At 41.1% G+C, this 246466-nt stretch overlaps 2 protein-coding genes, 1 long non-coding RNA gene, 1 other non-coding gene and 1 pseudogene across 7 annotated transcripts; 3 read left to right on the top strand and 2 right to left on the bottom strand.

Annotated features, from left to right (window-relative positions):
- Window positions 1-7429: 7429 nt before the first annotated feature.
- LOC144582900 (uncharacterized) lies at window positions 7430-35469 on the bottom strand. The gene is made up of 3 exons (XR_013536452.1): window positions 35195-35469; window positions 13858-13980; window positions 7430-9128 (listed from the first exon to the last, which is right to left on the bottom strand). It is a non-coding gene; the product is annotated as an uncharacterized LOC144582900 (long non-coding RNA).
- Window positions 35470-35504: 35 nt separating this feature from the next.
- On the top strand, window positions 35505-138952 carry EPSTI1 (epithelial stromal interaction 1). 4 transcript variants are annotated; one of them, XM_008998199.6, is made up of 11 exons: window positions 35505-35789; window positions 57830-57888; window positions 59479-59562; window positions 61878-61951; window positions 62687-62770; window positions 75377-75450; window positions 99852-99945; window positions 107569-107652; window positions 125123-125196; window positions 131440-131539; window positions 138432-138952. In XM_008998199.6, the coding sequence occupies exons 1-11, from the start codon at window positions 35584-35586 to the stop codon at window positions 138438-138440; spliced, it is 942 nt and encodes a 313-aa protein (XP_008996447.4). In that variant the 5' UTR covers window positions 35505-35583; the 3' UTR covers window positions 138441-138952. The 4 variants fall into 4 exon arrangements, 3 of the variants coding, with proteins under 3 accessions (XP_008996447.4, XP_017828561.4, XP_035158451.3); XR_013536451.1 differs by lacking the exons at window positions 131440-131539; window positions 138432-138952 and adding an exon at window positions 123723-123862; XM_017973072.5 differs by lacking the exons at window positions 131440-131539; window positions 138432-138952 and having other exon boundaries at window positions 125107-125182.
- Window positions 48217-48357, top strand: LOC118154166 (U4 spliceosomal RNA). The gene has a single exon (XR_004744062.3). It is a non-coding gene; the product is annotated as a U4 spliceosomal RNA (small nuclear RNA).
- On the top strand, window positions 61186-61297 carry LOC118154112 (U2 spliceosomal RNA; annotated as a pseudogene).
- A 98076-nt stretch (window positions 138953-237028) lies between the features above and the next one.
- On the bottom strand, window positions 237029-241473 carry FAM216B (family with sequence similarity 216 member B). Its single transcript, XM_002749006.6, has 3 exons — window positions 241375-241473; window positions 239044-239164; window positions 237029-237339 (listed from the first exon to the last, which is right to left on the bottom strand). The coding sequence occupies exons 1-3, from the start codon at window positions 241471-241473 to the stop codon at window positions 237140-237142; spliced, it is 420 nt and encodes a 139-aa protein (XP_002749052.1). The 3' UTR covers window positions 237029-237139.
- Between the last annotated feature and the right edge of the window lie 4993 nt (window positions 241474-246466).

Genomic DNA, 246466 nt, shown 5'->3' with positions numbered 1-246466 from the left:
TTCGGCCCGGCGCGGTGACTCAGGCCTGTAATCTCAGCCCTTTGGGAGGCCGAGGCCGGTGGATCAGCTGAGGTTGGGAGTTCGAGACCAGCCTGACCAACATGGAGAAACCCTGTCTCTACTAAAAATACAAAATTAGCCGTGTGGGGTGGCATATGTGTGTCATCCCAGCTACTAGGGAGGCTGAAGCAAGAGAATCGCTTGAACCCGAGAGGCGAGGTTGCAGTGAGCCAAGATCAGGCCACTGCACTCCAGTCTGGGCGACAAGAATGAAACTCTATCTCAAAATAAAACAAACAAAAAGAAAGAATGGGTACGTTGTTTTTTGTTTTGTGTGTGTGTGTGTTTTTTTTTTTTTTTTTTTTGACGGAAGAGAGGAAATGCCATAAATTTCAACTGGAAACAAATGCAAGGAGATGAAAGAAGGTGATTCATAGGAATGGGTAAAAAATACTCCAGGAATCTTCAGCGAAATAATCACATTACAGGAATTAATTTTTGTTAAACGGATCCACAACTATGAGGGACACTAGTAAATTAGGCAAATAAATTGGATCAGGGCTTACAGGTCATTCTTCCACTCATTTATTTACTCAATAAATATTTATTGAGTATCTGTTAGGTATAAGGAACGATGCTAGGCCTTGGACCTATAGAGTCAAACATACAAATAAGGTCTCTGGGTCCTTGGAGTTTGGCATACCCTAGCAGCTGGGCCCTAGCAGTAGCAGGCTGCTGGCCTGGAACAAATGAACAATTGGAGCAAGACCCAGGTTAGCTTCAGCTCCTGTTGGGACAGCTGCTGCCCCTGATCAGGAACTGGAGAGAAGCTTTCAGAGCAGAAGCCAAGAAAAGGGGGAAGAGAAGAAGCGGGAAGGGGAGAATATAGCAGGGTGGAGGTGAGATGGACTTAGCAGGGTTGCATCTCAGCTCAGACCCCAAACTTTTGAGAGCAGGTGGCTGGCTGCTTGTGGACTTGACTGCCCTCCTTCCACTGCTGCCTCAGGCGTCCACTCCTACAGATGTAGCCAATTTTAAAGAAAAATCTCATCCACAAAGATTACTCAGTTCCCAGCCTTTGGTTCTGTGGTAAATTCATCCTCCTCACAAAGAAAGGATGGAAAAAAGGGCAATGAAGTCCTTTCTTCTCCCCCACACAGATCTCTTCCTGATTTAGCAAAACTCATTTTCCTGGCTTCTACAGAACAAAGAAAAATACTTTTTGTGAAACCCAAAAGGGAGGCCACATTAAATTTTCATTGGCCTACTTTTATTAGTTATGCCACTTCAAAGACAGATTGCATTATGTTCAATAGACTTTGTAAAAGAAAGGCAGATTGCATTGGTAATATGTCTTGGAAACACCTCAGTAGAAAATGTGTTAAAAATTTATTGGTTGAAAGGACTTTTGACAAAGACAATTGACCTCTCCGTGCCTCAGTTCCATCATTAGTAAAGTAGGTGATAATAATGGCACCTCTCCTGTGAGGATTAAATGAGTTCACTTTTGCAAAGCTCTCAGAACTGTGCTTGATACCGAGTAACTTTTACGAAATTGTCAGTTACTGTTTTCTTTACGGTTTATTTCCTTGAGTATTTTCTCACTAGCTCTGCCTCCTTCCCCCAACAGTTGTGTTGATCCCCAACCAATTGTCTTGTCTTCAAAATTACAAAATCTGATTAACATTGCATAGTGATAAAGTGTAATTGTGGGAGAAGAAATAGTTGTTTTTATGAAAATGAAATGAAATGCCTTGGAAATATTTGATAAAACCAAGTTATTAATAATAAAAAAAAAAGCGGCCGGGCGTGGTGGCTCACGCCTGTAATCCCAGCACTTTGGGAGGCCGAGGTGGGTGGATCATGAGGTCAAGAGATCGAGACCATCCTGGTCAACATGGTGAAACCCCGTCTCTACTAAAAATACAAAAAATTAGCTGGGCATGGTGGTGCGTGCCTGTAATCCCAGCTACTCAGGAGGCTGAGGCAGGAGAATTGCCTGAACCCAGGAGGCAGAGGTTGCGGTGAGCCGAGATCGCGCCATTGCACTCCAGCCTGGGTAACAAGAGCGAAACTCTGTCTCAAAAAAAGAGAAAAAGCTGTTGAATGGTGAATATCAGAAGAGAATCACAAACACTATGATTCTGTACGTTTTTTAAAAAATATCTTGCTCCACCTTCATTTTAAACAAACTCAAATTAGGAATCATAGAGAATAGGTTATCAGTGGGGAAGAAATCCAAGGCAGAACTGAACCAGAGGAACCGCATCCAAATAAAAGGCCTTGGCCCTGTAGCCCTGCATATACACATAGAGTATGTGAATAGATATCCAGTGTGTCTGTGTGACACTAAAGTTTCATGTGGGTATAGGGAGTATTATTAGGGAAAAAGTCCAAAAAAGCTTTTGGCTGGAGATAACTTAAAAAAAAAGATTGAGAAACAGTGATGTAAAAAAATGGTTAAAGTGACATATATATCATATATATGATGTAAAAAAAAAAAGGAAATAAAAAAGAAAAACAAAAAACATAAAATGGTTGAAGTGAGCCGGGCACAGTGATTGACACCTGTAATCTCAGCACTTTGGGAGGCCAAGGTGGGCAGATCACTTGAGGTCAGGAGTTCGAGACCAGCCTGGCCAACATGATAAAACCCTGTCTCTACTAAAAATGTAAAAATTAGCCAGGTGTGGTAGCCGGTGCCTGTAATCCCAGCATCTCCGGAGGCTGAGAAAGGAGAATCGCTTGAACTCCGAAGGCGGAGGTTGCAGGGAGCCAAGATTGCAACATTACACTCCAGCCTGGGTGGCAAGAGTGAAACTCCATCTCAAAAAAAAAAAAAAAAAAAAAAGTTTAAAATATGTATATTGTTATGATCTCAGATTTTAATCGGTTTTTCAATTAATCCACCAACCATTATCCTGGTCTGATAATGTCATGCTTTACTGATAATGACAAAGTGCACTGCGCACCAAAAACGGGCCTGAAATGTTCAAAGGAGTCAGAGAAGCCAGCATCGAGATAACAACGGGAGGATGAAACCAGATTTGCTGAACTGGTCAGAATGAGGCAGGCTTGCGGAAACAAGGTGTGCCACAGCCTTCTGTGTAAACAATACTACAAGTCATTCTGTTTTGCTAAAGCTTAAAGTATAGAGAAGAGACTGAAGATGGATGAGGGTGGACAGATAGCCAGACAAAGGCCAAGTATTGAACAGCTTAATGTAATAAGCAAAGGCATTTAGACTTATCTGATAGGTGAAAGCAGGACATCAAAAAATGTCGAATCTGGCAGTGACATGATCAGATCTACGTACTAAGGAGATCACTGTGGTGGCCAAGGCAGAAGCGGGGAGATCAGCTAAGAAGTTTTTGCGATAGTCTAAGAGATGCTGAGCCCTAAACTAGGGCAGTGGCAGAACATATGGCAAGGAGGCGTCTAGTGATTTTAACTGGATTCTTCCTCACGTTTAATCCCTCTTGGCTCCACCAACCAAGAACCCATCCATTGACTTTGTCCCCTGTTCTCAGGGTGGTGATTGACCTAAGCCAACCAATGCATCCCATCACTCTAGCCATGATGTCTGCTTCATGAATGCACACTTTGCCCTTCTGGGACATTGGGATTATAAGAAAGGTTTGTTGGTTATTTTGGGGACAGCAGCTTCTCTCTTTAGCTGAACATGAACAGAGAAGCATGAAGCCCTAATTGGGGTTGGCAGTCTTTTGACAACCATAAACTAGGGTGACCATTTAATTTATCATCCAAAACAAGGTCACATTTGAGAGAAAGATAGTGCTATAAATAATTATGTTATGACAATAGATGTAACTGAGACTGTCTAGTAAACCGGAATAGATGGTCCCTGCACCGTGAGAAGAGATGGCCTCAGGATGACGCAAACACCATTAAAAGCCAAGGGGAAATTAAAAAGAAACTGGATCCTTGATGATATTGACTATATGAAGCTTCATTTGATATCTACCCCATTTCTAAACTTTTTAGTTATGAGAGTAAAAATTTCCTTTATTATGTTTTTTTTAATTTGGTATTTAAAATTGCCAGCATTGAAGAAGTAGAAAGAATAGTATAATGAACACCCCCATCTCCCCAAACCAGATTCAACAATTGTCAAGATGCTGCCACCATTCTTCATTTATTTTCCTTTTTCTGATTAAGTATTTAAAATATATCAAGAAATTTCACTCTGGACATTTGAGTATGCATTCCTGCCAAATGTAGACAATCTCTGACATACCTGGACCGTGTGACATCTAACAAAAATTACTGATAACGTTTTGTGTCACCTGATATCCAAATTTTATTACAGAAAACGTTTAAATAGCTGGTTTGCTCATATCAGATCCAAACAAAGTCCACACATAGCAGTAGATGATTGCTGTCATTTGAATGTTCCCTCCAGAACTCATGTTGAAACTTAACACTGAATGCAACAGTGTTGGGAATTGAGGCTTAATAGGAGGTGTGCAGGTAATGAGGGCTCCTTCCTCATAAAGGAAGTAATGCTATTATCATGGGACTGGGTTAGTTGTTGGGTGAGTTGTTACAAAGCAAGCTCAGCCCCTCCTGCTTTTATCTTTTGCATGTACTCACTTGCCCTTCCACATTTCCACAATGGGATGATGCAGCCCAAGGGCCCTCACCGGACACCAGCACCATGCCCTTCAACTCTCCAACTTCTAGAACTGTAAGAAATAAAGTTCTTTTTTTTTTTTTTAGTAGAGACAGGGTTTCACCATGTTGGTCAGGCTTGTCTTGAACTCTTGACCTCAGGTGATCCACCCACTTCGGCCACCCAAAGTGCTGGGATTTATTACCGCACCCGGCAATAAAGTTCTTTTCTTTACAAATTACCCAGTCCATAGTGTTCTTTTATGGCAACAAAATCTAGATGAAGATAATCATTATGTCATATTAGTCCTATTTTATTTTTAAAAATCCCTTTCTCCACCTTTTTAAATATATTAACTTGTAGAGAAAACTATCACCTTATTTTTAAGACAAGTTTTAGCTGGGTTTTCTGTATTTGCCACCCCGTCATTCTAACTGATCCAAGGAGTCCACATTTGTTGACATCCTGCTTTCATCTATAAGATGGTAAAGGGAGAGCATCAAGATGATTTGGGGTTGAACAAACAGGAGAGATCATGAAAAGGGAAGATCTAAGGTGATTCTTCCATTGGATCCGAGGGAAGATCCAAGATTTCTTCCGTTGGCAATTACAGAGCTAGGAAAAGTATACAGAGTAAGAAAAGAAAGTGAAGATTATGCTCTAAGGACGCTAAGACTCAAAGAATGGACAGTCGGAGGAGCGGGGAGGAGGTGGCAGAAACTACAAATAAAAAGCCAAAAAGATAGAATAAGCGAGAAGAAAGCGGGGTAGTGGAAACCAAGTAAGTTTTCAAAAAAAATGAAATAGTGAGAAATGCCAGGTGCTCACAGATAAGTAAGGATACGATAAGTAAGGATAAGATAGGAAAGGATATGATAAGTAAGGATAAGATAAGTAAGGATAAGATAAGTAAGGATAAGATAAGTAAGGATAAGATAAGTAAGGATATGATAAGTAAGGATTAGATAAGTAAGCATATGATAAGTAAGGATAAGATGAGTAAGGATATGATAAGTAAGGATAAGATAAGTAAGGATTAGATAAGTAAGGATTAGATAAGTAAGGATAAGATAAGTAAGGATATGATAAGTAAGGATATGATAAGTAAGGATTAGATAAGTAAGGATTAGATAAGTAAGGATAAGATAAGTAAGGATTAGATAAGTAAGGATAAGATAAGTAAGGATAAGATAAGTAAGGATAAGATAAGTAAGGATATGATAAGTAAGGATAAGATAAGTAAGGATTAGATAAGTAAGGATTAGATAAGTAAGGATATGATAAGTAAGGATATGATAAGTAAGGATAAGATAAGTAAGGATAAGATAAGTAAGGATAAGATAAGTAAGGATATGATAAGTAAGGATATGATAAGTAAGGATTAGATAAGTAAGGATTAGATAAGTAAGGATAAGATAAGTAAGGATATGATAAGTAAGGATATGATAAGTAAGGATTAGATAAGGATTAGATAAGTAAGGATAAGATAAGTAAGGATTAGATAAGTAAGGATAACATAAGTAAGTATATGATAAGTAAGGATAAGATAAGTAAGGATAAGATAAGTAAGGATTAGATAAGGATTAGATAAGTAAGGATTAGATAAGTAAGGATAAGATAAGTAAGGATAAGATAAGTAAGGATAAGATAAGTAAGGATTAGATAAGTAAGGATTAGATAAGTAAGGATTAGATAAGTAAGGATTAGATAAGTAAGGATTAGATAAGTAAGGATAAGATAAGTAAGGATTAGATAAGTAAGGATAAGATAAGTAAGGATATGATAAGTAAGGATTAGATAAGTAAGGATAAGATAAGTAAGGATAAGATAAGTAAGGATATGATAAGTAAGGATAAGATAAGTAAGGATATGATAAGTAAGCATAAGATAAGTAAGGATTTGATAAGTAAGGATTAGATAAGTAAGGATATGATAAGTAAGGATTAGATAAGTAAGGATAAGATAAGTAAGGATTAGATAAGTAAGGATAAGATAAGTAAGGATATGATAAGTAAGGATATGATAAGTAAGGATTAGATAAGTAAGGATATGATAAGTAAGGATAAGATAAGTAAGGATAAGATAAGTAAGGATATGATAAGTAAGGATATGATAAGATAAGGATAAGATAAGTAAGGATATGATAAGGATAAGAGAAGTAAGGATATGATAAGTAAGGATTAGATAAGTAAGGATATGATAAGTAAGGATATGATAAGTAAGGATAAGATAAGTAAGGATATGATAAGTAAGGATATGATAAGATAAGGATAAGATAAGTAAGGATATGATAAGTAAGGATAAGAGAAGTAAGGATATGATAAGTAAGGATTAGATAAGTAAGGATATGATAAGTAAGGATTAGATAAGTAAGGATAAGATAAGTAAGGATATGATAAGTAAGGATAAGATAAGTAAGGATAAGATAAGTAAGGATATGATAGGTAAGGATTAGATAAGTAAGGATATGATAAGTAAGGGTATGATAAGTAAGGGTAAGATAAGTAAGGGTAAGATAAGTAAGGATAAGATAAGTAAGGATTAGATAAGTAAGGATATGATAAGTAAGGATTAGATAAGTAAGGATATGATAAGTAAGGATTAGATAAGTAAGGATAAGATAAGTAAGGATAAGATAAGGATAAGATAAGTAAGGATATGATAAGTAAGGATAAGATAAGTAAGGATAAGATAAGTAAGTATATGATAAGTAAGGATTAGATAAGTAAGGATAAGATAAGTAAGGATAAGATAAGTAAGGATTAGATAAATAAGGATAAGATAAGTAAGGATAAGATAAGTAAGGATAAGATATGTAAGGAGTAGATAAGTAAGGATTAGATAAGTAAGGATAAAATGCCTCCATGTGATTTGCAATTAGGTGATCACTGGCGACCTAAGCAAGAAGAGTTTCATTTACAGCAGACAGACAGTGATCGCCACTCATCCCACATTCTAGAATATTCTAGAAAGTATTCTTTTAAGCCAGGTGTGGTGGCTCACGCCTGTAATCCAAGCAGTTTGGAGGCCAAGGCAGGCGGATCACCTGAGGTCGGGAATTCAAGACCAGCCTGACCAACATGGTGAAACCCCATCTTTATCTTAAAAAAAAGTATTCTTTTAAAAAAAAGTATAAATAGAACAGCATATAATGCTATTTCTCTGTGTTGTAATGTCAAATAGTTTATACAGCAAAAAGAGAAGAGAAAACCAACTCGTGGAGCTTATCATCAGTCAGATGATCAGGTCTTTGAAATGACTGTTTCTCACACTGTGATTGCTTGGATATTTGCTAAAATATTTATCCCTTGAAACACTAAGAAACCACCTTAAGGTAGGAAGACAGTGAAATGCTCTGCCTTCTTTTTAATAATATTTCACTGAACTGCCTACAACAAGGAAATAGAGCTGAGGAGTGGTTTGGGGGCTTTATCTCTAGAGAGAGAGAGAGAGAGAGAGAGTGTGTGTGTGTGTGTGTCTGTCTGTGTGTCTGTGTGTGTGTGTTTGAGACAGAGGCTCACTCTCTCTCCCAGGCTGGAGTGTAGTGGTGCCCAGGCAGTGGCATGATCTTGGCTCACTACAACCTCTGGCCTCCCAGGTTCAAGCGGTTCTGGTGCCTCAGCCTCTGAGTAGCTGGGATTACAGATATGCACCATGACACCCTCTACTTTTTGTATATTTAGTAGAGACGTGGTTTCACCATGTTGGCCAGGCTCGTTTCAAACTTCCAACTTAAGGTGATTCTCTCGCCTCTGCCTCCCAAAGTACTGGGATTCCAGGCATGAGCCACCGTGCCCAGCCTTTATTTCTAATCTTACAAGCAATTAAAAATCAAGAAATGAACTTGAAGCCACAAGGGGATATGCTAAACAAAAATATGGGTTTTTTTTAACCTTAACATGTATTTTCAGTTGACTGACAGCCAATAGTTGGCAAGCTAGTTTTGGCCTATGTCAAAGCAGTAAAATAAGTACCCTTCATGATGGTGTCCACTGTCTAATCGAGGAAAACGGGTATCTACATCATGTAGATTTGTCTAATGGTCACCCAGAGCAGCCTTGGCTGCTCAGGTGCCAGCTAGAGATAATCCCATGAAAGAAAAGCTGGCACCAGTACACATATGTTGCTTTCTGGAGCCAATTTACATTTTGTGCTTTTGTCTAGCTGAGCCAAAACAGCATAAACAATGCCAAACTCAGTTTTCTGATTATTTTCAGGCTGATTGAATCTGGCACATGACATGGTTTTATCTAATTAACCCACATGTGGTACAAAACAAAACAAATTTGAAATGGAAAGCTCTTTCTGCCTTTATTGAAAGATGGAGGTGAATATGTAATTATTTTGTCCTTGTCTCTCAGCCAAATTTATAGTTGAGAGAGGAGGGCTTTTTCTCCTAGATAGCAAAACAAGTTCTGTGTATTACCTATTATAATTAAAATTGATTATGTTTTACATTTTTTCAAATTCAGCTCTTCTCTCTTCTCTCTCTGCCCTAAAAAGAGAAGAAATGGGTAGAAGGTATGTTCCTAATAAACATGTGGGCTGTAAAAGGAAAACCTGTTTTTGGCGACCCACACGACACTTTTTATACCAAATGTGTGGGTTTTTTCCTCATACCAATCAATTCTCCACCCTTCTGGAAACCAAGTGTGTGTCCTACAATTCAGTTCTGACACTAACTACCCTGTAATTACTGCAGACCCCACAGGTTACAGGCTTAGGTCCTGTAACACTGCCCCCACTTCAGATGCCAATTGCAAGTCCCAGGTTAGCACCTGTACTTCTGACTGACTGGCTATTAACCAGAGGTTCCCGTGACCCCCTTCTCAGGTATAAGAATTTTCTGTAACGGCTCACAGAACTCAGTGAAACGTTTTATTGATTACTACTAGTTTATTATAAAGGACACAACTATTATAAACAGCCACATAGGAGAGATGCACAAGACAAGGTATTGGCGGTGGGATGCACGGAGCTTCTGTGCCCTCTCTGGACACCCATCCTCTCATCATCTCAACAGGTTCATCAGCCCAGAAGCTTTTCAAATCCTATTGTTAATTGTTTATATTTTAATAAACTTAAGGGGTTTTTTAATTACAAAAAAGTAATAGGAAGTTCTATTACATATGCACGCTCGATTAAAACATTAGACATTGGTGATTGAACTCAACTTCCAGCCCTTCTCCCCTCCCTGAAGGTCAGGGGATGGGGCTAAAAATACAACTCCCTAATCACATGGTTGGCTTCCCTGACAATTAGCTCCCGTTATCTAAGAGTCACCTTGTTATCATAAACTCAGTATATTTATGATATAGTTTATGTTATTTGTTTGATATGGTTTATGTTATGTGTTTGATACGGTTTATGTTATATGTTTGATATGGTTTATGTTATGTGTTTGATATGGTTTATGTTATGTGTTTGATATGGTTTATGTTATGTGTTTGATACGGTTTATGTTATATGTTTGATATGGTTTATGTTATGTGTTTGATATGGTTTATGTTATGTGTTTGATATGGTTTATGTTATGTGTTTGATACGGTTTATGTTATATGTTTGATATGGTTTATGTTATGTGTTTGATATGGTTTATGTTATGTGTTTGATACGGTTTATGTTATATGTTTGATACGGTTTATGTTATTTGTTTGATATGGTTTATGTTATATGTTTGATATGCTTTATGTTATGTCTGTGATGCGGCATGGTTGAAAGGAGCTTCTTACGAGTACCAAAAGATGCTCCTGTCACTCCTCACTCAGGAATTCTAAGGATATTAGGAGCTCTGTGCCAGGAACTATGGATGAAGACTGATGTGATTTAAATGTCCCCTCCAAAACTCATGTTGATATTTAATTGTCAATGTAATGGTATTGGGAAGTGATGCTTTTAAGGGATGATTATTTTATGACAGGATTAAAGCCATTTTCACGGGAGTGGGCTCCTGACAGGTACACTTAGCCCCCGTTCTTTCTCTTGTGTGCTTCCTTCCTCACCATGTTACATCTTTCACCACGCTGCGAAGCAAGAAGATCTTCATCAGGTATCAACATCATGCATAGTCTCGGACTTCCCAACCTCCAGAATAATGAGCCAAATAGACTACTTTCCCTCGTAAATTAGCTACTTTGTGGCATTGTGTTACAGCAGGAGAAAATGGACTAAGGTGAAGACTAAATATATGTTTCTTATATCACAGTATGTTTGCTTAAAAAACAATCTCAAAATGACATAAGAGATCTTTTTTTTTTTTTTTTGAGACAGAGTCTGGCTCTGTTGCCAGGCTGAAGTGCAGTGGCAGTATCTCAGCTCACTACAACCTCCGCCTCCTGGGTTCAAGTGCTTCTCCTGCCTCAGCCTCCCTAGTAGCTGCGATTACAGGCATGTGCCACCATGCTCAGCTAATTCTTGTATTTTTTAGTAGAGATGGGGTTTCACCATGTTGGTGAGGCCGGTCTCAAACTCCTGACCTCATGATCCACCCACCTCAGCCTCCAAAAGTGCTGGGATTACAGGCATGAGCCACTGCACCTGGCCCATAAGAGATCATTGAATGATGTTAAAAGTTAAAAAAAAAAAGCAAAAAACCAGAAAACAAACAAAAAAAAAAAACCAGATGAGACTGTCTATTAGATTTTGAAGAAGAAATGTGTCAGGCAAAGTACAAGTTCAGCTATCCATTCAGGGTTGTAATTCTTCTATACTTAATCATATTTAAAAATGATGGCCTCTCTGGGCATGGTGCCTCTCATCTGTAATCCCAGCACTTTGGGAGGACTGCTTGATTCCAGGAGTTTGAGACCAGCCACCTGTAAAAAAAGTTAACAACAACAACAAAAAGCTGGGCATGGTGGCATTCACCTGTGGTCCTAGCTACTCAAGTGGCTGAGTTGGGAGGATCACTTGAGCCTAGGGGGTTGAGGCTACAGTAAGCTGTGATCCTGCCACTGCACTCCAGCCTGCGCAACAAAATGAGACCCACTCTCAAAAAAAAAAAATGTGGTCTGACAGTGGTCATCATACTGCTCATCTAGAATTGCCTCAGAATATCTATCCAAGGCCAGGAGCGGTGGCTCAAGCCTGTAATCCCAGCACTTTGGGAGGCCAAGGCGGGTGGATCACGAGGTCAAGAGATCGAGACCATCCTGGTCAACAAGGTGAAACCCCATCTCTACTAAAAATACAAAAAATTAGCCGGGCATGGTGGCGGTGCCTGTAATCCCAGCTACTCAGGAGGCTGAGGCAGGAGAATTGCCTGAACCCAGGTGGAGGTTGTGGTGAGCCAAGATTGCGCCATTGCACTCCAGCCTGGGTAACAAGAGCGAAACTCTGTCTCAAAAAAAAAAAAGAATATCTATCCAATACTTTTTGTTTTGAGGTGGACTATTGCTCTTTCACCCTGGCTGACGTAAAGTGGCGAGATCTCAGTTCACTGCAACCTCTGCCTCCCCAGGTTCAAGTGATCCTCCTGCCCCAGCCTCCCCAAGTAGCTGGGATTAAAGGTACCCATCACCATGCCTGGTTAATTTTTTATATTTTTAGTAGAGACAGGGTTTTGCCATATTGGCCAGGCTGGTCTGGTGATTCACCCGCCTTGGCCGCCCAAAGCGCTACCCAGCCTATCCAATACAATTCCGACAACAATGGGACTTAGCAAAATGCTGTTGTCCATGTTATTGGAAGTGATAATGTTGTTGGAGTAGAAAGAGGTACCTACCTACCATTTATCTCTCAATTTGTTTCTGAAATGATGCTAAATAAAGTAAAATGTACCTAAATATAAATCATCCATGGGTCCCCAGGCCACAGGCAACTCTACTGGCATAGGCCCTGTGAGGGATGAGGTCTGGTTGGCAGCCATCTCAAATAGTAAGATTTACTACATGCGATAGGATCGGGATTGAGGGGCACTTAACCAGAGCAACCACTGTGTGCCATGGGGCCAAGGCCACGGAGATGATCCACGTGGTGAAGAAGTTGGTTCCAAATGAGGGGATGGAGCAAATAAGTAAATATCTTGAGGATAATGGGAATTGGGTTATTAATTTTTGGAGGTACAGGTATGAAAAAGGGAAAACTAGAACACCTCAGTGGCATTGGATTAGAATTGGTGTAAACTCCGCTTCATATTTATATCAATATCTATCTACATTAGTTTAGATATTAGTATAGATATATTTATATCAATATCTATGTATATTAGTTTAGATATTAGTATAGATATATTTATATCAATATCTATGTATATTAGTTTAGATAGTATAGATATATTTATATCAATATCTATCTACATTAGTTTAGATATTAGTATAGATATCTTTATATCAATATCTATCTATATTAGTTTAGATATTAGTATAGATATATTTATATCAATATCTATCTACATTAGTTTAGATATTAGTATAGATATATTTATATCAGTATCTATCTACATTAGTTTAGATATTAGTGTAGATATATTTATATCAATATCTATCTATATTAGTTTTCTGTTGCTGATATAACAAATTATCACAGACTTGGTGGCTTAAAACAACACACATTTATTAGCTCACATTTCCATAGGTCAGAAGTCCAAGAGGGCTCAGCTGGGTTCTAGGCATAGTGCATTATAAGGCCGAAATCAAGTTATCTGTCAGGCTGGGCCTTTATCTGGGGGCTCTGGGAAATAATCTGCTTCCAGAATCATTCAGGTTGTTGGTGGAATTTAGTTCCTTGCATTTGTAGGATTGAGGTTTCTGTTTTCTTTTTGTCTTCAGCTCTGAGACCACCTGTATTCCACATTATATTGCTCTAATCCCATCATCTAGCCAGCAACAGCACATCAAACCTTCTTATGCTGCAAATCTATCTGACTTCCCTTCTGCTCCCAGCTGGCGGAAACTGTGCTTTTAAATGATTCACCTGAACTGACCAAGGTTACCTGAATGATCTTAAGGTCAAATGATTTAGTGCTATAATCACACCTGCAAAAATCCCTTCACTACAGTACCTACTTTAATGTTCAATTGAATAACCAGGAGACAAGAATCTCAGGAAAGCCACTTTTAGAATCAGTCTAGCCGGGCACAGTGGCTCACGCCTATAATCCCGGCACTTTGGGAGGCTGACACGGGTGGATCACGAGGTCAAGAGATCGAGACCATCCTGGTCAACAAGATGAAACCCTGTCTCTACTAAAAACACAAAAATTAGCTGGGCATGGTGGTGCGTACCTGTAGTCCCAGCTACTCGGGAGGCTGAGGCAGGAGAATTGCTTGAACCCAGGAGGCAGAGGTTGCGGTGAGCCGAGATCATGCCATTACACTCCAGTCTGGGTAACAACAGCGAAACTCCGTCTCCAAATATAAATAAATAAATAAATAAAAATTTAAAAATAGAATTCTGTCTACTATATTATCTATACTTCGTCAGTGGGTCAGTAGATATCTACATGGATTGATACAGAAATAGAGACATGTTTCATATATATGTCTTCTAAAAGGGCCTAGAAGCTATGACACCCCAGTAAAAAGGAGTACACTTTACACCCAAATCTTTGTTTCTAAATACCACTCCCCACTAAAAGGAAACATGGTTCCTGGTTGAAATGCATATTTTCATGGCTGAGGCAGGAAAAGTACAAGAGAAATCTGGAACATCTTATACCAGAAAGCAAAGAAGCACTCGAAGAATGATAAGGACATCTCAAAAGGATACAGGGGGCTGGGCACAGTGGCTCACGCCTGTAATCTCAGCACTTTCGGAGACTGAGGTGGGAAGATTTGTCTGAGCCCAGGAGTTTGACACCAGTGTGGGCAACATGGTGCCCCCATCTCCATATTTAAAAATCAAAAAAAAAAAAAAAAAGGATACAGCAGTCTTCATGAAGCAGCTTTCACTGTTCAAATGTGCCAATCAAAGTAATGATAGTACTGAATGATAACCTGTTGAATAAATATCCACGGGTGCTTATTTGTAAACATGAATACGAAAGGGAAAAGGGAAAGCTCTTCCTTACAGCTGAATTCTAGCTAATAAGTACAGAAGGAACGATGGAGTTAGAAATTCCTATTTCACAATCATAAATGATTCAGGCAGAAAACATCAATGGATGCAAAAACCCGAGGGTAAATGTTTGATGAGGAGCAGGATATTTGCATAGCCTCAAAGTAGCTCCCTGAAAATTGCATATTGGCTGCCTATTAATTATTCAATAACCACACTGTAGAGAAACCCAGCATGTTCCATCATAACCGAGTGATAATAGTCAGCGCTACCAATACTGGGACAAACTAGAATATTATGTTTCCCAACATAATGGACTGAGAAAAACACAGCATCTTTTCTGTGGTAGTCCTGTCAAAATACAGAGCCTTATTTGAATTTTGAGGAAACATCAGACAAACCCATATTAAAAAACACTGCAAAGTTATGGGCCGGTACTCTTCAAGAAATGTCAAAACCATTAAAGACAAGGAAAAACTTGGGAATGGTTCCAGCTTGAAAGAGAAGAGACAAGACAACTAAATGGTCCTAGATCATGAAGAAAGGGGCAAAATGGAAGAAATTTGCTTTCAGTTTGTTTTGTTATGAAGAATTTACTGGAACATTTGGCAAAATTTGAATGGAATCTGTGTATTTGATGGTAATAAGCATTGATGTTAATTTCTTTATTCTTATGGGTATACTGTGGTTATGTAGGAGAGTGTTCTGATTTTTAGAAAATACACACTGAAGTAGGCCAGGTATGATGGTTCATGCATGTAATCCCAGCATTTTGGGTGGCTGAGGCAGGTGGATCCCTTGATTCCAGGAGCTCGGGACAAGCCTGGGCAACGTAGCAAGATTCCTTTTGTATTTTCTCTACTAAAAATAAAAAAATTAGCTGAGCAGGAGGCTGAGGCACAAGAATTGTTTGAGTCCCTGGGGTGGGGGTTGCAATGAGCCAAGATCATGCCACTGCATTCCAGCCTGGACAACACAGTGAAACGCTGTCTCAAAAAACAAAACAAACAAAAAACAAAGAAAAAACACTAAACACACTGAAGTATTTAGGAATCTGAGTGTAATGGCAATATGATTTCAACTTACACTCAAATGTGTCAGCAAAAAAAGCTTTAAAAATAGTCTGTGTGTTGACCTGTGCCTCCCCAAAAGAAATGTTGAAAACCTGTGAAAACCTACCCCTTGTAACTGTGAATGTGATGTCGTTTGGACATGGGGCCTGTGCAGATGTAATCCAGTTAAGATGAGGTCATACTGTCATACTGGATTAGGGTGAACCTATGTTCTTAAAAGGAGAGGCTGAGGAGGGCGGATCAAGAGATCAGGAGTTCGAGACCAGTCTAATCAACATGGTGAAACCCTGTTTCTTTTTTTTTTTTTTTTTTTTTGATAGGGAGTTTTGCTCTTGTTACCCAGGCTGGAGTGCAATGGCGCGATCTCGGCTCACCGCAACCTCCGCCTCCTGGGCTCAGGCAATTCTCCTGCCTCAGCCTCCTGAGTAGCTGGGATTACAGGCACGCGCCACCATGCCCAGCTAATTTTTGTATTTTTAGTAGGACGGGGTTTCACCATGTTGACCAGGATGGTCTCGATCTCTTGACCTTGTGATCCACCCGCATCAGCCTCCCAAAGTGCTGGAATTATAGGCGTGAGCCACTGCGCCCAGCCATACCCTGTTTCTACTAAAAATACAAAAATTAGCTGGGCATGGTGGTACGCGCCTATGATCCCAACTACTCAGGAAGCTGAGGCAGGAGAATCGCTTGAACCTGGAGGGCGGAGGTTGCAGTGAGCCGAGATCGCACCACTGCACTCCAGCCTGGGTGACAGAGTGAGACTCCGTCTCAAAAAATAAATAAATAAATAAATAAATAAATAAATAAAATTTTTTTTAAAAAAGGAGAGGAAGATTTGGAGACACACAGACACATGGGGAATAAGGCCACATGTGGCAGAGGCAGAGATGGCAGTGAGGCAGCTGCAAGCCAAGGAATGCCAAAAGATTTCCAACAAACATCAGCAGCTGGAAGTCGAGCATGGAACAGAGTCTCCTTCAGATCCCCCTGGGAGGAAGGAACCAACGCTGCCAACACCTTGATTTTGACCTTTTAGCCTCCAGAACTGTGAGAAAATACATTTCTGTTGTTCTAAGCTACCCAGTTTGCAGTACTTGCTCTGACAGCCCTGAGAAACTAATCCTATAACTAAGTACCCTGCTTTTAAGGGTTTTCTTCCACTTTTTCTTCTGCAGCCCTTTATATTAACTTCTTAGTAATAAAATAACCTTTACTCCCTTCTTTCCACCATAAGCTTGCATTGCTGGCTTATCTATTTAAGTTTGCTTAGAAGTTCCAGAGAGAGTCTTGAGACAATTCAGGAGTGTATGGAATTCTCCCCCCACCAGGAGATTACCTCAAGGCTGCAGCTAACTGACAACACAGACAAGCCTGACATGGTGACAGCCCATTCACCAGTTGGGGCAATAACACAAGTCATTGGAACAAGTCACGAGACTTGCAGTGCCTCACCGCCTCCCCACTTCTTAAACCCCAGCGTTTTGCCTGAGAATTTTACAGCGCTTTTCTTAAGGCCGGAGCCTGAACCCCTTCCCCACTGCTAGCTCCAAAAAACAAAGTCACCTTCTTTGTCCTGCACTTTGTTGGATTTTGCAAACAGCCAGTGGCCGAACCTGCATTTCATCACAATATTAATCCTTTGTTTGCATTAACATCAGCTTCTTAGGTATATAATCTTCTGAACTTGAAAATTCTAAAAAGTCAACTGAAAGAGATTTATAACAATGTATTCCTGTCATAGGGAAACTTCTTTGTCCTCTAAAGGTTGACTCAAAAATCAACTCACAGGGGGAACATTCCAAGATGGCCGATCAATAACAGCTCGGGATTGCAGCTCTCAGTCAAAGCGCAGAGAACTATAGGACGCCACACTTTCAGACAAATTCTGGTCACTCATGGAGCAGAAGATCCCCAGTGGAGGAATCACATGGGTCACCAGCGCGACTCTTGTGGCTGGCGCAGCAGTTTCGCCAGCACCTCAGCGTGGCAGCTCTCGAAGCAGAGTAAACAGGGCCGGCTCCCCTTCTGACCGAGGCTTGGAGGACCCACATGGGTCCCCAGCACAACTCCTGAGGCCAGTGCAGTGGCTGTGACGGCACCTCAGGGCGGCAGCTCTCCGCGCAGAGTAAACGAGACTGGTTCCCCTTCTGACCGAGGTTTGGAGCCCCGGGAAGGCAGAGTCACCCATTACAGACACAAAAAGGAAGCCAGACAGGAGAATCCTGGGCAGAAAAGCACCATCAGTCTTAATGCCACTGTTCTGGCCCTGGGAACTAACAACCTGGACGTCCACTCAAGAGACCTAATCTGAAAGTTGGTAATTTCAAAGACGACAGGAGGATAAATTTACAATGATGGGAAGAAACCAGCATAAAAAGGCTGAGAATACTCAAAATCAGAACACCTCTCCCTCTAAAGATGATCACAGTTCCACATCAACAATGGAACAAGGCTTGACGGAGAACGAGCGCATCCCAATAACAGAATCACTCTTCAAGGAATGGATAATAAGAAACTTTGGTGAGTTAAAAGACCATGTTGTAGCCCAACGTAAAAAAACTAGGAACTTTGAAAAAAGGTTTGACGAAATCCTATTGAGAATAGACAACTTAGAGAGGAATATAAGTGAATTAATGGAACTGAAGAATACAATACAGGAACTCCGAGAAGTATGCACAGGTTTAAACACTCGAATTATTCAAGCAGAAGAAGGGATATCAGAGGACAAAGTCCAACTTAATGAAAGAAAACAAGAAGACAAGATTAGAGATAAAAGGATAAAAAAGAATGAGCAAAGTCTCCAAGAAATGTGGGACTATGTGAAAAGACCAAATTTACGTTTGATAGGTGTACCTGAATGCGACAGAGACAATGAATCCAAGCTGGAAAATACCCTTCAGGATATTATTCAGGAAAACTTTCCTGAACTAGCAAAGCAGGTCAATATTCAACCCCAGGTAATACAGAGAACACCACAAAGATATTCCTCAAGAAGAGCAACCCCAAGGCACATAATTGTTAGATTCACCAGGGTTGAAACGAAGGAGAAAATACTAAAGGCAGCCAGAGAGAAAGGTCAGGTTACCCATAAAGGGAAGCCTATCAGACTTACAGCAGATCTCTCGGCAGAAACTCTACAAGCCAGAAGAGAGTGGGGGCCAATATTCAACATCCTCAAAGAACAGAACCTTCAGTCCAGAATTTCATATCCAGCCAAACTAAGCTTCACAACTGAAGGAAAAATAAAATATTTTATGAACAAGCAAGTACTCAGAGATTTTATTACCACCAGGCCTGCTTTACAAGAGCTTCTGAAAGAGGCATTACACACAGAAAGAAACAACCAGTATTAGCCTTTCTAAAAATATACCAAAAAGTAAAGAGCACCAACATAAAGAAGAATTTTCATCAACAAATGGATCAAACAGCCAGTTAACATCAAATGGCAGTAACCCTAAATTTAAATCGACTAAATCCCCCAATCAAAAGACACAGCCAAAACCCAATGGCATGTTACATCCAGACCTGTTTCACATGCAAGGATACACAAAGACTCAAAACAAAGGAATGGAGAAAGATTTACCAACCAAATGGAGAGCAAAAATAAATAAATAAATAAATAAAAAGCAGGAGTTGCAATTCTCGTAACAGATAAAATAGATTTTAAAGCAACAAAGATACAGTGGTAAAAGGATCAATGCAACAACAAGAGCTAATGATCCTAACACCCAGATACATAGAGACTTAGATTCAATGAGACAGAAAATTAATAAGGATATCAAGGACTCGAACTCAGATCCGGAAGAAGTAAACTTAATAAATATTTATAGAGTTCTCCACTTCAAATACACAAAATATACATTCTTGTCAATACCACATCACACCTACTCATAGGTTTAAATGAAACATTGATTGGCCATTATTAATACCCATTTTTTTTCCAGAATAAAGCAATATTTTCATTCACCCTCCCTCTCTCTCTTCCTCTTTCTTTCTCTCCTTTACTCGTTTTTTTTCTTTCCTTCTCTCAAAAAAAGAAATCAACTTGTAAACCTCTAGATCCAAATTGGCAATGTCTCTCTCATTGCTTGAATTCCTTCCTTCCCTTCCTTCCCTTCCTTCCCTTCCTCCCTCCCTTCCTCCCTCCCTCCCCGCTTCCTCCCTTCCTTCCTTCCTTCATCCCTTCCTTCCTCCCTCCCTTCCTCCTTCCCTCCCTTCCTGCCTTCCTCCCTTCCTCCTTCCCTCCCAAAAAAAATTAAAATTGAAATTAAAAAAAAAAATCGACTCACAAAAGACAGAGAAATTCAAGAAAAGGCATAGGAATTTTATTAAGCTATCCACAGGGAGAACCACAAAGTGACTATGAAGCCCCCAGCAGGGGTTCAGAAGCTCATACACCGTCCTGGCAAAACAGGCTGTGGGAGGGGGAAGAAGAGGAATTCTGTTGCGGGAATTCCCAGGGAGAAGGAATGAATCGGGGAACAGATACTACCTTATTTTGTGAAAGGACTTGTTCAGGTGTGGTTATATCCTGGTCTTACAGGAAGAGGAAGCAAAAAAAAAAAAATATGTTCTTTTTGGTGGGTCTGGATCTTAGGCAGAAAAAGGAACTTCAGCTTCATTCTGTGCTTTGGGAGAGACAGAATGGTGTAGTGGGGAAGGTCAGAGAGACCTGGAGGCTTCTTCAGTTCCGCTGGGAGCCTCAGCACTACGTATGTGTAAAGGATATTTTGTCATTTTTTTCTGCATGTACCTTTCATTTGTACATCGACTAAATCCCCCAATCCCCCTATGGGGGCCTTGTGTATGATGTAACCATATATTTTAATTCTCAATTTTTTGCTGAGTAGAGTCTCCTTTAAAGCTCCCGATATGATAAAATAGAGAGTTAGCTAGTAAGGAGGTCATTAGGGAGTTTAACGAGTTAGATTTGAAGCCTGCTTTTGGAACTAACATAATATAGGGGAAATTCTTAACGATGGCTTACATGTAGCCCAACAAATATGTACATAAATATGCGTGTATATGAATTATTGCACAGTAATTCTAAGCTGCTTGTATCATCTTTAAAAACAGAAAAACTAACATTCTTCACAGGTTATATCAGGATAAATAATGTGGTAATAAATGTAAAATTTCTTTTTGATCTTTAAACTCTCTTGTTCGGAATATACACATTATCTCTAAAAATGTTATCATCTCCAGCCTGGGTAACAAGAGCGAAACTCCATCTCAAAAGAAAAAAAAAAGTTACCATCTCACTAATGCATGCTACAACACCATCTGCAAGCACAGATAGTCCAGTATGCCATTGTTAACTTGTTAAATACTAACTATAAAAAGCACTTTATAATTTTTCATGTGGAATAATCACATTCGTCCCTGAGATCATGTAAAAGCAAATAGGAGAGGCTTTACAGAAAAGGAAAGTGAATTTCAGAACAGTTGCGTAATTTGCTGAAGGTCATGTGGCTTAAGAAGAAAAGACAATATGGGAAAGTTCTTGTTTAACATTCCTAAAATACCAGTGTCAGTCCTCTCTTTAGAACACAGTTTAGGATTCCAGCCAGAACTAAACATCTGGTTTGAAGCACAGATTGTTAGTACCCAAGAGCTAATCCACCCATTACTCTTTGTAACAGGACACATTTGATTGCTATATTTATTTTCCCAGTGAGTTTAAAACTCAACCTTAGCATTCTATAACCCAGCAGTACATTTTTCTTGGATTATATACACCCTAAAAAGGAACAACAGCTTGGTGATCCAAGTCCTTTGCCTCAGAAAAAGCACTGCTAACAAACAGCTGGAAAGAGAAAACATCGTGTTTTCATCTGGGTCTCAGCTTGGTTTTTGTGGTCAGATTCTACGTGAATACATGAGTTTTTGGGACAAACTCTGCTGGATTGTCGTAACCTAAATTAAATACCAAATCTAATGCTGACATAGTACAAACTATTCACTTTTCTAGCATTTTACTTGTTCTCTCTACATTGAGTCATGTTAAGTGATTGAAACAAAAGAAACTTAGGGTGATACAGGTTTGCTTTTCAAAATGCTTTTATCTTTCACAATTCTGTACCATGATGTGGCTCATCAATGTGATGTCCCTGTACTGTAGCCACAAGAACAGCATGACCTTTTCAAGGTCAACTGAGTGGGGGTCAGATGGAGCTATACTCTGGCAAACAAACATATCAGAAATATGTTTGAAGAAATTCTGAAAACACTATTCAAACCATTAAAAATGTCTTATATCAATAAACAATTTGTGACCACATGAGGTGGCTCACACCTGTAATCCCAGCACTTTGGGAGGCCGAGGCAGGTGGATCAACTGAGGTCAGGAGTTCAAGACCAGCCTGGCCAATATGGTGAAATCCTGTCTCTACTAAAAATACAGAAATTAGCTGGGTGTGGTGGTGGGTGCCTGTAATCCCAGCCACCTGGGTGGCTAAGGCAGGAGAATCACTTGAACCCGGGAGGCAGATGTTGCAGTGAGCTGAGATCACACCATTGCACTGCACCCTGGGCAACAAGAGTGAAACTGTCTCAAAAGATAAAACAATAGAGCCAGCACTTTGGGAGGCCGAGGCGGGTGGATCATGAGGTCAAGAGATCGAGACATCCTGGCCAACATGATGAAACCCTATCTCTACTAAAATACAAAAATTAGCTGGGCATGGTGGCGCACACCTGTACTCGGGAAGGGTGAGGCAGGAGAACTGCTTGAACCCGGGAGGCAGGGGTTGCAGTGAGCCAAGATTGTGCCACTGCACTCCAGCCTGGTGACAGAGCAAGACTCTGTCTCAAAAAAAAAAAAAAAAAAGATAAAAAAATGAACAATTTGTGTATGCTTACCTATTCTACATTCTTCTGAAAAGTGTTCAATTCACCCGCATTGCCTATGTTTGAATATACTCTGTGTCCATGCTTCCCTCACAAACCCGCCGATGATTCTTCTGCTGTACTGCACACCACCTTCTCTGGCACAAACCACAGAAAAGTCCCACATTGTTATTCTGTTTGCACACATCCCTGTGGTTTTAGCCTAATGTTCTGAGAAATAACCTACTTAAAAACAATTTAAAATATATGTTTAATGCTTCTCCCTATAATTTGTCTATTTTGTAGCCTCCTGAGCTGTCATTCTGTCACAGTTTAGTCACTTCTCTCTAACATCTTTCTGAACAAAAAGCAAGCTAAGAGCTGCTTGTAAAGGTGTTGATAATGACGACTACAGCATTCTCCAGTTACTGTGGTGGTTTTCAACCTTGGCTGTACCTCGGAATCCCTGGGAACATTTTAAATTCCCAGAGGCTAGGCTACACTCCAGGCCAATTAAATCAGAATCTTGGGGTGGGAACCAAACCTCAGTGATGCTAAGGCCCCCAGTGATTCCAAAGTGTGGCCAACATTGAGAACCACTGATCTGGAAAACAAAGACCTGGTTTTCCAGCTGCGAGTCAACAGCATTTCCCCCTTGTCCATGACAATAGTCTTGATTGGACTTCAGATTTAGAGGTTCAGATATGTCTGTTTGTTCTTACACTCTTCGCGTTGACCCTACACCTCTGGAACATTGGCCCAGCTCACTCATGTCCCTCCCTGGAAACCACACACTCTTACTAACCTCCTGAAACGGGAGTGAGCAGGGAGAGAATCCCAGTTCCCCTCTGATACTGTTAAAGTTGCTCCTACGATTCACAGCTGTGGACAAGGCCACCCGAGCTCTTTCTGATCTAAACTCATTACTGTGGAGTCTCATTTAATCACTTGGCTTTGAATACACGCTATGTGACAATGAGTTTCAAACTGGGGTCTTCAATCTGGGTATTTTCCCTGAATTCCATATTTGTACTACAATAACTTACTCCACTTGGATATTTAGCAGGCTTTGAAAACTTCACCAAATCCAAACATGAGCTCATGACAATGCTCGCTTACCACCACTGCCAGAAATGCCTCTCACAGCCTTCCCCAATTTAGCTGATGAAAACTCCATCCTGCCAGCGACTGAAATTCAAAACCTTGATATTATCCTTGACTCTTTCTCTACAACTGACGTTCAGTCTGTTCTTGTTCATCTTACGGTTTTAAATCTTGTTCATTCTACTTTACAAATATATCCAGAATCTCTCTACTTCTCAGCCCCTCTGCTGCACCACGCTGGCCCAAGCCACCATCATTTTTCATCTGAATTATTGCAACAGCCTCCCTGCTTCCACTCTTGCCTTTTGTCTTAGTCAACTTGGGCTGACCTAACAAAACACTATAGATTGAGTGGCTTGAACAACTAAAAATTATTTTCTGACACATCTAGAGTCTTGAAGTCCAACGTCAAGGTGCTAGCAGGGTCGATGTCTGGTGAGGACTCTCTCCTTGGGTTGCAGAAGGCTTCCTTCTCATTATCCTCATACAGCCTTTCCTCTGTGGTCACATGGAAAGAGAGCAATCTTGGGCCGGGCGCAGTGGCTCACGTCTATAATCCCAGCACTTTGGGAGGCTGAGGCGGGTGGATCACGAGGTCAAGAGATCGAGACCATCCTGGTCAACATGGTGAAACCCGGTCTCTACTAAAAATACAAAAAATTAGCTGGGCATGGTGGCGCGAGCCTGTAATCCCAGCTACTCAGGAGGCTGAGGCAGGAGAATTGCCTGAACCCAGGAGGCGGAGGTTGTGGTGAGCCAAGATCGTGCCATTGCATCCAGTCTGGGTAACAACAGCAAAACTCCATCTCAAAAAAAAAGAGAAAGCAATCTCTCTCTCTCTTCCTCTTCTTTTAAGACTACTCATCTCACCATGAGGGCCCCACCCTGATGACCTCACCTAAACCTAATTACTTCACAAAGGCCCCACCTCTATGTACCATTGCACTGGGGGTTAGGGTTCAACACATGCATTTAGGGAGGACACAGACATTCAACCTATAACATTTTGCTTCAGTCTGTTTTCACTATACCAGCCAGTGATCATGTTAAAACATGTAACACCATGTTGCTCCTTTTCACAAAATCTTTCAAACATTTCCCATTTCGTGCAGAAGAAATGCCAAAGGCTTTACTATGACTTAAGTGACACTATACTGTCTGGCCTGTATGTTAGGTTACATTTCTGTCCTCATGTCCTCCTGCTGTCACCCTCTGCTCACGTTAGTCTTTTTGTGGTCTATCAAACACAGGCGCTCTCCCACCTCAGGGTCTCTGACTCCTTTTCCCTCTGCTTACGGTGGATATGCAGCTGGGGTTCCACATGAGATCTTGGTGAATGTTTATGACCTGGGCACCTATTCTGGTTTGTCAGTGCCTGTGGCATACTGCTTGATAAACACTGTGACTATAAACATGATTTTACCCAAAATACTCTTTCCGTACTCACACGTCCTTAAGGTATTTCCCTACTCAGAGGCCACATTAATATTTCCCCTGGCCACTCTATGTAAAATTTCATAGACCATGTCTCATTCTCTTTTCTCCTTTTCTTTTTGAGATGGGGTCTTGCTCTACAACCCAGGCTGGAGTGCAGTGCCATGATCTTGGCTCATTGAAGCCTCGATCTCCTGAGCTCAAGCAATCTTCTTGCCTCAGCCTCCCATGTCCCAAGCTGAGACCACGGGCACATGCCACCACACCTGGCTAACTTTGGTATTTTTTGTAGGGAAGCAAGTCTCATCATGTTGTCCAAGCTGATCTCCAACTCCTGGCCTCAAGTGATCCACCCACCTTGGTCTCCCAAAGTGCTGGGATTACATGTGTGAGCCACCACACCTACCCCCATTCTCTTTTTACTTTAGTTTCTTCTCAATTCTTGTCTTAGTTATCTACTGCTGTATAACAAATTATTCTGACATACGGTGGCTTAAAACAACATCGAGTAGTTATTTTTTCAAATAATTTCCAAGAGTCAGAAATTCAGGAGCAGCTTAGCTGCATGTTTCCTCCTCAGGTTGCAGTCAAGATGTCAACTAGAATTGTAATCAGCTTGATAGAGTCTGAAGGTTACACCAGATAGTCCCGTTCAACTTTGGAGGAAACAAACAGCATAGGGCTAGAAACGCCTGAAGGCAAGACTCACTGGAGGCCACTTTGGAGGCTCTCTACTGCAGCACGCCTGCATCTCATTAAGACGACATTTCTTGGTTTCTTTTGTGACTGGGTTTGGCCATGTGAATTTTGGCCAGCGAAAAGTAAGTAAAAGCATTGTGTGCAATCTTTAGGTTGTACCCATAAAGGAAACATGAACTTGCCCTCCAGTCTCCTTTTCCCCCTTCTCACTGGCTACGTTGTGTATGCGTTGGATGCAAATAAGAGCAACACTGTAGAGAAGGCAGAGCAAAGCAAATGGAGAAACCTAGACCCTTGACTCCGTTAAGTCCTCATCCCAGCCTCTGGCTTGCATGTGCCCAGACTGGTATCTAAGAGCAAACTTCCAAGGGTTGAAACTACAGTTATTTTAATTCTCTACAACTGCAGCTGAGCCTAAAGTTTAACCATTAAAAGTGATATCAGTGAGATGAGTTAGACAGTAGTCCAACGACAACTAGGGATGGCCCGGGGAAGTAAGATAATGGCCACTAGCACTTACAGAATGACAAATACAGCTCTTGTTCACACACAGTATGACATTGCAGGAATATACTGCAATTTATACCTTTGTGGTTGATAGGCATTGGAGTAGTTTCTAGTTTTACACTCCAATTAGTAATGCTGATATGAACGTTTTCATATGTGACCTTTGGGGAATACGTGTACAAAGTTATGTTGGACATCTAGCCATGGAATTGCTGGATATAAAAATATTCAGCCGTAGATGATTCTGCTAAACTGTTTTCCAAAAAGCCTGTATTGATTTACAGTTCCACTCGCAGAGCACAGGAACTCTGCTTGTTTCACATCCTTGCCCAAAACAGACTTTTGCTTTCATTTTAACCATTTTGTCGAGCATACAGAGATACCGCAGTATGACTGTAATTTGCATTTCCTCTGTGACAAATGAAGTTCCTTTTTATATATTTGTTAGCCATTTGGACTTGTGTGTGCGTGTGTCAAGTGCTTGTTCAAGTATGTCTCCCTGCTCACTTTGTTTTTTCAGAGATTAAATAATAATGATCACTACATTTATTGAATATACTACGTTGGATACATGATACAAAGCATTTTGTACCTACCTAATGTATACAACAACACTATTCACTAGGTCATGTACATATGATTCCTATTTCACAGGAGAAGAAACTGAGACCCTGAGATGTCCAGTAATTTGCCCGAAGTCACTCAATTGTATATAGTAGAGCCGAAACCTAAACACAGGACTATTTGACAAAACCAGAAGCTTGAACAGCAAGCTCTTTGTTGTGAAGCAGGCTCACTGATTACCAGTCCTGAGTGAGAACCTCCACTGCATAGAGAATAGCAAAGATCATTATGTCAACCATCAGCAACAGGAGTCCATACATTTATGCCCGCTACATCCTGAGATACTATTTAGGTCCACCATATACTGGTTATCTACTTGTCTGAGTTTAATGAGACAGAACTCGCTCACACACAAGTTACATGAAACTGGCATACCATTTACCGAGAGTAAGGAACAGAAGATGTCTCAGATCCAGTGTGAGCAGGTCCCCCAAGAAAGCTCCCAGGGATGATGAGGTCTTGACTGTGTATGTCCGACTTGCACCACAGCTGAGGGACCCCGAAAGGCAGCCTGCCCTGGGTTATGCACTTCAGAGGCCATGTGATTCACTGGGCAAAGCTTTGAAGGACATCCTGCTTCTAGGGGAGAGAGGAACAAAGCCTGGGCTGTCTCAGGCATTCCATCCCTAACTCAAGATGTTGTATTCCTCAGGAGGGACAGAAACAAGGCCTGGGCTATTTCAGGCAGTTTCTTTCTATCTCAGGATACAACACTTGCAGCGCATTCTATAGTTTTCTTGAGAACTATGTGCAAGAAATGGGGGAGAACTGGATTGGTCCATGGCCACCTGGAGAACTGTCCTGCACTGATGGATAACAAGGACCACTGAGTTTCTCAGACTGCCTGTAACCTCATTACCTTAACCATGCTCATCACTTTCTCTTGGTCAAGGATTGTCTTACTGGTAATTCAAGGAGAGGAGCCACATATTTAGGCAAAAGTAAATGTGAGTTTTGTCATTATTTTTAATATTAAAAACTGCAATTATTTTTGCACCAACCTAACAGTTGGTGGGTCCTGTGGACCACTGGGAAAAGTCTTGAACTCTAAGCCATGTGATGTGCCTTTGGTAAATCCCAACCCTGTATCGCAGTCCTGGAAACATGAAAGGTCATAAACGTTCCTAATATGATTGCTTCACTAAGTCAACTCAAACAGGAGAACCCACGGCCCTATCCACAGAAAGGAAACTCTCCTTAGCTACCCGAAGATATCAGGGTAGGACATCGTCACAAAATGTCTATGGAATGTCCGCAGCTTCCTACTTATGACGACAGAATTCCAGCTTCACCGGAAACTGTATTCTGTGCCAGGTATTTCTATATTTGTAAGTAAAACTATAAACCCACTTGATTTCTATTCTGAAAGGGATTTTTTTTTTTTTTAAAGACGGGGTTTCACCATATTGGTCAGGCTGGTCTTGAACTCCTAACCTCAGGTGATCCGCCCACCTCAGCCTCCCAAAGTGCTGGGATTACAGGCGTGAGCCACTGCACCCAGCTTCTGAAAGGGATTTCAAAGCTCTGTAATGCTTTAGCAATTGAAAACCAAAAGCCACTGAAACTGAAGTTAAGAATTCTTTGAGGGCAAATTTAAGTATTATTAGAAAAAATACGTCAAGCTCTTACACTGGCAGCTCAAAAATTATAACATCAATTTATACTGCATCAAGGTGCCGTTTATGGCCCTCGCAAGCTTCTATAAAGGTAGATAGGACAGGTGGGGTTATTATGACTCATATTTCCATTTTACAAATAAAGCAACCAAAGTTCAGCGTTTCAATGGTTTCATGGGGTTTCGTGACCTTTAAATGGCGTTGCCAGTTCTCAAGTTCCGGTCTTCTACCTTTGTGGCCGTTACTCTTTCCCCTGTGCCACATGTTCTCTTACGTGGTGATATCTGCCATGAAGCTCACGAAAGTGTTGGCTTGAAGTGAAAACATCAGAACCATTAGGCGTTCCCTAAGAAGGGGCATCTTTGGAAAAGGAATAGATGTTGGGTCAAAATAAATGGTACTTGAAGGCTGGGCGTGGTGGCTCACACCTGTAATGCTGGCACTTTGGGAAGCCGAGGCAGGTGGATCACTTGAGGTCAGGAGTTTCAGACCAGCCTGACTGAGCAACATGGTGAAACCCTGTCTCTACTAAAAATATAAAAATTAGCTGGCCGTGGTGGCATATGCCTGTAATCCCAGCTACTGGGGAGGTTGAGGCTGGAGAATCACTTAAACCTGGGAGGCAGAGGTGGCAGTGAGTTGAGATCATGCCAGTGCACTTCAGCCTGGGTGATAGAGCTAGACTTCATCTGAAGAAAGAAAGAAGTACAAAAGAAAAAAATGAATAGTAGTTTAGAGAGTTTCTGTTTGATTCATTTATCACACCTAAAGAAACCCTTCGGTGGAATCTCCCTGCCGACAGCACTGACAGAGTCTACAGAAGTTTCCCTAAAGTTAAGGGAAATCCCTTCCATTCCTGTAGCCAATAGAGATGTTGTGGCAGCTACTACACAACCTACTCCTCAGATTTGAATTTATGAACAAGGAAATTCGGCCACCTACCTGAGGGTAGGAAATATCAATTAAAGCACATTTCTACAGTCCTCATTTCCCCAAGTGACAATATACATTGTCATCTGAAAAACACAACAAATGTATATATTTTCTTTTCCTTTTCTTTTTCTTTTTTTTTTGAGGCAGAGTCCTGCTCTGTAGCCAGGCACCAGGCTGGAGTGCAGTGGCATGATCTCAGCTCACTGCAACCTCTACCTCCCAGGTTCAAGCAATTCTCCTACCTCAGCCTCCCTAGTAGCTGGGACTACAGGTGCGCGCCACCATGCCCAGCTAATTTCTGCATTTTTTAGTAGAGACGGAGTTTCACCATGTTGGCCAGGATGGTCTCGATTTCTTCACCTTGTGATCCACCCGCCTCAGCCTCCCAAATAGCTGGGATTACAGGTGTGAGCTGCTGCGCCCAGCATCTTTCCATTCTTATGTAGAATTCTTTGCACTACACTCAAAGGCTCATTATTTTAACACTGTTAAAGACATTTTAGCCCAAATACAGCATGTTTGCAGTTCACGAAATTTTGACAAGTTGTATAAAGCACTATCACGTGGAGATCACTTGATCATGTAATTACAGGGTAAATATTGGAGTGTTAAGGTTTTCATTAATGTTGATTCTGATAGGTTCAGAAACTTTGATATAATCATGTTGATTTTAGAAAGTAATACGCAGCTGCTTACTGGGAAAATTATAAGTGAAATACATTCAACATTCCGAACTTTGTCAAAAGAGACATTTTGTCACAATCATCTTCCAAAAAACGAAAAGCTGATGGATCTGATGCAAAGAATGACATATGCTTATCATTCAAAAAGTATTTCTTGTATGAATTTATGGTGACTAACAGTTGTACCATTCCACAGTTCTATGGTAGCATTTAAAGAATTTCACATGAAATTGTCACGATACAAATATGTTCAAACACAAACATACACACACACACTAAAAGAGGAGATACCAAGTATTCAGCGAGTTTTACATAACTCCTTTGTTAGGAGAGAAAAAAGCACCTTTAGATAACTGCTGTCCTAAATCTCTCAGATTAATCTGACTTTCCACTGATGAATCAAATTTAAGAAAATGTAACTTTTTAGAATTTTCAAAAACTAAGATTTTTTTCATTGACATTTTCTGACAAGTCTTAGAGTTTATGTATCTCTGCATTTATACATATTAATACAGGAGTAATCTAAGGCAATTAATTTGAAAGTCAGATATATATTTCCATTTATTTTCTTGAAAGATAAAGACATAGTTAAACATGTTTGCAGTAAAATAAATTGGTAAAATTTCTTTTTGATTTAATCTTCCCTTTTTTTTTTTGAGACAGAGTTTTGCTCTTGCATTCCCAGGCTGGAGTGCAATGGCGTGATCTTGGCTCACTGCAACCACCGCCTTCTGGGTTCAAGCGATTCTCCTGCCTCATCCTCTCAAGTATCTGGAATTACAGGCATGTGCCACCACGCTTGGCTAATTTTGTATTTTTAGTAGAGACGGGGGTTTTCCCACATTGGTCAGGCTGGTCTTGAACTCCCAACATCAGGTGATCGGCCTGCCTTGGCCCCCCAAAGTGCTGGGATTACAGGTGTGAGCCACCATGCCAGGCCTAATCTTTTCTCATAAAGGTCATACAGCTGGCTAAAATTGCTGATTGCATTCCTGAATTTCTGTTTTCCCACAATGTCTCGTTTTACATTTTTCTTTACACAACTTTTGGAATCCTTTTACTTTTCACTCAGCTCTCCTCTTCCCCAACCAAAATGTCTTCTGCTCAGATTAAATTCACTTACCAAAGGAAGAAATACATGATTATTTTCCAGAGGTAGTTTCATTTGAAAAGAAAACTGTTTTCTAAATAAATCTCTAATTGGCCAAATTTCAGACAATCTAACAGTCTCACTAGATTTCAGGTCTTTTCCATGCCTCTTAAAACATATTCCTAGGTAATTGTCTAGTGCAGTGACTTTTCAAACTTTTAAAAGCCATTGAATTCTTTCTTCAAACAAACTTAGGCAGCAGCTCAGTGAGCAAAAGAGCTAAGAGGCTAAAGTACTCGGCTCAACGGGGATGGGGGCCCAGGACCCTCCCCACTCACCTCTGCTTCTCTCCACCAGCCTCTGCTGCAGAAGAACACACCCCAGAACAACCCCAGCAAAAGGCCAGCCCACATTTTCACCCAAATGCACACACATAAGGTGAAAGAATAGATGATTCATAAGTAGAGAGCCCATTCTCGGGCATCCAAAAGGAGCCTGTAGACGTCTGTTGCCATAATAAATCACATTCACATATTTAAAAACATTTTGAGAATGTGCCAAAACAAAAGTGAATGGAGTGAAACATCTCAGGTTTGAAGCTTTCGTGTGTGATGTGGTTGTGTTGTGAAACCAACATGGGCAACTGTGTTCTTGAGCCAACATCCCTATTACTAGTGCCTTTAGAAGTGGTTTTCCCCTTAGTTGGGTTTTCCCTTATTCCAACTTTAAATTTCATCCAACCTCAAAATAATTTTCTTGTCTGAAACAAGAGTTCCAGGGGTATTTTCCTAGCGAAAAACAATGTGGAAGATGGCCTCCAGAAAGGCCATGCTCTTCCACTGACTGCTGGTCTCCAGGTCTGCCTTTCCCATCCCACAGGCACCTCACACCCAGCAGCACCTAAATAGACACTTAGAACTTCCTTCAAAGCTTGTGCCTCCTCGGGAGGCTGGGGTGGGAAAAAAAAAAATTAAAAAATAAAATTAAAAAAGAAGCTTGTCCCTCCTCTTAGTTAATGGTTCTTACTGCCTATCCGGTCACGAAGCTAAAAGTCACCCTAAAGACAGCAGCCATTAAATAACTGGGGCTCAGCCGGGCACGGTGGCTCATGCCTGTAATCCCAGCACTTTGGGAGGCCGAGGCGGGTGGATCATGAGATCAAGAGATCAAGACCATCCTGGTCAACATGGTGAAACCCTGTCTCTACTAAAACACAAAAATTAGCGGGGCACGGTGGCGCGTGCCTGTAATCCCAGCTACTTGGGAAGCTGAGGCAGGAGAATTGCCTGAACCCAGGAGGCGGAGGTTGCGGTGAGCCGAGATCGCGCCATTGCACTCCAGCCTGGGTAACAAGAGCGAAACTCCGTCTCAAAATAATAATAATAATAATAAATTACTGGGGCTCTAAGGTAGGCATATCATGTAGATGAGGATTTTTCGACTTCGATGTTATTGACACTCGGGGCAGGACGTCTCTGTCATGTGGGCCTATTCCGTGCATTGCAAGATGTTCAGCAGCCTCCCAGGCCTTTATACACTAGATGTTAGTAGCACCTACCCTCTGTGAGGCTTCACAATCATTGTGAAGCCTCCAGACATTGCCAGATGTCTGCTAGAGGAAAAATCAACTCCATTTGAGAACCACTGATGTGGGCGATCTCGATTCCTCATAATACCCACATGAAGCAGAGGAGGACACTGGGCCTCTGGAGGAATTAAGAGACTTGGACTTGGTTGTGTGACCAGTATGCGGCAGAGCTGGTTTCAAAGTACTGCAAAAGCCATCTCCCCTTCTCCTGCCGCCTTCCAGTACTTAATTCTCCCTTTCATCTAGTTTTTATCTATGCTAATCTCTCATGTGAAATGTCTTTTATGTTTTATTTATTTGTTTTGTAGAGATGAGGTCTTACCATGTTGCCCAGGCTGGCCTTAAATTCCTGGCCTCAGGTGATCCTCCTGCCTCAGCCTCCAAAAGTGCTGGGATTATAGGGGTGAGCAACTGAGCCTGGCCTATGTGAAATGTCTTAATTTTGCTTCCTGCTTTCTGGATTGCCTTAGCTCAGATCTGTAGTTCTTTCCTAGACATAATTAGGCTCTGAATTTATCTTCTCGATTTCAATCTCTGCCTCTCACTGTTAGTAGCTAACGTTGTCAAACATATTATTGCATGACTGCCCTATTGAGAAACTCCTGTGCCTTCCCCATTGCCTACAACCGTGGTTCCCAAAGGGTGATCTTGAGACTGGCATCAATGGTATCAACTGGAAATTTCTTAGAAATGCAAATCCTTGGGCCCCATTGCAGACCTGAATCAGAAACTTTTTTTTTTGGAGAGTCTCTCTCTGTCACCCAGGCTGGAGTGCATGCAGTGGCATGATCTCAGCTCACTGCAACCTCTGCCTCTTGGGTTCAAGCGATTCTCATGTCTCAGCCCCCATGGTAGCTGGGATTACAGGCACCCACCACTATGCCTGGCTAAGGTTTAGTAGAGGCAGGGTTTGGCCATGTTGGCCAGGCTGGTCTTGAACTCCTGACCTCAGGTGATCCTCCTGCCCTGGCCTCCCAAAGTGCTGGGATTACAGGTGTGAGCCACCGTGCCTGTCCATAAATCAGTTTTAAAACACCCTTCACCGAGTGGTTTAGATGCTTACTGAAATTTGTGAAACTCTGGCCTACTCTACAAAACTCTAATGCCTTAGGATGGCTTAGAAACCCTGACTGCCTTTCCTACCGTTGATCCTTGTCATTATTTTCTACTCTCCTGTCCCACCCTTGCCCACCCTTCAATTTCATTCTTTTGCTAGCTATCAAACCTGCATTTGTCTTTCTGTTCTAAGCACCAATATTATAAGGAAGACAGTCCAGCTCCTAAGTGCCTTGCTGACCTAAGGCTGTGGTGCTCCAGCCACATGACAAACCCTGGAATTAGGTACACACCATGTCACTTTGAGTGACAAGCGTCTGCCATAGCATCTCCTTCTTCCTGGTGAATTCCTATGTCTTTGGTGGCTCATTCTCAAATGTCCCTTTTCCTGATTTACTCAGAAGGCTAATCCCTAGCTTCCCTGTGCCTCCACAGCTGTCATTTCATTTATCCCAGAGTGGCATTCCCATTTGTTTACCTGTCTCCTAGAATACTCCCAGAATGCAGGTAATGTGAGGGAAGAGCCTTCACTCATCTTTGTGTAGGACAGCATTGTGACACTGGCGAGAATACTGGCACACCTCAGAATCATCTCAGAGCTCTTCAAAAATATGAATGCCATAGTTCACCCACGGACCTACAGAAACTGAGTCTTGCAAGTCCATATATATATATAAATATATATGTATTTTTAGATGGAGATTCGCTCTTGTTGCCCAGGCTGGAGTGCAGTGGCGCAATCTCAGCTCACCACATCCTCCGCTTCCTGGATTCAAGGGATTCTCCTGCTTCAGCCTCCCAAGTAGCTGGGATTACAGGCCTGCGTCACCATGCCTGGCTAACTTTGTATTTTCAGTAGAGACGAGGTTTCTTCATGTTAGTCAGGCTGGTCTCAAACTCCCGACCTCAGGTGATCCACCTCTTTTGGCCTAGGAAAGTGCTGGGATTACCGGCGTGAGCCACCGTGCCTGGCCACAAATCCATATTTTTAAACAGCCCCACATCACCATCGCACACTGCTCTGCACAGAGCAGGTATTTAATAGCTCTCCAATGTCTAGTGAATTACTTAGCAAGGCTGCCTGGAGAATCATGTCTACCTTACTTCATCTTCGCCGGTTTTTGGTTTTTGTTTTCTTTTGATTTCAGTTTCCATTTCCTGTAACTTGAAAGTATCTGCGTTGGTAACAGCCACACAGCAGTCATTCCTGATAAGAGGCAACATTTTGTTGAGATGATTTTAGCTACTAACCTAATCTCTGGTCTTTTAAGGTTACTATTTTTTTTATAGCCTCAAATATCCAGCGGTAACCTTAAATTAGAGTTACCTGTTAACAGTTTCTCAATTATGTTTCAGGATTGCAGTCACTTTACGGGCCAGTCGCTCAACAGGTGTCCGTGGCTGGTCACAGTTATTCTGATTAACCTCTAAGGTGGACTGTGAGACTTTAAACGGTCTCACCTGTAGCGACCCAAGCCGGCTCCAGTCAACATCCCCCCGCCGTTAACTGGGGATGAGGCCGGAGGGCGCCTCCGTGGAGAAAGGATGGGGAAGTTCTCTGGGGCGGCGCAGTCTGCAGCTGACACCGGGAAACCGAAACTCAGCCGTTAAAAGCGCTGCCCTTGCACTTTGGAATCGCATCTCGAGACTCGCGGGGCGCCCCAGCCGCTCCCCTCCAGCAGCGGCCGGCGGCGCGGGACCCGCGGGCTGTGAGCCATGTACACCCGCAGCCGAGTGGCGAGCTCCGGGCTCGGCGCCTCCCCTGCCTCCCGCCCGGCCCGGGACCCCCGGGACCCCCGGGACCCCCAGGACCCTTATGGGCGGCACGGGGAGCTGGGCCCGCTGCAAGACCAGAGACACGGTTTGGAGGCCGCCCCCGAGAGCCCTTCGCGGGAGAGCATCGTGCAAGCGGCTCGGAGGCAGTAAGTGTTTTAACAACCTGTTTTGGGGGCGGGAGCCCGGGCCCCAAACGTACTCACAAGCACCTTCATGGTCCTTGGAGTTTGAAACCACAGGGATTTTGACTGAATGAAAAACTCATTTGCTTTAATGAAAGCACTCATGCCTTTCCTTATAAACTGAGTCGGCTAGTTTGCAGCCCTTCGGTAAATACTCAGGCGGGTTCCTTCCAGGAACATCACTCTCCTGACTTTGGTGACTGACGACAGAGTTGAAAGACGCGGTGTTTAGAAACCCCCTAGGCATCCAGTACGATGTCATTTTCCAGGTATCTCCAGAACTCATACTCCAACCAGTATGGAAATGGGTTTTCCCTTACTGTTTTTAAAAACGTGATGCCTGGTAGGGCGCGTTGGCTCAAGCCTGTAATCCCAGCACCTTGGGAGGTCAGGGCCGGCGGATCACCTAAGGTCAGGAGTTCGAAACCAGCCTGGCCAATATAGTGAAACCCCGTCTTTACTAAAAATAAAAAATGAGCTGCATGTGGTAGCACGCACCTGTGGTCCCAGCTACCTCGGAGGCTAAGGTAGGAGAATAGTTTGAACCTAGGAGGCGGAGGTTGCAGTGAGCCGAGATCACACCATTGCACTCCAGCTTGGGCAACAGAGTGAGACTCTGTCTCAAAACAAAACAAAATAACAAAATTTGGTGCCCTAATTGGAATTACTATATCAGACACCAGCAGGTAAGGGTCAACAGGAAACGTGACATGGTGTAGAAAATTCAGATTCTGCCTCTAGCTCGGAGCAAGCCTGAATCCCAGCAAGACTCCCAGATAAACTAGCCTCTTAGAACCAGAGGAGTGGAGCTGAGACAGTGAGGAGGTGAGTGACGGTAGTATCTCTTGTCCCTTTGATGTGTGCTCCATGCAGGAACTCATAGGTAGCATTTATTCCTGGCTTTTGCTTCAGCGACTGCAGTGAATATCCAGGAAACATTTATTAAGCAAGTGTCACGGGCCTCTCTTTCCCCCCAATGGAATGAACTTCTTTAAGTCAACAGTATGGCTTATCACAACGTCACTGCCTTTAAAGTGCTGCCTCTGTGAACTGGAACTGTCCAAATGGTTTTATTTTCAGTGTCTCCTTTTCCATCGACTTCTAATCGTATGAAAGCCAAGCCCTGGTTGCTAAGGAACCGTATGTATCCTTATGACTGATGAACAGCAGATTTTCTTTCATTCCTTTTGGAAGCACCAGGCCTTTAATATTATTATTCAGCTTAGGTTCACCCTTACATGGGGCAGAGAAGCTGGAAATCAATTAGAGATGGTCGCATTTCTCTCCTTCTCAGAGTAATTGGTGTCTCACCACAAGAGAAGCAGGCCTTTACTTTGAAATATACAAGCTATAGTACTTAACAGTAACAAAGGTCATAGACATGTGGTCTCATCTCCATGAGTAGTTAATGACGAATACCATTTGCATGACTTTTTAAAAAGCATTTGTTTAGGTCTTTTTTTTTTTTGAGACGGAGTTTCGCTCTTGTTACCCAGGCTGGAGTGCAATGGCACGATCTCGGCTCACCGCAACCTCTGCCTCCTGGGTTCAGGCAATTCTCCTGCCTCAGCCTCCTGAGTAGCTGGGACTACAGGCATGTGCCACATGTCCAGCTAATTTTTTGTATCTTTAGTAGAGACGGGGTTTCCCCGTGTTGACCAGGATGGTCTTGATCCCTTGACCTCGTGATCCACCCGCCTTGGCCTCCCAAAGTGCTGGGATTACAGGCGTGAGCCACCACGCCCGGCCAGCATTTGTTTAGATCTAACCATTTATTTGGAAGCTCGTATCATCACATAAGCATTAACAGTTGCATCTATCTGTTTTCTTATGTGGTCGTAATTACCCTGGAATCTTACTAGACCAAATTGGTCAGAAAGAGAGTTTTCTGATTGGTTACCCAGGTCTTAAAACCCTGCAATTCCTAAAAAGATTTTCAAATAACCCATTAAAAAATACCAGGAAGAGTTTAGTTCTCTCTCACAGAGTCCCCCTTTTTGTGTGTGTGAAGCGGTTGCAGTCAGTACAGAATTATATATCCCCTTTCAGGGCTTTGATGTCTGAGATCCTGTTTGATGATCTCCTTTAGTTACTTAGATTCACTTTCTCATTTGTTTCCTTTAATGGAGTTGAAAAACCGAGGAAAGGCCGGGCGCGGTGGCTCACGCCTGTAATCCCAGCACTTTGGGAGGCCGAGGCGGGTGGATCACGAGGTCAAAAGATCGAGACCATCCTGGTCAACATGGTGAAACCCCATCTGTACTAAAAAAAGAAATACAAAAAATTAGCTGGGCATGGTGGCGCGTGCCTGTAATCCCAGCTACTCTGGAGGCTGAGGCAGGAGAATTGGCTGAACCCAGGAGGCGGAGGTTGCGGTGAGCCGAGATCGCGCCATTGCACTCCAGCCTGGGTAACAAGAGCGAAACTCCATCTCAAAACAAACAAACAAACAAAAAAACCCTAGTAAAATAAGTGGCAAATAATATCTCAGTAGAATTACCTTCCTGCCCCCTGCCTCAAAATTACCTGCCTGCCCCCTGCCTCAAAATAAAGAAGACTTTATTTTTGGGTACAAATTAGAAGCACTTTCTGATTTAAAAAAAATTAAGAAAAAAAGAGGATAGAATTAATGCTTTAATAGTAGAGCTTCATTTGTTCGCTCATAATGTGAACTTATTTCTACGGTAAAGGATTTGTCTGGGTTTGTGTGCATCCTTCCATTAATTTCCTCATGCAGCCCCCACGTGGGGATTGGGAACATGGGCTCTGATGCCATGTTCAAGTTCTGATTACGCCATCATTTGCTTTTTGAACAAGACCCTTAGCTAGTTTACGCCTCAGTTTTCTCATTACTGAATATGAGACAATACCAAGTTCATAGAGTTTTAATGTTTCCAGGTGTGTTTGCATAAAACATAACTTTGTGCCTGGTAAAGTACTATGCTGTTACCCTTAAGTCGAGTGTTTGTGCCTTGTTCACACACACACACACACACACCACGCAGCTTTAAAACTCCTACTTGTATGGTCAGGGATAGGGGCTCACGCCTGTAACCTCAGCACTTTGTTAAGCCAATGTGGGAAGATTGCTTGGGTCGAGGAGTAACATAGGGAGACCCTTGTCTCTACAAACAAAAAAATGAGCCGTGCGTGCTGGCTCACCCCTGTAATCCTATCACTTTGGGAGGCCGAGGTGGGTGGATCACCTGAGGTCAGGAGTTCAAGACCCGCCTGGCCATCATGGGGAAACTCCATCTTTAAAAAATATAAATAAATAATTAAAATTAAAAAAAAAGAAAAAGAACTTTAAATTAGCTGAGCATGATGGCACATACCTGTAGTCCCAGCTACTTAAGAGGCTGAGGCAGGAGGATAGCTAGAGCTCAAGACTACAGTGAGCTGTGATTGCACCACCATACTCCAGCCTGCAGTGAGACCCTGCCTCAGATCAATCAGTCGATCAATCAATCACCTACTTGCATAGAAACAAAATATACTATTAAAAGTCTATGGCTATCTCTTAATATATTTAAATGATCCTGAGTACCTCTGATAGTCTCTCAGACAAGATTGAGTTCTTCATGGAATTTGAATTTACAGTTATTGCAAGTATTTACCAGTTCATACTGGCTTTTCCAAATATTTTTATTTGGTGATTTTTATCTTGTCCTTAAATATCATAAGCTATCTACACAACAGAGAAGCTTACACAAACTTCTAATCCAAAGCAAACCTTTATTATTTAATATTCTGCTTCTTTGTAAATAGTTTACATTTCTATCACATCTAGATAAACATAAGACAAAGACTTGCATTTACCTAGTTTTATCCAATTCTGGGAAATGGGGGCACCCGTGCTAGTAATAGAGGGTTTAGTTCACATTCATGTACTTGCCTATAGCCTTACCTGGTCCTCGAGCTTGATGCTGTTTGAAGAAAATACAAAGAGATTTTGAAAATGAACCTATAATGTGGAATTTTGTTTTACAGTTAACTTGAGCTGAATTTGTATGTACATTATGTTAATCTTAACATATTTGTGGCCTACTTCATACTTAGTATTGTAGAGACTTAAATATGAGCAATAATAAATTAGTACTTATGGCCAGGTGTGGTGGGTAACACCTATAATCTTTGCACTTTGGGAGGCCATGGAGGAGGGATCACCTGAGGTCAGGAGATCGAGACCAGCCTGATCAACGTGGAGAAACCCCATCTCTAATAAAAATAAAAAGAATTTTAAAAAATGAGCACTTATAGGGTACCTAGTATGTAAAAGCACACTATGCATATTAACTTTTTCAGTCCTCATAACCACCATGGAATAAGAGGATCTCTAGCTTAAAAGAACAAATTAAAAACTAGGAACAAATAACTATTCAACAAAAACATAAGCCCTTATGAAGCTTACTGTCTAATTGATGGGACAGGCGTTTGTTAATCATTGTGTGAATAAATATGTACACTGTAAGGCAGGGGTATCCAATCTTTTAGCTTCCTGGGGCCACATTGGAAGAAGAATCATCTCAGGGTCCACGTAAAATACAAGCAGTAATGATAGCGGATGAGCTAAAAAAAAAAAAATCACACACAAAAATTCTCATGATGTTTTAGGAAAGTTTATGAATTGTGTTGGGCCACATTCAAAGCTGTCCTGAGCCACCTGGGCTACATGCACCTGTGGGCCCTGGGCTCGACAAGCATCCAAGGAAAGCCAGGGTCTGAGCTGGTTTTGGGAGCAGGAAAATCTTTCCTCAGATGTGACGTTTGATCTTTGGTCTACAGGATAATTAGGAGTTGCGTAGTTTTTTTTCCTGACCCCAAATATGTCATTCTAACACCAACTAACTCTGACCCCAGTAGGTATCACATTCTAACACTACTCACAGTTAGTGCGGACCCCACCAATTAAGGGCTCAGTCTCACAAGACTGCCCCCCGCTTCAGACTTCGGACACTGGCTGCAAATTGAGTCTCCAGGCTACCTGTACTGCTCAGCAGTCTACAAATCTGGGGGTTCCCATGCATCTCTCCTTCCCAAGTTCTGATCGTTCACTGGAGTGACTCACAAAACTCACAGAAATCACTATATTTTTGATGACAGGCTTATCATAAAGGATACGACTCAGTCAAGCGGAAGAGATGTGTAAGGCACCTCTTGCGGAATGAAGGGATATGTGGTGGGGTGTGAAGAGTTTCTATACTCTAGGCAGGTACCTTGATGTGTTCACCAACCTGGAAGACCACCAAACCTTATGGTTTGAAAACTTTTATTGAGGCTGTTTTACCTAGGCATAATTGATTAAATCAGTGGCTATTGGTGATTAGATCTGCAGCCCCTTCTTCTCCCCAGAAACTGAGATGGGGCTGAAAGTTTTAACTCTCCAATCCCATAGTTGATTTTTCTAGATACCAGTCTGGGTTCTTAAGCACCAACAGTCATTAGCGTACAAAAGACACGTAGCACTCTGGGAAATCCCAGGGTTTTGGGAGCTCTGAGGAACCAGGAACCAGGGTCCATGACCAAATATTTATTTTTTATTATAGCACAGGAGTTTAAGTGGCCTCTGGACAGCCAGAGAAACTTGTTAATCAGATTGTCTTCAGAAGAACTTACAATGGGGAGCACAGTCAGCTGACAGCCCCAGCTGCCACTCATTTGGACCCATTACACCTTGCCTATGCGTGCTGGCTTGTGCAGCACCCGTGCCAGCCAACGGCTGGGCATTCCAGGGTGCCACTGCTGTTGCAGGACTGCCAGGCTCATTCATCTGCTGTGCGGCAACAGACCCAGACACTGACAATGGCACTTGCAGCAGAGAAAGGGTTTGATCATCACGATGTTCTCAGTGAGGAAACAGGAGGAATTCTCAAGGCTCAAATTTATTTTTTCCAGGGGTCCTGGGCAAAGGTTTTTGAGGGGATTCATGGAGGGTGAGGGGGCTAGAAAATTTGGGGTTGCCCATTGGGCAGTTCAAAGCTGGGCTAGCGAGCAACAACCAGCGACAGGGAAGTGGACCAAGGGGCGAGCCGGCTTAACGATGGCTGCCGCAAGCCTGGTTGGATTTTATTTTATTTTTCTCTCGATCAATTTTATGCCATTTTCTTGGGATGCTTTCAGTGCTCGCCCATTCCTGGCCCATGTGGGACTCTTCTATTAGGCAACATTTGCTGGGAGACTCCCCATATTCCTGTCCAACATTTTCTCAGAAACGTGTAACAGTCTGAGGATCTTGCCACTCAATCCTCCTCCCTTTTGTCATTTCATAGAATAAAAGTTGTCAGAATCAAAATGAGGTCACTTGTGTCAAACACGGGGAGCTGGGGCCCACGCACCTATGCCCGATAACAAGAACTCTCACAGAAGGCTCTGTAAAAACTACAACTTTGCATAACAGCTACAACCTTACACAAAAACCACCTCTACAAGGGTATCTGCCTAGCAATGGCCTGTCCGACCTTGGGCTGATGCTGCCCTTGCTGAGCCTCGGAGCCAAGGATATTTGTCTCAAACAACTTGCAGCACCTCCTCACTTTTCCTTTAAAAACCCTGGTCTTCCTTTACCTTCTTGAGTAAACCCACTGTGTTCCCACTGCAGTGCTCAGTCCAGAATAAATCTAATTTTTTTTTTTTTTTTTTTTTGAGACGGAGTTTCGCTCTCGTTACCCAGGCTGGAGTGCAATGGCGTGATCTCGGCTCACTGCAACCTCCACCTCCTGGGTTCAGGCAATTCTCCTGCCTCAGCCTCCTGAGTAGCTGGGATTACAGGCACGCGCCACCGTGCCCAGCTAATTTTTTGTATTTTTAGTAGAGATGGGGTTTCACCATGTTGACCAGGATGGTCTCGATCTCTTGACCTGGTGATCCACCCGCTTCAGCCTCCCAAAGTGCTGGGATTACAGGCGTGAGCCACCGCGCCCGGCCTTCTAACTTTCTTTTGGAGAGCCTCTCTCGCTGTCTTTTATTTATGTTTTGGCAGTGGGAATCAGACCTGGTCTTGTTCTCAAGGCTTTCCTTACCTACTCCTGTTCCCCCTTTCATCTCTTGCATGTCTATCCTTGTCTTGGTGTCAGCTTCTGAAGGACCCGGACTAACACAGTCTCTAAAAAACACCCTACTGCAACCACAACAGCTTCCACACCTTATTCGTGTCTCCTGTTGCCATGTTATCCATGCAGACTGGGAAACCCATTCTTCTTCTCATTTCCTCTTTTAGGGCCCAGGGAATGTTTCCTAATTTCCTTAATCCAACCTCAATGTGTCCCAGCAGTTTGTTATGCTTGAGGGAAGAAAATAATCTTTGTAATCCTTCCCTTCACCCCCAAACTCTCAAGGTAGATACAAGGAGAATAAATGATGGTTTGTTAAGAGCACTTCATCGTGGCCAATCCTGATTTTTCTCTCTTTTCTCCTTAAAAAGCATTGTTAAATTTTGTAAAGTATTTTGTAACTATAAAATGGAATACAACGTGGGATATTCACAATAAAATCACTAAGTTATAGGGCTAAATTCTTATTTAACACTAACGTCACTATTTAATGTCTATTTTCTAAAATTCTGAAGTTTGCTTTCTTATGTGTAAGACAGAACTTAAGCCATTTTGACTCATATTATTTGCATCTGAATCAGCTACATAAAATATTCTGAAATTAAGCACAAGTTTTTACAAACTTATTAGAGCATATTAGAACTGCTTTCACTATTTCTTCCTCACTGCAATGTCCACATTTCAATTTCTGTTTCTACATGATTATGAGAAAATAAAATTCTGCCTACAGATGCTAAGGGGCCTGCATGTGTCAGTTACTGCGCATCCCTGGAGAGGGATAATTGAATCATGCCGGAGTTCCCTTAATGTTATGAAATAATAGTGCATCGGAAGAGAGTATCTGTGGTTGATTGTAATGAGTAACCTTCTCAATGGCTCAGTATAGATGGTTGTTCATTAGGGGATTATTTAAGTCAATCCCTAGTGTGCAGAAAGTTTATACAGCAACAGATAGTATTTAACTCTTACTAATGACATGTCTCAATGAGATGGGTAGATGTCTCAATTATTACCAGATACTAATACTATTTGACTTATTTTTGAAATGAGAAATACAATGAAGCATTACAATCTTGTAGCATAAAGTAAATCAGTTATGACCTGGGATAATTAAACTGGGTTCCCCTGAGAGACTAAAACCAAATAACAGCTCATGTGTTTTCAATGATTAACCATGTGCTAGATCTTGTGGTAAATATGTCAGGTACATTATGGAATATTCTCTTCATGATACGTCATTTGCTATGTTAAAGATGAGGAAACTGTGTCTTGAAAATTTAAATGATTTTCCAAGATCTCGTGGCTTTTTGAGTGACAAAACCAGTATTCAAGCCTGTGTCTGTCTACCAAATTCTGGATCTTGAATATGATGCCTAGATGGAGGATAGATAGGAGGAGTGACAGTGCAGCTAGCGAAGGTCCTGTCATTGTTTTATAACAACACTAAGGAAAGAGGAATTCTGTAGGCTAAAGAGAGTGGTAACAGAGAGGCAGTAATGTGACATTTACAGCTGCAGAGAGCGCGGAGGTTTCTTTCCTTACCTATCCCTAGGTTCACGGCTGATATCCCTATAACAAAAGATAGATTAACAAGAAAAAAGCAAACCCATTCATTTAACGTAAGTTTTATAGGATTAAGGAGTGCTCAAAAATGAACACCCAAAGAACCAGGGGAAAATGTCTTTATGCTTAAGTTTGATGAGGAGTGGATAGTTGCAGAGAAATGAGATTGATTAAAAAGGAGCATGGTCTAAAGATGATGAACTAGGGAAGCTTAGCAAGGCCTGTTTTTGCAAATTCTTTGCATCTCTCTGTCTCTCTTCCTTTCCTCTGGGTAGAGGGAGGAGCGAGGATTCCTCTGATGAGTCTTATGACCTGTCTTAGAGGAAGGTCAGAGAAATTTTTATGGCTTGCTTCAGGGGAGGAAGGCAGGAAAAGGTCAGAGAGGACTTCCTGCTTCTGCTGTTTTCTCAAATGCCAAGGTGCATATTTTGGGATAACATGTGCGGAACCCCATCATAGCTTTAAAATGATTTCAACAGAGAAGTGGTTTGCAGGAGCAAATTTTCTGTGTGGGTTCCCTTTGTTTTGCTGCTTTTCACAAATGATGGTGAGCTTGGTATCCTTATGTTAGTGTTATCAGCAAGCGGCCCTGGTCTAGACCCCAAGAGAAGGTTCTTGGATGTCACACAAGAAAGAATTCAAGGCAAGTCTATAAAGTGAAAGCAAGTTTATTAATAAAGTAAAGGAATAGAGAATGGCTACTCCATAGACAGAGCAGCCCCGAGGCCTGCTGGTTGCTCATTTTTATGGTTCTTTAAATTTTCTGCTAAACAAGAGGTGGATTATTCATGCTTCCCCTCTTTAGATCATATAGGGTAACTTTCTGATGTTGCTATGGCATGTGTAAACTGTCATGGTGCTGTTGAGAGTGTAGCAGTGAGGATCACCAGAGGTCACTCTCGTGGCCATCTTGGTTTTGGTGGATTTTAGCCACCTTCTTTACTGAAACCTGTTTAATCAGCAAGGTCTTTATGACCTGTACCTTGTGCTGACCTCCTATCTCATCCTGTGACTTAGAATGCCTTAACCATCTGGGAATGCAGCCCAGTAGGTCTCAGTCTGATTTTACCCAGCCCATATTCAAGATGGAGTCACTCTGATTCAAATGCCTCTGACATTAGAGCAGTTATCGCACCGTCACTGTGCAACCTCAGCAGCATAGTAAGTTCTGGGGATTTTTTTCAGACTTCTGATCATAGCCGACAGCGAGCGATTCATTTGACTTCATGACCTAGTACATGTCTGAGTATACATTAGGGTATATATAACTGAAAAAATTTCACAAAACAATTTCCACTTGATTATATGTGCATTATATAATATTATATATATTTCTATTCTTCTGCATTAAAAATAAATCCATTGAATTGATTTTATAACCCATTAGAGGGTTGCCTCCTACAGCTGGAAAAGCACGGTTCTATGCATGGCAGAAGAGATTGTTAGAGTAGATGAAAAGAAAAAGCATTTTGGTTGATTAGATCAAATGTACCTTCCTGTTTGTGCAGGAGGGCAGAAATTATGGTCCTGCTTAGAAGGAGTTTCCAACTTTTCTGCACCGGATTCCATTCCCCAGTATGGTATACGTTTGTGGTCTGCCAAGTCTTGGGGAGCAATCGTTTTTGTTCAAATACAATATCATCAAAAATGGGTGGGAATTGCTCAAAGAGTCTGACAGCTGTAACAGTGAAACAATAAATCAACAGGATGATGAAAGCTTGAAAACACATAATCCCCATAATAATCAGTAGAACCACAGCAGAAATGAGAAAAAAAGAAACTTAGTCAATTACACAGTAAGGTGACTTACTTCAAAGTCAGTAGAGTGCTGTAAGGTTATACATATGAAGGTTAATTGCATCTATTCAGAATGTATTTGAATCTGAAACAAAAGCTTTAGAGGAACGGAAATAATCAAAGGGAGAAGACTGCGTTTGAAGGGTCTGTCCTATATCAGAGAATCGGCTGATGATGGTTTCTCTGTTCTGTAATATCTGTAATTCCTTGTCCCCCACCCCCTGCAAATATGAAGACTTAAAAGGCGATCCATTAAAGTTCTGTAGAAAAACTGAAGATATTAACCGTCATTAAAACTCAAGGGCTTGCATTGCCCAGTGTTTTACTATGTACTAGTGAGGGCAGAAACCTATGCTATTTCATCTTGTAAGAAAAGCTGAGACCCTGGCTGGGGGTGGTGGCTCACGCCTGTAAGGCAAGCACTTTGGAGGCCAAGGCGGGTGGATCACTTGAGGTCAGGAGTTCAAGATCAGCCTGACCAACATGGTGAAACCCCGTCTTTAAAAAAAAAAAAAGAAGAAGAAAGAAAAGAAAAGCTGAGACCCTGCTTTAAGAAATCTTTATATTAAATATTTCTCTATTAAAAGTATTTGGAATATGTTTCTCTGATTATAAAAGTCAAGTCATATCTGCTTGTTATAAAAACTGAAACATTACAAAAATAATACAGAATGTGAAAATCCCCTGCAATTCTGACCCTTAGAAATAAACACTGCAAAGAATTTAGTGTAAAAGAAACCTTTAAAGTATAGGTTGCACTTTTTGACTCTTGATGCCAAGTGGAAAACCCTAGGGCCATGATGCCTGATATGGTTTGGCTGTGTTCCCACCTGAGTCTCATCTTGAATTGTAGCTCCCATAATCTCCACGTATGGTAGGAGGGACCCATGGGAGGTTATTGAATTGCAGGGATGGTGTTTTCCTGTGCTGTTCTCATGACAGTGAATAAGTTCCAAGAGACCTGATGGTTTATAAAGGGCAGGTCCTGTGCACATGCTCTCTTGCCTGCTGCCATATAAGACGTCGCGCTTTTTCTCCTCCTTCACCTTCTGAATGATTATGAGACCTCCCAGCCATATGGAACTGTGAGTCCACTAAACCTCGTTTTCTTTATAAATCACCGAGTCTCGGGTATGTCTTTATCAGCAGCATGAGAATGGACTAGTACAATGCCCTTTGATTTCTATTGCCAACCTAAGGTGACAGACACTCTTTTTCTAATCTTTGTTTTATACTGTGATGGCACTCCATCATACAGACAACATTTTTCACATTGGCTTATTTAGTTGTACAAGAAAACAACCCTTGTTCTCACAGTGGCATGTTGGATGACCTCTCCTACGTAGTACTCTTTCTAAAAATGTTTAGCCTAGTCTAACTGTGAGGAAATCATCATTTCCTTATATCCAGATTCTATAAGAAAAGCTACCTCAACTCTTCAAATATGTCAACCATGAAAGAAAGAAAAAGTCAAGGAAATTGTCTGAGGTTATAGCCTACAGCCACATGTCAAATGACAGAAATGTGTAATCCATGATTGGATCTAGGATGAGGTAAAGGCAGGGAAGAATAGTAAATGGAAACAATTTGGAGATTTGAATATAGACTTTAGGCAATATTAATGTTAAATTTATTGGCTGTGATACTGTTATTATGTGTAAGTATGAGACTTTTTTTTAGGAGATACATGCTAAAATATTTAGGGATGATGTGTTATGACCCTGCAGCTTAATTTCATATAGTTAAAAAAGAGAAAAAGCAAATGTGGGAAAACATTAATAACTGGTAAATATAAATAAATAGTATATATGTATTTATTTTACTAATATTTAACTTTGCTTGTTAGGCTTAAAATTTCTTAAAACATTGGGGGAAATGTAATTTTAGATGATATTATAAAACTCATTGTGCCTCTTCTTATTTTTTTCCTTTTCTCTTTGGGGACCTGAAGTAAAATAACTTTTGTTATGAAGCTGTATACCAGCTTTGCGCAGTGGCACGATCGTGGCCAATGAGGTTTGTTCGAGGCATGATCATTGCTCATTGAAAACATTTCCCAGTGCTCTGCTGTGGCGACTGGCAATATAGTTGGCACTGGCAGCTTTTGACAGTCTCTACGCAGACTGAATAAAAATAAGAAAAGAAATAAGCTGTAGGCTTAAAATTTGTGTTGTTTTCTGTAGGTACATTATACTTTAATAAATAATTTAATTAAAAAAGCCTGGGCTCAGAATCATACTACCATTTACAGGGGAAAAATATGTACCAATCTTTAAGATATATTATTTATAAATACTACTTTGTTTCATGCAGTGGTCCTTATTATTCAAAGGAAAGAATCAGGAACCAGGATATAGATGTTAAAAGAAAGAGTCAGAAACAGGGATATAAAGAAATAATTAGAAAAAACTTGATGTATATTTATGAAAGAAGCAGCAGCAAAGGGAATCAGTCACAGAATGAATAAAGGAGGTGTACTAGTGATTCAGGTTCTATTACACATAAAATAGATGTCATATATATTATATATAGTTATTATAATTACATACAATAAAATAGATGTCCCCCTAGGTATCTTTTTTTTTTTTTTTTTTTTTTGAGATGGAATTTCGCTCTTGTTACCCAGGCTGGAGTGCAATGGCACGATCTCGGCTTACCGCAACCTCCGCCTCCTGGGTTCAGGCAATTCTCCTGCCTCAGCCTCCTGAGTAGCTGGGATTACAGGCACGCGCCACCATGCCCAGCTAATTTTTGTATTTTTAGTAGAGACGGGGTTTCACCATGTTGACCAGGATGGTCTCGATCTCTTGACCTCGTGATCCACCCACCTCGGCCTCCCAAAGTACTGGGATTACAGGCTTGAGCCACCGCGCCCGGCCCCGCTAGGTATCTTAAGCAAGTATCTATGACTGTTTATTTCACTCCCATAAAATAAGTCTGAAGGTAGGTAGTCTAGGGCTGATCTAGTACAAATAATGGGAAACTATAATGGAACATTTTCTGGCATTGTTCTAAGCACTGAGAAATGAAAAAGAAATCTTGGGGTCTCCACATCACTAAGCTGAAGGGAAAGGTCAAGCTGGGAACTGCTGGGGGCAAACTTGCCTTCCATTCTGTTCAAAGTCACGCCTCTGCTCGCTGAGATAAATGTACGTCTGGGTGCCTCCTTTGGAGAGGCTAATCAGAAACTCAAGGAACACAACCATTTATCTCTTACCTATCTATGACCTGAAAGCCACCTCCTGGCTTCCAGTTGTCTCACCTTTGCTTCCAGTTGTCCCACCTTTCTGGACCAAACCAATGCTCATCTTACGTATGTTGTTTGATGTCTCATGTCTCCCTACCATGCATAAAACCAAACTGTACTCTGACCACCTTGGGCACACGTTATCAGGACCTCCTGAAGCTGTGTCATTGGCGCATCCTCAACCTTGGCCAAATAAACTTTCTAAATTAACTGAGACCTGTTTCAGCTCTTCGGGGTTCACAGCACTTTATATTCCATGAAGTGGATAGTTATCCCTATTTTACAGGTGGAAAAATGAAAAAAACTAAATAATTGGCTCAAAGTTGTACGGTTAGGAAATAACAGAATTGGGGTTTGAAGTCGGGCAGCACAGCGATAGATTATCACCAATGTGGTTTCACGGTCACAGAGCACCGGACTGCTTCTGTCTTTCTGCTCTGCTGTTCCTGATCATGGCTTCCATATTCAGGGTGCCTCACTGATTAAGATGGCTGCCTGAGGACCAGCTACCATTTCAACCTTCCAGGAAGAAGGAAAATAACAAAAGAGCTTTTTCTATTTGTCTATCACCATTTAAAGGAGACTTCTAGAAATCCCTCTCAATGACTTCCACTGATATCTCAATTTCTCAAACTTAATCACATAATTATACCTACCTATACAGAGGGTTGGTGGCTCTAGTCTTTGCACTGAGCACTTTGTCTATCTGAATGATATAGAAGTGCTATCAGTAAGGCAGAAGTGAGAGAAGGTAGTAGGTAGGACCTACTACATCGCTTCTAGCTTAAGAATAAAGGGAGTCGGCCGGGCGCGGTGGCTCACACCTGTAACCCCAGCACTTTGGGAGGCCGAGGTGGGTGGATCACGAGGTCAGGAGTTCGAGACCAGCCTAGCCAAGGTGGTGAAACCCCATCTCTACTAAAAGAGTACAAAAATTAGCCAGGCGCAGTGGTGTGCACCTGTAATCCCAGCTACTCAGGCAGCTGAGGCAGGATAATTGCTTGAACCTGGGAGGCGGAGGATGCAGTGAGCTGAGGTTGCGCCATTGCACTCTAGCCTGGCGACTGAGTGAGACTCCATCTCAAAAAAAAAAAATTAATTAATTAATTAAAACAATAGGGAGTCAAGCATAAGAGTGGAAATTAATCACATGATTATGTTCTCTCTGAGATTTTTGAAATGTAAGTAGGCTATCTAAGGAAGAAAAATTTAAATGTAGCCCACATTCCTGTTCAGAGTACTGATTTCAGAGGACTGTTCGCGTTTTCTTCCGGATAACGTTCTGTTGAAAGCGGTATGCTTTGTACATCCGGCAGGATTGTTTATAATAGTGAATAATTAAAACAGCTGAGTGGTTGTATGATGCACCAATGTCATGAAATACTATGCAGCCATTGAGCATCAAGCATGTTACATATATAGTCAAATTAGGAAACCACTTGTAAATGAAAGCAGAATATACAATTGTACTTAAAATATGATTGCAACTGTGTAGTATGTATAGAACATAGATGAAAAGTATGGGTTTGTTCTCCCCAGGGCAAAGACTGGTCTCACTAAGTATCTGCTGTAAAAATGGTGCATTCCCCAAGCATTTTCTCAGTATCCAAATAAAATTGTAATTGTGATCTTTGAGGGGCAGGATTATGTGTGACTTTTACGTGTTTTAAAAATAGTTTTCTGAATTTTCTTTTACAAGTGTGTTTCTTTCAAAATCAGAAAGAAACAATAAATTTCATTTCTAAATGTTCCATGCACAGATTTTGGAGTACATCATTATGTCTTGCATTGCCGGTTTTTCTCTTTAAGTTGTAGATAATCTTGAGGAGTAATGCTTGAGACATGGACATAATCAGCTCTAAGCCTACTACTAATAATAATATGAAGAGAAAATATATAGCACATTTCATAAGGAGGTGGTTTTATGCAAATACCAATTTCTTTATTAAGTCATTCTTAATAGGAATGTTAATACTAAATATTCTCTTGCTGGAAAAGAGAGTGTCTCCCTAGGGCCTCTGGTACTCATGTTTTGTTGGATGTGCCAAGACTACTCTTTAATCTATTTCTTAGAGTTGTTTATTTAGCTGGGAACCTTGAGAGATGAGGTTTGTTCTCCCCAGGGCAAAGACTGGTCTCACTAAGTATCTGCTGTAAAAATGGTGCATTCCCCAAGCATTTTCTCAGCTGCAGTGCAGACACACCATGTGTGTAGCATCTATCCTGTTGCCCCCATAAGACTTGAGGCCAGAGAGAATAGATGTAAATAAACTGATGCTCATGCTGCCTACGGTGCCATGAGTCATCAAGTCCTTTGTCTCTGATCCAGGAATTTCATGTCTTCTTCCAGTGTCCATGAAACAGTGACAGGCTAACTTATTAGCTCCTGAGTGGAATCCAATCAAATCCCAGACCTGACATCTCTATGTTCTGAAAATATGCATTTCTTCTAGTTACGTTTACTGAGGAAGTAGTTACAAGACATTTTGTAAGTATACCTACCAGCTGATCTCCATTTCCGTGATGGTCCCATCATTGCTTTTTGAACTCTTAAAGATGCTGAATCTCTAGAGTATTGTACTTCATATACATTCTTTGTATTGTTAGTGTGACTCCTCGTTGCTAACTTTTTTGTGTGGTTTTTGTTAATGTGTATGTGTTTAAGTGAAGAAATACATCATCTCAGGTCCATTCTATATGGCTGTGCAGATTGGTGACTACACATACTTGCCCAGCTAAGGTGTCATCTGCGGCTGAGATACATACCAAACCATGTGTCTTAGTGTGGGATTACCGCCACCTGAAAGAAGCAGCCCTTTTTTTCTAATTTGCATGAATTTACAATGTCTCACTAAGCCATGGGGATCCTGGGTGTGTATGTGTAACTTTAGTTTCCATAAAGGCGTCCTATAAACGAAGGCATGATGATTTCCTGCTTATTTATCTGTCTTTACCCGGTGTGTGTTTATTCAGCCCTCTAACAGAAGCCGTGAGTTATGTTGATAAAAGAAGTGATCAAATACACATCAGCTTCTTGGATGTGCAGATATAGTGTCTTAAGCTTTGTAGTTTCTGAGGCCCAGATAATTCATAAACATTTCCATACTGGAGATGCGGAACACTTGATCAGGGTGCTATGATATAGGCTTAAGGGTCAAGGGCAATTCACTCAGCCTGATCTTGTCATTTTTATTTTTTCTTGGGAATTTGATCTATTTATGAAAAAACTTTTGGAAACTTAAATGCCTCAGAAGATCTGACTCAGTGTTGACCGAAAACAGTAAGTTTCAGATTCCTACATTGAAGGTCGTGTAACAAAAAACAATATGGAATGTCGTATCTAGAAAAATAAGTATCCAGCTGGGTGCGGTGGCTCACGCCTGTAATCCCAGCACTTTGGGTGGATCACGAGGTCAAGAGATCGAGACCATCCTGGTCAACATGGTGAAACCCCGTCTCTACTAAAAATACAAAAAATTAGCTGGGCATGGTGGCGCGTGCCTGTAATCCCAGCTACTCAGGAGGCTGAGGCGGGAGAATTGCCTGAACCCAGGAGGCGGAGGTTGCGGTGAGCCGAGATCGCGCCATTGCACTCCAGCCTGGGTAACAAGAGCGAAACTCCGTCTCAAAAAATAAAAATAATAATAATAGTAATAATAAGTACCAGATGCCTTTGCATATCCCCAAATCTTTTTCAATTTCTGTCTACCCAAGAATAAGATTTACCTGAACTATGAAAACTTCAAACCAGGTTTTTGCAGGACTGTAGACTTTACGTGTCTACTATTCTGTTTGAAATGATGTTTTTCACTTAATCTTCTCTTTCTGAATTTTTGCTCTTGACTACATTTCTTTTTCAGTCAAACTAGTGTTGTTTCTAATTAGAAATTTAAATTACATCTGGTGCAGTTTGTACACACCAGGGGATATATTTATGTAATCCTTTAGCCAGCCAAGATATTTTTGATAACTTCAACATAACATTTTTTCAGAGTGCTTATTGAGAAAAAGTTATACAAATTGTGCAAGAATATACACACAAGATGCAGTGGTGTAACTCAAGAGACCTCACAAGGAAAACATTTTATTTTATTTTATTTTTGAGATGGAGTTTTGCTCTTACTGGCTAGGCTGAAGTGCAGTGGTACGATCTTGGCTCACTGCAACCTCTGCCTCCTGGGTTTAAGCAGTTCTCCTACTTCAGCCTCCCAAGAACCTGGGATTACAGGTGTGCACCATCACACCCGGCTAATTTTTGTATTTTTAGTAAAGACAGGGTTTCACCATGTTGGCCATGCTGGTCTTGAACTCCTGACCTCAAGTGATCCACCTGCCTTGGCCTCCCAAAGTGCTGAGATGACAGGTGTGAGCCACCGTGCCCAGCCAAACATTTCTTGAATATCTTTTTATTTTACGTTTCTTATGGTGCAGAAAAACATTTTGTCTAATCTATTCTTTCATATATTCTCCCTTAGTATATCTCATGGATGTGTGCTGTTGAGAAAGTGAAAACAATCTTACAAATTGAGATATTTCATTAAATTTCAATGAGGTCATTAAGGACACTCATTTTCAAATATATACATTTATTTCAGTGGCTTGAATGTTGCTTAATCAGGAAATGACAAGAATACCAAATGCTGGTGTTGGGTTTGTCTAGATCAGCAGCTTTGAGAGTCAGACTGTTGAAAGGGATGGCACATAGGTTAAAATAGCAAAGCCTTTGCTGTGGGTGGAAACTAATTGGCTGAAAACATTAATAAATTATACTTGCTATTCATGTCAGGAGAAAGAAGGGATGAACATTTGTATCTACTAAGGCATTACACTCTGACACATGATATTAAAAAAGAAAAGGCATATCCTTTGACTTAGGCTCTTCTTCCTATAGTAATAGAAACAGAAGCTAAGTTACTTGCCATTTACTTGGCAATGCTTTCTTGTGACTAATACAACATGTTTTAGATTTGGCATTTTCAGCCAATAAAATATTGCTAAGAAGGTTGCCAAGGAATTCACTTACATAAAATGTTTATTCCTGGGACCACTGCCTGGATTTATGCTAAAATGCCTTCAGTAAAAACCTCTAACTTCAGAGCTAATTCTTTCTCTTTATTTTACGTTTCTTTATTAGGTACCTGTAGGCTACACACATTGGCCGTAGATTGACTGAAATCCTATTCCTAAGACGGAAGATTCTAGTATGATGTCAGAATTAAAAACTTACCAGATTAGATCTGTAGAATACAATCTTTTACAGATTGATTTTACTTTCCAAACCTTTTGCAAAATCTCTGTAAGAGACAGTCACGGACTTGGAAAATTGTCTGTGAAGCTGCTTTTGGCAAAATCCTGGCAAAGAAGCACTTCTGCGATTTCAGACCCTATTCTTTAAGCTTCGACTTGCTATTCTTATTTCATGCTATTCAGTTTTCCACTCCTCTGAGGTCTCTCTGAATCTCCACTGTTTTGGATCCGCACAAGTCTTAGAGTGGGATGTGAGTACCTCGTCCCACTTTAAGACTTGTGCGGATATTCTTTTTTCTTGTTTCTCCCCCCAACCAGAACTCATGTTGAGTAGTCGGATATTCTTGTGGGATGCTTTGGTGCTTTCTCGACTTGTTCCTAACTCAAGTGTAAGTTCTGTTAAAGTGATTAGCGTCCACCTTCCGGACTCTCCCACTGCCTGTAAGCCCCTGATAGAAGAAGTCCATTGTAAGTGTTCAGTCAGGTAGCTTGCATTGTTTGGAAGTCTGTTGGGGGCAGAAGTAAAGGATGGTCATGTTTTGTGCTCTGCACGTTGAGTTGAAAGGTTAGCTGCAGACAGATAACTGACCTACGTCAGAAGTCCTAGATGGGAGTCTCCTCACTATTGCTCAATTGACCTGGTGATCTTTGGCCTGAGATTCAACCTCTGTGTCTTTACCGATGGTTTAGGAATCCCTACGTTTCCTTTTAGCCCAAATGTTCTAAGATAGCTTGATTGTTCTATAGCCGTGGTTTTCCAAGTGTGATGCCTAGATCAAGAACATCAGGATCATCTGGAAACTTGTTAAAAATTTAAGTTATGCCGGGAGCAGTGGATCACGCCTGTAATCCCAGCACTTTGGGAGGCCGAGGCGGGTGGATCACGAGGTCAAAGAGATTGAGACCATCCTGGTCAACATGGGGAAACCCCATCTCTACTAAAAATACAAAAAATTAGCTGGGCATGGTGGTGCGTGCCTGTAATCCCAACTACTCAGGAGGCTGAGGCAGGAGAATTGCCTGAACCCAGGAGGTGGAGGTTGCGGTGAGCCGAGATCGCGCCATTGCACTCCAGCCTGGGCAACAAGAGTGAAACTCCGTCTCAAAAAAAAAAAAAAAAAAAAAAGAAAAAGTAAGTTATTGGATCCCATCACAGAGCTACAGAATTAGAAACTCTGCTTTTTAACAAGCTGGTGGACAAGCCCTCTGGGGATTATGATGCTGAGAACGACTGATCTCTGAAGTACAGTCAAGTTTGTGGTGTAGAGAGAAGCTCTATACCACAATGCTAGCAGACATTGAAGATTGCCTAGCAATTCCATGATTGTCATTTAAATCTGTATCTCATGTTTCAGCTTTCAGTCTCTGTAGAATCGTTCACCGTTGCATTATATTCAAGTTTCCAGGGACTACTCATGGGATTGCAGCTTCCAAGCTCCTATAAAGTACTGGCAATGCAGGAGTGAACATTTTTTCTTAGGGTGAACAAAGAGCATGCAATGGACAAGGGATAATTTCCAGTGGCAGCCTCCTAATTTTGTATTCATAGCGTTGTATGCATGCTAGGCTACACATGCAATGTCTGCTGATATACATTAGGTAATTGGGCATCCAGCAGCCCCATTTGCATGCAAAGGCTGTTGCGTGCCTCACATTTCCAAGTCTAAAATTAAAGCCCAGTTTGAAGCTGGCTGAAGGCTAGCTGCTAGAAAAATAATGCGATAAGGAAGGAAATGCCTTCTGTTAAGCAGTGCTTTTGGCCTCTACTGTTCAATCTTTGCTAATCTGCCCTTTGAAATTGTACATTCAGGTAAAAGAGAAAGACTTCGAAGAGTATCTGGGTGGTTATTTCCCCCCTCTTAAATCCTACAGGTATAAGTTGGTTGTGTTTATCCACAGCATTTCTCTTAAAACTGTACCTGCATGTACGCTGCAGTCTGTTGCTGGGTTCTGTTTTTGCTTAACGGAGTCTTCATGCTCTTGTGGGATTACACGCCTCGTCTCAAACATGAGCCCTCCCAACACACACTCACAGACTGGGTCTGCAGCATCGTTTTCCTTAATGCAGCCCACATTTATCAAGCAGCCAGTGTCTTTGTGCCAGACATGTGCCAGGGATTCGGAATATACATCATCAAGCACACACTCTGCCCTCAAAAGCTCACAATATTTTAACAGCTTCCTAGTGTCACAGAGTTGAATATTTTTGTTTAAATAAAGTCTTCCCTGATCCCCCTGTTTGAAATGACGGCTTGCTTCTCCGAGCCCCTGATTATGCTCAACCTGTGTCCCTAGGAGAATAAGAGACCCAGTGGAGCTGGGCACAGTGGCTCAAGCCTGTAATCCCAGCACTTTGGGAGGCCGAGGCAGGTGGATCACGAGGTCAAGAGATCGAGCCCATCCCGGTCAACATGGTGAAACCCTGTCTGTACTAAAAATACAAAAAATTAGCTGGGCACGGTGGTGCACGCCTGTAATCCCAGCTACTCAGGAGGCTGAGGCAGGAGAATTGCCTGAACCCAGGAGGCAGAGGTTGCGGTGAGCCGAGATCGCACCATTGCACTCCAGCCTGGGTAACAAGAATGAAACTCCGTTTCAAAAAAAAAGAGAGACCCAGTGGACAGAGGCCTAGAAAGGCCAAAGCCTAAAAGCCATTTGGCTACTCAGATCATCAAGAGGAGGTGGCTGCATTGCACATGGCCTTGAGGCTCAGTCTATGGGAACAAAAATGCACTCATGTTTCCTGTACCCCAGTGTGGTTACATGGAAGAGAACGCCAATGCAAACCAATGTTAAAGGGATTTACTCAGAAGCATCATGTAGAGGAACAGTGGGCCCTGCGAGGACAGTGTACCAGCTAGTCACTTGTCGCTCTTCATCCATTGCTTTATATTTCCCTATTTGCCCATGTCCCTTGTTTGCTTTCACATCAAGATTGTGAGGTCGCAGAGGACAGGTCAGGGTCTTCCAATTATCTTTCATAGTGCGAACGTGACGGTGATTATCACGAATACAGTATCATAGGAGGAAAATGATTTGGCGGCTTATATACATTGGTAGTTTCTCACGGTGATGAGCAACTGTTTTTCTCTTCCTTTTAGAACGAGTGCATATACCTTGATAGCACCAAATGTAAACCGAAGAAATCAGATACAAAGAAGTACGTATGTCATTCATTTAACATTCGGAATTCTTCTCTTGCTCTCTTTTTTTCTTTCTTTTTTCTTCTTCTTCTTTTTTTTTTTTTAAAGAGACAGGGTTTCACTATGTTGGTCAGGCTAGTCTTGAACTCCTGACCTCAGGTGATAACCCACCTTGGCCTCCCAAAGCGCTGGGATTGCAGACATGAGCCACAATGCCCAGCCCTCTCTCTCTCTCTTTACAATTGGTTTGTTTTGGTGTGAAGTATTTTCTGATTTATATACACTCACCAAATCTCATCAGGGGTTTTTTATTGTTGTTAAACATCAGCAGTTTTGATTATACCTTAAAAATACTCTATTAACACTGCTAAGATTGTTTCTCTACATTAGTAACAGAACTCACGACATGATGGTAGCTCGTGGACTTCTGCTGGCTTGAACAACTTTACACTTATTGCCAAGAACCTCCCTGAGGGCCGGGATCACATCTTATTCGTTTTTGTGCTCTCTGTATGTTTAATGTTTAATCAATGTACAGCAAATATAAATGCTGCCATTTAAAGTTATAGCATTATCCTTTAGAGGTGGAAGAAGATAACTAAAGTTCATCTAGTTCACGAAGAAACTGCAGGCTTGATGCTGAACTTCGATGGTCTCCTTTATTAGATGATTGGTAGGAAATTTAACTTTATGACTAATGATGGACAGAAAGGCACAAAAGCTCTCTAAAGAGTCCCCACCAGACATGAAGCCCCGGGAGGTATAGTGGGTCAGGGCAGAAGATGACAATCACCGCCATGCAGGGACTGTGGGAACTGCCAGCCGTTCTGGTATCTTACAAGCTTTTTATTTAAATACTTAATAGGAGCTTAAGTCTCAGTGTGGTGTGGATTCTGAAATGTTTCAGAATTTGTTTTTCTAATGCACATTTGAAACAGAATCTCACGGGGAGGTAAGGGGAGGCAGTGGATTGACTAAACTGTTTTCTCTCTGGCGCCCCCTGCTGTCGTGCAGAGTGAACATTTAGGAAATGAGCCCGGCACCCCAGGAAGCCCACTCTGCACACTTGGTCTGGAGTGCCGGAAACCAGAGCGAGGGTCCCCACAGGTGGCACCGAGCCCTCACTCCCTAGAGTGGCAGTAAGCCTGGGGAGCATTGAACATAAAGCGAGTATGGGTATCAGAATTCTCTGGAATATGTTTACCTGTGTGCGGAAAATTCTTAACATGAAAATATTCTAGTTGTGCACACGTTGTCTATAGGAAACTTTAAAAATTAACTTGATACAGAGTTTTAAGAATGCCAGAGTGGTAGGAAAATCTATACTTTGTTTTAATAGGAGCCCAGGTGGTTTTTCAAAATTTGAACCCTCTGTGCTGACTCTTGGTGAGAATGTGCCACAGGCCCAGGGTGACCCATAGGCATCAGGGCCGAATATTGTGTTCCTGTCCTGGAAGCCTTGTTCAGTCTTGCGCCCATGTTGTGAACATGGATTGCCTTCTAATTGTTGTTTAATTGCCTTCTAATTGTTGTTTCTTATGCTTCGAGGGACTGTTTTTCTTTCAGAAGTCTAGTAATTGATGATTTGATATTTCCCACCTGCTTAGTTGCGGACCAGGAGCTGGCCGACCTAGAGAAATGGAAGGAGCAGAACAGAGCTAAAGCAGTTCACCTGGCGCCCAGGCGGCTAGGTAAGCAAGCGCGCTGCCCGAATGCGGGAGGGCGGGGCCGCTATGGTGATCCTCTTAACAGCTTGCATATGTCTGTCCGTGAGTGTCCATTGCAGATTGTTGGGTCATTGTGCTGCTTGGGTGGAATGCATTTAATGAAGATATATATATTTCTGATTTTCTGTAAGTAGCAAACCTGTAATGCCACCGTTCTATGGGAACAAAGTGACGGCTTAATTGCCAAATAATTTAGAGGCTCTTAGATGACTGACTCTGAAGAAAGCTCACCTGGGGCGCTGCGTATGCCCCTGGCATAGCACTGGTCAGGATGGGAGTCAATGCTAGCACAAGCATATTAATCACGGCACTTAAATGCTAATGTGAAGAAAAGGAGTGGAGAGTCAGTTCCAAGAGCAAGATGAGAGTGAGCTGGAGACCCGGCGGTGGGTATGAGAGAAACATCACCTGTGTTTTTATTCTACAGATAGAGACCTCTGGGCCTCTGGAGCAGGTGCTGCCAGTGTGATGAATTGTCTGGGCTGCCTTTGCTGGTGTTTGAATCATTCAGAGGGGATGCCACCTAATGGGAATCATTCACATCTTTTCTTTGCCTTTTTTCTTCTAGCAGCAGCCGAGAATTTAAAGGGTTGGACACACAGTGTCCACAGATTCAGTTAATAGAAGCATGTCTTGTGTCAGGGGCCACTTACTGTTGTGATTGTTTTAGAGTTACTCCCCAGCCCCAAGAACATAGGTAAAAATAATCTAATTTGGAAATTACTTAAAGAGAGGAAGTAATAGTGATATGGTCATCATCCCACTGTATTTCATTAACAGGGTTTATCTCAAGTGTTTTCTGGTGCAAATGAGCCAGACTTGAAGGGTACAATCAGAAAACAGCTTGAGTCTCTTCTAACCTGGTCCTGAGACTGGCTATGTGAGACCAGTATTTCCCAGGCTTTTTGGATGATGTAAAACATTAAAGCTTTTGGTTTTTCTCCAACAGTAGAAGTGACCAGAATTCTTATTTCAGCTTCCTGTTACATGCGCTATCTAGGGATAGTAAGGTGTGTGGGGGGGAGGGGCTTGGGGGTAGAAAAGAAAATTCTAAATTGTATTAAACTTTGAGATGAGTTTTGAACAAAACTTGTAAATGTTTAGGCATCTGGCTCTCTACATTTCTTCTAATTTTCAACTCCTCTGTTTCTCAACCCCTTAAATATTGGACTTGTTGCAGGAGATGCTAAAAGTTGCTATAACATTATGAAAAGCGTCAACATTCCCCACTGTTTTGAAAGAAACATTCCCCACCCCCCACAATAGCAATCGAAGGGCCCACATCAAACAGCCCTTATATATCTTTTGAATCTCAGAAAAAAAGTCCCTATGGTATCTTTCTCGGTTCAATTATAAGATCTATAGTGAACACAAATTGTTTTAATGCATCTTCTGTGAGAGGGAATCTTTCAGAAAGCTGACACTTTTAGTGACCAAAGCACCAGAGAATTATTTCAAAGGAACCTTTCTAATATGCACACCAAGCTTGCAGAAACACTGAGAATTCCCTAAAGGGCAATTCTTAGATGATCGTCAAGCTGCCAGGATTTCTGGCCCCAAATCCTTTTAGGTATAAGAGAGAGCAATATTGCTTCTCGGCCTTTTGGCTAAGCTCTAGTATCTGTTCTTATCAGTTTACTATCTGATTTTAAAAATATGTATATATAAAAGAGAGCAAGTAAATAATTTAACATCCATATTTTTAGTTTGACTATATAAAGAACAATAAACAGCATGGTTGATGATCAGTTACTACCTAGACTGTTCCCAGTGTATTTTTAGAACCTGAGTTATAAAGACCAAACACTTGTCTAGTGGCAAGACCCCCGAGAGCTTCCTGAGCCTTGATGCTAGAACGCAAGGCAATAGAGTTAGAAGACGAAAAGCAATAGAAGCACCTTTGGTCACCATCGTTATTAGGCTCAGTCATGGTCATAATCAAGAGGGAGGGATATTCTACCGTTTCCTAGACATGCACTGTTTCTTCTGTTCAGTGCAGACCTTTAGGTGTGATTTCAATCCAAGTGAAAAGTTGAATACCTACATGATTGAAAAACCTTAGGGGTGTTCTTTTGTTTTAAAAATATGGCCTCCTCTTTCCATCCAGCTCTCTCTTCTAAGTATTCCCCTTATTTAAGGTCTTATTAGCAAAACGGTTATGATCATGAGAATATTAACAAAACTCAGGTTATAAATTGATCGTGTATTAATCAGTCCTTGATGGCCGGTATTTCAGCTTAATATTTATGTTTCACCTATGTGAACTTTTGTTTCCTAAGGTGGAAGCCGGTCAGAAACTGAAGTCAGACAGAAACAACAACTCCAGCTGATGCAATCTAAGTACCAGCAAAAGGTCAGAATTCATCTCTTTTGGTTTAATTTTGGTAAGGAATATGAGTACCAGCTCTTTCAAGTAACGGTGAAATAGCACAGTAACTTTACCAAAAGCATGAAACCTTCCAACCAATTGCAAAAGGCAGCTTTCAAAATTAAAGATATCAGGAAGTAAGAAGTTAAGAGATGGATACCTTCAATTCTTATCTAAGCCCTTTCTCACTCGGCATGACCCTCAATTAAGTGACTTCTTTTTCTAGTTTAAGTTAACTATATTTTAACTATAGTTGAAAGTCTATTATGTCTGGAATATTTTGGTTCTAAGAATGTGGATTTATTTACCACAGGCCAGTCATGGAAGCAGTACAATTTTGGATGATGTAAAAGATTTAAAATACTCGGTGATTTTTACAATGAACACTGAGTTTTGTAATCAGGAAAAATCATTTTCCCTTTTCCCTCCCCAATACACACACACACACACACACACACACACACACACACACACAGATAGAGACATAAACATTGAGAAAGAGACAGACCAAGGAAGAAACACAAAGACAGAAATTTCACAGGCAGAAGACGTAGCCTGGCCAGTCTCTGTGGTCTAAGTAGCTTGAAGTAACAACCTGTAATCATGGTGAGTACAGCACAAACAATACTGCAATTTGCCTTTCATCGTAATTTTGTGTTCCAGAGTTCAGACTGAAAAATGGTAACGGTTTTTGTTCTCTGTAATTTCAATATAATGTAGCTAAAAAGAGAAGAATCTGTAAGAATCAAGAAGGAAGCGGAAGAAGCTGAACTCCAAAAAATGAAGGCAATTCAGAGAGAGAAGGTAAGGAGGAGGAGCATTAGCTCACATTTGCTGAGGGCTCACATTTGTTGGGGATCCTCAACCAGTGTATCAGTCTGTTCTCACACTGCTAATAAAGACTGGTTAATTTATGAAAGAAAGAGGCTTAGCTGACTCAGAGTTCCACACGGCTGGTGAGTCCTCACAGTCATGGCTAAAGGTGAAGGAGGAGCAAAGTCATGTCTTACATGGCAGCCGACAAGAGAGCAAGAGAGCTTGGGCAGGGGAAATCCCCTTTATAAAACTATCAGACCTTGTGAGACTTATTCACTACCACAATAACATTATGAGGGAAACCACCCCATGCTTCACTTATCTCCACCTGGCCCCACCCTCGACACGTGGGGATTATTACAATTCCAGGTGAGATTTGGGTGGGGACACAGTCAAACTATATCAACCAGTAAGAAGAACTAAGATTCACATCCAGGCAGACTGGCCTCAGAGCTGTGCATCTTTGTCATTGTCACCACACTGTGTCATTCCTTAGGGGAGTGATGAAAGTCGTAACCATATATTTATCCAGAAGGCAAAGCAGCTTGTAATGATGGTGGTCAGTGGTATATGCTGCTGCACTTACATCCAAACACTGAATTTTCCAGATTGGGTGTGATGTAGTTAAGCATGCCTCTCTTATTGATAAAAGAAAAAGCCTATATTTGCATTTCCTTACTAGTGACATGATCTATTCTAAACCTCAAAGTGATGTGTTAGTTTTGATACTTTTTCTGGGGCTTAGGGTGAAAAAAGTCTCTTAAAAGTGTTTTCTGCTAGAGAAAAAAGTCTCTTAAAAATGTTTTCTGCTAGAGAAAAAGAAAAAAAAAGGTAGTGGTGTTCTGTCCACACACCTACTTCCTTCTTCCGACTACTCTCATTTTCCACAAATTCCTAAGCTGTAATAGATTTATATCTTGGAGGTTTGGGGCCAAGGCTGGCTCATGAAACTGACCACCACGCATGACACTTGCTGCAGCCTTAAGTCAAGGAAACGCATCCTGGCTGGGAGCAGACTAATCCATCTTGAAAGGTGTCTGTTGTGCAGTGTGACCTTGGGTAGGCCCCCAACTTTTTCTGAAGCACTAACCCTCCTTCTCCCAAGTTCAAGGGCACCCTGTTGCTGTAGAGATGTGGGCTTTGTGGATGGAGATAAGACTGGATTTGCAAACGAGGAACTGAAATAAAATGCTAGAAGTATAAAAAGAGCATAGGAACTTTATAAAGTTTGACTCGGCAATCCATTTCTGACTGGTCAACGATTATGGTTTCATTGTAGAAAATTCTTATTACAGCAACTTTAAAAATTTACCTGTATTTCTCTCTCTCTCTCTGTTTCTATTCCCCACTCTTCTTTTCTTCATCCAGTGTTTTTTCTTCCATTTTTCCTTCAAAGGAAGATTCATGCTTAGGTCTTGCAGTTTTAGAGGAGGCACTCCCTTTACAGTGCATAGTCTGTATTTCAGGTAGAACAAAGAAAATCATTAAGTCATCACCAGGAACGAGTTAAGAGGCTTGCAGACCTTTAACCATTATTGTATTGCAGCCTCTTGTCCTAATGGTCATTTATTGTCATTTAAGACCCATGATTGGCTGGCTTGTGGGTCATTTATAGCTAATTTCTTCATGGATCAATCATGTATACTATTCATAAATATTTGTGGTTGAAACTCTTTTCTTTCCTTCCTTTTTTTTGAGACTGGGTCTCACTCTGTTGCCCAGGCTGGAGTGCAGTGGTGTGGTTACAGCAGCCTCAATTTTCTGGGTTCAGGTAATCCTCCCGCCTCAGCCTCCTGAGTAGCTGGGACTATAGGTGAACACCACCATAGCTTTTTAAATTTTTTTATTTTTTGTAGAGATGGGGTTTCACCATGTTGCCCAGGTTGGTCTCAAATTCCTGGGCTCAAGGGATCCACCTGCCTCGGCCTCCCAAAGTGTGGGGATTACAGGAACGAGTCACCGCGCCTGGCCGAAACTGTTTTAGCATTGTCTAACAGTAGTGTTTTTCTCTTTCCTAATACGATAACTAATAATTCTCTTGCCATAAATTTGCCAGAAAGTGAGAGTTGGGGAGAGAGAGATGATCTGTAGACCCTTCCCACTGAAAATATAGCCCTTGAACAAGCAACGTTGGTATCATCTGGAAGTTTGTTTAAAGAGCAGAATCTCGAGCTCCACCTCAGACCTACTGAATCAGAATCTGCATTTTAACAAGCTCCCCAGGTAATTCCTGTTCACATAAAAGCTTGAGGAGCATAAATTTAAACGACCTTGCAAAAGAAGGAGTGACCCATACATGTCCTTCCACAGACGTGATTTCTCTGGCTGCCACCATGATCCTAGCATTTCCCATTGTGGATAAATCTGTAGCTTTTCATGTTAAATGTGCGCCTAGTTAGTAGCTTGTGTCAGATAAGAAAAATGAACATTAGCCATCTAGAAATGACATATTTCACACTGCCAGTGTGGAAATGGCCAAGGGAAGTGATAATGGCTGTGCTTATGGAGCACTTAATTTTTAAAATGCACAGCAAACACACACATGGATATCAGCCTGCAAACACACTGCCCTCCTCCCTAGGCAAATGGCCGCTGCCCAGAAACTCTGAGTCAAGTAGAATCCAAGCAGCCTATTGCTGCCCAAGACTGGCCAGTGCTCGCCTGGACTGGCCACTGCTCCCCTTCTGCCCTTCCTTTTCTCCTTTCCCAGAAGAAGTCACCAGGGGACATTGGGTCTCATTCTGATTGTTCATCATCTCTGTGTGGAGCACGTAGTGAGAGAAGAGTAGACTGGATTCCTTGCCAGCATTTGTGGATATTTTTTGATCCTTAATAGACAGAAAGATGTGAAAATCAACCAGCTCTTTAGTATCTGGTCATGTCGATGGGGTCCAGGAAGAGTTAATCCTACAGGTGAAAGGGGAAATTTGGAGAGAGAATTTGGTATACTTCAATTGTCTTCAGTTCAGGAATGGAACTTGCATGCCCTAGGCGGTAGTCTGTCATGGTGTATATACGTCTAGTGCTGTGCTGTAGCTTCCTTGTACTGGCTTATACTGTGAGAATAGATTGTCAAATTTTCAGTAAATTTTTTTAAGCTACTTGACTTCATGTTGGCAGCTTGAAACTGACCGTGGTGGAAAATATTTACACTGTGGAAATCAGTAAATGCTACAGATCAATTTTCCATCCTCCTCTTCCTCCCTTCTTTTTTTATTTTTTTAAATTATTTTATTTTATTTATTTATTTATTTTGAGACGGAGTTTCGCTCTTGTTACCCAGGCTGGAGTGCAATGGTGCGATCTCAGCTCACTGCAACCTCCGCCTCCTGGGTTCAGGCAATTCTCCTGCCTCAGCCTCCTGAGTAGCTGGGATTACAGGCACGCACCACCACGCCCAGCTAATTTTTTGTATTTTTAGTAGAGACGGGGTTTCACCATGTTGACCAGGATGGTCTCGATCTCTTGACCTCATGATCCACCCGCCTCGGCCTCCCAAAGTGCTGGGATTACAGGCGTGAGCCACCGTGCCCGGCCCTCTTCCTCCCTTCTAGATCTGATTGTTAAATGTTGACCAGCACACCACCACTTAGCACTACATGAAAAAGATATTTTTCTTACCACCCGCCCCCTCCACGTTCCAAAGCCAAGCCACAAAGGGCTGGGGAGGGCAAAGATTTGGGAAAATAGCTGGCCTATTGCGTGTTTGATATTCATTGATTTAAAAATAGGTTATAGTTCATGTGGTGGGCAGAAAAACGCTCCACCTCAAGATGTCCATGTTTTATCCTTGGAACCTAGGAACTTGTTTCCTCACATGGGTAAGGGGATTAAGGTCACAGGTGGTATTAGGGTTGCTAATCAACTGACCTTAAAATAGAAAGCGTTTCCTGCAATATCATCACAGGGGCCCTTAAAATTGGAAGAGGGAGATAGAGAAAGAAGAGATGGCAACAGGAAAAAGATTCAGCCCACCACTGCTGGCTTTGAAGATGCAGAAAGGGGCCATTAGCTCAGGGATGTGGGCGGCCTTTAGAAGCTGGAAAAGACCAGGAAACTAATTATTTTCCTTCCAGCCTACAGAAGGAACACAGTCTTGCTTCCACCTTGATTTTACCCCATTGAGACCCATTTTGTACTTCTGACCTCCAGAGCTGTAAGATAATAAATTTGTACTGTTTTAAGCTGTTAACTTTGTGGTAATTAATTACAGCAGCAATAGGAAACTAATACTACTGGTGGTTTTGCAATGATGTCTTAATTTCTTTTCCAAGAAATCTATAAAGTAGAGACAATGTCTCTAAGACATTAGAACATTAGAGTACAGGAAACTTGCTTAAAGTAAAAAGCAGTCTACCAGATGCAAGTGTTTTGCCACTGGTTCGTTCAGCATAAATAGGTTTTCCTAACTCCCCATGGCAAGTATTTCACCCAAATTTAGTGCTGTGGGATAAATCACATTTTTCCCTCATAATCACATTGATAAATAATAATCTGATTTTCTCATACTTTCATAATACAAACCTACAATATGAAAATCTTCTAACTCCATTTTAAAGCCTCTCTCTGCTCCCTAGGTTCATCTTATTCTGCCTTTGATGTACACATGTTTGAGATAATATACAGTATTATATAGTTTTCAAATACAGCCATCCTTTGTGCAGTAGTATTTGCAAAAGGCTATGTACATCCTCCTGATGCTTTAAGTCATCTCTAGGTTATTTATAATACCTAATATGATGCAAATGCTGTGTAAACAGTTGTTAAACTGTATTGTTTAGGGAATAATGACAAGAAAATAGTCTTACATATTCAGTATAGATTCAATCATCGATTCCTCATCCCCTGAATATTTTCTATCTGAAGTTGGTTGAGTCAGCAGATACAGAACTCACCGATAAGGAGGACCAACTATACTTCATTTGATTCCCCAACCTTTTGGTATTGTAACCTCAGAGAGCTCAGGAAACCAGCTAATGATCTGAGTGGCTTCCAACACCTTTCCTTGCTCTTTCCAGTAAGCTATGGCTGCTAACGTCATTTGAAACACTGGGAGTCACCGTGTTTTATGCAGTCATGAGAAGCATAGTTTTAATGCTATACAGTGAAGTAGAAAATAACTGGTAGAAAATAAGTTATGCATATTAGATGCAGAGATGCATACATGTACATGTTAAGGAATCATACTTGTTTCTTTCTTTTCTTATTTTTTTGAGATGGAGTTTCGCTCCTGTTACCCAGGCTGGAGTGCAATGGCGCGATCTCGGCTCACCGCAACCTCCGCCTCCTGGGTTCAGGCAGTTCTCCTGCCTCAGCCTCCTGAGTAGCTGGGATTACAGGCACGTGCCACCGTGCCCAGCTAATTTTTTGTATTTTTAGTAGAGACGAGGTTTCACCATGTTGACCAGGATGGTCTCGATCTCTTGACCTCGTGATCCACCCACCTCGGCCTCCCAAAGGGCTGGGATTACAGGCGTGAGCCACCGCGCCAGGCCTCTATACTCTTGTTTCGTTTGTAGCACATGACCTTGTCTCTTACTTCATAGGAAATAAAGGTCACCAGCCTTAAGTGTCTTCATTTTTCTCTTACTCTCCCTTTGCTGCACCTACCCCCATTGTATCTCAGGAGGAAGCAGAAGCCCCCTTTCCTCACTGCTAACATGGATTCTTCCACCTGTGTTTACCATCTTATCTGCCCTCCCGTCTCCCCAGGGACCTTACTTCTCCATCAGTTAAGTTCCCTTTCTCCTCTCACTTTCTTGTTTTGTTTTATTTTTGATTTTTTTCTAGGGATTTCATGGTACTCAAATGTCTCATCTTAAAAACTAACTTTCCGTTTGGTGGCCTGCTTTCAACTCCTCTATCCCTAGCATCATGGTTCAAACTTCTTGAAAGACTCCTCTACCACATGTGGTTCTCAAACGTCAGTCCACAGGCTGACTCTCTAACAATCCCCAGAAGGAAAGAATCTCTGTATTTTAACATGTTCCCCAGGGGATGCACAGCTCACCTAGCTTAAGAACTTACCTTCTCTGATTCCTTATTTGTTGATGGACTAAGTTTGGCTTTTCTTTCTAATACTTCCCTGGTTCTAATCTACCTAAGATCATCAATGGTGTTTTTTTTTTTTTTTTTTTTTTTACTGAGATGGAGTTTCGCTCTTGTTGCCCAGGCTGGAGTGCAATGTCATGATCTCGGCTCACTGCAATCTCCTTCTCCTGGGTTCAAGAGATTCTCCTGCCTCAACCTCCCGAGTCACTGGGATTACAGGCGCCTGCCACCACACCCAGCTAATTTTTGTTATTTTTAGTAGAGACAGGGTTTTGCCATGTTGGTCAGGCTGGTCTTGAACTCCTGACCTCAAGTGATCCACTCACCTCAGCCTCCCAAAGTGCTGGGATTACAGGCATCAGCCACCTCACCTGGCCTACCAATGGTGTTCTTAATGGAAACTGGGCAGAGTGGTTCATGCCTGTAATCCTAGGACATTGGGAGGCCAAGAAGGAAGGATTGCTTGAGCCCAGGACTTTGAGACCAGCTTGGGTAACATGGTGAGACCCCATGTCTTAAAAAGAAAGACAATAATCTGGTAAAGGTTCTTAATTTCCTCACTTATTTTGCTCTGTGTAAAATTAAATATTAAGGTTGGGTGCAGTAGCTCATGCCTATAATCTCAGCACTTTGGGAGGCCAAGGTGGGTCAACTGCTTGAGCCTAGGAGTTCAAGGCCAGCCCAAGAAACACGGCGAGCCCATCTCTGCAAAAACACAAATATTAGCCAGGTGTGGTGGTGAGCACCTGTAATTCCAGCTACTCAGGAGGCTGAGGCACGAGAATCCTTGAACCTGGGAGGTGGAGGTTGCAGTGAGCCGAGATGGCACCACTGCACTGCACAGAGCAAGATTCTATATCAAATATATATATAAATAAAACTAAAATTTAAAATTAACCGTTATGTCCTCTGTCCTTCAGAGTCTGCCCTTCTGAACTTCCCTGGTGTCCTTGTCTTGGACTCGCTTTTCCGCTGTCGATGCTCACCCGATCCCATCCCTTGGTCTCCTCTAACACTTCTGGGCCGAGGCCCCTCTTCTTAGGTGAAAACATGTGCATTTAAGGATCTGGTTATTGTCTGTGCTGATTTCTGCAGTCTGTATCTTTAGGCCAGACTGTATTGTAAATTCCAGGACCATATCTTTTACTGCACGCTTGATATTTCTCCCTAAATATTCTACAAGTTTACCTCAAATCCAGTAAATTCAAAATTGAACTCATATTCATTCTAATGCTCTTGAGTGATAGTAATCTTAGACTCTTCCTCCCTTTCCACTCGTCCCATATCTGTGTCGTCACACTCTCTATTATTTCTGTGCCTTAAGTTTTTCTCAAGACTGTCCTTTCTTTTCTCTCCCCTATACCTGCTGACTTAATTTAGGACTCATAATTTATGGCCTAGATTACTATGATTACTGTGAGATTACTAGATTACTGTGGTCACTGAGATTACTCGATTACTGTGGTCACTGAGATTACTAGATTACTGTGATCACTGTGAGATTACTAGATTACTGCGGTCGATGTGAGATTACTAGATTACTATGGTCACTGTGAGATTACTAGATTACTGTGATCACTGTGAGATTACTAGATTACTGTGATCACTGTGAGATTACTAGATTACTGTGGTCGATGTGAGATTACTAGATTACTGTGGTCACTGTGAGATTACTAGATTACTGTGGTCGATATGAGATTACTAGATTACTGTGGTCGATGTGAGATTACTAGATTACTGTGAGAATCACCCCCAGGGTTCTCTTGTATTTGTGGCCCTTGCTGCAGTTTAACCTCCATGTTGCTATAAGAGTGAGCCGCTTCCTTTCTTGCTAAAACTAATGGCTTACCACTGGGTGTCATGGGGTCCAAACTCCTTTACTTGGCACACACATTCCTATATAATTATCCCTCCTTTCTTCTCAACCTTGTCTTCTACTCCTCTCTCTACAAACACTATTCAATTTGTCCATGAGCTTCTTTGGTTGCCCTGAACTGACATATTCTCTTGTGCCTTTGTACATTAAAAATGTCGTAGGCCAGGCGCAGTGTCTCACGCCTGTAATCCCAGAACTTTGAGGTGATCAGCTGAGGTGGGCGGATCACCTGGGGTCAGGAGTTTGAGACCAGCCTACCAACATGGAGAAACCCCATCTCTACTAAAAATACAAAATTAGCCGGGCGTGGTGGCGCATGCCTGTAATCCCAGCTACTCGGGAGGCTGAGGCAGGAGAATCGCTTGAACCTGGGAGGCAGAGGTTGCAGTGAGCCAAGATGGCACCAGTGCAGTCTAGCCTGGGCAACAAGAGCAAAACTCTATCTAAAAAAAAAAAAGTTGTAAGTTCTAGGAACGCCCCTTTCCTGTCCAGGGTTACTCCAGCCCATGGTTGCCTTTGTGCAAATTAGAGACCAATTCCTCATCCAGGCAGTCAAATCTATGGGTGCTCAGATTGGTGATAGGTAGCGCCTTTCTGAGACGCAGAAAAAGATACTTCCTTTGTGCTAAAGCAGCCACATGCTGCAGTACAAGTCTTGGTGAGCCGAACACCGGCTCTGATTCTGTTTTCTGGTCCCCTTTGACCTGCTGGGACCCCACTGGGCTGAACAACCCAAATAATGGAGTGTTGTGCTCCTACCTTCTCCTTCTCCCGAAACACTCTCACTTAAGGTTTAGATAGAGAATTTCTGTCTCTGATTAGGTCCATGGTATTTATCCTCTTATTTGGTCATCAGCCCTTTGGGAAATATGAAGAAAGCTGTGGGTCCACTCTCCATGGAAAGAAGCACTCTAGCATCCTTGTAACATGTAGCCTACCCGAAGTTAGAGACCACATTCCCAGCATTATTCAACTTCTTGGCTCTCGTGCCCAGGGTAGAGTCTAACACTTAGTAGGCACTGAGTGGCTGGGGAACTTTTGAGAGCATTTTCTGACAATCCATGTAAGTGCTTTCTCTGTATTCTTACTCTGTTATTTGCAAACGGCTGCCCTCTCCTAACGTATTTAGCATTCTGCCGTCATGGCTTTCTCCTCCGTGTTCCTAACTAGGCTCTGAAATTTTCTAGAATGGGCACTGCTGTCTTCATAGCTGTATTCCCAGCATCTAACACAGTACCAAGCATGTAACAGGCATTTGACATGAATAGGGATTGAATACAATTTTTCAACTACTCTAGAAATACCACTACTACTACTACTACTTTCTACTATTACTACTACTTCTACCACCACTACTACTACTACTTCTACTACTACTTCTACTACCACTACTACTACTTCTACTACTACTACCACTACTACTACTACTTCTACTACTACTACTACCACTACTACTACTACTACTTCTACTACTACTACTACTACCACTTCTACTACTACTACCACTACTTCTTCTACTACTTTCTACTACTACTTCTAATTTCTACTACTACTACTACCACCACTACTACTACTTCATCTACTACTTTCTACTACTACTTCTACTACTACTACTTCTACTCCTCCTCCTCCTCCTACTACTTCTACTACTACTACTACTACCACTACTACTACTACTACTACCACTACTACTACTACTTCTACTACTACTACTACCACTACTACTACTTCTACTACTTTCTACTACTACTTCTACTTTCTACTACTACTACTTCTACTACTACTACCACCACTACTACTACTACTTCATCTACTTTCTACTACTACTACTACTTCTACTACTTCTACTACTCCTAATACTCCTCTTCCTTCTACTACTACTACTTCTACTCCTCCTCCTCCTACTACTACTTCTACTACTACTACTTCATCTACTACTTTATACTACTACTTCTACTACTACTACTACTTCTACTACTACCACTAGCACCACTACTACTACTTCATCTACTACTTTCTACTACTACTTCTACTACTCCTACTACTCCTCTTCCTTCTACTACTACTACTTCTACTCCTCCTCCTCCTCCTACTCCTACTACTACTACTAGCACTGCTACTACTATACTTCTACTACTACTACTTCTACTGCTACTACTACTACTACTTTCTACTACTACCACTACTACTTCTACTTTCTACTACTACCACTACTACTACTACTACTTCTACTACTTACTACTACTACTTTCTACTACTACTACTTCTACTACCACTACTACTTCTACTACCACTACTACTTCTACTACTTTCTACTACTACTAATACTACTACTTCTACCACTACTGCTATTACTTCTACTACTTTCTACTACTACTACTACTTGTACTACTACCACCACTACTACTACTTCATCTACTACTTTCTACTACTACTGCTACTACCACTACTACTACTACTACTTCTACTACTTTCTACTACTACTACTTCTACTACCACCACTACTACTACTACTTCTACTACTTCTATTACTACTACTACTACTACTACCACTACTACTACTACTTCTACTCCTCCTCCTACTACTACTACTACTTCTACTACTACTTTCTAGTCCTCCTCCTACTACTACTACTTCTACTCCTACTCCTACTCCTACTCCTCCTACTACTACTACTTCTACTACTACTGTCTACTCCTCCTCCTCCTACTACTACTTCTACTCCTCCTCCTCCTCCTCCTACTACTTCTACTTTCTACTACTACTACTACTTCTACTACTACCACCACTACTACTACTTCATCTACTACTTTCTACTACTACTGCTACTACCACTACTACTACTACTACTACCACTTTTCCCCCAAAATACTTCTTTGTAAATTATCAACTTCTGCTGAGGCATAAACAGACTTTTTTTTTAAGATGAAGTTTTGTTCTTGTTGCCCAGGCTGGAAGTGCAATGCCACAATCTTGGCTCACTGTAACCTCTGCTTCCTGGGTTCAAATGATTCTGTTGCCTCAACTCCCTAGTAGCTGGGATTACAGGTGCCAGCCAGCATGCTCAGCTAATTTTTGTATTTTTAGTAGAGACAAGGTTTCACCATATTGACCAGGCTGGTCTTGAACGCCTGACCTCAGGTGATCCACCCGCCTTGGCCTCCCAAAGTGCTCGTATAACAGGTGTGAGTTACTGCACCCGGCCATAAACAGACTTTTGCTGGATAGAATTTAGCTACTGTGTGACTGTTTGTGAGTTGGAATCTATTAGTGAAAAGGTTAAAAGCAATGGTCTCAATTTCTGACCTCGCTAAGGGAAGCCAGCCCTTTGTCTCTAGCTGTTTTTGTGGCGTTCTCACTGTTCTCTGAGTAGCGTTCTGAATACTGCTTGCTTGCTGTCTTTTACCCTTTGAGATCCACCACTACCCCCCTCCCAGTCCCTACCCTGGAAGGCAGGGAACTCTTAACAATGGAATGCTTTTGCACTCTTGAGTCAGGATTTTTTCCTAGACGAGAAGTATGTTTATTTGGTTTTACAATTTTCCATTAGTTTGCCTCCTAGAATTCTGTTTCATTAATAATCCAGTTGCTTGCCTTATAATTGATTCTCTTTGTAGGACATTTCCTTTAGTTTTTTCTGAAACCGAAATCATCATTCATTTTGCCTTTCAAAATGGGACTAGTAATTAGCTGCAAGTGAATGAAGACTTTCGTGGAAATGAAGAATACAAGCACTGTTTTCCTTTGTTTGAAAGATAGAACCAGACTTATACTTGGGCTTGAAAGTGATGATTTCCATTATTCCCCTTTCACAGGTCCTCTTCTGGGCAAATTCATTTTTTATTAAAGCAAACCCAGCTGCTTACTGTCTCTCTTGGATTCACTTAAAGCTTCATGATCCTCCTGGGTTGTAGAACGTGTTTCAACTCCCCATCAAATTTTGTTGTCTAGGAATTTTACTTGTTTTTCATAGGTCATAGCAAGTTAAAAAATGACAGTGTGTCATGGTGAGCAAAAAGCAAATGTTCCTGGGTTATTTAAATTGGATTAAAATATGCCAGTGCCATGGTGACAGTAATATCAAATACGAAGCCCTTTATCTCTAGGCTCTCCACACAGCTAATTAAAAAAAAGAACTACTTTCTATTCAAGTGGATGGGTTTTTTTAAACGACATGTGCTGTTCAGTCCCTCAACGGCTTTAAGTATCTGATTCTAAGTCAGAAGGGAGTTGGGTTGTCTTATTGAAAATCTCTTCCCGAATACTTTAGTAGAATTTGGGTGTATATATAAATTTTGCATGAGCTATTTAACCATTTATTATCATTTTAATTTAACATGCTTGGTATGGAAATTTCATGTTTTCATGAAAACATTTTGAAAGCACTGCTTAAAAAGTAGATGTTGCTATTGTTGGAACTAAAGAATAAAAGTGGGAAATACTGGCTTTGTGATTATACCTGTCAAGTTGGGAGAGGGGAGCTATGGAAAGGACTTGGAGCTCCTGGCTGAGGGCGCAGTACCCGTGGGTCTGACCAGGAGTACCATTTGGAGCCTCTAGCAGGATACTGTATGAGACTATCAAAGCCACTCGAACCTTGGGAGTTGGGCCTTGGGTAATTTTAAAGCATCTTTAATAAGTTTTGTTTTGATATTTGCTATTTCAGAGCAATAGACTGGAGGAGAAAAGAAGGCTTGAAGAGAACCGTAGAAGAGAAGCATTTAGAGAACATAAGCAATAGTAAGTTGATGTTTTCAGAACTTTGTACCTTTATAGGCAGATTGTTCATACAGGTTTTAAATTCAGGTGGTGGTAACTTGTAAAAACATCTGGTACTGGATCATTGGCTGTTATATTAATTATGGAATAGAACTCTTGTCACCATGTAAGTGAGAATCTAAGGTGGGCGACATGTCTACTCGCAACATTTGAGAAATAACACTACATTTGAGAAATTCCCCGTTATAAATAACTTGGAAGACTCGATCCTTTGGCGATCCAAGGTACTTCTGCTTATGTTGACTTCCAAGATAACAATACAAGGATTGGGGTATATGCACTGAAGTGCCTGAGCAGAATCTAAACTGACCAGGGGTTTATCTAATGGACTGAGGACTACTACCTACTTGTATTTTTTTCTAGACAAGAACTAAGAAATCATTTAGTAGTTATTGGCAAAACTCTCAACTGATGGTCATACATCAAGGTAATTTGCAGTATGATTTGTGAACAACAGCAGCCAGTAGATGTAGGGCACCTGTTACATGCTTTATAATGCATCCACTTTGTTATGTAGGCTTTAAGGGTAAGTTCATGTCCTAACTCCTGGTGGCCCAGTTACCTGCACACTGATTAAAAAACAAAACCAAAGAATTTTCTTTCTGGTTCTACAGTAATTCTAAATGTGGTAGAAATAGAACCAAGCAGATCTGGGTTCAAAGTCTTAGCTCCCACTAAAACTCTTTGAATGTCAGTGGTTTTTTTCTTAAATAGAGATAATATCTTTCTCATATGCCATTTGCAAGAATTAAATAAAATATGTAAATGACACAAAAGTGCCTATTATAGGCACTTGAAATGATCCTTCTTACAGAGGCCCTTATTGAATGGGATCATACAACTTTTATTTTATGGAGGCTGAACACGGATTTCTGGTCCCACCAGAACCGGTAATGGGCCCTCCACTTTCATATGAAATGTTCACTCACTGCCTTGTTTTCTCTTGCTTCACTCTTGTCCCTTGTTTGCAGAATTTAAGATCATTCAGATACTGGGGCGAGCATATTTGTGACACCCTCCAACATATTCCTCCTCTAAGCACAATGTTCTCTGATTTCTCATGCCATTAGAATGATCTTGCCTCTATCATAAACAGCTTAGCTCCTTCTTGCCTTAAGATTCAGAGGCAGGAATGGAAGAGAAGTTTCTCAACCCTCTGCTTTGTTCCTTAGCAAGTTAGGTGCTATGCCTCTGCTACCCAGGCCAGAAAATAGATGGGAGATGGGATGGGGTGGGATGGAAGTGTTGATAAGTGATGTCATCCTCCTTAGCTGAAAGGAGCATCACTCTCATTTCCATCGCAGAATCTGGAGCCTGTCTCTCCCCACTCTTCTTCTCAGGCAGGCATGGGAATGAGGATCTGGTAGGAAGCTATGGAGCAAAGCACCAGCAGAAACTGTCTGTCTTGCAGAGAAATATGGTGGGAGGGAGGCACTAGATGAAGGATGTGAATGTATCATTGTCTCCCCTTTCATGGGTAGAGAATGAATGAGAATTTATTTTTAGGCTCAGCCTGAAGAATTGAGAGCGATTAGGGGCTGGGCTGGGGGCTTTAGTAGCCTAGAGTCAAAGGAGAACAAATGTCATTGTCCTGTGAGACTAGTATGTCCTATGGCATACTCGTTTTACATCGGAAGACGGAAGTCCTACTTAGCAGTGAGGGGCCTGGGGTACAGAACTGGATAGTTGAATGGGTTCCTTCTCTGGAGAGCTCTAAATATGGCAAAGTGAAGGGTAAGAGACTCTTGAAGTTTTAATAGATATTGGAAGTTGTGCACCCAACCTCCTTTCTTTTATAGTTCCAGCTTCTTGAGTTTGTGTTTTACTAAATACAGAAGATCAGTCACCCTTTTTTTGTAAAGAAAAAAAGTTTGCCCTCAGCCACCCGGCCTACTATCAGTGGAGCTGAATTCAATTACACGCACATTTCATTCTTGCTCTTTCTTCTGCTTATTGTAAAAGTCCCAGTTAACCAGGAAAAAGGGAGCTTGGCTAAAAATGAGAAGTATCTCAAATTGATTTTTAAAGCCTATTGAGAAACACGAGAAGAGGTATATGTGTGAGGTTCTTTTTTGAAAGAGTATTATGTTTTGAATTACTTTTGAAATTAAAAGACCAATAGCTCATGAAATGAGCAGGCATTATTTAGTTAGAAATATAAAAGAGATTTAGAAAAGATGGATCCTGTATATGACAAGTCTTTTTTTTTTGTCTTTTTTTTTTTTTTTAAGATGGGGTTTCACCATGTTGGTCAGGCTGGACTTGAACTCCCGACCTCAGGTGATCCGCCCGCCTTGGCCTCCAAAGTGCTTGGATTACAGGCGTGAGCCACCACGCCTGGCTGTGACAAGTCTTTATCATACCTTCTTATAATCAGTTTATGGTGGGAAAAATGTCTAGGAAAGCTCTTTGGATTTTTTTTTTTTTTTTTTTTGAGATTGAGTCTCAGTCTGTTGCCTAGGCTGGAGTGCAAAGGCACGATCTTGGCTCACAGCAACCTCTGCCTCCTGGGTTCGAGTGATTCTTCTGCCTCAGCTTCCTGAGTAGCTGGGATTACAGGTGCCTGCCACCACACACGGCTAATTTTTGTATTTTTAGTGGAGGTGGGGTTTCACCACATTGGCGTGGTCTCAAACTCCTGAAGTCTCGAACTCCTGACGTCAGATGATCCACCTGCCTCGGCCTCCCAAAGTCCTGGGATTACAGGCGTGAGCCACCGCGCCCAGCCAGCCCTCTGGATTTTTAACAGCACAGAGGTTTTGCCAGACCAACCAGACTGCCTACCCCCACCTCCCAAATTAGATTCTCCTGAAACTGTCAATGAAGGAATACAAAATAGAAACATACATAAGAAATTCGTTCAAGCCAGTCAATACTTGGCTAGGTTCACTGTGCTGCAATGTCTGATACTCATAGCAGACCAGGAATGATATTATTATTATTATTATTTTTATTTTTTTTTTTTTTTGAGACGGAGTTTCGCTCTTGTTACCCAGGCTGGAGTGCAATGGCGCAATCTCGACTCACTGCAACCTCCGCCTCCTGGGTTCAGGCAATTCTCCTGCCTCAGCCTCCTGAGTAGCTGGGATTACAGGCGCGCACCACCATGCCCAGCTAAGTTTTTGTATTTTTAGTAGAGACGGGGTTTCACCATGTTGACCAGGATGGTCTCGATCTCTTGACTCGTGATCCACCCGCCTCGGCCTCCCAAAGTGCTGGGATTACAGGTGTGAGCCACCGCGCCCGGCCTATTTTCATTATTATTATTATTTTTTTTTTTTTTGGTAGAGAAGGGCAACCATGGACTTGAGCAGACTGTAAATCCAAGTTGCTGGAGAAAAAGCTCATGATAGCAACCTGGGGCACCACCATGAGAATCTTAATGTGCTCTTTCTTAACACCCTGTCCTGACTTCATTCATTTGCTTCTGATTATTTTTAGTGTTGTCAATTATTTAGCTAACAGGCAGAAAACTAGGCTTTTATTGACATCCAAAGGGACTCTCCTGAGTGTAATAATGAAGGCAGTTTATCGAATGCCTGTGAGGTTGCTTTCTAATTGTACGCATTAATCTGCCCGTGCAAGCTGGCTGGAAATACACAAGCAGATTGCACATGCAGATGGAGCACACAGGATGGTTTTTATGGAAAGACCTCTGGATTGTACTTTTGCAGTACTGTCTTTTCCTTAAAAATCGAATGACTGTGACTGTTTCAATGAGCAGCTGAGAGGAGAACAGATTAATGGTACATTAAGTCTGCTACTCTGGCTGGGGACAGACTCCAATTTTACAATTTGGAATTAGTTCTAGGATTCTCGAGCCTGAAAACAGAGGGTAGGAATCAGCAGTTAGCCTTGGTCTAAGTTTTGAGGTTCTTTTTAGTCTCCATAAGAATTTATTACTTATAACAATTCATTTATGATACCTTTGGGTGGCCTTTTCAATTAAATGGAACATGTGAAAAAACAGTTGATAAACCATTTTTTAAAAACCATTATAGGATGAATTTGTTCAAACGTCTCTAAGCATGATACATGTCTATACTTAACAACTGCATTGAAGGCAGAAGGAAGGAAGGAAGGAGGGAATGGTTCAAGGTCATATTTAGAATCCACCTGAGATTCTAATCAATGTCACGTGTGTGCGATTTTATTCAACAGTGCTGTGTGCATATTGGATAGTTCTTATACGAAATATCTACTCTTTCTGTATACTTAGAAGTGCTTGGTATATTTAAAAGTGGAACTAATAGAATAATACTTTTTGTAAATAGCTTTTAAAAATGAATGGGAAATAACTATCTTTGGAAGTGGAATCATTAAACCACCTCTGTGAACAAACTCTCTACTTGTTTGTCGGGTTGAGGGAGGTGGGAGGGAAGAAGTTGCAAAAGGTGTTTTGCTTTGCTAGTACATACTAGGAAATGTCAGCTTATCCATTGCCCTGCATGACATGTACATGGCATTTAACTTCACTGTACTTTATGTATTGTGTACGTACTGCACAAATGGGTTCTTATTTTATATCTGGTCTCTACAGATACAAAATCTGTATTATTTTTTATTTTATTTATTTATTTCTTTTTTGAGACAGAGTTTCGCTCTTGTTACCCAGGCTGGAGTGCAATGGCGCGATCTCAACTCACCGCAACCTCCGCCTCCTGGGTTCAGGCAATTCTCCTGCCTCAGCCTCCTGAGTAGCTGGGATTACAGGCACGCGCCACCATGCCCAGCTAATTTTTTGTATTTTTAGTAGAGACAGGGTTTCACCATGTTGACCGGGATGGTCTCGATCTCTTGACCTCGTGATCCACCCACTTCGGCCTCCCAAAGTGCTGGGATTACAGGCGTGAGCCACCGCGCCCGGCCCCGAAAAACTGAAACAGCTGGTCCTTTGAGATGTTTAAAAATACACAACGTGTTAAAAGTAGAAGACTAAAGTAACAACCATTAGGTACTTTTTTTGTTATTTCACAGGAGTGGTTGCATTGGGAATAGAGTCATTGAGCTTGGTGTTTTGGAGAGTATGCTGACTGTTCATTGGATAGTGGCAGGTTGGCGGGAGGAGCAAGTATGCAGAGACAGGTTGTGACTTAGATTAGTTCAGATTGTCTAATCATTGTTCTATATGTGAATTTTAGTTAATATTTCTGTCTGTTAAAGGATAAACAAGTCCTAATGCTAAAAGGTTGTTAAAAGTAGAGGTGGTTAAATAATCCCTTTTCAAGTGTCCTTCTGTTGGTTTTTAGGAAGTCCTGTCTTCTGGGAGTGACCTTTGTTAATCTGCCTTTTGGAGTTGGATGTCATTCGGTTCTTAGTCATTAGAATGGTGGAAGAGGGTGACGGGAAGGGCTTTTGTTAGTATCTCCATATGTAGAAGACTGCCTTGGATTTTAACCTTAAAAGTCTACATATGCATTTTCAGTAAATGCCTGGATATGACGTGGATCAAGTTAATTATTTTGCAATATTTAAGCTTTATAGATGAACATTTTTTTGGTTATAATTGATAAAAAAGATGCATGTTGGACATGGAATTGTTAAACCACCTCTGAGCAGTGTAGGTCAGGACTTGTTCATTAGGTTGGCAGCAGAGGGGCAGAGGAAGTGAAAAGGGAGAGATGTGCACAGATGTATTCATATTTACATTTTGATGCTAGCCATTGAGGTGGGTGCATCTCTTGGTTGTATTACAGGAATATCTTAAGTAACTAAATAGAAACATACCTTCTTGCTAATATTTTAATGTTGTAGAGCTGATAATTTTCTTAGAAACATTATACTTAGTATATTCTGTGGCTTTATGTTTCATTTTAAATTAAGCATTAAGGGAATGCTGTATATTAATTGGAACTCTACCAATACCTTTATCTAGAGGCCTGTTGCCATTTTTGTCTTCTATGAAACTTTTGTCCCAAGAAAGATGGGATTACATTTTTTTTTAAACAGATTGAGTTTGTGTAGTGTATTCTTAGTTATCAAAGTACTTATATGTTGTTATTTTCTATTGGTAAATATTCATGATGTGAAAAAGCATGATACATACAGTATGATCTCAATCCTATATAATTGGACATTGAATCAATCTGTATACGCACAGGACTTAGAAGGACATGTCAAACTGTACAACTGCTTGTGCTTGTGCATAACTTTGTTCTTTGTTTCTTGTGTGTTTTTAGTTTACTTTTAGAAAATAAAGATTATTTTAAAAGCTTGAAAAACACCTGCTGAGTAATTTTGAACCTGTGGAATGGCAGCCTGAATATCTGGCACATTCAATATAGGCTTCTATTCATTTAATTTTCATATCACCCTTTTAGGGATGCATCCCCATTTTATAGGTGGAGGCTTAGGTAATTAAAATTTCTCCAAGTCACAGAGACGGTACGTGATGCAACTAAATCTGGGTCTTGGGAGTTTTGGGGGTAGGGAAATAGGTGATTGAGAAGTGAAATACATACTTCGTAGGTCAGGAATATCTGAGTAGGGTGTAGGGGGTGGGGGTGCCAGGAACTGTAGAAACAGGCTACCTGCGGAGAGGACTATTGGAGAGGGTGGGACAGGCAGCTCAGAGAGAAAGACTCGGGCAGTTGACTTTTATTTCTTTCTATCAAGATCTAGATTTTGCTAGAATAGGCGAAAGTGCAGCTGAGGAAATGTGTCTGCTTTCTCTGTGATCAGCATATACGAATGACCTCCTCTTCCCAGGCCCGACACTGCATTAGTACCGTAATTAAACTTACTGTGGGGTGGATGGGCTTTTGCGGCCTCTCCTGGCTGCACTCTATTCCTAGGTACCATTTCCAACATTGTTTCTAGGGGAGAAGGGGCTCAGTTCTAAAAACCTCAGTTGGAAAAGCTCTTGGAATCAAGCCCATTCCAAAATAGGGCCTTCCTGTTTCTAAACTACCATGCGCCACCTTGAGCTCAGCCTGTCGATTGTAATATTGGAAAGTTTTCTTCATTTTTGCCATTGAAACCATGCATCTGTTTCACTTCCATTTGAATAATAGTGTGATTAGTTCCTATGGGGCACATCTTCATCTATTTTAGTCTCCTCGAGCTGAGAATCCAGGCAAGTCTGCTGAATGTGCACACTTAGGCACCAAGTTTGCCTTCCAATATGCTCACAAAACTTCTAATGTCCTTCGTGGGAGCTTCGGAAAGACACTTAAGGGCTCAGTTGATCCCTTATCCATATGGTAGCCTTAAATCCAACCTCGAATTTTATAATCCAGGTAAGGTGAATAGAAAGTCATCCTGTTCATAACTTTCTATCTTATGCTAATAAAGTGAACTTACGGATACAAAAGTCTCATATCTAATTTGTTCAGAATAAGACTGAACAGCTTATGGAAAATCTAGTCAGAGGGAATTCCCACCTATTGAATGTAAAATTATGCTGATGGTTAACACCATGTTAAAATCTCTACCCATGATCAATTCTCCCTGCAGATATCCTGGTGTATGTTACCTCGTTTTCACTCCCACTGCCTCTGGCCTGATGTCAGTCCTATCACATGCCACTTGACTCATGGCCTGTGTCTTCTGTGGCTCCTTGCCACCCCCGGTCTACTGCCATGACTCCATTCCTATCTTTGCAACCAGTCACTTCATTGTCTTACATGTTTTGTTAAGTTTCCTTTTCTTTTTTTTTTTTTTGAGACGGAGTTTCGCTCTTGTTACCCAGGCTAGAGTGCAATGGCGCGATCTCGGCTCACCGCAACCTCTGCCTCCTGGGTTCAGGCAATTCTCCTCCCTCAGCCTCCTGAGTAGCTGGGATTACAGGCACGCGCCACCGTGCCCAGCTAATTTTTTGTATTTTTAGTAGAGACGGGGTTTCACCTTGTTGACCAGGATGGTCTCGATCTCTTGACCTCGTGATCCACCCGCCTCGGCCTCCCACAGTGCTGGGGTTACAGGCCTGAGCCACCGTGCCCAGCCTTTACATTTCATTTTCTAAAGCACAGCTTTGGTCATGTCGCTCTCCTGGTCTAACAGATTTGTTTATCTCCTATTCCTGCTGCCTATAAAATGAATTCCAGACTCCTTAGACATACCATGGGGAACCATGGGCCGTCTTAGATGTAAGAAAGGACTTATACCGTTTGCGTCTCTGTCAGGCTGATGTGGTTTGGCTGTGTCACCACCCAAATCTCATCTTGAATTGTAGCTCCCATAATTCCCATGTGTTGTGGGACAGACCTAGTTGGAGGTAATTGAATCATAGGTGTGAGTCTTTCCCATTGCTGTTATTGTGATACTGAATATGTCTCAAGAGATCTGGTGGTTTTATAAAGGGTAGTGCCCCTGCACACACTCTCTTGCTTGCCGCCATGTAAGATGTGTCTTTGCTCCTGCTTCACCTTCCACCATGATTATGAGGCCTTCCCAGTCATGTAGAACTGTGAGTCAATTAAATCTCTTTTTCTTTATAAATTACCCAGTCTCTGGTATGTCTTTATTAGCAGCATGAGAACAGACTAATACTTAGTTTATTTAGGATAAGGTTTAAGAAAGCGAGCTTTGCTCTGGATTAGATGTTATCAGGAAGTAGGGGTAGGTTTATGATGAGGTATCTTTTTTTTTTTTTGAGACGGAGTTTCCCTCTTGTTACCCAGGCTGGAGTGCAATGGCGTGATCTCGGCTCGCCACAACCTCCGCCTCCTGGTTTCAGGCAATTCTCCTGCCTCAGCCTCCTGAGTAGCTGGGGTTACAGGCACGCACCACCATGCCCAGCTAATTGTTTGTATTTTTAGTAGAGACGGGGTTTCACCATGTTGACCAGGATGGTCTCAATCTCTTGACCTCGTGATCCACCCGCCTCGGCCTCCCAAAGTGCTGGGATTACAGGCGTGAGCCACCGCGCCTGGCCTTATGATGAGGTATCTTAATCTTATCTAGAAAGAGGGAAGACTAGAGTGAGACTCATGCTGGAATTGATAAAGAAGCAGCAGTCACTCATATTAGCCATAATTTTGGGATGTTTGGTCACTTTTGTAGTTTATACAAGGTCCGTGTATTTTTCTGTGTTCAGACATGTTATAGATTGGACTTGGTTTTGTTATGAGCTATTATAGTGACAGTGACCTCTTTGGATGTTGACATTATGTGACTTGGTTACTTTCAACAGTAGAACACCAAGGCCTAGCTGTGAGTGCCAGGCCAGTTTTTATCTTTCTCTGTATGTAATTAATCATTGGTAAAAAAAATAAAAGTTGGGCTGGGCGTGGTGGCTCAAGCCTGTAATCCCAGCACTTTGGGAGGCCGAGGCAAGTGGATCATGAGGTCAGGAGATCGAGACCATCCTGGTCAACATAGTGAAACCCCTTCTCTACTAAAAATTAGCTGGGCATGGTGGCACGTGCCTGTAATCCCAGCTACTCAGGAGGTTGAGGCAGGAGAATTGCCTGAACCCAGGAGGCGGAGGTTGCGGTGAGCCGAGATCGCGCCATTGCACTCCAACCTGGGTAACAAGAGCAAAACTCCGTCACAAAAAAAAAAAAAAAGTGGACTAGTTCCTTTCTTACAAAATAGTTTGACTTGGTTTTCTTATCACTGGAACGTAGTACCATCCATGTTCTCCTTTTGGGAGGGCAGGGGAGCTGGGGTTAGACTGCCCACGTTTAAACTATAACATTTGTCCTCATTAATAGAACATTATTTAAGCTCTTGGGGCCTGGGGTGGGGTTTAGCAGTAGCTGCCAACTCAGAAGACTAAGTGATTAACAGTCCACGTAAGAGATCTAGGATAGTGTTTGGGAAGAGACGCCGAATACAGTGTAACTCCAACAAGGGCAGCAGAGGAAGACGGGAGGGAAAGTGAGCAGCCAACTCCAGCCTTTACCCCCAACAATAGAGCCTGAGAACCAGTTCTTGATGCATGAGATTCACTAAGAAGGCCCTGGGGCCCAGAAAGCGATCCAGGTAAACATACTATACCTGGGGGAATATGTGGTCCCCATCCTGAAGACAGGTCACCTGCACAGCCAACTTAATCACTTCTCTGTGAGCTCTAAGAGCCATAATAAAATAATTACGTAAAAATGAGCTCTAGTCCGACTAATAGTAAATCCAAGAGAGAAGAAGGCATAGATACCAGATCCGTTTGTGAACAAAGGAAACAGCGACATTTGTAGTCGAATATATGCTTGGTTTTCTGTTTAAATAAGAATCAACAGGCTCTAATTAAAATCACGGAGGATTTTAGCACTAGAAGAGGCACGAGGAAGACAGTGATAGGAACTACAGTAAGTTTTTTCCTTTGTTGCATGAGTGAATGTTGGATATCAATTACAGAGATTGATAGAAAAATTAATGTGCTTATGTGTTTAATTATGTGCTAATTATATGTACAAATTAGGATAAATAGTACAAAAACATGTAGGTATAACACAACAAATACAAATTTGATCATAAATTTCTGTCTTTACAATAAAAGGCAGAAAAGAAGGTGGGATTTTTCAAAAAAAAAGGTAAGAAAAAAGCAAAATATTATGTCCAATAAGTCAGCATTCATAAAAAAGCTGTACAGGCTAAATTTTCTTATTAGATTGCATACAAATCCAGCTATATTTGATTACAAGGGATATCTATAAATCAAGAGTTGAAAACAAAGGCATGTAAAATATATCCATAAATGCTAACAAAAGAAGCAATATGAGTATGAGACAAATTGAATTCAAGGTGAAAAGCATTTAACAGGATAAAGGATATTTTATGCAGATAAAACATATAATCCAAAGGAAAATGTGAGTCATAAATCATTATCAAAATAGATTTGATATACATAGGACAAAAACTGTTAGTCCGTAATATAGACAATGGATTTGCCAAATTTTCCTTTTATTTAATTAATTTTCCATAGAAATTAACAGATCAAGTGAACCAAAAAACTGTAGGGAAAGAGGATTTGAATGACAATGCTAACCATGATTGTATAAACATAAAGTGTTGTACTCAATATATGAAAACATATTCTTGATAAATACTGACTTTAAAAACCCTAAAACTACCACAAAGTTGTCCATGTTCAAGGCCTCAAAGACACTCGGTAACCTCCAAAAACCCCCAGATTCTAGAAAGCCACAGTCCCTGAGAAAAATGTAGTAAAATTAGAAATTAAGCAATATGAGATTATAAAGTCTATTTACTTAAAAGTTTGTTTTCTGTTCTTCTTCTCCCCACTCCCCCCGCAAGACAGTGCCTTGCTCTGTGACCCAGGCTACAGTACAGTGGCATGACCATGGTTCACTGCAGCCTTGACCTCCTGGGCATGAGCAATCCTCCCACCTCAGCCTCCCAAGTAGGGGGACTACAGGTGTGTACCACCAGGTCTGGCTAATTTTTTAATTAAAACATTTAAAGTATCTTTGAAAATGACTATTGGGGAAAAAATTAAAACCAAAACTGAAATTACTTTGAGATATAAGACTAAAAACTTTAAAGCTGGTCAGAATAACAAAGTGTTATTGGCATTTTAATCAATCTATACATTGATTCATTGAATGCTATAGAGAATCTAAAGTAGACCCATATTTATATAAAAATTCAGTATTTAGGACTTTATGAATGAAAGTATTTCTTTCAAACGAATGTCAAAAGGATACACAGTTTGACAATTTGTATTCAATCAACACACACAAAAAAGTAATGATTTTATACTTTTATACTTGGGGGGTAGAAACTCCTTTTTAAGCAATATATTCAAATCTCAGAAGCCATAGAGACTATAGATTTAAGTACATAAAAATTTTAAAATCTATGATTGAAGATATAGTGAATAAAGTTTCAAGTAAATAATAATATAGGAAAAAATATTTGCCTCAAACTTAATGGATAAAGACTTAATCTCACAAAGAATATTTATAGGATAATAATAAAATAACTCTAAAAAATTGGCAAAATACTTGAACAAGCAGTTAATAGAAGAAATAGGAATCAAAATATTCAGCTTCACTAATGATTAGAGAACCACAAATAGAGATTTCATTATTACAGTGGCAAAAATGTCAACGGATTGATAATACCTCATATTAGGAAAGGAGCTTTCACTTATTCAACAGTGAGCACCGGGTGTGGTAGCACGTGCCTGTAGTCCCAGCTACTTGGGAGACCGAAGCAGGTAGATCACCCGAGCCAGGAGTTTGAGGCTGCAGTGAATTATGATCACGGCACTGCACTCCAGGCTGAGGGACACAGGGGAGAGCCTCTCTCTGAAAAAGCCCAATCGGAAAAACCCTCTAAACCAATGAGCACCCAGTGCATGTCAAGCACTTATACTAGGTTCTAGGCATGTATTGTGAATAAAGCAAATATACCTCCATGAGCAGATATGGAAATTAACAGGCAAGCTGACAGAGAACTGCGTAGCATAACAGATTCCAACAATTCCTGTGAGGGAACATAGTGGTAGAGATAGGGTAAGTGATTGAGCATAACGGGACTGGGAGGGGAAAATCTCAGCGTGATAGATAGGTCCGGACTTTCCAAGAAAATGATATTTGAACTGAAGATAAAAGGATGAGAAGGAACCAGACATGACATAAAGTTCTAGGCTGAGGCAGTGACGTACAGCGTATTCAGCAACCTGAAAGGTCTGGTGTGTTTGCGCTGAACTGAATAGAAAGATAATGAAGTGGACAAGACGGGCAGGAGCTAGGCAGGTGAAGTGGACCACACAGGCCACGGCACAGCGTCTGCACTTTACTCAAGCCACAGGGATAACCTGTAGAAGGTTTTTATTTTTCAGAAAGAAATGGGCCGGGCGCGGTGGCTCAAGCCTGTAATCCCAGCACTTTGGGAGGCCGAGGAGGGTGGATCACGAGGTCAAGAGATCGAGACCATCCTGGTCAACATGGTGAAACCCCGTCTCTACTAAAAATACAAAAACTTAGCCGGGCACGGTGGTGCATGCCTGTAATCCCAGATACCAGGGAGGCTGAGGCAGGAGAATTGCCTGAACCCAGGAGGTGGAGGTTGCAGTGAGCCGAGATCGCGCCATTGCACTCCAGCCTGGGTAACAAGAGCAAAAGTCTGTCTCAAAAAAAAAAGAAAAAAAAAAAAAAAAAAGAAATGACTACTCTGGCTGCTGTGTTGTGAATAGATTTGAGAAGGCAAGAGAAGAAATGGAGAAATGACTGAAGACGTTACCGTAGCCGCCCAGTAAGAGCTGGTGGCGGATCAGCCTAACAGATGTCAGTGCAGAGAAAAGCATGGGCGTGCCTTGTTTCACTGCACCTCACAGACCTTCTATTTTCAAAGATTTTATAAATGGTAAGTTTGCGGCAACCCCGTGTTGAGCGAGCCTATTGGTGCCATTTTTCCAATAGCGCGTGCTCACTTTGTGTCATCGTGTCACATTTTGGTAATTCGTGCAATATTTCAAACACTTTCATTATGATTACATCTGATTTGGTGATCTATGATCAGTGATCTTTGTTGTTACTGTTGTAATTGCCGGAGCAAGCCACAAACCCTGCCCACAGATGACTGTGTATTCAATCAGTATTTACCGATGTGTTGCGTGTGTTCCAACTGCTCTACTGACTGGCTGTTCCCGTCTGTCTCTCTTTCCTTGTTGGATCTCCTGATTGCCTGAGACACAACAGTATTGAAATTAGGCCGGTTAATAACTCTACAGGGGCCCCTAAGCATTCAAGTAAAAGGAAATATCACACGTCTCTCATTTTATTTATGCTTTTTTCTTTTTCAAACTTATTATACTTTAGGCTGGGCGCAGTGGCTCACGCCTGTAATCCCAGCACTTTGGGAGGCCGAGGTGGGTGGATCACGACGTCAAGAGATCGAGACCATCCTGGTCAACATGGTGAGACCCCGTCTCTACTAAAAATACAGAAAATCAGCTGGGCATGGTGGCGCGTGCCTGTAGTCCCAGCTGCTCGGGAGGCTGAGGCAGGAGAATTGCCTGAACCCAGGAGGCGGAGGTTGCGGTGAGCCGAGATCGCGCCATTGCACTCCAGCCTGGGTCACAAGAGCGAAACTCCATCTCAAAAAAAAAAAAAATTATTATACTTTAAGTTCTGGGGTACACGTGCAGAATGTCTCTCATTTTAAATCAAAAGCTAGAAATGACTAAGCTCAGTGTGGAGGCGTGTTGAAAACCAAGAGAAGTCAGAAGCTAGGCAGGCCTCCTGCACATGTTAGCCGAGTTGTGAATGCAGAGGAAAAGTTCTCAAGGGAAATTAAAAGTGCTACTCCAGTGAGCACATGAATGATAAGACGGCAAAATGGCTGTATTGCTGCTACGGAGAAAGTCCAAGTGGTCTGGATAGAAAATCAAACTAGCCAAAACATTCCCTTAAGCCAAAGCCTAAACTAGAGCATGGCCCTAGCTCTCTTCAGTTCTGTGAAAGCTGAGAGAGATGAGGAAGCTGCAGAAGAAAAGTTAGAAGGAGCAGAGGTTGGTTCATGAGGTTTAAGGAGAGAGGTCTGCTCCATAACACAAGCACGCCAGGTGAAGTAGCAAGTGCTGGTGTCCAGATCTAGTGAAGATCCTTGATGAAGGTGTCTACACTAAAGAACAGATTTTTTTTGAGACAGAGTCTTGCTGTATTGCCCAGGCTGGAGTGCAGTGGCACAATTCTGGCTCATTGCAACCTCTGCCTCCCGGGTTCAAGTGATTCTCTTGCCTCAGCCTCCCTAGTAGCTGGGACTACAGGCACACCTGCCATCAGGCCTAGCTAGTTTTTGTATTTTTAGTAGAGACAGGGTTTCACCATGTTGGCCAGGCTGGTCTTGAACTCCTGACCTCAGATGATCTGCATACCTTGGCCTCCCAAAGTGCAGGGATTACAGGCGTGTGCCACTGTGCCTGGCCTAATGGATTTTTTAATGGAAGAAAATGCCATCTAGGACTTTCATAGCTAGAGAGGAGAAGTCAATACCTACTTCAAAGGACAGGCTAATTTTTGTTAGGGGCTAATGCAGATGGTGACTTTAAATGGAAGCCAATGCTCATTTGCCATTCTGAAAATCTTAGGGCCCTTAAAAAGTTTGCTAAGTTGAGTGTATGCTCTGTAAATGGAACAGCAAAGGCTAGATGACAGAACTTCTGTTTACATCATGGTTTCCTGAATATTTTAAGCCCACTAATAAGACCTGCTCAGAACAAAAGACTCCTTCTCAAAATATTGCTGCTCACTGACAATGCACCTAGTCACCCATGAAAACAACATTAATCTCCTTGTATATTTCCCAGGCATCTCAGAGTTAGTATATCTAAACTTAAACTTTTGGTATTTTTCTCCCCAAACCTTGGTTCTAATACCTATTAAGATATTTGGCAGTATTTCTAAGCCAAATATCAAAACCAAGAACCAACGTTTGGGAAGAAAAATATCAAAAGTTCAAGCTCAGATATGCTAAGTTTGAGATGCCTGGGAGATATGCAAGAAGATTAATGTTTTCATGCCTGCTAATGCAGTATCCATTCTGCAGCCCACGGACCAAGGAATAAATCTGATGTTCACATCTTATTATTTATGAAATAGTTTTTTTTTTTTTTGAGACAGAGTTTCACTCTTGTTACCCAGGCTGGAGTGCAATGGCACGATCTCGGCTCACCGCAACCTCCGCCTCCTGGGTTCAGGCAATTCTCCTGCCTCAGCCTCCTGAGTAGCTGGGATTACAGGCACGCGCCACCATGCCCAGCTAATTTTTGTATTTTTAGTAGAGACGGGGTTTCACCATGTTGACCGGGATGGTCTTGATCTCTTGACCTCATGATCTACCCGCCTCGGCCTCCCAAAGTGCTGGGATTACAGGCTTGAGCCACCGCGCCCGGCCCTGAAATAGATTTTTAAGGCTATAGATGATGATTCTCCTGATGGATCTGGGCAAACTAAATTGAAAACCTTCTAGAAGGGATTCACCATTCTAGATGCCATCAAGAACACTTGTGATTCATGGGAGGAGGTAAAAATATCAACATCGACAGGGACATGGAAGAGGTTGATCCCAGCCCTCGTGGATGATGTTGATGGACGCAAGGCTTCAGTGGAAGAAGTAACTGCAGATTTGGAAAGAGCAAGAGAACTAGAATTAGAAGCAGAGTGTGCAGATGTGACTGAATTGTAATCTCACGATCAAATTTCAATGGATGAGGAGTTGCTTTTTATGAATGAGCAAAGAATGGTATTTCTTGAGATAGAAACTACTCCTGATGAAGATGCTGTGAAGGTTGATTAAATGACTTAAAATTTAGATTATTACATACACCTTGCTGATAAAGTGATGGCAGCATTTAAGATTGACTTTTATTTTGAACGAAGTTCTGCTGTGGGCAAAATGCTGTCAAACAGCACTGCATGCCACACACAAATCTTTCATGAAAGAAAAAGTCAGTTGATGCGGCTGACTTCATCGTCTTATTTTAAGAAATTGCCACAGTAACTGTGGCCTTCAGCAACCACCACCCTGATTAGTCAGCAGCCATCACCAAGAACCTCCAGCAGCAAAAAGAGTGCAACTCACCAAAGGCTCAGATGTTAGCATTCTTTAGCAATAAAGTCTTTTTAAATTAAGGTATGTACAGTTTTTGAGACATAATGCTATTGCACACCTAACAGACTCGATATAGCGTGAACCCAACTTTTATACGAATGGACAACAAAAATTACACGACTCACTTTATTGCGATATTTGATTTGCTTTTCTGCAGTGGTCTGGAACCAAACTCACAATATCTCTGACATACGCCTCTGCCTACATATTGCATGGAATTTCAGTAGGACAAATAGATACTGGGGATAAAGAAGAAGGAAGAATCAAGGACGTGTTGGAGGTGTAGTGATGCTGTGTCCTGAGATGCGGCTACTAGGTGACAACCAAGGGTTGGGAAGAAAAATATCAAGAGTTTAAGTTTATATATTTAGACGAATATCAAGAGTTTGAGACGGCTGGGAGATGTCAAACGGGCAGATGTACATGCGAATTTGGTCTCAACGAGCAGATATGTGGGAAATATAAATCTAGAAATTATTACCATGTAAATATAAAGCCATGAAAATAAAGTCACTCAAGTCTCCCTATATCTGTACCTGTCTTCCTTTAACAAAAATGTTAAGAGTCCTTCCTCAATTGTAATAGGGGAAAGTACTCTCCTTTTAGTCATTGACCAATCACTGGTTACGTATACTCAGGAACTTACCCATATATTCTTTCTCAAGTTTATTTCTTCTGTGACCCCCTTCTGTCCAGTCTTCCTCTCCTCTCTGCTGGATTATTTCTACCAACACACAAACATGACCCATTGAAGAAAACTTTTCATTCCACAGCCTCATCCAGTTACTGCCTCCTTTCATTGTTCTCCTCGTCAGATTGTTCAAGAGTTATTGATAAATGCCATATCTATTCCCATATCTCCATTTACTCATGAGTCCAATTCAATCAAGTTCCATTCCATCATCATACCCAGATCATTGCTGTCAAGATCACAGCCATTGTCACTGGTCTTCCTCTCATTTGTCCTTTCAGCAGTGGTGGAGAATTAGTACTTAAAGGACGTTAGCCGTGGTTCTGAATTGCCACTTTCATAAAGTCAACTTTTGGTGAAAGTATAAATTTGTATAGATCAGCTTGGCACTATGAAGCATGGTTTAATCATGCATAGGCTGAGTGCAGTGGCTCCTGCCTGTAATCCCAATACTTTGGGAGGCTGAGGTGGGAGGATTACTTGAGGCCAGAACTTTGAGATCAGCCTGGGCAACACAGCAAGATCCCACCTCTAAAAAAAATTAGCTGGACATGGCGGAGTGCTTCTGTAGTCTTAGCTACTTGAAAGGTTGACGTAGGAGGATCGCTTGAATGTGGGAGGTCGAAGCTGCTGTCCAGCCTGGGCGAAAGTGTGAGACCCTGTCTCAATAAACAAAAACAAAAAGTTGCATATCTATTTATGGCAACCTAAATGAGAATATGAATCTACTTCTAGTTATGTATCCTGGAAAAGTATTTATGTATTTGCACAAGATACCTATACCAGGTTGCTCACTGGAAAAAAACACAGAAATATCCATCTGTAAGAATGTTAAATGTATTATATCCATGTCATAAAATGCTATTCAGCTGCCTGAAGGAATCAGATATCTATTTATAAATATGGAAAAATCTCAAGGATGTGGTTAGATGACAAAAATCAATTTTCAGGACAAAATATAGTATCCCACTTAAAGAACAAAATATGTTAGTTTGGAGTAGGAAAAGCCGTAGTTAAAAAACATAGACACCAAAACTTCAGTGACTTAAAGAACAAGAGGTTTATATCTTTCTTGTGGAATAATCCAGGTCTGATGATTGAGTCAGGTTAGCTTCCCCCCGGCATTAAAAACTGCAGGCAAATAGTGGCTCTACTACCCTTTGCAAATGACTTGCAAGCTCACTTTAGGTACCATCATCAGATAGGAGGATGAAAGAGCATTAAGAATCCTGTGAGAAGTTACTGATATGGATCACTTCAGCCTGGCCTGTACATTTACTCACATTTCATTGGCCAGAATGCAGATATACGCTCCCATGTCACATAGAACGGCATGGGAGCTCGGAAACGTAGTCTAGCTATATATCCAAGAGGCAGAGAAACACATTTTAGAGAATAGCTGGGGGCTGGGTGCCATTGACGACTCAGGCCTGTAATACCAGCACTTAGGGAAGCTGAGGCAGGTGGATTACAAGGTCAGGAGTTCGAGACCAGCCTGAGCAACAGGGTAAAACCCCATCTCTAAAAATATGTAAAAATTAGCTGAGCACAGTGATGCGTGCCTGTAGTCCCAGCTACTTGGGAGGCTGAGGCAGGAGAATCACTTAAACCCAGGAAGCAGAGGTTACAGTGAGCCGAGACTGTGCCATTGCACTTCAGCCTGGACAACAGAGTGAGACTCCGTCTCAAAAAAAAAAAAAAGAAAAAAGAAAGAGAATAGCTGGCCTTCTCTGCCTTATCCTAATTACCCTCCCCCAAAGTAAACCACTATTCATTTGTATGTAATTTTAAATATTTGTCAATTAATAGAAAACAATCAGGATACATACCTGAGAATTCATGATGTTGTCTTTTGGGGAAAGGTTGAAAGAGGTGTTAAGTAGGACCTTCCCCTTTTTTCTTTATATTTTTCACTATTTTCTATTATCTTCTGACTTGTATTTATGTATCACTTTTGCAATTAAAAATTAAATCATGGGCCGGGCGCGGTGGCTCAAGCCTGTAATCCCAGCACTTTGGGAGGCCGAGGCGGGTGGATCACGAGGTCAAGAGATCGAGACCATCCTGGTCAACATGGTGAAACCCCATCTCTACTAAAAATACAAAAAATTAGCTGGGCATGGTGGCGCGTGCCTGTAATCCCAGCTACTCAGGAGGCTGAGGCAGGAGAACTGCCTGAACCCAGGAGGCGGAGGTTGCCATGAGCTGAGATCGCGCCATTGCACTCCAGCCTGGGTAACAAGAGCAAAACTCCGTCTCAAAAAAAAAATTAAATCATTAAAGACCAGATGAATGAGGGGAAAGAAGTCCTTAAGGTATATGCAGTAGTGTGATTACTTTGATAAAGTAGGAAGTCCTCCCAGCATTACTACTCACTTTCATGTTTTGTTGTGATCTCTTCAATGGGTTTTGTGTGTTCCGGTAGATTTTCTCTCACTCTCTTACTTGCATAGGCTCTGTGAATGCCTAAAGGCATGTGAATGTCATTTACTCATACCCAGTTATGCGAAACGGACTCGAGCAAAAGAATACTTCTTTAGGTTGTCCTGCAGCCCGTATTGCTAAGCACATGGCAGGGACTCAGGAAATATGTATCGCCTGCATGAATGCGTGCATGCGTGTATGAATGATTACTCACTTAAACCGCATGGTGGCAAAGTTCAGGTCGGTGACGCTATTGCAAAGTACACATAGAATGCATTATTAGACTGTACTTATACAGACAGTTCCTAAGACACACTGAGGTTTATTTCCAAATGTGTTATATAACATGAATTATTCATAAGTCAGAGTCATGTAGACCTAAGATAATTATGCATATTGAATATCCATCTGTACGACTGCAGTAGTTCTTAACATCACCAGGGGTGCTTTTAAGAAACGCAGATTCCCAGATCCCACTCCAGACATGCTGAATTAGAGTCAAAGGCTTGAGTCCAGTACTCTCTCGGCAGTACCACAGATGATTCTCATGTCGCCAGCCCCATGCTGCTCTTCCCACTGGCGTTCTCGAAAGTGTTGTTCTATGAAATCAGGAATGGTATCTGCCAAGTCTTTCCCTAGTGAACACCACCATAGTCTGTGGGTTTTTTTTTTTTCCTTTTTATTTGAGAAACATTTCAAGCACACAAAAAATATGTATCAACCACTAAGGTCACATTAAGATTTTACTTATATTTGGTTAATGAAAAAAATAAATATTACAGAGACAGCTAGTTATCCCTTCACCCTCATCCCGTCCTCCTCTGTCTTTCCTTAGCTGTGACCACTGTCCTGGTATGTTACCTTTGTCAGTGTGCTTTAGCCAAAAACTACCAGGAACATACCTGTAGTTGGACAAGTTGGGTTTATTACTCATTGCAGCAAAGGAAAATACATACCATGGGGAATGGTGAGTTGTCTCCGTTTTCATGAGTATTCTCCAGTATTGTTCTTGAAGAATGCAGTCTTGCAGTAGCATGTTGTTTTCATTTCTGCCACACCCTGCTCTCAACCTAAGCCTCTGTTACTCCTAGGACGAAGTGTTAGGTAGAACGAAGCGAGAAGTTGTTAGAAAGGCCCTACTACATGGTTTGTGTTTTGGTCGGGTAATCCTGGGGAGGGCCTGTGCAAGCAGGGAGTTGCTCTGGATTGGGAGCCATCAGGATGTGGGGACAATTTTATGATTGGGTGTCTCAATAAATCTTACCTGTGGGAAGGACCGAGCGACTGTGAAGCTGTAATTAGTAAAGAAGTTGGCAGTCATTCACTTAGAGGAGATGATGTTCGTTAATTTGTGGATTGCAATGATGACCTGTGTGAAGCGGGTATTCTGTGCGACTATCTACATCTGACAGTGGAACAAGGCTTAACTTCAGTGTCGGACAGATCAGTGTGTAATAACACTGAGCTTTAGATGGGAGCCTCAAGTCAATTCCCGGATTCCAGGAGCTGCTCTTCTTCTTACCTGGCAAGGGTTTGTAATTTTACTACATATAAGTGAATTCACAAAAGCATAGACTGCTTCTTAAAATATGATTGTATCATAATTTGAAAGGCAGCCTCCTCCACCCAGGTATTTAGGAACCAAAACTGATAAGAGACGCTACCCCCTTCAATGCACAACTTCCAACATTGCCGGAGGGCTGTCTATTCCAGCCAGGAGAACAATGTGTGGAGGCACATGTGTGGGAATTTTCTAGTAAGTTAGTACCGGACTTGGTATTCCTCACCTCTCACATTCCCTTGGTCAAGACTCAATCATAGAGCCCACCTTAGCTGCAAGGGAGGCTAGGAAATGTAGTCAAATTGTGTGGCCAGAAGAGGAGCGTGTAAATTTTTCATGACCATTTAGCAGTCTCTGCTACAACTGTATTCTGTTGAGGCAAGGTTTTCCCGAAGAGACCTTTCAGGATATGCCATAGAAATCAATGTAAAAATGAGCAGGAAGGACCCTTAAACATCCTGAGTTGGACGTAAGTACATTTTATCTTGTTCTATGGAGAACAGAGGAAGAAATCCTTTACGCTTGGATCAGAGTGACAAAAAGAAGAAAACCACCCCTCTCCCACAAGCAGTAGAGCCACAATGGTGAGAATACCACGAAACCCCGAGGGCAAGGGGATCCTCGTGCTAGAGTCCAGGGTTCTTAGTCCAGTTGGACTTCCCACAAGGACGTTTTCCTTTGTTTGCCCCTCACACAGGTTCTCTATCTTATTTTTGTTAAATATAAACCACAGTTACCTTCAGTGATCCCACTTCCCTTCAGTCAATATATGGAAATTTTATTATATCCCAGGGACTAATGCTAATAGTAGAAAAATACCAGCTAGTGTAGTAACGTGGGACTTCCTTTGTGTAGTGGACCACCCCTACCTGTATTCCTCTGGCAGTCCTGTGACTGTCGCTCTGCTTTATGTCCTGCAGCATGAGGGGGGCAGTGATCGTTGGCACAAGGGCCATGGCTATGCGGACAGCTTTGTGCTTGGCACTGGCAGGTGAGACGACGCTGTCAGTAAACTGAGGGGCTGCCTGTCAACGTGGGCTGAAGTTTCTTCTTTGCTTATCACAGTGCTGCTTTTTCGCTGCTTTCCGCTACAGGCTGCACTCAGTTTAGGATATTCGGAGATCTCACCCAAACTTCTGGCATTCTCTCTTCTTTTTATACTCTTGACTGATGACTTTGTAAAGCCCCAGACAGTGGGGCAGCTTCCAGACTCTGTGACTTCATTAGTCTCCTTGTCTATCCTGGGCAAGATAAGTAACCCAAGACAGATGGAAAGGCTGCTCGTCTCAACGGTGCAATGTTTCTCAGGGTTATGGATGTGGCTTCACTTTTGTTTCTTCCTTCCCCAGATCAAGCTTCTGACCTTTTTTTCAAATGCCATGTTCTACCTAAGTAATTATTAGAAGTGATGTTGGCCCCTGTTTAATTTTTAATTCCTTGTTTCCCCCCACACTGGATACCATTTGTTCTTTTTTTCTTTTTTGAGACGGACTTTTGCTCTTGTTACGCAGGCTGGAGTGCAATGGCGTGATCTCGGCTCACCACAACCTCCGCCTCCTGGGTTCAGGCAATTCTCCTGCCTCAGCCTTCCGATTAGCTGGGATTATAGGCATGCGCCACTGTGCCCAGCTAATTTTTTGTATTTTTAATAGAGACGGGGTTTCACCATGTTGACCAGGATGGTCTCGATCTCTTGACCTCGTGATCCACCCGCCTCGGCCTCCCAAAGTGCTGGGATTACAGGTGTGAGCCACCGCGCCCAGCCACCATTTGTTTTTACCAAAAACCTTGTGTTTCCTTTGATGCCCACGTCCTAAGTACTTGATGAATCCGATCTTGGCATTGGGCTTCAGACAGTTGGCGGAGCAGAGGGTTAGCGGGAGGAGGAAGGGAGGTGGGAGCAGGCTGCATGAGTCCGGCGCCATGTGAGTCAGTGCTCAATGAGGTATGTGGCTGTGAACATGCAATGAAGAGGTAAAAATCCCGCAAATTACATGAGAAAAGGACAAAGGGGTGGGAATTAATCACAGGCAGGGAGAACAGGCCAGGCACTGAGGTAAGGACTGGGAAACAATTTCAGTGTTCTATGCTTGGCATAAGTGAGAGGAGAAATTGGGGTGGTGGTTTGGATTTTTAAGATAAAGACAGAGAATTTCTTATTTAAACTGAGGACATTTTTAGGTCAATTTTTTTTCAGATCTAAAAAGAGATGTTAGAAATGCAGTCCAGAATCAGCAGCGCTTTTTAACCTCCGTGGAGGGTTTAGCACCGCTCTGAAATAAAATGCAAAGGAGTGTGTGTGTGTGTTTGTGTGCGTGTGTGTGCGTCTGTGCGTGTGTGCGTGTGCGTCTGCGTGTGTGTGCGTGTGCCGTGTGCGTGTGTGTGCGTGTGTGTGCGTGCGTGTGTGTGCGCGTCTGCGCGTGTGCGTGTGTGTCTGCGTGTGTGTGTGGGTCTGCGCGTGTGTGTGCACGTGTGTGCGTGTGTGCGTCTGCGCGCGTGTGTGCGTGTGTGTGCGTCTGTACGTGTGTGCATCTGCGCGTGTGTGCGTGTGTGTGCCTGTGTGTGTGCGTCTGCGCGCGTGTGCGTGTGTGTCTCTCTTGACAGATGGTCCACTTTTGCTTTCAGAGTCCCAAAGGGCTCTGTGATCCATAAATGGAAGAGTGACTGGATTAGAGGGTCTGTGTATCCTGACAGCAGTCAGAGCCGTGAGGGAGATGAGATGACTGGGAGAAAGGCCCCCAGAGGGTAAAGGGCTTCCTGCAAGACTGGTGTGAGGCAGAATGTTGGAGGCTGCTGACGTTCCACAGCCCTGCCCTGAAGCCTGAGTGTTCAACACGAAATGTTCAGATAGGAAACTAGGGCCTCATGCTGTGGAATGTGCTCCGAGAGAGCATTTGAATTTATGTCAGTAACACCGAGCGGAAAGCATGAAGTCGTAGGTTCCCATTTCACAAACCTAGTTCATGTTTTTGAAATACGGTCTTTGAAGCATGCCGTCTTGCAGTAGCATTTTGAGAACCTTGTTCTCAGCCTGACCTCTTGTTCTACCTAGGACGGTTTCAGTCATCAGCCAAGTAAGTCTAGGTTTGTATCCAAAGGAACAATACATAATTATATTCATGTTTTTGTGAAGGCACTAATACTCGTTTGTGTTCCTGGTAGCAAAACTGCTGAGTTCTTGAGCAAACTGAACACAGAATCTCCAGGCAGAAGTGCCTGTCAAAGCGCTGTTTGTGGCCCCCAGTCCTCAACATGGGTAAGTGCAATGCTATGCAGGGTGCTACCTGGCACCTTCAAAGAGGTATTTAGTGACTGGAGATTCGGGGTACAGAGTGACTTGTGTATCCTAGAATGCCGGAACTGAGGAGAGATGACCTGATCTGAAATTTTGACCTCAGTGTTGCCTGAGCTATAAAATAATGCTTGTATTATTTTATGGGAATCTGGCCTAAAACAGCCTCAGAAAAGTCCTTGCTCTCACCCAATCATCCATTTACCCACCCACCCACCCACCCATCCATCATCCATCATCCATCATCCATCATCCGTCCTTCCATCCACCGTCCATCCATCCATTCTTCAAATTCATAGGTCTATGTAAGGTCTACTGAGTGCCTGCAGTTTCTACCCAGTGAAACTTAGTAAAGGAGAACCCCAGTGGTTTTAAAGCAAACTGCTGAGGGTAGAGCATATCATGGTAAGAAAGCACTACTGCCTTATCAAGAAGAAGCAGCTGAGTCAGACCATGTGTGTTAGATGCTTCCTGGGAAATGACACCTGAGCAGAAACTCAGACTATGAATCAGTAAAGCAATGAGTCCTTCCAGGTAACAGAATTAATAAAGACCCAGAGAGCAAGAATTAAGGTATACAGGCAAGAAGTTAGCACGGCTTGTGTTGTGGAAGAAGAGTTACGTAGCTGCAGTGCAGAAAAGTGAGCTGGAAGGCTCTAGAAGTGAGCGGGAACCATGAAGACCATTTCTCAGTGGTGTTGTGTCTGGAAATTCAGGTGGGAATTCATTGTGTGAGTTGTCTTGAGTACTGCAGGATGCTTAGTATCCCTAGCCCTGGGCAGGAAGTGCTAGTGGCACCATTCAGACACTGAGACATCTAGAAATGCCCCACATGGTGCTTACTAGTGGGACGTGTAGACATGCCCCACCTACTGCGTGCCGGTGGTGCTCTGGGAAGAAAACCACTGCAGAAATCTGTATGCCGCATTGGAAAAGCTGAACCTCATCCTGTGAGTACTGAAAGCATTGAACATTTTCAAACAGGGAAGGGTTAGGGTTAGATTTGGGTTTTCATTCTGGATCACGTTGGTAACATTGCGAAGGAGGGACCTAAAGGAACAGAGAGGCAGAGAGGCCCCTGAGGCTTCTGTACCCGTCTGGGTGAAGAATGATGAAGACGTCAGCTGGCACAGCAGGGAGAGGATGGAGAAGAAAGTGCAGGTCGGAAAACTGCCCGGAAGGTGAAAGCAGCAGGGCTTGGTTGCTGACTGGTTAATTGGGGACAAGAAAGTAGGTGTAATTAAGGGTAATTCTGGGAAAGGATTGTAGCTGAAAGAAAAGGTGACTTTACGTTTCTGGAAGTCTCAGGTTTCTCAGGGTTTGGGCAGCTACCTAAGTTGTTAAAGAACCCCCGCCTTCATCTCCTCTTACCCCTTTCTCAGTAGAGATCGTGTTTTTAAATGTCAGGAAGATATTATGACATTCCTTAGGAAAAGGTCGTTATACTCCTCTTATAAACCTGCAGTTGTTTCCCATGGTTTTCTGCTGCTTCCACTGTGATGTTCTAAAGTGTAGATTCAGCAGTGTGGGCCCCACATGTTCTATTAACGTTAATCCATCATCTCTTCCTTCACTGCAGGGCTCTGGGGGAAAGAGGGAGAAGCTGTAGGTAGTGGAGTTATATCATGTGTAGATGACAGCCCTGAACACCTGTCTGGATATCCCTGTGGCTGTCAGGGAGGGAGAGGGAGAACAGGAGTTGGAGAGCTTTAACCACTGGGTTTTCGCCTGGCGGGCTGGTCTTCCTTTCTGTTTGAGGCCCCCTGAATCCTTGATGTGTAACGCCTGCAGAACTGTGCGTGCTGCTCCATTGATTTTGGCTCATTTCTTCAGTTTAACAAGATCATCCTGAATTTTAATATCGTCGTCCAAAGCCTTAGCAATGTCTCCCAGAGCTGCATTTTCTGTGGATTGATTAGTGCATTAGTCACAGGACCCTCAGAGGTATCAATAGAAAATATGGAGCAGGATTGGACCCAGGATGGTTCCTTATAAACTGCGCACAATAGCTGCTCCCATTTTGACCCCGGACTATTAATAAGTTTTCAGTGTTCGATATATTTAACTGCCTTTTTACGCATATTATACTCTTCTCGTTCTTTCTAATCTGTATGCATAGAATTCTTCTGAGGATGCTTTGCAGAACAATTTCTAATGCTTTAGGAAAATCAAATATGTACATTGCACTTCTGTGAATAATGTTTCTTTGTAAAAAGAGGACACCTGCAGTTTATTTTAGCTATGGTCAACGTATAGAATGTGAACACTATGTGATTCCTATCTATGTGGGGTGTGATGAGCTGGAAGAGTTTATATTTGTTTTTCTTTAATACTTTAATTTTACTACCTAATGTAACTTTTCTGAGAAGACTTTTTCTCTTGTACTTTTCTCCTTTAAAGGTGGATCTGCCATTGGCAGATGGGGATTTAGTAAATACTAGAAAATTATGTCGATGTAAAAGATTACAAGAAAATCCTTTGGCTTAGGACTTCAGACAAGAGATATTTCCAGGTTCGCTTTTGCATGTGGATTAATTGAGTTCTTTGTATTGTGTGCATAGGCAGAAGTTCCAGCATCATTATACCTTCCTCAGTGATCTTCACTGCATATTCTAGTTAAATAAGAAATCACTTCTGGTCTCTGTTTTGCTGCCCTCACTCTTTTTTTAATTGGACAGGGTTTCACTCTGTCACCCAGGCTTGTGTGCAGTAGTGTGATCTCGGCTCACTGCAACCTCCACCTCCCAGGCTCAAGCTACCCCGCCACCTCAGCCTCCTGAGTAGCTGGGACCACAGGCATGTACTCCTATGCCCAGCTAACTTTTGTAGTTTTGTAGAGACAGGGTTTTTCCACATTGCCCAGGGTGGTCTCAAACTCCTGGGCTGAAATGATCCACCCACCTCGGCCTCCCAAAGTGCTAGGATTACAGGAGTGAGCCCCTGCACCCAGCCTTATGCCCCAACTTCCTTAACAAAGAATAACATAAAAAACGTCATCCTGGTGTTTCACTGCCTCAGATCATTCAGTGGTCCCGCATGTTTTTAAGGGTAAAATCAAAATGTCTTAGCTTAGGCACAAAGCCTTTTCCTCTCTCTGCCCCTTCCTCTTTCCCTCGGTTTTAGGTTCTGTCTCTTTCTTTAGAACTGCCCCTCTCTGGTCCTCTAGGGTCTGGAGGACTGCCCCCGAGGGTAAATCTTTTCTTCTGCACAGGGGTGAGGGGAAGCAAAGCTTTTGAAAGTAGGAGCAAAGGTTTAGATGCAGACCAATCTCAGGCTACACTGTGGACCTCCTGAATCAGAGCCTGCATTTAATACAATCCATGGGAAATGTGTGTGTGTGTTAACGTCTGAGGGGCCAAGCTCTATAGCTCATGCTTCTCTAGCCATCCTCTCTCACACTACTGTGAGCACTCAGGTTGGTTATAGTAATTTTTATCTACGTGTCACATGCTCATTCATTAAGAATAAAACCTTCATTCAATGAACATGTGTCCCTTGAATCCCACTTCCACCTTGCCGCTGTAACAAATTACCAGCAATGTAGTGTCCTAATCCAACAAAAACGTATTCTCTTACATTTCTGGAGGTCAGAACTAAAAAATGAGTTTTAAAATGCTAAAATCAGGGTATCAACAGAAATGTTTCCTTCTCAATGTTCCAGGGGGCATCTGTCCCCTGTTCCCCCAAACCCTTGGCACATGGCCGCATTGGTCCAATTTAGCTTCCATCTCTCCCCACCTTCTGCACCGTCTCTGGCCTTCTTGCCTTCATCTTATAATGACCTTTTTGATTACAGTGGGTCCACCTGGACCATCCAGGCTAATCTTTCCACTTCAATATCCTTAATCTACAAAGTCCGTTTGCCAAATAAAGCAACATTCAGATTCCAGGGCTTAGGACATCTTTAGGGGGTCATTAAGGGTTGGGGACCCCACCGCCTGTTTCTTTTCTTAGCTCTGAATATCTGTCAGTACGTGTTACTCTCTCTTGACAAATCAGTTTTAGACCTTATTAACTCATTTCTTCCTCTCATTCTTATAATTATTCAGTAATTTGGGCTTTCCCTATTATGACTATATAAATATTTCTTCACTGCCAAGCCAGTTGGTGTATTCTGGTTACATCTTCCTGTACATCTTCTTAAACATATTTTAGCATTTCCTTAGTTTCCTTTGAACGTTTGACTGTCTTCCGACAGCTTTTGTGACTGTTCTACAAAATGCCTCTTGATGCAAATTTCTTTTCTTTTTTCTTTTTTTTTTTTTTGAGACAGAGTTTCGCTCTTGTTACCCAGGCTGGAGTGCAATGGCGCGATCTCGGCTCACCGCAACCTCCGCCTCCTGGGTTCAGGCAATTCTCCTGCCTCAGCCTCCTGAGTAGCTGGGATTACAGGCACGCGTCACCATGCCCAGCTAATTTTTTGTATTTTTAGTAGAGACGGGGTTTCACCATGTTGACCAGGATGGTCTCGATCTCTTGACCGCGTGATCCACCCGCCTCGGCCCCCCAAAGTGCTGGGATTATAGGCGTGAGCCACTGCGCCTGGCTTGATGCAAATTTCTAAACCATTTTCTATTTTATGCCTGTCAGATAACTTGTCAGTTTTGTTTTTAATTATTTCTTCCTCCAGGGTCCCTCTTTCCTCCTGCTGTACCTGTCCTGGGTATTTGTAGCTGCTGCACAGCTGTCGTTCTGGGATTCCCCTTCAACCCAATGGTTCTCAGCCTCCTCTGCGCACTAGTTCACCCAGGAGCTTTAAAAATCACGGACTCCTGGGTGGCGCCCCCAGCGAGCCTGCTGTATTGTGGCCTGGGCTTCAGGGTTTTTTTTTTTTTTTTTTTTTTTAATTTTTTATTGGATTATAGGTTTTGGGGTACATGAGCAGAGCATGCAAGACAGTTGCGTAGGTACACACATGGCAGTGTGCTTTGCTTTTCTTCTCCCCTTCACCCACATTTGGCATTTCTCCCCAGGCTATCCCTCCCCACCTCCCCCTCCCACTGGCCCTCCCCTTTTCCCCCCAATAGACCCCAGTGTTTAGTACTCCCCTTTCTGTGTCCATGTGTTCTCATTTTTCATCACCCACCTATGAGTGAGAATATGCGGTGTTTCATTTTCTGTTCTTGTGTCAGTTTGCTGAGGATGATGTTTTCCAGATTCATCCATGTCCCTACAAACGACACGAACTCATCATTTCTGATTGCTGCATAATATTCCATGGTGTATATGTGGCTTCAGGGTTTTAAAAAGCTCCCCAGGAGATTCTAATGTTCAGCCCAGGTTGACGATCACTGTTTTAACGTCATCTTGGGAATTGCTTTTATTGCTTTTCTGTGTTGGGTTCTCTGATTTCTGGGTCTCATTTCTTTCATTTTCTTGCTTTATTTCTTTGTTTTGGTGAAGCGTATTACTTAGTAGCTTCCCAAGAGAAGGCACATGGAAGGTAAGTATGTTCAGGTCCTTTCATGTCTGAAACTCTGTATTCTGCTCTCATACTTTGGTTGCGTTTTTACTGATGACTCTTCCAAACCGGAGATAATTTTCCTTCAGAATTTTGAGGCATTGCTCTTCTAACTTTGAATACTAGTTCCTGAGAAATCCAAGGCCATGTGAATTTCAGGCCTTATATGAGAGCTTTTCTCTGCTTCCTCTGAAAATACTGTAATATCATCTCTACTTTTTCTGGTATTCTCTAATGATGTGATTTAGTGTGAAAGTCTTTTTTGAATTCATTTTCAATCCGGAAATTCATCTCTAGTTCTAGATGATTTTCTTGTGTTATTTCTTTGATTTATTTCCCTTCATTTTCTCTTTATGGAATTTCTATTATTCAAATTGTAGACCTCATGGATTTATCTTCTACCTTTAGAGATTTTCTCCTGTAATTTATCTGTGACTACTTTTTTTCTATGTTTTGGCCTATTTTCTTGACTTTATCTTCTAAATATTTTACTGATTTGGGTTTTTTTGGGGGAAGGGAAGGTGGGGAGATTTTTTTAAAAATTCTCCAAACTCTTTTTTCCTTCTTTGTTACTTTTAAAATATATGTCACTTTATAGTTCTCAGAAGAAACAGTACAGGAAGCAGAAGAAATTCAAAGAGAGGGCCTCAAAGGCCTGCTGGTCAGTGTGCAGGACTTTATAAAGTCATTTCATTCTCAGCCTGGCATTTGCCCACTGCTACTGTCTTTACATGTGTGCCCAGTTTAGTTTACCTAAAAAGTACACGTTTCATTTCCTGTTTGTGTTGGGTGAATTAGCACCTGCATTTTCAAGGCAGGAGCAGGTATATGGGGGTGAAGGGCTTCATTTGTCACTCAACTAAAATACACTTTTATTTATCCTCCCCCAAAGCTATGCTAATAATGTACTCATTCAATTAACAGTCTTTAAGCCTCCTCTGTGCAAGCCCTGTGTCAGGACACGCTATGAAACTTCCTAGTAATTCCTTTCTTTTTTCCTGCCTGTTACCCATCTCTCTTCCCTAGCAGCTGGTGCATCCATGTTGGAAAAAGGGGGAACCAGCTTATATGGACTTTACGGATTATTAGTCCTGAGAACTAGGTCTGAAATATGTAACCTGCTGCCATGATGGTGCTGTAATCTCCTAAGTATTAGCTCTTTGCCTTACAGAAGCTGGGGCTGCAAATCAATGTGAAGGAGAGAAAGCATAAGACAGACAAACAGAGCGCTTGAAATGCCATAAATGTCAGAACACATGGTCACTCTGCCAGGGTGTGGAACTCTGGTACGGTGGGTCAGAGAGACTGAAGGGCATTCTCCCACGTGGTGGTTCTCCAGTCTTTGTTGTCATGTGTTCCTGAACGGGCTTTGCATTCCTTTTCAGAAATAGAAATAAGCTTCATACAGATTAGGGATGCAAGCACTTAGAAAGTGTGCATCCTTGAAATTATATGGCATCAACCACTATTGACAGGCTGCTTAATCAGGTATCGTTAATGGGCTAGACATGCCAGCGCTTCTACAGACGGTGCCACCATTGCTTGTCTTTAGTACGGACTGATCAGCTAGTTGAAATATTCTTGAAAATGTCCTAAACTTCGCACTAGAAGGAATAAACTGTTGATTGTCTCCGAGGGGATTTCTTTTAAATTGCACTTCAGGTTCTGGGGTCCATGTGCAGATCATGCAGGTTGCATAGGTACATACATGGCAAGGTGCTTTACCACCTTCATCCCCCCATCACCTATATCTGGTATTTCTCCCCGCGTTATCCCTCCCCACTGCCCGCTGTCCCTCCCCTAGCTGCCCCCCCAGCTGACCGCAGTGTGTGATGCTCCCCGAGGGGTATTTTTAAAGCTTAATCAAACATTTAGATTATCCTTTCAAATGTGCAGGGTCATTGTCCTTATACTAGTTTTCTTTTTATATATCCCAAGGGACATCTTTGGATATATGCATAAATCACTCAGTAACCAAGTGTGTGTGGAGAGCTTACTATAGGCTCGGTACAGAGGTTAAGTCATTAGCTCCAGGGCTATGGTAGGCAGCATGGTGTACTGGGGTGATACTTTATCCTATCAAGTTTTTGGTTTTTTTTTTTTTTTTTCTTTCTGTTTCTTTACAGGACAGAAGCTGGGCTTACAGAGATTCTTTAAGGGTGGAAGAAAACAGAAAGTTACAAAGGATGAAGGATGAACAACGTCAAAAGGTACTTACAAGCCCCCGCTAGTTATTGCTAATCGTTTACTTGAGGTACTAGATAGTTTTAAGAATTTATGAACACAAATACTTAGATACGTGAAAATCCAGAAAACAAGAATACAAGCATTGAAAATAAAAGGTGCATTTCTGGATGTGTTTTAAGAGTAGGATCACGGCTCCTTCTGGTCAAAACTTTCATGGTACCTAGCCTCATGGAGGCTACAGTAGGTCGCAAAGAAGATGATAGAGCCCTGGTGAACTTGTCATCTGCAAAACAAAACACCATCACCGTCACCGCTATTTTTAAACCAAAGATATATGAAATTAGAGATGGTGTCCAGAGAATGCGATGATGCATAAGAAAGTGGGATCCAAAGTTATGGAAGTGGCATAAACATTCACTAAAAATAGTTATCCACATACAGTAAAACAAAGTTACGCTACACAGGTATACAAACATGTGAGGCATTCCATCAATTTGGAGCAATGGAAATCAGTGAAATGAATTCAGCATATTCTAAGGAAAGTGCTTAAAGAATAATCTTCATTACAATGTGAAATTTCTGGTACGGTAACTGAAAATAGCCAATGGGATACTTGATGGTCAGAAGCTCCTCAGCACGAGATGAGAATGATGAGAAAGACCCATAGTTAACTCCGAAGTGCCACTTGATTTCAGATCCTTTAAACAAACAAAAGAAGGAGTGGGGTGGGACTCCAACTAGCTAAATAATTTATCTTTCCCATCATTCTTATATTCCAACTTTTCCTCTTGCCATACTAGTGGCTGACAAATCCTGTCACTGTTTCTTATAGAACATTTATCAAATCTATGTCTTCCATTATATAATTAACTAGAATTCTAACTCCCATTTTGATTTCCTTGATTTGGTTTAATTTTTTTTTTTGTCTTTCCCCAACAAGGTAATTTATTACAGCAATTGTGTGTAAAAATTCCATTGAAAAGTAGACTGTTTGTACTAATTGCTGTTGCTATAATTTGACCTTTTTGAGTGCTGCCTTCTTCCCAGCAGTGTGGGACCCCTTTCTCATCCACAGTTTCACCTGGCGTATCGTATAAATGTGTCAGCAGGCTGCTTTGTGCACCATAGGTAGTCATTAAATCCTTAAAAGAATTATGTGAGTTGTAAATTTACTTATTTAGTTCCTGTGTTGGCAAAGATGAACCGTGAAACATTTTTATCCCTTAGTGTTTTTTTTCAATAAGAATCTTTTTGTTTTGACAGAGTTCTAGTCTTGACATCTACACTTAAATAGCAATGTTACGGTAAGATTGTAGTTAACAAGGAGGAGCTAAACCTGGTACATATTCATGCATTTTAATGATATCTGCCAAATGACATAAAGCTGTTCATCTGTTTCTGTGAGCCTTTAACTTAACATAAAACTGTGAAGTACTTAGCATACCGCAGTGAATGCTGCCAAGTCAGTTGTAGATATGATTTATTTTTAAATAACTTCGAGTGGACTTTAAAGTGTTTTTAAAAGTTTGGTATACGTATTTGAAACGTAAAACTATTAAAAGTAGAACTTTTGACAAGTGAATGCTTAGCAGATTAGAATACTAGATCTAGGATTTAATTTTCAGGTTGAGCAATTATTTTAAATAGTGAAAATTAAAGTTTTTATTTCTTAATCTTGTTTTTATTCTAGACATAGATAAATATTGATATATACATATTTTCTGTTATTGATTGAACATAGTTTTATTATGTAACTTTGTTTTTTTTTTGAGATGGAGTTTCGCTCTTGTTACCCAGGCTGGAGTGCAATGGGGCAATCTCGGCTCACCGCAGCCTCCGCCTCCTGGGTTCAGGCAATTCTCCTGCCTCAGCCTCCTGAGCAGCCGGGACTACAGGCACGCGCCACCGTGCCCAGCTAATTTTTTTTTGTAATTTTTAGTAGAGACGGGGTTTCACCATGTTGACCAGGATGGTCTCGATCTTTTGACCTCGTGAGCCACCGCGCCCGGCCTATTATGTATCTTTTTACATAAACTACTTCCTTTTACTTATTGTAGCTTTCAAGAAAATGAATAGCTTTAATATATAAATAGTTCCATCCTTAGGGATTTCGGTAACTGTAGACTGCACGAGGATACTTATCCATCCATTCTACCTTATTTTTACTTCTCTCTCTTTTTGGCTGCTGTATTATTGTTGGCAAATGTCCACTGAAGGCATTTCTTTATTTGTAGAACCTTTCATTCCTTATCACTTAGATTTACCTTAAGAAAACTGGAGGATCATGTTTATGGTAAAAAGATACAAAACACAACACATTTCTATCATTGCATCCAGTTATGTGTTTGTTTATTCCATTTATTCAACAAATATTTATTGGCTACCTGTATGGAATAGTTCTTAGTTGAGTAATCTAGGTTAAGTTTAGGTGACAGCACGTAAGTTTTGTTCTATGTGTCTCTGTGACTTTCACATTTTTACTCTCGGCTCTGGGGACAAAAGAAGCCTCCTCAAGTTTAAACTCTAGATATTTTATATGCGATTCACTTTCTTCTTCTAGAAATTTATTTTAATTCCTCTTTTTTCTTTACCTTTAATACATTCTTCTCCATTGGAGACTTTTTTTTTTAATGGTCAGAAATATGCCACAGTTGGTGCCAGTGGGTCATGAAGATTATAGAGCACACATGAAGTTCTCATCTCCTCTTACCATTCTAAAATCAACCAGCTAACCCCTTCCTGGACTTCGCTATCCTCAGAGATATTACATATTCTGCTTCTACCAAATTTTTAAAAAGCCGGGCATGGTGGCTCACGCCTGTAATCCCAGCACTTTGGGGGGCCGAGGCGGGTGGATCACGAGGTCAAGAGATCGAGACCATCCCGGTCAACATGGTGAAACCCCATCTCTACTAAAAATACAAAAATTAGCTGGGCATGGTGGCGCGTGCCTGTAATCCCAGCTACTTGGGAGGCTGAGGCAGGAGAATTGCCTGAACCCAGGAGGCGGAGGTTGAGGTGAGCGGAGATCGTGCCATTGCACTCCAGCCTGGGTAACAAGAGCGAAACTCCATCTCAAAAAAAAAAAAAAAAAGAAAAAAGGAAAAAGAAAAGAAAACTTATAATCATGGTGGAAGGAGAAGGGGAAGCAGGCACATCTTCACATGGGCAGCAGGAGAGAGCAAAGGGGGAAATGGTGCACATTTTAAACAACCAGATCTCCTGAGAACTCACTATCATGAGATCAGCAAGAGGGACATCTGCCCCCACAATGTAATCACCCTGCACCAGGTTCCTCCCCCAAAATTGGGCATTACAATTCAACATGAGATCTGGCTGGGGACACAGAACCAAGCCATAACACTAATGCTTAAGGAAATATTGTGTGTTATGACCGTTTCAGGCTGGTTTATTAAATACTGTTGATTGCCTGCGTGTCTACAGCTCTGATTTTTCTTCGAGCGTCAGTTCTGCTTTGCATGAACTGTGTTTCAGAAAAGGCAGGTGCTACCCCAGCTCCAGGGATTCATTCCCAAAGTGGTCTAACTCTTCATGGGAATTCCATTCTCCTTGACTATGATTGGTTTCACTATGGACACGTGATACAGTTTTGACCAATGAGACTAAGGGACGCCTACCTTTTAGGATCGATTTTATCAAAATGAAGTAAACTGCTTTTCACATTTAATGATTTGTCAGCTTGATTTCTTTTTTGACTATTTTGTTTGATTCTAATAATCCTTTTATCAGTTTTTAAATTAGCATTTACATGACATTTCTTTAATCACTTACTTTTAACATCTCTGTGTCATGGTTTAAAGTAGATTTTGAGTAGGAAAAATGTCATTTTTCTTTTACCCAGTTTCAGAATCCCTTTTAATGGGTAGGTTTGATGTGTTCTCATTTATTATGATTACTAGCATATTTGTATGTGTTTGTATTCTTACTATGTAATTTATATTTTATTATGGTTTCTGTCTTTTTTTTTTTTTAACTGACACTGAATTTTCTGTATCATTTATTTGGGATTTTTTTTCCTTCTCTCCACTCCCCCTTCCTGTGCTATAAGAAATTTCATGGTTTTTGTTTTTGTTTCTAATCTTGCATAGCCTTTGGTTGTCTCTTTTAATCTGAAAATACATGTCTCTCTTTAGTTTTCCTTTTTTCTTACTAATTTTTCTTATGTATCTTTCCCTATTTTGTCCTTGCTCTCCATTTCTGGGATATCTGTAAAATGGACTTTGGACATTTCAGATCTATTCTGTGTAAACCTTCCTTGCTCTCCATTTCTGGGATATCTGTAAAATGGACTTTGGACATTTCAGATCTATTCCGTGTAAACCTTCCTTGCTCTCCATTTCTGGGATATCTGTAAAATGGACTTTGGACATTTCAGATCTATTCTGTGTAAACCTTCCTTGCTCTCCATTTCTGGGATATCTGTAAAGTGGACTTTGGACATTTCAGATCTATTCCGTGTAAACCTTCCTTGCTCTCCATTTCTGGGATATCTGTAAAATGGACTTTGGACATTTCAGATCTATTCCGTGTAAACCTTCCTTGCTCTCCATTTCTGGGATATCTGTAAAATGGACTTTGGACATTTCAGATCTATTCTGTGTAAACCTTCCTTATTTTCTTCTGACCTCTTTGATCTTTTTTATCGTATTCTGGAAGAAAGCTTTAGCTAGATCATCCTGCTCACTCAATTATTTCATGACTTCTCATTCTGCTTATTTGGCACACACTGAGTTTGTTTATTTACCAAGATTGCTGGTTTACTTTTTCATAGCAGTGTTCTGCTTTATACGTACAATATGCTTTCTCATCTCCTCATTTAATGTTTGTATGTTTATAACTATGCAAACATTACAGTGTTCTATTTACCATATTTCCATTTGAATCTTTATCTCCCATGGAATTCTTCCTCAAATGTTTGATTATTCTTGTTTATCTCCTTATTTCTATTTGGATACACTGCTGAATGAGGTATGTAGGAGCTTGTCCCTTGTGTTCTCCTATAGTCAGTAGGTACTTGGGGCATTGCCTTGTTTTTCTGAACCCAGCCATGCCTCTCCTGTTCACTGCTTACCTCTTGCTGCCTACTGTGCAATGCAAGTGTGCAAAGGGAAAGAACCCCCCACCAAGCCGCTCTCTGTGCAGTTTTCTAACAGGTCATCTTAATGACGGTCTCAGTTTCCTTTCCTGGAGCTCTTTCAGAAAGAGGTGGGCTTAGCGCCAATTTATCCTGCACATTGGTTTTCCCTTGTAATGTAACCTGTCTCCTTCTCCCTTTCAGAAATTTCTTAAAATATCTGATAAGCTGATTGCACATATTGATTGTGCATGGTTATTGGTTTTATAGTCATTTAGAAGGTCATTTATTTTATAGACAAAATATATAAAAGAATCAGTAAAATACTGAAAGTCAGAAAATAAAAATTATTACTGTAGAACACATACAAAATTACAGTGAGAGCCTTTTATAGGGAATTCATGTAAAGCTGTATTCAAAGAAAATTATAACCTTTTAATCCATTCAGTACTAAAAAAAGAAACTAAGTGAATTAAGCATCTAATCCAAGAACTTAGAAGAAAAACAATAAATGATCCTGAAGAAAGTAATTAAGATAAGAACCGAAATTAATAATAAAACTCTACGAAGCAGCTGGTATAAAAATCCAACAGCTTGTTCTTTGATAAGGTCAACAAATGAACACATCTTTGGTAAGACTAATCAAGAAGAGATTAGTAAAAATGCAAATACACAGCATTAGAAATGAGGGACTAGAACCATGGATTTGGAAAAGATTAAAATTATGTTACTATAGACAGTGCTATGAGAAATTAAAAATCTGGATTAAGTGAATGACTTTCTAGGAAAAGACATAATTAAAATACATAAAGACAAATGAAAATGCAAGTGATTTCTAAAGTTTTCTGAGAATTAGTCCCCCCAAGAGGCTGAACTTGGATAATTTTAGAGGCAACTTCCTTCAAATTTTCAAGGAACAGATTTTTTTCCCCTGTGCTTTACAAATTATTTCAGAGCAAGAAAAATGACAAAACATTTTAGAATTTTATTTCACTATCCCCATGATGTCATAATCTGATAAAGGAAGCATGCACATGTGCATGTTCAGGTATGTGCACGCACACGCACACGCACGCACACATGCGCGTGCACACACACTCTCTCTCTCTCTCTCTCTCTCTTTCTCTTACAGATAGACCAATCTCATAAAGACAGAGATTCACATCTGAAAGCAAATTCTAGCTAATGAAATTTTTTCTTAAATAGCAATTTACCAAGGCAAAGTAGGATTTATTCCAGGAATGCAAAGATGACTAGTTACATATTAAAACCTTTTATATCTTATCACTGCAATAGGATAGGTCATGAGACAAGAATATTGGTTATCTCTTTAGTTACACAAAAAGACATTGATAAATTTTAATCTCTACTATCAATTAGAAAACACCAGTGAAATAGAGACATGATTTTCTTAACATACATATGGTCTTCTAAACCAATAACCAACATTATTTTCAGTGGTAAAATACTAAAACTATGAACAACAACACAAGGATGTTTGTAACCCCTACCAAACTAGATGTTAGCCGGTATTATTCTGGAAATTCCAGCCTTGTGCTAGTCAAAGTTATCTGATAGAAAACTTCTTTCTTAACTAAAAAGAAAATCCCTGGTTTTACTGAATGGAACAAGCTTTGGGTATTTTTTAACGAACTTGATAAAACTGAAAATAAAGGAGATTTTCTAATTGTTGGAAGTAGGTTGTTATTTATGGATGGGAGCAATTTGCCTGTGCAAACTGAGATAATCAACTGAAAAATGATGAGAACAAATAGATTTATCAAAAGAGTTGGTCTGTAATTCCAGCACTTTGGGAGACTGAGGCACGTGCATCGTCTGAGGTCAGGAGTTCGAGACCAGCCTGGCTATGGTGGTGAAACTCCATCTTTACTAAAAATTAGCCGGGCACGGTGGCAGGTACCTGTAATCCCGGCTACTTGGGAGGCTGAGGCATGAAAAACACTTGAACTTGGGAGGCAGAGGTTGCAGTAAGCCAAAAAAAAAAAAGAGTTGGTTACAAAATACATACAAGAATCAACAACTTTCTCAAATACAAGCAAAAATTAATTAGAAAATATATTATGGGACAAAAATAACCAAAAAGCCACTATGAAATAGTTGTTCAACAGCTAAAACAAAATTTAAAACTTTGCTGGAATCCACAAAAGTCCATGTTTAATTGACAGAAAACATTATTCATATTTCTAATGTACAGCATGATGTTTTGAAGTATATAAACATGAAATGGCTAAGTCTAGCTAATTAGTGCGTTACCTCACAGAGTTACCATGTTTGTGGTGAGAGCACTTCACATTCTTTGCATTTTCAAGACTCTGTCATTATTATTTTTTGCCGTTAAGAATAACTACTGCCGTTAACCTTTCCGTACAGTAGGTTCTTGAATGTATTCGCTACACCTGACCGTAATTATGTATTTCTTGACCAGCATTTCACCATGCCCCATTTCCTCCTAACCACCCCAGCCTCTGGTAACTCTACTCTCTATTTCTATGAGATCAGTTTTCAAAAGTCCTTCAACAAATGACATCACGTAGTGTTTGTCTTTCCGTGCCTGGCTTATTTCACTTAACATAATGTCCTCCAGGTTCTTCCATGGTGTTGCAGATGACAAGATTTCCTTCTTTTTATGGTGGAATAATATTCCATTGTGTATAGATTCCACATTTTCTTTATCTGCCCATCTGCTGATGGACAGTTAGGTTGATTCCTTATCTTGGCTGCAGTAAACGTGGGGGTGCAGCCAGCTCTTTGACATGCTCATTTCCTTTGGATATACGCCCAGCAGTAGGATTGCTGGGTCATATGGTACTTCTGTCTTTAATTTTCTTGAGGAAACCTTATTCCTCTTTTCATAATGGCTGTGCTAACTTACACCCCGCAAGCAGCGTGTAAGGGTTCCCTTTCCTCCACGTCCTTGCATTGTTATCTTTAGGCCTTTTTGATTCTAGGCCTTGTAACGGGGGTCAGATGATAGCTCATTGTGGTTTTAATTTGCATTTTTCTGATGATTAGAGATGTTGAACATTTTTTCATATACCCGTTGGCCATTTGTATGTCTTCTTTTGAGAAATATCTACTCAGGCATTTGCCTATTTTATTTATTTATTTATTGAGACAGAGTTTCACTCTTGTTGCCCAGGCTGGAGTGCAATGGCATGATCTTGGCATATTGCAACCTCCGCCTCCCGGGTTCAGCAATTCTCCTGCCTCACCCTCCTGAGTAACTGAAATTACAGGCGCCCACCACTAAGCCCAGCTATTTTTGTCATATATTTAGTAGGGACGGGGTGTCACCATGTTGACAGGCTGGTCTTGAACTCCTGACCTCAGGTGATCCACCCGCCTCGGCCTCCCAAAGTGCTGGGATTATAGGCATGAGCCACAACGCCTGGCCCTTCTTGCTTATTTTAAAAATCACATTATTTGTTCTCTTGCTATTGAGTTGTTTTGAGTACCTTATGTATTTTGGATACTGACCCCTTATCAGATATATAGTTTACAAATATTTTCTCCCATTCTGCAGATTGTCTCTTTACTCTGTTATTTTCCTTGCTGTGTAGAAACTTTTCAGTTCGATGTAATCCATTTGTCAGTTTTTGCTTTTGTCGCCTGTCCTTTTGAAGTCATATCCAAAAAAATCTTTGCCCAGATCAATGTCATAGAGCTTTTCCACCATATTTTCTTTTTCTTTTTCTTTTTTTTTTTTAATGAAACAGAGTCTCACTCTGTCACCCAGGCTGGAGTACAGTGGAACGATCTTGTCTCACTGCAACCTCCACCTTTGGGGTTCAAGCAATTCTTATGCCTCAGCCTCCCAAGTATCTGGGATTACAGGTGTGTGCCACCATCTTTCTAGTAAGACGGGGCTTCACCATATTGTCCAGGCTGGTCTCAAACTCCTGCCTCAGCCTCTCAAAGTGTGGGGATTACAGGCATGAGCCACTGCACCCAGCCTCCACCATATTTTCTTCTAGTACTTTCATATTTCAGGTCTTACATTTAAAGTCTTTAATCCATTTTGAGTTGACTTTTGCTAATGCCTTTTGTGAAAACTGTCAAATTGAGTTTTTTTCTTTTGTATGTGATGAGAGATAAGGGCTTAATTTCATCCTTCTGCATGTGGATATTCAGTTTTCTCACCACCATTTATTGAGGAGACTGTCCTTCCCCCCCCACATTGTATGTTCTTGGCACCTTTGGGAAAAATTAGTTGCCCCTACATGTGTGGGTGTATTTTTGGATGCTCTATTCTGTTCCGTTGGTCTATATGTTTGTTTTTATGCCAGTACCATGCTATTTTGGTTATTATACATAAAAGTCCATTTGAACAAAGCAGAGATGGCTAGTGTTCCTGAGTGCCAAAACTCAGCATTTCAGTCACTGTAGTTCTATCCAAATTTACTTGTAAGCTTAATGCATTCTAGTAATAAATTTCAGTGGAATTTGAGGTAATTTGAAAATACTATTTCTGAATTTCAACTGTGAAAATAATGAAATTTAAACAAGACACTTTAGAAGAATATGAATAATAATTTCTGTCTTTGCTGGGATAAGGAGAACTTCCACTAGTAGATATTAATATAGACCACAAACACTCAAGTACTACTACTGGTGAGAGGATAAACTGAGAGGCACTTTGGCAATGTCAAATTCTGAAGAGTTTCCGAAAAGTAAAAATATGAGATCTACAGGTTTACATATATTCTGAGGAAATAATGAGAGATGCTCACAAGACATATGTACAAGGTTGTTTTTTGAAAAATAAGAGTAATGGAAAATTTGAAACAGTTTGTTCAGTGATAGAAGATGTGAAGGTTTTGGAGTCTGGAATAAATACCATGCAGCAATTACTACCATATTTTGATAACAGAATAGAAATATGCTCACATATATGAAAATAACGAAGATTATAAAATAGAGTGCAGATCAGTTTTGAAACCTGCCTCCTCCTTGGATTTTGTGCAGAATACTTCATCTCTTAAAGCCTCATCTATTTTGATAGTGAGGTTCTTTATCTCACAACATTGTTTCTAGGCTCAAATGAGAGAAATCATGTAGACGGCGTATCCTAATGCCTGGCACATGCTGAACCTGAAAATGTGACCCAACGTGATAAGTACATAAGGCAACAAGGAAATACACTGACATCTTAAAGGAGTTCATCTTTGGGAGGGGTGTTTTTATGGGTGATTATTATGTTTTTCTTTACAGTTGCTATATGTACTATATTTTCTATGATAAATAACTTCTATGAGAAAATACACTTTTAAAAGTTAGAAGGAGGTTGATAGGAAGTATTTTTAGGTGGGAGATATAGAGCTGTGATTCCATGATTATTGTAGCTTGAAGCTTATTTCTCTTTATGTTAAAATGATAGAACTAGTAACAGCAAGTACAAAGTTACAATTAGATGAGAGGAATAACTTTTAATGTTCTGTTATACAGTAGGTTGACTGTGGTTGACTGTAAGATATTGTACATTACAAAACAGCAAGATAAAAGGCTTTGGAATATTCTCACTGAGATTGTGGACACACTAAGTGCCCTGATTTGATCATTTTACAACATATATATGTATCAAAATATCAAATTGTATCCTATAAATATGTACAAAGTATCAATTAAAAAAACTAAAAAATTAAAAACTAACAAGAGGAGAGTATACATTACTTGTGTTATTTTTGAACTCTACTTCATCCATTCCTATTTATGTCCTTTGATTTGGTTGGTTCTCTGTAAATGCTGGGTGGTAGCTTCTCCTTTTCTCCCCATTCTTGATAACCAAGGCCATCTTTCCTCTTCAAGGCAGAGGCATTACTGTGGAATACCCGAGAATTAGGACTTCTTTAAACCCTCATCCCTGAAAGCTCTTCTGTATTAAACCTTCAAAGGAAGGCGTTCTTGAACTTGGCCTCAGCTCTCCTGCTTCCACTATGCTTTTCCTCTTGTGTTGAGAGAACGTCCTCTCCTGAGAGGAGTTTGTCCTGCCGGGCGATGGCATTTTCGTGTTTACATAAAGCAGTCAAGCTGAACCTTGTTGGAACACACTCTGCTGGGATTCAGACATGGTTTTAAAATGACCCCATGTTCATCTTCAATTACTAAACTGAAGCTTTGCTTTGGAGCATGCTTTCCCTCTAAACTTGTCAGCTTTCTCATGCCTCCAGCCTTACACACACCTGTCTGTTGTATAGTTGACCCTGCTGTGGAACAGGGCACCGCCAGACAGTTGGAGCCCAGACAAATGATGTTTGCACCTCTTGCTGGAAATGGCAACCCCTCTTCTTATTGTTGGCTTGGGCTCCAAGCAGAGGTAAGGGTGCCATCCTGCGGCTCCCCAGCAGAGCAGCCCTCCCGGGTGGGCACTGCATCGGCAGGGTGGCCACAGGCAGTGGCTATATGCAGAGTTGTCCTCATTCACCATATAACACTTGGCCAATGTTTATAGGAAGTTCCACACTTGCAGTCTCCAAGACGGTGGTTTGTTTATTATATCACCAAAGTACCCTCTTTTGTACGCAGCTCTGTGTGAATGTAGGGATTTGTGCAGCGCAGTGATAAGGCATGCATGGACAAAAAGCATTGAACACCCTTCTCTTGTTTGCATTTCTTCCTTGTATTCCCATGTCGCGTAGCTCGAAGTTGTGTCTAGCAATGCATTTCTTTTTCTTTTTTTTTTTTTTTTTGAGACGGAGTTTCACTCTTGTTACCCAGGCTGGAGTGCAATGGCGCGATCTCGGCTCACCGCAACCTCCGCCTCCTGGGTTCAGGCAATTCTCCTGCCTCAGCCTCCTGAGTAGCTGGGATTACAGGCACGCGCCACTATGCCCAGCTAATTTTTCTGTATTTTTAGTAGAGATGGGGTTTCACCATGTTGACCAGGATGGTCTCAATCCCTTGACCTCGTGATCCACCCGCCTCGGCCTCCTAAAGTGCTGGGATTACAGGCGCTAGCAATGCATTTCTTTTTGCCTTGTATCAGTGTTGTTTCTGGGTCTGTCTGCCTCATTATACTGTGACTGACTTCAGGGTGGAGCTGATATCTGTACCTTCAGCATGAACCTAGGTATCTGGAAAATGGTTGGTGTGTGACAATATGCATTGAGTAGGCCAGGCCTTAACAATGTCTCAGATGTTGCATGTCATTGCCCTCCTGCTTAGGGCACTTTGGTTCTTTTCATGTCCCAAGCTTGATCCTTGAAACAAGAACAACTTATTTTTTATTTGCTGAATTTTTTATTTGCTGAACTCTAGATATGGAACTTCTGGGTGGGAACTCAGTAAATGAACCAAGAATATGCTTATAAGGCATGCAGACACATCCTCGGTGACTGTCAGATCAGCAGAACAAATTAATCAGCTGAAATTATCCTTCTTAGCACGGAAGGAAAAAGCAGCCTCTCCTTAGTAAATACGCTTTGCTAGTTATAAGATAATCATCCTGAATGCAGTGATGCCAGCACCTTCCCTTTGGCCATCTGGAGCAGTGTCCTTGCATGGTGATGCCTCATCAGCTCCCGTCCCCGTTTCCCTCCTGGTCTTGATCTCTTCTCCCCTGTTCTTGCCTCTGTAATAGGATGATGTATGCTGCTCTCTTCCCTTCTTCTTTTCTTCCTCCCTAACAGTTCTTAGCTTCATATGTAGTGTTTTGCTCTTTTATATCTCTCTGTGTTAAAAATTACATATTTATTGGGATTTTTAAATAAGGAAAGTGTAAGGAAACAGAAATGGCCTCTCACACTGACAATAAATTCCTACGAATGGTATGAAGAAATAACATGCACACGGTTCAGAAGTCAAAAAGCTATGTAAGTTAGTAAAGCACCTTGTCTTACCCATTCACACTCCAAGTGCCGCTACCCAGTGTTAATTACAGTTAACATTTTCTCGTGTCATTTTTCATTCGATGTTTTAGATACATACCAGCATATAAAAGTTGAAATGGACCTATGCATATATTTTCTATTTATATAGAAGCGTCCCAAGAAAATGGCTCTGAACCTGTTTTCTATCTATCACTCAGTGTATCTTAGAGATCTCTCCATGAGGCTCCTGCTCAACCTCACAGAAGAGTCACCTTATTCTTTGTAACTGTCTCATTGTATTTCATTGTGCTGATGGTCTCACTTACTACACAAGCTTTTTGTCGATGTGCGTTAACATTCTTCCCTGAACTTTTAAAGTTTCAATAATATAACTGTGAATATCTGTATACATACAAATTTGAACAGTTCTGCAAGGGATGTACATGTCTTACATTTTGATGCTTATTGCTAAATTGACCTCCAAAAACTAGATTAGTTTTCACTAATTTAGATACTATACCAGAGGTTTTTTTTTTTTTTTTTTGGTCAAACTTCTCTGATTTTTGTCAGTACAATAGAAACGTTTTATCTCATTGTTTTGATAGTTCTTTGATTTTGAGTGAAGATAATGACCATTTTGAACTGACAGGCAACCTGTAGTTTACCTGCAAACTGCCTGTTCTTATCCCTTGGCCCTTTTTCTGTTTGGGTGTTTTTTCCTTATTGATTCATGCGAAGTCTTTACCCACTTTCTGGGACATTTCCTGAGTCTCAACCTAAAATAGTCACCGAGCCACCGAATCTTACATCAGTGTGTTTGGATCCTCTGTATGGGATTATGGTCGGATATTTTTCCCACTTGTTTATGGGTTGAGTTTCTGTGGAATATAAACTCTAAAGGAGCAAGGATCTCATTTATGTTGCTCACTACTGTAGCCTATCATGTAGATCCAAGCCCGCCTCATAAGAGATACTCAAATATTTAATGAATGAATAAAAGAAAATTGAATTAGCCTATGCATATCCTGAATGTTCATTCACAGTTCATTTTTAAATTTGATGGTATTTTTCCCCAAATGAAAGGTTTGAATTTTCATACAGCCTAATTTATCAATCTTTTTATAATTTCTGGATCTTCCTCACTCCCAAGTTTATAAATAAATTCACCTGTGCTGCCTTTGAAAACTTCTATTCCCATCTTCTAGGCTCAAATCTTAGATTTCTGTAAAATTTATCTAATCAAATTAGGGAACTAGTTCTGATCTTTCTTGCAGTAGTCGGCTTGTCCATCATCATTCATGGAACTCTCTCCTGCACTGGTTTAGCACAACTTTATGATAAACTACCTTTCCAGATGTATCATGTCTCTTCCTGGACTCAAGTTGTTTCAATTACTATAGTTTATCATATGTTTTTTGCCTTCAACTTTTAAGTTCGGGAATACATGTGCAGGATGCGCAGGTTTGTTACATAGGTAAACGTGCCATGGGGTTTGCTGCACAGATAAACCCAAACCTAGGTATTAAACCCAGCATTCCATTAGCTCTCCCTCTCCCTACATCCTCCACTCCAACAGGCCCCAGTGCATGATGCTTCCCATCCATGTGTTCTCATGTGGTATCTTTTCATGTGTGATGACGCTGGTTCTTTCTCATTTTTTATTTCCTTTTTCAGGATTTTTTTATGGCTATGATTGCATTTTTTTCCTCAAACAAGTTTCATGATTATTTTGCCAAGTCTGAAAAAAGTATCTTAAAGTAACATGTCATAATATGCATATATATGTATTTCATACTTTTTTTTTGTCTTTGTGTCATACTTCGGAACTAATGAGAGTTTAGTTTGTTCAGAGTTCATTGTCTTAAACTCACAATGGACCAGATACCAGAAGTTGCTCCTTGGAGAAATAAGGTTAATGAATGTGAAAATAATCAGCATTCTTGGCCAGAAGGATTTAGATTTGTGCTTAGGTTACATATATTCTGCTAAAACTTTTGAATGTGGATGGGTCCTGTGGTTCTGGAAATGACTGTTTATACGTAAGTATGATGAACCACCATGAAGATATCCTTAATTCCAATCGTTTACTTAGAATACATCCTGCAGAGGATTATTAGATACAAGAAAATGTAAGCCCTGGTATTTATTTTGCTTCTAATAAGCTATTTAGCTGTTGACAAGTTACTAAAATTGTGTCTCTGATCCCATTTCCTCATCAGTGGGGTGAGGACGATATTGCTCATTCATTTATCACATAATACTTCATTTGCCTGCCTGCCTTTGCAATTTTGTGAGAATCAAATAATAAAATTCTGGTAAAACTTTTATTTGAAAATATTACGGTTTTCTGGTTAAACATTGCACATCAAAAGCATTTCATTTGCCTATGTTTCATCATTCTCTTTTTTACAAAAAATTCCTATATGGTTACTGGTATGTATGGTATATGTGATATATACCACTAACCATACATGAATTTTTTTAATAGCCATAAGCCAACAAGAACAAAAGAACAGACTAGTAGACTGCAGGAAAGATATAAGCCAAAATTTTAATTCTGGAACTAGATGGTCAATGGTAATTGATTTAGTGGAGGAGGAAAAGCCAGAACTCATTTGCAAAAAGCAGTAAGACACACGTTGGTTAAGTTCAGGAATCAGAGGCACCTGGTACCTTTGAAGCCCAGGGTTGATAATAGGAGGATTACTTAGAAACTTGAATGCGGAGCTACAGGATTTCTAGATCCCTCTCCCACCATACTGAATGTTGTTAAAAAAGAAAAGTTGTGGCCAGGTGCAGTGGCTCACGCCTCCTGTAATCCCAGCACTTTGGGAGGCCGGGGCGGGTGGATCACGAGGTCAAGAGATTGAGACCATCCTGGTCAACATGGTGAAACCCCGTCTCTACTAAAAATACAAAAATTAGCTGGGCATGGTGGCGCATGCCTGTAATCCCAGCTACTCAGGAGGCTGAGGCAGGAGAATCGCCTGAACCCAGGAGGCGGCGGTTGCAGTGAGCCGAGATTGCGCCATTGCACCCCAGCCTGGGTAACGAGCGAAACTCTGTCTAAAAAAAAAAAGTCGTAAGAGAATAAGGATGAGGGTGTAACTATGAGCGGAAGTTGGGATGAGGGTGGAGGTAGTAATAGAGACATCAATTTTTTCCATTATAGGTGGTCAAAAGATGATGCTGTTTTAAAAAAATTAAGAAACGGCTTTGCATACTATCAAGAAGATAATCGCAGATGAGCCACATGCAGGAACTGAAATGACTGTGGAGATGAGTGAGAGGACAGGGGCTTCCTTCACATTGGTATAAGCCATAGTAGTACTAATAAGGAATACTAATACTTGGTAGACTATTAAAAAAACTATCCTATTGTGCAAAAGTGAGAATTGAGGATAAAGATTGGCATCTAGGTGCATAATAAACGCTTGAGTGGACAAATATTATTCATGGCTTTCAAAAACTCAAATATTATTCAAGGATTTCCCCTTGTTGGTGTTATATAGGAATTAGGGTTAAGTAATGTGCTTTAGGGATTTATGAGCAATTTATTTGGAATATCGCAGTATGAGAAACAAGTCTTTTGATTTTGGGGGACTGTGGAATATTAGAGGATCTTTGAACAAAGTTAACAAAATGTCAGCCTGAACTTTGAGTTTATTTTATACTTTTCATCAAGGAAGATTAGGAGTTAAAACAATGGCAACCTTTTATTCGTATGTTTGATTAAGACATGACACTATGTTCTCTACAAGAAAATCTCTCTGACTCAGGCACTGCTATATGACTTGGGCCTAATGATTTTCCTCTCTTTGCATTTTTCTGTCTTTGAAATGGGATTAAAATTTATTTTGCCGTAGGGAAGACAGTTGGGTATTAGAGAAATCCTGGGATTTGGTCTTTGGTATCATAATGAAAACATAATAACTGGGTTTGGAGGTTAAGTTGCCTCTTCCGAGAAGACAAGCAGACTGTTGGAAACGAAAGATTTAGTTATAATAATGTGATTTATCTGAACCAAAGTATCTCCTCTAGAGATCCCAAAGTTCTGGTGGTGTTAGAAGTAACTAATCAGTAATAGGTGAGTGCTTATTATCCAGGAAGGAGAATGTTTAACTAACAGAATTACACTAAAAGATTGAGTCCAGTATTTATTTGTATGTTGCTATGATTTATTAGGAAAGAAATGCTAGAGAAATACCAAGAAATAGTATTGTGTGATATTCCTGAAGGAACTAATTTGATTTGTTTTTCTCTGTAAGACATAGAGGAGTTTGCCTTACATTGTATTTTTCTCCGCGTTGTACCTGTTGGTCTAGTATCTTGACCATGTACATTGGCTTTTAATCTAACAATTTTACACTCACAGAGCTATTCTGATTGACTAAGCCACACTTGTTTTGCTACCTACTTATATAAGAAAATAATTTCACATCCAAATAGTACTGAAGTAGAAGTTTCAGAAATGAAATGTACCCACTGAGGTTAAACATGTGATTGACTTGGGTGTCTTCTGTACAACCATGTTAATTGAAAACCGTATTTTAAAGCTTGTGTTGTTCCTAGAGTGAATTACTGGAACGTAAGCGGCAGCAGCAAGAAGAAGAAAGAGCCAAAACCCACCAGACTGAACACAGGAGGTATAACTGGCTAATAGAATAAGCATCCTTGGTTAAATCAATTACCTCAAAGTTTGTACAGTTGTTTTAGGAAAACATTACAGTAACGTTATTAATACGATTTTGGAATGTGTGTTTCATTTAAATCTTTGTGATCGGGACGTGATGTATGTATGAGGTGTGCCAGCTGCTACATATGTGTGTACACGTGTGCAGGCACACACACATCCAGTTTTCTTGGATAGGAGGCATTACAAATTTACATTGAAAACTGGATCCTGTTCTTAAGCTGTGTGTTCATTTAAGGTATGTTTAACTTGCCTTCCATGGGACAAAGCATCCGAATTTGAGACGATGCTCTACCATTTATAGACTTTGTCAGAATAATTGCATTGATATAGATGGTCAGATTCCCATACTTGAGTACAAAAGCTCAGACAAAAACTCATTAAAGTTATTTACTATTGACAAATACATTAGAGAAAAAATCTTAGAACCATTAAGTAATTTTCAAACAGCCTAAGTACTCTCCATCTTAATCCTGATATCAGAATTAAGAATACCTAGTAAAGGCCCGGCGCGGTGGCTCAAGCCTGTAATCCCAGCACTTTGGGAGGCCGAGATGGGTGGATCACAAGGTCAAAAGATCGAGACCATCTTGGTCAACCTGGTGAAACCCCGTCTGTACTAAAAATACAAAAAATTAGCTGGGCATGGTGGCGTGTGCCTGTAATCCCAGCTACTCAGGAGGCTGAGGCAGGAGAATTGCCTGAACCCAGGAGGTGGAGGTTGCGGTGAGCCGAGATCGCGCCATTGCACTCCAGCCTGGGTAACAAGAGTGAAACTCCGCCTCAAAAAAAAAAAAAGAAAAAAAAGAATACCTAGTAAAATATCATATTAATGTTGGGAGGATGCAAATCAGCACCGCATTGTCTGCCATGATTATGCTAAGATTCCCGGGGGGTCGCGGGTTGTTTGAGTTCGTTAGGGGTGCACTTGAGTATCTTACAAGAATATAAGCGTTTTCACAATTTAAAGGAACATATTCTTTTGAGAGTGAATGGCTTCTTTTATGTATTTAACCTTTCCACTAGCACTAAAATGTATCTTTAAGTTATGTTGGTTTCGTTTTCTAAATGAGGGACTTTAAAAAGCATACACTGGAAGCTCCCTATTCTGATGGTGCCTCTAACTGTGGGGAGGGGGACTGTTTTATCTTATTTAAGGAAACATCGAAATTCTGATATGTTGGTTAGGCTATATTGTCAGATAAGATGGCGGTGGGAAAGGATGCTAACTATTTATTATAAAGTAGGCCATAATTTAGTCATTTTATTGGTTTTTATTATTTTCTCTCTCTTTTTTTGAGACAGGGTCTTACTCTGTTGCTCAGGTGGGAGGGCAGTGGTGCAATCTTGGCTCACCTTTGCCTCCCAGATTCAAGTGATTCTCCTGCCTCAGCCTCCTGAGTAGCTGGGATTACAGGCACATGACACCATGCCTGGCTAATTTTTATATTTTTAGTAGAGATAGGGTTTCACCACATTGGCCAGGCTGGTCTTGAACTCCCGACCTCAGGTGATCTGCCCGCCTTGGCATCTCAAAGTTCTGTGATTACAGGCACAAGCCACTGTGCCTTGCCTATTTTCTCTTTAAAATAATTTCTGTTTAAAGAACACTTGATATTGTATTTATACACTGGTTGCTAGCAGTAGCTAGTTATTTCTCTGGATTTCTGAGGATTACTTGCATTATAAGACTCTAAGTGTCTTAAAGACAGTGATGTGTCACATTAATAAGCTCCATTGCTAAAATATTTATATTTGACGGGCACCTAATAAACACTCAGGCTATTTGATTAGAAGTGGAAAAGATAACTTTTTTGTTATAGGAATCTTGGCCCTCATTCTTTAACATTTCCATACTACTGAATACCTAAATATTTGGCGGGGCTTTTTAATTTCTATACATTATTTTCTCTGTCTCTTGATTCTACTTAAATAGATCCAATACATGTATAGATCCAAATTTAATTAAAGAAGAGACTTTTATGATAATAAACTCAGTAAGTAATTAGTTTTCATGTATCTGATCAAGTCATTAAGTACATACGTGTTATGTTCATCGATTTTGAAAAGAGCTTACATTTGTATTGCCTTTAAAGCGCGGCATGAGCTTTCTCGTGTTATCACATGAGAATACATATTCAATGAACTCTTAATAAAATAGCACGTCCATTCTTATCCAAGGCAACAACACAAGCTATCTAGTATGCGTGTAACGGATGTAAATTAGTAAATTAGGTTTGCTCCAGAGGCACAATGTTATTGGCATCAGAAGGGCAACGTGCTCTCTATAGTTTAAAAGTTCGCATTGCAGAAAACTCAACTCCAAGTGTTATAATAGAAAGCTTTGAGATTCCTGACAAGCTTTTCAATGAACTTGTAATGAGCTTAAGTGCACCTGCACCTGACCCGTTGTAACTATCTGAGTAGGAGAAGACGAGTAGGAACTCTGGAGAGAAAAGACAGAGCACAGGGGTCAAGGACTTGAAAGGATTTGGGCCACGAGGTGAAAACTGGGATGAACTGAATTGATTTCTTCAAACTTGAACCATCCCTGATTAATAGTTTTTATCCAAATTAGCCCTCAGAAGAAAACTCAGAGCACAACTTTGACCGTGATAGCATGTATGTACTTTCTAAAACTATTAAACCAAAATAGAAATCGGTCCTTCTCCCTCCCATTTAGATTCTTGTCAGGGATTGAGAGAAGCAAACTATTCCCCACCCATTATCTCTGGTTGACTCACACTGCAGTGGTCACAGGCAAGCTGAGGACACTCCTATGGTTTCAAGGAGTGATCAACCACTCTGATGTCCTCTTAGTAATTGATGCTCAAAAGCGAGTCACATTACCTTATGCCTTCATGACGAGCCATCAGTCTTCACAGGGTTTGAGTGAATGGGAGCAATTGCCAGTGAGCCGTTTTGCAGTCTGCACTTATCATCCATGTTGTTTTCGGGCTGAAGAATGTGTGCCAAGAAGATTTGTTCATTCAGTAATTACGTTTTCAGGATGCAATCCATAAAGGGTTTGTTCTAGGCCCCAGGAATAGGGCTAGTCAAGGCAGAAGGGGTCCCTGACCGTGTGGAAACTGTAATCTGGAGGAGAGAAATGGAAGTCAACAATCAAAGGTGCTGTTATTTCAGATGGTGATGTATACTGTGAGGACCATATCACAAGGTGATGTTACAGAAGAAATTGGAGGTGATAGGTTACTTAGGAAGGCCTCACTGCAGAGGTGACATCAAGGGAAAAGGAAGAATCAGCTACAGAGAGACTGGGGGCAGATGCTTGGACTTAGATGGCCTATGGACAGGGGAGGAGCAAGTGCAGAGGCTCTGAAGTGCAACTGAGCTTGGACTTTTTGGGTCCCAAGTGATGGGATAATTTTTTTTTTTTTTTTTTTTGAGCCAGAGTCTTGTTCTGTCACCCAGGCTGGTGTGCAGTGGTATCATCTCCACTAACTACAATTCTCCTGCCTCAGCCTCCCAAGTAGCTGGGACTACAGATACCTACCACCATGCCCAGCTAATTTTTATGTTTTTAGTAGAGATAGGTTTTGCCAGGTTGACCAGGCTGGTCTCCTGACCTCAAGAGATGCATCTGCCTTGGCCTCCCAAAGTGCTGGGATTACAGGGATTACAGGTATGAGCCACCACGCCTCACCCCATGTGATGGGATTATGGTGAGTGAAGAAGAGAATAATGCTCAGTGAGGGAGGAAAGGTAGGCAGGAGCAAGACAACACAACATTTTATAAGCCAGTGGTTTTATTCTAAGACCAATGGGAAGCCACAGGAGAATTTTAAGCAAAAGGAAGACATGATTTGTTTCATAATTTAGTAAGGTTGCTGTATGGGGACTAGATTACAGAAGGTGAGACTGAAAGCACTGGCAAGGTGAAGAGGAGATAGTAATTTGAACTAGAGTGGTATGCATGGAAAGAATGAGTGAAGTCAGGATGTCTTCTGGAGGTAGAGCAAACAAGGCTTCTAGTGGTTTGGATGTGGGGTGGGATGGGTGGAGGATGCTGCGGGAAAGCCCATCTTTGTTACTGACAAAAAGACTGGATAGGAACAGCCCCAGGCACTTAGCCAGTCCAGAATACCATTGGGGAGCAGGGTCACTTTCCTCTTACTTAATAGTCGGTGGCATTGGAGATTCAGAATTGTTTTTTCTATCTCTTCAGTATCTTTTGCATTAATATGTAGTTAAAACCAAGTACTATGAGGGCTCACCCGAGTTTTGGTTTTTATAAAGATTTTTTTTTTTTCTGTGTTGATAGTTAAATTGGTGTCCTTATGGGGGGACATTTGGGAGTCTTCTGCTAAGTAGGATACTATTCCATTTGCATGCTGAGAGATTTAGAGAAATTTACTTAAACACAGAGCTTGGGCTGGGTGCAGTGGCTCATGCCTATAATCCCAGCACTTTGGGAGGCTGAGGCTGGTGGATCACAAAGTCAAGAGATTGAGACCATCCTGGTCAACATGGTGAAATCCCGTCTCTACTAAAATTACAAAAATTAGCTGGGCGTGGTGGTGCACGCCTGTAGTCCCAGCTACTCGGGAGGCTGAGGCAGGAGAATTGCTTGAACCCAGAAGGCGGAGGTTGCGGTGAGCCGAGATCGTGCCATTGCACTCCAGCCTGGGAGCAAAACTCCGTCTCAAAAAAAAAAAAAAAAACATGGAGCTTGGCAGTGAACTGCCAAGTCTGACTGGCACATTCTGTCTGAGTGACAGATGACAGAATTACGCAGACATAGATATTTTGCCTGTGTGAGTGCAGTCAGGGGACTCCACGGCTCACAGGTCCCTAAGAGGGTTTCTGGAGATGCTCCACATTTATTTAGGACAGATTAAATGACAAAGGCCTCTAGTAAACACCATTAGTGGGTAATTAACATTGCCAACCCCCTCCCCACCGCAGTAGAGAGTAGTTCTTCAAGCAGATGATCAAAGGTCAGTCTTAGGACAACATGAGTAAACAAGCTATTTAGATAAACTCCTTTACATTCCTTTGTGCCTACTCCTTGCCTAATTGCCTCTGGGTAAGGACAGCTTCCTTTGGCTGATTTCTTCCCGAAGCTTTGCAAAACCTCTCCGCCTTCTTTGCATCTTTCTTACAATTTTCCCCTCCACCCTGAATGATCTCCTACATGAGCCCACACACGGCTGGCATCTTAGCTAGCATTGAGCAAGCGCAGGCAGACAAAAACCCCCTCTAGCCTTTGACTTTGCCACCCAGCCTTTATTTTCCTTAAAGTTCCCAAATCTCCCACAGTCACTGGCTTGTAGCCACTCACCATGACCACATTCTGCTAATCTTCATGACTGAACAAGGGGCTCAGATGACTGGTTCCTGCCTTTCTTCCTTCGATAAATGCATATTTGCTGCTCTACACCAGGCATTGTGTTTTTGCTTCCAAGAAGCTTATAGTCCTATTTATGTACTTCCTAAATAATATGTCGATATCATAGGGTATCTATTGCAGTGCCATTTCTTCAGCTTCCAAGTCCCTGACTCTACACAGCCTCACGTGGTAACTCAGTACGATGTTATCTGTGATTTATTATTTTAAATTTAAAAGTTGTAATATGAAACACACAAAGTTTTATGGAACAGATATTTAGAATGATTAATTATAAAGTGAACAACCAGGCAGCCATCTCCAGAAACAGAATAATATAACTATCACCCTACTACCTTCCACTTCTGCTTTTATTGTATGGGGTTTACTTTAGCAAGACTGAGGGTGGAGTGCAGGGAATATGGGAAGGACATCTGTCTTGCAACAATAACACCACAGAGTTATCTCTGGTCCTTCTTCATGTTTTGGTTCATGTTGAGGCTTCTGTCTTGCTGCGTCCTCTGAGATTCATACCTGGCATGATTCTGAGGACTGTAGTTGCTTTCTTGAACTGGGGTCTTGCTGTACTGGTAGGAGATGAGTGCCTGAAACTCTCAGGTTAAGAATTTGTACCCCCTTTGGCTTGAGCCAAGATTGGCCACAGCTCCAGTAAAGAGCAGTTAACAGCATGTCCTGTGGTTAGTGGGAAGAGAAGTTTCTGTAGATTTCTTCTAAGCTGAAGCCAGAAAGCCATCCCCACGGTCAGTTCATACAAAACATTAGCTTCTCAGAAATATCTCAGCCCTGCAGCAAGTTTTCTACTCACACACATTTTTCATTGTTTTAAAGGGTAAATAATGCTTTTCTGGACCGACTCCAAGGCAAAAGTCAACCAGGTGGCCTCGAGCAATCTGGAGGCTGTTGGAATATGAATAGCAGTAACAGCTGGGTGAGTTTTTTCTTTTCTCTTAAAAAAATCATCTTTCAATGTTGAAGAATAAAAACAATGCGAATTTTTAATATATGTTGTGGCCTCTCCCCAGATATGATTTTTTTGCTGCTGTTGTGCTGTTCAGCAGTGTGATGGGCAGTCAGCCAGGGGATTATTGTAAATTCCACAATACCTTCTGAGAGAGGGAGAAAGTCCTGATTTCAGCTCTGGCCAATCACAAAAAAAAATGACACCTGCCCTTTGTTCTCGGCATGATTGCCTGGACGCTAAGGCTTTTTATCAACCCTTGCCCAGACCTACAAAAAAAAACAAATGAACATTTTTTTCCCAGAAAGATTTTAAATGAAATATGGTTACAAAAATAATAAGCATTCTCTAGCAATATATTCTTTCCGTCAAACTAACACATCAAATAAACCAGTAGTTAATTTTTCACTACGAAATGATTTTTTAAAAACCCTATAGCAAAAGGCACTTTTAAAAAATGACATGTCCTTACATATTTCTGTGATGAAAACCTTGCAACTGTGTTGTAATATATGTTTAATGTATTTTTTGTGTACAATATATTATGGAATGAGCAGCAAAGCTTTGGAACATATATAATTGTGAGGTTTGCAGTGTGTAAGGTTCAAAACTGAAGACATAAGTGTTACAGTTTAATTGAAGCCCAAGTACATAAGTACTTTCTCTCTCTCTCTTTATCTCTCTCTCTCTCTCCCCCCATCCCTCCCTCTCTTCTCTCTCTCCCTCCCTGTCCCTTTGTGTACAGACACATTGGAGAGAAATCCGTATACTGGTAAAAATACAACAAAATAATCAAGTGCTTGCTGACTTAGAAAGTCTAGAGAAGATCTCTGTTTAATAAATAGCTGACAGATGAAAGATCATGTTTGAGAAGTTAATCTATCAGAAATCTTTTGGCATCATCTCTGAAGACATCTAGTCATTTAAATTGATGCATGGATTTTAAAAATGTGTACATATTTAAGATAATTGAACATAAGCAAATTTGTAGAGAACACTTACTGGATGTGTCTATTTATCCAAAATATATGCTTATTTGTTACACTCTGGCATTCAGAATAGGGACAGTATAGAACTGAGAACATAATGGAAACACAGGATCTTTGTATTGTGTCATACAATATACACATACTGTCTTATTCATAGCAATACGTGAGTAGGAGCCACGTGGAAAACGAGCCATTGTGAGTTGAAGACATTATCCAAGCTTGCATAACTTAGTTGTGAAACACAATTGGAATTTAGATTTTGGTCAGGACTTGGAAACTCACTGTCCGGTTGCCATTTTTCTCTGTGGAACTGCTCTTAAAACTTAGCAAGTACCTATCTGGCCCTGAGGGGAAGATGATTGGAGCAGAAATGAAAACTGAATGGGCTTCTGCTGAGGACATGAGGATGCGGCAGTCTGGCTCGCCCATAACTATTGGCAGTCCTTACTGAGCCACAAATCTCTGCCTCGACTCCTCAAAGATCAAACAGAGGAGCGTTGTTTTCTCACGATGTAATAGTGAGGATAATTGAGTGAAATTTTTAGTAGGATGGGCATATCCAAGTCCAAAGGGGTTGTCAGTCCTGTCCTTACTTAAAAGAAGCAGCAAGAGCAACCTGGGAACTTCCTCCCACCTTCACCTTTATTGACCTCCAGACATCTGCACTTCTGTGCTTGCTTTGCTTTGTGATTCATCTTCTCCACCTCCTCGGGGACTTTGTTCTAGTAACAGTCTCCCCTCTCTACCGAATTGCTGAATGTTCCATCTCAACTAGAACACTTCCATCAGCATAAAATGTAAATCAATATAAATTCTGTTGGTAGCATATTTCCCTCTTGCTACTGTCCTGTTTCTTCTCTTTTAGAGTAAAACATCGAAAGGTGCCCATCCTTGCTTTCTCTAATTTCTTTATTTTTTTTTCTTAAACCCGTTCTAATCAGGTTTTAGAATCTACCCATCAAAAATAATGTTATCTTCAGTGTCACTTAAAAATGTCCACATTGCCAAATCCAGTGATTATTTCTCATCTTCATCTTCTGACCAACTGGCATTCTTTGTCATGGCGAATCCCTCCCTCTTTGAAACGGTTTCTTTACTTAGCTTCTGGGACACTGTGCTCTCCTGGGTTCTCACATTTCTCAGTGGTAACCCCTTTTCCTCCCTCTTTGCCGAATTCCTTGCATCTGCCTGTCATCTCAACAGTGGAGTGCCTCCGAGATCTACCTTGGACCACTTCCCGAACTGATGTTCATTTATGCCTTGATGATCTCATTCATTCTTATGAAATCAGATACCATCTATATGTTCATGACTCCCAAATTTCTATTTCCAGCCCAGACTCCTTTCACCAAACTCCAGACTTGCATACCCAGTTGCCTACCCAACATCTCTACTTGGATATACAATAGGCATTTCGGACTTAGCATGTCTAACACTAACCTTCAATCCCCTTTACCCCAGTGCTCTATCTGCACATTTTCCTGTTTCCATAATGGTGCACTCCCTCTCTCACACCCACACAGCTAGCCATCAGCAAATTCTCTGGCCTCTTCCTTCCCAGATAGTCCACCAGCTTCTCACCATCCTCACCACCATTATCCCGCTTCCAGCCTTTCTCAGTGCTCGTCCAGATTCTTGCAGTCATCTCCTAGATGGTGTCCTTACATCCACACTTACTTAACTATCGTCTATTCTCAATATGAGAGTGGCAGAAGTTAGATTCTGACACTGCATACCTCTCCAATGGCTTTCATCACTCCCCAAATCACTTGGAGTAAAAGCTGAACTCCTTCCAGCAGCGTACCAGGTGCTGCATGATCCAGACCCCTTCTAGCCACAGCAGCTTTCTTGCTGAGAGCACTGGCTGCTCCCTCTGCACTAGTCTCCAAAATATCCATATGGTCTGTCCTCCTTCATTTACTTTCTTGAGTTCCACAGTCTCAGTGAGGTTACTTTGGGCATCCTAGTTAAAGCTGCTGCCTGTGCCCTCACCCCGGCTTCTGCAGTCCTCTTTCTAGGCTCCCCTCCCTTTTTCTATAGCACTCTTCAACTTCTAACATACTTCTAAAACATTGTATGTTTTGTTGACCGTTTGCTCTTTGCCTCTCCGTGTCGTGATGCATGTTCCACCTTCTACAAGGGCGGGGCCCCTGGACGGTTGTGTTCACTGATGTATCTCAGGCATGAAACAATAACCGGAACTTACTGCACGTACAAGGAAACAAGTCGTTGTGAGTCAACGTCACAAACACACAGAGAGACTTAGAGCCAGATGATTTCATATGCTAAAATGATTAGATACCAAATTTAAAATCATGGTGTGTAAAATATCTGATGAAACAAAAAGTGGATGTGAAATAATGAGCAAAAAGGAGACAATGAAAGACAACGAAGAAAACTTGAAAAAGCACTAAACTAAAATGCCAGAAGATTGACAATGTGCTCAGTAGGCAAGACTGCGGGGAAACAGGTATGTGACACACTGTTGGTGGCCGTGCAAAGTGATAGAAACACTATCAGCATCTGCGTGTTACTGTCTTCCCATTAGACACCAGGCCCACATATGAGAGCAGAACTAAGAAACTTTCAAGCAACAGATTGTTTCAAATGTTTAGAAACTTTTTCTGATTAATTAAAAAAGAAGGACATATTATGCAAAATGATTAAGCAGGTAAACATGATTTTGAATTAAAATGGGACTAAGACTGCATAGAAAAAGAAAACGGACTCACTCTCATTCATAAATGTAGATTCAAGACAATCACAAGATTTCGACAGAATAAATATGAAAAAGCATTACATGTCCTGATGAGATAGGATTTATCCCAGAAATGCAAGCTTGGCTTATAACAAACAAAACAAAAAAACCTATTGAGATAATTCACTTCATAAATTATAACAGAAGCTTCATATGGTCATCTCAGTGAGTACAGAAAAAGCATTTGCTAAATTTCAATACCCATTTGTGGTAAAAAACTTCTAGCAAACTAGGAATAGAAGGGAAATTTCTTTGCCTCATAAGGGGATCAAAACTCTATAATAATAAAAATATATCAAAAACATTTCCTTTAAATAAGATATAAGGATTGAAAAGAGAGAAAAAAAAAGCCTTTATAAATCACAGATGATACAATTATTTACATAGAAAATCCAAAAGAATTTACATTCAAATTATTACAAGAACAAAAAGGCTTGACAATGTTGGTAGATATAAGATCAATATGTAAAAACTACATTTTTACACATTATGAATAAATGAAAAATCTAATAAGATCCAACCAAAGATATGCATAACCCTTTTAAAAAAATTCTAAAATCTTGTAGAAAGATGCTGTGAAGGCTGCATGCAATAGCTCACGCCTGTAATCCAGCACTTTGGGAGGCGGGTGAATCATGAGGTCAAGAGATCGAGACCATCCTGGTCAACATGGTGAAACCCCGTCTCTACTAAAAGTACAAAAATTAGCTGGGCATGGTGGCACGTGCCCGTAATCCCAGCTACTCGGGAGGCTGAGGCAGGAGAATTGCCTGAACCCAGGAGGCAGATGTTGCGGTGAGCCGAGATCTCACCATTGCACTCCAGCCTGGGTAACAAGAGCGAAACTCCATCTCAAAAAAAAATAAATAAATTCTAAAATCTTGTAGAAAGATGCTGTGAAGGCTGCATGCAATAGCTCATGCTTGTACTCCCAGCACTTTGGGAGGCTGAGGCAGGAGGGTCACCTGAGGTCAGGAGTTTGAGACCAGCCTGGCCAACATGGTGAAACCCTGTCTCTACTAAAAAAACAAAAATTAGCCAGGCATAATGGCGAGTGCCTGTAATTCCAGCTACTTGGGAGGCTGAGGCATGAGAACCGCTTGAACCTGGGAGGTGGAGGGTTGCAGTGAGCCAAGATAGCATCACTGCACTCCATTCTGGGTGACAGAGCAAGACTCCATCTCAAAAAAAAAAAAAATGCTGTGAAATAAATAAATAGAGAGTTATACTTTGTTAATGGATAGGAATGAGCTCTCAAATAAGCTATTCACGTAAATTGCAATCAAAGCAAAGAACCAAGAGTGAGCAGATCCTGAAGGTAGAGAAGTATTGGCACCAGCACACCCAACATTTCTGAATTTTTTACTTTTTTGTATGACAGAAGGGGCAGAGCATATCACTGGGGAAAAACAGACTCTTCAACAAATGCTGTTGCTACAATTGAGAACTTACATGAAATTAGGTCCCAATACAATTCTAAAAAAAAAATTCTAAGTGGATTAAAGCTTATAAATAGAAAGGAAGACTTTTTAAATTTTAGAAAATGAGAGAGGCTCTTTATAAAATAGAGCTGAGAAAGGATTTTGTAAGACCCAAGGTATAAACCAAAAAAAAAAAGGTAACTAAATCTACATTAAATTTTAAAATGTCTGTTCATCAAAGAATATCATACAAAAGTAAGAAGAGAGGCCATAAATTAAACTTTTAAATGGTATTTCCTCTGATGGAGTAGGTGAGGCTCTTTCAGATGCTGTGGAAACTCTAAATCCTGTGTCTTCAAGGGCAGTTAAGCATTTCCTAAAACCAATGAGACAAACTAAAATTTAAATTTCCCAAAGTGTTAGAAGAAACAGCAATAGTGTGTATTCCAGATGCACCGTGGAAGTTTCATTAGGACACAAATTTTATTTAGGACATGTTTTGCAAATAACAAGTAGACAAGTTAATATATAGAATTAGCAACTAAATTATATTAATATATTAGAATTATTATTATATTAAATCAAGGACATGCCACTATTTAAAGAGTGATAGATGAGGACTGAGCTTCTCCAAAGAATGAAAGAAGAAAGCAATGCCTCAGTGCACAGAGGCTTGGAGGAAATACTGAAACCAGTAAAAAGCCAGAGACAAAAAAAAAAAAAGGGAGGAAGGCACAAAATATGATAAAACCAAGCCATGCAAAGAAACAGTGGTTTCTTGAAATGTCATCTAGACACTTAAGCAGGAGGCCCCCAATACGTATATATGTGAGGTTGGTTGATTTTTACTTTTTAATCATTGCTAATTTAAACCACTCTTCTCATATTGCTTAACATACACATTTATTCTTCAACAATTTATAATTGCTTTTGTATGTTAAAAAATACATTTTGATTTTTTCCAGGGTCCTTTATTAGTTTTTTTGAGGCACCTAAGAAGGTGAGGCACTTAAAAAAATCACTTTAAATGAAATTTCCTCGTAGGTGAAGCTATTTGGGATGTTGTGGAAATCCTACATCTTCAAGGGCAGTTAAGCATTTCCTACGACCAGTGAGGCAACCTGAGATTTTAATTTCCCCAAGTGTTAGAAGAAACAGCAGTCGTGTGCATTCCAGACGTATAATGGCCTAGCACCGCAGAAGGCTTGACAGAGGTTTCTTGACCCTTTGCACGTGGTGGGAGTGGGGACTCATTAGTCTATCTCCCTCCCTCAAGGTCCTCTTAGAAGTCACCTTTTTACTGCATAATACAGCGCAACCCTACTGGAGGCATTTCCATTTAAATTGCTCTGTTCCTCATGTGTTCATACTGTCCTTGCTCTAACTATGGAGGTGGTGACATTTTCCAACTGTATTATTTGTGACCATGTTAGTCTATCTCTAAGAACACAGTCAATAAGGCGTCACTTGACAAGCCATTACATTACTGACCAAGAGTATTTTGTGAATCGAATGCAATGTGACTTGAAGACAAAATAATTTCAATGGTCATGTAAGTTGTTAATTTAAAAAAGGGTCATTGTACTTTGAGGCAGTAAAAGTGTTCTTTGCAGGAATTTCATTTTTGACTACAAAGGCTTTGAATTTTTCTTTGCTGCTTGTGGTGATTTTTTTTTTGTTTCTTTTTCTTGCAGGGTATATGAGAAAATGTGGACTCCCATCTGGCCTTCGTCAGCTGACCTTGAAAAGCCTCATGAAATGCTTCTTAATGTGATTTTGTTCAGCCTCACTGTTTTTGCCTTGATTCCAGCTGCCCACCCACTTGACTGATCAGTCAGGAATGACTGGTTTCTCCCTGTCCTCATTTATGCATATTTGCTGGAGCTGATTACTGAACTCATTTAATTTCTACTGCCAGTGAAATGCTACATTATTTTTTTAATTGGAAGTATAATTAGAGTAATGTTGTTAAGGTAAAAAATGAGGGGGTCACTTGATGCTTTCAGGTTCATCAGAGTTGTGGGTGCTACAGGCTTGTCTCTCTAAGTGACAAATTCTTATTGAATCCTCAGATCAGGTTTCGGAAAGCTTTGGGGGGTCTTTTTAGATTTTAATCCATACTTTCTTAATCTGTGGTACAAATATACACAAAAGAAAAAAATTGATGCCTTATATTCTTTTAAACACATTATAAATAAATTTTGAACTACTTCTGTATAAATGGGTCATTTTTATTTTTAATGAAAATTATTGAGACTTTCTCTCTGGAACGGTCTCGTTTTAATATCCCCTTTCCAGGTCATGTAGATCAAATACAGTACTGTCATTACTATCGGCTCTTGTTTTGGTCTTGACTTACTAATAGTGTACCCTGATTTTCAGATGGGTGACATTTTATCTCCAGAAAGGCCAATGTTTGAGTACAAATCAACTAGACACAAATATAGACATCATATGTGGTTTGTAGGTGTTTCAGAAACTAGTCTTGTCTTTGCTCTGTGTAAGCTATTTCTTATTGCTAATTCAGGTGGCTTTCTTACTCACTTCTGTGACCTCGAACCAGTTTACAGAGCCTATAGTGTAGGAGTATTGATTTTGTATGCTGTGTAATCTAACTCAGTCCCTCTGTCTCCTCTGCCTCACCATCCCCCAGCCACTACACTGTACAGTGAAAGCATTGCACTCAGTCCTAGAATAAAGGTAAACACAACAAATCATCTTTGCAGCTGGACAACTAATAACACTTTGCGGCATTAAGAGATCTTCCGTGTTGCCAATCACTCTGTTGAAATTAACTTTCCAAATCTCTTTATTGAGGAAAACATGAGGATTTGAAATTTTTGGGCCAAGATACATGACTAAGGGGTTCACTGCAGTAGGCAGGGGTGCACTAGGAAAGGGCCACATTGGTGGGTGGGGGGTGACAGGACAAATGGTGTTCAGGCAGTGACTCTGGGGTAAATAATGCAGGTGTTCTTTCTTTCCCTCTTGTCTGCCAGCTGAAGCTGCGTTAGTGCTGTTGACAAATGTATGATGTTGGATGTAAGATTTATTGCTGAGGTAAAATGAGGAAACTGAGGCAAGTATAAGAAAGTGAGAAGCTAATTTATTTAGCTCCTGGGCTAGCTTCAGTGGTTTAAGTGGGGGTTAGAGAAGTTGCATTTGGCTGTTTAGGGCATGGGGTTTTATGGAGAGGGCAGGTAAATGATTGGGGAAACAAAGAGAAGGTATTTTTATTGGCTGTTGAGGAGCAGGAAGTACATGGACTTAAAGTAGGAAGTACATGAAACTAGCTGCCATTGGTAGGCGGGCGGGACCTTGGGTAAGTGGGCCTTGATTGAGTACTGGGGAAACAGGGCATTTCTATTGGCTGTTGAGGAGCAGGAAGTACATGGACTTAAAGTAGGAAGTACATGAAACTAGCTGCCATTGGTAGGCGGGCGGGACCTTGGGTAAGTGGGCCTTGATTGAGTACTGGGGAAACAGGGCATTTCTATTGGCTGTTGAGGAGCAGGAAGTACATGGAGTTAAAGTAGGAAGTGTATGAAACTAGTTGCTATTGGTAGGTGGGTGGGACTTTGGGTACACGGGCTTGTTGGGGGCGGACGGGGTGGGTTGTTGCTGGGTAGGGTATGGTGGGGCTTTTTAAAGAAATTTCTCTGCAGGGTTTTTTAACAGTGGGCTGGAGGTTGGATGCATAATTTAGTGCTGAGTGTGGGCTTGGGCATGGTATGCAGAGGCAGGTGCGGGGAAGCCAGATAATGAGCTTGGGTGATGACACAGTTATCAGGTACAGAGAGTGATGAATGTGTCGGTTTGACTCCAGGCAAGGCAACCAGCCCTACAGTGGGTCCATCTGAAGTCCTCGTCATTGCCTTATATGGGGGAAACTAAATCCGCCAGCCTGACTGGAAACATCACCAAACCGATTGTAAGCGTGTGGCTGTAGCAAGCATTTCACTGTGGTGGCATGCAGCCATTTTGGCCCTACACCTGCCAGCCTGGCCACCTCACAGTCCTGTTCTGATTTTTGTGTCTATGCTTGGTGTCCTTCACTGGCTGCGTTTTCCAGCATGCGACCCGGAGTTGCTGTAGGAACAAGGGGTGCTTTCTTGCTTTGAAGCTCTCAGGAAAGTTGGCGTCAATTTCTCTTCCACTGCCTGGCCTACCTTGCACTCCCAAACAAAGATTTTGTGCAGATGTGTAGTTTCATTTTTTAAAGACTGTGCAGCTATGGAAAATTGTGATTTCATGACCGAAACTATCTATAATATGTGTGGGGATGTAAACATCTCACTTGATCAATTATCTGTGTAGGCAGAGGTAACCAGGAACTAAGGAGTTGTGCCTAAGGGAGCCTACCACGTTACTTCTCATATTTAACCTGCCACATTAAATCAGTTGGAATAAAACCTGATTCATAGGTAACTCTGGACAGGAAATCCCAAAGTGCCACCTCTTTTATGCTTAATTTTAACTTCCCTCTCTTCTTGTAGAAAAAGAAAAAACAAATGGTTCCAAAGCCAGGGGTTTGTTACAGAAACTTAAGGCAATACAGATTTGAAATAAAATATTAACGTTTTAAACACCTCTATATTTGGATTTACCACTTTTTCCATTGTGGTTTCTTCTTGGTATTATGTTGATAGATCTTAAAATGTGCAAAGCAACAACCACTACCCAGTGGCCTATTTTAACAAAACAAAGAATTTCCCCTACTACTGTGCTTAGTTATATTAGAGTAGATAGGTAGACATGAGCAGGCCAGGAGACGGCCCACCACCAAGAATGTCAGGTGACCATCAGGTGATGGTCAGCTAGTTGATTTTTTTTTATTCGTTTGTTTGTTTTCTGAGACAGAGTCTCACTCTGATGCCCAGGCTGGAGTGCAGTGGCATGACCTTGGCTCACTGCAACCTCTGCTGCCCAGGTTCAGGAGATTCTCCTGCCTCAGCCTCCCAAGTAGCTGGGATTACAGGCATCCGCCAACAAGTCCAGCTTTTTTTGTATTTTTAGTAGAGATGGATTTTGCCATGTTGGCCAGGCTGGTCTCAAACTCCTGACCTCAGGTGGTCCGCCCACCTCAGCCTCCCAAAGTGCTGGGATTACAGGTGTGAGCCACTGCGCCTGGCCAGTCAATTGTTACGCTGACTCTCTAAAATAGTAATTGGTTGCAGCCAGTGCCAGAGAAAAGCAGTCTCCCAACAGATAGAAACACCTGAAACTGGTGATCAGCAGCTTCCTGCTAAGATCTCAGGACTGAGGTGAGAGAGTGCAAGCATTTGCATTGAGGCAGAATGGTAGAATTTAACTGAGATATGACCTTCCAGGAACATTAGACTGGTAAGGGAAGAACGCCTCAATTAAGTATATGTACAACTCCGGGAAACACACTGGGCTTTTGCGCCTCCCAAGTGCTAGCTGGCCACTGTGCATGCAGAAAGCCCACCCCAAGGGAATCATTGAGAGAAGTAATGCAGACCCCAGAAGACTGCCAACACATAAAACCCCAAGTCAAAGGCCAAACCATGCACTCAATCTCTTAAGTTGCCCACTTGGCCTTCTTCTAAGTATATTTTACTTCCTTTCAGTCCTACTCTAAAACTTTTAAAGAAACTCTCACTTCTTCAGTAAAACTTGTCTCGGTCTCTCTGCTTTATGCCCCTTGGTTGAATTTCTTCTGAGGAGGCAAGAACTGAGGTTGCAGCAGCCCCGTACAGATTCACTGCTGCTAACAGGTGTAGACAATACAGGTCAGGAAATCCTATTCCATTCACAGGATAGGTCTCAGAACTCATATTTTTTTGTATGTTTTCACACTAGAGACATTTCCTGTGGACCTTAAATATGTTCAAAAGAAACACTGATTTTTTTCTTTAGATTTTTAAAAAATTAAGATAAGAAGCCTACATATTTAATTTGGAGATTTGGTTGTCTTTCAGAAAGTATCTTTAGCAAAATTGCGTTGTAGTTATGGTAAATGTAGATCTATTTCAAAGTAAAACACTTGACATTTATAAAGACGAAAATTGCAAGTTAAAATTCAAAGTTTTGTTATAACTCTGGCTAAAAATTTCTAATTTTTAAAAACATGTAATCATAAAAACAGTGCCCACAAGCTTAATTTTAAATTTCAGGATATTAAGCAGATAGGTTGTAATTAGCTGGACTTGTTATGAGAGGACATGTTTGGAAGTGTGGCTGCCAGAGAAAGTAGGATGAACTGTGTTAGAACTGTTGGTAGGGGGAAGGAAATAGAAGGTTGTGGGCTGTTTTCATTAATAACACAGTGAACCAGCACATCTAGAAACTAGCTCCGTGCTCATGTGCATGAAATAATATCGGAGTGTGGTATAATAAAATTTACATGTGGAGAAAGAATATGCTGTTCCAGTTACCATGAGGATTGCAGAGAGAATAAATGTGTTAGGCATTTCTTTTAAGGAAAGGGCTCTGTTTTAGAATCCCTTCCTCCCTTTAAAAATATTCCCTTGTTTAACAATAGAGTTTAAAAAGGATCACTGAGGATTATTTTACTTTTTCTGCTCACAGAATTACATGCTCAAAAGTGAAGGGTTTTTTTTTTTTTTTTTTAAGGTATATAAAGGCAAATGGGAGAGGCATTTTTATGACATTTATTGCCATGTTGTCGTGCCATCTGCTGGGATGGAGGCTACAGGGAGACCTGTACTGCACCGCGCACCTCCCCCAGGAAGCTGATTTATTACAACCCTTTGCTTTGCTGCTCAGCTGCAGGGCATGTGCTCCGAGCATTCCTTCTCACCCTCCCTGGAGGACACTGACCACAGCTGAGCAGAAAGAATCATCCAGTCAGTCTTCGGGGGGTGACATTTCATTCTCTACAAAATGTTACAGCAGTGATCAGCACCAGTCTATGAACTGATTAGAAATTTCTATGTTTTAGAAACCATAGTTGAGCTAAAATGAGTAGAAATTGTGCTTTAGTAGGGAGAGAACAGAAACTGATGGGAGAGGGATATTTGAAATTGGACATCATGAACTAAAAATCAGAAATCAACATTTAAATAGATGTCTAGGGTCTGCTTTAAATGTGGCACAATGGAGACACAAAGTTAATTGATACAGGTCCTGTCCTCAGGCAATGGAGCAGTTGGGATAGGCTAGGTTATGGTGACCACAGTAAGCACAGCCCCCTCTCCTCGGATTAGTAATATTTGTTTCTTGCACACGTTGCTTTTCATGTACAGGTCAGCAGAAACCTCTGCTCACCGTAGTCAGTCAAGGACTGAGAGAGTGTCTGTTCTTATGCTTTCTCTACAGCAACAGGAGGAGACAGTAGCAGTATTCTGTGCTAGGCAATTAAATGCTTTCTCCACAAAATGACACATGCTACTTCTGTTCACATGTCATTGGCCAGAAAAAATCATATGGCTATTCCTAATTTTAAAGGTGTGGGGAAGAAAATCCTACAATTCCCCGCAATGACAAAGGAGGAAGATGGCTATTCCTAATTTTAAAGGTGTGGGAAAGAGAATCCTACAATTCCCCGCAATGACAAAGGAGGAAGATGGCTATTCCTAATTTTAAAGGTGTGGGAAAGAGAATCCTACAATTCCCCGCAATGACAAAGGAGGAAGATGGCTATTCCTAATTTTAAAGGTGTGGGGAAGAGAATCCTACAATTCTCCGCAATGACAAAGGAGAAAGAGAAAAAGAGCATTTGTAAATAACCCTAATTACCTTTGCCCCCAGGCAACACACTATACAGTTGAAGAAGCAAGACACAGACATACGAAAGCTTAAGATCAAAAACACATACAAATTCAAAATAGCAAAAACCCAGTTCAGTTCAGACTCTAGTAAGGAACAGTAGAGGCCAGGCACTGTGCTCAGCATGGAAACTACAGTATTGTTTAAACTAGCCACGAAAGAACTCTGATATTAGTGAGACACACATACACACACACACACACACACACACACAGAGAATGTAGGAAAAATGAGAAATTCTGCAAAGCAATGAGACAAGAAGCATAAGATGGGCAACTTATGGTGCCATATCAAGTAGCTTGAACTTTAAAGGTTGTAAGCAGGGCATGAACCTGGTTAGATTTAGCTTATTATTGTAAATTAATCATGAGTGAGCCCAAGAAAGATAGATTTGAGGGAAGAAACCCAGAAGCACAGCAACCTGTTTGGAGGCTGGAGGTGATTACAGCAGTTCAAGGTGACCCGTGATGAGAGTCCTGAGCTAGAGCCGTGAGAGTATGGATAAGGATGGGAGAAAGCGCAGGTGGAATTCTCAGGATATTACAAAACGGGACTTTGTCAATGACTAGATAGAGATGGAGACTGACCAATTGGAGATGAGTTTCTTATTTTTGGCCTGTCTAAATACGTTGATGGTAATGTGGTCATAAAGACAAGATGTGTGGTATTTCAGAAGAAGGGAGATTTGGTGTGAAAAATAAAGAGTTTCAGAGACTATAGATTTAAATTCCATGAGCTTGGGGACATTGCTTTGCTCAATGCTGTATTCCCAGTTCCCTGAACGCTGCCTAGCACATAGTGGTAATTCAATGAGTATTTGGTAAATGATGGATTTGATGGAAGAATAAACTTTTTACAGATGGAAAGAAACAAGTATGATGGTGGTTGCTGAAGGATTGAGTGCAGGGACACTTGAAGCAAGTCGTGGTGGTGAGCATGTGTTTGGGGACCACTGAGGAGGGGGAATGTGGAGGCTAGAGTGACTCCATCCTGTATGTTAATCTGCTATGTTGACTTCTGATTAACTCAGTTCTGAAAATGCCTCTAAAATTTCTACTTTATCTACTGTTAAGACTGTGTAATTACCAATAAATCCTGCCGTTAGGTCAAAACAACTTTGATGTTATCCTAAACACATACATCTTCCCCTTAGGCAAATTCCCTATGATTTGTAAGCCCTGGGTCTGTGGGGTGACAGTGTAGTGTAGGGATCCACATTCGCAGCCGCTTGAGATCTGGCTTCTGTCCATAAATCCCTATTGATTATTTCATTCTGAAAATCTGGATTTGCCAGCTTCTTTCTTCCGCTCCTTACCTTCCTTGGCTTTTGGGAGTAGGTTTGCATATGCCTGCTCACCTTGGAACACACAGACAGACAGACACACACACACACACACTACACAAACATACACATACACGTACACACACACACGTGCGCACAAAAGAGAGAGAGGAGGGGACTAGTGTGGTTGCTGCTCAGGAGAGGAAGGTAAGATGTAAGAGAGGAGAAACCCTGGAAGAGAGCTTCTGTTTTGGAATTTGTCCCAGCTCATTGGCCAACCCCTGGTGTGGTAATCAAGGATAGAAAGATTCTTGGGATAAGGATATCAGATTAAGCTAATCAGTTATGAATAACCCCAAGCCCTGCCAACAGCAGCTGCCGATGCAAACCAAAGGGCTGGCTTTGCCTCTTTACAGGCAAAAAGGGAGTTGGCAATGCCTGTCCTTGAATCCCTGCAGATGGTTAGCAATGCTGTGAGCTGTAGCATTTTGGAAAAGAAAGAGGAACCACTGGATTGCTGGAAATTATGAAAATCTAGCTCTGCCATGCACTAACGTTGAAACCTTGGACGCATCTCTCATCTCCACATTACCTCATAGGATAGGCTGTCGACAAACTGATGGGATAAATGCTCTTAAAAGGTAAATGGGAATGCCAGGTAGGACAGTAGCGAGGAAAGTGTTAGATTAATATTAAATGAAAAGATGCTTCCTCAGCTCCTCCCTTTGGTACTAAAAATGTTGGTCCTTCTTTCCTCCTCCCTTACCACCATTTTCTAGATCACCTGGCCATGTGCACTTGCAGGCCTCAGCAGTCTTCCTTCCTTCTCATAATTATCCCTGCATAATTATCATTATCTGCCACCACAGTATCTTCAGCAACTTTCCCTTTTATTTCAGTTTACTACTATGCTCTTTAATTGGTTTCTTGAGATGTTTTACAGAGACCACTGTCAGAAAAAAAATTGGGTCTTTTTGCCTCCTGCACTTCACTTCTATGGGACAAAGGAATCTTTCCAGGAAGTGCCTCACTTTAAGGTTTGTGCTAGCCAAGCAGAGAGAAGGCTTGGAATGCTAAGACAGGTACTCAGCAATTGGAGAAGGCAGATTTTAATGAATTCAACAAAAGTTTGCTTTAATTCTCTTTCTCAAGAGGAAACTCAAAAGACTTGGTAAGCTTTCAAAATTCTAACTCTATCTTTGCAATCACACATGTTGTTCATGCTGCAGACAAAAGGAAAAGACATTCAGGGCTATCGTGGCTGCACACGTCCACTGAGAAACTCGGATTTCAAGAAGACGTGCCAAAAAGTGGAAAGAGAGGCACTCTGCCAAAGATTGTGTGAAAGAGAGGCAAGGACCAGTAGCAGATCAGGACCAAAAGCCAGAGTGAGCTGAGGCTTAGAGAAAAGAAAAGCTAATGAGAACGGAGGGCTCTTAAATTTGGAGCAAGAACAAGGAAGGAAGAGGCTTGCTGCTGGAGGCTGGAGGTGTGATTTTGATGGATGATGTGAAGAAAACAGAACTCCTTTCCTCCCATTTAGTCCTGTCTTCTCTGTCAAGGAGAGTGATCTCTGGACTGAATAGGGTAGAATGAACATTGTTAAGAAAAAATTGAAGCCCAAGATGGGTGTAGAGATTATGTGAGAGCATGCATCCGCTGTAAATGAGCCTAAACTTCCAGCTTTGAATGAATTACAATGCAGAGCTCTGAAAATCGTGCGAATGAATTCTCCCCACTTAAGAGGCAGGTCTTTGGAGGTGGAGGAGGGGAGAAAAGTGAAATCTCCCCTGCAAAAATCATAAAAGTGAGAAAATTATGGCGGTGAAAGAGATCTGATTTAACCAACCCCCATCTTGCCTTTAGCCTTCAAACTGCCTTTGATTATTCCTGGGCTTGGGCCAACCTAGCTTTGGGAGACATTTAGCTAGAGGTTAAATTATAATACCCTCCCCACAAACGTGACCATCTTTGTAAAGCTAACGGGAGACCAGCAGGCTAGGAGGAGGATGGGAGCCTGAATTCTGCTAAGCTGTAGACATAAACGATTGTCAGCCATGATTCCAGAGGTCACAAGATAGGCAACTTCCCAATTACTCCTGCAGACAACATCACTATTAGAACCTAAGATTGGCTTTTGAGAGGTCTTTCAAGTTTTTTGCATGTCTGACACCGATGGCTCCACCTGGGCCCATTAGCTGTTCCTGTGGCACCACCCAGAAGTGACTCAGTACATGACGACCATTTCCTACACCCCTGTGACTGTACCCTAACCAGTCAGCAGCAAGCACCCGTGGCTCACCACGTCCTGTCTCTTCAGCCTTGAAAATCCCTAGCCTTTGACTTTTCGAGGAGACTGATTTGAGTAATAATAAATTCCTATCTCCTGTTTAGCTGGCTCTGTGTGTGTAAAATTCTTTCTCTATTGAGAAAACTCCCCTGCCTTCACAAATCAGCTCTATCTGGGCAGTGGCAACAAGAACCCACTGGGTGGTTACAGAAACAGGCCCACTGGAGACAAGCCAAGTCTGACTTGGGAATTGTAGAACCCAGTTTTGGAAAAGACCCTAGGTATCTAGTTCAACCATCACCCCATGCATAACTAAATGTACATGTAGAGGTGGATTATAAAGAGTCACAAACTCCTATGACAGGTCCGGCTTATCTGTCTGGTATTTAATTCTCCTCCTTAATGCTTCCTGCTTAACCTGGAGATTGTTTTACAGTTGTCAAAATCTCCATTCTTTCTTTTCTCTCTTTTCTTTCTTTCTTCTTTCCACAAACCTTTGTTGAGTGCACACGATACTGGTATTGTGTAGGAGAATAAGACATAGTTCCTGTTCTTAGGTGTTGATAGTTAATTACAGGGAAAACCATCTGATTCTAGTTTTTACTTTTTAAACATGTGGTTTTGTCGAGAAACAGCAAATAGAGGTAAAATAAGAAGCTTAAATCTTCCTGTCGAAAATAAGGGAAGAAATTTCTCCTTTTTTCTCTTTCAGAATGTTTTCTGTCCTTTTCTATGCAAATGTTTTCCGTGGCTAAATAAGCTGCTGGGCTGCCTCGCAATCTGGAATGTTTCCTCAAGGACCTCGGTATCATCTCTTCTAAATGTAATCATCAAAGAAGCGAAAGCTCTAGCTTCCAGTTTCAGGGGAGGGGAGGGGAGGGGAGGGGAGGGGATTCTAACTTCAGCTGTTGTCTGACTCCAAATTGCAAAGCCTAACTAATGCAAGGGTTGTATCCACTTAGCTGTAAAAGAGTGAGAATTCTTTCTGGTCTTTGCAATTTCTTTAGCAGGTTGCCTGTAATGTGCCTCACTTTCTGGTGTAATGCTTATTTAATAATAAAATAGTTTTCCTTTTACCTTTGTAGAGCGCTTTTCTGGGTTACAGAAATTACATTTCCCCAGGAGTGCTCACTATGTGCCAGGCTCTCTTCCAGGTACCAGAGATACAGCATTAAATAAAACAGAAGTCCTGTTCTTGTGAAGCTTATATTCCAGGACCGATAGACTCTGCAGAATAAGAATAATAATATCTAAGGAAATCATGCTGGCAGCACATTAGAAGGGATGGGCCATGTGTAAACAATTGAGTATCATGAGATGTGTAAGGAGCAGCGGGAGTTCAAAGGAGACAGAGGTAAATTATCCTGAGGCAGTTGAGGACTTGATGTTTGAGCTGTATCTTGAGAGATGAATGGTTTGAAAAATAACTCGTTGCTTCGGGGGAGCAGTGGAGCTGGTGTTCCAGGAAGTGGAAGATATTTTAAGTATCCATGACAGCGGAGTGCAGTAGGGGAAGGCTGCATAATCAACATCCCATTTGATACCATCAACAACCAGAGCAGAGATTTGTTTTCTTGTTCTTCCTTTTTCTCTCTTTCCTCCTCTCCTGCTCCTTCTCCTACTCTTCTTGTCATGATCAATACTGTTGGCGCATAGTGAGTGTTCCATCAGCTGAAATCTTTAACCTGTTTCACATACATTGCTCCTGAGTCCTATCACCCTCATCCGTATCTGCTGGCATATGTTTTGTTCTCAGTAACCTTGTATGAGTTTCTGTGTGCGTGTTGTGTACTGAAGAAGAGTTGAAGTGACCGAAGTAGTCAGGCTGAATAAAATAAAACTCTGGAAATGATGCCAGTCACCTCCCATACTTAAAGGTCTATCACGAGGAAGACAAACCCATTTTTTTCCATGTGACAGTTAGAACTGGAGGGTGGTACTTTAAGGGGTATAGATTTCTGCTGTATGTCAAGAAAAGGTTTTAGAAGTTGATTTCAGAATTGACCAGGTACATCCCTCAAAGAAATCTCTTGGGGAGAGGGTGAGTTCTTGGAAAAAATACAGACTCCTGGGCCCCATCCTTGACTTACATCACAAATCTTGTTACCAGGGACCAGGAATTTGCATAACAGGCTCTCAAGGAAATCCCCATGTACTCTGAAATTTGACAACTCCGAGAGAGTTAACATAATCTTTTCTTTGAGAGCCCTTTCAACCTGGGGAAACTTTGATCTTATGGGACCCTAGAAAGGGGAACCAAAGAACATTCCTTTTCTTTCAGGTGTGGTGAGTCTGATGCCTGTATAACTAGGATGATTATTGAAAACTAATGTCCTAAGCCCCCCAGTCACCTGAACGGGCTGCCTCTTGGTCAAGAGGACCCCAGAGAAACTAAAAACTGAGTTTCTGGCCATCACAGGACGAGAGCTCAGACACAACTGACCTCCCTTTTATAGTTTACACACAACATCTGACCAGCATTAATGTTAAAATAGAGATCATGAGACTGTCAGAACAGACTCTTCGTTTACAATGAGATACTAAATTATAAACAGGACCTAAGGCCAAGGCTGGCAAGGTTAAGGCATGCGCTCCTACAGAAGAAACTATGTTCCAACTGCCACAAGGTTTTTTTTTTCTCTAGCAACTAAACCAGCACTGGCCTTGAGATAAGCAACATTGAAACAGTTGCAGTAGTTCATCCAGCCACAGAGCTGGCTCACTGAGGCCCCCTGCTCCACAAGCCAGAACTACAGCTTTGACTGGGTAAAAGTCTGGTTTCAGTATCTTTCTTCTGATGAGAGAACACTGCTTCTGGCTGGTTACAGATGCTGTGCATTTGAGTGCCTTCCTGTCGCTGCAGGACGGGACACATAGGGCTTACCTGTAATACATTTAAATGTTAAGTCTTCATCCAAAGGAAACATGAGATGCATGTAACATGCATGTTAATTTGGTATGTATGCCATATTCCTCCTTTATGAATATCTGGACAAAAAACTGTACAGCTCCTCCTATAAGCTGTTGAATATGTAGATATACGTGTGACCAATCTGTTGAACAACATTTATGTCTCATCCTGCCCTCCCTCAAAGTGGCCGCTGACAGAAGCCTCTCACAGAAGCTACGCTTCTCAGCCTAGCAGAATGGCCGCATTGCAGGCTGTGATCCTTTAGAACAAAGTCTCCTTTCTAAATTCGTGATTTTTAAGTTAGTACCATAGGATTCATCTTTAAAATCAGGACACTTTTGGGAGTGAAAGGAAGTGCTAAAAATCCTGGTATCTTTTTTGAAATATTTGTTTACTAACTGAAAAAAATTTTTTATTATATTGATGGATCTACCAAATCATTGTCTTTAAACACTATTTCAAAAATATGTTTTCTCCGGAAAGTAAATAACATATATCTGCGTACACCAAAGAAAACTTTAAAAACTTCTTTACATATATTAAAAAGTAGAAATTCTAGAATAATATAATCAGAATAATTACCCCCTTTAGTCAGGTGGGTTTCTATTTTATTTATTTTAGTAGAGACAGGGTTTCGCCATGTTGGTCAGGCTGGTCTTGAACTCCTGACCTCAGGTGATCGGCCCGCCTCAGCCTCCCAAAATGCTGGGATTACAGGCGTGAGCCACCGCGAACGGCCTTTAGTCAATTTTTAAAAAACATATTTGTCTCAAATACCATGTCATTTTATTTTTCTAAATGTTTTCTTTTCCTCATATGGTCTTGCTATGTTAAAATTTTAAATAAAATTGTCCAATATTTTCTTCAAATTTGCATATAAGGACAAATAAATTTGAAACGAACCTTCTCCGTAGACCAGATCAGGTTTGAGAATATACTTTCTTGGGATCTTCCAGAGGAAACCGCCCTAACTGGTTTGTCCCCACGGCTGCCTCGTAGGTGGTGTTGCGGAGCCTGGCGTCTCTCCGGCGGCACCGCCATGGCTGCCCGTGGTGTCGTCGCCCCTGTCGGCGACGGGTGGCGCTACGCTGAGTACTTGCCGCCCGCCCTCCGCCAAACGTCCCGACGCCGACCTGGACCCCCAGGGACTGCTGAGTCCCCCCGCCCCTCCCTGACTCTGGGCTGCCGGGGTCTCCTCCTCCGGGGCCCCCCTAGTTTCCGCTTCAGCCTCCCAGCGCCTCCGCCTTGAACCTTTGTGCTCCCCGCATTTGCTCCGCCGTCTGTGTCCCCCGCTCCTTGTTCAGCGGAGAGACCGCGCTGTGCTCGGCCTCGACGACTGGGTGTGGAGGACGGAGCAGTTCTGAGGCCGTGTCCTCAGGGAGCCTCCAGTCTTGGCTGCGGCACGAAACGGAGAAATACGGTAGGACGAGCGCTGCGCGTGCATTTCCTTTCTCGAGGGAGGCCCTGCCCCCGTCTTGCAGGGGACCCGGTGAGAGCAGGGACGCTTCTTGGAGAAAGCCGTGGTTAAAAATTAAGATCTCTTGCCTACTCCTATGTCCTGGATGGTTTTGCCTAGATTTCCTTCTGAGAGATGCAAATCAAAACCACATTGAGATACCATCTTATGCCAGTTAGAATGGCGATCATTAAAAAATCTGGAGCCAACAGATGCTGGAGAGGATGTGGAGAAAAAGGAACACTTTTACACTGTTGGTGGGAGTGTAAATTAGTTCAACCATTGTGGAAGACAGTGTGGCGATTCCTCAAGGCCTTAGAAATAGAAATTCCATTTGACCCAGCAATCCCATTACTGGGTATATATCCAAAAGACTATAAATCGTTCTACTATAAGGACACATGTACACGAATGTTCATTGCAGCACTGTTTACAATAGCAAAGACCTGGAATCAACCAAAATGCCCATTGATAATAGACTGGATTGGAAAAATGTGGCACATATACACCATGGAATATTATGCAGCAATCAGAAATGATGAGTTCGTGTCGTTTGTAGGGACATGGATGAATCTGGAGAACATCATTCTCAGCAAATTGACACAAGAACAGAAAATGAAACACCGCATATTCTCACTCATAGGCGGGTGATGAAAAATGAGAACACATGGACACAGAGAGGGGAGTACTAAACACTGGGGTCTATAGGGGGAAAAGGGGAGGGCCAGTGGGAGGGGGAGGTGGGGAGGGATTGCCAGGGGAGAAATACCAAATGTGGGTGAAGGGGAGAAAGCAAACAAAACACACTGCCCTTTGTGTACCTATGCAACTGTATTGCATGCTCTGCACATGTACCCCAAAACCTAAAATGCAATAAAAAAAAAAAAATTAAGATCTCAGCCGGGCGTGGTGGTTCCCGCCTGTAATCCTGGCACTTTGGGAGGCAGAGGCGGGTGGATTGCCCGAGCTCTGGAGTTCGAGAATATACTTTCTTTTTTTTTTGAGACGGAGTTTCGCTCTTGTTACCCAGGCTGGAGTGCAATGGCACGATCTCGGCTCACCGCAACCTCTGACTCCTGGATTCAGGCAATTCTCCTGCCTCAGCCTCCCGAGTAGCTGGGATTACAGGCATATGCCACTGTGCCCAGCTAATTTTTGTATTTTTAGGAGAGATGGGGTTTCACCATGTTGACCAGGATGGTCTCGATCTCTTGACCTCGTGATCTACCCACCTCGGCCTCCCAAAGTGCTGGGATTACAGGCGTGAGCCACCGCGCCCGGCGGAGAATAATACTTTCTTTAACATACTTAATTCGTTTAGTTTCTTCTTGCTTTTCTGGGGATACACTTTAGTGTCTTGTTGTTTTTAAGACTTGTTACTAAAAATCTCAATTGTCTAAAAATGTGGAAAGCTGAACTTTTATTGAACTCCATTCGTTGAAGATGTTGATAGAAGATTTCTAATTGATTTGGACAAAGTCAGCCCAGATTTAGAGACCTAATTTTTAAAAAGAATTCAACAAAAAGAATTCTTAGATTAATTTACAAATTATTTCTTCAAAGGACCAAATATTTCTAAAATTCTACTTATGGCAGACAGCAAAGACAGAAAAACACATGATACTGCCTTGTATTTAAAATCATATTTTTGCCAAAACTGTATAGATATTTTAAGTGTATATGCATATATCATATTTATAAATTCTTAGTGACTGCAACTATTTTGATTGGTAGATTATCACTACCTGTTTGAGTACAATTATAAATTATGTTGCACTGCGTCTAATTCCAAGGACATTTCTGCTCCATAATTCTTTAGAAAAAACGTGGTTTTACGATGACACTGTGCTATACTAAAATTTGTGTTTAATGACTATGCAAAAGTTTATCTTTAGCCTGAACTTTTAAAAGCAATTTATGATAGCAGTGATTCATTTAACTGGATTTACAATGACATCTCACTCTAGTAACGTCAGATGTTTTTACCGCCAGCAAAGTAAAATGCCAAATGTTTTACTCTGATACCATGAATTGCATGAAAATAAAAGGGATCATTATTCCCTGTTTGAAGCATCTGACTCCATTTCTATAAAAGTGGCATCATTTAATTGTTTGAAACTTTTTTTTCTGCCGTTGGATGTAGCACATTAACATCTGTCTCTTTGTGGGGGAGACCTGCTTTTCCTTTCTCCATCTTCAGTTCATGGCTGAGGCCCCTGTAACAAAAGGCGGATGAACCAGAGAAAAGCTTACATATTTATTTAACATACATTTTACATGACATAGGAGCCTTCATAAGGAAATAAAGACCCGAAGAAGCAGTTAAACCTGTGTATTTTCTAAGCCTGTGTATTTTTATGCTGGGTTTGATGAAGAGAGGAGAGTCATAGAGAAATTTAATAGGGTGAAGAATATGACATAGTGATTATACACTAGGGAAACTTAGCAAGGCTGGTTTGTTCAGATTCTCCTCTGTGACCTTTTGTTTTCAGAGATAAAAATGTTCCTTTCTTCCTGGCATAGGGAGGGCATGTCTTACATGAGAATCTATGACCTCTTTCAGAGGAAGGTCAGCAGATCTTTCCTTGGTTTTATGAGCTGCTCAGGGAAGAAGGGTGGGGGAAAGTCAGAGATACCTTCCTGCTCCTGCAGGAATACTTTTTCAATTTAAAATATTCAGTATGCCAAGGCGCCATGCTTTAGAGTAGCATGCCCTGGACCCCATCAACTTCACTTTTTGTGTATATCCAAGAGACATAGAGTGCAGATTTAGAGAGGCAGTCATCTGATCCAGATGAAAGGCCGTGCTTCACAGGATACGTTCCTTGTCTGTGCATGTAAAGGCCTTGTGTTCGTGCACGGTATTTGGGAGTAGATACTAACACCTTCGCAGATTCGTGTCTTCTGTTTCTCATGTGGTTGGCGATATCATATGGCCCCCATGGTAAGTGCTCATAAACATTTTGGAATTTATAGGTTTGTCATCAACATTCTCATGAACAAGGTAGTTGATTTTCCATTACACATTTCTTTCACTTTTTAAGGCCATTAATGCCAAAACACTTTGCACAGTTAAAATGTGTTACCGAATAACATTATTTAATAGTTGTAGATTTATACAGCATACCATTAATGTTAAAACCACTGTAGCAACAGCATTTAGACTCTTGCATATGCTATGTGGCAGGAATGCTCGACCTCTATTTCCCGTAAGTATTTTATATATACCTAGATTCGAATGTCCTGTGTTTTCCACGGACAGCACTGAATGGCAGCATGCTGTCTTCAGGCATCTCTCAAATTGGAGTCACTCCAGTTGGCTGGTACATCCAGGGGCCAGCAAGGGCCACAGCACCAAATCTTCTCTCACCATTATCCCAGACAGAAAGAGTGTACTGTCTGTAGCTGCTAGCACACTTTCTTTCCTAAGGGAACACCCTGTAAGCTGTCCTGGAAAGGAAGGTGTTAGTTCTGTTGTGTTGCAGGTTGGATTCTCTAGACGCAGATGCTGAGAGGTTTGGGGCCCAAGAGGTTTATTTGGCACCAACACCTGTGGAAGAGAGAAGAAGCAGAATTGGGCAACTAAAGATGTCCATTGGTGATATGGGCATGACAGAGTTTTGGTCAGAGGCTGTGCACTATACTGCCCACAGTGGGGTATGTGCAGCACAGTGACATGATGACAGCTCGCTGCAACCTCAGCTTCCCAGGCTCAAATGATCCTCCTGCCTCAGCCTCCTCCTCAAGTCCTTCTTTGAAGAGGTAGCTGGATATCATATTGTTGTCTCACACATAGTGTATCTAGATAAGATTGGGAAAAGTGAGGCAGGTTGTCCCTCGGCATCCTCTGGTATAACCAGAGTGGGAGCTCAGTTGACTGCTCTTGTTTCGTATACCACTAGACAGGTCCACAGGAGAAAGTGAAGGCACCTTCAGGTGCAGCGGCTCATGCCTGTATTCCCAGCATTTAGGGAGGCTGAGGCAGGAGGATGGCTTAAGGCCAGGAGTTTGAGACCAGCATGGGCAACATGGTGAGATTCTGTCTCTATAAAAATGTAAACAATTAGCCAGGTGTGATGGTACACACCTGTAGTGCCATCTACTCAGGAGGTTGAAGGAGGAGGATCACTTGAGCCTGGGAGGCTGAGGCTGCAGTGAGCGATGATCACATGAATGCACTTCAGCCTGGGTGACAGATTGAGAGCCTATCTCAAAAGTGAAAGCATCGGCCGGGCGCGGTGGCTCAAGCCTGTAATCCCAGCACTTTGGGAGGCCGAGGCGGGTGGATCACGAGGTCAACAGATCGAGACCATCCTGGCCAACATGGTGAAACCCCGTCTCTACTAAAAATTACAAAAAAAATTAGCTGGCCACGGTGGCGTGTGCCTATAATCCCAGCTACTCAGGAGGCTGAGGCAGGAGAATTGCCTGAACCCAGGGGGCGGAGGTTGCGGTGAGCCGAGATCGCGTCATTGCACTCCAGCCTGGGTAACAAGAGCGCAACCCCGTCTCAAAAAACAAAAAGTGAAAGCATCAAGTGGCAATTGTTACAGGCTGTGGTCTACTCAGGAAGCAGACTTGGAGGTGGAGAGTGGTGGGCAGGAGGTTTGTTAGGGAGTGGTCTTGGGATGACACCTCTGGAAAGGGAAGGGAAGAAGCATGGGGCAGGAAGAGAAGTTGCCTTATGCATTAGTCAGGGTTCCCTAGAGGGACAGAACTAATAGGATAGATGTATACATGAAGGGGAGTTTGTTAAGAAGAATCAACTCCCAAGATCACAAGGTGAAGTCCCATAATAGGCTGTATACAAGATGACGAGCAAGGAAGCCAGTCCGAGTTCCCCAAACCTCAGAAGTAGGGAAGCCGACAGTGTAGCCTTCAGTCTGTGGCTGAAGGCTCTAGACCCCTGGCAAACCACTGGTGTAGGTCCAAGAGTCCAAAAGCAGAAAAGCTTGGAGTCCGATGTTCAAGGGCAGGAAGCATCCAGCATGAGAGAAAGATGTAGGCCAGAAGGCCCAGCAAGTCTGCTCTTTCCACCTTTTTCTGCCTGCTTTATTTTAGCAGCCGATTAGATGGTGTCCACCCAGACTGAGGGCAGGTCTGCCTCCCCCAGCCCACTGACTCTCATGTTAGTCTCCTTGGGCAACCCCCACCCAAATACACTCAGGATCAATACTTTGCGTCCTTCAGTCCAGTCAAGTTGACATTCAGTATTATCACTGCCTATCATTCAGCCTCAGCAGAGACCAACCACACGGCCAGCTCTAAACAAAGTGGGGGCCAGACTTTTATACCTCCCTATAAACCAGTTCTTGGATGTGGGTGCCCTGGGAAGAGGGCATGGTTGTGGGTGAGATGATACTCTTCATCTGAAGCAATTCTGATGAGGGCTGACCGCTGGGGCTCTCTGCCAGAAGCCCTAGCTGCAGCTGGTGGAGTAGCCCTCCCTTCAATTTTGAGGAGACTCTGGGATGACATCACAGTCTCCACCCCAGAAGTCGGCTGAACCCATCCTGGCTCACTGTAGTGCAACTATTAACCGTAGTACTTTCCTGTAAAAACCTCAGACAAATGCTGCAAGAGGTAAGATACTGAGGCGGAAAGTGTAAGCTGGGACTGCCTAAGCGCCTCAGGAAAAAGTTACCCTATCTGTAGTGAAGTTCAGGGAGAAAGAACAACTTACATTGAACAGCCTTGAAGGTAAGTTGTTGGTCCAGAGATGTTTTCAGCCAGTTTACTTGGTTTCACTTGGGTTTCACCGAGATGCAAAAGGATTTAAGTGGATCGTTGAATCCGTCTGTCTGTGGGGTAGCATGGCCGTGCTTTTGCATGTCGCAGTGTTTTCTTTCATTTTCAGCAGTCCCTCCTCTCCATTCAGTCCCTGTGTTTGCTGCCTGACCTAATGGCTCAGCAGGCCCCCTGGCATCCCAGGCACTCTGGCTGCGTGTCCTGTGCATGATTACTTGGCCCTCAACCTGTACTCCACTTCACTCTCCCTTAGGCTGTGAGCAGAGGATTTTTTCACAATTGTAAAACATAGAAACTCATCCCCACCAATCCTTTCAAAGAGCCCAGGGAGTCTAGGCTGTTCCCAATGAGATGCATGGCCAGAGACTCTGGGCTACCAGAGGGAGGCTGGTGCGTTTCATTTCATTATGAACTCCAACCAGGGTCTCTTGAAGGTTAAAATACCTTTACTTAGCTCCTAATCACTGTTGTAGCTGGTACACAGTGCTGTAGGATGAGGAGGGAAGACAACAGGAGAAGCCCTGGATTCAGCAGGAGACCTGGGTCCAGCCCCTCCCAGCCCCTCCCAGCCCCTCCCAGCCCCCTCCCAGCCCCCTCCCAGCCCCTCCCAGCCCCTCCCAGCCCCATCCCAGCCCCAACCCAGCCCCATCCCAGCCCCATCCCAGCCCCTCCCAGCCCCTCCCAGCCCCAACCCAGCCCCATCCCAGCCCCATCCCAGCCCCTCCCAGCCCCATCCCAGCCCCTCCCAGCCCCATCCCAGCCCCTCCCAGCCCCATCCCAGCCCCCTCCCAGCCCCATCCCAGCCCCATCCCAGCCCCCCCCAGCCCCATCCCAGCCCCTCCCAGCCCCATCCCAGCCCCTCCCAGCCCCTCCCAGCCCCATCCCAGCCCCTCCCAGCCCCATCCCAGCCCCTCCCAGCCCCATCCCAGCCCCTCCCAGCCCCATCCCAGCCCCTCCCAGCCCCTCCCAGCCCCTCCCAGCCCCATCCCAGCCCCTCCCAGCCCCTCCCAGCCCCTCCCAGCCCCATCCCAGCCCCTCCCAGCCCCAACCCAGCCCCTCCCAGCCCCTCCCAGCCCCATCCCAGCCCCTCCCAGCCCCATCCCAGCCCCTCCCAGCCCCTCCCAGCCTCAACCCAGCCCCTCCCAGCCCCATCCCAGCCCCTCCCAGCCCCTCCCAGCCCCATCCCAGCCCCATCCCAGCCCCTCCCAGCCCCTCCCAGCCCCAACCCAGCCCCATCCCAGCCCCATCCCAGCCCCTCCCAGCCCCATCCCAGCCCCTCCCAGCCCCATCCCAGCCCCTCCCAGCCCCATCCCAGCCCCCTCCCAGCCCCATCCCAGCCCCATCCCAGCCCCCCCCAGCCCCATCCCAGCCCCTCCCAGCCCCATCCCAGCCCCTCCCAGCCCCTCCCAGCCCCATCCCAGCCCCATCCCAGCCCCTCCCAGCCCCATCCCAGCCCCTCCCAGCCCCTCCCAGCCTCAACCCAGCCCCTCCCAGCCCCATCCCAGACCCTCCCAGCCCCTCCCAGCCCCTCCCAGCCCCCTCCCAGCCCCTCCCAGCCCCTCCCAGCCCCTGGCACTCAGATTCTCCATGGATTAGATCTTATTCATGTTTTCATTCCCACTGCCTAGGAGAGGGTCTGGTTGAGTGGGTGCTAAGGAAAAATGTTTCCCTTTCTTCCTGGATATAGCTTGCATGAGGAATGAAGAAATGAGTGTGTGTGTCTGTAGGTGGGGGGAATGCCAAGGAGCTCGGAAAGTTTCTCATTCTGTGGTGCAGTGTTCCTTTCTCTAACCTCACCTCCCAAAGCACAAGACCCTTTCCCTGACTTTATATCTTATCACACAGTTCAGCAACCCAGGGAAAAGATCCTTTTAAAAATTTTATTTATTGATTTAAGAATAGAGACAGGGTTCTCATTGTGTTGCCCAGGCTGGTCTTGAACTCAGTCTCAAGTGAGCCTCCCACCTCAGCCTTCCAAAGTGCTGGGATTATAGGTGTGAGCCACGGAGCTGGCTAAGTGAAAATATCTTAAGGCCCCCAACATCACATGTCTCTACTGGGGGATTGATTTGAGCTTGTTTGGATCTGTGTTCACCCTTGGAGCAAACCTTATGTCCAGGATTACCGGATACTGTGATTAGGCTAAATACCATATTTTTTTCCCACTATTCTCTACTTTTTGCTGTTTTGTTGACTAAATGTGGAATTTTTCCTTCTCTTCTTCCCCTTCCTCAATCCCCCTTGCCTATTTCATATTTCTCTGTATCGGATTGTGCTGCCTTTTGTGTTACTTCCTCACATGTATCTTGTAGTTTACAAATTTTCTCTAGAGCTGGTTTTCATTTGCTGTTTAACCTACTCATTGAGTTTTTCCATTTTAATGACTAGGAAATGTTGATTACCTACAGTCCCCTGTTTTGTGTTTGTTTTCAACTTGCCCCTCCTTTCTTCATAGCCCAGCTCTTTCATTTTAGTTTCCATACTTATTTTATACTCTCTTTCAGACGGTTTTATCAGCTACTTTGGAATTCAGTCTTGTACCTCCTGATCGTGGTGTCTGCTGACTTCCCTTCAGGTGGTTTCATTTCTTGAGCTGTTTGTAGTTTTTACTGTTAGGGCCTGCTAAACTGGGGTTGCTTTCCTATGTAAGTCATGCCCTCCCTGTGGCTCCATTTTGCATTTGCTTTTTGTTGGGCTTCAGGATTTCACTACTACAGGAGCAGTTTTCATAATATTCTCTTGGTTTGAGTTCATTGAACTGGTTAGGCTTTGACTTCCGATACCGCATCTGGTCGTGGGTTTTTCAGTTTTACAGGAGGTTTTGCTTGCTTTCCGTTCAGATTCCCTGCGATCCCTTTTCCCATCCCTCAGCTGGTGGGTGGACTCTTTTTAGTTTTCTTTATCCAGACAGAGCAGTCCTTTGAGGAACTTCTTTCCAGGCAGGAGTCTCATCTCCAGCCTCTTGCCTCTCAGTGCCCCAGAGCCACGTCTCCTTTGCTTGCGTTGCTTACGGACAGCGTAAATCCCATTCTGGTCTGATGTCCTACCCACGCCCTCTGAGATTCTTCTCTCATTAGTTGTCAGAATTAACCAGTCTTGTTTTAAGTTATTTTTTTTTTCCTGGTTTCTCAAAGGTTTCCTCCTTTCCTTTCTTTCTTTCCTTTTCTTTCTTCCCTCCTTCTGAGTGTAGAATTTTATTCTGTATTATTGCTCTGTACTTTAACGCAGCATTCCTGTGTGTTTTCAATAGGATCAACAGTATCTGGGTGTAGTGGTGATGTTGGTGGAAGGATGTAAATTAGTTTTGTTCCTGTTGCCCAAGGATCTTGAGTGATCATTGAAGAATGAAATAAATCACATCCTCTGCAGGTTAAATTCTTTCAATGATTTGCTATTGCGCTTAAACGCCAAACTCCTTCTTTTGCCTTTATATGTCTTATATGAGTTGACCCAAGTATCCCCATCCAACCAGGGCTTAAGCTATTCTCTGCCCCATTCAAACCACCTTCTTTCTTGCTTTTGCACCATCGTTCTGCCTGAAATGGTCCCTAGATCTTTGCATGGAAATGTGCATTCTGACATTCCAAACACAGAATTGTCACCTTCTATATTACTCTGTTTTCACACTGCTGATGACGACTGCGTAATTTACATAGGAAAAAGGTTTAATGAATTCACAGTTCCACATGGCTGGGGAGGCCTCACAATCAGGTGAAAGGCAAGAAGGAGCAAGTTGTGTCTTACATGGACGGCAGGAGGCAAAGAGAGAGCTTGTGCAGGGAAACCCACCTTATAAAACCATCAGATCTTGTGAAACTTACTCACTATCATGAGAATAGCGTGGGAAAGACCTGCCCCCATGATTCAGTTACCTCCCACTGGGTCCCTCCCATAACATGTGGGAATTCAAGATGAAATTCAGGTGGGGGACGCTAGAACTCAAGCAGAAGTCAGGGAGATATAAGCTTAAGTATCACTGGGATAGAGATAATATTTAAAGCCACCCTAGTAGATGATGGCACCCAGTGAGAGAGGAAAGTGTTGTTAGAAAAGACAAGTCAGTTCATCTCTTGAAACAGTCTCCAGTGTGGCACAGGCAGAGCTACAGGATAATGCCACTGAATCAATACATGTGCATTGAGGGAAGGGCTTGACATGAATAAATTAAGCAGCATTATCAGAAATTTACTTAATTAACTCTTGCTTCTGGTGGTTAGAGGTTTGATGCATGAAAACTCTAGTGATGGATGCTATGGATTTTCACAAAAGAATATAAATTAAATGTATTGCTTCTCTCACTGTTTTGACTTGACCTGCCCAAACAAATATACAGAGTGTTTTCATAAATATTAGTTCTTTCCTCCTTGTCCATGGGAGTGGGTATGGTGGGTTCTGACACAGATGACCCATGGGTATTATCTAATAAAAATAGCTATGATCTAAATCTCTAAGAAGCTTTATCTTGTAAGTAGCCCTGAAGGCTACTGAGAGTAGACCAGAAAAGAATTTTTTTCTCTTCTTATTTTGGGGAGATGTGTCATAGAACTGGGAAGCTTTTTTATCCTTCAGAGGAACAGGGCAACATTGCCAAATCTCTTCAGATGATTTAGTCCGAGATGGGAATTATGCTCTCATGTTTTGAGATGTATGATAAGGTTGAAAAACAGTCAACTGTGGTTCTGGTAATAGAATAAACAGGCTCTCTGTCTGCTCTGACTTCCTCCAGCTACAGATCACCATCTCATGTTTAAATCTAACTTACTGACTGCTCTCATTGTCTTCCAGACTTATTTAGGCTATAAAAGGTTTGCCTAGAGATGTGGATTGTTTATGTAGACTGTGAGGTGCAACTGTACAATGTATCCCTGGCTTTGCTTTACGATTTCGGTCAAAACAGAATTAAAGGCTCATTATCACTTGTGCTCAGGAAGCAATGGGGAATATTTTAAAGTTCACATTTTCATTGATCTTTCATCAAGAACAGGACTAAAGTTACAAATGAGATGCATTTTCTGTAATGCGTGTGGTGCCTTACAAAGCTGTTGCCTTTGTCATTCTGATTTGCTGAGCAGACAGTTTGAAATTAAACTATAAAAAATAAGTTTCTATACGTGACATTTCATTTTTGGATCACCAGCAACCCAAATTCTCAGGCATTGGGATTAGTATATTCATCTCCACAGGTACCCAGAAATGAAATGCAATGAAATGTCACCTAAAGCTGTAGACATACTTCATTGCTATTACACCCCAAAGTTTCCTCCAGTAAAATATTTTATTAAAATTAAATGAAAAACCAGAACCTGTGCAATGGTTGTGCAGGCAGCTCTAATGAGCTTTAGAATGGAGCACACCCCCGACAATTCTTCCATGGGTGTTTTACTATGCACAGAAAAACTGTTCATAGAATATTAGACTATACCATTCTTTCCTCATCTTGGCTGTGTATTGAATCTATTAAATTGCAACTTATAAATGACTGGTTAAAATATCTAAGAAAATAGTTTTTGTTTCTATTTATAGGTATAGTATGTACTTCCGGAAAATGTTGGTCCTTGTTCATTTTCTCCTTTTTTATCAGCTAATTGTTCATTTAGCAAGTATTTATTTATGTGTCATGCTAGTTTGTTCATAGGGCAACAATTGTGAGCAAGATGATGGAGGTCTCTGGGCCCTTATGACGTTTGTAATTTAGCCAGATAGACAGATAAGCAAAACGAGCAGGAAGATCATCTTGTCGTCCCCATTTCTCTTTTGCCAGATACTGTTCTAGGTGAAGTCACGTATTCAGTAGCCTAATTATTTCGAGAAGATAATCATTACACAGATGCAGGAAGGTCCTAGGAGAAAGACTTCATTGTTATCCCCACGGATAATAGTGGGGGGAAGCAGCAGCCTTTTCTGACACTTTTGCATGCATAGCGCTTTTGAGTTTACACCCTTTGTAAAGTTCATGTAGGTTATTTGCATTTGATCCACACAGCTGAGATGTCATTTTTATTCCCATTTTACGTGTGGAGGCCAGGAGGTCAAGTTTCTTTCTCAAGGTCATGCAGTTGGTGTGTGGCTGAGCCAAGGAACGACCTAAACCTCCTGTGACTCCTGCGTTAGTGCTTTTCCTCTGTCCGACGGCTGCCTCATGCTGGTGAGCATTTGGCCTGATATGTGGGCTGTGAGAAAGACTTTCATTCTCTGTGGTATGCTCAGCTGACATTTCATTTTGTTTCCTATCTATCCATGCTAACACACCTCAGTGGTGAGTGTTGCAGTGCATTTGTGAAGTATTGATTTCCAGTCAGCCCCCATCCCAAAGACCCTACCACACACTCAATTCTATTTGCTTCACTTCAGCTGGCTGTTTGCTGCTAGCTGAGAGCTTCTAGTTTGTTACCACTCTGCTTATGGGCAGATAGGCCGAAATTTACTGCCGTTACCAGGCTTCAGTGCCAGGAAACCAGCACTGTTTCTGTTTCAGAAATGTTGACAGATTTTGCAATTGTTTAAAGATTAAAAACATTCTTCTTTATATACGTAGAAATACAGACATTTGTATTATTTCATATAAATCCATATATTGGGACACATCATCCTGCCTTTTAAAAATGAAATCTTTTGTCCTTACTTAAATCTTTCCCTATCCATATCAGCCTCTGCCCCCGGCTAGTCTATACTTAGAGCGTAGCATGAGCTCTTCCCCATAATTCTCAATGTTCATAAAATCATATGTAGACATTCATATGTGTGTATGTCTATATATCTACCTAAAAATAAATGTATGTGTATATTTTACAAAACCAGGTCTTTGTTTACGAAAACGGATTCATACTACTATTGTATATACTTCATATTGCTTTTTTCACTCAATAAGAAATCATGAATATTTCTCCAGGTCAGTTGGCAGAGTTCTAACTGATTGTTTTATTTTGTTAAATTAAAAATGAAAAGTTTAAGACAAACACAAAGATGGAGAAAATAATATCCCAAATCTCATTGCCTATCACCTGGTTTCAAGAACTATTGGCAATCTCATTTCATCTATTTTTCTAGACTTTTTAAGTTTTAAATTTATTTTTTGCCAGAACATTTTAAGGCAAATCCCAGAATTTATGTTGTTTATATCTAGTAAACACTTCAGTATTTATCACTAACGGATAGGGATTTTTAAGAACCTAACCAATTGTACTAATATCACTTATAACAAAATTTGTAATAGTTCTTTAAAATCACCCAGTACCCAGTTCATGTTCACATCTCCCTCATTGCCTCAAAAACATCTTTCTTTCTTTGCTTTTTTTTTTTTTTTTTTTTTTTTTGAGATGGAGTCTTGCTCTGTTGCCAGGCTGGAGTGCAGTGGCCCGATCTCAGCTCACTGCAACCTCTGCCTCCTGGATTCAAGTGATTCTCCTGCCCCAGCCTCCTGAGTAGCTGGGACTACAGGCGTGCACCACCATGCCTGGCTAATTTTTTTTTGTATTTTTAGTAGAGATGGGGTTTCACCATGTTGGCTAGGATGGTCTCAATCTCTTGACCTTGTGATTGTCCTCCTTGGCCTCCCAAAGTGCTGGGATTATAGGTGTGAGCCACCGTGCCCAGTCAAAACATCTTTTTACAGTTGGTTTGTTTGAACGAGGATTCAAATGCAAACATTACATTTGCCTGATTTGTCTCTAAAATTTACAATGATTTTCCTTTCTCCTTCCCTGTTAATGCTTCTATTTATTGAAGAAACCAGGTTATTTTCCTTGTAGAATTTCCCACTTTCTAGATTTGTCTTATTTCATTCCCATGATGTCACTTAACACCCACCCTGTGCTTCCTTTATATACTTAGCTGGATATAGAGGATTGACTAGATTTCATTTGGCTAGAAAACTTAATAGTTGGTGCGTGTGCTTTCTGTTGCATCACAAAGGTGTGTAATTGGAGGAGTACAACATTGGCCAGCCCACTTTAAGTGATGCTGAAATTGGCCAGTGGGGTCAGGTGTGGTCAGCTTTATCTTTCCAATGTAAACTTCCCCATCAGCCTTGACTTAATGGTTTTAGCCTTCAGTTATGACCATTAGCTACATTCATTATTTCACTCAGTTACAAAATGATAATTTCCTACATCTCTTAGTCTTTCTGCCTTTATTGACTGCAATTCTGCTCTGAAAAACTCTCTCTTATCAATCATTTGTAATCCTGAAGAACAGTGTGTTTAGGAGAGGCAGCTTAAAGGTGGCGGTGGTGGTGGTTTTTGGTTGTCAGTTTTCTGAATGATGAAATGGTGCTTTGGCAACCTCCAATGCTTATCAGTAACGCTGTTGGACTCAGGTATCTTTATCTATGAAGTGTGTTTTAGATTATGGAATTTGATTACATTCGATGCTCAGATAACCTCATTCTTGACCAGTGGGCCCTCCTCAGATTTGCTGCTTTGGTCTTCTTTTGACAAAGACCCAAGTAGTTTGTGATGACTTCTTTGATTTCTGGTAAATAGTATATCGTAGACTTACCCAGAACACTTTCTACACTGGACCTAGATTGAGGCATTTCTCCAAAGTGGACTGGTCTCTTGGTAGAAATGGGATTTAGATAACATAATCTTGAGTCTAGAATTCAGTTTATTATCTTTTTAATGATTCTATGGCACTCCATAACAGACCATGAAATATTTCACCGCCTTCCCATGCTAGCATTCATTTAGTGTCTCTGGTTTTGTTTTATCCTGTCTTTCAGTTGCAAAGTCATGCCACAGATGGGAAAACATTGTTCAAGAAGCTTTCTACAGGCCTTGCACAATTAGTAGAAGTTGTAAGATTGAAAAATAATACAAGAATACTTGAAATTGTTAATAAATTCTGGTAACCCAGTGGTTCTTGGGAAATACATTCTTTTTCAGCTGGGTAGCGCATTCTCCTTTGCTTCCTGGACTTTACCTTTAATAAGGTGAGAGGTGATGCCCTCTCCTTCTTCCTCTTTTGGTTGGAGAACAGTTTTTCTTTCTTGTTTTATGGATTTTAGTAGAAACATATTTTCTGTTTACTTTTTGTAACTGTGATCCTGGCAATGAGTTGCATGCTAGCTCTCCAAGTCATATAGCAGCTCAGACCTTTCATAAGCTCCATACAACGTTGGATGGAGGTGCAGCTGTGTGCCACATTGGCAGTACATTTTGTTCTTGCAGAGGGCATTCTGGCCTTCTTGATTCTATATTTTATTTCTTTGCCAATCATCAGGCAATGTGCAATGGAGAAAGCAAAATTTATTGAGAGCTTTCAGCTCTGTAACTAGCAATAAGTATTCCTGGCTGGCTACGAAGTTCCCCAGATGCACCCTGCTATATAATCCTGATTTTCTAGTTCATTGTAAATTCACAAGACTGTACTGTCAACTATCCTTCTTTTCATATCTACATAAAAAAGAAATTTCCTGGTAGCATTCTGAAAGCATATGATAATGCTTATAGACTTTACAAAAAAACTTTTATTGGAGTATAATATAAATTGTAGAAAACTACACGTAAATGTATAGCTTGATGAATTTCCACAAACAGAACACATTTATATAACCAGAACTTGGATCAATAAATAGTCCATTACAAGTACACCAGAAGCCTTTTTATGCTTCTTTCAGTATGTCTCTGCCCTTCTTTCTCCAAGAACAATCATTATCCTGATCCCTAAAAGCATAGATTTATTTTGCCTGGCTTTGTACTTACATAAGTGGAATTATACACTACATACTTTGTTGTATCTGGCTTATTTCTCTCAATATTTGTGATGTTCAACCATATGAACAAATGTAATTGTAGATTGTTCATTCCAGTTGTTATATAGTATTCCATTGTGTGTCTCCATTGCAGTTTGTCTCTTCTATGTTGATGAGTATTTGGGCAGTTTCCAGTATGGAGCTATTATAGACATAATAGTAGGCTGCTATCAACATCCTGCTACATACCTCTGCTGAACATACATCTGCATTTCTATTGGGTGTACACCTAGAAGGGGGATTTATGGTCTCAGTGTATGCAGTATACTCTGCTTTATCAGGTAATGCTGAAGAATTCCAAAGTGGTTGTACCAAATCGAACTCCCACCATCAGTGTGTGGAAGCTCTGGATGACACACACTCCCCCAACACTTGATAGTTTCCCTCATTTTCATATGTACATGAAACTTTCAGGTTGCAGAAAATTCTGAGTTCAGAAAACTTTCTCATACCATCCTCCAAGTTCTGTCCAAAGTGTAGCAGTATGTGTAGGACAAGTCAGAATGGGAGTCTGACAACATCCGAATTTATTTCATCGGTGATAGGGAATGGGTCAAATGAACACATAGGTTTGCACACCATCAAAAGCCTATGGGTTTAGTCATTTTAGAGTAGTCAACTGCTGGTGTTTATTATTGTATACATTTTATGACAAAAATAAAGTAAGAGAAATAGTCACAATTCTATTATTGTAACATACTAATAGCTTTTTAGTTCCCTTAGCCACACACATATTTGAATTTTATATGGTTAAAATAATGGTCTAGATGTAATTTTATACTATGCTTTCTTGAACTACATGTTTTATCTAAAGCACTTTCTCATGTTTTAAAAGTATTTTCTCATTATATATTTAGGTTGCTTCCAATATTTTACTATTCTAGAGAGTTCTATAGAAAATATCTTCACCAGTTTACCTTTTCTTTAAAAAAAATTAATCCTTTAGGCAAAAGTCCTAAGAATGGGATTACTGAATAGAAAATTATTATTTCTTTTGGCTCTTGATTAATTGTGCATCTCTCTCTCCAAAAGACTTTTTTTCACAGTTTACACCAGAGGAATCCAACCTTCTTGGAAACCACAAAAGCTAAGTTTGACTTAAAGCAATAAGTACTCTGCTAGGTTCATAAACAAATAAAGCATATGACATATTGTTGGAGGAAATTTTTAGCTTTTGGAAGATTTAAAAATTCTTGCTTAGCTTAATTTGTAATATAAATTTAGATTAAACCCAAATTTCCACGAGCAGGTGAATGGATAAACAGATGTGATGTAGCCATGCAGTAGGTTTTAATTACCACCTAATAATTAAAAGGAAGGAATTATTGATACACATGCTACTACATAAATGAATTATAAAATAATTATGCTTAGTGAAAGAAGTCAAAGAAAAAAGAGTATACACTCTATGATTCCATTATAGAAAATGCTATAAAATGCAAACTTAACATAGTGACAGAAAGTAGATGAACGTTTCCTATGGACATGGGGTTGAGTGGAGAGGGGCATGAAGAAAGGATTTCAGAGGGGTGCATGGAAACTTTTGAGGCTGATGGGTATGTTTACTACCTTGATTGTGGTGATGGCTTCATGGAATATATGTATGTTAAAATTTATCAAGTTTTATACTGTAAATATGTCTAGTTTGTTGCATATCAATTATATCCCAGTTAAGCTGTTTTTAAAAATAAAATTTCTTGCTTAGTATTTCTAAATCTTTGAAGATCTAAAGAAAATGAGGAGCAAGAGTTACTATTAGTTCGTTATTACTATTTAGTGTAGTGAGTTAAAGGGACATGGTTACACCTACTATACTACATAATAATGAAATGCAATTTATATCCTTCATTTTGCATGCCCAACAGTGACTTGTTCGAGTCCTGACACCAGTACCTGTGAATGTGATCTTATCTGGAAAGAGAGACTTTTCAGCCTATGAGATATAGGGGCCCCAAATCCAATGATTGGAGTCATTGGAAGAAGAGGAGAGGATGCACAGATAGACACACAAAGGGAAGAGCACCATGGGTAGGTGGAGGCACAGATTGGAGCAATGCAGGTATCAGCCAAGGAATTAGGAAGAGACATTGAGAATTCTTCCTTAGAGCCTTCAGAGGTACATAGCCCTGTTTACACCTTGATTTTGGACTTCTGTTCTCTAGAATTATGAGTGAATACATTCTGTTATTTTAAGCCACAGAAGTGGTAATTTGTTATAGCAGTGCTTGGAAATGGATACATATGTCAGTATAGTTTTATCAGCTAGTATACTCTAATTTTTTAGTTGGTAATATGAAGGGAGTAACACCAGGTATCTGCATTACAGAAGCAGATGTCTGATTATTAGGTTCTGTGATGAAACTTTGAATTTCAGAAAATGGATCCCCTTCATTCTCTCCTTGTTTCTGTGTCTGCTGCCCTGAAGCCAGATGTGTTACCGTCATGTCTTTATATTAATATACTCACCCGGCAGTTCTCAAAGCATTGTTCATGGACACTTTGAGCTCCCTGAGACTCTTCCAGGGGGAGGCCAAATCTGTTCTCATATTTTCCCTTTTCGTTGTGTTGACGTTTGCAGTGATAGTGCAGAAGCAACGATAGGCAAAACTGCTGACACCTTAGGACAGACGGCGGTACCAGCAATTGCACTAGTAGACATTTTTTTCTTCATGTCCATGACTGGCAGAAACAAACAAACATAAAAAGAATTTGACTTAAGAATGACCTTGATGAAGCAGCAACATGATTTATTAAATCTTTATTCTTCAATACATGTCTTTTTCATATTGTGTGTGATGTTATGGGGAGTACAAATGAAGCACTTCTGTTACATACAGAAGTACACAAACTAGTACTTTCGTAATTGAGTTCTAGCTAAACTAGCAGCTTTTCCTATAAACACGATTTTTATTTAACAAAGAAACTTGGGTTATTCAGGTTATTCAGATTTGGGTATTTCGGAAACATGTCCCTCCACGCTCAGAGATTCTACTTCAGAGGCAACCATCTTAGACTCTCTTTTCTTTACTGATAACGACATTTCTTATAAAAGCTTAGACACAGGTAAGGCCCAGGTATTTGCCTAAGGACAGAAAGCATAATGTTGTAGAGGTGTGTTTTCTTCCAGCCTATTCCACTCCCTATTCCACTAAATGAGACAGGTGGTTTTCCACATTTCATGCATCTCCCCCTTGAGACAGTCAGTCAATGCTGCAAAAGAAAAAAAATGCCAGGTGGAAAAGCTGACAAGTCAGATATTACACAGCCACTTAATTTTTATTTTGTAATTTTCACAATCTGGGCAACCAAGTAGAATACATTAAAAAGACACTAAAAACACGCTGTGATAAAATGCATTTGACCAGGAAATACAGGCTTTCATGTTTTTGTCTCCAGCTCAGCCTTTTTTCATTTTTAATGTCAACTGTGTTCTGGCTTTGGCATTTATTTTGACAAAAGCTATGTTGAGTTGCAAATTGAAACATAGTGCATAGCTTCTATGATTAAAAAAATTCAGAATCTGTCCAACCTAAGGCCTTGAAGACAGAAGGAAATGCCGAGGGAAAAATATCTCAACTTTGCCATGTACCAATGAATGCCTGAAATAAATATTAATTGTTATTTCTGCAGATTTTCCCACCGTTTTATATACTTCATTTCTCCCATTGGTGAGACTGTAATGTATTCTGGAAACTTGATGGATAGAAACTCATGATTGAGTCTTCTCAGTGTGGGATGGCTCAGTATTTGTAGCTCAGCTGGCTGGTGCCAGAGTGGAGAGCTCGTCTGATTTGTTTCCACCCCAGGCACTGAAGGATTTTCAAGATTTTCCTCTTAATATTTGGCTTTACTTGATAACCCTAGAGCATGCTGGGAAATCTCAGCAAGAGAAAAAATTTAGTAACCACAGGGAGGCCTGCTCAGAGGGCAGTGGGTAAGTATGAAAGCTTATGTGTGTGCCTACTAATGACTCTTGAATGTTCTGCTTTTCACAAGGTTTTCCTTCAACAAAAAGTATGTAGGCTTGTGAAGATAGTGGGTTTTTAGAAAACTCAGCCATTCCCAGAAAGACAAATGCACATTTGAGTCATTTCCTGAGAGCTGTCACTAGTCAAGAAGGTTGTGGAACCACCTCGTTCAGCTTGCAATTTAGAATTTCAAAAACAGGAGTTGGCCAAGAGTTGCCTGGGGTTTTTAACCTGACGTGTTTACCATCATTTTTCTTTCTTATTTGTTGAGTGCTGACCTCACCCTTGGTATAGGTGGGTTGGAAGAGACGCTATTTGCCTCTGATCAGTATTGGAGAGGGTGCCCAGTTAAGAAATAGGCTTTATTACCAGGAAAGTGGCTAATTCCCAAAGGCTTACTTGTTTTCTTTACGCAGCCCAACTTCTTAGGTGCTTTCTTTTTGATTCTCTTGTTTCCTTTGCTTTTGTTTGGTTGGTTATTTATATGTTGTTACTAAGACTTTGTCTTGGAGATGTTGAACAATAGGCTAGAGTCTCATTGGAGGTGGGTACTCCAGATGTGAGCTGGGCCCTAGAAGGAGGTGGTAAGAAGGCTCTGCACTATGCCCTGGGGAGGGCTGTTTTGCTCGCTGGGTAACTAGGCTCTGAGGGAGTCTGTACCTGGAAGTAACTTTTCTAAACATTTGGCAGGTGTGTGAAACACCTGACATGGCTGATCTTGGCACAGAAGGAATCAAGTTGGAGGTGTTCAGTGTGCAATATGTCCTGTAGAAATCCAAGGAGCCTTGTCTTGTGACCTTGTACCTACAAGGCCTCAAAGGACCTCAATTATAACAGCTAGGATGACTCTATGAACCCCTATATGCTAGAAATAGCCCCCATATAATTTAGTTTAATTCAGGTCACATTTGTTAGGTTCCTACTAAGAAAAATGCCAGAGACTTGAACATAATTAATTCTTGTGATTTAGTTTATCCTCATTTTAATTGGAGGAAACTGGGAATTAGAGAGGGTAAGTGGCTTATGCAAGTTCATACGACTGGTTCTTCGTGACACATAGCTTCATTTTGATAAGAGATATGACTTTCTCTTCTGTGATAAAGTTAAGATCTCACGCCCTGGTGAGTTGGAGAGTCTGGGAGTTCTGCCTGTTCTGATTTTTTTTTTCTGGTGTCATATTGGATGAGACATTATAATACTAAATTATAAATTCATGGTAACTTTGGGAAATGTGTGTGCTTATATATGTGTGTGTGCATGTATGTGTATGTAAAATAGAATGTATGATAGTAATTGTCATACATCAGGGTAGATTTCCTGAAACAAACTCATGTCTCTGGGGTACTCATTATACCCTCCCTTGACTCTCTGTCTATTGCTGGTCTCCCTTAGGCTCATCAATTAGAAGAGCCCATAGCGGTTGCCACATGACTGTCTGAAACTCTCAGTGTTGATGTATCATCTTCATCTGTTTATAGACAAATGAAAATGTAGTCACATTGATTACTTAAATTGAAGACAGCTCAAGCCTATCTCAACAAAGTGACAATATCTTCTTGTTATAATCTCAAGTCTTCATGATGCTTACACAAACCTTTTTAAAGATAAATATAAAAGGAATCTTGCCCCCAGATTGTGTAAAGCAGACATGGTGTTTGACACCTGTACTATCTCATTCTTGTCTGCTCTTCTGTATGACATTCGTCAAGTATCCTTGTTTTGAAGGATTTAGATATGTTTCAAGTTCCAATCTGATGCAAATTTTAGTGGCAGCAGTGCTCAAGGCTCCATTTACTCTTTTGAAGCAAAGTCACGTTAAAGCCCATAGTTCTTAGCAGCTTTCCAATTCCCAGATTGCAGAGAGTGTAGATAAGTTACTGTATTTCTGAAGTGGTTTCCTGATTCCTCCATGGATCAGTGAAGAATCTCCAGAGAGACAGAAAAAATAGAAGATATATATATTAAGAAATTGGCTTGAGTGAATTTGGGGACTGGCAAGTCCAAAATTTAGGACAGGCCAGCAGACTGGAAACTCAGTTAGGAGCTGATGTGGTCTTGGGTCTGAAATCTGTAGGACAGGCTGGCAGGCTGGAAACTGAGGCAGGATTTACATTAAAATGTTGAGGCAGAAAGTAAAATAAACAAAATGGTGAGGTAGAATTCTTCATTCTTTAGAAAATTCCAATTTTTGCTCTTAACACTTTCAACTGATTAGATAATGTGTGCCCACATTATCTTTAAAGGTGGTCTTCTTTAAAGTCAACTGATTGTGGATATTAATCTTGTCTACAAGGTACCTTTTCAGCAATACCTATACTAGTGTTTGACCAAACAGCTGGACACCACAGCCGAGTCAAGCTGAGACATAAAATTAACCATCACATCTAGTTTCCTGACTGTGTCAGAGGTGACGGTGAACTTGATGGGCCACTTAAGGAGGATTCTTCTAGAAGTCTGTCCCGGAGTTTCATCCTAGAACCTGCTATGGCAACCAGCCCATCTAACAAATATGTGAGCGTCCGACCTTCTTTCCGCTGAAAATAGCTAGAATGGTTTGTTATTTGCAGTGGAACCTCACTGATATTTTAGCAAAGTCTTGATGTCAGAACATGGCAAGGTGAACATGAGAAAGAAAGTCTGCAGACTAATTATGCTCATGAGCATAGATGCAAAAGTTGTAACTAAAATATTAGCAATGTAAATTCAGGAATCCATGAAAAAGATAATGTATGACCACGTGGGGCACAAACCAGAAAAGCAAAGTTCAGCATTAGAAAAACAGTGTATTTAAATACCATATTAATGACACTTTTTCTCAGTAAATACATAAAGAGCATTTGATAAAATGCCATCAGGAAATTAAAACTAGAAAGAAACGTCCTTAACCTGGCAAAGTGTACCCAAAATAACAAACACGAAACAACAGGAAACTCAGTGGCAAAAGGTTATATTCCTTTTAAAAACAGCAGCAAGGCAAAGACACCCACTACTATTACTTAGATGCAATGTAGTGGTAAAACTTTCGGAAAGCAAACTCACAAGAAAAAGAAATGATAATTATAAAGATTGGAGAAGCAGGAACAAAAATCTTGTGACTTATAGATGAAATTATTGTAGAAAAACCCTTAAGAATGTAGGGATGAAAATTAAAATTAGTAAGGGAGCTCAGTAAGTTTGCTGGATAAAGCTCAATATACATTACTGTATTAAATAGCAGGTGTATATATTTAATTAGCAACAGCAAAATTATGAAGCGTATAAGAATAAGACAAAGTAAAAAGACCAATAAGAGCAAAACCATAGCAATTCTATTGAAAGACCCTAAAGAAGGTAGAAATGAATATTGCTATGTACCATGCTTTTGCATAGAAAAGTTCAGTGTTGTAAACATGTTAGTTCTCACCAAATTCATTTGCAGTTTTAAAGGCATTTCAATCAAAATCTCAACAAGAATTTTTACAGAACTTTCTAAGTATATTTTAAAAATTTATAAGAGAGAACAAAGTGCTGTTAATAGTCCAGATGCTCTTACAGAAGCATAAGGTGGCAAGGTGTGGAGTTAAGGCTGGACGAGGCTTGGCTACTTACAGGCATTAAAAACTGGTAATTATGTTAGTAGATATTGGCGTCGTGGTAGTAAGTAATCAGTGCAGCAGATAGGAAACTCAGAAACATAGAAAGTAATCAGTGCAGCAGATAGGAAACTCAGAAACAGCTAAACTGTACACGAAAAGCCGATATATAACATAAATGGCACTGTAGATTATGAGGGAAAGAATGAATATGAAGAAATGGAAAATTAGATCAATACTTCACATCGATTTCAAATGTAATAGGAATTTAAATATGATGGGCAAAACTTCAAAACTTTCCTAAGAAAATGTAGAATAGCTTACATTTATAGTTAAAAAGTATTTCTTGACCAAAACACAGAAAGAAATACATGATTCTGGAATTATTTGTTCATGAAATATTTGAATTTCCATGTAAAACTGATCTTGGGTTTCCCTGTATGAAAAAATTTTAAGTTGTCTCAATTTCTTTTATGGATATGGGTGACATTTATTTCTAATTTATTATCATATCAGCAAATGCACATTATAACAGGATTCTTAAAAATTTATTGGGACTTTTCATAGTCAGTTTTTGATAGATATTTTATGTATTCTTGAATAGAATGTTCTATAAATATACATTAAAGTAGGAGTTATTAATTGGGTTACTTGAGTATTCCATATACTTACTGATTCCTTCCTTGCTTGATCTATAAATTATTGAAAGAGGTTAAAATCTGTCACTATGATAGTAGATTTATCAATTTTTTCTTTCCATTTTATAACTAGGTTTTGTATGTTTCAAAGGTATTCTGTGCATACATGTTTAGAATTTTTATATTCTTCTGGATAATTTACTTTTTATCAATGTGTAGAAACTCTCTCCATTTATATAATAATTTTTCCCCTAAGGCCAATATTTTATCTGATATTAATTTAACTGTACTAGGTTTTAAAATTCCTTTCTTTTCTTTTTTATTTAAGACAGTTTCGCTCTTGTTGCCCTGGCTGGAGTACAGTGGTGCAATCTTGGCTCACTACAACTTCCACCTTGTGGGTTCAAGTGATTCTCCTGCCTCAGCCTCCTGAGTAGCTGGGATTTCAGGCATGTGCCACTATGCCCAACTAATTTTGTATTTTTAGTGGAGAGACAGGGGTTTCACCATGTTGGCCAGGCTGATCTCAAACTCTTGACCTCATGTGATCCACTCGTCTTGGCCTCCCAAAGTGCTGGGATTACAGGCGTGAGCCACCATGCCTGGTCTTTAATTCCTAATATATTTCTTCCTCTTCTTCTTCCTCTTCTTCTTCTTCTTCTTCTTCTTCTCCTCCTCCTCCTCCTCCTCCTCCTCCTCCTCCTCCTCCTCCTCCTTCTTCTTCTTCTTCTTCTTCCTCTTCTTCTTCTTCCTTCTTCTTCTTCTTCTTCTTCTTCTTCTTCTTCTTCTTCTTCTTCTTCTTCTTCTTCTTCTTCTTTCTTCTTCTTCTATCATCTTTTTTTTTTTTCAGACAGAGTCTTGCTCTGTCACCAGGCACCAGGCTGGAGTGTAGTGACGCAATCTTGGCTTACTGCAACCTCTGCCTCCGGGGTTCAAGCAATTCTCTTGCCTCAGCCTCCAAGTAGTTGGGACTACAGGTGCACGCCACCATGCCCAGCTAAGTTTTGTATTTTTAGTAGAGGCAGGATTTCACCATGTTGGCCAGAATGGTCTCGATCTCTTGACCTTGTTATCCGCCTGCCTTGGCCTCCCAGAGTGCTGGGATTACAGGTGTGAGCCACCATGTCTGGCCCCATTTCCTAATATATATTTTTTCTATACTTCTAATCCTTCTGTAAATTTTTGTTTTAGATACGGTTTTTGTAAATTCTCTTTTAAGGTGAGACTATTTTTTTTTTTTTTGAGATGAAGTTTCGCTCTGTCACCCAGGCTGGAATGCAATGGCATGATCTCGGCTCACTGCAGTGCAATGGCACGATCTCGGCTCAATGCAACTTCCGCCTCTGGGGTCCAAGCAATTCTCCTGCCTCAGCCTCCCAAGTAGCTGGAATTGCAGGTACCCACCACCATGACCAGCTGATTTTTGTAGTTTTAGTAGAGATGGGATTTCACTATCTTAGCCAGGCTGGTCTCAAGCTCCTAACCTCAGGTGATCTGCCTGCCTCAGCCTCCCAAAGTGCTGGGATTACAGGTATGAGCCACCATGCCCAGCTATGGTGGGACTATTTTTTAAAATATAAAATACATAAATATACATAGTTTAATATTCTTTGTCTTTTGGGTGATTGAGTTCATTTATATCGATTGTTATTACTGATATATTTGGATCCATTTCTTCCATCCTCTTTTCTGAGTTTGTGTGAGCAAACTTCTTTTGTGCAGTAGTAAGTTTAAATGTTTCTTTTGAGGGTAACTGCAAATTATCAAGGTGTTTTAATATACATTTAATATACATACGCAGACACACAGACACCATAGGAAGTAGGTTATTTTTACCTTCATTTTATGCCTAAGGAAATTCAGCCAGAATGGTTAATTGTCTGGCCTTAGGTGAGCTTTTCTGTAGCAAAGACTAGATTGGAACCAAGTTCTTCTGGAATTGGACTCCAAGTTCATTATTCTTTCATGTTTCCATGATGTCTTCATGATAGAGAGAGTCAGTCATCTACATAGAACTGAAGATGACAGAAGACATCAAGGGAGGATGGGGGCTTCCAGGAAGAGCCAGGAAGATGTGCTGAGGTCAGAACTTCAATTGCCTTTAAGTGGGTGTTGAATGGAGTTTGAGAATGAACTACTTTTTGCTTTGTTCTTGTTTCTCTGATGGATTTACTCATTAGAAGGTGTTGAGGTTTGCACTACATAAGTGGCATTTAAATACAGAGGCTTTTTAAAAATTGCTGTGGTATTTCACCCATGATGAAATGAAAGTCTCATGAAAGCATAATTTGAAACAGAGAAGAATGATAATTTTGCCCATTTTCTTGAAAGTATGAAGATGTGAAGAATATCGTTGAAAATGTCTGACGATAAAAGACCTAAGACCTAAAAGTCCATTTCAACGAATCACAAAAGAAATCAAAGAACAGGATTTCTCTCTTTTGAAGTATTGCTTTATTGTTCAACCATTCACTTGGCAAAAATTTCTTCAGAATTTTTCAGCATCATTGAGTCTAGTTTTGGCACTTAGTTTAGGATTTGAAGGCAATTAAATGACCCTTGATTAAATTGATTGGTTAAATAAAATTTTGATTATTAATTGTCCAAAGTTATAACGATCATGTGATTTAAGGGTAGGGAGGAAACTGCAGTTATATTGGGGGATTGAAGAAAAACAAGTGCAAGCAGCCTGAATTTTGTGGGTTCTACATAATCGTGAGGTACTTATTTCTTCTCCCTTAGGTCACAGCAGCAGCTTTCTAGACCCAGTGTCATGTCCTCTTGTCCAAATTGTGGCCCCTTCATGGTACTGTGGATCTTCCTTTTTCTTTTCTCTTTCTCTCTTTTTTGAGACGGAGTTTTGCTCTGTCACCCAGGCGGGAGTGCAGTGGCATGATCTCGGCTCACTGCAACCTCTGTCTCCTGGGTCCAATCGATTCTCCTGCCTCAGCCTCCCAAGTAGCTGGGATTACAGGCACCCGCTATCATGCTCGGCTAATTTTGTATTTTTCGTAGAGACGAGGTTTCTCCTTGAGCTCCTGACCTCAGGCGATCCACCTGCCTTGGCCCCCCAAAGTGCTGGGATTACAGGTATGAGTGACTGAGCCTGGCCAGTAACTACTCTTCTTGATAGAATAAGGTTGCAAATCTGGAACATACTTGTTTTAAAAGCAAAAAGCCTTTTAAATTGGCAAAATCTACAATTCTAGCTCTTAAATGAAATTTAGCTGTGCATAAACAAAGGCTGAATTTCATTTTGAGTCATAGATAATCTAAGTTAAAGGCGCAAACTGTTAGTAGAGGTGATCCTACAATAGAAGAAAAGGGACATTGCCTTTAACTTAGATTATATATAGTAGTAGCCATTTATTTAGTACCTATTAAATCTCAAGCACTGTGAGGGGTACTGTATATAACTTTTATTTAATCCACACAAAAACGTGTGAGCTAGATATAATTATCTCCATTTTATAAAGCGGAGAACTGATGCCCCAAGAGGCCACATAACTTGTCCAATGTCACCCAGTTTGTGAGTAGAGCTCAGATTTGAATTTCAGTCTTTCTGCCTCCAAAATACGTGTTCTGTATACTAGTACCATACTAGTGACCTCTGAGGAATGATGTCTATGAAGAAATAAAGAACTTCTCCAAAGTTGGACTTGAAAACTAACACCTATAACTCCATAGCAGATAATTCTACTAGCTAAGAAAAATGGACTTAAGTCAGCTTGGCATCTCTAAACATGCCCACCACACACAGTAACTACAAAATCACTTGAAATAAATGATCAGAGGTAGTTATCTCAAGCATTATTCATCACTGTCCCTTCCAACATGGAACCTCAAGCCAAGGGCACCATGTAAAAGTCATGACTCCATAGCCCTGTTTGTCCATGGCCCTGTCCCACCCCAATTCATTTCTCTGCTCCTCCTGACTTCCTGTTTCCTGCCCCTGAGGCTGGTCACAGTAGCCCATGCTGCCTTCCTCACTTCACTCTCTGCCTCTACAGCATTCTCTCTCTTCTGGGCAAAGCCTTAGTGCATGACTTCCTTGACAGTGGTTTAGCCTCTAGGTTGATGATGCAGACCCAGAAGGCCTTAACACACCCTTATGGTTATACCTAAACATGATGGTGCTTACCCAAGAGGGATTTGAAGACCACTTCTATTGAGATTACCTTGAGGGAGTGGAGTTGTTAAAATATCTTAACTGAGTCAAAACCCCTGGGAAGCAGAGCCCATGTAATCTACACTTCAACAAGCTTTCTACTTGATTCTCATGTGGCCAATATTTGTTTTGTTCTGTTTCATTTTTTGTTTTTTGGAGATGGAGTCTCACTCAGTTGCCCAGGCTGGAGTGCAGTGGTATGATCTTGGCTCACTGCAACCTCCCCTTCTGGGTTCAAGTGATTCTTGTGCCTCAGCCTCCTGTGTATCTGGGCTACAAGCACATGCCACCAGGCCCGGCTCATTTTTGCGTTTTTAGTACAGAACGGGTTTTATCATATTGGCCAGGCTGTTCTCAAGCGATTTGAGGACTCAGGAGATTTGCCCACATTGGCCTGCAAATCATATGGCGAATGTTTCTATAAGCATTGCCTGGCCAGTCTGATGTCATCTTTAGGGGCCCCTATGCTTTATGCCGTCTTCTGCAATGACTCCCCCACATGTGAGGACTCACTGCCTTGACCTGAATAGATCATTGCTCTGTTCCATTAATGTGTTTAATTGAGGGTTGTTTATAGTGCTTGAGCCTTTTAGAAAATCACATACTGAGAATGACCGACTGTCTTTTGTCACAAATGAAGTTTTTCCTTTTATTTCATATATAACCTCAGTTTCCCCAAAACCTTATCTGTTTGTGGGTACAAATAAAGCCATTTAATATCTATAACCCACATTTCAGTGATTCATGCCCACACCGACATAATACAAGACCTCAATTCTCCACATAATTTTCCCCAAGTATTTCTAGGAGGTCTTGGGAGGTGCCTGGAAGGTGCTCTTAGCCCTGACTTGTTGCACTTTGCTATGAGTTGATGTGTGTTGCTCTTGGAATCATTTAGGCTGTGCCGCTCTACGTCTGGGAGTCTGGGCCTTCTTTCCACAGTTGCTGATATCCATGACCGGGACTAGGTGCTCTCTCTCTGTGATCCACAGCCCCAAATCCTTGGAAAGCTGGGAGTGTCTTCCCGGGCATCCTGACCCAAATGGAGTCCCCCTGTGCTTGATGTAGAAGTGGGGAGGGTGCTACTTGGCTTGATTCTGTATTGGATTTTCCCCACCTAATCAGTACTCATTTTCCTGGGTCTCCAAAGCCTCTTGTGAAACCATTTCATTCCACTTCTGCATGTAGCCCCTCTCTCCAGCACCCCAGACACACACTAGCTTGTGTGTCCAGCCCAGTCACTCCCCTGGAGGAATGTGAATAGACTCAAACAAAGCCACTGTGAAAAACGTACTCTAAGGACATCACTTTATCAGTGCATTGCACATCTCAGCCATGTCTGAAGCTCATTTAAAGCTTAGGGTGGGAGCCTGGACCCCAACACAAACATGTGTGTTAAGTTCTTGATTTCAGTGATCCCAGTTTAAAAATAATCCTAGGGAAGAGTCGTTTGTTTGTTTTTTTGAGACAGAATGTTGCTCTTGTCGCCCAGGCTGGAGTGTAGCGCCATAATCTCGGCTCACTGCAACCTCCGCCTCCCGGGTTCAAGTTGGGACTACAGATATGCACCACCACACCCAGCTACTTTTTTGTATTTTAGTAGAGACGGGGTTTCTGGGAAGAGGTTTAAACACACTTTAGAGAGTAGGATAGTCTGTCAGTTAAAGAGCCCAAACAGTGTTGATCCTGAAAACTGTTTTTTTTTTCCTTTAAAAGAGAACATCTGATACTTGAGTTGTAGAATATGAAAGAAAAGAGAGAAGCAGAGAGTTGAACCACATGCAGGATTCAGCCTTTTAAATGGAACACATCTTTCCCTGCCTTTCTCCTCCTTTACCGTGCATTGCCAGCTGTCACTGAAAGCTGCTTCCAAACCAATTTCTATTTCTTTATCAGAAAGGAGGATAAAATCTTACAGAAGAACAGATGATTGGATGCCGTTGGTTCCTCCAACTCTGCAACTGCTTTAGAAAGGAAGTTGCATCCTTGCAGAATTATTATTATCAATCAACCTTTATTGCTTCAGCTTTCTTTATTGCATTCTAACACACAAAGTAATGAAAACATATAATAAAGAGAATAAAACACGTAATGCATCACTGTGCAGATATTGCAATCATAGCAAATCCAATGTAAATGCCCTACGGGGAATACTTGAGTCTTCCAATACATTGCTAACAGTTTGTATGATACTACATCACGTTTTTTACCTGGTAAAGCTGTCATGCTCTGCTAAATATCATGCTAGCATCAACCCCCAATAGCACTACTCCTTCTCATCCTCCAAAAGAGGGACATATTTCTTTGCTGACACTGGTTTTAATGTTTGCAAAGAGGAGCTCCAGCTCCTGAATAATTAATGCACAATGATTACTAAGCTATGGGTAGTTCACTATTCTAGCCCCTCTGGTCTTTGCAATGCTGCTTGATTTAATATGCACTTTGAATTGGAACCAAGAGGTAGCAAAAGCCATTAAGACGGCATGGAGCTCAGTCAATAATGATTTACAGAGTTTGGCCACATCTGGGATTTTCATTCTTGGCTCTCAAGCCCCATCTGCTGCTCATGCTCTGACCTGGTCTCCCTTTTGCAAACACTTCTCTAATGGCAAGGTTTCTGCTCTGTTTACATTTAGTTAAGGGAGTCAGCATGCAAAAAGTTCAGGTCAAGTACACTTTCTCTGCTATTTCCAGTTCTGGAAGAACATTAATGGTGGCTAAATACACTTGGAATATTTCTGTCATATATGCATGTCAAGCAACTTCATGATCTCACCCAGTATGGGTACTTAGTAAATATTCAATACCGATAATAATTAAAAGGGTACTTCACCCTCAGCGAGGTAGAAGGGGCTTGCAAGCTAACTGGGGGGCCTTTAAAGAGAAAGCATTGTTTTCTCCTGGTGAGAGTGGAGAGTACCGATGTGAAGTCTGACCCTGCTCTCTGCTACTTGTGGTTTCTGCTTGGTGACGCTTCTATAGATGAACTCAAACTTCAATGAATTCCATGTGTTGTAAGCTGTGGCGTCCCAAAGGGCAGAGATGCGTCATTTTAGTTGCCTTGCCTGTGACTTCGAATGATTTAATGTGCCAGGCATATTTAATGAGAAAACATCATAATGGAAGAGCAAATTCATCTTGGGTGGGCATCAGAAATGGGACTAGCGACTTCTGTAAGGCAAATGAATCAAATTTTATTTCCCCTGCTGCTTCATCAGGGGCTAAATATATAATATTGAATAGAAAACGGGCCCGGTGAGGTGGATCATGCCTGCAATTCTAGAACTTCGGGAGGCCAAGGCAAGAGGATCACTAGAGACCAGGAGTTCTCACTGGGAAACATAGTGAGACACTGTCTCTATGAAAAAAAAATACAATAAAAATTATCCTGGCATAGTAATATGTGCCTATAGTCCCAGCTACTTAGGAGGGTGAGGCAGGATGATGGCTTGAGCCCAGGAGTTTGAGGCTGCAGTGAGCTATGGTCATGCCACTGCACTCGGCCTAGGCGACAGAGCAAGACCCTATCTCTAAAAAAGAAAAGAAAAAAAAAAAGAAAGAAAATATATGAAGGTATTTGTGGAATGGTGTTAAATCAAAGATATATTGTAAACACTATTGCATTGTAGACAAGATTGGGCACATTCAGGGTGGTATGGCCATAGACACACCATACCATTTTAGCCAAATAGAGAACCTCTTAGAGACCAGCCCTTAATAATGTCATCTCGTATAATATTATTCCATCTCCCTCTTTTTTTTTGAATCCCCCAAATGTTCCCAATAGAGATTACTTTTAACATTAATATGTATATGTTAATATTATATATGTGCATGTGCTTTGAGCCTGTTTCTGTAGATTGAGAAAAGGATCTATTTGCTTATGGTGGGACATGCTGTTAATTCTTTGAAGTGGTTTGGAAAAGTTCTTTGACTAAGTGGATTCTGGTGACCTACATGTTAGCATAAGTCTAAAAGGTCAGGCTTGCTAGTTCCTCTTCACCCAGTATATCAAGCCTTGTGGACTGTAATTGGTGGTTTGCCCTTTCCAGCTCTTAAATCGTTACCAGGTATGGCACTGGGTTAAATAGATGGGACCTATGTCGTTGGTAAAGGGAAGGGAGGCTAACGTGTGCATTGCTCCATGACTGCCATTGGTTTGCTAATGAATCATTTGTCAGAGATGAATGAGTTAAGAGAAATATCTGCAGTATGACCCAAGAAGCCCCCACAGTATGGAGCATGATGAAATAACAGACTGACTATATTATAAAAATCCGAGTATTGTGGAGAAATATAGAAGATACTGACAATACATCAGTGTCACTATTTATGTCAGATTCCCAACAGACAAATCTAATTGCGTCAGCCTCCTCCATAGCTTACTATGTACAATAGGACTGTTAGATACCTTCTTGGTCTAATGGGTTGGTGACTGATTGCCACAATGATAGGAGTAAGAGAAAGGAGAGTCTGGGAAGTACAAGGGAGACCATGGAATGGTTCAGTTCAGTCCTAGGGCCTCTTCCGATGACATTGCCCCTATCCCTCCAGGTGTCAAGGCCCTGCCCTCCTTCCCAGTTGTTTGTGGTTACTTGAGTGACCCAGGTCATTGAAGGGGGCTGGGAGGTGATTGTCTTCATCTGGTGGTTTGGACAAAACTGATCAAGGGTCAGATGAGCTTCACTCCTGCTTCTCTGTCAGTGAGTGACGCCCAGACTGCTGTGGCCTGAGCATTGGTTCTGCCACCACAAAGCTTCTGAAGTTCTCCCGAGCCAGGACATTGTTTTCTGGACTGATGAACACGGACTCATGAGCCTGTTTTAACTAATTGTACCATCTTGTACCTGCACTTTAGCTTGTCACACTTCAGTAAATGATTTCACTCGATTGTTCTCTTCTCTCTGCCCCAATATTGCTAAGGCAGCTGGTGCTTCATAATGCCTCACTGAAGTTGGGGAAGATATTTTGTGGGACATACAAAGAAAATCCAAGGACGGGGAAGCTGACTGGGGAGGGAGATTGAGTACAGTTAAAACTTTAAAAATGTTATTTTGCATTTTGTTATCAGATGTGCAAATAACTTATTAAAGTATGTTTAAGCTATTATGGATAATTTAACCTCTCTTCATTTTTTTCCATTTGTAATGGGTATAACAGTTGCATCCTAATTAAGAAAGTTATGAATATCGAAAAATGTAATTCATATAAAGTGCTTCATTTGGGACTGGGCATGTCACACAAAGATACATTCAATGTTAAGGAGGAAATGGAAAGGAGTTAGACACCTATCCACTTCCTAGCTGACCATTTATATTATTGTGTTAGTTTTCTGTGGCTGTTGTAGCAAATTACCTGACACTTTGTATCTTGAAACAACAGAAATTTATTTCTCCACAGTCCTGGAGGGTGGCAGTCCAAAATTGGTTCCACTGGGCCAAAATCAAGATGTCAGCAGAGCTGTGCTCCCTTGGAAGCTCTGGAAGAGAATTGCCTTTTCCAGCTTCTGGTAGCTGCTGGCATTCCTTGGATTGTGGCTCAGCACGCCAATGTTTGCTGCCATGCCTTTGTGTGTGTTTCAATCCTTCCTCTACTTTCCTCTTATAAGGATACACTTAGGCCCCACAAATAATCCAGGATGATCTCTTGTCTCAGGATTCATAACTTAATCACATCTGCAAAGACTCTTTTCCTTATAAAGTAACATTTACAGTGCTTGGGACATGATATATCCCGAAGGCTGTTATTCTGCCTACCACATCTGATCTCTTAGCCTCAATTACCTTACCTGTATGTTGGGAATAATAATGCCTTCCTTACAGATATTGTGAAGATTAATTCCATAACATGTAAAATGCCTCATTAATGTTAATATGTTATGATGCAAATTGTTGTTGAAAAAATCTTTGAAAATCCATTGAGACTAACGTAACTGCAGAATGCACCCTGTAGTCCCATGGTGAGGTGGAGCATGCAGCCTACATTTCCTGAAATGGTGTTAGGATAGTCTAATGTTGAAAATCACAAGAAGCTATCAGGTTTTGTTCTCTCTAAGCATTGCAAGTCTACTCTTTGCTGGATACTCTTCTGAGGACTGAAATTACAAGGATACAGAAGTCTGGATCTTGAGAAAATAATATTCCATTTGGAGTGAAGAGGCACAAAAAGTTTAAATGCACTGTGGTAAGTGGCGTGACAGAATGTCCCCAAGAGCGCTGTGTCATGAAGTGGGGGTGGGGAGGGCTTGGACCATCATTGGGAAGTCCAGGCAGGACTTCTCATCTTTGTGGGTAGTGGCTTTGGAAAAGACTCAGCTAGCCTGTAGATCTGGCGTGTCTCGGCTGCTTTGAGTCATAAGTTAAACAGATTGTTTCTCTGGCCCCTTTTGGCTCTTAAACTTTGGAGTGGAATGGACGATGTGGAATGGGATGAAAACATGGATATTTGCCTCCCGACTCTTCTCCAGAGCTTGAAGGCCACAGGGTTATATCAGGAGGACACTTTAATTTAGCACCAAGAGTCCAGGAAGACCTCCTAATCCTTTTCTCCCACTTCCTAATTTTAAAAATGCCGGAATCTTTAGTATTCAAACCAAATAAATTATGAAATACCCATTGACAGATGGTGGGTTTGGTGGAGCTGTCCCTGGAAATAGATTTGTAATTCTGTCATGTTGATGGGAAAGAGGACGTCGATAGGTTTCTGATTCATTGTCACGCTAGCAAGGGACAGCCTTGTGGTTTCCTGCCAGATCCTTGTTCAGCCTGCAGTGGAGGTAGACATGGGAATGTGTCATTCATACCTACGGGGAATAAATGTTGCTCTTTCCACCAGATGTGTTGTTTCAGCACTCTAAGTAGTTATGAAGAGCTAACAATTGCAGTTCCAGTTCCGAAGAAGCTGATAAATTGTGGGGATCCTGTTTGGAAAGACAGGCCGCATTTATCAGAAGATTAATGATTTCCAGTAGCATATTGTAAGGTAGCAAATGAATGGTGTGGACAAGAAGTTTTAAAGACATTTGGAAGGGAGTAGTGTTTGGGAAAGCGTCTGTTGAAAAGGTGGGTCAAGACTGAGCTTTAGAATGATGACAGTGAGGAGGCAGCTAGGAGGGCTTCCCAGAGACACAGGAAGGGTGGCACTAGCAAGAGGCATAGGCAAAAATGTGCTGATGCGTCCTTGGGACAGGAGTTACATCCATGTGTATAAAGTAGTATGTTTAGAAGCCATAGGATTGCAAAATAGAAGTTTGAATAGGGAGGCTTGGTTCAGATTCAGATTCACTTATTCATCAGTTATTTATTGAGAGTATACTGTGTCCTGGCCTTGATCCTGAGGCAAAGAAATTTGTACTTTGCAATGTTGGCAATGAAAAGTGTAGAATATTTTTAGTATTGGACTAAAGTATGGAAAATCCTGATTTGAGAAGACTCATGTGGCTACTTTGTATAGTGCTTAGTCTGTTTTCATGCTGCTAATAAAGACATATCTGAGACTGGGTAATTTATAAAAAAAGAGATTTAAATGACTCACAGTTACACATGGCTGAGGAGGCCTCACAATTATGGTGGAAGGCAAAAGAGGAGCAAAATCGTGTCTTATGTGGCAGCCGGCAAGAGAGCTTGTGGAGGGGAACTCTCATTTATAAAACCATCAGATCTCATGAGACTTAACTCACTACCATTAGAACAGTAATGGAAACTGCCCCCATGATTTAGTTATCTCCCCCTGGCCCTGCCCTTGACAGGGACGCAGCCAAACCATATCATATAGTGTACATTAGAATGGGAACACGTTAAACATGGAGAGATGAGCGAGAGAACAAATTGTAGGTGAGAGGTTTAGAAAGGAGAGGCAGAAGGAACGGGTGCAAGAGATGTTCTTGGGGAAAAGTGGCTATCCTGTGCTTTCTCAGTGCTTTGTAGAGTGTGTTCTTTAGTTGCATGTCTGTTTCCACTAGACTGTAAGTATCTAAAAGGCAAAGACCATACCTGATTTACTGTGTTTCTGAACCCCTAGTGTTTTGTCTGGTGAATAAGTCCTTAGTAAATGTTTGTTGAGTTTCTAATTATTAAATATGAATTGGATGTGATAGATGGTGGGGGAGAGAGGTTAAAAAGGACTCAAGCTGTGAAACCTAGAAACAGGAGGGTTATTCATTATCACTAGAAAAGCAGATAGGCACAGCAGAACTGCTGCTGAATGAAGATGTTCTCTGGTTCTCATTGGTCGGGAATTTGTGACACTAGGTTGGTAATGAGACATTAGAGCCTATTTAAGTTTCTAGGTTTTGTTTTAGAGAGAGAAACAAGGAGGTATAGCTTTTAAGAGAGTGTTTCAGAATCTTGAATGGGAGAGAGAAGGGGAGTATAGTTTGAAAAAGCACATTTTTTGCTCTCAAATCAGATTTTGTACTTTAGAAAAATACAAATTATAAAAGGAGCCTTAAAAATTTATCAATAAGGGAACTGATTTTAAAAGATTAATCTGCTTTAATAAGTCCAGTCAGAGACCTTCTCTAGCACCTTTAAAAATTATGCCTCATGGGTCTAGACCATCCTCTGAGCAGGCAGGCGTAAGAGGAATCTTTCATCCAAGTTTTTAAAGTTTTTACATACAAAAATGGCATGAATTGGGGCTCGTTATAAATAATTCAATCAAGCAGTTCGAACAGTGAGGAAGTATAGAAAGCAGAACGTTAAAGTCCCCTTCGTTGCCATTCACATAATTTTCGTTATAGGCAACCATTGATACAAGTCTCTTTTCTTTTGTCTATTTTAATCTACACATGCGTACACATGGAGGGATTTTTATTTTTACACATAAATGAGAACATATTCTGCCTATTTGTTTTGGCATCACTTTTATCATTAACATCTATGATTTTTTCATGTGTATATGTGTAAAACAACCTCATACTTTTAACAGACATATAGTATTCCATTGTAATAATAATAGGCAACATTATTTAAGCATTGGCTGTGGTAGGCACTGGGCTAAGTATTTGATATAGTCTCATTAATATTATGCCAATCCTAAGAGATGGGTACTTTCATTATCTATTTTACAGAATGGGAAACTGAGGCACTAAGGTGTTGAGTAAGTTTATCAGGGCCATAGAGATGGCATGTGTCAGAGACAGAATTTTATTCCAGGCAGTTTGATTCTAGAGTCCTCATTCTATGTTGCCCTCCTGTGAATTGACCGTAAATTACTTATCATCACTAATCAATTCATGCATTTACTCATGGAGAAAATTTTTTTCAGTGCTATCTCCCTTACAGTGGTCTGGGTACAGGGGATTCACAGTTTAAACAACCTGGATGAAATGTCCTGCCCTTGTGCAGAGAAGATGAATAGGCAAAACGTGTAATGTAGATAACAAGGAAAGAAAGAAGCAGTGAAGAGAGATAGGAACTGTTATGGGCAGAGTGTAGAAATTTCAGACTAAGTGTTCAGGTAAGGCCTTTTTGAGGAGGTAACACTTGAGCAAAGACCTGAAGGAGCAAGAGCACCAGCCTTGTAAGTATCTGGAGGAAGAGTATTCAAGGCAGAGGCCATGGTTGGTGCAAAGGCTTTGAAGAGCCGCAGAGAGGACAGTGTGGTTGGAATGGCCTGAGCAACGGGGGTAGTGGTGGAAGATAATGTAAAGAGGTGTAGGGAGTCAGATCGTGGGTCTTCTGGTACCTACTTTGGCTTTAACTCTGGGTAAGATGGAATGACATTGAGAGGTTTTGAGCAAAGAAGGGACACAATTTTATAGCATCAAGCTGTTGAGTACAGACTGGAGGGAACAAGGGCAGAAACAGGAAGATCTGTTGGGAGACTGTTGCCGTAATCCAGGTGAGAGAATATGGCAGCTTGGATGGCAGTGACTGCAGGTGAAATGATCTAATCTGGAGACTTTTAAACCGTAGAGCCAACAAGATGAGATACAGAGTGTGAGATTAAAAGAATCGAGGCTGACTTCATTGTCTTTTACTGGAGCAATCGGACATGTTATATTTGAAAACCTATTAGCAATCCACAGGGAGCTACTGAGTGGAGAGTTACCTGTAGAATTCTGGAATTCATAGGAGAAGTCGAGGTTGGATTATGCATGTGGAGATTGTTAACATATAAATGATATTTAAGGCTATGTCCCCAAATAAAATGACCTAGAGAAGAAACATAGACAAAGAAAAAATGAGGGCCAAGAATTAAATCCTGGGCTCTGCTGACATTACAAAAAGGCTGTAATGAATATACATGTTAGTTGTGTATATATAGTCAGCTTCTTGGATACTTTTCTGCTTCTCTGTTGAAGGGTAAAAGGGCTTTTTTTTTTTCCTTTTTAAGTTTGTTTATTGCTTATAAATTGCCCTCTGTTATCAATCTGTATTCTCAGAAACAACAAAAGCCTAGGCTACATTAAACAAATACTTTTCCAATAAATTCTTTCCCACTAAGAAAATGTAGGGGTTAGTATTGACTGGAGTCAAGCTTCTAAATGAATGAAAGCCAAGGGCACTCTATAGGCTGGGCGGCAGGATGGTTTGATCACGATACTACTGTAGCCATTGCTGATAACTCCAGTAGGTGTGGAGCCGCATACGCCACTGATGTATGATGCCGTGTAGCCATTGCTGATAACTCCAGTAGATGTGGAGGCACATATGCCACTGATGTATGATGCCGTGTAGCCATTGCTGATAACTCCAGTAGATGTGGAGGCACATATGCCACTGATGTATGATGCCGTGTAGCCATTGCTGATAGCGCCAGTAGATGTGGAGCTGCATGTGCCACTGATGTATGATACCATGTACCTCAAGGAACAGCAAAGTACAGTTTCTTGGCCACATCTGGCCCTCCACCTGTTTCCATAAGTAAAGTTTTATTGGAGCAAGACTCTCCTATTTATTTACATGTTGTTTATTACTGCTTGCACACTTCAGTGGAAGAGTTGCATTATTGCAACAGAGAGTCTGTGGCCTCCAAAGCCAAAACTATTAACTGTCTTGTCCTTAACAGAGCTTACCAACCTCCGTAGCAAATAAAATTCAGCATTTTTTTTTGTTTGAGATGGAGTCTCACTTTGTTGCCCAGGCTGGAGTGCAGTGGCACGATCTCAGCTCACTGCAACCTCTGCCTCCCTGGTTCAAGCAATTTACCTGCCTCAGCCTCCTGAGTAGCTGGGATTACAGAGGTGTGCTACCACACCCAGCTAATTTATTTGTATTTTAGTTAAGATGGGGTTTCACCATGTTGGCCAGGATGGTCTCGATATCCTGACCTCTCGATCCACCTGCCTCGACCTCCTTTGGGAGGGGGAGCTGGGATTACAAGTATGAGTCACTGCCCTGGCCAACATTTTTGTATTAGTTTGTTAGCGCTGCCATACAAAAGTGCCACATACTGGGTCACTTAAACAACAGAAATTAACTTTCTCACAGTTCTTGAGGGTAGAAGTCCAAGATCAAGGTGTGGCAGGGTTGGGCTCCCTGGGTCTTCTTGTCTGTGGCCTAATGTCTTCTTATAAAGACACCAGTCGTATTGGATTACGGTCCACCCTCATGATCTCATTTTAACTTAATTACTTCTTTAACGGCCCTATCTCTAATATAGTTATGTGCTGAGATATGGGCGGTTTGGACTTCAGCGTATAAACTGGGTTGCGGTGGGGAAGGAACACAATTTAGTCCGTAACAACATCTTTTATCTAAGGGATGCTTGCCTAAAATTTGAACTCTCGGGAAGAGAATTCTGTTAGTTAAGGCTATGATCTGGCCCCGACACTTCATTATAGAAGACAAGGGTGCCCACCAGTTTGATCATACACCATGGGTGATTCCACTGAGATAGAAAGTGAGATGTTGGTCAGTGGAAATAACAACAGCAAAAACAATGTATCCATTTATATTCCTACCAAAAAATTTTGGAATGCTCGTTTCCCCACAACACTGAGGAACTAGTAGCGAATACTCCTAACCCGATTGAAGAAAAATTGTATCTTATTGATGTTTTAATTTAAATTTCCCTAAATAATAAAGATTGAAAATTTTCCACGTTTACTGGCCAACTTTATTTCCTCTGATAGTTCATATCCTGTGTATTTTTTTCCTTGGGTTGATTATTGACATAAAAAAGAGGAGAAGCTTTCATAAATTGGACATTTAATTTTTTTTACTTTATATTTTATTTGTATAGCTATTTTTCTTCCTATATCTAGCTTTGTGGTTTCTTTTACCAGATAGAAGTTTATAGTTTTTTATTTAGTAAAGTCTGTCCATTTATTCCTACATGGCATTTGGGTGCTGTGGTGACCTTCTACACCTTAATATGTTTAAAACGTACTTTCTAGCACTTTTTTATAGTTTCCTTTTTGTTGAGGCTCATCAGTTTATCTGAGATTTAGTTTTATATATGTAAGAAGAAAATGTGATTCTAAGTCTTATAAATATACAGCCTTAATTTCATCTTGTAAGTAAGACATAAATTTTCCAGTTTTAGATCCACCTTTCTCATTAAGTCTGGTACATATATATGTGGGTTTACTTCTGAAATGTGTGTTTTTTTCCTGCTGTTCAATTATGTCACTATAACACTGATTTTATTACTGTACTTTTCATAGTATATTTAATACCTAATGCAGCAAGCACTTTTCCCAGCTTTCTTAGCCAGCTACCCTTTCACTGATTTTTCCCTCAGACATTCAAGTAACCATATTAAGTTCAATTTGTGATATTATCTTGACATTTTGTTTGGGATTGGATTGAATATATAAATTAACTTGGGAAGACTAGATATCATCGTTATATTGAATTGTCTCATTGGTGAATGTGTATCTCTTAATTCATTCAAGGGTTTTAAAAATATCCTTTAACAAAGTTTTTTCTTTTTAATATAAGTTTCATATGTTCATGTTTTCATTTCTGAGTATTTTACTGTGTGTTGCTACTATGTGTACAATATTTTTCATTACATTTTATGATTAGTTACTATTTCTATATGGGAAACATATCAATTTTGTAAATTGGATTGCTACCAAATACCACATGCAAAGATATGTTCCAGATGAATTATAATTCTAAAGTTAAAAAATAAAACTATATTGCAAAATACATTTATGATATGGAGGCAGTGAAGGATTTCTTAAACAAAAGAACAAAAACAATATAGTCAAAGAATGATAAATTTGTTACATAAAAATTAAGGTTTTCAGTTCAGTGAAGGAGATGGACAAATAATGGATTGAAATAAATTCTGGCCATGTCTAAAGCCATAAGAGATTAATATTCAGAATTTTTAAGGAACTCTGTAAATCAACAAGGAAAAAGGCAATAACTTTAATAGAAAAATGGGCAAAGGATTTGAACTGGCTTTTTACTTAAAAGGCTATTGGGCGTATAAAAAGATACTTAAACATATTCATAATTTTAAAAGTGCCAATTAAAATGACAAATGATCACTTTTTACAGCAGACAAAAGCTGGAGAGCTGTAGAACATGCATGGGATTTGGACAGTGGAAATGCCAGTCTACTGCTCATGGGAGGATGGCAGGTGCAACTGGTCTGACGCATGATGTGGCGCTGCTCAGTCAGATCATAGATCACCTAAGACGCATGGACCTTGTGACTTAGCATCTCCTCTTTTGCGTGTATATCCCAAAGAACTTATCCCACAGGCTCATAAAAGGCTAAAAGAAGATTTTCATTACAGGGCTGTGTTGAGAAGTTGGAGGGAATCTTGTTTATTACTGACAGTGATTGGGCACACTGTGGATTACCATGCAGCCATTCCAGGCAACAGACTGGATGATAACTCATTCAGTGTTTGCTTAAATAAACAAAAATTTAAAATTAGCAGAGTGAACTCTATAGCACAACACCAGTCTAGGAAATTAAAAAAATCGCCACACAAAATAGTCCATGCTTTGCTAGAACACATAAAAATGAATGAATACATTCCAAATAAATTGTTGCTCATTGAGGGAGAAAGCAGAAGGGGAATGAGGAATGAGGATGAAAGGGAATGAATGAATGCATGAGTGAATCTGAAAACTTTTGAAAAACTGCAAAAAGAAAGAATGAACATATTTCCCCCAACAACCATGCTAATTCTGGCAGATGACTTAGAATCCTCTTTAACAAGCTTAGGATATACGACTGCAAAGCTGACGTTGCTTAATATTTGTAGATACTGAATTATCAAGTGTCTCTTCCTTAGTAATTGCAGTTATCAGAGAATTATTGCTTTGTGGTTCTGGTAACTCCTCGGAAGGTGTAGCTGAATTATAAATATAAGACAGCAATAGTAAGAGTGAAATCATTTTGCTTTTACATTCACCACTCTGGAGGAATGTCTTCAATCCTGGCTGATGTAGTGACCACTTTGACCAATACATACTCTCCACCAGCCATTTCTTTCTGATTCCTGGGAGACAGAATGATTCCCTCTTTTGAGAGAGATGATATACTACTAGGGAAATCTTTCTGAAATAAGTGAGCCTCCACTACATAGGGTTTACAATTTAAATGGAACTGGAGGAAAGAGCTCTGTTGGATGATGATTGTGACAAAGTCAAGACTTGTTCCCTTCATTCTGTGCTCCTTTAAACAGGCTGCGCTGTTTTATTCATTATTGGTCATAGTGTCCTAAGCAGGTGTAACTGTCACATAGCAAGAGATAAACTCAACAGGGTGCAATCGTAAAATAACTTTATGTTTCCTCCTGAGGCCCTTTCAAACCTACTCAGTGTGCTTAAGTTCAGTAGATTTTCCAGTAACTTCTAGATTATGAAAAGTCCTTGATCACTTCAAGTCATAAGGATAGTCAAAGTTCAGCAATTTGAAGATGCAGACAGTTTAATAATACAAATTCTGAACTTTGTTTAAAGTTTAAGGTTCTCCCCTCCCCCAACTCAGAACTGCTCTGGGCTGAGGAGCCTAAGATGAAGAGAGAAGGCAATACCAGCATCTTTATTTCCACTTGCTGCTTTATCTTTTCCTTACACCACCTTTACTCCATTCCACTTAGCTAGGTGTCTCTGCTTTCTCCAGGTTTAGACCGGAGGACAAAAAAAAAAAAAAAAGCCAGAAATAGTAATTTCTTTCTCCAGTGAAAAAGATGTTATCTGGCACTGTAGATAATTCCCATGAAATTTCAACTTTTACAGCCCCTAGAAAAATAAATTCTTCCAAAGATTTTTAAAATGGCATGAACCTAGCATTGTCATCAAATACTGAAAAAGGCTGCACAAAAATAAAGCTACAAATTTTCATTTCAGTTGTGAATAGTGAAGCAATCAATCATCCCAAATTTAAAAAATCAATCCAGCAGCTCCTTGGAAGATAAGACACATGACCACGTGAAATGTATTTGAGTGGTGCGTTAGAATGGCGATCATTAAAAAATCTGGAGACAACAGATGCTGGAGAAGATGTGGAGAAATAGGAACAGTTTTACACTGTTGGTGGGAGTGTAAATTAGTTCAACCATTGTGGAAGACAGTGTGGTGATTCCTCAAGGACCTAGAAATACAAATTCCATTTGACCCAGCAATCCCATTACTGGGTATGTATTCAAAGGATTATAAATCGTTCTGTCATAAAGACACATGCACACGTATGTTCATTTCGGCACTGGTTGCAATAGCAAAGACCTGGAACCAACCCAAATGCCCATCAGTAATAGACTGGACAGGGAAATGTGGTACATATACACCATGGAATACTATGCAGCCATAAAAACGATGAGTTCATGTCCTTTGTAGGGACATGGATGAATCTGGAAACCATCATTCTCAGCAAACTGACGCAAGAACAGAAAATCAAACACCGCATGTTATCACTCAGGTGGGTGTTGAACAATGAGAGCACATGGACACGGGAGCATCACACATTGGGGTAGGTTGTGGGGGACTAGGGGAGGAACAACAGGGGGTAGGGAGGTTGGGGAGGGATAACATGGGGAGAAATGCCAGATGATATAGGTGACAGGGGGACGGAGGCAGCAAACCACATTGCTGTGTATGTACCTATGCAACAATTCTGCATGATCTGCACATGTACGCCATGATCTAAAGTACAATTAAATATATGTATACATATGTGTGTGTGTGTGTGTGTGTGTGTGTGTGTGTGTGTGTGTATGAAAGAAATGTATTTGAGTGGTGCATGTCTAGTTTGGTATAGGGAAACAATTATATTTCATCATATTAATAGATGTGCTTTGGGAATGTACAATGATCATTTCTCTAGACACTAAAAAGGCATTTCAAAAAGTTTGACATCCACTCTTGATTTTAAAATTTGATTAAATAGAAATATGTAGATCCTTCATTAGTGTAATAAAAAATGCCCATCACAGTCCACAGCATAGTAGCATACTTAGTGAGCACACTCTAACAACGTTTCCATTAAAGTCAGAAATAATGGAATATTCACTAGTACCGCTGTTATTTAACATTGTTTAGACCAAGGTACTAGCTGATACAAACAGGCAAGAGAAGTGCGCACTGGAAAAGAGGAGGTAAAATTATCTTTCTTTACATATAATGTGACTTTTAAACTTGGAAATCTAAAGATCAGTTGAAAACCTGCCATGAACAATAAGATAATTCCAAAACATAGTTGCTTCCAAACTAATGTAAAGACATAATTAACTTTTATATATTTGATCAACAACCAGTTGGAGGATACAATGGAAGACCCCAATTATAATAGTGATGACAAGATAAGTTTCCAGAATAAACTCAAGAAGAAACGTGCAATGTCTGTAAAAGAAAACTTTGTAAGACCCCTGAACTATCTAAAAATGATGACTTGAACAAAGGAAAAGGTATGAGAGAGAAAGATGCTATATTACAAAGAAGTTAGTCATACCTAGGTGATAGGTTGATGGATGCAGCAAACCGCCATGGTACACGTTTACCTATGTAACAAACCTGTATGTCCTGCACATGTATCCCAGAACTTAAACTGAAATAAAGTTCAATTATCCACATCAAAAAGGAAGTTAAATCCTTGCCAAGTTAAACCATACATTTAGTGCACTGTCAGTGAAATAATGACAGGTGATCATTAGAGATAGACAAGCTGATTTTTCTCTACTTAAATGTCATTGTTGTTCAATGTTTAATTTCAATTTTTGATCCCTCATGTTAGCCATTTTCTCATGATTTTACATAGCTAATAATTTAGCTTCAGTCATACACTTGCCAGTGTTTGCCAATATTCCTTTTGTATGGTAGACTTTTATTTTTTAAGAAGCATTTTTTTTTCTAATCAAGTATAAGCTTCAGAATTTCTCTTACTGAGGGATTTTTGGTGATAAATTCTCTCTTTTTCTGTCTTAATTTTTTGGGGTATCTAGAAATGATTTATTTTCTTCTGGTTTCTGTTCTCACCATTGAGAAATCAGCTGCCAGATTATTGCTCCTATGTAAGTGATTTTTCTTTTTATCCCTTTTAAAAAATGTCTTTGATATTCTGCAGTTTTACTCTGATGAGTTTAATGTGGATTTCTTTTTCTCTGTCCTGTATAGGATTAGTTACATTTCCTGAATCCAAGGAGTCATATCCTTCATTAATTCTAGAAATTGCTCATCCATTATTTCTTCAACCATGGCCTCTTTCAGCTTCTTTTTGCTTTTTGTGGAATGCCACTTAGGTCTTTTGTAAATATATATTTTAATCTGTCCTCCATGTCTTTAATCTTCCTTGCTCTTTCCTGCTTCTCTCTCTTTTTCTCACTGTGTACCTTCTAAAAAATTTCTTTAGTTCTATCTTTAAGTACCCTACTTATAATCAGCTGAGTCCTACCTAAAATTTAGAGTTTCTATCGGCTTTTTAAATGTTAATGATTCTAATGTTTGTACATGGTGAGAAGAGTTATATTTGGCTACTTTTCAAATCTTTCTCTTCCATGATACTATGTAATTACCAATTCATGGTTTTAATTAGCTTTTTTTTTAGGAAAAAATATTTCCTTAAATATTTTATACACATTATTTTATATTCTTCATTTAATTATTCTGTGATATGAGATATGAGATAAAGCATTTTATTATTATTTTTGCTTACTCTTGTTCATGTGGTTGTTTCCTCATATTTTCAAAATCCAAAGAAGTCTTTTTACTTACCTAAGACCATTAAGAGTTAATCTGACTTGGAGTAAAATTAACCTGGAATCTTTCTTCTTTTTTATCTTTCAAGTCATGAATTCTTTCTTAATTTGCATGTAATCTTCTGTTAATCCTATAAAAATGAGTTAATTTTGTTGATTTTTTTCAGATCTCGAATTTTCTTTCAGATTTCAGTTCTCTGATGAAATTCTCATCTCTTTTGTCTTCTTGAACATATAAAATGTAACTAGAACTATCGGTCAACTCTGTTACATTGTTTTCTACTGATCTGTTTCTATTCTGTAGTATTTCCCCCATTTTCATATTATGTTGTCTTCGTGTGCACCTGAATATTTTTTAATGAGTGCTAGTCTTTACTTACAAAAAATTATAGAAATAATTTGAAGGCTAGGACAATTTTATCTCCCTCCAAAGAGGAACTACATTTGTTTCTGGCAGGAGACCAGAAGCTTTAGCCATCCCAGACCACCTTGATTTAATTTCAGGAAATAAGATGACTCAATGCTGGGCTTCAGTCCCTGTGAGGTTCAGTTTACTCATAGGTCACCCTTCTCCTCGGGCCTATTTCTTTTGAAAGTATACAAGTTTCCCCTCCTTTGGTAATCCTTGAACTCCAGAATTTGTCTGTTTGTTCCAGGAGGCTCTTACAACTCTGCCCGTCTTCTCAGTTGCTTATTTAAATGACTGCAGATACTGCTAGAGAGAAAGCTGCCCTGAATGTGTGGCTCACTTAGCAGGATTTTCTGTTTTCTTTAGATCTTGTTCTTTAATTCCTCATTGTTTTAGTAGTTTTCTGAATATTTCAAGTGTATATTTATTGTATGTTTCCTGCCCCAGTGGGAAGATTGGCTCTAATGGCCTAACCTGCCATTATCAAAAAGAGAAGTAAGTTCTTATGGCTTTTTAATTAAAATATTTTCTTTATTTTCTGCCAGTTCTCCATCGATACTGGCAACCAGCTGATATTTCTAGTCTCCTTCGTCTGTTTCTGTCTGGCTATGGAGTCCCTTACATGCATTTTTTTCTTTGCCTGTATATATGTTTATATATACACATGTGTGTGTGTGTATTTCAACAGGTAAGCCAGGTTGTGAGCTTCTTTTTTAGAGGACTGACAACTAGTAGATAAGTAGTAGAAGGTACAGCAGTTACTACTCTTGTGGGCCATCAGTAAACAAACTAGCTAAAACTACCAGCCCTCTGCTGAAGCTTAGAGAGGCAGCCACTTTACCTGCAGGTCTCTTTTGATCACAGTCATAAAGATTAGGAACCATGTGACCCACCTGTAGATTTCCTTTTGGTTCCAGTGGGATTGGAAGGATATCTATGGGCAAATGGGTGATGGCTTTCCCCCGGAAGAGTCACAGGCTTCCATTGGTTAAGGCAGCTTTGAGAGCCATGACATCTCAAACTCAGCCCCTGGTCTGAGGAAAGAAGGAAGCTCTGGATTCTATGGGTCGTTCCATAGCTCTCACCAAGCCCCTAGAGTAGCCGAGTTTAATGTTAGTTCTCTGCCTTGACTTCCTGGGAGAATCCTCAGTTACTGAGGCACCTTTAGGCTACCAGTTACTCTTGACTCTAGAGAAGAAGTTGTTCTGAAATCCCTTCTCAGAATCTTCTTTTCCTTTCTGAATCTATTCTTAGAATTTCAGCTTTTTATCTCTTAATGGAATATGAAGAACACTGGGCTGAGTATTTTACCAAGAATATAATAATGATGATGATGATAGCAGGAGGCTGACAATATCTAGAACCGTGGGTTAAAAATGTGTTGAATGGCAGGCACTGTGCTACGTGCTAGCTATGCACTGTTTAATTTAGCCCCTCAGAAATGTTACAGCAAGGTTTCATCTCTCTTTATAATTGAAAAACTTGAGGCTTAGAAAGTGAGCAATTTGCCTATGGATTATGCAGTTAGTAAGTAGCAGTGTTGGTATTTTACCCTTGCAAGAGACTTCCCTTTTTATTACCCTGATACTTTCAAATGAAAATCATGTACATATGTTCTGATAAAGAATTATCTATTTATATACTTGTTTTTGAGATAATCCTTACAAAGGTGTTAAAAATAAATCATGTTTAGTATTATATTTAATCATTTAAAGACTCTGATAAGGTTTGGCCACATCTCCACTCACTCTCATCTTGGATTGTAACTCCCACAATTCTCACGTGTTGTGGGAGGAACCCAGTGGGAGGTAATTGAATCATGGGGGTGGGTCTTTCCTGTGCTGTTTTCATGACAGGGAGTAAGTCTCAGGAGATCTGACAGTTTTAAAAACGAGAGCTTCCCTGCACAAGCTCGCTCTCTTTGCCTGCTGCCATCCACGTAAGACGTGACTTGTTCCTCCCTGCCTTCCACCATGATTGTGGGAAGGCCTCCCCAGCCATGTGGAATGCTGAGTCCATTAAACCTCTTTTTCTTCCCAGTCTTGCCTATGTCTTCATCAGCAGCATGAAAAAGTACTAATACAGACTCAGAGTCTAAAATGTAAAGATATTCTTGAAAATTTGCCATCCACATTGCAAGACTTTTAATTTCTTTCCTGCCACTACTTAACTATAGAAACTTGAGAAAATTATTTGACATTTCTATAGGTCTCAATCTCTCAACTGTGCCATAAGAGTTGGCTTAGATTATCTCCAAGCTTCCTTGATATTAAAGATGTTTTTGCATTCTTAAAAACATTATATAAATCAAATGATTTTAAAAAATACAATTTAAGAAAGTTATTTTATGAACTTTTCATTTAACTAGAATTGCCCCCTCTATTTTTAAATCAAATTGTCATTAAAAAAATCTATGTGGTTTGCTTTAAACAAGATATACATTTTCTTACATAGATAAAGGTAGATTTCAGATGTTGGGAAAAATGTGTGCGGCAGACACTGTTTGTTGCTTTCCTTCTGTCTGTCCATTTCCTCTCAATCTCACTGATAGAAGCTAATTTAGTTCAGCATGGCCATGTGCCCAGCTGAAAAGTATAGCATCGTCGTCACACATCAGAAAGATGAGCATGTGGCACATTCTTGGCCAATGAAATATAGAGTGACAGCTTCTGGGAAGTGTTTGCCTTTCTGATTTAGATACCACCCCTTCCTCCCTGTTCCTTCTTGCTCCCTGGACAAATGGCTTAGGGGACCGGCTGACATCTTGTAACAAAGCAGACAAAAGCTACACGCTAAGGATGAGAGAGTAGAAAGAAGACCTTGACAGTACCATTGACAGTCTGGATAGTCTACTTCTAGATTTTTCTGTCATGATTGAATAAACCGCCATATTTTCTGTCACCAGTAGGGGTTTCGTTACCAATATGTTCATAACTGATTCAGCAGGTATTGATTTTAGTCCATTACAGTAGAGTAAGATAAAAGCACATTTTATTTTTTGTTCTCAGTCACATTTAATCTGACTATCGACTTATTTGGTTGGTGGGACATTCATTCTCTATCATTCCTATGTTTTTCTGTCCTCTCAAGAATTCTAGATTTGGGGGTGGGGGTTGCTTAAAAACACAAAAATGGAGAAAATGCCAGATCTTTGGTTCACAGTGGCTGTACCCACTCAACATTTATTTACGAATTTTCCAAGGGCAATATGAAGGATGGGAAAGCACAATGAAAATACCTTTAGCTGCAAGTGTGTGGTCAAGACTTGGTCCTCTGGCTTTGGTTGGGCTGCAGGCAAACTCAGACATGCCCACCAAGGCCATCTGCTCCATCAACTACAAACCTGACCCTGGAACTCTAGGCCTGTGGACTCCTAACCAGAGTTCCAGGTCCAGGTATCCTGTAGTTTCCCATCTGGGTACGACTTGGTCTCTCGTACTAGTGAAAACCTGCAAAATCCCATCCCTACACTTGGTCTTAGGACTCTTGACTTTCTCTGGGGTCCAGGAGCATCTGCTTTATCTACTTTCAACAGTCCCTGCATCTCCTCCTCTTAAGAAGGGATCTATCTTACCTGTACTTTTATGTTATCTCAGTTATACAGATGAGAAAATGGAGGCACAGAGGCTAAGGGTAAAGTCACCCAGCTAGTAAATAGCAGAGACAGGATTTGGGTGTAGATGATCTGGCTCCAGACCCAGTTCCTAACCATTCCTAACCATGTGATGTGTTTACCCATACCCAAGCGCCTCATTTTCTGCTTGGGTATGGGTAAACACATCACAACTCATAAAAATACAGTGCTGACCTTTCTCTGGGTGCGATGTGGGAAGGGGTGTTAACTCCTGGTTGGTGTTTTTCTTGATAACTCACTCTGTTTTATATCCAGTGAAGAATATGTTGCTTTTAAACAATGCTCTAACATAAGCTTCCTATGTCTCAGTTTCCTTAAATTGGGGATAGTCATTTCTATTATGACTTTGCCTCTGTATTTTACCTCATCAGGATTCAGTGATGGAAAAATAAGGTATTAACTTAGAAGGTTTTTGAAATCTTCTGGGAAAAAATGTGATATTTTAACAAGAAAATTGATAAAACAGCGGATCCTATAACTGGTAAAATAAATTTTACCTTTCGTGTCCCTAGACACTCCCTATTCAGTTCTTAGTAAAACATATTTCAATCTAGAAGAAAATAGGGATCCTGCCAACTGTTATTAATGCTCGCTTGCCTATTAATTGAAGCACACTTTTAGAAAATGTTGTATGTATCTGGGGAAATATAATGCATTTAGCATGAGAATAAATCTTTTTTGAGAGGGCTAGACCTAGAGATTTTCCTCACTTTTCAGTCAGTCCACAATCTTTCTGGTTTATCAGCTCCTTTCCCTCTGCTAAGCAGTGACAGTAATGCATACATTTGCCTTTTTCAGTAAATCATCCTTTTATAATTTGGCTTTCTTTCAATCTTAGATTCCCATCAGAAGGGTTTTACCTCAAGGCATATTGCAACCAATTTCCCCCATAATTAATGCCATATCTGCCTCAGAGTCCATTTCAATTCCCAAATGAAAATTGATGAGGCAGCCAACCACAAATAAGGATCACATACCACTGATTAAACTATCAGATTAGTTTCCAGGCTATCACGTCACAGTGCTGAATCATAACCAAGGGGTGAGTTTTCTGGTCTTTTGCAATGTATATTGTCATAGTAAGTGTCCATAAATTGCTATTAGCAGATGAAGGGAAGCATTTTATATGGCCCCTATCAGATTCTACCAGAAAGACGAATGATTAAAGAGGTTTGTGTTAACAGGAACTGAGACTTCATAGCATATGAAAGAAAATTGTATCTGGGCTTGATAAAAATGAGCCACAAACTGCTACAAAAGCAAACTACGCACTTAGATGTTTTTAATCCCGTCCACATGGAGTGTGGATGCTTAAGTCCTAAATTTTGCCTACGAAGACCAAATCCTCTGCCCACCAGCCTTCAATTTCAGACTCCAGCATGGGAGTAAAATTGGAGGTTGATGTATGTGGCCACTATTCACCAGTCAGTAGCAAGAATTCATTCCTTCACCCATTTATTCATTCGCTCACTCACTTAATATTTATTTACCTATTTTCCAGGTACTGTGTAAAGAATGGAAACATGCAGCAAAAAAGACAGCAGTCCTGGTGGGGGACAGATAAGTAAACAGATCACTTTACACAGGGTAGTCAGTGCAGTAACACGATAGAAGTAAGCATGAGGCACTAGTCAAGTATGCAAGTCTCTGTGCATGAGATGCTAGTTAAGTATTCGTGTGTGTGTGTGAAGGCTTCCTGGAGGAGATCACTGGAGCTCTAAGGTAAGAGCAGGTAGCCAGGTTAAGAATGGGGGCAGAGCAGGATGTTTGAGGCAGTGGAAGCTATTTGAGCCATGTGTGGAATGGAGAGAGAACCTGAGTTGTTTGATGGCTTTGGAAGGTTAATCATAGCTAGAACAGGGTATTAGAAGAGTTCCGTAGAGGAAAAGATGACTGCAGGGAGGCTGCCAGATGTCCGCTCCCAAAATACTTGATCATCGGTGTGAGCAGGGCAGATGTGAGTGCGATTATGAAAACGTGTGTGTGTGTGTGCGTGTGTGTGTATACATATATTTAAATGTATTACATATTTCAGTGATATGTGTTTTTCTAGGTGTTTTTTGGCATATTTTTAGATAAGACGTTTTGAAAATTAAATGTAGACACGAACCCTTCGCCATACCCAAAGAACCATTCTTGACACTCAGACAGAACATTTTATGCCCCAGTTTGAATTATCTGACTTTGGTTATCTCACTGATAACTGTAGCTACCTCCAAAGTAGTGGTAGACAGAGCTGAGATAAGACATTCCACAGCTTTCTCCTATTGTAGAACAATCTGCATTTAAAACATACTGATTTACTAAATTAATCACCCCACCTCTTAAAGACTCAGTCACGTATCCAATTTTTCAGTGGCCTGTGGCGCCTGAGTTGTCATGGAGTGTGGGAGGCTGTAGGGGACCAGTCCAGAGGGAGGGACACATAGCCTGATTCCAGTATCAGTGGATATTTATGAAAGAATGCTGGCTCAAAAAAATAAATTGAAAACAAAACAAAACAAAACCAACAACACACATGAATGGGTGGCTTTGTATGATTGGCTATGCTCACACTTTTTTTTTTTTAATTTTTATTGCATTTTAGGTTTTGGGGTACATGTGCAGAACATGCAAGACAGTTGCATAGGTACACACATGGCAGTGTGTTTGGCTTCCTTTCTCCCCTTCACCCACATTTGGCATTTCTCCCCAGGCTATCCCTCCCCAGCTCCTCCCCCCTCCGCTGGCCCTCCCCTTTTCCCCCCAGTAGACCCCAGTGTTTAGTACTCCCCTCTCTGTGTCCATGTGTTCTCATTTTTCATCACCCACCTATGAGTGAGAATATGCGGTATTTCATTTTCTGTTCTTGTTTCAGTTTGCTGAGAATGATGCTCTCCAGATTCATCCATGTCCCTACAAACGACACAAACTCATCATTTCTGATTGCTGCATAATATTCCATGGTGTATATGTGCCACATTTTCCCAATCCAGTCTATCATCAGTGGGCATTTGGGTTGATTCCAGGTCTTTGCTGTTGTAAACAGTGCTGCAATGAACATTCGTGTGCATGTGTCCTTATAGTAGAACAATTTATAGTCCTTTGGATATATACCCAGTGATGGGATTGCTGGGTCAAATGGAATTTCTATTTCTAAGGCCTTGAGGAGTCGCCATACTGTCTTCCACAATGGTTGGACTAATTTACACTCCCACCAACAGTGTAAAAGTGTTCCTTTTTCTCCACATCCTCTCCAGCATCTGTTGTCTCCAGGTTTTTTAATGATCGCCATTCTAACTGGCTATGCTCACACTTTTTAACGAGCTGATTTGTTTCCACAATTTGTTTTAGGTAATGTATTAGTCTGTTCTCACACTGCTATAAAGAACTACCCAAGACTTGGGTAGTTTATAAAGAAAAGAGGTTTGATTGACTCACAGTTCCACAGGCTGTACAGGAGGCGTGGCCGGGAAAGGCTTAGGAAATTTACAATCATGCAAAAGGCAAAGGGGAAGCCAGCACATCTTACATGGCAGGAGAGGAGGAAGAGAGAGCAGGAGGAGGTGCTATACATTTTCAAACAGCCAGATCTCATGAGAACTCTCTATCATGATAAGAGCTGTCTGTTCTCATGGGAAAGAGAAAGTCTGCCCCCATAATCCAGTCACCTCCCACCAGGCCACTCCTCCAACACTGGATTACAATTTGACATGAGATTTGGGTGGCGACATAGGGCCAAAACATATCAGGTAACAAAATTTCCAATCTCAAAATTGATAAGTCAATTTTATTGCTATTATAATTCTTAAAACTGTTGATGATGATGAGGATGATAGCAGTTAGTTGTACAGTGACATGCACAAGACAATTCCCAAGGGGAACACAAACAAAATCTATGGGGAGATTTGACTTTGGCCAAGTTCTTCTTAACTAGAAATTCTAAAGGCGTATTTTGGGGAATACTGCGTTATGTGCAGTTTTCAGCTGTTTAACCTCAAGGCCATCAGACTGTTGGAAGAGATTCAAAGAAGAATAATCAAACTTGGACGGGACTGACTTACAGAAATGGGCTAACCTCCAGAGAGAATGTTGCCATTGAATCAGCCCTTGCCAACAAAGCCTCCTCACTGGACTGCTCAGACTCCTCCATCCTGGTGGCAAGGGCTTAGACCGTTATTCATGGTCTGACTGGCCTTGAGGTGGTTGTCTTGCCTTTGAAAAAGGGCAGACACAGAGCATGTTCAGAGCACAGAGCCATGCTGTGTGATTTCTTCAAAGAGAGCTTAACCACAGGTTTGTCACGGATGCCTCTTGCTCCTTCCTTCCAGTTTAGTCCTTAAAGTGGTCCAATTACAGCAGGAGGGAAGTCTCTCAATCTAGAATATCGGGGTTTTTTGGTCACTATTTATTTTTATTAATACAAAACAAATCTTTATTCCAAATTTGTTATTCTTGAAATTGCTAAGTAAAAAAAATGAATTTAAGGCTGAGGTGGCAGAATTGCTTGAGGCCAGGAGTTTGAGACCAGTCTGGACAACAGAGTGAGACCCTGTCTCTATAAACACTGAAAAGCAATTAGCTGGTTATGGTGGCAGGCACCTGTAGTCCCAGCTACTCAGGAGGCTTAGGCAGGAGGATTACTTGAGGTGGAGGCTGCAGTGATTACTTGAGGTAGAGGCAGGAGGATTACCTAGGTGGAGGCTGCAGTGATTACTTGAGGCTTAGGCAGGAGGATTACCTAGGTGGAGGCTGCAGTGATTACTTGAGGTAGAGGCAGGAGGATTACCTAGGTGGAGGCTGCGGTGATTACTTGAGGTAGAGGCAGGAGGATTACCTAGGTGGAGGCTGCGGTGAGCTATAATTGTGTCTCTACACTCCAGCCTGGGATACAGAGAAAGACCCTGTCTCTAAAACAAATATATTGAATTTAAAATAATCACGTAATAATCCTGCTTTGACTAAGACCATGAAACTGTGGTTTTTAAAAAGAAGTATTTTAGCACCATATGCTCATTTGTCTTTCGGAATTTGGATTAATGAATGATGTGACTGCTTCAGGGCAGCAGACCCTCACTGCAGCTGCCTAGCCAGGAAGCAGCAAGGCCAGTCCAAGAAGAGCCACAGGCCTGGGGAGGCATGTGTCTTCCTTCCTGGCCAGCTGGATCTCACTACTTAGCCCAGATTGTCTGTGAGAAGGACAAAGCCAAGCACTTGACAACGCTGTCAGTTGCTGTGCTGAAGAAGGTGGCCAGGAGCTCTAGAAGGATTCAAAGCCCCAGGGTTTTTTGTTTTCTGTGTACACACTTCTCTTTACATAATTGTTCCTCTACATCCAATCAGCCTTGCAGGTTTGTTCCTGCTGCTAGTGCTCAGAAACACTCGAGGGCAGGGTGGGTCAAAGCTCCCCACTACACACACAGCAGAGTGAAGGAGGCTGCCCTGCAGGACAGCTCCAGACTCATGGCTGCCCCTCTGCACGTGCACGCCGCCTCCTCTTCACCAAATGACAACACGTTCCTTCACTTAGCATTACGCCCTCCTCTCATGGGCTCCACCTGCCATCCACACCAACCTCTCTCTATGTGCACATCGTACCCAGGAGTCTCCCCTAAGTAAATTCCCCTCTGCTTCTCCAAATCACCCCAATCCTGCTTCCTGCTGAAACCAACAAGAAGGGAAGCCCAGTGTTAACAAATGAAGTTTTTGAAGGAAGTCACCCCAAGAATGTGGGCCTACTGGTCATTCCCTAAGGCTCAGTTCTTAGCATCTGCTTCTTTCCCTGGACCATTATTTCCATGCTCTGAAGAAATTTCACCCTAGTCCCATTTTGGGACTCCAACCAACCCCACCCAAAAAGCTTAGGATTGGCATTTTCTGATGACTACAGGGATAGCAGAAGAGAACTGAGTTGGGTCCTCAGGTATTTGAGGTTAGAATTCCTTGTTAACCTTGCCCACGATGCCCTATATGGAGACATGCTATGGCAGAGATCACTTGAGAATTATCCCGTGGCCCACACTGCCATAATTAGATATCTGTTCAGCACCTCTTAACTAATCAGAACAATGACACATCAATAAGTAAAAAGAGATGAGAAGAGACAAAGATATGGTGATTGAATAACTAAATGGGTGAATCAGTTAACAGAGCAGAGGAGAGCACAGTCGTAGGCTGGCTAAGGTTGTAATTTTTGGTTATTTGGTTTTTTTTTTAGACAGAGCAAGACAGTGCTGTTGCCCAGGCGTAAGTGCAGTGGCATGATCACTGCTCACTGCAACCTCTGCCTCCAGGTTTCAAGTGATTCTCATACCTCAACCTCCTGAGTAGCTGGGATTACAGGCATGCACCACCACTCTGGGTAATTTTTGAATTTTTAGTAGGGATGGAGTTTCACCATGTTGACCAGGGTGGTCTCGAACTCCTGACCTCAAGTGATCCACCTGCCTTGGCTTCCCAAAGTGCTGGAATTACAGATGTGAGCCACCGCACTTGGCCAGTTGTAATTATTAAGCCTTGTCAGCACCCACAAAGGGAAGTACTGAGATGGCAGAGACACACAGTGACAAAGAGCAAAGTTAAGGTTGGAGCAATGTGGACAGAGAAAATGGAATGACATCAAGCGACTGGGGATAAAGAATAAAAAGCAGAACCAGTGACGGCAGGGAGCAGAGATCAGAAGGAACAATAGGATACTCTGAGTGGAAGAATGCAACCACACAAGAAAAAGAATTAATTGTATGTGAACATTGAGTTTAGGGGCCAGCTGACTATCTTACCTACTTCAGGCTGCTGTAACAAAACGCCTTCAGCTGTGTAGCTTTTAAAACAGAAATGTGTTGCTCACAGTTCTCGGGCTGGGAAGTTTAAGATGAAGGTGCCAGCAGATTCAGCATCTGTTGAAGGCCTGGTTCACTGACGGCATCTTCTGGCTCTGCTCTCACATGGTGAAAGCGGGTGAACGAGCTCCACTGGGCCTCTTTTATAAGGACACAAATCCCACTCATGAGGGCTCATGATCTTATCACCTCCTCCAAATTACTACCTCCTAATACCATCACTCAGGGGCTGAGGATTTCAACATAAGAATTTTGGGCAGGACACAAACATTTAGACCATAGCACCTGCTTATCAGTCTCAATAGCTCCTGAGGTTGGCATCACGGGATTATAGCAAAGTACGGCAGCTGAGGCTTAGCGTGATGAGGCTAGGTCACAAAGAGCATTTTAAGTCATGAGTGTGTTGTATATGGAAGGCATGGAGATGTGTCGTAGTTTTAGATGGATTTTGATACAGTATAGTTGAAATTTACATTTTATCAATAAAAGCCTTAGCATTGAGCTCTTCACAAGGTTAGCCAGTTTCTAACCATCCCAGGTAACTTAAGGATAGTCAAAAAATCACTGTCCAAAGGCTACTGTTTCCAAGGCACAGAGATGTAAAAGTGGGGCCACCTTAAGAGAAAGGCATGGATTCCTATTGCTGGATCAGAGGGTCCATGGGGAGGCGTGGAGGTGGTATGGAATTGCAAGGCTCGGTAGACACTGAATGCATTGAAACAGGGGTGTGCCATGAGCCGACTTACATTTTAGAAATATAATACTGGCAGGATACTATAGGAGATTGCATTGGGAGAAAAATGGGCACCAGGGCCAAGACTAAGGTAAGGTTAAGTGAGGTGCTCATCTCTGTTGTAAAATTTAAGGAAGTGCCCAAACCCCAAGTTACTAATATTAAATAATATTTTAATGTAATATTTAAACTGTGCAAAAATACATGATGAACAATAATTTTTTGATTATTAAAATATCAAAAATTTAAATCAAGACAGACTCAGCAGTGACAAAGGCAATATTCAGGAGAGGCTGGATGACTCAGAGAGATGTTTAGGAGGAAAGATTAAGTGACTGATCTAATGTTGCGGAAACAGTGAAACTGGGGAGTCATGGGAGTCAAGGACAAAGCCCAAGTGTATGACTCAGGGGAACCAGCCGGCCGCCGGCGTAGGGCAGTCCCAGAAGAACAGGTTTAGAGGAGGATGCAGGGGAGAGCAGCTGTGAGTTTGTCACATTGGAGGTGTGCATGGGATGTCAAAGGGAGGAAATCTGGCCAGTGACTGGGAATGTGGACCTGGCACTCAGTGGAGAAGTCTGGGCTGGCCGTCGAGGGTCGGGCCTTCTCACATGTGGGTGCTGCTGGGAGCGGTGTGTGTGCCCAAGAGCGGACATTTAGAGAGAAAAGGCCATGGTACCAAACATGATAAAAAAGCAGTAATAACGTTGATTGAGGCTAACTCTGCGCTAGCCATTCTGCTGAGCAGTGTACAAACATGATCTAAGGACCCTCACATCTAAAAGGTCTGTGTTACCATTGGCCTCGTTTTCCAGATGAGGAAATGGGCAGTTAAAGAGGTTAAGTAAGCCAGGTTTTGAGCTCAGCGAACAAATGACGCAACCAAGCTGCAAACTCAAGAAGCCTGAAGAGAGGAGGGACGCTGCCCAGCTCTGGAGAGCGAGGCCCAGGCAGGGTGTGGAGTCTAGCTTCGTGGTTTATTATGGGGTGCGTGGCGGCCAGCACTTGTGTTCTCCTGGAGCCTCTGTGTCTTCATCTGTAAGATGGGGAGAAGACACAGGATTGTTGTGAGGGTGATATGGGAAAGGAAGTGTCTGATGCATGGTAGGTGCTCAAGATGATCTGGTAACTAGTACAGTCGTTAGGAACACCCCAGCATCATGCAAACGCTTAAAGGGCCTTAGTGAACAGGGCAATGGGAAGGAGAATATGATGGAAAGTTAAGAGCAGACCCTCTCTGAGAGACGGAATCAAAGGAAGGAAGATGGGTGAGCACAGCAGATTGGTCAGATTGCCAGCTAGTGTTGTCCTTAGCAGAAGCACAGTGAGTGCAGTGGAACAGTGGGCATGAACCGATGGTTAGGAAGGAGAGCTAATGAATGTTAACAGTACTTCCCCAAAGCTTGGCTCAGAAGGGAAAGAAAGGGAGTGATGTTTATTGAGGGAGACACAGAGGTCAGGCAGAGCTCTCTTTTCACCCACAAAAGCTCCCTGATGGGAGAACTTACAGCATTTTTTTTCTCTCCCAGAAAAGTTCATGGAGAGTGAAATATAAAGAAAAATCCCACCTGATTTAAAAATAATGATGACTTGCCACTTAAAATAATTTAACATATTTAAAAGTACTTTTACATCCAATGTGACATGGAGCCTTCAGAACAATCTTATGGAGTAGATGAGGACGAGGCAGGTAGCATCCCCAGTTCATAGATATTGAAATGAAGACTCAGAAGATCAGAGATTAAAAAATGATCAATGTGGAAAGATTAAGAGACTCCCTCTTCACTGCAGCTGGTGTGCAGAATCGAGGTAATGGGCAGATTCCAGAATAGCCTTGAAAGGGCTGTGTCTACAAGAGAGAGTCACTCGCAGAGGAAAAGCCAAGCGGCCTGTAGGTAAGAACGTGTGGGAGGAAGTGAGTGGGACAGAGGAGAGACTGAGCTCCTCCCTGACAAACTAAACGGAAAGAGAGAGGGATTGTAAAGTTTAACTTCGTATTATGAATATATGAAGACTTTTTGAAATTTCTTGAAATATTGAGATAAGAGTGGAAATGTTTGCAGTGTTTTGGCTTTCCAGAAGCCCTGGGCACAGGGGTGTATTAGTCAGCATTCTACAGAGACAGAACCAATAGGGTATATAGAGAGAGATATGAGAGGGGATTTCTTACGGGAATTGGCTCACCTATTTATGGAAGCTGAGAAATTCCATGGCAAGCCTTCTGCACGCTGGAGACTCTGGGATGCTGGTAGCATGGTCAGTCCATGTTCAAAATCCTCAAAACTGTGGAGGCCGGTGGTATAATTCTCAGGCTGAGTTCACACACCTGAGAAGCTGAGAAGCCAAAGGTGGGGAGGCGACCACTGTGTATGTCCTGGAGTCCCAAGACCAGAGAGCCTGAAGTCTTGATATCAGGACGAGGAGAGTGTATGTGTCCCAGTTCAAGGAGAAAGCGAGGGGAAATCCTTTTCTCTCCTTTTTCATTCTCCCTGGGCCTTCAGCCTGACTACATTGAAGGCAGATCTTTCCCCACTTCAGTCCACTCAGGCTCACACACTAATCTCCCCTGGAAACAGCCTCATAGACACACCCCAAAATAATGCTTTACCAGTTCTCTCGGTATTCCTTAATCCAGTCAAGTTGACATGCAAAATTAGCCATCGCATGGGGCATGGTGATATTTGGATTATGTGTGGCTGGTAGTTGGGTAGCACCGGATTTGATCCGAGGTCTTTGGAGGCAGAATCATCACCCTATCCAGCAACCACATTGCTTTCATCTGTAAGTAGGACTTTTGCTTTCCAGAAGTGGAGTAAAAAAGAAATTTTTTTTGGTTTTGTTGTGAGGATTCCAATCTTAACTCCACTGAGGATCATGAACAATGCTTCCAGAGAGACAGAAGATTAGGAATAATTTGCATAATGCTAGTTAGTTCAGTTTCATTTGATTTATTTAATAATCATTGAAGGCTGGATGTCATACAGAACTTAAAGGGGATGGTGCAGAGAAATTAAAAGCAGGCTAAACTTAAATTTTCCCTGAGGTGACCCAAACCTGAAGCTATTAATGCTAAAACAGAATTAGATTCACCAGCATGTACCTGATGTGCCCTTTGGAAAGCGTGTTAACCGTTTTATGTAAGAAGCGGCCTTTCATCCAGGTTTACTCATTTGCATACTTGTGATTTCATTTGCATGTATTTTACTGTGCAGTGCTTTGAATGTATATTCACTTACTTTATTCCCTCCTCTAAATTCCTCACACCCTCTATAGCACCAAAGGACTTGGATGACCAAATACTGTTGGAAAGGATGACCACTATGGAGCTTCCCTATCCAATCTGCCATCAAAACTGTCTCTTATTCTTTTAAATATCTAGTGGGTATGTTTTCCTATTTTCTATTTCCACTGCATCATCCTAGAACAGGACTGACTGACCTCCTAACTGGCCTCCTGGCTTCCAGCCAAAACCACCCAATTCAGTGTATCTCCGGCTTTCCGCAAACTTTCCCTAAAACACCACTTACCTAATACTCAGTGGCCTTCCTAGCGATCTAATATTAGGCATTTTTATATCAGGTTCATCGCATTTCAACTTCTTAAGTTCTGCCATGGTCAACCTTTCAAAATGTACAGCTGTCAGTATTCACGGTCATCCTCACTTTACTGCTGAAGAGCAGTAAGTATTCTCTGACTTTGCTTTTCCCACTTACATCCTCTAAGAAGGGTCGGGGCCTTGCCAGCTCGCCTCGCTGGGGAAATGAGGAAAGAAAAGCAGAAAAGTATGAACGAAGACTTCATTAGAAGGGCTGGAAATTTCCTTTCCTTGCCTTATTTTTTGGGAAAGAAGGAAGAATAGAGGTGAACAAAAGGGAAAGGAATGGAAAGGTGAGGGTTTTAAGAAACGGTGAGATTCTGGGGAAAGACTTAAGAGTTTAGAGAGAGCCGTTGAAAGTGAAACTTCTGCGCAGCTTTCTAACTTAAGAGTGGCCAAGTTAGAAAGTCGAGCTCTGCTGAAGTCAGATACAGGGAGAGGACATCTGTGTATTAAAGAAAAACAAGACAGGGAGAGGGAAGCTAAGTGGAAAAGTTAGGGTACTGCTTTGACCATTGTAACAATTACCTAAATAATAGTGGGATAGAAGAGATGAAAGCTTTATTTCTCTTGCAAAAACGTCTGGGTAAGAGGGTGGTCCAGGAGGTTAAGGGTGCTCTATGAGGTTGCAAAAAAGAGCTCAGGTTTCCTCTGCCTTGTTGTTGAAGGCATTGTCCTTGTCTGTATGATCAGAATTGGTCATTCCCTCCACATCCATATTTCAACCCAAAAAGGGAGGAGAGAGGAAGTGAGAGCACATCTTCTTTTAAGGGCAGAAACGGAACTGCACACATCACTCTGTTCACATTCTGTCTGCCTGAACATCCTCAGATGGTGACACCTAGTTGCAAGGGAGGCAGGGCAGGGGGAGTATTCTCTAGGTGGGCAGTGTGGTGCCAAGCAAAACTCAGGGAAGTACATTACTAAAAGAAGTCAGGGAAGACGAAACAGTAACAGCCGTCTCTGCACTTAGATAAACGAAAGAGCCTCCATCTCGATAGGGTTGAGTTGGCCGCAGGGAGTTTGAAAGCTAATCTGGATTCAGATTGCAGAGGTGTGTGTGTTGGTTTTACAAGGGAGCAAGACAGTAGAAAAGGAAAGCTTTTAGAGTAAATCTGTATAGTTAGTGTAATTGACATTGTAGCAGGACATGCTCTGAGGTCCATGACTCTAGCTCATAAGTATGTCTTCAGTTCAGGGGTGAGCAGTCATTTTCTGTGGAGGGACAAGTAATAAATATTTTAGCATTTGTGGGCCATGCAGTCTCTGTGAGATACACTCAGCACTGCCACCGGATTACAAAGGCAGCCTAAACAATATGTGAGCAAATTGGCATGGTTGTTTTCCAAGAACATTTTATTTATAAACACGCACTGGTTCAGGTTTGACCTGTGGGCCTTAGTTTGCAACCACCTGCTTTAGTCTGTTGCTTTTGAGTCTAGCATCTGGCTCTATCTAATGTAGACCTGCCATCTACTATTTACTTATCAACTTATTTAACTGAGGACGCATTCTATGCTAGGTCCTGAGCTACAAAAGTGTGACATACTACCTGAAAAAAAAAGGGAGGTTATTGTCTAGAAAGGAGATATACAAGGAAGCAATTTCGAAGCACCCTGGTAATTTCTACAATAGACTTATGGGCCAGACTCTGTAGGAAACTGAGGGAGGGTGTGCCAAAGCTTGCCCAAGTGTCAGGGAACACTTCTCAGAGGTAAGGTATGCAGGGACCTGAAGACAAATGGAAGTAGCCCTGGATGACCAGGGAGGGAGGAAATTTAAGGGGAAGAAATGGCATGTGTGTGAAAATGGGAGGGTTTGTTTCTAGCACCACAAGTGTTGAAGGAGCAGAGGTGAAGGCCTAGAATTCAGACTATGAAGGTCATTTAAAGATCATTCTAAAGGATTTTTCTTTCTATTTTAGATAATGGGGATCATTGAGAAAACGTTCAATCAGGCAGTAATGGTTTTACATCTGAGTTTTAGAAGGAGTGTGTACCATGGATGGAAGGGGAGGAAGACTAGAGCAGGGGATGCCAGTGAGGGTTAGCATGTGTTTAGGAGAAAGAGGGCAGGGGCTGAAACTAGTGATCAGCGACAGGCAGGTACATTAGTGGATTCTCACACTGCTATTAAGAGCTACGTGAGACTGGGTAATTTACAAAGAAAATAGGTTTAATTGAGTCAAAGTTCTACAGGCTGTATAGGAGGCATGGCTGGGGAGGCCTTAGGAAACTTAGAATCATGGTGGAAGGGCAAAGGGGAAGCAGGCATGTTTTCACACGGTGTCAGGAGAGAGAGAGAGAGAGAGCGAAGGGGGAAGTGTTACACACTTTCAAACAACCAGATCTTGTGAGAACTCACTATCATGAGAACAGCAAGGGGGAAACCACCCCCATGATCTAAGCAACTCCCACTAAGTCCCTCCCCCAACATTGAGAATTATAATTCAACATGAGATTTGGGTGGGGCTACAGAGCCAAACCCTGTCAGCAGGGAAATAAAAAAAATTAAGAGATTTTTGGGAGTTTGAGGCAATATAAACTCTTGCAAATCGTATAGGGAGAAGAATCAGGAATGGGACCCAGGATACTGACTTGAATTACCAAGCGCATGGTGGCACTTATCAAGACAGAGTAGAGGACACAGAAGGACTGGGTTCTGGGCATTTGGTATGCATTTGGTATGCTCGTGGGAAATCCAGGTGGGTCTGCCGTGCCGTTGTCAGTTGTCGGGGAGAGGGTCTAGACTAGAACCACAGACCTAATCAACTAAGATGCTTCAGTGTGGGATGGGGGAACGTAATGACTTACATTCCATTATATTCTGGAAAATGCAACTCACGTGATCAAAATGAGCAAATATGGAAGTGCAGGGAAAATCAAATTATGGTTATAAAATACAAAATCAAACCAAAGTCTGCCTGTGCTTATAATAGACTTCAGATTTTGCACTAAAATTCCTTATAACCAATGCAGAAAATGAGGCAGTTGCTTGAATCATCGTATCTATAGAACAAACATCAGTTACTTAGGGCAAGCCAGTTGCTCTTGGTACTGAGTTTGCTGTATGATGTGGTGAGAAAACCCTCCATCAATTCCTTATAGAAAATAAAATGTTTCACTGGACTTTATCTTTGGCTCTCAAAAGGGTCAAGCTAAAGCAGAGTTGCTCCAGACCAGTTTTGTATGGTTTCAGTCATTCTCAATTCAGTCATCTTCCTCACCAAGTGCCTAGGGCAGTAAGGCTTTCGGGGTGTTGTGACAGAGAACAGAACAAGGTGGAATCCATATGACCTTCTGGTTCCCAGCATGGCAGTACGAAGATAACAATACACTTTACAGGCTGTTGTCTTAAAGAGGACTGTTTTCTTCTCTCATTTTACGGATTTTGCTTAACTGTATTTATTTATGTTTATACATTTAAACGGTTTCTCTGAAGAAGGTCAACATTACAGGACAGATATTTTCAAAGTCACTAGTTTTAGGCCAGAAAAACTTTTCTTGTGTAAAATATTACAAATAGATCAGCAGAATTATGTTGCTATGAGCCATTATCTGGAACATGGGAACGGACTTGTACTGAATCATTATTATCCAGCACTTTTTCCTATCTCTGTAAAAAGGTTAGCTGAGTAAACTTAAGAGTCTGAAATAGAAGAGGAGCAGATTGGCCGGGCACCGTGGCTCACGCCTGTAATCCCAGCACTTTGGGAGGCCGAGGCGAGTGGATCACGAGGTCGAGAGATCGAGACCAACCTGGTCAACATGGTGAAACCCCGTCTCTACTAAAAATACAAAAAATTAGCTGGGCATGGTGGTGCGTGCCTGTAATCCCAGCTACTCGGGAGGCTGAGGCAGGAGAATTGCCTGAACCCAGGAGGCGGAGGTTGCGGTGAGCCGAGACCGCGCCATTGCACTCCAGCCTGGGTAACAAGAGCAAAACTCCGTCTCACAAAAAAAAAAAAAAAAAAAAAAAGAGGAGCAGATTATCTAAATTAGAACATATGTTCATCATTTTTCTTCTCAAAAAAGAGCATCTCTCAACAGTATGTTCCATCATCTTGACTGTCCAGGGAATCCGATCGCTTATGTGTACTGTGAGAATATCCTTCACACTTGTTGCAGTAATGTGCATTTATCTATAATTACCCTTCAATCTTTATGATTGGAAGATGTTGGGAATTGACTTGGTGAAGACATACGGAGGGATATGTGGAAAAATGGTGCTAAGGTGGGGCATATGGATATTAACAGATTTACTCCACTTGCTTCTAGCTTAGATTTCCGATATATTTCCTCATAAACTGTTCATTCTCATTTTAAAAATGATAAACTTACATCTGGAATTAAAGCCTTTTTATAAACTATAACACATGAAAACAGTCAAAGTGTAAATGCATGGCATTAAAAATTGTTCTGTGCAAATACCCAGGTAGCCATTGTACTTTTGGCAGAATTACGGAGGTATCCCCTGCCACACCCGCATGTCTCTTCCCATCACCAGTTCCTCCATGCCACGGTAATCATGACTCACATTTATAATCATCACTATGCACATCTAAATATTGACTTGTTGACCTTTCTGTAAATGGAATCATTGGATATATGTAATTTGTGTCTGGTTTCTTTTATTCACTGTTATGTTTTTATGATTCATTCATGGCGTTGTATGCTATGATTCATTCATTTTCATCACTGTGTTAAATTTCACTGTTTGAATAAGCCCCAATTACTTATTCATTTTATTACTCGTGGACATTTGAGTGTTTTCCAGTTTGGAGCGCCCCTGTCCCTCACTTCCTCAGTCTTGTTGCTCTTTGGTAATGCAATTTGTGCAATAACAAAGGTTGGAAAGAAGAGATGAGGAGGTCTACTTACTGTCAGTCATTACGAACTTTTTCTGGAAAACTCTCCTGTGAACTCATTTGACCACACTTGCCTTTTAAAAAATATCTAATTTCAACTTTTATATTAGATTTAAGGGGTACGTGTACAGGTTTGTTACATGGGTATATTGTGTGATGGTTTAGAGTACAGTTGACCCATCATCCAAATAGTGAGTATAGATTCCAATAGTTAGCTTTTCAACCTTGTCCCCTTCCTAGTCTCCATCTGCCCCCCCCCTTGGGATCCTCAGTGTCTGTTGTTCCCATCTTTATGTACATATGTACCCAGTTTAGCTCCCATTTATAGGTAAGAACATGCAGTATTTGGTTTTCTGTTCCTGTGTTAATTTGCTTAGGATAATGGCTTTCAGCTGCATCCATGTTGCTACAAAAGACATGATTTCGTTCTTTTTTGCAGCAACATGGATGTATAATATTTCATGGTTTATATGTACCACATTTTCTTTATCCAGGCCTTACCTTTTGGTCATATGTGATATATAAAACGGTGCCATGCCAAATGGGAAACACTGAACATACTGAGTATTAATTATCCTGCTGTCACAATATTCGCACGTTTAAAACTAAGATTAATGAGCTAGCTAGCATTAATGAATGTGTACAATATCAGGTATTGTGTGCTAATCCTCCCAAAGCGCTACAAAGTAGAAACTATAATTATCCCCATTTTACAGATGAGAAACTGAGGCACGGAGGTTGAATCACTTACATGCAATCACATAGCTATTAAATACTGCCTTTAGAATTCAGCCTAGAGAATCGGATTTTATATTGTTTTCTTAACTATTGCACTAAGTACCCCAACTAAGAATAAGCATGAGGAGAAAAGGGAGCACTTACACTTTCAGTCAGGTTACATTTGCGAGATTATATGATACTTAGTTCTTTCTTTTTCTTTTCTTTTTCCCTCCTTCCCTCCCCTCCCTCCCTCCCTCCCTCCCTCCCTCCTCCCTCTTTCCCTCCCTCCCTCCCTTCTTTTCTTTTCTTTTTTCTTTTCTTTGACAGAGTCTCACTCTTCCTCAGACTGGAATGCAGTGGCTCAATATCAGCTCACTGCAACCTCTGCCTCCCAGGTTCAAGCAGTCCTCCCACCTCAGCCTCCCAATGCCCAGATAGTTTTTGTATTTTTATTAGAAATGGGGTTTTGATATGTTGGCCAGGCTAGTCTCAAACTCCTGGGCTCAAGTGATCCACCAGCCTTGGCCTTCTAAAGTGGTGAGATTATAGGTGTGAGCCACTGTGCCCAGACAGTTACTTAGTTCTGATTGATGTTTTTTAAAACAACCCTCACACCTATACAACGACAATGACCTATGTCAGGGCGGAAGAAGGATTTGTAGGTCGGGTCCCTGCAGCTTGTTAGAGCTTCATTTTTCTCTCTCACTGGACCGAGTCCTGCAAATGTAGAAGGTCTCAAGAAAACCCCCTCATCGAGTACTTACACAGGAGCAGACCCTGTGACCTACAGCCATGGCTTCCCAGGATTGGTGGACAAGGTCAGCTTGCAATCAGACACAGCCCATGGTCAGGTACTCTGGGCCACAAGATTATAAGGTAAACAGCAATGACAACCTAAGCAGAGGCATTTCATTCCATACAAAATCTGCACTGCCTTCCATAGGACCTGCCTGTTCATCAGTACTCAGGAAGTGTCCGGTGAATAAGCTAGAAGAAAAAAACGTAAAACTGGCCTGACTGATTTTATGAAATGGAATCCTTTTGCTGTTACTGAAAATCATTAGAATGTCATTCTGAGCAAAGCTCTGATCTCCATACTTTCCTCCCCTGTGGAAATCTGTTATTCTTTGGGACCTTCTGTGGGCATGCTCATAAACAGTGCCACACAAGATGCTTCCTGGCAGAGCGTTTGTTTGCGTTTGTGTAGACGCAGCCGTGAATGTGTGGCATTGTCTTCCGGCTTCCAAAAGCAAAAGCAGTGAATTAAAATCCTGATTTATTTATATTTCTCCTCTCTTTCTTCAGTTAACTAACTTGTTCGGAAGAGTTCTATTAATGTGATTCATCACAATAAACAGCATAGTTCCTGCTTTAATTGATTTATCTTTTTCTTCATGTAAAAAATTTCCTGTATCTCTGTTCTGCATCAACTTTAAGTGTCTTTTTCACCCTGTAGATCTTTGTTGACACTGATAATTTCTAGAGATCAGGTATTTTTTAATACAGTCTACATCTTAAATCATTCATTTTCTCATTTTCTAAGTGCTGACTATAATCATCGTTACATTTACTGAAATTAGCATGAGTTTCAAACAATTAAAAAAGAAGTGGAGTGGGTTTTTTCTTTTAAAAAAAGACTTTGCTGTTCTTTGTGGATGAAACAGTTGATGTTTTGTTAAGAGATTTTTATCTGAGTTTAATTCCCTCACTTTAATGTATTCTTAACTGTTATAAATGAAATGGTTCGTCTTAAATGAAAGTGTATCTATGGTAGAATAGTTATCTCCAGTCTTTAAAATGGGTCATTTCATTTCATGCATGCTATAGAATCTTGAATTTCACCTTTACTCAGCTCTTTCTTCACTAAAAATGACTGTTGCTCCAAATCCCTACATCAATGGATTGGCTATATCAAATTGTAGTAGTAATTGTTCATAAGTACATATTTTATAACATGTACTAATAGAGTAATAAAATATATTGCAATAACAGTATGCTCTGCCTGATAGAATTTCATCATGAGACTCCATTAACGCATTCAGTTGGTATCAGCTTGTAAAAATGCCTTCCATTGTGGTGGAAGGAAATACTCTGTATAAGTGAATGGAGAAAATGGGCTTGAAAGAGGAATTTCTTGGAAGTCTAGGTGGAATGAAAAAATCAGAACCACGAATGGATGCTGAGCAAACATCTTGGACATTCACTGTGCCACGTCTGTACTTTCCTACCCCTTATTCCTCACCCTTAACAGTCCAGAGGCTGCCCTCAAACCTGAATAGAGCTGCTCTCCTAAGCTCACCAGCAGGCTTCAACCCCCAGTGGCCTTAACTTGCTCTGTCCTATTTTCTACATGCAAGCATTAACCCTTCCTTCAATTTTCCTTTTCCCTTGACCTCTGTGAGGCTAGCTCTCTTCCTACCTTGCTAAATGTTCACTCTGGCTCCTCTTGGGGCTCCGATCTACAACCCTGCCTGTACCGAAATCCTGTCCCTTGTTCTGTTCTCTCCCCTCTCTGCTCTCCTTCCCTAATGTGCTCCCCTCCGTTCACTGCGTCATCACTCCCAGGGCTGACCTCTCTCGTGTCGTGGCACCCATGTTAGTGCCTGTGAAATGCAGGGACCTTCAACTCAACTTGTTCCAAACCAGATGATATTTCGCTGTCCCCGACATCAGTTTTTCTACCGAGAGTCATTTCCCCTGTGCTTTTGACTCCGGTCATACAGGAGTGTGATCCCCTTGGTCACTTTTAGTAGAAGGTTGGCCTGAGAACAAGTTAGGAGGTTTTACCCACTTGAGGTGGGTTCTTCTAGCACCAGGCCTTTTGCTTTTTTTCTCTGTATTTCATTTCCAAGTTCAGTCCTCTTCATTTCAGCTCCTGGAATGTTGGGGTACACTTCTGAAATGTTTCCCTGATTTCTTCCTTTTTTAAAAATCTGAGTTACCCTGCCCAGTGTTGAAAATCAGTCCTCCTAACATGTTCTCAGGCAAACCTCCTGCTAAACACAATTCCAGTGACTCCTTATTTTCTGACACCTAAAGTATAGTACAGTGTCTCCACGACCAAGCTGTAATTTCCTCCTAGACTTGTTTCCCACTATTTGTGTATATATGCTCTCTGTACTTCAGCAAAACGAAACTTAATGAATATTATTCCTACTATCTCTCAGGTTTTGCAAATATGTGAACATATAAATGACCGAACCATAATATACCATATTTCACCACGAGATAATTAATCATAAACTTACAGTTTTGAAAAAAGTAAACTTTTGTATTTGTTACTTCTTTTAATTATGTACATTCTCTCAAGAATTATGCTAAATTCTAAAATGACTTTCTTTTTCTTTGTATTCTTTTTGTAAAAAAGAACCTGATGGCTTGAGCCTTGAAGGCTGATTCTCTCTTCCGTGAATTAAAGGCTGTTTAACTTGCGTGGATCATAAATATATTCTTTTGATCTTAATTCCTTGACTGCATTTTCAGCTCTCTAGTTCTTCAGTTAGAAAATGAAACCACATTTGATACCGACTGTATACCTTTTACACACCGTCTGACCCCTCAGCACACCTCTCAGCCCCCAACCAGCCCCAGCCCCAGCCCCTCCCTACCTGCCCGATCTTAAATGTGTTTCAAAGGCACCTCCTGAAACATGGAGCTTTGCCTTCTGATCTTTACTTCTTACATAGATGCACAATGCAACACATAAAATAACAGCTTACTGAATTTAAATAAGTAACATATTTACAAGAATATGATGTTTTTCCTTCCAGAAAGCGAGACTTCTGAAATATCACTGACTTTCAACGATACCTTATCTAGGCATTTTGATTGTCCTGGAATAAAATATCCTTCATTACATTATTATTATTATTATCTTTTTTTGAGATGGCATCTCACTCTGTTGCCCAGGCTGGAGTGCAGTGGCGTGATCTCAGCTCACTACAACCTCTACCTCCCAGGTTCAAGGGATTCTTGTGCCTCAGCCTCCCAAGTAGCTGGGACTGCAGGTGTGAGCCACCACACCCAGCTAATTTTTGTATTTTTAGTAGAGGTGGGGTTTCACCATGTTGGCCAGGCTGATCTCAAACTTCTGACCTCAGGTGATCCGCCCACCTCGGCCTCACAAAGTGCTGGGGTTACAGGCATGAGCCACCGCACCTGGCCTATAACATTATTTTTTTTTTAAATTGCATTTTAGGTTTTGGGGTACATGTGAAGAACATGCAAGATTGTTGCATAGGTACACGCATGGCAGTGTGATTTGCTGCCTTCCTCCCCATCACCTATATCTGGCATTTCTCCCTGTGCTATCTCTCCCCAACTCCCCACCCCCTGCTGTCCCTCCCCTATTTCCCCCTGACAGACCCCAGTGTGTGATGTCTATGTGTTCTCATTATTCAACACCCACCTATGAGTGAGAACATGTGGTGGTTGATTTTCTGTTCTTGTGTCAGTTTGTTCAGAATGATGGTTTCCAGGTTCATCCATGTCCCTACAAAGGACACAAACTCGTTTTTGATGGCTACATAGTATTCCATGGCATATATGTGCCACATTTTCCCTTTCCAGTCTATGTTGATGGGCATTTGGGTTGGTTCCAGGTCTTTGCTATTGTAAACAGTGCTGCAGTGGATATTCGTGTGCATGTGTCCTTATAGTAGAACGATTTATAGTCCTTTGGATATATACGCAGTAATGGGATTGCTGGGTCAAATGGAATTTCTATGTCTAGGTCCATGAGGAATGGTCTTCCACAATGGTTGAACTAATTGACACTCCCACCAACAGTGTAAAAGTGTTCCTATTTCTCCACATCCTCTCCAACATCTGTTGTCTCCAGATTTTTTAATGATCGCCATTCTACCTGGCGTGAGATGGTATCTCAATGTGGTTTTGATTTACATTTCTCTAATGACCAGTGATGACGAACATTTTTTCCTATGTTTGTTGGCCTCATGTATGTCTTCTTTTGTAAAGTGTCTATTCATGTCCTTTGCCCACTTTCAAATGGGCTTGTTTGTTTTTTTCTTGTAAATCTGTTTTAGTTCTTTGTAGATTCTGGATATCAGCCCTTTGTCAGATGGGTAGACTGCAAAAATATTTTCCCATTCTGTTGGTTGCTGATTCACTCTAATGACTGTTTCTTTTGCTTTGCAGAAGCTGTGGAGTTTGATTAGGTCCCATTTGTCTATTTTGGCTTTTGTTGCCAATGCCTTTTGTGTTTTGGTCATGAAGTCCTTGCCTACTCCTATGTTCTGAATAGTTTTTCCTTGTTTTCTTCTAGGGTTTTTATGGTGTTAGGTCTTATGTTTAAGTCTTTAATATATCTGGAGTTAATTTTAGTGTAAGGTATAAGGAAGGGGTCCAGTTTCTGCTATCTACCCATGGCTAGCCAGTTTTCCCAGCACCATTTTATTAAACAGGGACTCCTTTCCCCATTGCTTGTTTTTGTCAGGTTTGTCAAAGATCAGGTGGTCGTAGATGTGTAGTGTTGCCTCCGAGGCCTCTGTTCTGTTCCATTGGTCTGTATCTCTGTTTTGGTACTGTAACATGCTGTTTTGATTACTGTAGCCTTGTAGTATAGTTTGAAGTCTGGTAGTGTGATGCCTCCTGCTTTTTTTGTTTTGTTTTGTTTTGTTTAGAATTGTCTTGGCTATGCGGGCTCTCTTTTGGTTCCATATGAAGTTTAAGATGGTTTTTTTCAGTTCTGTGAAGAAGGTCATTGGGAGCTTGATGGGGATAGCATTGAATCTGTAAATTACTTTGGGCAGTATGGCCATTTTCACGATATTGATTCTTCCTAACCATGAACATGGAATGTTTCTCCATCTGTTTGTGTCCTCTCTGATTTCGTTGAGCAGTGGTTGGTAGTTCTCCTTGAAGAGGTCCTTTACATTCTTTGTTAGTTGTATTCCCAGGTATTTTATTGTCTTTGTAGCAATTGCGAATGGCAGTTCATTCTTGATTTGGCCCTCTTTAAGTCTGTTATTGGTATATAGGAATGCTAGTGATTTTTGCACATTGATTTTGTATCCTGAAACTTTGCTATAGTTGCTTATCAGTTTCAGGAGATTTTGGGCTGAGACAATGGGGTCTTCTAGATATACAATCATGTCGTCTGCAAATAGAGACAATTTGGCTTCCTCCTTTCCTATTTGAATACCCTTTATTTCTTTTTCTTGCCTGATTGCTCTGAACTTCCAATACTATATTGAATAGAAGTGGTGAGAGAGGGCATCCTTGTCTAGTGCCAGATTTCAAAGGGAATGCTTCCAGTTTTTGCCCATTCAGTATGATATTGGCTGTAGGTTTGTCATAAATAGCTTTTATTATTTTGAGATACGTTTCATCAATACCAGGTTTATAGAGGGTTTTTAGCATAAATGGCTGTTGAATTTTGTCAAAGGCCTTCTCTGTATCAATTGAGATAATCATGTGGTTTTTGTTTTTGGTTCTGTTTACGTGGTGAATTACATTTATAGACTTGCGTATGTTGAACCAGGCTTGCATCCCTGGGATGAATCCTACTTGATCATGATGGATAAGCTTTTTGCTGTGCTGTTGCAATCAGTTTGCCAGTATTTTATTGAAGATTTTTGCATCTATGTTCATCCTGGATATTGGCCTGAAACTTTCTTTTCTTGCTGAGTCTCTGCCAGGTTTTGGTATCAGGATGATGTTGGTCTCATAAAATGATTTGAGAAGGATTTCCTTTTTTTGGATTATTTGGAATAGTTTCAGAAGGAATGGTACCAGCTCCTCTTTATATGTTTGGTAGAATTCGGCTGTGAATCCATCTGGACCTGGGCTTTTATTGGGTTGTGGGCTCTTAATTGCTGCCTCAACTTCAGCCCTTGTTTTTGGTCTATTCAGGGTTTCGACTTCTTCCTGGTTTAGGCTTGGGAGGATGTAAGTGTCCAGGAATTTATCCATTTCTTCCAGGCTTACTAGTTTATGTGCATAGAGATGTTTGTGATAATCTCTGATGATGGTTTGTATTTCTGTGGAATCTGTGGTGATATCCCCTTTATTGTTGTTTATTGCATCTATTCGATTATTCTCTCTTTTCTTTTTTATTCATCTGGCCAGTGGTCTGTCTATTTTGTTCATCTTTTCAAAAAACCAGCTCCTGGATTTATTGATTTTTTTGAAAGGTTTTTTGTGTTTCTTTCTCCTTCAGTTCTGCTCTGATCTTAGTTATTTCTTGTCTTCTGCTAGGTTTTGAGTTTGTTTGATGTTGCACTTCTAGCTCTTTCAATTTTGACGATAGGGTGTCGATTTTAGATCTTTTCTTGCTTCTCATGTGGACATTTATTGCTATATATTTTCCTCTAGAGACTACTTTAAATGTGTCTCAGAAATTCTGGCACATCGCATCTTCGTTCTTGTTGGTTTCAAAGAACATCTTTATTTCTGCCTTCATTTCATTGTTTTTCCACTCTACGTTCAAGAGCCAGTTCAATTTCCATGAAGCTGTGCGGATCTGAGTTATTTTCTCAATTCTTAGCTCTAACTTGATTGCAGTGTGGTCTGGGAGACTGTTTGTTACGATTTCCATTCTTTTGCATTTACTGAGGAGTGATTTACTTCCAATTATGTGGTCAGTCTTCGAGTGGGTGTGATGTGGTGCTGAGAAGAATGTATATTCCGTGGATTTGGGGTGGAGAGTTCTGTAAATGTCTATTAGGTTTGCTTGTTCCAGGTCTGAGTTCTGGATATCTTTGTTAATTTTCTGTCTGGTTGATCTGTCTAATATTGACAGTGGGGTGTTAAAGTCTCCCACTATTATTGTGTGGGAGTCTAAGTCTCTTTGTAAGTCATTAAGAACTTGCCTTATGTATCTGGGTGCTCCTATATTGGCTGCCTATATATTTAGGATCATTAGCTCTTCTTATTGCATTGATCCTTTTACCATTATGTAATGTCCTTCTTTGTCTCTTTTGATCTTTGTTGATTTAAAGTCTATTTTATCAGAGACGAGAATTGCAACTCCTGCTTTTTTTTGCTCTCCATTTGCTTGGTAAATCTTCCTCCATCCCTTTATTTTGAGCCTTTGTGTATCCTTGCATGTGAAATGGGTTTCCTGGATACAGCACACAGATGGGTTTTGGCTTTTTATCCAATTTGCCAGTCTGTGTCTTTTGATTGGGGCATTTAGCACATTTACATTTAGGGTTAATATTGTTATGTGTGAATTTGATGCTAGCTGGCTGCTTTGCCCATTAGTTGATGCAGATTCTTCATTTTGTTGATGCTCTTTACCATTGGTATGTTTTTGGAGTGGCTGGTACTTGTTGTTCCTTTCTATGTTTAGTGCCTCTTTCAGGAGCTCTTGTGAAGCAGGCCTGGTGGTGAGGAAATCTCTGAGTACTTGCTTGTTCGCAAAGGATTTTATTTTTCCTTCAGTTATAAAGCTTAGTTTGGCTGGGTACATTATTCTTAAAGTGGGAAATTTGTTTTTCTAGGACTCTCCATTTATAACCAGCTACTTGGTTGCCCTCAGGTCTCCCATGGTCCATGAGCCTGGAGGATGCTTAGGAACTCACACCACATAGCATCTGAGTGTTTGATTCCATTGCAATTGTGTAATTGCCTCTGACCCTGCACCTAAATTGTGGTTTTCAATAGTGACAGGGATTTCTTTTGCTTCTGACTTGGCTGACTCAATTGTGGAACTGGTGTGGTGTCATAGCTCTAATATGGAGAAAAATGGGTGACAATTATCTAAAGGCAAACACAGGATTGATTTTCAGCACAGGGATTGATTACAGTTCAAGCGTCTGAGTGCAATTTAGGGGGGAAAGCAGAGTCAATGAGGCTGATATAATGGCTTCCTCTACAAGCACTGATACAATTAGCAACTCATTTTAATTGAAAAGGTGCAGGAACTCTTGAACACATTCCTATGTCCTTCATCACAATACATGGACTGCTTGGAAAAGCCAAGGGTTCATTTGGTAAAACTGTAATGCATATTTAGTAGTACCAAGGAAAAAGACACCATTTAGGTTCAGGTATAGCATTAAAATATGTCATTGGTTCACCCAGCTCTTAAGAATAATAAGTAGTTTACACAAGATATTGAAGGTTATCAAGGAGATATTTCCCCTACCCAAAAAAGTCTCTCTAATCATGCAGCTTTTGCTCCTGAATTTTTGCCAAATTTTCTGAATAGAAATTTAGTTTTTTAGGGTTAAGGTATACGACTAATGAAGTCACTTTTTAAATGCAAAGAGCCATTATGTTTTAGGAAGCTAAAATACCACCTGGGATGCTATCTCTCAGATTCTGATCCTGATTCACTGGGTCTAGGATAGGATCCAGGAATGGAATTTGCATTTTCATTAAATATCCTCAGTGAGTTGGGTATGTGAATTGTATTCTAGTAAATAAATATTGCCATAAATATATAGATTCTGTAAGAATTAGGTATTAATTATTAAATATTTGAGACATTTCGTATCATTTTTCCCCAAGAGCATACTGGAAAATTAGAACAAGAAAACAAATAAGATTCAGGAAAGGGTTGTGGTGGAAAGAAACTACGCATCATGGAACAGTTGCTTGAGAAGACAGGCTCAGGCTAGTGTCTCTTCAGGGAGCACTAATTGGGTAGGCAGAAATCAGAATAGGTGTGTTAGGTGCATGTGGCAGGGAGCAGGGTCAGGACTAGGGTAAGGTGAATGAGGTGAGGTATCTGATAGGATTCACCCTTCAGGGCTGTACTAGAATAAGTGTTCCCTTCAATATTGCACCCTTGGCATGTTACTTCACCCTAGTACTAGCTTTGGTAGACGCTTCTGAAATGGCTCCCAGTGAGCCCACCTTGGACTACTTTTGTGTGGGACTGAACCTAGTGAATTGTTTCTATTGAATAGAACTTAGTGAAAGTGATAGGTTAAGTTATAAAAGATCATGACGTCTACCTTACAGACACTCTGTTTGGTTTCCTAACTCTGATGAAGCAAGTTGCCATTGGTGCGCTGCCCTGTTGAGAGGCCTATATGGCAGGGACTTTGAGAGCAACCTCCAGCCAACAGCCAGTAAGGAACTGAGGCCCTGAGTCCACCAGGCCCCAGGGAACTGAATTCTGCTGACAATTACTAGAGTGAGCTTGGAAGTGGAGGCTTCTCTGGTTAAGTCTTCAGATGAGACCACAGCCTCAGTAGACACTTTGACTTCAGCCTTGTGTAGGACCCTGAGCCAGCAGCCTCAGCTAAGCCATGCCTAGATGCCTGACTACAGAAACTGTGAGATAGTGAATATTGTTGTTTTATAACATGAAAGTTTTGAATAGCCGAATTGATCAAGCAGAAGAAAGGATATCAGAGGTCGAAGACCAGCTTAATGAAATAAAACGAGAAGACAAAGAATAGAAAAAAAAGGATAAAAAGGAATGAGCAAAGTCTCCAAGAAATATGGGACTATGTGAAAAGACCTAATTTACGTTTGATTGGTGTACCTGAATATGATGAAGAGAATGAATCCAAGCTGGAAAATACTCTTCAGGATATTATTCAGGAAAAGTTTCCCAATCTAGCAAAGCAGAACAGTATTCAACCCCAGGTAATACAGAGAACACCACAAAGATATTCCTCAAGAAGAGCAACCCCAAGGCACATAATCGTTAGATTCACCAGGGTTGAAATGAAGGAGAAAATACTAAGGGCAGCCAGAGAGAAAGGTCAGGTTAATTACAAAGGGAAGCCTATCAGACTCACAGCAGATCTCTCAGCAGAAACTCTATAAGCCAGAAGAGAGTGGGGGCTGATATTCAACATCCTTAAAGAATAGAACTTTCAGCCAAGAATTTTATATCCTGCCAAACTAAGCTTCACAATTGAAGGAAAAATAAAATCTTTTATGAACAAGCAAGAACTCAGAGATTTTATTACCACCAGGCCTGCTTTACAAGAGCTTCTGAAAGAAGCATTATATATAGAAAGGAACAACCAGTATTAGCCTTTCTAAAAATACACCAAAAAGTAAAGAGCATCAACATAAAAAAGAATTTACATCAGTGAATGGATAAAATAGCCAGTTAACATCAAATGGCAGTAACCCTAAATTTAAGTTGACTAAATCCCCCAGTCAAAAGATACAGCCAAAACCTAATGATATGCTACATCCAGACCCATTTCACATCCAAAGATACACAAAGCCTTAAAACAAAGGGATGGAGAAAGATTTACCAACCAAATGGAGAGCAAAAATAAATAAATAAATAAAAAGCAGGAGTTGCAATTCTCGCGTCTGATAAAATAGATTTCAAAGCAACAAAGATATAGTGGTAAAAGGATCAATGCAACAATAAGAGCTAACGATCCTAACACCCAGATACATAAGACCCATAAAGAGATTTAGACTCAATGAGACAGAAAATTAATAAGGATATCCAGGACTTGAACTCAGATCCGGAACAAGTAAACTCAATAAATATTTATAGAGCTCTCCATTTTAAATACACAAAATATACATTCTCCACCTTAAATACACAAAATATTGATCGGCCATTATTAATACCCATTTTTAGAATAAAGCTACATTCCCGTTCTCTCTCGCTCTTTTTCTTCCTCTTTCTTCCTCTCCTCCACTCCTTTTTTTCTTTCCAAAAAAAAGGAAGTTTTTAGGCAAATTAAAATTAACTTAATCTCACTTTAAAGTGCAAGAAAGGCTTTGCAAGACTGACTAGTGTAAAAAAAACAAACAAACATGAAATTTTGGAGTAATTTATTATGCAGCAATTAATAAGTAGTACAGTGCATAAAGATGTTGGTAGTGGTGATAGGGTGTTGATTTCTGAACCTGAAGAACAATACAAACAAGGAAATGTAGGAAGTCAGTGAGTACACACGGAATCCTGGAAAGGTAAGAGGTCAGTGAGTACACACGGAATCCTGGAAAGGTAGGAAGTCTGTGAGTACACACGGAATCCTGGAAAGGTAGGAAGTCAGTGAGTACACACGGAATCCTGGAGAGGTAGGAGGTCAGTGAGTACACACGGAATCCTGGAGAGGTAGGAGGTCAGTGAGTACACACGGAATCCTGGAGAGGTAGGAGGTCAGTGAGTACACACGGAATCCTGGAGAGGTAGGAAGTCAGTGAGTGCACACAGAATCCTGGAGAGGTAAGAGGTCAGTGAGTACACACAGAATCCTGGAAAGGTAGGAAGTCAGTGAGTGCACATGGAATCCTGGAAAGGTAAGAGGTCAGTGAGTGCACACGGAATCCTGGAGAGGTAGGAGGTCAGCGAGTGCACACGGAATCCTGGAGAGGTAGGAAGTCTGTGAGTACACACGGAATCCTGGAAAGGTAGGAGGTCAGCGAGTGCACACGGAATCCTGGAGAGGTAGGAGGTCAGTGAGTACACACGGAATCCTGGAGAGGTAGGAGGTCAGTGAGTACACACGGAATCCTGGAGAGGTAGGAGGTCAGTGAGTACACACAGAATCCTGGAGAGGTAGGAGGTGAGCGAGTACACACGGAATCCTGGAGAGGTAGGAGGTCAGTGAGTACACACGGAATCCTGGAGAGGTAGGAGGTCAGTGAGTACACACGGAATCCTGGAGAGGTAGGAGGTGAGCGAGTACACACGGAATCCTGGAGAGGTAGGAGGTCAGTGAGTACACACGGAATCCTGGAGAGGTAGGAGGTCAGTGAGTGCACACGGAATCCTGGAAAGGTAGGAAGTCAGTGAGTGCACACGGAATCCTGGAGAGGTAAGAGGTCAGTGAGTGCACACGGAATCCTGGAGAGGTAGGAGGTCAGTGAGTGCACACGGAATCCTGGAGAGGTAGGAGGTGAGCGAGTGCACACGGAATCCTGGAGAGGTAGGAGGTGAGCGAGTGCACACGGAATCCTGGAGAGCTAGGAGGTCAGTGAGTGCACACGGAATCCTGGAGAGGTAGGAGGTGAGCGAGTGCACACGGAATCCTGGAGAGCTAGGAGGTCAGTGAGTGCACACGGAATCCTGGAAAGGTAGGAGGTGAGCGAGTACACACGGAATCCTGGAGAGGTAGGAGGTGAGCGAGTGCACACGGAATCCTGGAGAGGTAGGAGGTGAGCGAGTACACACGGAATCCTGGAAAGGTAGGAGGTCAGCGAGTACACACGGAATCCTGGAAAGGTAGGAGGTCAGTGAGTACACACGGAATCCTGGAAAGGTAGGAGGTCAGTGAGAATCCTGCCACAGTTTTTTCCAGGGATGGTCCTTCCTGCAAAGGATACCTCTTTTTCCTCTTCTTCACTTCCTCCAATCCCTTCCTTTCTTCCCTAAAAATAAACTGGAGAGTGATCTTATAAAGGTTCACTGCTAAACTTTAAAATTTCTTCTACTTAATCTCCCAGATTATCACTATCATCACCCCCATATCTATCATGATCCTTTTTCCTGAAATTTGTCACAGTTACCAGTAGGAGGGTGAGTGTAATTAGTAATGGCAGTGGTTGTATTTTCCATATACAAATTCTCCTCCACCCAGCAGCCACAGTCACTAGAACACAAAAATTAAAATGTTGGACATAGCAACATGTGGTGCAATTAGAGCTCTTATTCATTGCTGATGGGAATGTAAAATGGTGCAGCCACTTTGGAAAGCACTAAGGCAGTATCTTATAAAATTAAACCTAAATCTGTCATGTGACTTAGTAATTGTGCTCTTAGGAAAGTGTCCAGGAGAAATAAATGTATATGTTCATGCAAAGGCCTACATTTAAAAATGTATAGAAGTTTTATGCCAAATAGTGTAAAGTTAGAAAAACTCCAAATGCTCATCAACCCATGACTGGATAAGCAAATTGTGGTATATCCATACAATGGAATGCAACTTGGCAAAGAAAAGGAACAAACTGCTGACCAAATGCAACATGAAAACCCTCAATAGCATCATGCTAGTGAGAGAATCCAGGTGTAAAACACTTTCTACTCTGACTCCAATTATTCAAAATTCTAGAAAAGGCAAAACTAGAAAACTAGAGTTATACAGAGCAGCTTAGTGAATTCCATGGGCCAGACTTTAGGGGAGGAGATTGACTGCAAAAGGATAGAGGAACATTTGGGGTGGTGAAAACATTCTATGTTGATTGTGGTGGTGGTTATATGACTGAGGCATTTGTCAAGATTCATTGAACTTTTAACCTCTATGGGAAAACAGTATGGTGATTTCTCAAAGAAATAAAAATAGAACTACTAGTCCACCTAGCAATGCCACTTCTGGGTATCTACCAAAAGGAAAAGAAATCATTTTCTCACAAAGACATATGCATTTATGTGTTTATTATAGCACTATTCATAACAGCAAAGTCGTAGTATCAACCTAAGTGTCCATCAACAGTGGATTGGATTTAAAAAATGTAATACACACACACACACACACACACACACACCATGGAATACTGCGTAGCCATAAGAAGGAATAAAACATGCCCTTTGCAGCAACATGAATGCAGCTGGAGACTATTACCTGAAATCAGTTAGTATAGGAACCAAAAATCAAATACCACATGTTCTCACTTACAAGTGAAAAGTAAACACAGGGTACATTTGGACATAAAAATGGAAACAATAGACACTGTGGACTCCAACAGGGGAGAGAGAGAGATGGGGGCAAGGGTTGAAAAATGACCTATTGGATACTATGTTTACTGTTTGGGTGACGGGTTCAGTAGAAGCCCAGACTCCAGCCTTATGAAACACACCCACGTAAGGCAGCTGCATGTGGACCCCGTGAATCTGTGAGTTTTATAAAAAGAGAATAAACATGCAAGCAAAAATAGACTATAAAAGCTGATTACAAAAAAGAGTCATAACAAAACCACATAGATCATATCAAAATTAAGAGTAATCGAAATAAAGAAAAATTCATTGAACTTTGAGTGCATTTATTGCATAAAAATTATACATAATAATTGTTTTTAAAAACTCTAAACCACCACATAGAATCAAAAATTGAAGTGTTTCAGGTTCTGTTTCTTATCTTTACAATCATGGTGCAATCATTGTTCATTTCAAATCTATCATTTAAATGCAGGAATATATAGTACTACAGGGATTGGACACATGAGCTGATACTGTGTGTACTGAGAGCCAGTGGTATAGCAGGAAGTTCTCTGAATTACTCTCCATGTGGAGTAAATGGTTATGAAGAAAACAGTAAAAATGTGCTACTTTGAAGCTTACATGTATGTATTATTTAAAACTCAACAGTAACCTCAGCAATTATTTAGAATCTAGTCCAATAAATGATTTTGGGGGATGAATATTTTATCACTGATATTATTTAGAATTGCTGGCTCATGGTGATAAGAAAAAGTAGACCAAGTTGTAGTTAACTTTATTATTGTTTTGAAATTCTTTCCAGTGTACCCTATTGCCTGCCTCTTGTGGGGTAGACTTCTTGTCTCATCAGCTCATCACCTGTCCTTGATAAACTACTGCCACTCCTCATCAACAATTGCGGGTTCCTAGGACCCTAGAATAACATCACAAAGCCAGAGGCCAATCTAACTTGCAGAAAATTCGAAAACCTCATTATTATTTGAAGAGTATTACTGCTTGCCTACCACATTGGGGGCCATTCTAGGTGCTAGGAATGTCAGGTGCAGCAGTCACTGATATCCAGGATTTTAAGTTCTGGTACTGTATATTGACATTGTTAGTGAAAGCAATAGAACCTCCAGCAGTTAGAAGTAGTAGACTTTTCTAAAAGTTACAGGTTGTCCTCTCTTCTCCTTTGATCATCTTTCTCAATGTCCTCCCAGATGTGCACCTTTCTCCCACACCATAATCACATTTCTTTACATTTCAAGTTCAGTGCTCAAGTGCAGGGGCACATGATCTTTTTAGAAGCAAGAACCAACAAATAGAATCTTCTGCACGAACTTAGATCTATTTGTCCTTCTTATAGACCTGTGACATTCACCTGTCAATCTGCTCTTAAAAGCCTCTATCGGATGCAAGGTGTTTCTGAGATTTTCGATGCAGGGATGCAGCTCAGAATTGTAATTGGCCTCCTTGATATTCTGCATCGCTAGGTAAGGCTTACACAGCAATTATTTATGCCCATCAAAAAAAAGTCTAGGATAAAAGTTCCATTGTGAAGACAATGGGAAAGTTAGTACAGGCCAACTTACATCTCCCACAAACCTCTCTGCTTTAGGAGAGCTACCACGTAGCTCATCCCAGTCCCACTGTGTAACAGTGGGAAATGATTTAAGCCTGTGTAACAATTTCTAACTTAACTGTAAAGGTATTTAGAACATGTGTCAGGGCCGGAAATTGCAGAGGTCAAGAAGCTTCTTTACGATTAAGTGAATGACCCCAGAAGGTCAGTATTAGCTTCCCCAAGACTTCTTATCAGACTAGTGGGCCACCCATGCTTCCCATTCCTCCCAAAGAAAAGTCACACAGGAGCTCAACTTAGATCTATTTGTCCTTCTTATGGACCTGTGACATTCACCTGTCAATCTGCTCTTAAAAGCCTCTATCGGACACAAGGTGCTTCTGAGTAGTGTTGGACCTCAACACTAGTTTTCAGAATCTCATGACAATTTTTAAATCTTATATGTTCGTGACTGCAAAGAGAAGATAATCACAAACATCAATGATTTTTTTCTGGTAATAATGCAGCATATTCCTTTCAGATCAATGTTAGCACATTGCTTGTCAATCAAGTTTATATTCCACCTCCACCAATTCCTTTCTAGGCATTAGCTGATTCGAATGGGGTGAAGTATTTTAAAATGATGAGGAAGAAGCATTTTTTGTTTTGACTTTACATGAGCACTGGTAACTGGCTTTTATTTTCTGAGATGGAGTTTTGCTCTTGTTGCCCAGGCTGGAGTGCAATAGTGCAATCTCAGTTCACAGCAACCTCTGCCTCCTGGGTTCAAGCAATTCTCCTGCCTCAGCCTCCTAAGTAGCTGGGATATCAGGCATGCACTACCATGCCAGGCTAACTTTATATTTTTAGTGGAGATGGGGTTTCTCCAGGCTGGTCTCGAACTCCTGACCTCAGGTGATCCGCCTGTCTTGACCTGCCAGAGTGCTGGGATGACAGGCGTGAGCCACCGCACCCAGCCTGGTGACTGATTTTACACACACACACACACACACACACACGTGGCAATGAGAGTAAACATTAACTATAACTAATGTAATACTGTGCTATTTATATGATGATCTAACTCACTGCTATCTCACTTTTTGCTTAGTATGATTTTGTGTGCTTTGTTTAAAACCTTTGAGGCCACAGAAAGGTTGGGCTTGAAATCAAGTCTTTGGGGCTGTTTCACATTCTTTTAAGAGTCTTTCTTCAGCTGCCAGGAAAGATGTATGCATGAATTCTCTTACCCATGTCAAGGCCAGTTACAGCTGCATAAAATCGATTCAGCTTTGGTAGATGATAAGTGCAAGTTTCCAGATGACAGAGAGTGATCAAGCCAGGTGAGAGCTAGAAGAGCTTTGGGGCCAAATTAAATGCCATTGTGTGATGGGGAAGAGGAGAGGAAGGAAATGCACAGGCCGGTTGTTGCTGAGATGATATGGTTTTGAAAGCCCTCTAGATAAGTGTTAACCCCGTGTTATTTTGTATATTTTCAGTACGTACACAGGGTAGTTTGCAAGGAGTGGTCACCCAGTGACAGAGGACCTGGTCTCTTCTGGTTACTTGTCCCTTTTCACTGTTTTGGGGACTTCCCTGGGAGGTTCTAATTCAACGGAAACTTTTACTTTGAAAGCTTTAAAAGTCTTTGTACTCTACGGACGTTATGTGGAAACGCTTGCGTACTCTCAGCTCCATTGCTCTTAAAACTCTTAACTTGATATTGCTGGCGAAATTTATGTGAATCAGAGATTATTTTTAGGTCTGAGTTTATATTAGAAATTATTCACTGTCATTCAACAAATATGTACTAAGCACCCACTAGATACAGGGAAACAGGAACATGGGCAAACTTCCTGTTTCTGAAAATGCTGCCAAATCTCAGTTCCTGAGTGTTCGGCACCTTTTACTTTGGGCCTTAGGTAAAACCACAGATACAGGTAGTACTGACGGACGTTTTCTTATCATGGTGGAAGATTTCCGGGGAATGGTTCTTTGAGGAACTACCTTGGCTGAAGCTCTCTTGGTTGAATCTGTAAGTACAAGAGCGTAAGACAAAGCTTCCTGTTGAGTAATATAGCCTAGGGGAAAGAAATGAGAAAAACTTCAAAATCAATTTTACACAACAAATAAGGAAAGAAAACTGCAAATATTTACTTATGTGTACAAAATTTCTTCTACTCTTGTGGTGAGCATGCCCAGATTATACAATCTTTGAAGAATGGAAGGGTATTTTTCTTCTTTTGCATTTCTCATACAATAATAAACACGTATTAATTAACATGTCAAATTATTTGGAAAGAGACTGGAGCCATGATATCTTCGATATCAAAACTTTCTTCAAACCAGAAACATACATTTGATCTTTCTCAGTGTTTCTGAAAGTGTAGTCTGCAGACCACCAACTAGTGAATCACTGGGCAGGCTGAGGGCACATGCTTTTTAAAGATGCTCATTAAAAATGTAGATTTGTGACTCTATTCTAAGACCTTCTGAATCAGAAAGTCAGAGGGTTCAGCTTGGAAATCTGCATGTTAAAATAAGATACCCGGTGGATTTTATGTGCACTAAGCATTGACTACTTCTGCTTCTGGATTCATTGGCTTCTATGTAATTTTGCTCTAAAAATAAAGCTACTAGATGAAGCTTCTAGTGACACTTCAGACAATCGTGGGGACCAGACTGAATCCAGGCTTCTCTGTTTACTATTAAATAGTTGCATGACCCTGATCAAGCTGTTTAACATGTGCATGTTTTAGTTTTCTCTTCTGTCAAGTGTAGGTTATAAAGACATAAAGCTACTACATAGAGGTAGTTGAGTGTTAAATGTCATACTGCAAAGTTCTTAGAAGAGCACCTGACACACAGCCCTCATTAAAGGGTAACTAGTATTGTTGTCATTTTTTTTACATAAGTTGCAAACACCATGCCTTCCTTTTGTGTAAATACAAAAATGACAGCATAAAGTAGATGTGCTAAAGACAAGTGAGTAGATTTTTGTTTAAAAAGCACTCTAGTGGAGTTAGGAGAACAGTATGATGGAGGGCTGCCAGCAACGGAAAACATTTCCTACAAGAAAAGGGAGGACTTTACATATGCTTTCTGGTAAGTTGGTGCTTACAATTTGTGAAGGTCTTTCACAACCATTATTTCATTTGTGCTTCATAAATTCTGAAGAGGTTGAAAGAAGAGGAGAGACAGCAGAGGATGGGGCTGAAAATGGATAATCTTTGAAGGTGGCAGCTCTGCCTCGAAGTCCTAACTGACGTTTATTACCTGTGTGTGATCTTGATCAAGTTACATAACCTGCCTGAGCTTTCATTTTCTACGACCATCAGGTGGAGAGAAAATGAGCTATTGTACGTAAAGCTCTTAGCACAGCGTCTGGACTGTGGTCAGTGAGCAATAAATCTAACTATTGCTGTTGTGAGGAAACCAAGGCTGTGAGTTTGCACAAAGCAAGGAGCTGAGCTATGCTTTGAGCCTTGCCTGGTTTTCTAAGCCCAGACCCATTGATTTATTTGATTAAGTTCCCACAAATCTTAGAGAGTTAACATTTGATCACGATCCGTACTCGAATTTCTTTAAACCCTATTCATTTACCCATAAAATCTTGCTTTCCATTGTCAAGAATAAGCGTTTTGAAACTTGGCGAACAAGCTATGTTGGTAAAATAGCACCCGGCAGATGCCGTTGTACTTGAATTATTTATTTGAAAACAACTTCTGGCTGCAGCATGAGTTGATTCCTTAGGTGCTTGGTTTGGATCACGTGGTTAAGCTTACCAAGCAGCTGTTGGTGCTGAAAACTGTGAATGTACCGGGTCTGCAGGGCCTCCCACTGCGACCTGGAGTTGTAAATCCTCATAACGCTATAAAGACACCGCTGTTGCCCTCGGCTGAGGTTCTGTTGGAACAGAAGAGGTGATTTTGATGAGTCTGTGGAGTTCCACAGCATTCAAGTTGTGATGTATTCAAAGCTAACTTTTGTGGAAATGCCAGGCTTCTCTTGCTAAACATATATATAATTTTTAATGCACAGCAATTGGAAAATAAAAACTGGGGAATTTCCTGTATTTGCTTAAACAGCCTTCTGCTAATCTGTGTGATGATGAAAATATGTGAGTAAAAGATTTTAGGCAATTGACTTGAACTGAGGGACATCTAAGGATTTCCAGGATCTTGTGATTTCGTTGATCCTATGGAGGAAGGTAGCTTGTGATGAGCTGCACAGAGCTGAACTTTGCTAGGCCTCCGGACTGGTAGAAAATTTCCACTGGAAGTTCTCAGTAAGCAAGCGAGATGGAGGGAAGAGTAATGTGGTAAGGGTTCATTATATCATTAGTGAAAATGGGCTATGAAAACAAAGAATTAAACAAGCTCCCGATAGCAGTCAAGGAAGGTTTCCTAAATGAGATGACCATGTTATCTGAGTCTTCGGTGAGGAGTTTCTTTAAGGGACTAGAATACTGGTTCTTAGAGGGCATGGACAGCCCTTGGAAATCTGTTAGAAATTCTAACCTTTTTTTTTGTTGTTGTTCAAAGGGAACATAAAGTCTGATAAGGAAAAGACTACAGACTTAGGGGAAGACGACGGAAACCTTTGAGCTATGTTAAGAGCTTAAGGATGAACTATTCTAGGAGGAGCCATCAAAGGTCTTTATTTAAGACAGTGGCTCTCAACAGGGATGATTTTGACCCCCGTGGGACATTGGCAATGTCTGCAAATTTTTTTGATTGTCCTAATTGATGGGAGGGGGAAGGCATGCTCCTGGCATTCAATGAGTATATGCCTGGGATGTGTTCAGCTTCCCACGCCCTTCCAACACAGCAGTCCAAGCCAAAACACCGTACTCTCAACTGACAAGATTTGCATCTTAAAAAATAGCACTGCAGTGGAGAATGGGCTCCAGAGAGACCATTTAGAAGGTTACTTTCATGAAGGTAGGGAGAAACAAGAAGGGTCAGGACTTCAATTACTATTATATACCTAATATATCTTAAGTGTTCATTATATACTGTGCTCAGCATTTTGCATTTGCATTTGCATGTATTTTGCATACATAATCTCAAATTTCAGCAAGCCTATGAGACGAGCAATTTCTTTTGCTCATTTTACAGATAGGGAAACAGAGAGTGGCATCAACAGTCTAGAAAAATCAAGACAAAATAAGTTCACCCTAGGCCAAATAATTCAAGACAATAGCAGAATTTTCAAAATGAGTTGATAACTATGCAATAAAAACTAAACTTAAGATACCTGTAAAGGTAGGATAAGGTGATTTTTACCTGTTAGACATTTTGTGTGGGCCTGAAATCTGTGAGTTAATGTTTTGTTTTGTTTTTATATTTTTGGTCTAAAAATCTTAATATCAAAAATATATCTAGAGTGAAAGTAGAAAAGCCAAGTACCTCATAATTTGAGGCACTATTTCAGCTTTAGTTTCTGAAGTAGATATTTTAAAGGACAGCATATTTGAAGAGAATGAATTCCACTCCTGAATAACTAATTATGCCTTTTAAAATGATTGAGAACAAGATAATATGAAAATTGTAAGCCAGTTTCAAGAGCATAACTACAAAGTGCAATAGGAGTTTCCATGGAAGATAAAAATCTTAAAAGTGATAATTTTATTTTACAAAGCAAAAAATGCCTACCTCTTTTCCTAAGTAAAACTCTAAACTTCCTAAATGAGAAGTAACAGGCAATATTATTAATATTCTTTTCCTGTTGTTTATCCTTTTTTGAGGGTTTGGGAGAAAACTGAAATTTTTAGATTATGAGAATGGCTTTAACTAACTTCGACCGAAAGGAGTTAACAGCTCTCCAACATGGAGCCACAGTGTGGCCAGTTAGTGAGTTTCCCATCACTGGCAGCGGATCAGCCACGAAGAGGTGACTGTCTACCAGAGCTCCTAAAATGGGATGGGTGTAGGCAGTTACCAGGTGCTCATTCATTCACTCATACATAGCCTTCAACGTGCAGCAAGGGCTTATTTTGGGGCAAACATTCTTCCTAATGCTAAGTAAACAAAGGCAGCAGAAAAAGTCCTCAAACCTTGAAGGAGAGACAGGTCACTCTATCTGTCGAAAAAAAAAAACAAAAAACCCCATACCTTTAGTAAGGAAGTGTCAGAGATGGAGGGAGGAACTTGAATGCGAGGAAGTTGTGGAACATTCCAAAGCTTCTGTTCTGTTTTCCAGTGTTGTCCCATCGTTTATCCTGTAACTCTAAGAAACAACAAAGCATAGCATAAAATTTCTTTTAGCTCAGCCATTTTTGGGGAAGTACTTAAGTAAATAAGTAAGCAAGTAAGTAAATGAATTTTAACAAATATAATTTGTTTTAAAGGATAAGAACTTTGCTCTCATTTCCAAATAATTGGACATCATCAGACTACTTAATTCCACACCTTTTCCTATTCTTACCCTTTATTATGAAAATAGTTGTTACTTATTTCTGAAGTTAAGGAATAATTCAGAGCCCTTGTCTTTCTGTTTAACTCTGTTTGTAACAGGTGGGTTGTAGAGTGTACTATTTTTATGAAAGTAATTTTCTGATAATTTTAAGTAGTATTGCTTATTGTATCTGATTCTAAAAGTAATATATATTGTTTTGAAGATTTGTAAAATTTTAAAACTTAAAGAAGAAAATAAGATTACTCATACAAGTTGAGCATTCCAAATCTAAAAGTCCAAAATCTGAAATCCTCCAAATCCAAAACTCTTCCAGTGTCTACATGATGCTCAAAGGAATACTCACTGGAGCAGACTGGATTTCGGATTTCTGAATTTGGGAGGCTCAACTGGCAAAGATAATGCAAATTTTCCAGAATAAAAAAAAAAATCTGGAATTCACAAAACACTTCTGGTCCCAAGCGTTTTGGATAAGGCATATTCAACTTGTATCTAACTATCCATAATTATTGTTAGCATTGTGTTGATTTCCTTTTATTTGTTTATTTATTTTTATATATTTTTTGAGACAGAGTCTCACTCTGTCACCCAGGCTGGAGCACATGGTGTGATCACAGCTCTTTGCACCTTTGAACTACTGGGCTCAAGCTAATTTCCCACCTCAGCCTCCTAAGTAGCTGGGTCTACAGGTGCACACTCCACACACAGTTATTTTTTTAAATATTAGTAGAGACAAGGTCTCCCTGTGTTTCTCAGGTTGGTCTCAGACTCCTGGGCTCAAGTAATCCTCCACCTCAGCCTCCCAGAGTACTGGGATTACAAGTATGAGCCACCACACTGGGCTTCACTTTCCTTTTATTTATTTATTTTTTCTGTGTACATTGTATATGATTTTAGAAAAGGGAGATCACAATTTATATGTGTTGTGTACTTTCTCAGATCATTAAGTATTCTTTAAAAATGGGATTTTTAGTGGCAGTATAATATACCTTTACATCATTTTCCACTTCTTGCATGTTTAGATGTGCAATTTTATAGCATTGTATTATAAAATAAACTATTAAACTTGTCATGTTTCCACTTGCCTGACAAAGATATAGAATGAAGGAGTCACATTTGCTATGATTAAGTCTCCTTTCCTGGTGATTTAGGGTTTAGAGTCTACATAATAATATGAATTTAACAATCCAACGAGAATCAACATACTGGAATAGGTTTCCAAGCCACAGAGTGCAAACCCAGTGCTTACCTTCTCCTTTGCTTACTCCTTTGTCTTGGTTAGCAGTGTGAATTATTGAATGTTAGAAAGTAAGACCACAGCAAATCAAGCACAGTACCAATCTGCTGAGCTTCTGGGCTGTGTGGCACCTGGGGGCTAAGCACAGTAACATCTGCTAAACAGATTATTATCAATACCTGCACCATATACTGACTGAAGAAAAGAAGCCAATTGAGGCTGTGTGGCCTTTAGAACTAGAAAGACTTGAGTTTCTTTCCTTCTGTAAACCTCAGCCCTCTCATCCTTAAGACAGCAGTTACAATACCTGCCTCACTGGGTGTTTGATTCACTGCACTGGTGAATATAGAATGCTCTCACTTTATGCCAGTTTCTTCTCTCTCGACCAGACCTTCAGGCATGCTCAGGCACACAAACATACACATGCTTAAGGACGGTTGTAATACATATATGTGGAGACTGATTTGTTTTGAGTTCACACATCGAAGATTCCATTCTTCCAGATGAGAAATTTATTAGAAAAAATTAGTCAGCATCTCCGTGTGTACTGTTTCTGCTATATAAACGTATAAATTAAACTATAAATATTTTAGTTAGTGCTGCTTTCCTTCAGTGTGCACTCCAGAAACCATACCAACCAAGATACACTCTCTTAACACACTCTGTGGTTGATGCCTATGCTCTACCCTGTACTCAGATCATCTCAGTATCCCTCCTCCCATTTTCCAGATCTGTAGAACCGAGAATAAATATGCTTCAAGCCTGGAGAGATTTCTTCTCTCCTCAAATAGCACGAGGAAATGACTGATGCTCTTTCTTATGGCAACAATTTATGTATGCTTTTCTGGGGCTACTATTTTACCTATTCAAGTGGTCTATACCTGATAAAATTTGATTAAAATACTAGTGGAATTCAGGGAGAAAAAAATATACAAAACAATATATCTGAAACAAAAAGACAGGCTTGCCTAAAAAGAACTTACCCTATACTGTAGTTTTTCCACTTTTAAAAGCCGGCATTCATGTTCAGTGCAGTCTCCCTACATGGACTCTGTTCATGTGGTGGTGGGGGTGGAGTCTGTTGATAAATTGATATCCAGGCAACATCACGTGATGAAACAGAGCGGGGGACATCCGGCTGCATGCCTTTCTTCACTCTGGATAACATTCAGCTACACAGGTTGATAGTTTTTCTTCCAAATTTTGTGTCTAATCAAGTGTCATCTTCTAAACCTACCATATCTGTGCTAGATGCAGGTATCGGGGAGTAACATGGATAGAGGCAGAAATGATAAATATTAAAGATCAAGAAATCCATCAGGGCAATGGGCCATGACATGAATATTTCCAAAATTTGAAGTCAGTAGTTCCTTTCTCCACTGCTCAGGATGATGAAGGAAGAGTTTCTGAATACAGAGGTATGGGCATGAATTTGACTGTGGTAACCCGTGGAATTTTTCCATAGTTTAAGCTAAATTCCGTTTTCATTTGGTAGGGGAATATTCACCTACCTAATATTCACCATGTTAGAGCTTAATTAGAGGCTGTATGTGATGATAACAAACCTGTGGCATTAGACTCGAGCCCACACTGACCTCATCCCTTCTTCTGTGATAGCGTTATTCTACTGGCTTCCTGTCTTTCTCAAGTGTTCTTCTTCGGAATGCCTGCTTATCTACAAAGACGAAGAGTTCCTAGAGGAAAGGGAAGAAGAAATACCAAAAGAAAACAAATTCAAAACTCTTAGGAGACTAAGGGGAAGAAAAAAGCAGGGAGATAAGAATGATGAATCATTTGCTTTAGAGAAGAAAGGGCTTGACAGATGCAAAAGTCTTGCATTTTTTCCCCAATAATTTGAATGCAGACCTCATGGGAAATAAGCACAGCACAGACAAGTGTCTGTAAATGCCAGTGAATAGCATACAATCTCTCACTGAATCTGAGAGGTTGATGATTCTTTACCAAGAGATAGAGAACAGTTGTGTGCAGAGTTGACATTGTCAGTCGAGTCTTCTGCAAATGTTTTTCCAGGATACGATGAAATTCATCCTAGGGTGAACTGCATCTGCTGATGCTGCACACACATGCTGAATTCCTGCCAGCTTGCATTGGTCCCTACCCAATTAGGAGAACAGTAACAGATCTGGGTGTTTGACAGAGGGCATTTAATGTAAGGAATCTGTTGTGAAAACATAGAAATGGGTTAGAGGAGTAAAACAAGGAGGGTTAACTTATCCAAGGACTGGCAGTTGCTCTAAACTATGATTGCACGTAGAGCTGGAGGACAAAAGGAAAGTGATTTGACTCACAGCCATGGACACTGTGCCATAGAAGCTGCTTCCTGTGCAGAACTGCTGCCTGAGCAGCACCTCAGGCACCTGCGCTCACCAGAGTGCATGCACCCTTGCTTCTATGTTCTTGTCCAAACTGCTAATCTTACTGCTGTTGTCACCACTGTTGCTGTCCGTGTGGCTGCTGCTGTTGGCATTGCCACAGCTGCAAACAGAAAATATTTTTTTGAAAATGGCTTCTTCCCTGCAGCCTTCATGTCCTGCCCTCCATTGGATGCCAGCTGGCAAGGCATTTTGGGAAACGTATTTTGCAGTCTTCCTACTACTCTGGCAAAGAGAAGGGTATAGAAGAATCAACATGAGGCTGACAGATGGTGGACACTCTCCAATACAAACACAAATCCAAGAGGTACCTCTGGGACCTACGAAGTCAGGCAGGAGGCTGCAGGACTTAGACATACCGTCAGTGTTTACCTAATATCACTGAAAGTTTTCATTTTATAAGAAAGAGAAAATAAGATAAACCTAGTTATGTAGATGGTATCAAAGAATGAGATTAAAATTTGTAGACATTTCAAAATTTAAAAATGAGTAAGTAATGTATATCCTCAGTTTGGGACAAAAAATGTTTTCTCAAAGACTAGTTTAACATTTCAAAATGAATTTAAACTGATGACAAAAAAATGGAATAGAAACACCCGTAATCTAATTACTGTAGGGAATATGTCAACTATTAGTAAAAAAGATTTACTATTTCACAGTTAAAGTATTGGTACAGCAATGAGACTCACTGCTTAAGACATTGGCTGATAAAGTGTTTTCGTGGACTACCAGGGTAAATGTGACCTCATGGATGATACCGAGTGAGGAAGAGGGACACATGATTGAAATCCAAGATTAAGATAAACTCTAATTCAAAGAAACCCACCTGCCCGAGGGAGAGTGCTGCAGCACATCATGGAGGTGCGCACTTTCCCGAAAACCATGAACCCGGGAGGAAATGCTCTGCGTTCTTTTTCCAGGATCCTTTTAGCTGCAGAGATGTCTGTGAGGATGGCTCTGCCAGACGCGGACATCCCCGCTTGACTACCCAGCCCTCAGAGGGTCTCTGTGCTCCTTAAGGAAGAGAAGGCACTGTCCCTTTCCCCACTCTGCTGCTGTTTATCCCCTGCACTCTACTTAGTCTTCTAGAGTCTTGGTTGAATTTTATTTCCCATTGAGCTATGTAGTCCCTTGAGGTCAAATTTTTTGGTGGGGGAAGGG

This window comes from Callithrix jacchus, chromosome 5 (genome assembly GCF_049354715.1).
Source record: "Callithrix jacchus isolate 240 chromosome 5, calJac240_pri, whole genome shotgun sequence".
Lineage (NCBI taxonomy): Eukaryota > Metazoa > Chordata > Mammalia > Primates > Cebidae > Callithrix > Callithrix jacchus.
This window is presented reverse-complemented; position numbering and strand designations above follow the sequence as displayed.

Bases quoted from the DNA above. Each gene is read 5' to 3' on its own strand.
- FAM216B (XM_002749006.6), bottom strand. From the start codon at position 241,473: ATGGGACAACACTGGAAAACAGAACAGAAGCTTTGGAATGTTCCACAA. The intron at 239,165-241,374 runs GTATGGGGTTTT...CTGTTCCAACAG, and splicing joins CTGACACTTCCTTACTAAAG to AACCTCAGCCGAGGGCAACA. The intron at 237,340-239,043 runs GTAAGCTTAACC...TCTTTCCCCTAG, and splicing joins TCAGCACCAACAGCTGCTTG to GCTATATTACTCAACAGGAA.
- EPSTI1 (XM_008998199.6), top strand. From the start codon at position 35,584: ATGTACACCCGCAGCCGAGTGGCGAGCTCCGGGCTCGGCGCCTCCCCT. The intron at 57,889-59,478 runs GTACGTATGTCA...CCACCTGCTTAG, and splicing joins AAGAAATCAGATACAAAGAA to TTGCGGACCAGGAGCTGGCC. The intron at 107,653-125,122 runs GTACTTACAAGC...TGTTGTTCCTAG, and splicing joins AGGATGAACAACGTCAAAAG to AGTGAATTACTGGAACGTAA.